Source organism: Schistocerca gregaria, chromosome X, assembly GCF_023897955.1.
Source record: "Schistocerca gregaria isolate iqSchGreg1 chromosome X, iqSchGreg1.2, whole genome shotgun sequence".
Taxonomy (NCBI): Eukaryota; Metazoa; Arthropoda; class Insecta; order Orthoptera; family Acrididae; genus Schistocerca; species Schistocerca gregaria.
The window spans coordinates 499,651,344-499,939,701 of NC_064931.1; the positions used below are offsets into that span (position 1 = coordinate 499,651,344).

Genomic DNA, 288,358 nt, shown 5'->3' on the forward strand with positions numbered 1-288,358 from the left:
TTCAGAATGTAGTTTTATATTCTGGGGAAATGCCTATAATAGGTTTTAAGTGGACATCAGGCAGTAGATTGAGTATCCCCAAATATTCGAAAACAACGTATAAGAATACCTAATTAGCCACTCTGGTTTTCTTCTGACACAGATATATTGACTATTTTAGAAGTAATTACCAGTTTGAGTAGTGTCACAATACATTGTTAACATACTTTACAGAAGTAGACGGCAGCTGTTGCTTCCACGTGTTTATGTATTATTTGACTCGTTCCACATCGTTGAAGGTCCTTCTTCAAGATGCTTTATTGGAACACTGTGTGTGAATAAGTCGAATGTATTTTTGGAAGAACATTAAAGAAAAATATCGAAGTTCTCTGTTATCGAACGAACATGAGTGCAGCGTGTAACAGTTGGTGCCAGTAGTGGATCTAGGGTTTGGTTCTCGGGGAGCGGGAGAGGGGGTTATAGCTTGTTACTTCTATCACCTCATCCCCTCCCCGAGTGTAACATAATAATATAACCTGACTCTCAATTCTTGCGAGCCACAGTTGGTTAAGATATTGAAAATAGTAATATCTTATTACTTTAATAATATATTTTACATAATTTGTTTACATCAGTGCTTAGTACACCACTCCAGTATAACTTCCAACGAATTGCAGTTCAGTTACGTATATAATTTGAAATACATAAGTCAAAGAATTTGAGAAACACCTGTCATACAGTTGCTTTAAGAACTATAATAGCAACAAATCTTCACAACGATTGTTATTTGATTACAGCCCTTTTCTATTGGTAACCAATTTTCAAATCTTTTGTAATATATTAAACAACATTCACCCTCATGCCTGGTTGCAACAATTAGATGTTTCTATTCGTCTCACATGGCCAGCTGCCATAAAGCTGATTCCATTTGTGGATATTTAGAGGGGAAACATGCACTGCGTATGCATACATTAACTAGAAATTGCTAGTTATATGAAGAATTCAGTCATTCATTCTGTTTTGCATATTGATCTGAAGCAGATGAAGATTGTGTAAAACATGGAACATTAATGATAAAAATTTTAATCAATCTGATTTTACAAACTCAGTAATAATTTGAGGATATGCTTTTATAATATCAGTTTCTATATAATCCGTACAGCCCATCTGAACTAGTTTGTATCAGCCTACAGAAATTACCTTCATGTTTGCAGCAGATCATTCTTGCCAGATGTTGCAAAGATGACCTCAAAAGAGTTCAGAGTTTACTTCTGGAGCCCAAACATGATAGGAGAGTGGAATCCCACTGGATGGAAAACAAAATTATTTTAAATATCTGGATCCAAGCCTACATCATCATCGTAATTGTGAATGAGTCTGGGCACCATGATTCTTGCAGACATAGGTATGGGAATGTCACATGGAGCATCAGGAAGATTTATCTGATTAATGGTAAATATTTTAAGAGTTGAGAGAGGACGGGGCAGCTGGAAACAGAGGAGGTTTGGTTGCAACTATGGTAGTCGAAGAAATAGTGATGATGGTCGATGGCAAAATAGAGATTCATGTCTGTGAATCATTGAGGTTTGATCAGCTGACCCAAAGAGCAATGCCCATCGGAGAGTCTGCCCCTAGAAAATGGCAAGAGCTGATATGGTATGTGCAGAAAGGATAAACGAAACAGTTAAATACGCTCAATTTTGAGGATGTGAGGGGAGTGTTCGTTAAGTGATAACTCAGAAAATATCAAATCAGTAGCAAATCGGCTGCTTATAGTCTATGTAAACGGAGTTCATTTGTCATGTGTTCTGCACACAGGGAGTCAGGTGTCAGTATTGAGGAAGCTTGCTTTTCAGAGGCGTAATGGGGTAGGTTCTTGATCATTTCTATCCTTACAATGGACAAAGGTGAAAGGGGCAATCATCAGAGAAGTGTAGAGATGAAGAGACAAGCGTACGATGAATTTCAGTGTCGACGGTGTAGGTTTCCTGTGAATTCTGTTACTGTGCCAAGAGGCAATTTCAGACGTGAATTTTTTGCTGATACACCAAGCAGTGTTTAATTCGGTTACAGTGAAGTGAGTTTGATGGAAAGTGTATCCAAAATTTTTTGAAAGTTAGAAAAGTGCTGAGGAAACCTTTTTGTTGGCTCACCAAACATATGCGTGCATTTCAAAAGAAATACAATATCATGTTGGTTACGTTGAGGAAATGATGAAACAATTAAGTAGGCGTTATTAATGTTTTTCTATTTCATTCTTCAGTATTTTCAGAACATAGAAGTACTTTTAGACCTTTTCTCGTCAGTTTATAGTCAAGGAGCACATTAAATTCTTTTCCAGACCCTTATCCAATACCATTAATTTATAAAGAAAGAGTAGAAATTGAAAAGATGCTAAAACTGAATGTCATAGAACCCACCATTAGTTCAATGATAATCGAGTATTGATTGTAGCGAAAGAAGCTAATGATATTCGACTTTTAGAGGACTTATGACAGATAAATACCATTATTCTATTAAAAACTGATAAGCCTCTGAGATTGTATGAAGATTTACAAAAAATTCTTGAAGTCCGTGTTCTGTCATTTATTGATCAGAGAGAAAGTTAGTGGCAGAGTGGAATGAATCCCTCAAGTCGAAGATAGACGGCATCTTTGTCTTATGGTTCTTGTTATCAACCCTGTAAGCTACCTTTAGGGTTTGTAGCAAGCTCAGCTGCTTTTGTTAGAAGTTAGAACAGCATTTTACTTGCTGATTTAAGGAAGAGCATAGCGATGTTAGATCACCGAGAATGGTTGAGTAAATTATAAAGAGATGCTAGATAGGTTGTTGATGTCAATGAAGACTTTTTAGTGAATGTTAGTTTAGAGAAATCAGAACTCAGCTTGAAGCAAGAAGTATCATTAGAAGGAAGATGTAATATACTTTGCCTTGTTATTTAGTGAAATTGTTTATAGATTGCTGACTTGAGCCAAAAGTCGTGAAAAATGATTAGCCTATTCGTGTAACCTACAGTAACGTTTCTTTTTATAAGAACACCAAAGAAATAATTTATGCACCTTAGCCAATGTCAGGTTGTACAACCTTTGTTCTGCGTCAACGGCGTGACAGACAAGATGTGGTTTACGTAGTAAAGGATCATATTGAAACATGGGCAGTGCAGAACTGAAGTAAAACTCCTAACTTTAAGTCTTATCACAATTAAATTGTTTCCTTTCCGTGAGTTGTATGCAAATATTAATTTAGTGGAGACCCACATAGTGACGTAATATAACGTGCCGTAGCCATGAGCTACAAAAACGTAAACATGTGCCACTCCTATTAAAAAATAACTTGTAACTAAGCAAAATGGAAGGTAGCTAAACCTTACAGTCCTCACTGTCAAAAACGCCTGTACTATTTAAGAGCTATCAGCAATAGCAATAAAGGGACAACTGAAAATAGGAGCATTGCAGCAAGCTAATAAAACTCCTAACTAAAAGCCGGCGACTCAACAAGGCTTAAGTAACACAAGACGTAAGACAAATTTTACGCCATGAATAACAGTCAAACTTAATTTAATAAAAACGCAGATAATGACGCATAATTACGCGCCGTTCTCATAGGCTAAAAAACTAAAAATATTCTAACTTCTATTAAGAGATGACATTTTACAGCCATACAAAATATAAACTGAGTGAACCTTGAAGTTCTCACCATCGGAAACATTTAGTAGCCAAGAATCAAATCAATGTCGAAAAGATTGACTCGGTTAAGAAGTATACATGTGTAACAAATAATAATCAGAAGGAAATGAGACTGCTGCATCAAAAAAGAAAAGTTGTTCAAAAGGGCTGCATCCTTAAACGAAGTTCGTTTATTCAAAATGCACGACGGATCATGGATAGAGCTGCGGATAATTCCTATTTCTTCTAAAATATTTAAAACATGGTCCTTATGATAAATATATAAAATGCTACAATCCGTTTATATTTGAGGCAGAGTGATTATGATCTTTCAGGTGGTTGGTGAAGGCGGATTGCTCATGTCCTGACGCTCTCTGAACCGCAAGCTAAAGGAGCGGCCAGTTTTACCTATGTAGGCGGAAGGGCACATTGGATGCGACAGACACGGGTCTGCACGTAATGATTGTCTTCTCTAGTTTCGTGTTGCTTCAGTATTACCCTCAATTACGGTTAGCTACTAAACGCCTTATGCCTATTTCCCACGGCGAGCACTTCATGGTTCACCCAGTTTCTGTTTTGTATGGCTGTAAAATGTTCTCTCATAATGGAAGTTAGCATATTTTTAGGTTTTAGCTTATGACTGCGGCGCTTAATTGTGCGTAGCTATCTGCGTCCTCATTAAATTAAAATTTAGCTGTTATTCACGATGTAAAGTTGCCCTTACTCAGACTTCTTGAGTTGCCGGCTTTTAGTTAGGAGTTTTATTACCTTGCTGTATAACTGCTACTTTCGGTGTGTCCCTTTATTGCCATTGTTGGTAGCTATTAAGTAGTACAGGGATTTTTGACATTGAGGATGTAAGATTTAGCTACCTTCCATTTTGCTTAGTTACGTGTTATTTTTTTAAAAGGTGTGGCACATGTTTATGTGATTTAGCTCATGACTAAGGCAGTTCATTCCACGTCGTCATCTGTGTCCACACTAAACAAAAATTTGCGCACCACTCATGGAAAAGGAAGAAAATTTCATTGTGTTACGCTTTATACATAAGTTTTAAGTCACCTGCTGCCAGTTATGAATTTTACTACAGTTCTGTACTGTCTCTGTTTCGTTATGTTTCTGTACGACTCATAATGTAGTCTTAAGGCTTGTTATGCAAATTTTTGTAACATTTTTTCCTTTTACATGTAAAGTACTAATTCAAATTGTGAACAACCGGGCTAGTTGGCACTGCATCTTTCTTCCAGTCAACAAATGGCAGTACTTTTGCCAATGTGGTTTATCAGTTTACTTCCTCCTCCGTATACGCTACTCCGTGCACTGCGCTCGCTGGTGATACACGGCGTCCTATACTGTCCATTGCTTAGCTTAGGGTCGCAGCACGGCACTGACTTAACGTTTTGCCACACATAGCCTAGCTGATGTTTCTTTTTTCAAAATAAAATGTTATATGATACTTATTTTTTCTTTCTCGTGTGTACTACTGCTTGTAATTTTTTAAATTAACTTCGGTCTCTTATTTATTTTCAGTATCGCAGCTGATGATGGGCATGTAGTAACCTGAAAATGGCCGTGGTATGAACAATGAAAAATTAAAAAAAAACCTTTAACCCAAGCTGTATTTTCATCTCCAATACAGTGCTCAGTTGTGGAAATTACTCCGGCAGGATTGCACTCAGTGGTAAAAAACGTACCTCTTGCAACATCCGCCACTACAATTTGATGACCATCTCCGGAACGCTCTCGATCTACCCAAGTCATGCTGTTTTTCGCTGGATGTTATCTACGTTTTCTATCGTTAAAATCTGGTAGGGACCCAAGACTAACGAGTGATACTCAAAAATCAGATGAACGAGCGTTTTGATAGCCGCTTCTGTCTTGGGTGAAATATTCTTTGTCAGGATTCTTAGAGTGAATTTCAGTGTGGTATCTGCTTTTCGTGCAGCTACACTGAAGAGCCAAAGAAACTGGTACAGCTGCACAAAATCATTTCCCCCCCCCCCCCCCCCCCACCTTCCGTGCACGAAGAAGTGCCGCAACATGACGTGGCATGGACTCGATTAATGTCTGAAATGCTGGAGGAGACTGACACCATGAATCCTGCAGTGATGTCCATAAATCCCTAAGAGTACGAGGGGGTGGAGATCTCTTCTGAAAACCACGTGCAAGACATACCAGAGATGCTCAATAATGTTCATATCTAGGGAGTGGGCCAGGGGAAGTGTTTAAATTCGGAAGAGTGTTCCTGGAGCCACTCTGTAGCAATTTTGGACGTTTGGGGTCTTTCATTGTCCTGTTGGAATTGTCCAAGTCCGTCGGAATGCACAATGGAAATGAACTGATGCAGGTGATCAGACAAAATGCTTACGTACGTGTCACCTGTCACAGTCGTATCTAGATATCAGGGGTCGCATATCACTCCAACTGCACACGCCCCATACCATTTCTGACATTCCACCAGCTTGAACAGTCCCCCGCTAACATGCAGGGTCCATGGATTCGTGAGGTTGTCTCAATAACCGTACACGACCATCCGTTCGCTACATGTTTCCAGATATCAACAGTCTAATGTCGGTGTTGACGGGCCGAGGTGAGGCGTAAACATTTGTGTCGCGTAGTCATAATGGGTACACGAATGAGCCTTCGGCTCCGAAAGTCCATATCAATGATGTTTCAGTGAGTGGTTCGCACGTTGACACTTGTCCAGGGCCGAGCACTGAAGTCTCCAGCAATTTGTGGAAGGGTTGCGCTTTTGATGAATTCTTCTCGGGTTATCAGCCTAGTGGTGGCGTCGTCTTGGCCCAACGTTTCAATGAGTTTCATACCCATCATCTTCTGGCTATGACTGGAAATATGCTGTCTGGTCGGACGAGTCTTGTTTCAGATTGTATCGAGCGGATGGACGAGGACTGGTAAGGAGGCGACCTCACGAATCCATGGACCCTGCATGTTAGCAGCAGATTTTTCAGCCTAAGGAGGCGCTGTAATGGTGTGGGACGTGTGCAGCTGGAGTGTTATAGGACCCCTGATACGTCTAGATACGTAATTAAGCGTCCTGTCTGATCACCTGCATCCATTCAGGTCCATTGTGCATTCCGACAAACTTGAGCAATACCAGCAGGACAATGCGACACCCCACTCGTCCAGAATTGCTAGAGAGTGAGTCCAGGAACACTCTTCTGAGTTTAAACACTTCCGCTGGGCACCAAACTCTTCTGATATGAACATTAGTGAGCTTATCTGGGATGCCTTATTCATTAGGAGACAATGCGGAATTCCAACGAACGCCTTCCCAATGTCAAGGAATTCGCCTCAGTCGCTATCTGCGGCCTTGTTAATGTCACAACGAGTTGAAACTGTAAAGATCTCTGTTCGCGGAATCCATGTTGTTTCCCACAGACTATATTTTCAAGTGTCCAAATGTTCATTAAATCAGTTTCTAAAGCATCACACCGAACAAATAACTTTTCACTTGTAGCCAGCTTTTAAGTTTATAACTACTTACAGTGCAGAGACAAAGAACGTGGTGTAGGCGTATTGTCACTTCGTAGCACTCTTGCAGTGTGTCCTTTTCTAATGTCTCGTTGCGACTAGTGTTGTTGTGAAGTTTCCTTAAGAGCAAGAAAAACTTTTGATCGTTTGGAAATTTTTTCGCGTTATTTCTCAGAAGCAGACAGAAATGAGATGCCCACCTCGAATGTGTTTTAGTGCTATGATGAAAATATGAATAAAACATTGATTCTTTTAATTTTTTTCTTCTTCTTATTTAACACCTCGATGACAACCAGGACAGAAAAATGAGACACTGATTGAATATTCAGATACGAAAAACATCCAAATTGTGCCATATGAAATACACACGCTGTTTACATTGTTAACTGTTCGTTTTAGTTTGTGACTCAACGGACTGTTCTTCGACAGTACTGGTTAGCTCTGTTGTCAGTTGAAACTGTTCGATGGTATGACTCAGTCAGAAATCTATTGTTTTCGCGGTTATTGTTATTCCAAAGAGCTACCTGGGAATGTCTCGTGGTCCGATTCACATATTTCATCTAGCTCCTTTCGGTTCTTCGGTTTCCTGTAAACCACAGTAGCGCTGCCACGATAAAAATTAGAATGATTTTCTAACTTACTAATTGTTGCGGACTGGCTGATGGGCTACTGTGAGTGGACAATATAGAAAATTAAAAGAAGACTGTTGTAACAATTTTGATTTTTAGTTGAAGCCTCGAGGCATGATAGATTGCTTACAGTGGGACCCATAGAGTTCCAGTTCGCTCTACTCTCCTAATCGATAACAGTTCACGTAAATGCGCACTTTGTCCCCGAAGTATCTCTTTAGGGAGACAGACCACGCTATTCTAGGCCGCTATCAGAATGTGTGCGGAGGATAATTTACGTAGGTGCTACAATAATCTTACGGCTTTGCCGCAGTGGATACAACTGTTCCCGTCAGATCACCGAAGTTAAGCGCTGCCGGGTGTGGCCGGCTCTTGTATGGGTGACCATCCTGGCCGCCATGCGCTGTTGCCGTTTTTCGAGGTGCACTCAGCTTCTTGACGCCAATAGAGAAGTTATTCGACCGAATAGTAGCGGCTCCGGTCACAGAAAACCATCGTAACGACCGGGAGAGCGGTGTGCTGGCCACACGCCCCTACCATCCGCATCCTTAGCTGAGGATGACACGGCGGCCGGATGGTCCCGATGGGCCACTTGTGGCCTGAAGACGGAGTGCTACAATGATCGTAGCATCTGCATTCATTCAGATAGCCAAGCAGCTCTGAAGCATCTATGAGCCCCTGTAACGAGATCAAAGATCGTTGCAGAATGCCACATAGCTCTTGTGAGACTAGGGGAAAGCCACAGGGTAAACCTGCTGTCGATTTCTGGGCACCCATGAATCAGTGGCAATGAACGAGCTGACAGGCTGGCCACGAAAGGTATCCTAGAACCTGCCCTAATCATCACTATGGCGATGGTTAAATCAAAACTACGAAACTGGATCAGAAGGCAACATGAAGATTATTGAACTATGATCCAAAAATAAAAACATGGCAAACTAAATATACCAGAGCCATGTTTTGAAAGAAATTCTGTAATCATTGGCTTGAACAAGAGACAGACTAGACTCACGTTAGGATTAATGACAGGCCATGGGAACTTTAAGAAACACCTGCACATGATGCGTATGGAACAAGAACCCTCTAGGTGTAGACTGCGTGATGAAAGTGACGAAACTGTAACACACCTTGTCTTCCAGTTCGTACCGCTGGATATCAAAGGCGCACAGAATGTTCGAGTGATCAAGTCCTGAAGAAACTGTGTCGAATAAAAGAACTGGCAAAGAGCCTCCTGCTATTTTTAAGGGTACTGGTTAACTTTGTTAGAAGCACAGGAGTGAAACCGCATAATAAACCATGTTTCGGTGCTGTTTACAGTGGGCTAGGACAGCTGTCGTTTTTATCTCCGTGTTCATGTCAATGAAACCAACTGCCGCCGAAACGCGTTCGTTTAAAAGCTTCGTGTCTTTTTGGAATATTTAGGTAAAAGCTTCTGATTGACTAAATTGCTGCGATTTCATGAAACATAATATCAAATTTCCACAGAATTCTGTTGAATCAGTTAAGAAAAAGGAGAAAAAGATTTTTTGTAAGAGGTCACTAATTTCCTCAGACGAAATCAATACTCTACACGTATGGAAAGATGTCTTTCAACCGAAGTAAGTTAACTTGGATATTGCAGTGCTTTCTGAGGATGCTCCAATTGGAGGTGGTGTGCCCTTGTGACTTACCACACAGTACGGTTTAATATGGACTACACATCACGTTGAACCTTCGCGTTTTTCACGCAGACAAACCACTGATAGAAGCGAAAGAAGCATTACGGCCAGGAAAAATCCCAGGACCATGTGCCTGTGGATTTGTGTTCTGGTACTTTACCAATGAGCCGCAAAGAAACACTAGTACTTGAGACTGCGGTTATTTTAATTTAAAAAATAACAGGAACCTATTTAAAGTACAACTATGTGCTACTCTCATACTATTAGCTATATTTATTTCTAAAATAATGTTGTGATGACAGAAGACTTTTGCGGACCTCCGTCACGGTTCAAGCCAACGAAAGCTCCTTTGTTCTACAGTACATTGGTTTTGCGATAAAATCGCTGAGGGGAAATTATACTGGAAACAGGAAATGTTTAAAAAATGATAATGATGCAAGACTTCGGTTTTCTGTAGGAAGTTTTCTTTGCGAGCTCTAATATGGCTTGGGGTCTCTTTGTTGGTTTAGGGTGAACCTGTAGCTCAAGTTAGTGAAAGATTGCTGGAGGACTGGAGTTAGATTTTGTACAGGCAGTCCTCCTATACTACGACCTAGTAATTGAAGAAAACTATAGAAATCCGAAAAACATGGATTGCACTTGGCTTTGAACGGAGAGCCTTCGCTTCCTTACTAACGCGATTTATTAACTTACAATTTTGCTAGGGAGAAACTCTAGCTTATAAAAGGAGCCCAGGAAGAACGTCTTTGTTCGGTCCATTTCAGTCGTTCTGTTTGTGCAGGATATTTAGTATGGTGAATGTTCACAACATCTGACTTCTTACAAAAATATACATCGATAAACAGTTTGTCAATCACAGCGAAATATTTTTCCGCATTACAAAAGTATTGAAACTGGGCCTCCTACTGGCGCTGCAAGCATTTTCCTTTCTTGGGCTGGTGGTGATAGGTTATTTGCGCCGCACCCCTGGTATTCGTTCTGAAGGCTAAGATCGACGGAAAACACGTCCATGAGTAGTCGTTCGGTCGTTGTGTAATAAAAGCAGTGAGATTCCTCTCCAACAGTTTGAAACAGTTCAGTGCTGCTGCGGGACTCGTAACACGAAAAACTGAATTCGATCACGGGCGCATTTGTTCTCATTAGAGCTTTCTGTTGCTTTTTTTCTACCACTCTGCACGTGATCTGAAAATCGGTTCTTTCACGAGCTTCGAATCCATCCAGAACGATCCAGACATCAGCTGTATTTTAAGCTCAAAAGAGGTCAGATTATAGCTTTTAACTTGAGTTGCGGTAGTTTCTGTATTTCAAAATGTCACACTGTGTGTGTGTGTGTGTGTGTGTGTGTGTGGAGGTGGGAGGGGGGGGGAGGGATGGGAGGGGGAAGAGGGGTGTGGGTGTAAGGGGACTGCGTAATATTCTTTGTGAAACTACTGTCGTTAACTAATATCCAAATTTTGTGTCTTAGGCAGATAATGCTGCTATCAGTTAGTTATAAGCGCATATGAACATCTGAAGCGATGAACTAGCGTGTGTTTACAGTTCGTACGCAACTTTTATACTCATCAGTCAAGCTGCAACATGAAGCTTAAATATAACACATTGTTTTACTATAGTGCTGTAAACAAGAAATTGAATCGAGTGATTATCAGAATAAAATTAAAACACTGTTTCGTTCAGATACTCATCATGATTTTTATTCCACAGTTTCCCGTTTTTAGAGTTTTTGCTAATAAATACCAGTGAGAGGTCAGTTAAACGGAACAACTACGACGTAAATATTTTGAGTTGCAAATCGTTCTCAGTTTACAGTTTTAGCTGCTTATCACAGTGTGGACGTGATTATTATTTGCTATAGGAAACACAAGCAGGATGTAGGTTTTAGGTCTTCCCTGTGCCGTGCTCGGGTAAAGAGCACTACCCATGTTCGGCAGCGTTTTTGTGGTGGATAGCATTCACATCACGTTCATGAGGACTCAGATTTTATTTTCTCATATGAGAGGTGCACGAGTCAGTATTGATCCGAATCTTATACGTAACATTATATTAACAATCAGCTCAGAATTTGTGAATATTATATGTGTCGCTTTATTTCGTTCACTGGGTCTTTAAACAGTCGTTGTGAAATCAGTATAGCTTCGAGAGATGAGTACTGTCTTCAAGAGCCACCTTTTTTTCTGTAATTGTGAATAAATACATGAAGTGTAAATGCTGTAAGGTAATGCCGTATACAATGCTTCCAGCTTTCATTCCTTAGGAAAATAGGGCGGTTCTAAACTACAACAATACGCAGGGTTTCTAATTATTTACTGAGACTTTCAGATGATAAAATACGTTGTCCAACCATACACATTACTCGGTAAATATTTCGAACGTACGACTTTAATTGCCTAAATATTTCGTCATAATGAATTAATGATAGCAAATAAACGATACGAGGAAACCTAGACACCCTTTCGTTCTCGACCATTTCGTATATACTTCACTAGTGCTGAAGAGCATTCGCAGTTTCTCTTTTCATCAGTAAGCATGAAATATTTTGGCCAAGTTGAGGTCAAGACTCCACTGAAATGTTGTGTTACAAGTTTCCGTGGTTTAAAAGACTATCGTTTATAGTTTGAAAATTTCGACACAACATTTTATTTGCTTGTGTATCTTAAGAGTGTTTTTTATTAATTTCATTGCGAACTGATCAAACCTTTCTCGGCCACAATCTAGAGGTGGGTATTTTTTTTCTTTTAATTTTTCATTGGATGCATTTACACTATAACTAACTGGTGCCCGTAGGATGTACCGGCCTCGACTTCGCTAACTCCTGCGTCTAAGTAATTTACTCTATCTTCGAATGTTACTGTACTACCTTGTACGATTTTTTTCCTACGTGTTGATATTATCTTTTATGACTTTAGGTCGGGATTTTTCTAATTTGTTTCGATTTATTTGCGCTTCCATTTTCTGTAGAGATAGACTCGAATGTTTAAATTGTAATGTTTTTTTTAAGGAATTACGTACATCATTCTGTGATGATATGATGACAGAGATGATAACGATTGTAATTTTAAAGGGTGGCTTTTGTATTTAAATTACGTTAATAACAACCGTACAGATTTACAAAGTTAAAGTGAAAGCTATTTAAGAATGAACCTTATGAAGCCGGCGGTTGATATGTTGCAGCGATTCAGTTAATTTCTAAGAGCTTCTTGAAATAATGAGTGGTCAGGGTTTGGTTATGTTCCTGCTTGTGAACAATTTTGGAATAACATTTGTCTACTCATTGTTGGTCATGTGAAATACAGAACATACTATTAGTCACAACTGGATCTGGGTGGTGAATCATACACCTATTTTGAATTTTGCGTTTAACCAGATAGCACATCACCTATGCTGGTGTTCCTGTTTATAATTTCTTGTGTTTCCTGTTTTCAGTCTCAAGTTCACAAATTTGATCTCTCCGATTCGATATGTTTCTGGTGTGTTTCTTTTTATGTGTCTTAAATCTCTATACCCAAACAGCAAGTTGTTATTCAGTTTTCTCTCTTCATTTGTTTAAAATTTTGTGACACAATTTGAGTACTACGTCATCATTTGTTAAAACATAATTTCCCAACTACAGTTTTGAAAGCGTGTTAAATATTTCAGAATTTGTTTTACTGAATCGCTAAAAAGTTACAGACGTAAACATTTGTGACGAGTGGGCTTCATTATTTATATTAGCAATAAAAGATGAATCCAGAATTCCGAAGCTGCATATTATTTCTCACTGAAAATTAATCGCTCCAATACAACCAAATCTAAAAGTAATCTGCGAGGATATTTTTGGTATTTGCATAAGGACTTTGAGAGATAAATTGTACTCAGTTATAGTAGTGTCACAGCCAATGTGTCTAAAAGGTCATGCAAATCTTGAATAAAGAAAACGTACTAACGTTTAACAGTTGAAATTTAATCCTGTTGCTGTTTTCCACAACCCTTGTAGATCACTTGTCAAAGACTTACAAAGAATTTATTCCACAATGTCTCCTATTTTTCTATCCTTCTTTAGTATCATACGCTCTTTATTACATTGTACTCGCTTACCTCTCCCTGCAGTAGACTCTTATGACTCAAACAGTCAGTTATTAGACACTCTCTTTATGTAGTATGTGGTCTGCACACACTTATCAGTATTACTAAACAAAAATTAGTGTCATTTGCGTCGTGTGCGTGAAGAACGCTACACGGCACATTTCAGCTAATTTACAGAAAAGGAAGAAAGGACGCTAGGTACCGAAAAATAATGACAAAACAAGTAACTAGCAATTTCTTTTTAAGTATTGTAATTCTCTATCTTCTTTTACATCTATACTCTGCAAACCACTGGCACGTAAATGGAAGAAGGTAACTCCCATTGTTATGGAGGTAGGGAACAATTCTAGCTTAAATACCTCTGTGCATGCTGCAATTAGTTTAATCTTGTCTTCGCGACCCTGTTCGGAACGATATGTAGAGGGCTGTAACATACTCCGAGATCCATCCCTTAAAGTTGGTTCTAAAAACTTTCTAAGTAGGTTTCGACAGGATAGTTCACTTTTCTCTTCAAGCGTCTACAAGTTCAGTTCTTTCAGCATCTTCGTGACACTCTCTAATGGGTCGAACAAACCCGTTACCATTCTTGCTGCCCTTCAAATGGTTCAAATGGCTCTGAGCACTATGGGACTTAACTTCTGAGGTCATCAGTCCCCTAGAACTTAGGACTAATTAAACCTAACTAACCTAATGACATCACACATATCGATGCCCGAGGCAGGATTTGTACCTGCGACCGTAGCGGTCGCGCGGTTCCAAACTGTAGCGCCTAGAAGCTCTCGGCCACCTCGGCCGGCTGCTGCCCTTCTTTGTGTCCGTTAAATATTCGCTGCTAATCCTATGCAGTAAGTACCAAGGTTGAGGGATATTCTAGGATGGAGCGAATGTTTCATAAGCAATCTCCTTTGCATACTGCTTATACTTCCCTTGTATACCACTAAAGAAACGCTGTCTGTCACCTACTTACCTATGACTGAACCTATGTAATTGCTCCAAATGATATCATTAAAAAGTGCTATAACCAGGTTTTTTGGATTAGTTCACAGATTACAGCTGTGGCTCATTAATATTCTCGTCATAGGATACTATATTTTTCGTTTCGTGAAGTGAACAATTCTACATTTCTGAACACTAAAGGTATGCTGATAACCTTTGGACAACAATGAAATCATATCAAGATCTGGCTGAATATATGTGTAACTTCTTTCAGTCAGTGTTTCATTATAGATAACTGCATCTTCTGTGAAAGTCTGGTATAAAGAAGTAGTCGTGGAACTAACAGTGGATTCTAAGATTTTTAACGTAGTTTTTGGTTTTTTATTTTGGAATATTGTTGCAAAGCCTTAGTTTTATAGTGTTAGTTCATGTCGCAGACTTTATGTACGGAAAACTGTCGGTAGGTTCTTTACAACTTTATGAAACCACCAAGCTGCTCATCAAGCCATACTGTGGTATTCCCAGAACAACTGTGATATTCCTAGTAAAACTTCAATTTGACTCCAAGCTATACGTCTTTACAATCACTTTTGAATTATCAGCTAGGATACAGACTCTATCCTGACTACGGAAATATCATTTCAAGCGGGTTTTGAAAATGATATGAATTATTTCGTTATTTCTCATGCTCCCGAAGAAGTTTACATGATCTTATATCTCGTGAAATTGTCAACCATAAAATATTCGCTTTGTTCATGCCTATTTTATTATAGTTCTTTATTCCTGTTACGTTCGAGTTCGTGGTCTACATGTCTGTCATTAGGGATAGACTGTGTTCTTTATAATGTTCGCAGCATCAGTATACTGACTTACGCTAACTGCTCATACAAAAAGCATTATCCGACTCACCTTTCTTGGAGGGACTAACTTCCATTTCCTTGATATGTGCTTCAAACCTGCCCCGAAATCTTTACCCTGCTTACCGCCAATTTCCTTCTATTTTTACGTTATTCAGACGTTTCATTTTAATAGACATGAAACTGTCGTTGCTGCTGTCTGTCATGTTTCCGGAATACAGCGATGTTCCAGCGTGCAGAACACCTGATGTGGGCGCTTGTAGTGCTGCACCCGGACAGATGCCATGAGAACTATTACCACCAGTGTAAGAGAATGTTGTTAAGAGCATTATTCCACCAGAAACACAATCAAGGTTGTGGAGATAGTGATAAATCATACAAGTTCAAAGGACATTAGATTTCAGAAGCCAGGAAATCTAAGCACAGCACAGTAGATCTACTTCTTTACTTATAAGCAAATTAATTTAAGGACGTGGACCTATTGTGTCTGTGAATAAGTAAGCTTTATGTGGCAAGCGTTTGTTATATTGCCAGACTCAGCACTCGCCGCGAGTGCCAGTTGCACATGAAATGGGTAACAAACAGCTCAGTGGATTTGATCCAGAACAGCTCATCGTGGCTCTTTGTGTCCTCTATCTCCAAAGTTGTGCACATGTAGGGCTTTCCGATTTTGGGAGAAGTCAATGAAAAACCGTCAAATTAAGTCGAAACTTGCAGGAAAACTGGCGAGGCTGAGTAATCGTTCTTCAGGAAACGGTTTTGTCGCACCATGTCATTTCAGATAGTATAGAGTGTGTTTCCATAACAGTGATATGTGTGCGTAACCACCGGACAAAAGAGAGTGACGAGCGAGCACTGGACAGGGAAATGTACCACCCCTGGGAAGACTGCCGTCTTGTCAACATGACCACGACGGATCGTACACCTGCGTCACAGTTAACTACACGAAAGAGCGTGGTAACAGGCGTGGATGCGTCCGCGTTGAAAGTTCGTCTGCAGATAGGACTGGTCTCACACAAGCCACTGTGTTAACTTGCAGTTGCACAGAAACCAGAAATGCCTCTGAGTACTATGGGTACATTAACGTCGTCACTGAAATGCTGACAGGCGAAATGTAATGTTTCCGAAAGGAGACTCGCTTCAATGTCTTCTACAGTCGATGGCAGTAGTCTTTTTATATGCTACCACAGTGACTACAGTGTGGGATCTTACATTTCCAAGCTTCATAGCGGGCGAACGAGGAGATGGACCGTTTCGGGCTTCATTGAATACAACATACGATCTCTACTTCTACATATTAGAGGTAGTCTGAACAGTAATCTCTACATCAGAGAGGTTTTAGAGCTCGACGTTCTGTCACGTTTTCATGACATTCCACATGCCATATAACAGCAGGGCAATGCTTGTCTGCATATAATGAGGAACGTAAAAGCCACCTTGGCAACACTATAGATGGTAGTTACTCCTTTCCTGACCTACACCTTCACCTCATACTTCCCCTTTCGAACAGGTCTGGAAAATGGCTGGCTTGCAGGGTGTATGTCACAATCCGTCAGCAATCACCGTTAATACCCTCTGGAGTCGTGAACAATCCACGAGGAGGGTGGTTTCCCAGGAACACACTATCTGATCAAAAGAATCGGGACACTTCTATGTAATGCGGAATTGACCACTAGATGTCACAAAAGGTGGACTCACCAGCATATAAGGAGCCAGGGAGTATTGTGTTGTCACAAGAGAAGCATTAACAGGAGCATGGGTCCGTCAGGAGAGTTAAGTGACTTCTAAAGTGGACTAGCCGCTGGAGTCACCTGAGCAACAAGTGCATCAGGGACATTTCAACCCTTGTAAAACTGGCCAAGTCTATTGTTGGTGAAGTGATAGTGAAGTATAAACGCGAAGGAACAATAACAGCTAAACTATGACCAAGCAGACCTTAAGTGCTTGGCTGACAGTGACTGTCGAGCACTGCGGCATTTCGTTGCACAAAAGCGCATGGAGTCAGCAGATAGAATCACTCATGGGTGCCAAAGTGCTCCCAGCAGCACTGTAATTACAATGGCCGTGCGTAATGAGATAAAAATGGGATAAAAAGATAGGGCAGTTCCTCATAAGCCACACATTTCTGTCGTCAATGGAATGGTTAGCGACACTTGAGGCGGTGTAAATAGTGATGTTACTGGACAGTGTATGGCTGGTAACGAGGAATTTGGAGTAACTAATCACACTATACTCTGTGGAAATCACATGGAAAGGTTGCAGTTTGGCGAATGTCTCGAGAACGTTGCCTGCCGTCATATGTGAAGTATGTGGGAAGTGGTGTTACAGTATGGACATGTTTTAAGTGGGTGCTTAAGAAAACTTCTAAATGTGTAATGATATGAACACGTTCTACACTACTGTGTACAGCGTACAGTAGAGGAACAGATTGGAGACGAAAATTGTATCAGCGTGACAATGCACTGTGTAATGTGTGAAACAGTGATTTGCGGACAGTAACATTCCTGACGTGTCCTGGTCTGCCCAGAACCCAGACGTGGACCCAATGAACACCTTTGGGATGAGTTAAAACGTCGAATACGCTCCAGGGCCCAGTGGCCAACATCACTACCTTCGCTGATTTCGGCTCTTGCGGAAGAATGAGCCGTTATTCCTCCACAGACATTCAGACATCTCTTTCAAAGTACTCCCTGCGTATATCAAGCCTTCATAAAGACAGGGGATGGACACACCCCATATTAATGTCCACTGGTTGATGTCCACATACTTTTGTTCAAGTAGTGTATATCCAAACCCTCGTTTATTCCATGCAACGAGGTTTTGAGTGTGACTGCAGCACGTCGGGGCTTTATATCGTACTGAATTAACAAAATGAGAATATCCCTGAGCATTTATACATTGTCGTGTACCTTAGCCAAGCCATAAAGTCGGTTTGTCACGTGTATCTTACCTGGAGCTGGAATCTTAACAAATGTTAGCCTATATATTATTAATTTTGTGTAACATTCTAGCGCTGGTAGTTTCCAGTTTTTGAATTTAGATATGTTTTTAACCATAAATTCAGCCAGTCTATATTCCGTAACAATATGGTGACTGATGTTACGGTTTTCTCAAGAACGTCTATCTAGCAAAATAATTTTCGTAAGAATAAGAAACATATTGTTTTTGCCACGTTGAGCGTCTCAGGAAAACAATCTAGCTAGAAAATCAGTAATGCCTATTTTTCTATTATTAAAAGTATTGAAGTTGAAGGTTCAGAGGTGTAAGAAACGTTATACACACACACACACACACACACACACACACACACACACACACACACACACACACGCACATGCTTCTCAAAATGCACTAACGTTCACTAGTTACACAACAATTAGTCTGGAACACTAACTTCTTTCTATTATTTCATGTAATTAGGTATCTGAGTATAATCAAGCTCCCGGCATCTGGTTATCTTCAGTTCTCCACGTCCTTCTGTTGTGCAAAGATACACTAACTTGCCATTAATTACATGATTTCCGTCAGAATTTCTTGAACGTCGCGATGAAGTCTGGCCGTAGACATTCACTGCACCTATTGCTAGGATGAATTTCTACCAAGCTGTAGCAGATGTGTTCAATTGTTTCCTTCCATTACCCCTTGATGTAGATGAACATTTCTGTGGCTTTTTCAGCGCTGCCGGCCTGAATGGCCGAGCGGTTCTAGGCGCTGCAGTCTGGAACCGCGCGACAGCTACGGTCGCAGGTTCGAATCCTGCCTCGGGCATGGATGTGTGTGATGTCCTTAGGTTAGTTAAGTTTAAGTAGTTCTAGGGGACGGGTGACCTCAGAAGTTAAGTCCCATAGTGCTGAGAGCCATTTGAACCATTTTTTCAGCGTTTTTTGGGCCAGCTGTCATTTAGTGCAATAAGTCATCCTACAAATTATTTGTGCATTTATTTGACGTGGCAGGAACAGTGTCCTCAGTGCCTCTATCATCTACAGAGGTATTCTTAGAGGTTTATAGTTAACATTACAGAATGCATAAAAATGAGTTACACGAAACTATGATTCAGTTTGGTTGGGGTTTATGTCCGTCTACCACAAGACGACCTATCAACAGCAGTGCTAACTTCACCTTATTTGTGAGGAAGTGAGGGCACATTTTTAGGTTTATTCTACACTTAGCACAGCGAACTCTGGGTAAATGGACACGTTATGTCTTATGCACTTACAACATACTTGCATTCGCATATAACACAATTTACATTTCAACAAGTTTATGCTTTCTCCTTGGTGTGTGACGTAGCATGGTGTCAACAAAATTTCCAGTCTGATACCACTAAGTTTTGTAATACTTCGCCTTCAGGTGCTCAGAACAAATGGCTTCACTTAGGCTCCACCTACACAAGAGACGTTGCTGGAAACAAGACAAGTTTGGAATCGAAGTGTCTACTTCACTCAGAACAGTTGTCTGGTTTAAATACTGAATACTGAAAGGCTCCACTTAGGCTGCACCTAGACAACAGACGTTCCTGAAAACAAGACAAGTTTGGAATCGAAGTGTCTGCTTCACTCACAACAGTTGTCTGGTTTAAATACTGAATGACAGTAGACGACCACGGCCGGTCTCCAAAGGCCTAGGAACCGATGGGCAGCCTATGGCTAAAGGGATCTGGCAATAGTTTTAAAATAATCGTAATAACAGCCTCTATGCCAGTACGGTTGGTTAACCACGGAACTGGAGCAGTAACATACTGGTCGGAATAGGCATTGGATGGATAAAAGGCACTGGCAGAGAGAGAGAGTGTGAAGACTACTTCAGGCAGTTGATCATTCTTTCGTATACATGGTGATTCAGCTTTCCCTACCAATGTCGTTTTATGCAACCTACAATGTTATTCTGACCTTCAAAAACCACGCGCGAGATCTTCACATTCTCTCTCTCTCGCTAGGGGCGAACTATTAGTCCTACAGGATCTTTTTGTAAGAAATTTAATGTAGTTAAATTTTGTTCTTGGGTATGTTTTCGCTAGAGGAAGTAGTTGTAGATGTATTAAAGAAAAACGTACAAAAGTGACCTTCAAACGCACCTCGCACCTCCACGCCCCGCTCAACCACTAACGGTCAGGATTTCTAGCATATTGTTCATGGCACTGAACAAAAATTTGCAAATACACGAATTATTTCCCACATTCGACCGTTTCACTGACTGGCCTTATTAAACCATCGGCTTAGTCGGACAGTTACAAATTGTAAAATTGGCGTTTGTGTAAATTTTACCTAACAATTTTGTGAATATTAACAGCATGAAATAAACAATTAGGTCGTTGTTGTATTCGTCAGCCCATCTGACTACGAAACTACCGTGCTCGTAAGGGTTACGTTTGAACTGAACTGCCAATGTAATTAGTTTTAGCGTGATGTTTTCCTTTCTTTACCCTCACGGGCACGTATCAGTTGATTATGTTAACTAAACAGCTGACTATGCTGGTGGCACAATACCTCAGTCAATAGAGACCAAGAATGTCGAATATCGGGAATAGTTCGTGTAGTCGGTAACTTTTGTACATTGGTAAGATGGAGTGCCATGAACAATATATTAGAAATCGTGACTGGTGGGGGCTGAGTGTGGGAGTGCGGGAGCGTTTTAAGGTGACTTTTGTACGTTTACCTTAAATAACTCAAAAACCGTGCCACCTAGTGAAAACGTATCCCAGTAGAAATTGAACTACATTAAATTTCCGACAAAAATGTCGTATTCGTTTTGTCCTGTAGGACTAATAGTCTGTGCATTGCGAGCGAGAGAATACGAAAATCTCGTGCTTGGTTCTTAAGGCTAGATATAGCATTGCGAGTTGCATAAAACGAAATCTGTAGGGGCAGCTGAATTACGCTGTATACCATGGAGGTGCCGATAACAACTGGAACGAAAAGCTCTGTGTTTCTCCACTGGAATCTCTCAGTTCATCATGCAGGAATGGACCTCAGACGAAGTCAGGCGGATATTGTTTCATTTTAGTGCTGCTAATTTAAAAGAAATACGAGATATAGTTTAGGTTTCAGGCTTTTAATATTTTATTTGTTGTACATTATATGAAATGAGATACACATGAAGTTTGAAAAAATTAAATACTTTCAAAAATGTAATAGTTCTGGCATAGAAACAGTTCTGTTGCAAATGTCGGAAACACCGAACTTCTCATACATACTCTTCATAATGAATTTATATGAACAAGTGTCAAGTTAATATGATTGCAATCATATGAAATCAGCAACAATAAATTAATTATTAACATGAGAATCTGTCAGACACAATAAATGCGTGTGTGTTTATACAACACTACGTTCTCTTCAGTGTCATATTATTTTCTAGAAGTGTTTGTCTCAGAACATGTAAACTTATCCGTTGGTCACAACTAAAATGAATAACGGAAATGAACGTTCCGCTCACTCATTCAGATCATCAGAAATGTTGCTGAATAAAGATTTAGAATTTTTATTCTTATGTTTAAAAATAAGTTTCGGAACCAGTGGTTGTGTGTATAAGCTGAAAGACGTACAACCAAGTATCATTAATGTTTTCATTGTCTTCGTTTATTCTTGTGTTTGTAACACGGCACTGACACTCTTCCGAGAGACAGAACATCTTGATACCACAGAGGCTACAATTTCTGTCCAGATAAATGACATGTATCCTTTCACTTGTCAACCTCTCAATTCTCAGACCTGAGACGGGTGAAAGATTACTGATAGTAGAAGAAATATATATAAGGCGTAAAACACATTCTGTGGACCAGTTCCTACGAAAGCCGATAGCAATAAATACGGCACACTTAAAGAAATGAGTGTTCTGTATACTGACCAAATGTTAACAGAGAAATGAATCAGTATAGCAGAGGTGAAAGTGATTCGTACTTAGCTTCTAACCGATACACATGCGATGGGACTATTTACAATGGGAGATACAGCACACTTCTCAAGTTTGCTTAAAGCTGGCATCTGTGAAGCTTATGCGCTGTGTGGACTAAAATGTCAGGCGCGTTTCTTGTACGCATTTCTGTAGAAGTCGAAGAACAGGTACAGGAAGATCACCACGTTTCCTACGAAGAAGAATGTCAGCGCCTTAGGAAACTCACAGTCGTAGGCCAAAAGGAATAGCAGGTACATTAACATGATGCAAAACTGCCCCTGAAAACAAGAAAAGAAAAAAATGTGACACTTATATTGTCCAATGCTAAACTCCAAGAATTTATTTCTATAGATACATACTAGCTGACATGAAAATCATCGAAACTCGGAAAAATACAGTTACTTTATTTTATGGTCCATTAATAGACAAGTTATACAATTTCAGTGCTTACTTGGTCTCGTACTAAGCAACACATATCTCTTTATACCTTTTGTATTGTGCATGCATTCTTCTCAAGATACTTCATGCTCAACAGTCACTTACTTCACAGCATGCTGATCGTTTCTACTGCGTTAGGGTTTAGGGTTTACATACAATCTTGAGCTAAGACATTATCGTCACACGCTTAACAGCGTTTTGCTCCAAATCTGGAATGCAGTGCAGCAGCGATTCTATGTGGAATTGATTCGATAGGTCGCTACTAGGTTCTCGGGTATCTCTACGCTTAGGAGGCGCATTTCTCTTAAATTACGAGCTGTGTGAGAAAAATAATAAGACTGACAACACTGCAAGTGATTTGGCAATGCTGCGCTGTTCCACTTGTGTACATCGGTGTGTTGATTCCTTCCAGCTGCTCAGTCCGAGTTTCAGCTTCCTACAGCCTTCACGTGATTTTTGAAAGCGCCGCCAGTGACGTTTTGTTTCAACTGTGTGTAACGAAAATGGAACAGCGGATTCTAGACCAACGTTATGCCACCAAATTTGTGCTAAACGTGGAGAACTCGCGAGTGTGACCTTTGAAAAGCTGAAACAGGCCTATAGAGAACATTCTGCATCAAGAGCACAAGTTTTTCGCTGACGCAAATCATTTGTTGAATATGAATCCGCTCAGGGAGAGATTCAACTTCAGAAACCGATGTAAACGTCGAACGGGTGTGTGCTCTTGTGAGATCAGACCGACGTTTAACAATACCAACCAAGTGTTTCACAAACCTGTCCTTGAAAGAGTCAGGAAAAAGTGTGAATTGAGTGAGACTGGACATTGCAGACAAGTGGATGCTGCTTCATTCCAACGCTCCATGTCTCATGGCCACTTCCATCACGGAATCCACAGGTTCCCTGTTCACCTGATCTGGGTCCTTGCAACGTTTTTCTTTCCAAATATGCTATTTCAGACTTTTAGCAGACTATGTGGAAACGATTTTTCCATAAAAAAAATGTAGTACTATCTAGTCGGACATCGAAAAAGTAACACTAACCTCAAGCAAAGAATGGCAACTATCCTTGAATTTAGAAACATATATATCTCTCCTATTTTCAGGAAACTTTCAATGGTAGTAGCCTTGCCTATGTGTCATAGAAATGCTAGAAAGCAACAAGACCTCATAAGCTCGGGTTTAGTTAGAGAAAATGCTAGACATCAATTTATTGGTAGGATACTGGGTGACTACGCGAAGAGCGACATTTAACGGAACGCTGCTCCAGTATGTGTCAGCCATAGGGGACACAGAGCGTACACAAAAACGGGTAGTGTGATTGGTCACAAACTTGTTTGGCTAATGGGAAATTGAATCAGAAATACTGAAAAACACTCACTAGCCGAAACTCGAAGGAAGATGACTAATAGCTGTCGAAAACGTACTTATAGGTTTCAAAGAACCGAATTTTAAGACAGAACCAGTGAGTGGCATTTAAATAATTATTCTCCCCACGCTCCGTCCATGGGTAGAACGAAAAGCAACCTTCAGATACAATACAGTTTAGTGTACCTCCCGTAAGTACTTCATAGCGATTCCCTTAAAATATTAATAGCTATAAATGTGGATGTAGAAATCGTATAGCTCAAATGTAGTGTATCTGATAATTAGCGTACTCTTCATTGATTGTGCATACTGTTTCTGTTTTATGGAATTGTTTCAAAATCTTCCATATGTTTAGTTTGCTTCTGTACAAATAGTGTTCTTTAAACTTATGTATTGGTGACTAATATGATCACAGCTCTGTATTAATTCTTTTCTTCTGAAAACGCAACACTTGCCTAAATATCTAATGTGATTTGTCACCTAGCTCAAGAATGGAGACACATCTGTGCGTTTATAGGAGCCATCCAGCTTAAGCGCTACAGCGTTTAATCTGAAAACACCTCTAAGACAATTATCTTTGTTATTAAGTCAATTACCCGCTACAAACAGACCATCAAACGTTACTATAAAGTTTTTGACTTCAGACGTAAGCTTCAAAGAGAGGAAATAATATCTTGTTATACATCTTGTTAGGAATTGTTTTTAGCAACAAATGTTTCATAATTATTTTTAGGAGTATAATATGAAAGTACTTACGAGCTGGATCCAAGTCATGTACTTTTTCCACCAAAGGTACTTCTGATAGCGAGGGCCGAGGGCTGCCAGCAAGTAGTATGTGTACATGAACACGTGCACGAAAGAATTGAGCACTCCAATAACGACGCCTTGTTCACCTGCGGAAGCAATCCGTAGGTTGAACCAATCAACAGTTAATTACTACACAAAACATTGAAAAGACCAAATAAAGTTATCATCAGAAAGTGTGTGACTGAAAGTATTACTTTTATTGTTATTATAATTCGTATAATTTAATATCATGTGACAATGTTTCTCATTTGGAACAAAAAGGTAAAGTAAGGAAGACATAATAATGAGCAAAAATACTACAATTAATTTGAATGGTAGGGTTGACGAAATTCTGAACAAAATCTACATTTTTACTCTGTATTTAGCATTCCGTCTACAGGATGCCCATCAGACGCGGAGGATTAGCTTAGACATCCATGGGGGACCCTCCAGCATGCACTTGAAAAAATAATGATGTGAGGTAATACACAGAATATGTAAAATAGAACGCCAACCGGGATCATAAATTTAGACAAGCTACTCTCAAATTAAAGTCCATACAAGTCACACTGTGAGAGTAATACTGCTAATATGTCCCCATACTGTGTCTAAACTGAACATTTGTTTCACGACTATCCTTTCCTCCAGATGGCTTCTACAATTTTACAATACTACTAGTGTCTGAGCTTCAGGACCACTGCAGAACATACAAGTTGGGGAGTGTGCTTGCAATATAAAATCGTGAGGAAAAAGGAATCTCACTTTTATTGCTTTTTATATGTGATGAATGGGTCACTGTTTTACAGATCTTTCAAATCCAGATTCCGATAATAATGGTATTACACACCAGACGAGAAGGTGAAACTAACAGTTATAATATATAGCACTAACCTTCTTGATCAAACCATATATGAAATTATTATTCATAAAAATTACGCATCGAGGCGAAAGGAAAAATTTTTCCCTGTACAGTTTAACAAGGTACCCGTTATTCTCATCATGTTCAGTTCGATCTAATGGCAACAAGCTACTGCTCTGTCGAAGTAGTTTAGTAGACACTCAGTGACAGAGTACAAAATATTTTCTAATGTTCTATAGCTTTTTTCTGTAATCGGCAGTGTTTCTCGGAGTAAAGTTGCATACCCTGGCCTCTCCCTAACCTCGATAGTGCTGCAATAAGCGTTGACGAGCGGTCAATGAAGTAAATGTTACGGGATGAAAGTATAACTACCATACACAAATTCGAGAAACAATTCGAGAAACATGAAACAAAAAATGAGTTTTGGACGTCGCAGTTACATTCCGTATGCTTTCATAACGTAAGAAGTACAACATCTTTGAGCCGGATACTGATATCAGGATAACGACTGCGGAAAAGTCGACACATATGAATCTGTCACAGTGAATTTAACCCTTGGTTAAGACGTAAGTAGTAAGTAGCGATTATATAGCACTATTATGAGGGATGTTTTAAGGTAAAAATAAATTTGTGGAGAGGAAGGGAGGAAGAAGAAAATCTGTTGGACATTAGTGAATGTTGCACAACTGGTAGGTAATTAAGTAGATGGCGTTCATTAAACAGCATGAAAATGGAGTCAAAGCGCAGATAGGGAATTTTATAAGAAATACGAAGGATAACCAGAATGTCTATTTGACTCGGTAGTGAGCTTTGATACCATTAACACAGTAAGACAAAGCTATTTGTTTGTTAAAAACTGGGATGAAATTCAGCTGGACATAGCCAATGAACTCCAGTTTACAAAAGCTGGAAAAGCAAAGCAAAAGTAAGAGGTTCTGAGTAGTGTTCATTGAATCAAGTACAGATTGTATACGACAAAAATATTCAAGGCACAGTCTGAACTTGATGCTAAGATAATTGACAGTTGTTGTAACAGGCATTAAATGAAACACAACAAAATAAAATAACTATTATTTCAGAGGGATGAATGTCGAGAAAAAATGAAAGAACAGTTTTAAAAATTAAATTGTATCAGTAACTACAGGAATAAAATTGGGAAAGACTAGATGTATGGAAAAGAACATAACCAGATATACTAAATACGCAAAAAGGTGATAGCAGATTAACTGCACGAGCTGTTGAAACGCTGATAGCACTTACTGCCGTTTTCTTCAAGCTGTTTGCTGAGTAATACTTAATATTCACTGATGAACCGAAACATTATGACAATTGTCCAGCGCGAAATTGAATGCGACCTGGTGGCTTTCCGCTAATGTGACGTAGTAAGGTAAGGATACAAATGGAGCCGAGACGAATGGGGTATAAGTCTAACAACGATACGCGTCTCAGATTAGTAAATCCACTGACATTAGAGACTTTGGAAGGAGTGTTTCGGAACTTCATAAGCTGTTTGCCTGCTACTGCCGTAAGCGTCTATGGATGGTGGTTGAAAGACTGTGAAATCACAAGCAGGCGACACGTTGTTGAACGTCCATGGCTCACCGCAGAACGTGGAGGTCGGAAGATTCGCCCAGGCTTTCAAGGGACCTGTGGATTACTTGCACAGTAATGCGTCCCTTCGTGCTTGATGTTTTCGCCGACTACGATGGAATCTTCCAGTAGGATCACTGTACGTGTCACAAACTCAGAATCGTTCTACAATGATTTGAGGAGCATGACAGTGAGCTCGCCTCGGTGTCTTGGCCACCAAATTCGCCTTATCTGAACTTGACAGTACACGTCTGTGATGCCATCGGGCGCTAACTCCGCGCCCACGAACCACCGGCCCGTAATTTACAAGAGTTGCGTGACTTATGTGTAGACATCTGTGCCTGCGTAGACCTACTAAGCATTTGTCGCATCCATGTCAAGCAGGATCGTTCCTGTATTGCATTCAAAAGGTGGATCAACATGCTACTGAGCAGCTCGTTGCGATGTTTTGGATCATCAGTATAAGGTTTGTAGTGAAGAGTTCTACGACAGACCCTTTGGTGGAAATAACGCATTTATGACCACTTGCTATGGAGACACACTGTCGAGTCACATTAATGTGATTACCTGTCAGAAGCCTGAATGATCACCATTTGCAGAGCGGACCGCTGTGAGACGTGCTGGAGGAGAGTCAGTCAGGTTCTGGAAGGAACCGACAGAAATCTGCAGTCATGTCGGCTCCAATGACAGCAGTCAGCATGGGTGCATGAACCAGGTGCTAGCTGCGGAAGCCCACATGCAGCAACGTTCCTTGAACGGTGATTGAGAAGACACTGTTGGTAGCGCCTAGTTTCGTCTGGACGGTCAGTTCCTCAGCAGTTTCACGTATATTGGCGTGTATACATCGGCGCAGCCGTTGTTCACCTCCGTCATCTATGGCCCGTGCTGCACCAGTTGCCTCGGTACCAGTTTTAAGTAATTGCATTTTACCATACACGGTATACTTCAACCAAGGTGGCACACGAACAGTTTACAAACTTAGCCGTTTCGGAAATGGTTCTATCCTTCGCCTGAAAGTCAATGATCACGCCCTTTTGGGACGTCAGATAAATTGTTCTGTTTCCGTATTACAACGACTGCGGTTTCCCGCGTCTCCCCGACGCACTTTATATACCTTCCATTGTTGGTGCTGCCGCCTGGCGTCTGTTAATGGGTATTGCAAATTGACGTCGAACATAGGCGGTGGCCATATTTATATGAATGGACGGTATAGGTACAGTCTTACTGAGGCCAATCGAATAATTCCCCGAGTAAAGGGGCGGGGGTGTCGTCTGATTTATTACTGACCAACGTCGTTACTGGATACATAGGATGCGCGACATTAGCGCATGGAATCGAGACCAAATCGTGTGTGCACGACACGGTGAACACTATTTCCTAGGTTTCATATGCCACTGCGTAGAGAATGTATCATGAGAATCTCGATCCGGGGAAAACCGTCGTCGCCAGACTCAATTACTGTGGGAAACAATGTGTCGACAGAAGGGGGTCATCGTTGACTGTCGCAGATTGTGACAGCGGATAGAAGGCAAATCTCTCGTCAATTCAGTGCCGACAATAGCAAACGATGAGAAATGATGCCATCCATAAACAACTCCTTGCTTTGGGCTACAAAATGTAATATCCCCACAGGTACATCTTTTCCACCCCATTTCACAAGAAACAGAGCTTATCATTGGTACAATGACACCACTATTGGACTCTGGAGGCACGGGAAAGGTCGCTCAAAGTTCCTGGCAGATTAAAACTGTGTGCCCGACCGAGACTGGAACTCGGGACTTTCGCCTACGCGGGCAAGTGCTCTACCGTCTCATCTACCGAAACTTCCTGTTTCATATCAGCGCACACTCTGCTGCAGAGTGAGTATCTCATTCTGGAAACATCCCCCAGGCTGTGGCTAAGCCATGTCTCCGCAGTATCCTTTCTTTCAGGAGTGCTAGTTCTGCAAGGTTCGCAGTAGAGATTCTGTAAAGTATGGAAGGTAGGAGACGAGATACTGGCAGAAGTAAAGCTGTGAGGACCAGGCGTGAGTCGTGCTTCGGTAGCTCAGATTGCCGACACGGTAGCTCAGCGTGTTCGGTCAAAGGGTTAGCTGCCCTCTGTAATAAAAAAACTGAGTTAACCGATCAATAACGAACTTAAACGGATGTCTTACGACGTCCGCCCCGAGCAGATGAAAAGAACAGAAAAAAAGATGGTAGAGTACTTGCCCGCTAAAGGCAAAGGTCCCGAGTACGAGTCTCGGTCGGGCACACAGTTTTAATCTGCCAGGAAGTTTCGACGTTTTTATGGTTTACCAATGTGGAATACCCGATTATTGGCAATTGTGATGACTGCGACCATTTAACCTCCGTGGGACTTTTGCACTCAATATCGGGTGAAAATGGAAAGAAAGGAAGCTTAAGGTTAAACATCCTGTCAGCTACAAGGTCATTACAGACAAATCAGAAACTACGATCGGAAATGTAAATAAGTTATACAAAACTGCCACCAGTCACTTTTTTTTAATTGTGTTTTATTTCATGAACCGGTTTTCGAACCTTTTCAGGTTCATCTTCAGATGGTTTTGGAGGTTACATCATTATTGCTAGCATAATGCTGGGTGCTGATTCTATGACAAAAAGATGGAACACACTTTAATGTATCGCCTTGACTATAGCGTATCTGTCGATATGGATGTAAATTTAGTTTCTTACTTACTGCGACAGTATAGGTGGCTCTTGCTAATATCCCAGATCATGTTAACGTAACAACAGAAAGAAGTCAACAGTTCATCTGAAGGTTTGTTAAAAAACATTAAGGTCCTAGTCATACAGACAGCTGCATCTCACTGCAGATACAATAACTCTGTATCATTGATTCCTGGGTATTCATCTTAATGGAAAAAAATTGCTGTAAACTGCCTGTATTATACTTAATATACAAATAGAAGTAAGATTTCAGATCACCTGAAGTTTGTTCTTGCTGTAATTTATTTATTAATTTTATTTTGTGCTCTCATGTTATCGCCAGTCTGATTAAAATATTTGCCCTTATATCGACTTTAATACATGTAAAGAAGAACAAATTACATCTCTGTGCAAAGTAGGCCTATGCCATATCTTTCTGTCAAAATCTTTGTTCCAAGCAACAGTTATAAAGCGCATGCTGGATTCAGAGTGTAAATTAATGTAGTTTGTGTGGAAGTGTGTGTAGTGATATAACAACTAGACATCAAAATGGAGGCAGACAGATGGACACTAACCGAAAAAAGCCACCTATACTGTCGCAGTAAGTAAAAAACTAAATTTACATCCATATCGACAGATAAGCTATACTCAGGCAATACATCAAAGTCTGTTCCATCTTTTTGTCATAGAACCAGCACCCAGCATTATGCTGCCAATAATGATGTGACCTCCTGAAACCATCTGAAGATGAACCTGAAAAGGTTCTAATACCGGTTCATGGAATAAAACATAACTATTTTAAAAAAAGTGATTGGTTGCAGTTTTGTATAACTTATTTACATTCAATATACAGCCACGGTTCTAAAATATCCGTAATTGATAAGCATAATACGATTGGAAAGGTTGGGTAAGGAAATTAACTTTGCCCGTTTGCAGAAAGATTCCACCATTTACCTACATCGATTTAAGGAAATGACGCAAAGCCTAAATGAGGATGGTGAGACGGAGATTTGAACCACTTTGCATTAACTTCATAACAAGAAAATGGTGGTTAGCCAATAACAGAAAGTATCTGAAGCAAAGGCCAGGGTGAGTCCTCAGAATGTTCCGTTAAGCATATAACGTCAAGAACTGCATCCCAGGGATGTGTCCATCGCACTTGTGATCAATTGTCAATAACGGAAACGCCATGGGACCACAACGTCCGAAAAGCGACCAAACTGAAACTAGTGTTGCTACTGTACGAGAATGCCCATCTACAGTCTGTTGGTTTCACAAAAGAAACTGTCCAGGAGTTTAACTGTAAAGAATTTCCTTGTGCAATAAGTCTTCAGATTTAGCAGACGCAAGCGGTTATCTTTCTCGGTCCTTATCGAACAACTATAAAGAACATTTCTTTATGGACGGAAATGTACTTTACACTTGGATTATCGACTTCTTGATTTCCAAACCAGCAGCTCCCTACGGGCGTGGAATCCAAACTGCCTGACCATCGTCATACTATTTTAGTTAATGGGTGGAGGGAATGCTGGTTAATTACTCTCTTATTTTTCTCTGTTATATTCCATAAACCAACTGAAACGCAGTAAAATACGCTCTGTTTTTAGACAAATGAATTACAACTTATGGAATATAAAGTCACAGGGCACTTATTTCTTATTGTATTGGAGCATGCGATTTTGAAAAGACTAATGCTGGTCTCCACACGCACTCACATCTCCCCTTTGGCTGAGTTTCACCCGTTTGAGATGATACGTTTCCACTGTTTCATTGTTTCCTCATGATTCCGAACTACTAAGAATCTCCACGAATGATGTGTGTCTGGGTTCGAATCTGGTCTGGTACAAAAGTTGCTATCCTGTCATTTCCAGTTGTAGCATAAACTATGGGTGGTAAATTATTATGATTTTTAACACCTATCCGCGCTTTGTCCACAATAACGATGGGTACTGGTTTCGGCTCCCAGTCACGCACAGAACTTTCCTTCATATCATTTAAAGTTCAAAAATGCCACTCGTAATAACCGGTGAAAAGTTATTCGATATTCGATGTCTCTTCATGTGTGGTCAACAACGATGATACGTCTAGGATTAGATTTCGAGTCAGCGTAGAACTTTTTGTCATGTCATTTCCAGTTCAAACATTTGCACAAAATCGCTACTTTATAACGTCTGTTGGTGACTAGAAGTCAACGATGATAGGTTCTGGGTTCGACTCCCGGTAAAGCAAAATTTTCTCATCTCGTCGTTTTAGTTTCAATCATCTGACTACTCGTGAAAAATTACTATTTTTAACATTTGGTTGTGCTTAGTTAACAATCCGATTACGTGTTGCTTTCGAATCTCCGTCCAAAACAAAAGGTATGCCATGACATTTCATGTTTAAATGTGCGCATTCTTTGTTACTTGTGACTGAAACCATATGCAACATGTTTCGTCGTTAATTAACAGGAACTACAGTTAATGGATTAGAGTCCCGAATCCCAGTTCAGTAGAAAAAATTTCGTTATATAATTTCAAGGTGAAATTTGCATTTTGAAATGTCATTTATTGTAATAAATTTGAGTTTACAGGGGTAATGGCAGTGTCACCTCTAATAAGCTGTTCCATGATATTTGTGTTATCGTGGTATTAACTTGCATCTGGATTAAAAGCCATACAGAGCAGTTATCTTTTCAGTTCAGTTACGTGGATTGCACACGAATCAGATGGAACGCTGTTTAGGTCGTTCGGATAGTTTTGAGCGTGACAGTACGTACTGAAAAGTGAAAATATTTCTTCATAGCACGATATTTCTTTCGTAACCAATTTACTAATGACACTCAATGTAACAACTGACAATCGACAAGCTTATGCACTGTTGTCACCCAACATTTCTATGGTATTCATGGAAATTAAACAAATTGCAGCTCTAAATGACCAGTCACAACATTATCCAGTTATGAGTTGTAAATCATCAATACACTGTAGCAAGATATGGGGTGATGAATTTTAAAATGCAATTTCAGAAGGGTTTTTGGTTATCTACGGAATCAGTAAGAAAGCACCAATGTTGTGCTGCTGTCCTAAATATCTCTTACATATGAAAAATGGATATTTTGGGTCAACTAGTTTGTTGCTAGGTGTTGCGATTGACTTTACTTCGATAATCGATTGCAAAATTATATCACAAGCACTTAACCACTGAGTCATTGCATTGCTTGTTATTAACAAAAGTTATGATTTTCATTATTACAGAAAGCTCTCTGAAGACGAAATACTCCGCAGTGATACCTTCATTACAACTTGTGTAGCTTGTATTTGTAAACATTTTTCCACTGCATTAATGGTACTTGCAGAGAAGAAATATGAAAGTCATGTTGTTCAACTGATATGTGCACTGCGGGTGATAATAATTATTACCTCTTTTTTTTTACTTCAAAAAATGATTCAAATGACTCTGAGCACTATGGGACTTAACATCTGTCGTCATCAGTCCCGTAGAACTTAGAACTACTTAAACCTAACTAACCTAAGGACATCACACACATAAATGCCCGAGGCAGGATTCGAACCTGCGACCGTAGCAGTCGCGCGGTTCCGGACTGAGTGCCTAGAACCACTAGACTACCGTGGCCGGCTTTTGTACTTCAAAACGGGTTTCCTAGACCTCCGTAGAATACCACGTATATTTATTGGTACTGGAAATTATGTTAAAATCTTTTTATCTAGTGGCTCTTACGCTATATCTAATTGCACCTGGTGAAACGTATGGCAAAAAATACTCCGCAAACTTTCACAGACGAGATTAATGCTAAAATTGACTTTGCTATAGGTGATGACAACAGCCTTGCCGCAGTGGATACAACGGTTCCCGTGAAAGCACCGAAGTTGAGTGCTGTCGGGCGTGGTCGGCACTTGGATGGGTGACCATCCAGTCACCATGCGCTGTTGCCATTTTTCGGGTTGCACTCAGCCTCGTGATGCCAATTGAGGAGCTACTCGACCGAATAGTAGCGGCTCCGGTCAAAGAAACCCATCATTACGACCGGGAGAGCGGTGTGCTGACCACATGCCCCTCCTATCTGCATCCTCAACTGAGGATGATACGGCGGTCGGATGGGCCCGATGGGCCACTTGTGGCCTGAAGACTGAGTGCTTTGCTATAGGTGATACAATTAACTGTTGGAAAATAATTTCACTCGATGGTGTCCGACACGCAAGCTTAAAATCAGTTATTATTTCTTAACTGGAACAGATGAGGTCTGTGCTATACATAAAACTGATAATTTGAACAACATACTAGTTCTTCGGAAATATGGAGAGCTGTTATCTTAGTAAATGGTCTTGGTTTGATAGATTAACAAAAGATGTGAAATTATATAAACGAGTTATCAGATTAATAATTTTACGGATCTCTCGCACAGGAAAATTATTTCACTACTAATCACAGTTGCTATTCAACGAAACCCTCGGCGCTCTCCACAGTTTAACTCTAAGATGCAACAGAAAAATAGGAAAGGTAGATTAATCATGCTAACAACATGCTTCTGCAGATAATATGGTGAAAGATCCACAATTTTCTTGTCTAATGTAAGCTGATAGCCGCAGCTATACCTGAAGTGGTAGTAGAGAAAGTTTGAACAACAGACTTTCATAAAGGGAAAAAAAAAAGGTTCAAATGGCTCTGAGCACTATGGGACTCAACATCTTAGGTTATAAGTCCCCTAGAACTTAGAACTACTTAAACCTAACTAACCTAAGGACATCACACACACCCATGCCCGATGCAGGATTCGAACCTGCGCCCGTAGCAGCCCCGCGGTTCCGGACTGCAGCGCCAGAACCGCACGGCCACCGTGGCCGGCTAAAGGGAAAAAAAATCACGTTGCAGGGCGACTCGTGATAACACTTCTTTAGAAACAAGACGCTTACCTGGCAGAAACTTGAGGTATCCCCAAGAGAAAAGTGCAGTAATTGTGTGGTGGTACACGTGTAGGAAAGTCACTTGGCTTTGTTTCTTCCGCAGGACAAAGAATACCTGTAAAAGAGAAACATGTGCTGTAACTACCACCTGAGAAAAGTATTGGGAAGGCCGTTTCCTCTGGAAGGGACTCATTCCCAATTACGTTTAATACGAACTTCCGCGTTAGTCACTGGTTAGTCACATATCCAGTGCGTCAACTCTTACGCACTGACCATTTTATTGGTTCAAATGGCTCTGAGCACTATGCGACTTAACTTCTGAGGTCATCAGTCACCTAGAACTTAGAACTAATTAAACCTAACTAACCTAAGGACATCACACACATCCATGCCCGAGGTAGGATTCGAACCTGCGACCGTAGCGGTCCCTCGGTCCCAGACTGTAGGGCCTAGAACCGCACGGCCACTTCGGCCGGCGACCATTTTATTGTTCGATTCTTTGTTAAAATGCATTCCGAATACCCTTTTAATATTTAGAGATTTAGTTTCACTTAAAGTTCACTGACAGAATGAGGGATACAGAATTACGTGTCCTTGTCCTTATTTGGCATCCTAAAACGACACCACTAATGCATTGCAAACAAGGACTGATTCTCCCAAGCAGCGTCATATATTTCGTTAGTTTTTCCTCATCTGACCGTAATTACAGATGGATATTAAAATATTGTAAAAGCTATTTTACGTAACAAACTCCCTTTGAGTGGTGGGAACGTCTGTTACTCAAGTACATTGTTCGTCGCTGTTACTGAAACGATGGAAGTTGATTGCTTTATATAATGTCGTGTAGAGGCCTGCACGGTGTTGTCCTCGCTCAGACTCCCTCGAGCCCACCACGCTCCAGGCGGGCACACTTGTAGAAACACATGTAATGTCCTCCTAAAACTCCTCGTGGAATTCCATGAACCGTTTTTATATCAAATTCTACGAATATTCTTCAGCTGCCGATATATCTCTCACGTAGAAATATTGCTAATAAAATTGGAGCAATAACAGCGCCCAAAAGTAGGTCTCGCACTCATTTCGTAAATGGAATGTGAAGAACTCTTACTATTGAACAGAGTAACCTGTGCCCCTTGGCAGGTACTTTAGAGGGAACTGCAGAACTTTCAACGGTACCTAAAGGTTACTGCTGTGTAGTTGCTTTTCTAAACAACATCACATAGTGACTTAATTTTCTCGTTTTGAGAGAACTGATGGGCTATTTGTTTGATTGTTAAAAACCATTCACCAGCCAAGATAGTGTGAAGACAAGCGGTTTCAGCAGACTATGCTGTCATTTTCAGATTTTAAAATCTTTTGTTGTAACTGTGAGCGACATGTATGTGGACATAGCCTGCTGCATAAAGTGCTTTATGTTTTCAAATATTTTAGCGATACGAAACCGTTTATAATGTGCTATTTTCACCCACTTGACATCTCATGCGTGTGGTTAGCATAAAATTACCATGTTTTACAATAAAAGATGACAGCGTAGTCTGTTGACAGCGTAGTCTGTTGAAACAGGTGGTCTTAAATTAATATATATATATATATATATATATTATTCGATCTTGGATGGTGAATGGTTTTTAAGCACAACATACACGAGCGAACCACTTGCATTTTTACTTCTGGTTACTCGTACATAGGTACCTAGGTTATGCACGGCTCTGTTTAAAAAGAACAGCTCGACGTAGTCATAGGGTCAGGTCGCGCACGTCTGATTTCATGCCCAGCAGGTAAAAAGTTACAAATAATAACATCTAGTTGTGATCTTGCAATCAAAGAGTCTAGGCATTGACTAGAATTGCAAGTGAGCAAAATACAGACTACAGAATAGAATGTCTAATGTCTGTAATTGATGTAGACGATAGAGAATTTTGTTGAATAATGTTTGTTCAAGAAAGGCAATCTCAGACAAACGGGAAGTAGACCTATGGTATTCAGTTAAAATAGAGACAGAAAATACCCTTATACCGTTATGAGAATGGTAGCAAAATCCTCAAACTAAGTAGTTATCGAAGATATGTGAAAATTAAGTCCATTTCGTAATCACAATACACGCAATATTCACCAGCTCAAGACAGTCCAGAGTTCAACATGGTGATACAAAAATGAACACACACGATGCGAAGAACAGTTACTCATACTCTGTCTGCCCTCAGTTCCGTATTGCAAGAGGAAAAAGTTACAGTCCTAATCTGGAGCACATTCAGAGCTCTCGTGAGTGAGTGTCCCTTCAGAGGTTAGAGTATTGTAGCGGCCATCAACCGCTCAGAATAAATCACCTATACGACTGAATGACGCACGTTAGCATAGGCATTCGACACAAAGTGTCCAGAATCGCTTCCTTGAGCTCTTCACTCGAAAAGTCCCAGTCTCCACTTGACTCCTGTAGTGTTCCGCTACTTTCAGATTTCCCATTGGCTGATGGCTATAAAACTAAACTCCGCCCGAACAGGCGACGAAAGCCCAACAGTACCGACGTGCCACAGTGTCATCCTCAGGCCACAGGCGCCACTGGATGCGGATATGGAGGGCCACGGGGCCAGCACACCACTGTTCCGGCCGTATGTCGGTTTACGAGACCGGAGCCGCTACTTCTCAATCAAGCAGCTGCTCAGTTTGCCTCAAAAGAGCTGAGTGCACCTGGCTTGCCAACAGCGCTCCGCAGACCAGATGGTCACCCATCCAAGTACTAGCCTGGCCCAACAGCGCATACCTTCAACAATTTGACGGGAACCGGTGTTACCTCTGCGGCAACGCCGCTGGTCTGAGTAACAGCTATCCCCACAAAAATGCATCGTCGTTACGTGCTAAAGACATCATTTGAGTCAGTTTCTGACCACTTCCAGGGCTTCTAATATATTACTAAAATATTTAAATAGATAAATACATAAATACATAAACATTTGGCTGCACTCACATTTACAGTAAATATAAATAATGGTTGGTTCATAAATAAATAAGCCAGCATTCTTGCGCAAGTGTGCTCACGATAATTGACAACAGAATGACCTTTAATACTTAACAAAAGAATTCGCCAAACAGCCGTGCCAACTGAAAAGTTCTTTTATCTTATATTCGCTACCAGTTTCGTTAATTCATTATGCCACCTTCAAGCCTTATATGCCCCTCTAAAAAGTAATCCATACTGGCATACTGGAGCCATACGTTACTGGATGTCTTGAATTCTCAAGAGCTTCCTTCAAAAACTTGACTGCAACTCAAGTCAAGTCTTCGAAGAAAGCACTTGAGAATTTAAGACATCCAGAAACATATGGCCCCAGTATGCCATTATCGATTATGTTTTGAGAGGTCCATATGGGGCCTGAGGATGGTATAATAAACTGCTGAAACTGGTAGCGAAAATAAAATAAAAGAACTTCTCAATTTGCACGGCTGTTTGGGGAATTTCATTGTTAAATATTTGACCAGCCACTGTACCAGGCCCACAATGGATCAACAGAGTCCTTTAAGGCTGTTTGAATAATTATTTATGCCTTCTTGACAGAAGTCTTTTCTTTTCTCTTTCCAACTGTGATATCCGCTAACACATGCGATTGACCACGTATAAATTAGCACAGTTTTTAATAGCACTTGCAATCAATATTTAAATAAAGTCATTGGCAAAATAGTAAACTCGTCATTAAATACACTGAAGCGCTCTAGAAACTGGTATACGCATGCATGTCCAAATACAGAGAGATGTAAACAGGCAGAATACGGCGCTGCGGTCGAGAACGCCTATATAAGACAACAAGTGTCTGGCGCAGTTGTCAGATCGGTCACTGCTGCTAAAATGGCAGGTTATCAAATTTAAGTGCGTCTGAACGCAGTGTTACAGTCGGCGCACGAGCGATGGGTCACAGCATCTCCGAGGTAGCGATGAAGTGAGGACTTTTCCGTACGACTATTTCATGAGTGTACTGTGAATATGAGAAATACGGTAAAACATCAAATCTCCGACATCGCTGCGGGCGGAAAAAGATCCTCCAAGAACGGGCCCAACGGCGACTGAAGAAAATCGCTCAACGCGACAGAATTGCAACTATTCCGCAAATTTCTGCGGATTTCAATGGTGGGCCATCAACAAGTGTCAGCGTGCGAACCATTCAACGAAACATCATCGATATGGGCTTTTTGAGCCGAAGGCCCACTCGTGCACCCTTGATGACCCACGACACAGAGCCTGGGCCCGTCAACACTGACACTGGACTATTGATGACTGGAAACATGTTGTCTTCAGACTAGTCTCATTTGAAGTTGTATCGAGCGGATGGACGTGTACGGGTAACGAGACAACCTCATGAATCCATGGACCCTGCATGTTAGCAGAGGATTGTTCAAACTGGTGGAGGCTTTGTAATAGTGTTGGGCGTGTGCAGTTGGAGTGGTGTGGAACCCCTGATACGTCTAGATATGTCTTTGACAGGTGACACGTACGTTGGCATCTTGTCTGATCACCTGCATCCATTCATGACCATTGAGCATTCTGAAGGACTTGGGCAATTTTTAAGATTGTCTCAAAGTCCAACATTACTGGGAGCATAGCTGGCCCTCCTAAACGATCGACGCTTCGTCCAAAATTCCCAGTAGTGGTAGTTACCCACATCCGGTCCTATGTTGCTGCCCTTGGATCTGGGCTGCCTGGAGCGAGGCCTAGCCGGAAGTAGGAATTACCTAGGCGCGTCCTGAGACTTGGACTCGTTAGCGTTCAGCCATACAACAAATACATCTTACGTCGTATTCTGGGCTGCCGATTAACTCGCCTAAATACGCGAACGTTACAGACTCAAGTACAGAACCAGATGTAGTTTTGCGCAAGAAACTGAAGACAGTTTCGCACCAGCAATTGGCAGTTTATTGAAGAAGCCTACATACATTGGGTTTCCAATATAAGTATTTAGTAATGGAAAAAAAGAACGAGTTAAGCGCAATTTTCCATTGCAAATGCAGATATTCCCGTTACAGACGAATATTCAAACTACAATACCATAACTTGCGTCAGTAGTATGTTTGAGTTTAGTGTGTTTCGAAACTGTAACTGTAGACAAACGTGTGTCACCATCGATGAAAGCTTGCAGTGAAAGATGAAGGACCACTGACATGTTGCTTTCCAAACTTATAAACCTAAATTTCTCTCCATGTGCTGTGCGGAGGTTTCGCTCATACCTGACGTTTCGCCAGCAATGCGTCACTTCCTGTACCATAAAGTCACAATGGAGACAGGCAGTATCAGGCATCCCCCAAGGTTCGGTATTAGGACCTATAATATTTTGTACGTAAGTGATGTGTCATCCGTTTTGTCCTACTGCAAATATCACATATAAGCTGACGACCACTAGTTTAATCCAAGTGCAAAATCAGTCACCCTGAAGATATCTGTTCAGATCTGTGGGAACTATAAAAATGGGCGCAGCATATCAGGTTAAACCATAACCCATGCAAAACCCAAGCGGTGCTGGTTGGACAGTCTAGGCTCATTAGCCGAAAATATCAAGACTCTCTACCATCTTTAACCCTAAATGCAGCAACAATATCAACTTCTCTCCTCCAGAAAAGAGTCTAGAAGCAATAATATATGAAAATCTAAATTGGACTGAGCACGTAACTGCGGTGTGCAAGAAGGCATCATCATCTTCCCATGCCCTATAAAAACTCTTTCCTCTTGATCTGGAAAAGAAACTTGTACAATCACTTACACTTCTAGTTATTGATTACAGCGATGTTATCCTCCAAGCAGAGTTCCATCCCCTCTGTCTTCTCTACTGTCTTATCATTTAAAAAAATGGTACAAATGGCTCTAAGCACTATGGGACTTAACATCTGAGGTCATCAGTCCCCTAGACGTAGAAATACTTAAACCTAACCAACCTAAGGACATCACACACATCCATGCCCGAGGCAGGATTCGAACCTGCGACAGTAGCAGCAGCGCGGTTCCGGACTGAAGTGCCTAGAACCTCTCGGCCACAGCGGCCAGCTATCACGTTAACATTGTCCTTCATGTTTCTCCTCGACGCCAACGTTCTTGTCCGAACAATATAGAAGAAACACCAGTTCTCAACAGAGCAAAATCCCTTCTGTTCCACACCATTGTGCACGCCATCTTCTCGAAGTCCTTCTCAGTAGCAGGAACGTGTCTCTGGACACTTGTATCAGAGATCTTAATAACATCTCCAGCTTCAGAGGACAGGTAATGACATATCTACTAAAGCAAATATAAAGATTACCATTGTTTCTGTATGCACTCGTTTCTTTCCAACCTGATCTCCCTCGTTTCCCAATGTTCTTAGTCGACGGAGTCTCCTTAAATTTTTCGCTTCCCAGAACTCTCTGAATCAGAAAACATCTATTCTGAACACCCATAAATTCTTATAACTGCCACTAACATTATTGTTATTAATGTCGTAGTTATTGGAATTATTATTGATATTACTATCACTATTAATGGCAGCCGCTGCAGTAGTACAGATACTGCCAATATCAAGTTTACTGTTTCATAGTCAGTATAATTTACTCACACTGTCGCTTCAGACACTCAAATCATACTAATACTAGGTGCTATATTATATTATTTATTTATTTAACCTGATTTCTGGGTAATTATGATGTAATAGCTACTCTTATGTGTGAAATCCTGCCCCTATGTAAGAGAGAGCTTGATGGTCTAATCAGAAGAGGTTAAAAAAAAACTAAACTGAGGTTTAACATTTAGGTCATAATTCGCGAAGTAGGAGCTGGGACTGGACAAGAATGTGCTACGAAATTGGCCGTGTGCTTTCCTAACAGCTCCCCGAAGGTTTACGAGGGCAAGGAAAACTTAAATCCGGATGGCGGGACGGCGTTTAGAACCAGCATCCTCCCGTATGCGAGTCCAGTATGTTCACCACTGCGCCACTTCGCCCGGTACGTGCTAGTGTAGGGGGGCGGAATTCATTAGAGGGAGAAGACCTCCGTACGATGACGTTACAATGGAAGCGATGACCCTAGTGACCTTAGGTGCGTCCCGCTCTACGTCAGGAATATAGGTTGCAGGAAACGAGCACTGTCTGCTCATACATTACGTAGGTCGGAGTTCAAGTACGCCTGACTACTTCACGGTGGAAAGGACGAGTAAGAAAAGCTGTCAGGTCTTATAACATTCCACATACGCTAAGTTTCAACAAGTAAACCTCGTCTTTATATGAGAACCTTGTTAACCATCTAGTCTGTTAGATATACGCGATGTGGTTTTCAAAACACGCCACCGAAATATTTCGACCAGGGCTAGGCAGAAAATATGAAGATTAAGGCAGACGTAAAGGAGCACATACTGTTGTCTACATCTACATCAACATGATTACTCTGCAATTCACATTTAAGTGCTTGGCAGAGGGTTCATCGAACCACAATCATACTATCTCACTACCATTCCACTTCCGCACAGCGCGAGGGAAAAACGAACACCTAAACCTTTCTGTTCGAACTCTGATTTCTCTTATTTTATTTTGATGATCATTCCTACCTATGTAGATTGGGCTCAATAAAATATTTTCTCATTGTGAAGAGAAAGTTGGTGACTTAAATTTCGTAAATAGATCTTGCCGCGACGAAAAACGTCTTTGCTTTAATGACTTCCATCCCAACTCGCGCATCATATATGCCACACTCTCTCCCCTATTACGTGATAATACAAAACGAGCTGCCCTTTTTTGCACCCTTTTGATGTCCTCCGTCAATCCCACCTGGTAAGGATCCCACACTGCGCAGTAATATTCTAACACAGGACGAACGAGTGTAGTGTAAGCTGTCTCTTTAGTGGTCTTGTTGCATCTTCTAAGTGTCCTGCCAATGAAACGCAACCTTTGGCTCGCCTTCCCCACAATATTATCTATGTGGTCTTTCCAACTGAAGTTGTTCGTAATTTTAACACCCAGGTACTTAGTTGAATTTACAGCCTTGAGAATTGTACTATTTATCGAGTAATCGAATTCCAATGGATTTCTTTTGCAACTCATGTGGATCACCTCACACTTTTCGTTATTTAGCGTCAACTGCCACCTGCCACACCATACAGCAATCTTTTCTAAATCGCTTTGCAACTGATACTGGTCTTCGGATGACCTTACTAGATGGTAAACTACAGCATCATCTGTGAACAACCTAAGAGAACTGCTCAGATTGTCACCCAGGTCATTTATATAGATCAGGAACAGCAGAGGTCCCAGGACGCTTCCCTGGGGAACACCTGATATCACTTCAGTTTTACTCGATGATTTGCCGTCTGTTACCACGAACTGCGACCTTCCTGACAGGAAGTCACGAATCCAGTCGCACAACTGAGACGATACCCCATAGGCCCGCAGCTTGATTAGAAGTCGCTTGTGAGGAACGGTGTCAAAAGCTTTCCGGAAATCTAGAAATACGGAATCAACTTGAGATCCCCTGTCGATAGCTGCCATTACTTCGTGCGATTAAGTATTAACAACTTGTGCGTATGTCGGGAGACGGAGAAGGTAGTCTACTTCTTTATTTGAAATGGAAGTATCAGGTAGTTTGTCTTCAAAATAATAGTTGATGTTTTGAAAAATTTAATGGTCTAAATATTTCGTAAATCTCAGAATGGAATAGGGAGTACAACCGAAACTATTGTTATCGGATTAGACTAGCGTTTTGGGGATCGAGTTTCAAAAACTGCCCGCCATTGACGCATAGTTTTCCCGTGGTTTCCTACGGCATGTGAGGTGAACTCAGGGAGGGTTTTTTCAAAAGGACTCGGTAGATTTCCTTCCCAGACATAATATTCCAAGTTTTCTTAACGAGATGGTTGGTGGTTGGTTGATATGGGAGCGGGGGCCAAGCGGCGAGGCCATCGGTCCCATGGGATTAGGGAAGTGTACAACCGAAACTATTGTTATCGGATTAGACTAGCGTTTTGGGGATCGAGTTTCAAAAACTGCCCGCCATTGACGCATAGTTTTCCCGTGGTTTCCTACGGCATGTGAGGTGAACTCAGGGAGGGTCTTTTCAAAAGGACTCGGTATATTTCCTTCCCAGACATATTATTCCAAGTTTTCTTAACGAGATGGTTGGTGGTTGGTTGATATGGGAGCGGGGGCCAAACGGCGAGGCCATCGGTCCCATGGGATTAGGGAAGTATGGGAAAGGAAGTTGGCCGTGCCCTTTCAGAGGAACAATCCTGACAATTGCCTGAAGCGATTTAGGGAAATCACAGAAAATCTAAATCAGGATGGCCGGAAGCGGGTTTGAACCATCGTCCTCCCGAATGCGAGTCCAGTGTCACCTTGCTCGGTCTTAATGAGCAGAAATTTGTCGAAAACTAACGACCCGCCCCGGCATCGCACTGGTAGGATGAAGTACATACGGCTGGATGACTAGTTTATAATGTGTAGCGATATAAATAAACCGTCCTTGTTAATCAGGATATTAGTAAAAACCGTATCAGAATCTCAACATAGGTTCCTAAGATTAGCTTTCACATAAAGAAAGAAAACACGGCAGGTTACAGCCAACATTATCTGACTACACACATTTCCCGTTTGCAAAAATTATAAACCATCATCAACAGTACTATTGGAATTTTAAGAAGATCGAAGAGAGGCGAGTTGGATGTTCCTCATACGCCTCTAACAAGCTATATTCTGCTTCAAATTTCCACTTTCATTAGAATAACCGCTTGGAATATGAACCTTCGTCATATTTTTTTCAGAACTACAATAAGGTAAATCGATACTCTACAAGATAAAAAAAATAAAAAAAAAATAAACGCATCACGAAGGAATTATCCGAATTGCACGGAAATAGGTAGACGTGACGTAAATGTACAGACAAGCAAAAGATTACAGTTTCATAAAAACTGAATGATGTATTAAAGAGAAAGAACTTCTCAAACTCAGTAAATAACGCGTTGATCTACCTCTGGCCCTTATACAAGCAGTTATTCGGCTTAGCATTGAGTGTTAGAGTTGCTGGATGTCCTCCTGAAGATTATCATGCCAAATTCTGACCAATTGTCACGTTAGATCATAAAAATCCCGAGATGGTTTCAGAGCCCTGTTCATAATAATCTAAACACCAAGGTAGAATTTGAGAAGCACGAAGATCAGCAGCAGAAACGCTCGCCATGGGCGGGCGGGCATTATCTTGCTTAAATTTAAGCCCAGGATGGCTTGTTATGAAGGGTAACAAAACGAGCGTAGAATAATGTAGACGTACCGCTGTGCTGTAATGGTCCCGTTGTTGACAACCAAAGTGTTCCTGCTACGAAAAGAAATGGGATCTCAGACCATCGCTCCCTGTTGTCGGGCCATATGGCGAATTACAGGCATCTCCAGACATACCTTCGCTGATCATAGGGGATTAGTTCGGAGCGGGACACACAACTGAAGACAACTCTACTGCAGCCAGTGAGATTCCGGTCCGAAGACTTCCCATACCGAACGGATCCCGTTGATCAGAGAAGATGTGTCTGGAGACGCCCGGACAGTGGAGGGATACCAACATGACCATTACCTGCCATACGGTGGTGTTGATGGTGGTGGTGAGTGTTTAACGTTCCGTTGACAACGAGGTCATTAGAGACGGACCTCAAGCTCGGGTTAGGGAAGGATTGGGAAGGAAATCGGCCGTGCCCTTTCAAAGGAACCATCCCGGCATTTGCCTGAATCGATATAGGGAAATCACGGAAAACCTAAATCAGGATGGCCGGAGATGGGATTGAACCGTCGTCATCCCGAATGCGAGTCCAGTGTGCTAACCACTGCGCCACCTCGCTCGGTACCTGCCATACGGCCCGGCAACTTGGAGTAATGGTCTGGGGTGCCATTAGTTTTCATAGCAGGACCACTTCTCACATTTCAACAAGATAATACCCGCCTGCACATGAGGAGAGTTTCTGCTGCTTTTCTTTATGCTTATCAAATCCTACCTTGGCGCTTGGATCATTATGGGCAGGGTTCTGCAACCATCTCGGGATTTTGACGATGTAACGCGAAAATTGGACAGATTTTGGCACGATATTCTTTAGGAGAACATTCAGCAATTCTCTCAATCAATCATAAGCCGAATAATTGCCTGCATAAAGGCCATAGGTGGATCGACGGGTGAGTGACTTGTTCAATTTGTGAAGCCTTTTGTCTTAAATAAATCACTCAATTGTTATGAAAATGTGATCGATAATTTGTCTGTTGTCTGTACATTTACATCACATCCTCCGATTTCCTCCAAATTCAGGTAATTCTGTCATGGTGCGTGCCCTTTTTTTTTGCATTAGAGTGTGATTCAAGTGATGCAGAGATGGAAGAACTGCTTTAATTGCCTAGCAAGAGGACTACATTTTCACAAAATTCTCGGCTAAGCTATAATATACAATATAACGACTAACAGTAACCAGACGTATATTTTTTTAAAAATCAAAATTTTTCTTTTAGTGGTTTCTAAATCACGAGAATGGCATGCTGAATAGCAGAGTGGGAGTGTTTCACGGTCAACATCCAGATACAAATATTTATCAGGTAAGGATCTCTGTGTACACAGAGCCTATTCTATACATGCAGTGCACTGCATCATTAGTCCTCAGTGATCAGGACATTCTCTTTTTAAGGATGTGATCATAATATCGCGGTTCACCAGTGTACACATATTAATGAATGCATGTAGATCTTATGTAATGTATCCCTCATAAAGGATGTCGTATACCTGCTTCCACAGCTAGCATCACTTTAACACTCCAGTGTCGTATTTACTATCCTGTGATAGCTGTTCCCACTCTGTCTCACAAAAAAATCTGCGCTAGCATTTGGCTTAAAAAGAGTGGAGAGGTTGTAGAACGAAGTTCCAGATCATCAAACCTTGCGCCAATGTCCTGGGTAAAATTCCAAACCTTTTTGCACTGCAACATGGACTGAGGATATGTAACACTTTTCGAGGTGGTCTGTCCGCTGGATGGCAAAATGAAGCTCGACGGCAAGCTATGTGCTATTCAAACGAGTGGGCTATTTGCTGGAACTAGATGTCACCCTCTCTCGTCTCTCATTTTCAACAAGAACATAATCATAACAGCAGTCTTTGTATGTAATCATTAGCGTCACCATACCCAACAGACAGGCGTTACACATAGCTTGGCAACACAGATGGAAACATTTCTAACGAGGTGACTGAACCTAGCATTCATGGCCTCCCGCCGGCCGCGGTGGTCTTCCGGTTCTAGGCGCGCAGTCCGGAACCGCTCGACTGCTACGGTCGCAGGTTCTTATCCTGCCTCGGGCATGGATGTGAGTGATGTCCTTAGGTTAGTTAGGTTTAAGTAGTTCTAAGTTCTAGGGGACTGATGACCTCAGATGTTAAGTCCCATAGTGCTTAGAGCCATTTGAACCATGGACTCCCAGTTAACGTCGACATATGGCTAACTTTCTTTTAAGAGATTTTGTTTCTATCTTCAGCATAACTCGTAATTTAGCTAATTACGTACACAGTTATTGTACTTCCCGTGCAACCAGTAGAGTCACAACCGCAAATGCAGATGAAATTAAAAATCATTCTATGAATGATAATACACCGGATATAAATATGATTAACTACCACAGTTACTTTATATATACTCTTTTATAATTAAAGATATAACTTAAAGATATATTCAAGTTAAAGTCTTTCTAGACGCCCATAAATCTTTTATTACCATAGACGTGACAATTACAATATATTAAGAAAGGACTACTATTTGTATTGAGAAACATTTGCAGGATCACATGCTTATTCTGACCATAATTTATTAATTCTGGATTGCAGACTAAAGCTGTAGAAATTGTTAAATGTATGACATTAACAAAGGAGAGCAGAATAAGCTGAAAGTAACAGAGTTTTTTGAGAATGTTTAAAAGTTTCATGAGGCTATCACTAGCAGAAACACAGGAAGAGAATTCGGTAGAAGACAGGTGGCTAGCTTTGAATTACGATGTAGCAGCAGCAGAGGAAAAACGCGGCAAAGGACAAAATCTAGCAGAAGGACTGGGATTAAATTTAATTGATGAAAGAAGGAAATATAAAAATACAATAAATGGAATAGCTAAAAGGAAATAGAATCGCCTGAAAATGAGACTGGCAGAAACTGCAAAGTGGTACAGCATGAATGTATACACGAGAAACGCAAAGCTGCACATTCATACACGAGTGCAGACAGGAGAGGAGCCACTTATAGGAGAATTAAAGAAACCTACGGAGAAAAGAAAGACAGCTATATAAACATGAGGAGATCAAATGCCAAATCAGTTTTATGAAAGAAGACAAGGCTGAAATACAGGAAAAAATTATAGGCCTATATGAAGGAAAGACAAATGAGAATAATATTATCGAAAAGGAAGAGGGAGTGGAGGATGCAGTACCGCGAGAATAATTTGACAGAGCTGTGAAATACCCATGTAGAAACAAGATACCTGTAGTGGATGACATTCCCCCACAAATATCATTAACCTGGTTGATATATGAGCCAAGCGAAGTACCTTTAGGCATGAAGAAGAATGTAATGATCGCAACATCACAGTAAGCAGGTCCTGGAAGTATCTATCTGAACTGTAGCCTTATGAGGATGATGAACTTTACAAGCATGAAGAGAATAAATGCTTCCGAAGTGAGATATTACAGAAGAATGCTGTAGATACGTTGGGTAGATCGGATAACTAATGAAGAGGTGCAGAATCCAACAGTGAAAAATGAGTTTTATGCACAACCTGAACACTGAAGGGAGCAGCTGATACGATTCAGCATGAGGCATCAAGGAGTAGGTAATTTGGTTATGAAGGGAAGTATGAGTAGAAGTAAAGTACTCGTATGAATAAGAGTAAAAATTGTAAGATTGAATGCAGTAATTGGGATCGAATGAAAGCAGTTCACAGTACTTATACGGAGCTGAAGAAACTTGCACAGGATAGACAAATGTGGAGAGGCCCAACAGATATGTCTTGAGAATGAAGACTGCAACAACAATAACGTCTTCTGCAAACTGCAAACCTTATATATAGCTACCAAACGAAGATAAAATAATGTGTAATGATACCTTTCAAGATGGTCACTTTTAATATATGGCAGTATTTCACTACTCATGTTGGTAAATACATAAAAGAGCAGTAACACAAACAGTGATTTCCCCAAAAACTAGGTAGAAAGCTTCTAATTACTTTTGCAATGAGAATCCGTAAAAAATAAATTCAGTTTATGACTTGTGTCACGCATAATACTTTACTCAGTTAAGATGGTGTGTTATAATTCACGAAGACGTCTGGAGCAAAAAGAGTGAGAAAAAAGGGAAAAGGGAAGTACTGCATCTGAGACATGACCCAACTGCATGGAAGGCCATGAACGGAGCTGATTCTGTGACTTACCAAACAAGGAAGAAAACGAGGAAGACATATGCTTCAAGACTGACAACATGTGATGCATCTGTGATTAAACAGAGTGCATAGAACACACTTAGCTGTAGTTAAACATACAAATCCAGTTTGTTGAGTTTTTTCCAGAAAATGTTAAAAACTCTCCTCCAATAAAGGTACATGAACTACTAATACGTAATTGAAAACATAAGGGTTTTCGAATATTTGTACTGGTATATTAATGACTGCAGTGGCAAAAATCTATTGAAAGTTAATATTGTTTTGGTCAGTCATAATGAATCCCTAACAAATTTTTATCATATGACTTAAGAAAGGAATGAGGTTTGTAGATTTGCAAGCAGCCAATAAAATAGATCTCGCGATATAAACATTTTTTTTTAATTTTGCTACTGCAGGTATCTTTGATCAACAATCACTCTTGAATCTGCTTGAGCAAAGATGTATGTTTGATCAACAATCACTCTTGAAACTGCTTGAGCAAAGATCTGAACAAGAAAAGCATTGTAAGGTAAACTATGTTAGGAACAGGAAGACTAGTTCAGTCCGTTAGAATGGCAAAAGCCATCTGTAAATGGAAAAGGTACAACTTAAACTGATGCTGGCATACAACCTATCCTCTGCCACAAACCATACTATCATTTCTGGAGTGCAGATGTAGAGGTAGACTCAGACAGGGGTTTATAGTTGTGGTCGACATGTCATTTATGTTTTTATAAATGGTTCAAATGTCTCTGAGCACTATGGGATTTAACATCTGTGGTCACCAGTCCCCTAGAACTCAGAACTACTTAAACCTAACTAACCTAAGGACATCACACACATCCATGCCCGAGGCAGGATTCGAAACTGCGACCGTAGCGGTCACACGGTTCCAGACTGAAGCGCCTAAAACCGCACAGGCAATACCGGTCGGCTATGTTTTTATAGAAAAGATAGCTGTATATTATATAGGAGAAAAACCTAAATTCATTCATAATTTAATAATAAGTGTACAGGGTACAACAAAAGGAATTTTCTGCTCTCTTTCAAACAACAAAAGAAATATATCCTTGATGTATAATTAATTATTGTTCATTTGAATAACATGAGTGAGTAATCATAGATCATAATTATACTGTTAACGAATGTTGGTGTAGTAGCTTATGATCTTTAAAAACGGAAATGATCTTAAAAATTAGAACAGTATCATGCTATATTGTACTCAAATTTATTTATGACATTTTTCAATACAGAAAGATATATTGTTACACCAGAGTTTAAATGAGATCTCTGAGCTGTTGAAATAAAGACAAAGGAAGAACAGTCATAAAGAAAAGTATAGCAAATGTCAAATGACTGTTAAACTGAACATTCAGATCAAGATAAGGAACAAATGAGACTAGAAACATATGAAATTACTTGAATACAAATCATTTATTAAGAAAGGAACAGAGTTATTCTGAAACAGCAAATATTATTTTTGGAACTCAGAGATTCGGTTACAAAATGACGACAACTCTAATTGAAGTGGATAGTATAAGGTAAAATTTGAGTTTTGACAGAGATATTACTTAAAACAGTATGAAAAATTTTGTTAAAATGAACAAATAATTGCTGGAAACACGAAATATGTACATAAATAGAGATAAAAACCAAAGGTCATGCCATAAAAAATATAGAACAGAAAATTATCTGATGCATCACAAAAACTATTTCACTATAGAGTTCCTAGTTTCAAATTCAGGATTATTTACTACAAGGGAGAATGTTAAATAATTGGAAAAGGCTTCACTGTGTGTGAGACTGCTAAACATTGAAAGGGGAAACACTTTTGGTGTTGCTTTAGCCTACTTCTGGTAGCTGTAAGTGGAATAACAGCGTGAAGCAAATGGACATAATCTGGAAGTATAGAAAAGAGGAGATTTAAAAGAAAGACTGGAGCAACAGTGAATCGGAAGCAACCGTTGTCTGTGTGTGTGTGTGTGTGTGTGTGTGTGTGGGGAGGGGGGGGGGGCGGAGGGGGGGAATTTAAACACTTAAGTACGAAACGAGAATGTAGAAGAAAATTGTGAGTTAAAGTTACTGACCTGACGATGTAGTGATTGCTGCCGATAAATGATTTTCAACTAAAAATACTTCTACACATGCTTAAAGTTTCAAAGTTTCAGCACAAGTTTGCCTACAACAGAAAAACTTTTCCTGCATGTGGCTGTACAGGTGGTTCAAATACGTCTGTTATGTCCAGCTCTTGCATGTAAACGTGTTAATTTATGCTATATTTTCCATAACTGTGTGCAATTTTGGTAATACCTCAGTCGTTACCTTACCGCTTAAAGGTTTCAGGATTTAACCTAATCTGCTGTAAGAGTACAACTGAAGTACATTTTGGCAGCTTCATAATGCATATAAGAGTGGAGGAGAAACAGTAACTTAAACTTAACTGAAATCTAATGCACCAGGAATCCTTACTTGGAAAACCAAAGTCGAAAGGGTGTTATAACTTATTCAGAGCATCGTACATTTATGTTCTGTTTCAGGATAAGGTAGATTTGTCATTGCCTGCATTTCGCAAAAATACAGGGTGATTCCGTGATGACGTTGGATTTCCAGGGATGATGGATTAGGGCAAATGTATCATTTTGAGGTAAGGGACTCTGGTCCGGCAACGACCGAGTTCAAAGTTCAAAGTTATAAGCTAAGATCTGTAACCTCCGACAGTGGAATACACTGACTGGTACCATTGTTGATAAGACTGTGGGGTAGGCAACTTCAGAAGTCTCAGTATGGATGAAAACAAGAAAATAAGTCTAGTAAACATGTGCTCCAAAATGTGTACCGTAAGATCTATGAGCATTTGTTCATATTCGTTACTGTGAAAGACGTCTCTTATACTGAACAGGTGCCCATAGCTCTTAAGGTAGGCATTTTAGAGGTCATGTTTACTAGATTTTTTGTTTTGGTCCATTCTAGAACCTCTAAAAGTCGTCTACCCCACAATCGTTGCAACAACTTTTCCGGTACATATACTCCACTGTCAGAGGTATCAGAACGATTTTAGCATATAAATTTAGAATTGGTCGTTTCCGGACCAGGGCCCCTTACCTCAAATTGAAACATTTATCCTCCTCCATCATCGCTGAAAGTTTGTAACATCAGCACGGAATTACCACGCATAATGTCAAATTCTTAATTATACACGGCATGTGAGTTTTTTCCGTTCTTGTTAGGCTAATTGTTCTCTAAGCATTGTCGTGGTGCTGGTATATAATTTAGCTCTCCCTACAAGTAACATGAAGACAGCGATTAGTATCCATAATCGATGGAGAAACAGCAAAAATAAACTTTTGGCCATAATCAGTAAGATAATATAGTGTGGTATGACATTTGAGAGGGAATAAAGTATAGTCAGTTAGTTAGAAAATGCAAGCCGCAAATTCTTCTATTTAGTATTGCGTAGCTTAATCGGTAAAAACGGAACCCTTACGGGATCACTTCTTTGTCCGTTTGTAAAGATCCCTCTTTCTCAGGAATACGTAGAGGTATTAAGTTGAAATTTTTGCAAATACCAAGGTCTACGGCCTTTTGGCGGTGTATAAAATTTAAGCTTCTAAGTCAATGCAATCTAAAGATACGGCCATTTATGTCATATATCCCTTTCCACCCGAACCCACACGATCGTGCAGGTTGTGCGCTACGCGTTTCTCATGTTTATGTTGTGATTCGGTGCCAACAGATTGCACCACATGTTGTTGAAGTTGATCGAGAAGTGAGCATTATGCCGGCACCTGATTAGTAGCTCATAATTAAGTTAAATTGAATTGTTTCGGCGATTTGCTGGATCTGGTTATTTGTAATAGTGTGTACAATGTTGTGATATTGATAATTATTAGTAACTTCATATCTTTGCACAGTAATTGTGCTTTAAATTTGTAGTAGCACGATTGTGCGGGTTATGTGTTGACTGTGTAACTTCATTCTCGAGTTGGTGCTGTTGATTGTATCATTGGCCTCCCTATATTACTGCTTTTCATACTGTTTTGAATGGGAAAGTTTTTATGCACATTCCCCTTATTTTATACAGGTTTATGACAATCAAATCCGTTCTGTATTAGAGGATTCGGATTTGAGTGGCATTTCGTCAGATGAAGACGACGAGTTTGTTCCTCCTCCTTCAAATATTCAGCAGGCAGACGACTCGTCTGATGATGATTTGAATGCCGAAGAAGTTCCTGAAGTTCCTGAAGTTCCTGAAGAGCGTAGGAGTTCACACAGTGTCACAGAATGTGTCAGACCACTGCTTTTTCGGAGATCAAATTTTGTTCAGAAGTTTCACCCACCAAACATTAATTACAGTGCTTTTGAGGTCAGTGACAAAGAGGTGCGATCTGAGTTACCTATTTCGTGTACCATTCCCATTTTCTTACTAAAATATCTTCTTTTTCATTCTAGAGTCCTTCACCAATTGGAACTCGTGCTGAATATTTCTGTTAATATTTCAGTGAAAGGTGTTTGAAGAGTTAGTGAAATATACAAATATGTATAGTGTTGCAAAGACAGGAAAAAAACCCTAGGGAGTACGGCTCATGAACTGAAGGTGTTTTTTGGGATAAATTTAATGATGGGGTGCATGAGGTATCCTAGGCTACCAATGTACCGAAAGAAATCTATTTCTTTATCACCTATTAGTGACACTATGTCTAGAGACCGGTTCCTTGCGCTCAGCAATAATGTGCACTTTGTTGATACTATAAAACCACCTGGAGAGGCTAGAACTAATAGACTGTGGAAATTTCAGACAGTGATCTACACAGTAAGAAGAATATGTCACAGTTTGCATCGTAACTTTAACTACTATAGTATTGAGAGCTGAAGAGTTTCAGACACCGTTAGATGATACGTTAAGCACCTCCACAAAGGCAAAAGTTTACAAACCCCATCCGAAACCAGGTTTGGACAGGGTATGATCACTGGCCGACAGTGGATGATATTTTGTCACCACGAACATGTCAGTATGAGCGCACCAGTTCCAGAACAAAGACAAAGTGCATAAAATGCAATCAGTGCTCATGTCTTGCAAAACGAAAGGATTGTTTCAAATTATTTCACGAAAAGTGAAGCAGTCAGAACCATGATTTTGTGCTACAAAACAAATAAATAAAAATTATTGATAATTTTTTTGCCACAGAATATGATTTGCAATCTTTGTAATATTTTTATAATAACTAATAAATAAAAGTAATGAAAGAATAATTTTTTATTCATAGCTGTTCCTCAGGTAACTTATAATATCAAACAAATAGCAGGAAGTCAGAGAATAATTTTGGTAAAATAAAACCTGACCCTCACGATTGTGCTAGTTGTTTTCCCGCAACATTTTTTATGGAAGAGTTTTTTTATTATTTTTCCCAGTGTCTACTATGCCCAAGTATACAGAGAATTCAACTTCATTCACCATTTTCAAAAAAAAGGTGTTCATGGTGGAAAAGGATATTTTGATACTTACAAATTCACTTATCAAAATCTCTAGGTAGCTTTTCGTTGATAGCAGTATGCAGAAAGCAAGTACAAGTACAAGTAAAGAAAAAAATCCGAAAATTGTTAATTTATAAGTAGATCACATAAAAAAATATTTTTTGCCATTATTTTGTCCATTGTCTTTCTGTCGGTTTGTTAAGATCCCTCTGTCTCAGAAACGGTAGAGATATCAAGTTGAAATTTATGGTAGATACTAAGGTCTATGGTCACTTGGCAGTGTATAACATTTAAGCTTTTAAGTGAACGCAATGAAAAGATACGGCCATTTATGTCACATATTTTGATACTCGTTCGCTTACTCATCAAAAGCTATGAATGAACTGTCTAGTGTATATATGGTACCGTGAATGACCGAAATTGGAGAATGTCGACTTCCACCGGTGAATGTCAAGAGATACCAAATACACTGCGGAAAGCTTGAATATTTCATTATATTGTTGTACATTCGGACCCTCTCTAGTGTGTGTCGAAAATCACAGATAAGTTCTGGTGAAGGTCCAAAATAGAAGAGTCAAAAAAACAAGCGACTGGCTCTCTCCCGCCAAATCCTTTGTTCTGCTTGGAGTCAATCAGCTTTGTCAGTCTTATGCAAGCATTGATAACGCGAGCAACGTTTTCTTAATTATTTTTCCGATACCCTAATTTATATTAAATGGATACTGCAATAAATCGTGATCATTTTCATGAAAAGTTAAATGCATTAATTGCGGATAAACGAGAGGACAATTATTTTTATTTTTCTGAAGAAAAGTATTCTAAAATACTTTCTGAAGTGGTTTCTGCTAAAATTAAACGCAACACACCTTTGGATTACAGACGATTAAAACGTTTTGATGTTTTAAAAATTATTGATGAAGAGAAGTTAATTTTAGCATTAAAACCAGGGGAAACGAACATACAGTATTATGTCACCAATGAAGAATTGTACAGTATTCTACATGAAACTCACATCAGAATAGGCCACGGACGGAGAACACGTATGCTTAAAGGGTTGCAAGTTAAATACAAAAATATTACATATGAAGTTGTAATGTTATATTTAAATTTACGCAAACAGTGTCAAATGAAACACAGTGCACCTAAGAAAGGAATTGTTGTGAAGCCAATGGTTAGCTCTGAATTAAACTCAAGATGTCAAGTTGATCTGATAGATCTGCAGTCAAACCGAGATGGCGAATATAAGTTCATAATGGTATATCAAGATCATTTAACTGAGATTGTCCAGCTACGACCTTTGAATACTAAAAGAGCTGAAGAAGTAGTGCATCACATTCTTTCAATATTTTTAACATTTGGTGCACCAGCAATATTGCAATCAGATAATGGTAGAGAATTTAGTAATCAAGTCATATACGAAATATGCGCTATGTGGAAAGATGTTAAAATAGTTCAAGGAAAGTCTCGTCACAGTCAAACACAAGGCTCAGGTGAAAGGGGCAGTCAGGATATACAGAATATGCTAATTGCGTGAATGAACGATAACGATACAAATAAATAGTCAGATGGTTTATCCTTTGTTCAATTTGCCAACAACACCACATACCACGAAGAAATACGCCAAAGTCCAAAGAAACCATGTTTGGCGTTAAAGCAAAAAGAGGCATAGCATTGTCTTTTTTGCCTGGCCAACAAATCGCAAATATTGAAACCGAAGAACAATTCGAAGAAATTGTCAATACTTTCCACGAACAATACGAGACTGGAATAGAAGGGAGAACCGATAGAGGTACTCAGGGTACCCTCCGCCACACACCGTGAGGTGGCTTGCGGAGTACGGATGTAGATGTAGATGTAGATGTACTTCTGAAACCGAAGAACAGTTTGAAGAAACTTTTAATGCTTACAAAAAAAATTTGAACGGTGGTCATACCGAAAATCATATTCCAAAGAAAAATACTGAAGAGGACCTACAACATACAAATTCTTCACATCAAATTCTGTCTGAAAAACACGAGTTGATTTCTACAAAAAGAAAATCTTCTACTGCAAGATACACAGATGTTACGAACCTCGCAAAAACAATTTCCTCCGGCTCAAATTGGTGATAACGTACGAATACAAGTCCCTGATGTCGACCGTGGTCGTACAGATAGCCGAAATGTGTTAGCGGTTGTTCTTGGAATAGAAGACTCCTACTTCTATAAACTGGCAAATAAAAATGGTACCCTCAAGCAGCTTTACACACGTAATCAGTTCGTAATTTCTAAAGAAAAGTTACTTTCCATAGATGAGATTTCTTTTCAAGAAATGTAGCTGAGAGAAGCAGCTGCAGCTAATTCGAGAAGTGGGGGACAAGGCTATGCACGCTGTCATTGCAAAAGGAAGTGTTCCACAAAATGCATTCATAATGAAATAATTTCATAAAAATTTTCATCCCCTATTTTACTCACTTACAGTGTTGAATATCCAAAAACATTTTTCATTTCTAACCAAGAAATCAAATACAATAGTGGTTGAATTTCAAAAAAGTGTTGACATACGTATTTCTTTATTTCTGACCGAAAAACCAAAAACCAATTTCCTTACGTTTAGCGTCAGAATTGCCTTAAGAGCGATATATTTTTTAAAAAAATTATCCTCTATTTCTCCCCCTTAGGGATGGAATATCGAAAATTCCTTTCTTAAACGACGCTTATAGTATAAGATCAACACCCTCTGCAAATTTCAAGTTTCAACTTTTAGTGGTTTGGGCTGGACGATGATGAGTCAGTGAGTGAGTGAGTGAGTGAGTGAGTGAAGCAGTTGGTACATTGCCTTTATGCAGAGATTGAAAGTTTGTTCGGAACCCTCAACGCGTGTCTGTGTATTTTTAGCCCACCAATTTTTCTACTGGTTTGATGCCGTCTTGTGGTAATCTTTCCATTTCTATGCACCTATTACACACTTGTTCTACGATTTTTGCGTACTCCAATCTTGGTCTGCCCAGTCTATTTTTTCCTTCCCACATTCTAGCGCTAGTTTAGGTATTCCTGGATACCTTATCATATGTCCCACTACTCAGTCGGTTCATCTGGTAATTGTCTGCGTAGGCTTCTTTCCTCATTTATCCTTTTTGGTACTTTTTCATTTCATGCTTTATCTGCTCACTTAATTTTTTAACATTCTTCCACAGCACTACATTTCTAATTCTTTCAGTTTCTTCTTTTCCGGAATTTCGATGATACACTTTATACTGGCGGCTCCACCTCTCGTTACATCTAGTGGTCACTTCTGCATTACATAGTAATCAGATAGTGTGTACCCTGACAAACAACGGTCTCAGAAACTACATCATTTGTATTCGAAACAATGACTTTATTATCAAGGCCTACGTCTTTGTGATTTAGTCGAATCTGACACAAAGGTATATTTTTGAAAAGTCTATGATATGCATAATTACACCATGCAAATTTCAAATCAGGAATTTCACGTATATGCAGTTAAAACATATTTATATTCAAGGAACATATTTTAAGCAGCATTAAAAAGAAAGCCAACGGAGCTCATTATCACAGCAGGTGTATGTTCATGAGTAGACGTGGAGTCAGTGATTTAGAAAGTTTCTATAATAAAGTTTATTTTCAGAAATGAAAGCGGAACGTATTGAAGTAAATAAGTATTTACAAACGTTCGGCGTATTCTTGTACTAATGTTAGTTGAAATGATTAAATTATAAATTGTTTATGCATAAGGTCTAGGAAAATTCGATGTGAGTTCTACGAAAATTAGTTACAAAGCTAACTCTTCCATCTAAATGTGTTGGACATACAGTAATTTTTTGTTTATGAAACGAATTTTTTTCGTTTCAATACTGAATTCATTAATTAGGGCTACATTCCGTATTTGGAACCCCTTAGACACGGGAAGAGATTCTGAAACACAGAATGTGTCAACGAACAAATAATCATTTAATAAACATGTGAAATAAATCTCTTCAGTAAAATGAAAAAGAAAGGATGTGTGCGGAGTGTGCAGAACAACTTTCATATTCTCGCACTTACCGTATCTAGCAGCTCAATAATTTTTGAGAAGAAGTACCACCAGGCCCCACTCGACACCTAAGGGAAAAGATGATGTCTTTTTTTACTGCCACTGAGAGATTGTTATATAAAATTTCTGTTCATGACATAAATGTAAGCTTCTTCTCAGATTTCATTGCACATCGTAAATGAAACACACTGCGAAGTATTACACGAAAATTTTCTACTTACGATGCAATTTTTAACTGAATGAAGTTTTTGGTACTATATTGGACTTACCTGGTACGCAAATGGATTTCGGTGTTCCATCGGTTGACAGACATGCTTAAAAAGATAATCCATCGCTCCCACTCGAACTGGCTGCAACAAGAAAGTGATTGTAAGTACTGTTGGTGATATTTCACTCAGATTAAGATTACCGGTCATAATAAGTTTTAAACATGTGTCAGATATGTTTTAAGATAAGAAAGCCCAGCAAAGGCGTTATCGATTCCGTAAACCTACAATGACACAGAAAAGTTCGAGCGAAAAACGAGACTCAAAACGAACTGTCAGAACTTAAAACTTGTAAGGCAATATCTAAGGAGCGAACACGTGACTTATTTCATAATTACTATTGCCCGTGCTATTTTTTTCTTTTCTGTTGGTGGAATAGTGTTGTCTTACCGTTACCTTCTCCTATTCTACAGTGACAAATGGTTCAAATGGCTCTTAGCACTATGGGACTCTAACATCTGAGGTCATCAATCCCCTAAAACTTAGAACTACTTAAACCTAACTAACCTAAGGACATCACACACTTCATGGCCAAGGCAGGATTCGAACCTGCGACCGTAGCAGTCACGCGGTTCCGGGCTGAAGTGCCTAGAACCGGCCGGCCACCGCGGCCGGCTATTCTACAATGACAGTGATGTCATTAGCAATGTTCTTATAGCATCGTTAGTGTAATTAGCGGCTCACACATAAAGATATGTGCAGTTATTGATACGCAAGATGACGAAATTAAGTGGATAGAAAATATTGGTCCTGACTGAACTACATATTTTCTTTTCTCCATAGAAAAACAAGTGTCTTTCGTCTTTCTGAAATATATTTGAAAGTTTTGCTCGGGTCTCAGTAAACTGTCACCAAGGAAAGGCTTGTTTTGACATGTTTGAGTTTTTACTAGTTTAATCGATCAGTACCTTCATATGTGAAATTTGATCTTCTCTCGACATATCGAATGTTCAAATAACTTAAGGGGAATGCAACCGGGTAACGTTCTCAACAACCGCCGACGTTTCCATAGGTGAACATCCGCCCCCGGTAGCTGAGTGGTCAGCGCGACAGACTGCCAATCCTAAGGGCCCGGGTTCGATTCCCGGCTGGGTGTGAGATTTTCTCCGCTCAGGGACTGGGTGTTGTGTTGTCCTAATCATCATCATTTCATCCCCATCGACGCGCAAGTCGCCGAAGTGGTGTCAAAATCGAAAGACTTGCACCAGGCGAGCGGTATACCCGACGGGAGGCCGTCGTCACACGCCATTCATTCATTCATTCCATATGTGTACTACACGTAATTTTCATGATACAAATGAAACGAGTAATCACCGTGCATAATTTAAAACCCCGGTTGTAGCTGTGTCATTCAGAAAGAAAAGATGGCGTATGCCAAGGAAAAGACAAGCTGTCAACAAGAAGCGTCAAAACAAGACCAGAGATAACCAACACCGGACATTAACGATAGCGAAATATAAATAACGACAGGTGAGAAAATAAGCCTGTGTCATTGTGTCGACTGAGCAGAGAGAGAGAGAGACAGCAGGGTTCCAGACATAAGGACGGCAGTTTATGCTTAAATTCCACTTTGAATCCTGCTTTCCTCCTGGTCAAACAACAGTAGGACAGAGATAGCTCTACTTGCTCAACCGGTGTCGAGAACGTCTGGTATTGGTTATCTTTGATTGGGTGATGGCACTAATTGTGTACAGCATATAGTTTCTTTCGGCCATCGATAGTTTAAGTTGTCAAGCACATCGATCTCCTGTTTCATTTGTGCCTTGGTTGGTTCAAATGGCTCTGAGCGCTATGGGACTTAACATCTGTGGTCTTCAGTCCCCTAGAATTTGAACTACTTAAACCTAACTAACCTAAGGACATCACAAACATCCATGTCCGAGTTAGGATTCGAACCTGCGACCTTAGCGGTCACGCAGTTCCAAACTGAAGCGCCTAGAACCGCATGGCCACACCGGCCGGCTATATGTGCATTGAAAATGACTGGTTGTCACCTGTTGAAATATCGTCGGTTGTCGAGGACATTACCCGGCTGTATTCCCGTAGTTATTTCAGTATTATTTCCATAGCTACACAAAAAATGACGAGACTGTTACAGGATTGTCTGTTCCGATATACATTTTCTTATGGTAGGCACAAGATCTTAATTTAATGAAAGAAATATTTGACGGGTAATTCTATAAATATTTCCTGGCAAAAGGATCTATGGTTTCGGGGTTTATTCGTAACTTTTTCTGTGTTTTCTTTTAGACTGCTATCAAAATTCTAAAACAGACCATTTGTTGCACATATAGTTGTGTACGAGTATAACACTAAAGATATTAATATGAAATTTAAAACTTATTAATGTATCGCAGTCTCAAGAATTTTAACGGAGAATTGTAAAATAAGTAAGAAAGAAGTGAAATCGAGAGAGAGAGAGAGAGAGAGAGAGAGAGAGAGAGAGGGAGTGTCTGTGTGTGTGTGTGTGTGTGTGTGTGTGTGTGTGTGTGTTTGTGTGTGTGTGTGTGAGAGAGAGAGAGAGAGAGAGAGAGAGAAGAAGAAAAAGAAGAAGAAGCAGAAGAAGAAGAATAGAGGAAGAAAGGAAGAGTAAATACACTACTGGCCATTAAAATTGCTACACCACGAAGATGACGTGCTATAGACGCGAAACTTAACCGACAGGAAGAAGATGCTGTGATGTGCAAATGATTAGCTTTTCAGAGCATTCACACAAGGTTGGTGCCGGTGGCGACACCTACAACGTGCTGACACGAGGAAAGTTTCCAACCGATTTCTCATACACAAGCAGCAGTTGACCGGCGTTGCCTGGTGATGCCTCGTGTAAGGAGGAGAAATGCGTACCATCACGTTTCCGACTTCGATAAAGGTCGGATTGTAACCTATCGTGATTGCGGTTTATCGTATCGCGACACTGCTGCTCGCGTTGGTCGAGATCCAATGACTGGTAGCAGAATGTGGAATCGGTGGGTTCAGGAGGGTAATACGGAACGCCGTGCTGGATCCCAATGGCCTCGTATCACTAGCAGTCGAGCTGACAGGCATCTAAATCCGCATGGCTGTAACGGATCGTGCAGCCACGACTCGATCCTGAGTCAACAGATGGGGACGTTTGGAAGACACGAACCATCTGCACGAACAGTTCGACGACGTTTACAGCAGCATGGACTATGAGCTCGGAGAGCATGGCTGCTGTTACCCTTGACGCTTCGTCACAGACAGGAGCGCCTGCCATGGTGTACTCAACGACGAACCTGGGTGCACGAATGGCAAAACGTCATTTTTTCGGATGAATCCAGGTTCTGTTTACAGCATCATGATGGTCGCATCCGTGTTTGGCGACATCGCGATGAAAGCACCTTGGAAGCGTGTATTCGTCATCGCCATACTGGCGTATCACTCGGCGTGATGGTATGGGGTGCCATTGGTTACACGTCTCGGTCATCTCTTGTTCGCAATGACGGCACTTTGAACAGTGGACGTTACATTTCAGATGTGTTACGACCCGTGGCTCTACCCTTCATTCGATCCCTGCGAAACCCTACATTTCAGCAGGATAATGCACGATCGCATGTTGCAGGTCCTGTATGGGCCTTTCTGGATACAGGAAATGTTCGACTACTGCCCTGGCCAGTACATTCTCCAGATCTCTCAGCAACTGAAAACGTCTGGTCAATGGTGGCCGAGCAACTGGCTCGTCACAACACGCCAGTCACTACTCTTGATAAACTGTGGTATCTTGTTGAAGCTGCATGGGCAGCTGTACCTGTACATGCCATCCAAGTTCTGTTTGACTCAATGCCCAGGTGTATCAAGGCCGTTATTACGGCCAGAGGTGGTTGTTCTGGGTACTGTTTCCTCAGGATCTACGCACCCAAATTGCGTGAAAATGTAATCACATGTCAGTTCTAGTGTAGTACATTTGTCCAATGAATATTCTTTTATCATCTGCATTTCTTCTTGGTATAGCAATTTTAATGGCCAGCATTGTCCATGTTAAGAACGAAAAGGCGTATGCTACTGAACTACTGTTTTGTACCCACTATTACAAAATACATGTTGTAATTTATAATTCTGCACTGCAGCACACTAATCAGAACTACACCGAAATATACAAACTACACTACTGTAATAGGTAAATGAAGCAAAGCTGTGCGGGGTAGCCTCGCGGTCTTGGGCGCCTTGTGACGGTTCCCGTGGCATTCCCGTCGGAGGTTCGAGTCCTCCCTTGGGCATGGTTGTGTGTGTTGCTCTTAGCGTAAGTTAGTTTCAGTTAGAGTAAGTAGTGTGTAAGCTTAGGGACCGATGACCTCAGCAGTTTGGTCCCATAAGATATTACCACAAATTTACAAATACACTCCTGGATATTGAAATAAGAACACCGTGAATTCATTGTCCCAGGAAGGGGAAACTTTATTGACACATTCCTGGGGTCAGATACATCACATGATCACACTGACAGAACTACAGGCACATAGACACAGGCAACAGAGCATGCACAATGTCGGCACTAGTACAGTGTATAGCCACCTTTCGCAGCAATGCAGGCTGCTATTCTCCCATGGAGACGATCGTAGTGTTGCTGGATGTAGTCCTGTGGAACGGTTTGCCATGCCATTTCCACCTGGCGCCTCAGTTGGACCAGCGTTCGTGCTGGACGTGCAGACCGCGTGAGACGACGCTTCATCCAGTCCCAAACATGCTCAATGGGGGACAGATCTGGAGATCTTGCTGGCCAGGGTAGTTGACTTACACCTTCTAGAGCACGTTGGGTGGCACGGGATACATGCGGACGTGCATTGTCCTGTTGGAACAGCAAGTTCCCTTGCCGGTCTAGGAATGGTAGAACGATGGGTTCGATGACGGTTTGGATGTACCGTGCACTATTCAGTGTCCTCTCGACGATCACCAGAGGTGTACGGCCAGTGTAGCAGATCGCTCCCCACACCATGATGCCGGGTGTTGGCCCTGTGTGCCTCGGTCGTATGCAGTCCTGATTGTGGCGCTCATCTGCACGGCGCCAAACACGCATACGACCATCATTGGCACCAACGCAGAAGCGACTCTCATCGCTGAAGACGACACGTCTCCATTCGTCCCTCCATTCACGCCTGTCGCGACACCACTGGAGGCGGGCTGCACGATGTTGGGGCGTGAGCGGAAGACGGCCTAACGGTGTGCGGGACCGTAGCCCAGCTTCATGGAGACGGTTGCGAATGGTCCTCGCCGATACCCCAGGAGCAACAGTGTCCCTAATTTGCTGGGAAGTGGCGGTGCGGTCCCCTACGGCACTGCGTAGGATCCTACGGTCTTGGCGTGCATCCGTGCGTCGCTGCGGTCCGGTCCCCGGTCGACGGGCACGTGCACCTTCCGCCGACCACTGGCGACAACATCGATGTACTGTGGAGACCTCACGCCCCACGTGTTGAGCAATTCGGCGGTACGTCCACCCGGCTTCCCGCATGCCCACTATACGCCCTCGCTCAAAGTCCGTCAACTGCACAATACGGTTCACGTCCACGCTGTCGCGGCATGCTACCAGTGTTAAAGACTGCGATGGAGCTCCGTATGCCACGGCAAACTGGCTGACACTGACGGCGGCGGTGCACAAATGCTGCGCAGCTAGCGCCATTCGACGGCTAACACCGCGGTTCCTGGTGTGTCCGCTGTGCCGTGCGTGTGATCATTGCTTGTACAGCCCTCTCGCAGTGTCCGGAGCAAGTATGGTGGGTCTGACACACCGGTGTCAATGTGTTCTTTTTTCCATTTCCAGGAGTGTATGAAGCAAAAATCGTTTACATGGACTGCGCTGCCACGTCTGACGGTGTGTAGAGTTTGGGAGTGAGGTAGCTGTTAGGGCTTCAGGAAACCCTTCCTGGTCATTATCAAAGCTCATCTCCGCGTTGCTTCCGGAAGGACGTTGTGGTTGGGTATTTTGCCTTGGTGCGTCTCGTGACTTGTTTTGATCAGCTTCTGGATCTGCTAGGCTAGCGGATCGTAACCCAGTTTTTGACTGTAAACATGTTCAGCTTGTGCTACATCTCGTCATTCCTTACTATACTATAGTCTGTTTAATTATCAGAGATGTCCCTGTCCTGACCTGTAACATCCTGTCTATTAAAACACTCTCAGACGATGTAGTCCGGGGGTGTCGATTGGTGAACATTCCCAGGTGTCTGTGATGCATTGACGTATTTTTGGCATATAGGGGGGATATGTACCAAGTCCCGGTAAGTAATATATTTATTTCTTTCTTGGTCCGCGAGAAGTACGATAGCCTTGCTATTTCTCTTACATAAGGAAGTGCCTGGTAGGCTCTCTCCCTGTTTCTACCCGTCCCCGATTACTTGCTATTCTATCTCAAAGCATGCCTTTTTATTTCCACCCACTGGATTCTTCTGCTCTGCAGCTTCTGTAGGTTGTTGGTTGCTGCATCAAGACGTAGATTTTGTAGCCCTTCCTTCTTTTCCATTCTCCTCTATGTGAGACCGGGCCCCATATCTTTCTCACTACTCTACTTTCTAATATTAAATTTTTTTCATTTTCTCAATTGGTAATGCTACAGGGTTCTGAAGCGCACATGGCTGGTGTGGATATCTCTATGTCATTGATTCTCATCTTAATGTTCGCTGATATTGACACTGAGCTGGGCGTCTCATTGAGGGAATACGTGCATTTCATTCCCACAGCTATTCTTTCCTTGATGTTCATTCCTCCGTAGTTGTCACTGCAAAACCAAGATCCTGAGTTTTTTAACTGGTGAACTCTCTTGAACCTTATGCCTTCTATCTCAAGAAATTCATCCTGCACTTGTCTTCTTCCTAACTGCATGAACTCTGTTTTGTCTTGATTCACCTTTAGCCCAACCCTCCGGGCACGGTTGTCCTTTTTCTGGTACATTTCCTTCACCTCCTGGCTTGATTCAGTTAACAATACTATACATATATTATACTTGAACTGATAAAATTCGATTAACACTAACTCACAAAACTGTTACACACAATCAACAGAAAGCGAAGAATTTTCATTGGTTTGGGAAGTTTCTTATGTAAATTATCAAAAATACACAAACAAAAATCCATTAATTTATGAAGAATAAAGAAAATAACATAATAATCAGTACTGCAAACACTTTTACCATTAACAGTGTTTTTATCTTTCATTTTCAAGGATTTTTGAATTATCGGTAAATCGGCTGCGTGTGCCTGCTTGACTTGGCGCTCGGCGAAACCAGCTTGAAGACACTTGCCTGAATACTTCTTCTCCACGACTACAGCGTCGTGACTGAATCGCTCACCATGTTCATCAGGAACTGTTCTGCAAATTTCAGGCCAGAAGTGAGAGTGGGCATCAAGGAAGTCTATTTTCAGAGACATCTTACAGCCAAGCTTTTCGGAAAATGACAACAGTTCAACCACATGCGTCTTATAACTTTATGCTCGTATTTCGTAAGAGATAGAAAGAAACATTTTTAAAACTTTCCCAGACAGATTTATCATCGTCATGTATAATTTTATCGAATTCCTTGTCTCCGAAAAGCTCTAGAATCTGTGGGCCAGCGAATATAGCCCTTTTGATTTTTATTCTCTCTTGCATACAGGCCTCACCTTCGTGATTCATTTTCTTTGCCAAATTTTTCATTGGTTATGTAAAGATTACTTGATTACTGAACAGGGAGAAATTAGAATCGCAACTACCTGCAAATTTACTGAAGTAAGTATTGAACTTGTCTGACTTAAGCATTCAATAATGCCTTTGTTATATAATTTCATTCTTCTAATATGTAACATTCGTGACATTCGTCATCCGCGCACTCCGCAGCTCGTGGTCTAGTGGTTAGCGTTGCTGCCTCTGGATCACGGGGTCCCGGGTCCGACTGCTAGCCGGGTTGGAGATTTTCTCTACCCGGGGAATGGGTGTTTGTGTTGTCCTCATCAATTCATCGTTGTCATTCGTGACAGTGACTAGACTGGACTGTGGAAAATTTGGACTGTGTAAAAATTGGGACTTGGTACGGGCACTGATGACTGCGCAGTTGAGCGCCCCACAAACCAAACATCAACATCAACATCGTCATCAGCGCAGTGGAACTGATAAGAATTACCTGGTTACATGCAATTTACATTTTAGTTGTTGTACTGTTTTATCGAACGCTCTTGCTATATCAATCGTTATCATGTAATTGTCATCTAAAGCGCTGACACCGAGGGAGGAGGCGCAGTGTTTAGCACACTGAACTCTCATTCGTGAGGACGACGGTTCAGACCGGCGTCGGGACATCCTGATTTAGGTTTTCAGTGATTTCCCCAAATCGCTTCATTAATCCTATGGGACCGACGACCTCGCTGTTTGCTTCCATTACACGAATCAACCAACCAACCAAAGCGCTGACACTATCTTGAAATCGTTCTGCAGGGGACTCATGGCAACAAGCTGTCAGGGATTACTCATATGGCTGCATAAGAGCTTTTCCTGTATTTTATTTAGAGGAAATCGGCCTGCAGTATTATATTTTTCTTAGGTCTTTGTATTCTCCCTGTTTTTGGTATAATGATATTCGATATCTTCCGAACTTTGGATACCCATTCCTGCAAAGATATGCGTTTAATAGCTTTGTCAGATGTGGAATAATGTTGTATACTACTTAAGGCAGCATCTGGCCAATGTGCTTTCCTTTAACTACAATATTTCCAGTCAGACTTCTTCTTGGCCACATGGACTCACAGTTAGATTATTCACAAACCGTTCAATCAATTAAAAGTGAAGATATTGACTGTATTCCATGTCGTCTGGCAATAGACAGCCAGCATCACGTGTACCTCACATTTTCATCCAGAGAAGTTTCATACGTCAGATCTTGAGCCTGGACCATTTTATAATAATTCTGAGCATGCGAAGGAACGATTGTCCTCAAACATCCCTCTTAGTACAATTAGGCGAAGTGACAAGCATGCAGTTTCTGTAGCTCTCCTTCCTACACTCTGCTTTTCATGAACGGGCTACTTCCGCAAAAATAAACTAGTTTTGTACATAACGCAGCGGAAAAATGCTCCGATAGAAGCAAATATGCTTCTGTTTAAATGACAAACTGAGAACTGGGGTACCATCTGCCTCATTCTACTTTCCTGAGCATTTTGGAAAATTTTCCCAAATATTTTGTCGTGCGAACATATTCGTGTTCTTTTTAACATGCAACTCACCTCTCACTCCCTCAAGCTCCCCTATCTATAACTGCCTCACACACATTAATCCATCGCTCTACATGCCCATACCTATCCACTCCCACTTGCCCATTCTCACTCAGTCTCTCCGCCCAAATCACTGTCATTATCTCTTTGTGTATCTCTGTCATGTCACCGGTCTCACAGCCACAGTCTCCTTCGTTCTGTCCCACTCCTACTGTTTCCTATCACTGTTACTGTCTCCCTTTTGCTTTGCATTACAGCTATTATCTCCTTTCTCGTTCTAACTGTCACAGACTGTGTCTCTGATTGTCACTTCCACTTTCACCTTCTATTTATCCCTCTGTCTCTGGCACGGTCTCCTTAACTCTTTTCCTGGTATTGCCCTGTCACTGTTCCACTGCCACTGTGCTCCTCTCTTTCTCCCACACTACCATTTTCTCCGTCGCTCTTTCTATACCACAATGGCTGTCTACTATCTTCCAGTATTTATTACTTTCCCGTCTCTTTCCCACTGCCACTGTCTCCTTCACTCACAGCATAAAAACTCGAATGTGTTCGCATGCCAGAATCTCTAAGAAAATTTTTAAATGTGCTGAGGAAGGCAGAATGAGGCAACAGGAATCCCACTTTTCAGGCAGTCTTTTACACAGGTATATATTCGCCTTTTTTGTGCTCTGATAGGAGCATTTTTCCGCTGGTTCCTTTCTTTTTCCTGCTACGGCATGATATATCACTCATACGAAAAGAATTTTATTGGTCAGTAAAATGTTGGTAATTTACTTAGGTGAAACAAAAAACGCAGAATTAATTTTATACCTCAGATCGAATTTTATGTGCAACAAAGTTTTTCATGTGCTTCAGTACCACAAAATGGGGTTCCCAAACCATTCTGATGATGATGAAGGCACCTTACCGTATATTTCTCTGTGATACGTCACTTTATAAATCACGTTCCCCCCTCATACCGATATTACGTGTACAAGTAGGATAATTTTCTAACTCTGTATCTCGGAAACGGATAAGGATATCAAGAAAATTTTCGAGGTCTTTGAGATAGTTATATTAGAAATATATAGCAAAAATTTCAGCCATTTGCCATCCATAGCCGTCTTGGAATCTACGGGTCGGTTTTGGTACCCAGAGACCATGTTTTTGAGGTGTTTCTCGATAACAGGTAAAGATTTCTGAAAACAGGACCATGGAACTTCTAGGTAAATCCCTAGAGAATATACCGTTAATAATTTGAGCAATTTTATGCCGTTAGTTATTTAGATATCCGATGCTGATCGCGTAAAAATGGTGAAAAACCATTTTTTCGGGGTTTTCTCAGGAACCGCCTATGAACTAAACGGTGCCTCCGTAGCTACTTAAGGCATACCGTAGAAACATCTAATGCAAAAAGAACCAACCAGTTATCTTCATTTCCCTAAGCAGGAGGAAGTGCGTAATATTTATACTTTGACCATGTATTACAGAATAGATTAGGACGATCCTCCTGTTGGGTGCTAGCTCAGACGCTATCCAAAACACTTAACCCTACCTAGTAAGGTAAACAAAACCTGAGGTGTGAGCTCCAGGTAAATCCCGTTTTTATGCGTGGCGTTTCAGAATGCTGTTGCATGCCTACCGTTGATGTTATATCGTTTAATAACTACTGCTGGAACTACCTCTTTTCGGAGGTTGTTAGTCATTATGGCAAATATTTTTTCTTTGACTTTAACTATCTAAACATTTATAGGGGAGGCCACCCGAAACACTCTCTCAGATTCTGCAGTCACGATGTTCGTCTTCTACCTACTGACCCTTTCCCTGCAGTTTTTCCTTCCATTATGAATCTCAGAATAGTGCACCTTTCTCCTCGTGATATGGTCAAATTATTGTAGTTTTCTTGTTTTGATTGTGTTCCTTAGTTTCTTACTCTTATCGATTCTCCTTAGAACTTCTTCACCAGTAATTCTTTGTGTCCAGGATATTTTAAACACTTGTAGATATAGCCACATTTCTGATAACTTAATCTTCATCCTTGTTGCCTTATTTAGTCTTCATGATTCCATTCCGTGTAAGAGTACGGGGATTACGTAACATTTAATAATTTAGAGTTTTAACTGCAAGTTTTGGTAAAAAACATTCTCATCTTCAAAAAGGCAGCTCTAACTTATACAATTTTGATATTGATTTCCTGGATCTGATCGAGGGTATCATTAATCAAAATACTGACGGCAAAAAGTCTCAGCACCAAGAAATAATTAATGTAGAGTAGTGAAATTTCCGGAGTACGTTTGTCTAGGTAGCAAATTTAATTGATTAAATTTGCCAGACTACACGTTAATGTAAGAACCAGATAAGCTATTGAAAATATGGAGTGGTGGTACATTAATAACCGTTGTATGCATGCAAAGCTTGTGTATTGTGTTGTACAGGTGCTGGATGTCAGTTTGTGGGATGGAGTTCCATGTTTATTGCATTTGGTCGGTCAATAGGGACAGTTAATGGTGTGTGTGGATGACGCTGGAGTTGTCGTCCGATGATGTCCCGCTTGTGAGCGATTGGAGACAGATCTGGTGATCGAGCAGGCCGAGGCAACACGTCGACACTCCGTAGAGCATGTACGGTTACAACAGTGGTATGTGAGCGAGTGTTATCCTGCTGGAAAACAGGCCTTGGAATGCTATTCATGAATGTCACCACAACATGTCGCACCACCAGATTGACGTACAAATTTGCAGTCAGGGTACGTGAGAGAACCACGAGTGTGCTCCTCCTGTCATATGAAAACGCATCCCAGACGATAACTCCAGTGTAGGTCCTGGGCGTCTAGCACGCAGGCATGCTGGTTGCAGGCCCTCAACACGCCTACTTCTAATCAATACATGGTCATCACTGTCACCGAGGGGGAACCAGCTTTCTTTAGAAAACACAACAGACTTCCACCCTGCCCTAGGTTTCGCTTGACAAGTCACAAATGGCGGTGATTTGGGATCAGTGGAATGCATGCTATAGGGCGTCTTGCTCGGAGTTGTCCTTGAAGTAACTGATTTGTAACATTCATTGTGTCACTGTGGTACCAACTGCTGCTCAAATTGATACCGCTGATGCAGTGCGATGCACTAGATCCATACGCCGAACACTATGGTCTTCCCACTCGGTAGCGCCACGTGGTCTACATCTACATCTACATCTACATCCATACTCCGCAAGCCACCTGACGGTGTGTGGCGGAGGGTACCCTGAGTACCTCTATCGGTTCTCCCTTCCATTCCAGTCTCGTATTGTTCGTGGAAAGAAGGATTGTCGGTATGCTTCTGTGTGGGCTCTAATCTCTCTGATTTTATCCTCATGGTCTCTTCGCGAGATATACGTAGGAGGGAGCAATATACTGCTTGACTCTTCGGTGAAGGTATGTTCTCGAAACTTTAACAAAAGCCCGTACCTAGCTACTGAGCGTCTCTCCTGCAGAGTCTTCCACTGGAGTTTATCTATCATCTCCGTAACGCTTTCGCAATTACTAAATGATCCTGTGACGAAGCGCGCTGCTCTCCGTTGGATCTTCTCTAACTCTTCTATCAACACTATCTGGTACGGATCCCACACTGCTGAGCAGTATTCAAGCAGTGGGCGAACAAGCATACTGTAACCTACTTCCTTTGTTTTCGGATTGCATTTCTTTAGGATTCTTCCAATGAATCTCAGTCTGGCATCTGCTTTACCGACGATCAACTTTATATGATCATTCCATTTTAAATCACTCCTAATGCGTACTCCCAGATAATTTATGGAATTAACTGCTTCCAGTTGCTGACCTGCTATTTTGCAGCTAAATGATAAGGGATCTATCTTTCTATGTATTCGCAGCACATTACACTTGTCTACATTGAGATTCAATTGCCATTCCCTGCACCTTGCGTCAATTCGCTGCAGATCCTCGTGCATTTCAGTACAATGTTTCATTGTTGCAAACTCTCGATACACAACAGCTTCATATGGAAAACGCCTCAGTGAACTTCCGATGTCATCCACCAGGTCATTTATATATATTGTGAATAGCAACGGTCCTATGACACTCCCCTGCGGCACACCTGAAATCACTCTTACTTCGGAAGACTTCTCTCCATTGAGAATGACATGCTGCGTTCTGTTATCTAGGAACTCCTCAATCCAATCACACAATTGGTCTGATAGTCCGTATGCTCTTACTTTGTTCATTAAACGACTGTGGGGAACTGTGTCAAACGCCTTGCGGAAGTCAAGAAACACTGCATCTACCCGTGAACCCGTGTCTATGGCCCTCTGAGTCTCGTGGACGAATAGCGCGAGCTGGGTTTCACACGACCGTCTTTTTCGAAACCCATGCTGATTCCTACCGAGTAGATTTCTAGTCTCCAGAAAAGTCATTATACTCGAACATAATACGTGTTCTAAAATTCTACAACTGATCGACGTTAGAGATAAAGGTCTATAGTTCTGCATATCTGTTCGACGTCCCTTCTTGAAAACGGGAATGACCTGTGCCCTTTTCCAATCCTTTGGAACGCTTCGCTCTTCTAGAGACCTACAGTACACCGCTGCAAGAAGGGGGGCAAGTTCCTTCGCGTACTCTGTGTAAAATCGAACTGGTATCCCATCAGGTCCAGCGTCCTTTCCTCTTTTGAGCGATTTTAATTGTTTCTCTATCCCTCTGTCGTCTATGTCGATATCTACCATTCTGTCATCTGTGCGACAATCTAGAGAAGGAACTACAGTGCAGTCTTCCTCTGTGAAATAGCTTTGGAATAAGACATTTAGTATTTCGGCCGGAATCCGTCTTCTTGCGACTGTACATTCTCGTGACCACCATTACCAACAATCATGTTCAGTGGGTACATTCCTGTCAAGGCTTTTTGCACTATTGTAGCAGGAACATACAGCTTCTCGTAGCCCTTACTCAGTAAGATGTTGATAATGTCTTTGTCGCCTTAAAGGCATTCTTGACCAGCATAAGCTCAACACGTCCAGTCTGAAAGGTAACTAACATTCATGGTCGTTACAGCGTGTATTCAGAGCAAAAATGATTTGCATCCTCATAATGATCCTGTTGGAAGAAAGTGAAATCGGCTAGCGTCTTATGTGACTGGCACGAAATTTTAATATAAATCATCTTTCAGATGTAGAAACATGCCTACCAACTTTTATGTTGCACAACGCCTTTTGGTGTTGCGATCTTTTTATTTTTATTTTTTGCCATCAGAGTGTGTTTTGGTACTCCTTCAATTGGTATGGTGTAAATAGCAACACCTGAGAAGATTGTTGAAGTTTTGCTAATAATCATGTATTTGGTTTTACTAAATTCCTTTTTGAGTTAAAAATCGTCGTTCGCGCTACAATTCTTTTTTCAAATGCTGTCTTTAGCTGTGTTAAGCGTTTTTCGTTACTAGTGCGTCATCAGCACAGTGTATTTTACTAATCACTTTTCCACTGACTTTCATTTCTATTTCTATGTTTTATATAGCTTGCTCGTATATTTTCCCCGAATAATAGTTAAATAAGAGTGGAGACAGAACATAGGGTTGTCTTACTCATTGCGTTCAGCTGATGTCTCACCGTCGCAGTTGATAATAGCTGTCTGTTGCCAGTACATGTTTTTAATTATTCTAATATATCACGGGCAGATTTCAGTTTCTTCTAATAGAATCACCAGTTTATCATCTCTCACTTGCAAAAATCGTTTTCGTAATCAGTGAACTCCAGCACTTCATCCTGATCCATACTTAGGCGTTTTTGTATCAAAATTTTCACTGCAAATCGGGCTTCTCTGGAAACCATATCGTTACGAAATCCAAACTGATTTTCACCCATATTATTAATTTTTTTCGTATATTAGATTGTGAATGATTTTGAAGATAACTTTTAGAGTACTCGACATCAAGTCTATCGTTCTATCTTTTCGGTATCATTGTAAAAGTAGATTTTAGCTATGCTGAGATGCATCCTATTATGTATATAGTATTAAATAAAAAACAGTTTTCAATTTCGTAATACCTATGTGCTAGATATACGAAAACGTAATATAAATGTCAAGCTTCAGCTCGTATTATGGCTGACACATCCACAAGTTAGAGTGTATGTTAGTGGAACCAAGAACATGACGAACCGGTAGATGCTATCTTTCTGTTTCCATGACGAAATGTTCATTGTTCTCGCTAAGCCAAAACAACTGTGGCACTTCGTACATCAGATAAGGAGAGATGTGTCCCTTTGGCCTCTTTCAGTATAATTATAGCTATACTTTCAAAGAGGAAAGACCTGTTGTGTTGTTGCTACAATGGTGAAAAGTTCAGAGACAGAGCTTGATGTAATGAAAAAGAAAAAAAAGGAAACCTTGAAGGGACCCTTATGGTAAAGAATTTCCTTAAGTCTTAGAGTGGCACGTGGGTAGGACAAGCGAAAGTTAGCACACTACTTACCATTAGGCATAGCCACACGCTGAACACGACCTGGTAGGCGTTGTAGAAGATGAGCACTTTCTGCAGCTCGAAGGGCTTGCGGTGGGCCATGAGCGCGGGCCCCAGCTTCAGCACGAAGTAGAGATAGAAGCCCAGGATGAGCAGCAGCGGCACCGGGGAGTCCATCAGCAGCCACTGGTCCACCAGGGGGTCTGCAAACACTCGCGCATTACTTTACGTCTCTCATTCTCGCAAGGAAATTGCCTGCTTAAGCAGTGCCATCTGTTAGAAATCTACTCGCATTAGATGTGGATTAGGAATACCAAACTTCACCAAGGAAATCATTGTTAGTATCTAGGTATAAGATTCATGACTTACTATCGAAGTAAACCTGTTTCACTGGACGTCTCGCAATTAAGCACAGAAACGCCAGGAGCGCAAAAGAAATAATTACTGTTACATCCATGAGAGTGCTGTCTGCGAACCGCAACATTAGAGTCAGTCAGTAGAAGAAATACAAGGCCATACCACTTTTTGTACTAAATTTTCTCATGACGCAATTCGGGATTTCATTAGCTGCAGTTGAACGAAATCGTAGAAGGTACCACTGCGAAATAAAGTACCTAAAAGTGGCTCATTGCTGTAGTTCATCAGTTAATCAAGAAACTATGTCCAATGAGCATTAGAAATGGATCGTTTACCGGTTATGATTATTTTGATTGTTAATGTGCCTCAGGTTATGTAAAACCATCTGAGTACATATATAGAAAATAGAACCAGCAGAGTAATGCATCCTTATTTGTAAGATTTAAAAGGACATTATGTACAAAAACAATTCACTTTTCTTTCACACCTTTGCTTCGTGGCTTCTGTAGTTCTTTTTTATGTATCTTCATCATTATCAACAAACTCCAGAACGAATATATGACTGCAATATGATTGTTAAAACGCTTAGAACAGTTTGGCGATGTTCATAAACGTACTCTGATATTCGTCCTGATAGCACTTTTCCATGCCAAGAACACTCTTAGAAAATCACAGTCTTATCTAAGATTATGCTAGGCTTGCCATACGAAAAATAGTAATCAATGTACACTGAAACTCCAAAGAAACTGGTATAGGCTTGCGTGTTTGAACACAGAGTCATTTAAACAGGCAGAATATGGCGCTGCCGTCGGCAGCGACTCTTCGTATATAAGACAAAAAGTATCTGTTAGATCGGTTACTGCTGTTACAATGGTAGGTTATCAAGATTTAAGCGAGTTTGAAAGTGGTGTTATAGTCTGAGCAACGTGAATATCAGGAGTCCGGTAAAACATCAAATCACCGACATAGCTGCGAACTTTTTCCTGCAAGAACTGGACCGGCGACGATTGAAGAGAATCGTTTAACGAGACAGAAATGCAAGCATTCGGCAAATTGCTCCAGATTTCGATGCTGAGCCATCAACAAGTGTCAGCGTGCGAACCATTGAACGAAACATCATCGATATGGGACCCCTGATAAGTCTATATCCGACTCTGACAGGTGACACGTACCTAAGCATCTTCTCTGATCACCTGCATCCATTCATGTCCATTGCGCATTCTGACGGACTTGCGCAATTCCTGCAGGACAATGCGACACCCCACAAGTTGAGAATTGCTACAGAGTGGCTCCAAGAACACTCTTTGGAGTTTAAACACTTCCGCTGGCCACCAAGCCCTCCTGACGGGAACATTATTGAGCATATCTGGGATGCCTTTGAACGTGCTGTTCAGAAGAGATCTCCACTCCCTGATACTCTTACGGATTTGTGGACAGCCCTGCAGGATTTATGGTGTTAAATCCCTCCAGCACTACTTCAGACATTAGTTGAGTCCATGCCACGTCGTGCTGTGGCAATTCTGGGTGATCGCTGGGGCTCTACTCGATATTAGGCAGGTGTACCAGTTTCTTTAGCTCTTCAGTTTATATTCAAAATACATAGACCTATCACTAAGTATTCATAATTAGATCTCTAGGGAATTACACAAATCGAACACCTCGGTGACAACGGTCAGCAGAACGTAATAAGCTCCTCATCCAGGCAGTGAAAGCCCAAGGGATTTCGACCGGCCGTCGTATCATCCCCTACCCCTCGGTCTCACGCACGTGATCAGCACATCGTTCTCCCGGACCGTGGAGCCGCTACTTCTCTTTCAAGTATCTCCTCAGTTGACATCAAGAGGCTGTGTGCATCCCGCAGAATTCCTATCACCAAGGAAAACTGCTTGGGAGTACCGGGACTCAAACCCGGCTCACCCACATGGCAGCTGACGGCTCAGCTACCGAGGTGGATACAGCGGAATGTAATAACCAGTTGTAACTCCAGATTAAATCTTTCTCACTACAGCAAAGTCTAACTTGCTTCGAAAATTCTTGACAGAATAAAATATTATGTAGTCCCCGGGCCCAAATCTGAACTCTTTAACTTTTCCGGGCAAAGATGTACTACACCAACTTAACAGGATACTGGAAAGTTTCTGTATGATTTGAGTAACAGGAGAGAGATAACAGTAGGATTTCTCAACCTCCAGCCGGTCGCGAAATTAGTGAAAATCCAATGCAGCTTTGCACAGATGTGTTACGCAGTGTCTCTAGTAAGCCCGTCGATCACGTCATGTCGCACTTTTCAATTCTGAGAACAGTGAGCCCGTAAGATGCTTAGCATAGTAGTGTCTCCCGAAAGTATGAAGTTCCTGCTGAGAGTTTCCGCCTCATTTCATGCAAACTGCATAACGTAACATTTCTATCTTCATGACAACGCACAGCCGAACAAAGAAGGCGCAAGGAAGACGCTATGCAGAGCTTTCGACGGAATGTGCATGATCACCTACCATACAGTCCGGACTTCGCTCCCTCTGATTTTCATCTCTTTGCTCATATGAAACGCTGGCTACGAGGACAGCATTTTGGTACAGACAGCGAGCTGCAGACCAGCGTAGGGAATTACAAGGAAGCACAGGTGGATGCCGTCTATGGCGAGGGTACCGGCAAGGTTGTGCCACGCTGCGATAAATGTCTAAATAGGAGCTGCGTGTACGAAGAGAAGTAGCTGGAAGGTGTGTCTCAGTAATCATCTAATGATGTTGCAGTTCTTCTTATCTCCGTGCTTGCTAAAAAAATGCAGGTTTCAGCAATTTTAGCTTTACCTTCAGTGCGTTACTTTATTTCCTTTCTGTAAAACAGTTATTAGATATTAACGTTTAGAGAAAACATTTGTTACAAAATATTTACATTTGTGAATGAAGTGATTGTTGTCAAATATTATACATTGTTTGTTTGCAGTTCACAGTTGACACGTGTATTACTGGGCTGATGAATTGTATCTTGTTTATTAGAATGTGTCTAAAGTTATGGTTTTATAGTTTATTTGCAAAAAGGTATGTATGTATGCATAAGTTTAGATACCTCACTTGAAGCTATTCAGTGTCTATGTTGGTATCTGTGAGTCTGCTACACAATCTACAACTGTTCATCTGCAAACAGCAAAATATAATTTTTATTTTGTTTATTATGTATCCACAAACGAGAATGAGTGCGTACCGCGTCATTTTGCGTGTTACTTACGGCTTTTCGCACGGAAATGTATAATAAACAAAAATAAAAATTACGATTTGCTATATGCAGATGACACGTTGTAGACTGTGTAGCGGACTCACAGATACCAACATAAACATTCAACAGCTTTAGGTAAGGTGTATAAACTAATGCATACATCCACTCTTTTTTGCAAATAAGCTATAAAACCAGATCTTTAGACATATTGTAATAAACGACGTACAACGAATCAGCCCGGTAATACAGATCACAACTGTGAACTGTAAACAAACCATGCATAATATTTGACAAGTCACTTAATTGCAAATGTAAATATTTTGTACCAAATGTTTTCTCTAAACGTTAATATGTAACAACAGTTCTACAGAAAGGTAATAAAGTAACCCACTGAAGATAGCACAAAAAGTGCTGTAACATGTCTGGGGAAAACAAAACTCCAAAGGTTTCTTGCATAAGGCGGAATTCTCATCCAAGGTGTGTTTCAATGTTTCAAATAAAATTTTTTGATTTTAACTGTGGTTTCAGTTTCGTGATCGATTGGAGAGTTGAAAAATAAATAATAATAATAATAATAATAATATTAATAATAATAATAATAATAAAGAAACATAGCCCTCGTACAACGCGCCCGGATATGTTCGGCGTAAAAGTATGGCGTGCGAAAGGCAAGGCTTCGAAATAGAAACATAAATCCCATCTTTCAGGAAATATCGTTACTTAAATCTTCTCGATACTGTCAACATATAAATAATTAGAGACTCACATATACATTTGCTAGAAAAAGATCTGGGTAAATCGGTCCTGACTTTTTTCAATAAATCCTTCAATGATTTAAGAATGTCACGTATATCGAAATCAGAAATGCCGGAAGGAAATTTGAACACAACTCCTTCTGGACCAAAAACGAAGGAAGTAAGATTAGAGCTTAAAGACCCATCGACGATAAGATCATTTTAGACGGAGTACAAACTCAGAATTAGGAAGGCTATGGAAGAAAATCGGCTGGGCCCGTTTTAAAGGAATTCAGGCATTTGCCTCAAATGATTTAGGAAAACTGGTCAGTACTTAAAACTAGATTATCTGACGACGAATTTAAACCTGTTCTTCCTTAATGTAAGTTCAGTGTTTTAACCTTTGTGCCCCTTCGGTAGGTCTCATAATGAGATCGCCGTCTGAATCAACGCGCTGCTACGCCCGGTTTCCAGCAGATTCATTTTCTTAAATATGCACCTAAAATCGTTCTGACTTTGTCACATATTAATGGAAAATTGCTACAAACTGTACTGGTATTACTGGATATGAAAGTCAGTAAAAAGGTTAAAAAATTGACATATTGCGGTTTTGGGGGAGAAACGCGCAGTCAGTTTTTGCACGACAAATTTTACTGCCCATCAAATGAATTAAACCTAGATGGACAACAAAATTTGTTAAAAAATCTGGAGGTTAACATCTCGCAATGTCAAGGTTATTAGTGACAAGCCTTAACATGAGCCTGGCAAGGGCTGGAAAGGGAATCGGCCGTGGCCTTCTTGGAGGAACAATTGAACAGTCAGACATTATGCGCGTAATTTTAGTAATGTGATGACTTCTTTATGGGCCTCACCCAGTAGCCTACTTTGTAGGCGAACGCGATCACAATTGAAGTCGGAGTCCGCCCTTGCTACTGAGACGAGTATACCCTACGCTTTACTTAGCCATGAAGTCCGACAAGGTTACGTCACAAACGATTTTCTACGTGTCTTCAGTGACAGCATGGGAGGCCCAACGTTTGGAAAAGCATTCCCATGTAGCTGTAATCCATTTCATGACCCCAAGAGGTACAGTGATTGATAACTGCGGACAGAATGGTATACAACATGAGGGTACATTGCTGGTGAGTCAACATAAATTTGTTCCATGACGCATGGCAACGAATTGTTTCTATGATTTTCATGGTCCTAAACGGCTGTTCACACGATCAAGGAGTACTCACATTGCAGTGTAATAATCCTAGGACTAAAATGGTATTGTAAAATCTCATGTTATATTTGTTTGGATCAAGCCGCCTCCTTAACTGAGTGGTCAGCGTGTCTGACTGCCCTGCTGGGGGCCCGGGTTTGATTTCCGACCGGGTCGGTGATTTTCTACTCTCAGGCGTTGGGTGTTGTGTTTCCTAATCATCACCGGCACGCAAGTCACCCAAAGTGGCATCAACTGGGAAGAATGCGACTCGATGGTTGAACTTCCCCAGTTGGGGACTCCCGGCCATTAATGCCATACAATCACTTTTTATTTGGGCTGCAATATGTACCCAAGTTACTGTATGTAATTTACTGCGTGATGAAGACTATATATGTGGTGTCACCGCCAGACATCACACTTGCTAGGTGGTAGCCCTTAAATCGGCCACGGTCCGTTAGTATACGTCGGGCCCGCGTGTCGCCACTATCAGTGGTTGCAGACCGAGCGCCGCTACACGGCAGGTCTAGAGAGACTTCCTAGCACTCGCCCCAGTTGTACAGCCGACTTTGCTAGCGATGGTTCACTATCTACATACGCTCTCATTTGCAGAGACTACAGTTTAGCATAGCCTTCAACTACGTCATTTCCTACGACCTAGCAAGGCGCCATATTCAGTTACTATAATTACTGTCTTCAAGAATGTATTCTGAACAGATAATATTGTGAATCATGTACCGTCAAGAGCGACGTTGATCATATATGGATTAAAGTTAAGTATCAAACTAAATACGTCCGCTTTCTGAATTTTCATTCCTTGTCATGTTCCAGACCTCACGTCAGTATAGTTCTTCCCTCCTGACGCCAGCCTGCGTGAGCTAAAACGCGTGCATTTCAGCTTCCACTCGTAACACGGTGTTGGCTATTCTGCTAACACAAAAATATACTCACATCAAAAAAAGTTTTGCATCACCCCGGTTCCCAGAACTCCTGAAGATAGACGTTGACTGTGGATATTGCATCACAGACACAGTCCCTTTGACTGTTCAGAGATGTAACTTAACCCGCCTTTTGGTTCCAAACACTATGGGGCTTAACATCTGAGGTCATCAGTCCACTAGACTTAGAACTAATTAAACCTAATTAACCTAAGGACATCTCACACATCCATGAACGAGGCAGGATTCGAACCTGCGAGCGTATCAGCAGCGTGGTTCCGGACTGAAGCGCCTAGAATCGCTCGGCCACAGCGGCCACTAAACCTGCCCAAAGATGTAAACAACTACGCATGAGCAGCGCCTATTAGACGAAGGGGTTCAGACAGCCGATCAGTTCTAGTCATTCCATCGGGAAGAAGGTACACGGCCCGTGTCTGTAGATCAGCCATGCCTAGATGGTCAATACCGCGGTTAGATCGCGTCCGCATTGTTACTTTGTGCCAGGAACGGCTCTCAACAAGGGAAGTGTCTAGGAGTCTTGGAGTGAACCAAAGCGATGTTGTTCGCACATGAAGGAGGTACAGAGAGACAGGAACTGTCGATGACGTGCCTCGCTCAGGCCGTCCAAGGGCTACTACTGCAGTGGATGACCACTACATACGGATTATGGCTCGGAGGAACCCTGATAGTAACGCCTCCATGTTGAATAATGCTTATCGTACAGCCACAGGACGACATATTACGATTCAAACTGTGTGCAATAGGCTGCATGATGCGCAACTTCGCTCCCTACGGCCATGGCGAGATCCATCTTTGCAGCCACGACATAATGCAGCGCGGTACAGATGGACTTAACAACATTCCGAATGAACCTCTCAGGATTGGCATTATGTTCTCTTCAACGATGAGTGTAGCATATGCCTTCAACCAAACAATCGTCGGAGACGTGTCTGGAGGCACCCGGGTCAGGCTGAACGCCTTAGACACACTGTCCACCGAGTGCAGCATGGTGGAGGTTCCCTGCTGTTTTGAGGTGGCATTGTGTGGGGCCGACGTACGCCGCTGGTGGTCATGGAAGGCGCCGTAACGGCTGTACGATACGTGAGTGCTATCCTCCGACCATAGTGCAACCATATCGGCAGCATAATAGCGAGGCATTCATCTTCATGGACGACAATTCGCGCCCTCTTAGTGCACATCTTGTGAATGACTTCCTTCAAGATAACGACATCGTTCGACTAGAGTGACCAGCATGTTCTCCAGACATGAACCCTATCGAACATGCCTGGGATAGATTGAAAAGGACTGTTTATGTGCGACGTGACCCAGCAACTACTCTGAGGGATCTATAACGAATCGCCGTTAAGTAGTGGGACAATCTGGACCAACAGTACCTTGATGAAATTGAGGGTAGAATGCCACGACGAATACAGGCATGCATCAATAAAAGAGAACGTGTTACGGGATAGTAGAGGTACCGGTGTGTACAGTGATTTGTAGCACCACCTCTGAAGGTCTCGCTGTATGGTGCTACAACATGTAATGTGTGGTTTTCATGAGCAATAAGAAGGGCGGAGATGATGTTGATGTTAATGTACAGGCTCAGGAACTCTCGGAACCAAGGTGATGCAAAATTTATTTTTGATGTGTGTAAATTATATCCTCTGAGACAGTGAATTAATTGTTTTTTTAATAGTCGTACTCTTTGTTGGGATTAGAGAACTATTGTACATCCAGATTATTTTGATACAATGCCTCATAAAAAGTTAAACGGAAATTTCCATTAAATCAGAATCTGTTCTGAAAGTGAAGAACAAATCTGCCATTTTAGAGCAGTTTCACTCTCAGTAGCATCTAATAAGTACGTAGGAGGATGGTATACCGGTAGTACTGGGTTTAAAAAAACGTATTAGTCGGAATGTGTGTCATATGATTACATTCAGTGTTTTCCACGTTGAATTCCCCAAGAATCCAATATGTCACGTGCTTAAGGATTGCATGAAGTGTGCTAATCATCAAGTAATGAATATTAAAACCCATAATGAGCTGTAAAACTATCTATTAAGACCTGATGAAATATGATTGTGAGTCACGATGCTGGAGTTACTGAACTGAAGGAGGAAACCGAGAAAAAAAACTGACAACGTTAATGAAATACAAGATAGTAGGAACGACAGCGCAGAGGTATTGGCTTTAGTGAAATCAACGGCAGCGTCCGTCAGGAAGATGAGGAAAACAGCAATACCACCTTACTAACACATCTAATTACAAATGTCACAGTTATAACTAATGACGAACAAAAAAGAATTTATGATTGTGACTTGGAGAGAGGACTTGTTCCAACGGGATGAAGACCTTCCATTACCTGCAGACAATTGACTACGGAGGCGGTGGGTCTTCCGCCACTAAAACTGAAGGGCGGTCATAAACAGAAAGTTACGCAGAAAAAGTCTTTGCTGAAAATCTAGATGAACTCAAATGACATGGTCGCAGGTTCGAATCCTGCCTCGGGTATGGATGTGTGTGATGTCCTTAGGTTGGTTAGGTTTAAGTAGTTCTAAGTCGTAGAGGGCTGATGACGTCAGATGTTAAGTCCCAGAGTGCTCAGAGCCACTCAAATGACACACAAACACTCATACAAACACGTGAGTGTTAGAAGTAAATCTCAACTATAGAAACTGTCTACACTATATTCCTTGATTGTGATTTACTTGAAATAATTACACTGTAGACTACATTGTAGATGTTTCTTTATATAGATACAGTAGACCGCTGGGACTTCATGTAACTTCCAAGATTTCACAACGCGAGAATGTCTTAATTTAGATGTTTATGACTGTGTAGGGTACTCTGATGTGTCTGTCTACCTATCTATCTGTCTATCTACCTGCCTGCTTTACTCTTTCTTTTTTGCCTTGTTTCGGTATATTCGTTTTTAAATTGAATCACATTGTAATATAGATCCAGATTATCCCACAGTTGGCACTCAGATCCCAGAGTTGATAATCGTGAGGTATTGGAGTTGTTCAGAGGACAAGTGTAAACATAGGAAACAAATTTCATGTGCAAAGACCTGATAATAACCTCTCTTACAGTCAGTATATTCGTCATAACAGCAGCTAATCTTGCACCCCAAAGCTGATAAATGGAGAAACTCAGAAAATTGTAGAAGGCGCAATCTTTTTGTATTGAGGAAGGTTAGAGTGATTCCGTCGGAAGTGACAAGCAGTTAAGTTACATCAAATGTAAAAACATTACATCAACGTGCCCAAAACGACGTGCAAAATTAAACAGAGTAAATCTACAATCAAAACACTGCGTTCCTAAACTGTTTTCTATTAGACTACAAATTTACACTGAGATGACAAGAGTCATGGGACAGCGATCTGTACATATACAGATGGCGGTAGTATCGCTTACACTAGGTATAAAAGGGCAGTGCATTCGCGGAACTGTTATTTTTGCTCGTGTGATTCATATGAAGTGGTTCCCGGCGTGATTATGGCCGCACGACGGGAATTAACATGCTTTTAACACGGAATGGTAGTTGGAACTAGATGCATGGGACACTCAGTTTCCGAAATCATTAGGGAATGCAATATTTCGAGATCCACGGTGTCAAGGATGTGGTGAGAACACCAAATTTGAGGCATAATATCTCACCGCGGAGAATACAGTGGCCGACGGCCGACAACCGAGAGCAACGGCGTTTGCGTACAGTTGTCAGTGCTAACAGCAAGCAACACTGCGTGAAATAACAACAGAAATCAACGTAGGAAGTACGAAGAACGTATCAGTTAGGACAGTGCGAGAAATTTGACCTTAGTAGGTTATGGAAGCACACGAGCTACGCGAGTTCGTTTACTAATAGCACGACATCGCTTGCAGCGCCTCTCTTGGGCTTATGACTATAGCACGACATCGCTTGCAGCGCCTCTCTTGGGCTTATGACTATAGCACGACATCGCTTGCAGCGCCTCTCTTGGGCTTATGACTATAGTACGACATCGCTTGCAGCGCCTCTCTTGGGCTTATGACTATAGCATGACATCGCTTGCAGCGCCTCTCTTGGGCTTATGACTATAGCATGACATCGCTTGCAGCGCCTCTCTTGGGCTTATGACTATAGCACGACATCGCTTGCAGCGCCTCTCTTGGGCTTATGACTATAGCACGACATCGCTTGCAGAGCCTCTCTTGGGCTTATGACTATAGCACGACATCGCTTGCAGCGCCTCTCTTGGGCTTATGACTATAGCACGACATCGCTTGCAGCGCCTCTCTTGGGCTTATGACTATATCGGTTGGACCCAGGACGACTGGAAAACCGCGGCCTGGTCAGATTTGTCCCGATTCCAGTTCGTAATAGCTGATGGTAGGGTTCGTGTATGGCGTAAATGCCATTAAGCCGTGGTCTCAGGCTGTCAACAGTCCACTGTATAAGTTGCTGGTGGCTCCATAATGATGTGGGCTATGTTTGCATGCAATAGACTGCGCCCTCTTGTCCAACTAAATCGATCATTCATTGGACATGTCTATGTTTGGCTACCTGGAGACCATTTTCAGCCACGAAAACGGTGGAATTTTTATGGATGACAATGTGTTAATCTTTTGAATCTGCAGATCTTGTCTTTCTCTCCGTGTTTGCAGTTAATTATTGGTTGTAGGTTCCACCTTTTTCAGATGGCAAGCTATCAGTGCGGGACACCATAAAGATGGTCCTGCACAACCATATAATGTAAAATCACTCATGGACTGTGCAGCTGGTCCCGGCGGAGGTTCGAGTCCTCCCTCGGGCATGGGTGTGTGTGTTTGTCCTTATGGTAATTTAGGTTAAGTAGTGTGTAAGCTTAGGGACTAATGACCTTAGTTAAGTCCCATAAGATTTCACACACATTTGAACATTATTTTTTTTTGTAAAATCACGGTAAGAAGAGAAACGACAAAAACTTACTTTTGGCTTTACTTTCTTAGATTAATACAACCTAAAATATTTAAAAAAATGGTTCAAATGGCTCTGAGCACTATGGGACTTAACTTCTAAGTTGATCAGTCCCCTAGAACTAGAACTACTTAAACCTAACTAAAGCAGGTAATCGAAATAAGTGTCCAAGGAATAGAAAATCAACTGAAATCACTCATCAGAGGAAAGTCCACTGGACCCGACGGGATACCAATTCGATTCTACACAGAGTACGCGAAATAACTTGTCCCCCTTCTAACAGCCGTGTACCGCAAGTATCTAGAGGAACGGAAGGTTCCAAATGCTTGGAAAAGAGCACAGGTAGTCCCAGTCTTCAAGAAGGGTCGTCGAGCAAATGCGCAAAACTATAGACCTACATGTCTGACATCTTTTGCTCGCGTATCATGTCATTCCTGGAAACCCAGAATCTTCTCTGTAGGAATCAACATGGATTCCGGAAACAGCGATCGTGTGAGAACCAACTCGCTTTATTTGTTCATGAGACCCATAAATTATTAGATACAGGCTCCCTGGCAGATGCCATTTTCCTTGACTTCTGGAAGGCGTTCGATACAGTTTCGCACTGTCGCCTGATAAACAAAGTAAGAGCCTACGGAATATCAGACCAGCTGTGTGGCTGAATTGAGGAGTTTTTAGTAAACAAAACACACCATGTTGTTCTCAATGGAGAGACGTCTACAGACTTTAAATGAACCTCTGGCGTGCCACAGGGGAGTGTTATGGGTCATTGCTTTTCACAATACATATAAATGACCTAGTAGACAATGTCGGAAGTTTCATGCGGCTCTTCGCGGATGATGCTGTAGTATACAGAGAAGTTGCAGCATTAGAAAATTGCAGCGAAATGCAGGAAGATCTGCATAGAAAGAAGGATCCTTTATTGTATGATTATATAATAGCGGAACAAACACTGGTAGCAGTTACTTCTGTGAAATATCTGGGAGTATGCGTGCGGAACGATCTGAAGTGGAATGATCATATAAAATTAATGGTTGGTAAGGTGGGTGCCATGTTGAGATTCATTGGCAGAATCCTTAGAAAATGTAGTCCATCAACAAAGGAGGTGGCCTACAAAACACTCGTTCGACCTACACTTGAGTATTGCTCATCAGTGTGGGATCCGTACCAGGTCGGGTTGACAGAGGAGATAAAGAAGATCCAAATAAGAACGGCGCGTTTTGTCACAGGGTTATTTGGGAGGCGTAATAGCGTTACGGAGATGTTTAGAAAACTCAAGTGGCAGACTCTGCAAGAGAGGCGCTCTGCATCGCGGTGTAGCTTGCTGTCCAGGTTTCGAGACGGTGCGTTTCTGGATGAGGTATCGAATGTATTGCTTCCCCCTACTTATACCTCCCGAGGAGATCACGAATGTAAAATTAGGGAGATTCGAGCGCGCACGGAGGCTTTCCGGCAGTCGTTCTTCCCGCGTACCATTCGCGACTGGAACAGGAAAGGGAGGTAATGACAGTGGCACGTAAAGAGCCCTCCGCCACACACCGTTGGGTGGCTTGCGGAGTATAAATGTAGATGTAGATGTAGAACCTAAGGACATCAAACACATCCATGCCCGAGGCAGGATTCGAACCTGCGACCTAGCATTTACATTTACATCTACATCTACAAGATTACTCTGCAATTCACATTTAAGTGCTTGGCAGAGGGTTCATCGAACCACAATCATACTATCTCTCTACCATTCCACTCTCGAACAGCGTGCGGGAAAAACGAACACATAAACCTTTCTGTTCGAGCTCTGATTTCTCTTATTTTATTTTGATGGTCATTTCTACCTATGTAGGTTGGGCTCAACAAAATATTTTTGCATTCGGAAGAGAAAGTTGGTGACTGAAATTTCGTAAATAGATCTTGCCGCGACGAAAAACTTCTTTGCTTTAATGACTTCCATCCCAACTCGCGTATCATATCTACCACGCTCTCTCCCCTATTACGTGATAATACAAAACGAGCTGCCCTTTTTTGCACCCTTTCGATGTCCTCCGTCAATCCCACCTGGTAAGGATCCCACACCGCGCAGCAATATTCTAACACAGGACGAACGAGTGTAGTGTAAGCTGTCTCTTTAGTGGTCTTGTTGCATCTTCTAAGCGTCCTGCCAATGAAACGCAACCTTTGGCTCGCCTCCCCCACAATATTATCTATGTGGTCTTTCCAACTGAAGTTGTTCGTAATTTTAACACCCAGGTACTTAGTTGAATTGACAGCCTTGAGAATTGTACTGTTTATCGAGTAATCGAATTCCAACGGATTTCTTTTGCAACTCATGTGGATCACCTCACACTTTTCGTTATTTAGCGTCAACTGCTACCTGCCACACCATACAGCAATCTTCTCTAAATCGCTTTGCAACTGATAATGGTCTTCGGATGACCTTAGTAGACGGTAAATTACAGCATCATCTGCGAACAACCTAAGAGAACTGCTCAGATTGTCACACAGGTCATTTATATAGATCAGGAACAGCAGAGGTCCCAGGACGCTTGCCTGGGGAACACCTGATATCACTTCAGTTTTACTCGATGATTTGCCGTCTATTACTACGAACTGCGACCTTCCTGACAGGAAATCACGAATCCAGTCGCACGACTGAGACGATACCCCATAGGCCCGCAGCTTGATTAGAAGTCGCTTGTGAGGAACGGTGTCAAAAGCTTTCCGCAAATATAGAAATACGGAATAAACTTGAGATGCACTGTCGATAGCAGCCATTACTTCGTGCGAATAAAGAGCTAGCTGCGTTGCACAAGAACGATGTTTTCTGAAACCCTGCTGATTACGTATCAATAGATCGTTCCCTTCGAGGTGATTCATAATGTTTGAATACAGTATATGCTCTAAAACCCTACTGCAAACCGACGTCAATGATATAGGTCTGTAGTTCGATGGATTACTCCTACTACCCCTCTTAAACACTGGTGCGACCTGCGCAATTTTCCAATCTGCAGGTACAGATCTATCGGTGAGCGAGCGGTTGTGTATGAGTGCTAAATAGGGAGCTATTGTATCAGCGTAATCTGATAGGGACCTAATCGGTACACAATCTGGACCTGAAGACTTGCCCGTAACAAGCGATTTGAGTTGCTTCGCAACCCCTAAGATATCTACTTCTAAGAAACTCATGCTAGCAGCCGTTCTCGTTTCAAATTCTGGAATATTCCATTCGTCCTCCCTGGTGAAGGAATTTCGGAAAACTGCGTTCAATAACTCCGTTTTAGCGGCACAGTCGTCGGTAACAGTACCATCGGCACTGCGCAGCCAAGGTATTGACTGCGTCTTGCCGCTTGTGTACTTTACATACGACCAGAATTTCTTCGGATTTTATACCAAATTTCGGGACAATGTTTCGTTGTGGAACCTATTAAAGGCATCTCGCATTGAAGCAGCAGCGCGGTTCCAGACTGAAGCGCCTAGAACCGCTCGGCCACGTCGGCCGGCAAATATTTTAACTTTTTACAGTTTTAAATAAACAAAACCCACTAATGGTGGCGAAACATGTTTGGGCAACAAGAAAAAAACTGTGTTTTTGCGTAAAAAACGGAACCTATATCCAATAATGATAACAATGTGCCATGTCACCGGGCCACAGTTGTTCGCGTTTGGTTTGAAGAACATTCTGGACAATTCGGGCGAATTATTTGGTAATCCAGATCACCGTACATGAATCTGACCAAATATTTATAGGACGTAATGGAAAGATCAGTTCGTGCACAAAATCGTGCACAAGCAACACTTTCACAATTATGGACAGCTGTAGTGGCAGCATGGCTCAGTATTCCTGCAGGGGACTTCTAACGACTTGTTAGGTCCATGCCACGTCAAGTCGCTACACGAAGTCCAAAACGATATTAGGAGGTATCTTGCGACTTTTGTCACCTCAGTGTATGACAGATTTACGCAGTGATGTGCCAAGGTCGAATAAGTGAAGTACTTAATTTCAAGGCACTTATATCAATTACTTGATAAAGATTCACAAAAAAACACAAGAGAATTATGTTATTTATTTTGCATGGTTTTAGCCCAGTCCGTGGAGTATGTAGGAGAAGATGTTGTTGAGGTGATATCACATTGCACTTGAAGATTATTAAAGTAGTCAAACTTGTTAAATTTCTATCATACAAAACACAATAAGAGTGCAACTTTAATTTCAACATCTAGGTAGATTAGATTTTAGATTACCTGTAGAAGTGGCTCGTTGGTCAGATACTATTTATTTTAGGGTGGACAACAGTTGAAATACGGTTATGGCCATCAGGGTTTATATTTTCCGCGTTTCACTACATCTCGTAAGGCAAATGTCACGATGCCTTGAAAAGAGAACTGCTACTTTTCTTCTCCATCCTTCCCCAATCTAAACTAGTGCCCCGTCTCTAATCACGTCGTAATCGACGGCACATTAAACCCTAATCTTCCTTCGACCTTCGAACTGAAATTCGACATCAGTATAGATGCGTTTGTTAACGGGGCACAGCGTCTATCCTTGAGAGGTACTGTCACAATATAGACTGATCGTAGCGCATTAACCGCTGTTGGTCTGGTACAGTAACAGTCTGAGTGTGGTCCTAAGGGGATTTTCCACGTTTTTTAGTCAAATGCTGTGCTAGTCACCAGTCTATGCGTCAGAAAATACATTACACAAACATTTAAAATACGATAACACACAGAACAAAGTTTACACAAAGATAGATGTCGCACACGACTGTGGCCTTAGGGATAGTATCTGGCCCCAAAATTAAATCAAATAAATTTGATTAACTATGAAAAATTCGGACTTTTTACTATAGTATAAACGATAGGAAAGAAAGGCTGCCACTACATTGACCAATATTCACAGTTATACGCTATTAATTAATGCACGTAACATTTTTGTCTTTTGTAAGTATCTAAGCTTATAGAACACTCATAAAAACCTTGCAGTGCGAGGCTGCTGACTTTCAGTGTGTGTGGGGATGGGGTATTTTGTTAGAAATATCACTAACCCGCTGTACAGCAACGGCGTCGTCCCTCTGAAACAGACGTTAACGCATGCCAATTTTCATGGCCGCTAACGATGTGTAAATCACTCGGTGAACAGTCCATGCTGTATGGAGGATGTCGCAATGTTTCCTAACCAAATCAATGAAGCGTAGCTTTCGTCCGATTGGCAGTGCAGGGGTGGACGTTATCGACCGCGAATGGAAATGTGTATCAGCCCACGCATGGCTTCAGTGGCGGAAATAAGTTGTTGGAGTTGCCGAATGATTCCTGATGTCACTTGACCGTAGCAAACCGCCTCAATATTTAACCATCCTAATCAGAGAGAAATGGCATTGGCCGAGCGAGGTGGGGCTGTGGTTAGCACACTGGACTCGCATTCGGGAGGACAACGGTTCAAACCCGTGCCCGGCCATCCTGATTTAGGTTCTCCGTGATTTCCCTAAATCGCTGCACGCAAACACCGGGATGGTTCCTTTGAAAGGACACGGCCGACTTCCTTCCCCATCCTGACCTAATCCGATGGGACCGATGACATCGCTATTTGGTCCTCTCCCCCGAATCAACCAACCAGAAATGACATTTGTTTATTATTTCTTACTAATTCGTAGCTTGCTGCAGATTCATAGGCCGAAACACCTTCACCCATCACTTTGTCAGTTATTCATATGTTCCCATTGACAGACTTGATGATGTTGGCACTGCCTGGTAGTATTTTTCCTTAGTAATAGATATCATTTGATAAGTGAGAATTGACATTTGCGAAGGCGAAAGTGTTGTAATATGGTAGCATCTCTGAGCAAGACTGTAACTCTCATTCAGCACTCTTTTGCGCGTTTTGTGGGAGTAAGGGATATGGGAGGGACGTATACTTACAACGATGGACCTCAGATCTACAGTGAGAAATGCCTGTCATGTCAGTCTGATTATAACTGAAGGACGAATGGCAAACACTGGTAGTCACAAAGTACAACGTACAGAGACTAGGAAATGTAACGCAAAAATGTGGAATGTTATACATGGGACAGCATATGGCCACTTTGCTACAATACTTCAGAAATTTAATCTGCGTGGTGGATAACAAAAGTATAGATACGCACAGGCACCGTATGTTGAAAGTTTGCAGTATCAGAAGCAAAGTAAGACTTTTAATCGTTAAACAGCTGAATTACATGCAAACGGCAATCTGTCTTATTTTTAAATGCATAATTATGTGATTACTGATTCGATTTGGAGAACTGTTATAAGCGCTTTGGATGACTCTCTGTAGACCCTGCGAAGGCGTGGTGGGGCCACAACATGTGTGAATCATTTAATATTATTCATGGATTAAAACAGAAATGTGGATGTGAACCATACTTTCTTGCATTATAATGTATGGTTTAAACATAAGCTATAAGGACTGATGGCACGATTTGGTGCTGCAGACTAGTGGGGTAGGTTCCATTTGAAGTCAAAACTCTGAGACGCAGGGAGTGATTAATAACAGTTAAGAAATAAATGCGGATTGAAGTACACGTGTAGTGTTTCAAAGTGCACCGTATTGTGTGTTTTTCCATACTGAAACTTTTTGGAGGTATATTCAGTCTATTTCTTGTTAGAAAATCTGTTCAAGTAGATGCCACTTCGTAGTAAGTGGGTCATTACAGACATCAAAGGTATTCGGAAGCATGCACTTTTGACCGAATATTGTAGCTTGCAAATGGCTGGTACCCCTTTAAAGATCATAATTTTTTGGTCTAATTATAGGCCATATACTGTGCACTGAATATGAGCTGGCTAATATTAAAACCACGTCTTTAAAACCATTAAAACCACTGCCCAAACGCACTCTTGTATACGTTCTACAGGGGTAAGCAAAAGTTGGAAAGAAATGAATATGGAAAAAGTTATTACTCTCGTTAAGAGGAAGAAATAGGAATTGTTGAACTATGAGTGGTTGTACGAGGTATATAAAAGTTTTTTTAGACAAAATTTTGGCCTCGTTCCAGCTGAAACAGAGTGCTTTACGCTGCAAAAAACACCCAACAAAAATGTGGATACAGATACAGAGGAACATTTAGTTTCATATTTGTTAGTTATGGAAAAAAATTGTTTCTGGGCACTAGGGTGACTAGCGCCACATGGCCTATCAGCTATCAGTTAGGAATTGTCTGCAAACTCCTTTCCAAAAGTATGAAACTGGAAGATCTTGGGTAAGTTTTTTTATCCAACTGCACAAGACTCATGTTTTAACATATCTTGTAGAACATTAGGCTTCACATAGGAAAATGTTTTTTCTCAAAACTGGCTGAACCCTCTCTTTTTAACTTTCACCCAGACGAACATGGGCCAAGTGGTAATGAAGAAAAGAGCAATTAGTTTGACTGGCAAAGCTCAACCATCAGGATAGGTGCGAAGATTATCTCTTTATAAAAGCGTTCGCTCATTTCCTGCAAGAATTATCGTAAAAATTATTTTGTCCAACTTATTATGGATGGACGTTATAGCCACGTTCGGAATGTATATGCTGTTGATATTGCTAGAGACAATCAAATGACTGTTATTTCACATTCTCTTCAATGCAAGCTTCAGCCATTAGAAAGAAAAACACTGCTGTGACTTTTCAGGCCTTCCTCGCACATATATTGCAAATACGCTTCTCGGGTTTGCCGCCGGATGGCATTATGTACGTCACACACCATTTCTTCGATGCAACCGTTCGCATTCTTTAGGTCATGGTAGTTACTACTACTGCAGACGCAGCTGATGATAGTTGCGCGCTGACGTCGAAATTTATTGTGGTCGTGAACAGGAATCACTCAGGCGCGGAAGATATCTTACAGTTTGACTACAATTGCGCTAAGAGTGTCCCTTCCGGCTGCCGCAGAGGAGTCTACCGTGCATTCACCGTGTCCAATGATAGTGCTGCCTGTCGATGCTGTGGATTGAAGATAAAACCTTCACGGGTCAATTGATACTGCTTTATACTGAAGGCTTACGAAAATGGATACGACAGTTTCAGAGACCAGCTATAACATTTGACATCGTAGAACTGTTTGAAATTGTGTACCTCGAAGTGCAGATTAGTCATATAATAGTCAGCGGATTTAGAAATACTGGAATATTTTCCCTGAACAAAAATATCTTCTTTGGCAATGGTTACACAGCTTCTGAGATTGAAGTTCAGAAGGCAAGCAACACACCACTAAATATCACATATGTAGGTCAGAGAGAACTTTGTATACCTTCTAATCCCTACAGCTCAGACTTCCCATACATCTCTGCAGCATGTTAAAGCCGAAACAGCCAGTCCTTGCAAGATCTTTCAAGGTCCCACCATTAAGATCAAAATCTGTAATCTGCTGGGTCTTCTATTATCACAGGATACTATACAGCGAGGCTCTGTCTGTATCACTTGAAAGGACTACATTCAATAAGGATAAGAAAACCTAAAGTTTTTACGACAAGCAGGGTAGTACAGAGAAACGAAGAAGTTTTCAGTGTACTAAACAAGCACGAGATGAAGATGAATACTAGGTACACTAGAAAAACAAAATTAAAAGGAAAAATTTTCAAAATGCCTCTTGGATTCTTCAGCTTCTGCAAATTATTTCTGTCAATCATATCTTCCGAGGGATGACGGTAAAAGAGAGACTGAGATACGGCAAGGAGATATCACCAATAACAAGAACGCGTGTTACATTTTTTTAAATGTCTTTAGCCTGAAGATTCAGTGGGAGAATTTGAAGTGATGTGTTGCCAGCGTGAAACTTGGGCACATAGTGAGTAAACGAGCACCTGCACGATTTTTACAAATAATCTGACAATATAATTTTTAAAAATTATTTTTACTTTCTTAATGTTTTAAAGCGGATCTATAATTATTTTACTTTAACTTTTTAAAAATGCTAAATTTTCAAGATGCATGTGTCAAATATTTGTTAGTGTACTGTTGTCAAGCACGATAAGGGTAAGGAAATTGTTTATTTTTTTCCCTGCCATTCTTTCACATACACTCCTGGAAATGGAAAAAAGAACACATTGACACCGGTGTGTCAGACCCACCATACTTGCTCCGGACACTGCGAGAGGGCTGTACAAGCAATGATCACACGCACGGCACAGCGGACACACCAGGAACCGCGGTGTTGGCCATCGAATGGCGCTAGCTGCGCAGCATTTGTGCACCGCCGCCGTCAGTGTCAGCCAGTTTGCCGTGGCATACGGAGCTCCATCGCAGTCTTTAACACTGGTAGCATGCCGCGACAGCGTGGACGTGAACCGTATGTGCAGTTGACGGACTTTGAGCGAGGGCGTATAGTGGGCATGCGGGAGGCCGGGTGGACGTACCGCCGAATTGCTCAACACGTGGGGCGTGAGTTCTCCACAGTACATCGATGTTGTCGCCAGTGGTCGGCGGAAGGTGCACGTGCCCGTCGACCGGGGACCGGACCGCAGCGACGCACGGATGTACGCCAAGACCGTAGGATCCTACGCAGTGCCGTAGGGGACCGCACCGCCTCTCCCAGCATATTAGGGACACTGTTGCTCCTGGGGTATCGGAGAGGACCATTTGAAACCGTCTCCATGAAGCTGGGCTACGGTCCTGCACACCGTTAGGCCGTCTTCCGCTCACGCCCCAACATCGTGCAGCCCGCCTCCAGTGGTGTCGCGACAGGCGTGAATGGAGGGACGAATGGAGACGTGTCGTATTCAGCGATGAGAGTCGATTGTGCCTTGGTGCCAATGATGGTCGTATGCGTGTTTGGCGCCGTGCAGATGAGCGTCACAATCAGGACTGCATACGACCGAGGCACACACGGCCAACACCCGGCATCATGGTGTGGGGAGCGATCTCCTACACTGGCCGTACACCTCTGGTGATCGTCGAGGGGACACTGAATAGTGCACGGTACATCCAAACCGTCATCGAACCCATCGTTCTACCATTCCTAGACCGGCAAGGGAACTTGCTGTTCCAACAGGACAATGCACGTCCGCATGTATCCCGTGCCACCCAACGTGCTCTAGAAGGTGTAAGTCAACTACCCTGGCCAGCAAGATCTCCGGATCTGTCCCCCATTGAGCATGTTTGGGACTGGATGAAGCGTCGTCTCACGCGGTCTGCACGTCCAGCACGAACGCTGGTCCAACTGAGGCGCCAGGTGGAAATGGCATGGCAAGCCGTTCCACAGGACTACATCCAGCATCTCTACGATCGTCTCCATGGGAGAATAGCAGCCTGCATTGCTGCGAAAGGTGGATATACACTGTACTAGTGCCGACATTGTGCATGCACTGTTGCCTGTGTCTATGTGCCTGTGGTTCTGTCATTGTGATCATGTGATGTATCTGACCGCAGGAATGTGTCAATAAAGTTTCGCCTTCCTGGGACAATGAATTCACGGTGTTCTTATTTCAATTTCCAGGAGTGTAGTTAGTACAAGATGTTGAGGAAAGCCCATATTTGCACCACATTTAAAAAATGGACATTTGGTCTCATCTTCTACAAGATAAATTTATTTTAGCTGTTATGGTAGGTTACAGCTTGGATATATTTGGACCCGCCCAGACATATGCGCGTGAGGACGCCTCTTGAGGGATTCGGGGAGGCGTACCGGCCGCGGGTCGAATACGCTAGGCGGATTGATAACGAGGACTGGTGTGCCGACCAGCCAGGATGTCGTTCTTAGTCTGGGTGTGATTTATAACCTGGATGTTGTTTTTTGGTGGTTTTTTCACATCCTACAAGGTGAATACGGGACTAATACCCACGTCCGACGTCGCTCGCGCGATTGTAAAACATTTCGAAATACTTTCACACACATTCACGTGGGATAACACCAGACGCAGACCCACGGGGTACACAAATTCCGCTGCGGAACTGGGGCACCTTCTACCACTCTCATGATCAAATCCATATTAACGTTTTGTCCTTCAGCGGATATGGGATAAGGCCAGGAAAAGGAAGATGAAAAAGACTTAGATATACACACATAAAAAAAGTTTTGCATCACCTCGGATCCGGGAGTTCCGGAACCTGTACAGAAAATTGGAATAGAGATCAACAAAAACATCATTTCCGCCCTTTTTATTGCTCATGAAAACCACACATTGGATGTTGTACCACCATACAGCGAAACCTTCAGAGGTGGTGGACCAGATCGCTGTTCACACCGTTACCTATAATACCCAGTAGTACGTCCTCTTGCATTGATGCATGCCTGTAATTGTCGTGGCATACTATCCACAATTTCATCAAGGTACTGTTGGTCCAGATTGTCCCACTACTCAACGGTGATTCATCATAGACCCCTCAGAGTTCTTGTTGGGTGAAGTCACGTCGCACATAAACAGCCCTTTTCAATCTATCCCAGGCATGTTCGATAGGGTTCATGTCTGGAAAAAATGCTGGCCACTCTAGTCGAGTGATGTCGTTATCCTGAAGAAAGTTATTCACAAGATGTGCACGATGGGGGCGCGAATTGTTATCCACGAAGACGAATGCCTCCCGAATCTGCTGCCGATATGGTTGCACTACCGGTCGGAGGATGGATGGCACTCACGTATCGTACAGCTGTTACGGCCCCTTCCATGACCACCATCGGCGTACGTTGGCCCAACATAATGCCACCTCAAAACAGCAAGGAACCTCCAGCTTGCTGCACTCGCTGGACAGTGTGTCTAAGACGTTCAGCCTGGCCGGGTTGCCTCCAGACACATCTCCGACGATTGTCTGGTTGAAGGCTTATGCGCGACAGCTACAGTCGCAGGTTCGAATCCTGCCTCGGGCGTGGACGTGTGTGGTGTCCTTAGGTTAGTTAGGTTTAACTAGTTCTAAGTTATAGGGGACTGATGACCTCAGATGTTAAGTCCCATTGTGCTCAGAGCCATTTGAACCATTTGAAGGCTTATGCGACACTCATCGGTGAAGAGAACGTGATGCCAATCCTGAGCGGTCCTTTCGTCATGTTGTTGGACCCATGTGTACCTCACTGCATGGTGTCGTGGTTGCAAAGATGGACCTCGCCATGGACGTCGGGCTTGAAGTTGCACATCATGCAGCCTATTGCTCACAGATTGAGTCGTAACACCATGTCCTGTGGCTGCCCGAAAAGCATTATTCAACATGGTGGCGTTGTTGTCAGGGTTCCTCTGAGCCATAATCAGTAGGTAGCGGTCATCCACTGCAGTAGTAGCCTGTGTGCGGCCTGAGCGAGGCATGTCATCGACAGTTCCTGTCTCTCTGTATCTCCTCCGTGTGTTAACAATATCGCTTTGGCCTGCTCCGAGACGCCTGGACACTTGCTGAGAGCCCTTCCTGGCACAAAGCAACAATGCCGATGCGATCGAACCGAACTACGGACAACACAAGCCGTGCACCTCCTTTCTGGTGGAATGACTGGATCTGATCTGCTGTCGTACCCCCTCCGTCTGATAGGCGCTGCTCATGCGTGATTGTTTACATATTCCGGCGGGTTTGGTGACATCTCTGAACAATCAAAGGGACTGTGTCTGTGATACAATATCCACAGTTAACGTCTCTCTTCAGGAGGTCTGGGAATTGGGGTGATGAAAAACTGTTTTTGATGCGTGTATTTCGCACTAATTTCTGTCCATCGCAAACTGTTAGTGCCAACATGCATGCACACTAAGTTCTTAAATATTCCATATTTTCTTTTCCTTCTGTATCCGCAAGTGATCTTTCGGTCAGTGGCGGAGAGAACTTATAGATACGTCAATGATCCACTCTTCTGTTACAATCGCGAATTGTTTTGCGTTAAGGAACGACGCTCGCTAAGCCTTCGAATGAGATCAAATTTATCTCATTTCGCAAGATGTATGTGGAATTAAGTAATATAAATAGCGTGACACTTCTTATAACGTATGTTATTGGTATTACAGTAGTAAATCTCTTCATGATGCACAACGTCTTAACTGTAGAGTCAGCTGCCAGACTTTCAGTAGCTCCACTGTGATACCCAGTTCTTAGTAAGCTACCACATGGAGAAACTTGCTGTTCTTCTATGGATTTTCTCTACCTCATCTATTAATCCTACCTCCTAAGGGTTTCACACTGAGGATTATTACTAATAACCGACCGAGGGTTATATAAACCGGCTCTTTTGTAGGTGACTTACATTTCCTTAGAATTCTTCCAGTAAATCTAAGTCGTGATATTTTCCTAAAACTAGCTTAATGTGGCCGTTCTACGTTGGATAGTTCAGACGCATAGTCCTAGGTATTTAACGGTCGTGATTGTTTCCAGTGACTGACTGCCAATTTTGTAACCATATAATAATAGAGCTTTTCACCTAATTATGTGCAATACGTTAAATTTTTGTGTTGAACGCCAAATCCCCGCTTCAAGCTTTGATGTCTTCCCGCCTCTGGCGTTGCGACTTGTCTGTATACAAATTGGTAACCCGCGAACAGCCTCCTGGAGCTTCTGATGTTGTTCACTAGTTTATTTATTTACACCGTTAACGACCATTAAAACTTCTTTGTGTCACTTCTTTGGTACATATGTGAATTAATCCTGGAGTGTTGAGTTGTACCTGACAAGAAGCACAAAATCACAAAGCCATTACGACGTTCCGTAAACTCGTGTGTTGTTCACTAGGGAATTGTGGAATTCTTATGAATATCTTTAGGAGACAAAGGAAACCAGCAACAGCCTAGATCACATGGGCGTACTTAGAGACCTGAGATTCACAACACAGAATTTTGCAGAATCTATGTTGATTCCTGTCGAGAAGGCTTTCGTCTTCCGGAAGGGAAGCAACAATTCAGAGTTGAAGTTTGTTGTTCGGGGGCGACTCTCACACCAGAGGAGCTGGAACATTAGTAAGCTGTTACAAGAATGCGTATGACTGATTCACCACTAGTCAACAAGAAACCAAAAAGTACTTGCACATTTTGCATAGAGAAAAATCATGTAGATTACATTATTTACGTCTCATACACAGCATTAGAACAAGCAGTAACTGATGTGTTACACAGACACACGGAATACATCGCCAAGATTTTTGTATCCTTTTGGAGCGTGGCGCACGCCAAGGTGTCAAGACACAAACACGTAAGCGTCGCTAGCCCTCGGCGCTAAGCTTCAATCACTCGGCGCGACATTCGAGGGGCCTTCAGTAAGTAATACAACACTTTTATTTTCTCTGCCAATTTCGGCTGAGAAAATACACAATTTATAGTGTGACATATTGGAATATTTACGCCTCAGCTCCTGTAGTCTCATGAAGTTCCGCTAGGGGGCGGCGCTATACGTAGCGTTCAATATGGCGTTTGTAACGGAGGTGCGTTCCAAGCAGAGAGCTGGCACTGAGTTTTTTTTGGCAGAGAACCAGAGTGTCGCAGATATGCATAGGCGCTTGGGAGGCCAGCCAGTAAACAAGACCACGGTGAGTCGCTGGATAAGGCATTTGTCATCATCGCAACAAGACCGCGAAGACCACGCAAATTTGCCCGATCTCAGCATACAGCTAGACTGTTCCAGTGTTGGAACGTGCGGACACTCTCATACGAGGTGATCGACAGATCACAATCAAACACCTCGCTGCACAACAGGGCGTGTCTGTTGGTAGTGCTGACCTACTCGTCCACCAGTTGGGGTACTCAACGGTGTGTGCCCGCTGGGTTCCTCGTCGTCTAACGGAAGACAACGAAGGACCATCTGTGCGGAACTGGTTGAGCGGCACGAGGCTGATCGTGACAATTTTTTGTCGAACATCGTCACACGTGATGAAACATGGATTCACCACTTCGAACTGGAAACAAACTGCAATCCATGGAGTGGCACCACATCACTTCTCCTCCGAAGAAAAAGTTGAAAACCTCAACCTCAACCGGTAAAGTCATTGCGACGATGTTGGGACTCTGAAGGGGTTATTCTGTTTGATGTCCTCCCTCATGGTGCAACGACCTACTCGGAAGTGTATTGTGCTATCCTCACGAAATAGAAGAAACGACGTCAGCGTGTTTGGCGCCACAGTAATGCAGACGAAATTTTCTTGCTTCATGACAACGCAAGGCCTCACAAAAGTTTGCGCACCCGAGAGGAGCCCACAGAACTTTTTTGGAATGTTCTTCTTCATCTACCATACAGCACGGGTCTCGCACCTTCCGACTTCCATGTGTGTAGCCCAATGAACGATGTTTTCCGTGGGAAGCAGTATGTTGATGATGGGGAGGTTATTGATGGAGCAAGGCGTTGGCTCCGACGTCGACCAGCGGAGTGGTACTGTGTGGGCATACGGGCCCTCCCAGCAAGGTGGCGTAAGGCGGTCGTATTGGACGGAGATTATGTTATAAATACGGTTTTGTTGCCAAAAGAGTGCGGAATAATATGTTGTATTGGAATCGTGAATAAAATAAATCTGCTTACAGAAAAAGTATGTTTCATTGCTTATTAACCACCTCTCGTACCTTGCCTCCAGTTTTTGTGAAACTGTGACATTGTACTCATGCGAAAGATATACGCGCAGTACGTTGAGAATAATCATGCAGTAAATTGTATTGACGAAAAAAAGTGACACCCAGTGACAACGGTCCATGCCGTCGCTATAGTACCATATTACTCAGTTTCTTTGTAACACTCGATAGTTGTTGACTGATAACGATGGAGTTCTGTCTAACATTAACGTATAACAACTGCTAAATTCTATCATAAACTGTGAACTTTGGAGAAGGATTCTGGATGATATTAGCAATATGTTCAAGGTATCCCAAAGCCTAATTTGAAATGAAACTATTGGAATGGACTTTCCAAAGTTTCAAATAATTGCCTCGAGGGAATGGTCTGTCAGATTATAACACAATGCGAGGTGACACATCGGCTACACACTGGATTCTCAATCGGAGTAGCGAGGTTCATATCTTAGCCCAGTCACCGTGATTTACTTGTTCCCTTAATCAGATTAAAGAGCGGAAACAGGGATGGTTGTTTGAAATTGACATAGCCGTTTTATTCTCCATTCTAGCCCTGTCCAAGCTTGTGGTACACCTGTAATGAGCCTATCATTGACGGGACTTTAGATCCTTACCTTTATTACAAATTCGCATAAAAGGATGCAGTTGATTAGGTATGTATTTCATGCACAAACAAGAAAAATGGTAATGCATCACTATCCCATCCTCACGCGTCTTTTCCTGCCCGGACATTATTTCAACAGAGAAGAATCAAATTGTAATTCGACTGACACGCACAACTCGTAATCTCCCAGAAAACTGTAGTCAAAATAATTGGCGATAAGAGACAATAACCCGGATAAACATCACTTAAGCTATCATTTCACTTCAACATATTTCCCTAAATCGTAGTCTGTTTTAATAAATAAAGAATAAACGCACTTAGATCTGCAAAGCAGCAAAATACACACAAAATTAGAAAGTCATTCAATTTTGCAACGTGCTGTTACAAATGTCTGCTTTCAGAAAGGAAAAGCAGAAGTTCTTCCTCACTGTCCTGATTCTGTGCTGAAAGAGCCTTCTGTTTTGGCTTTTCTGCCCATTAAATAGTCGTTAGAGTCCTGATAATATCGTAGCAACGATAGGCAAATGTGCTCTGAGACGACGTATTCCTCACGTTTGGATGAATGTCCAGAAGTGAATATTTAAGAGATATTTCCGTTATCGAAATGAATCCGGTTCGGAAGGCTCATACATCGCTACCAACTCTGGCGCCGGTGTCGACAGCAAAGGCTGGACACACACGAGACCGGTCTGCATCTGCCTCCCTGCAGATCGCCACCATTCGATCGAGGAAGGGCCAGATGGGTCCTGAGCATCTCGCAATCCTCAGTCATAATCGGGAGAAAAAGAGGGAGGAAGTATTCAAAGCAGGACAGGTCCGGCAGTAACATGAGCAGTTGCTGCCCTCACAGCAAGGCCGGCCACGTTCCGGAGCCTGCCGCTACAGATTCGTCATATTCGGGCACTGGGAGACCAATGACTAAAGAAAATACATCGCATATCAGTGTGTTTTGTATCCGACCTTGCCAGCATTAAGCTGATAAGTACAGATACTACACTTTGATCTTAGCCAAAAGGCCGCTTCTTCGTAATCAGTATAAATGACAAAAAAAGAGTACAAGCACCTCACATATTAGCTCAGAGATGAGATTACGAATAATTGTGTTGCCTCATTGACGCTTGAATTTGTTTTCAACCAGAAAGTCAGAAGCGTAACCGACGGAGCATAAGGAAAAGAGAAAAAGGTAAAAAGTGGCGGAGGAGGAGAGGGGAAGTAGGAAAGAAAATATCTCTTATGTTATTACAGATCGTGAGAAATTAAGGATGGACAGCTATTATAAAACAAGGCTTTATAATAACATGAAACGAGTAATATACGGTAGGTTACCGACTGCTTTTACATTCCTGCGTTCAGTGACGGCGAAATGTGTAAGCTTTGCACTGACTTTTAATATAGCCACATGGTGCACCAAACCACATAACATTCGAATGCTGGTCAGCGACGTCATACTTGGTGCAGTAATGTAAATACCGGACCAGGATTCGAGAAGAACAGGGCTACAATTCCAGTCCAATCATTCAGATTTAAGTTTTCTATTGCATCCCTGTATCACTGAAGGTAAATGCCCGAATATTTCTTTAACGAGGGTGATGATCAATTACTCTTCACGACCTACTCCAGTGTCAACTTGTGATTCGTCGTTATTAATGTCGACGGTATATTGAATCTAATGTCCTTTCTACATATGAGTGGGTGTGCCATCCATAATTATCTCTTGGGTATAGAGTACAGAGACCACACTATCCTACGCTTGCTATGGTTAAGAGAAAGCCAGACAGCACAGAATTTAGAATTTAGGACGAGTGCAGAAACACCGTAATTTGGCACTCTAAGTAAGGAACAAGTTCGCCTTGAACATATATATATATATATACGAATTTACAAAAGCCACGAAATAAGTCATACCTTTCTTTAGTGGTGTACAGTTAAAGTCCGTGAGACTGCTCTCGGACTTTAAAATGTTTACAACTGCCATTGTCCACCACAGGGACCTGCCATGAATTAGAGTGTTTCTTTCGTACTTATTTAGCTCTTTGCTAGAAAGCTATAAGAGTTTTTTGAATTGGGATAAACCAGTGTTCAGTCCATCGTCCGACCATACTGATTTAGGTTAGTCGTGGTTTTTCCTACATCATGTGAGCAGATGTACTAATGGTTCCTTTAGAAACGTCACTGCCGACCTTCTTCTTCGCCTTTGTACGATCCAAGACTGAGCTCCAGCTCCACGAATAGTGTGAGACTGACTTTATGAAACCTCTCTAGATGTGACGGTATTAGCATGTCCCTCACTTCCTCCCATAATACCTGGTTACAGTACTGTTATGCGAATCTTACGTACGTTTTTGATCTGCGCTGATCAGCCTGTGTGAGTTATCGGCGCTGCCATCCAATAGCAAGACGCATCAACAAGTAGGGGCAGTGCGCTTGAGTAACGAGATGTGGTGCCAACCTGAAGTGGGTCATTAGAAGGGATCCACAGCTGTGTAAGGGTGGATAGAAGAACATATAACAACTCAACCACTGCAATGTGGCCGACTAAGAGAACATACTACAATGTATATTCTGATTTACCTCTTCGTTTCAGATACGAAAAAACAAATCCGTGGCATTAGAAAGACAAGAGTGTATGGGAAAAGAGGCGGGGGTGAAGCTGCGCCTTCTGGCACCAGACGGGCCAGTCGGGCCCGACCGATCGCCTTGTCATCATCTGCCAATAGTCATCAGACACGGTACAGATGGGCGTGATTTCAGCACACCGCTCACCCTGTCGTTGTCGGGTTTCTTGACCTTGGAACCACTACTAATAGGTCGAGTAGCTCCTCAGTTGGGCTCATGAGTCTGAGTTCGTCCCGCACGGATTCCTCCCAGCGAGGAAAAATCCCTGGCAGCACCGGAAATCCGTCCTGAGTACCCCGTATGACAGTCAGCCGTGCTTTCCGCTCATATAAGGAGTCGGACAACAGTGTAAGGGAGCTTTGTATTATTAATTGTAATTGTGCAGCCTTATTTATCTTGTTAAACAACATTGGTCACCGAGCGAGGTGGCGCAGTGGTTGGCACACTGGACTCGCATTCGGGAAGACGACGGTTCAATCCCGTCTCCGGCCATCCTGATTTAGGTTTTCCGTGATTTCCCTAAATCGTTTCAGGCAAATGCCGGGATGGTTCCTTTGAAAGGGCACTACCGATTTCCTTCCCAATCCTTCCCTAACCCGAGCTTGCGCTCCCTCTCTTATGACCTCGTTGTCGACGGGACGTTAAACACTAACCACCACAACCAACATTGGTCTACATAGTATTTGAAATAAGCTGATGGCGGATCACTTTGTTACGTCCTTGTCGTGCAAATACTTCAGGTGCTTCATTTTCAAATACCTTATCTTTCTTTACAAAGAGTACTAACCTGTTCTGCATGTCTGTACTTATGCTTTATCAAGTAATATTACGCTCATGTCCAGAACTACAGAACACCTTGAAAGATTAGAGATAGGAATTTCATATTCACAGGACATGTACTTTATTATTTTCTGAAGAAATGATTAGCATTTCAGTCACCTCGGTTTAGTACGTGTCCTGTTGCTAGTAGGCACAGGGTCCGCCATAGGCCCCGATAACTTATTCCATGCGTTATGACATCGACGCATATAAAGCGAGAATGGAGTCCTGTGGTGTAGCCACCCATTATACATTCACCTGGTTCCAATTTTCATCTGTGGTTGTTGGCACTGGGTCACAGAGCTGCACCCGTCGTTCCACGATTTCTCAGACTTTTCGATTGGCTACAAGTCTGGTGATCTGGCGGTCGAGAGCAAAAGGCTGACATCCTGCGACATGAAGAAGGCACACGTTCGTGCAGCAACATGTGCCCGTGCATTGTCTTGCTAAGAAATGGCGTCTGGGTTGTCGTGAAGAAAGGGTATGGCTACGGGTCGCAGGATGTCATTGACGTGGGTCAAACGGGTCACAGTATCCTGCACACGCAGGTTATACCCAATAGCACCATAGATCAAAAGGCCTTGAGTTGGCGCCGATGTCTTGTGCGAATGCAGTCACTGTAAGCCCCCCCCCCACCACCACCGAACCATAATGCAGCCACCATTTCCAAACGAACAGAACCTGCATTCGCCCAAAAACATTATCTGATGCCATTCCTATACCCACTGATGAAGTTCCATACGCCATTGCCCCATTGCCCTCTAGTATGTCTCTGCACGTTAGTCGAATTTGATGGTACGGTTCGCGCATACGTTTGAGGGGTATCTTGCACGTCTGCTCAAGTCACACTGATCCATTACCTTCCGTTTATAGCTACAATGAGAGCCACAGGCACATTTTACCTGTAGGAGGTGTTGCAGCCGCGATATCGATCTTGACCCTGAACCCGAGGACCGACATGGTTCAAATGCTAATCGTTTCTGCAGAACATGCTAATGTACACGGGCTGCAGATATGAACTTCCTGCCTCTAGTCTTTCAATGAGTTCTTTTTTCTCTGAACGTCAGTGTATTTGACGTAGGACTCTTGTTGGTTTACAAAACACTTTCTTAATCCTGTAAAAAATATGGTCTCTCGACACTGACGGGGCCAGTCAAACAGACGAACAAAATCATAAATGCACTAGCATTTGGCCTGTTAACTACTGACTGTAAGGAAATCTATTAGACATAATGTCAAGATACAGTTAGGAGATCCACTCCTTGCACGTAATTCTTGTAACGACACTTGGCTACAAGCAGCCAAACACGCGAAGGATTTTGTTGCGCAAAGCACGTGACAAAAGTAGGTTCAGTTGTAAAACATTATCCCAGGCGTCACACAAGAGCGTGACGGTTCCGACAGCAGTATGTCACAAGTATTCACAATATTTTCAAACACATTTATTGTTAAAGACAACACATCCTTTACAGTATAACAGGAAGGAAAGAACTTTCACCGCTATGCTTTCTGCATAGACGGAAATATGTACAGGAAATTATATAATCTGTTTTAATTTCGATCTGTGGTAAAAAGGGGAACCAACCCAAGAGTGCGCTGTTAAGGGATAGCCGTAAATATCTGGGATATTATCAGCAGGAAAACAAAATCATTTTAGATTTAAATTTATTAACAAAAAAGCTACTTGTTTAGAAAACTACAGCAGCAGAGAGGTAATACTTTCATTGAACTCTTCAAAAATACAAAAAACGGGAAATGCGCACGCTTTCGTTCACCTGCGCTTCTGCCCAAAGAGTGCGCATTTAGCAAATGAACGCAATATCACCCTCACATGGAGAGCACTCTTCGTGCCGCCGTCTCTCACACTTAATTCACTCTGGAAACGCCAAAATCTATGTTCTCTACTCATAGCTTTCAGTCTCTTCCTTAAAGCAGACTCCTTCGTACCAAGAGCAGCAGTAGCCTAATTTGAAGTCATACAGAAATAAAACCTGCACTTCGGGGTCCACAATACATTCAAGAGGTACAAATTTGCATTTGTGCCCTACAGAGATCGCAGTCACTCGTTGGGGACGCTATAAGTGCTGTCTTTCGTGCAGAAACAATGATTTCAAGCGAAGTCAATAGATGGCAGCACATTTCACATATGCAAAATATGTGGATGCTGTATTGTAGACCGCAAGTCAGCATTTCAAACTGCAGTCAAGAATTAAAGGCTATTGCTCGTGTATTCTGTGTATTACTTATGCAACAGAGTACCAGAACTGCATCAGGAAAGCTGAAAAGTGATTTTTACCTGTTTCACTTCCGAAACACACGTTTTCTTCACACAACTTCTAGAAGGTGTTTCTGATACCACTCTGCACACAGACACGTCGGCGGCCAGCCGATCAGTTAAGTCAATTGTCAGAAACACAAGCTGCACTCTCTTACGGACTGCGCACTCTTTGGTATATTCACCCTATATTTGGAACAATGGCTTTTGACTTGAAACTTATCGCTCAGAGAATTTTTTAATCAATATAATTCTGCTGTTTACTGATAATTATCTTTCAGGCTCACAGAACGTGAATGCATTTCGTATCAACTGGCACTGTCTTGAATTATTTGCAACAAGTTTAATTTCTGGTGCAATATCTAGATGTGGTAATTTTCATATGGAGTCATCAGATTGCGTGTTCCTCACCCAAAATAATAGGATGTCGAATGTGATTTTACAAAGTCTGACACTGACGTCTTAGCTGAAGCTTTCTCTCTCTCCCCAAAAGAGTGTCAACTGGTATTGACATAGCTGATTCTACATTAGACGACACACTACAATAAAATTCTAACACCAGCCTTTACCTTGAGATGGTAACTGTACCAACCGACTCAAACTTGGCAGTATTCCAGTATGCTCAAATACAGCTGTTCTACTTTAAAATTGCAGTATGGCACACACATTTAATGTATCAGGAGGATCGATATCAGTGAAAAGTAGAAATACGTTCCATTTTTTAAGATTAAATTGAGAAGATAGTGTTAAAATTCCTCAGTCCATTTTATTACAATGGACCTTTGGGAAAAGGCGCTAAAAGATTAAGATAATTGTGTTCTGCACATAAATTTACGCACTATGACGTCACCAAACAAACTAGTGAATATTGGTTTCATGAAATCATTGTTGCTTGGCAAATTTCATATTTATGGAGTAAGCGGTGCTAGGAGTGGAAACGATGCGCATGCTTCTTGGAGATCTTAGTCAGTATCTGATTCAACACGCTCATACAGTTGTAGTTTTTAATAAAACATCAAAATGTATGACTCACAAACGTAATAATTACTTTAGTTCAACATTATTTTGCGGAGTTCACTCGCAATTTTTAGTAATGGACAAGAATTATCTAACAAAAATAAACGAACGGAAAGACCTCAAACTCCGCTGTATACTAGCTATTTTCATTCATCAATGCACGTATACTATCTCTCAAACACAGAATACGTATTAGTTTAAAAAATTCAGATCGCTGGAGGTACACCGGTACATAACGTCAAGTTTTGTGTACAGCACGCTTCTTCTAAATTGGCAGTTAAGAGGACTATATAGCATTTCTGTTTCTCTTCCAGTCTTTAGCAAAGATGCAAGTTTTAGTTTACGCCGTGCACGGCAGCATCGTCGGCACGTGTCGAGAGACGGCTTACGTCAGCAGGAAGCATTATGCTGAACCCATCACAAAATTTCTGTCGCAGACACACACATTCTCTGAAGGCTGCATTGTTACGAAGCAGTCACATATATCAGAAAGAGAATAAGCTCACTTCTCGCGATCTACTCGCTGAAATTGTGTGAATACAAGAAAACTAAACAGACAGAGACCATGATTTGAAGTAGAGGCAGTGTTCATTGGAAACTGCGCATTGTGCAGAATGTTGAAATTTGTTTAGTCTAAAACACAATTAAGTTCATAATTCATGATGTTGACTACTATTTTATTGTAAATTTTCGTATTAATTCTCTCTTTACATGAGTTTATAACTGTTAACAGATATATTGTGACAGATATATGTTCATAGAACGATGATTATTTTCCCTGTCGGGAAAACAAAATGATAAAAAACTAAATAATCGACCGGATCCAATAATCTTTGCATTGGCATCTGATGCCGCAGGAGCCTCTCGCACCCGAATTACATTCTGTTCTCGTGCGAAGGCGTAGAATAAATCGTATTTACCCTCAAACTCAGTTTCATCAAATGGTTTTGAGCACTATGGGACTTAACATCTGTGGTCATCAGTCCCCTAGAACTTAGAACTACTTAAACCTAACTAACCTATGGACATCACACACATCCATGCCCGAGGCAGGATTCGAACCTGCGACCGTAGCAGTCGCGCGGTTGCGGACTGCGCGCCTAGAACCGTTATACCACCGCGGCCGGCTCAGTTTCATCTTCTGCTTTCCTGTTTAATAACCTTCACGGTACTAAAGAGTCAACATAACTTTCTCTCACAGTTTTTTCAAACTCATAATGCTCTCTCAAACACAGAATACGTATTTGTTTCAGAAAATTCAGATCGCAGACGGTGAACCGCTATAAAACGTAGTGTATGTTACTTTCACTCTTAGCTCGATAGAAACACAACAGTTCTACTTTTGCCACGTTTTTCAACTTTGTCTTGTTTGCTAACAATAAAAGAAGGGTAGACAGAGTGTTTAACAGTTAAAAGTTACCTGTCCAACTACGAAACATGTTTAACCTTTTTAAATTCTTCCAGTAATTTAATTTTAATGACACGTCTTTTATAAGTATGAAATTAAGACAAATACATACAGTTATGTCAATAAAAACCTCTGCAGTGGAATTCAAATATAAGCCAATCTATATTCTTTTCCTCGTTCTCGTCTGAACGTTTCGCGTCAATCATGAAAAATTTGCCGTTTTTCAATTCTGCACAGAAGTATAATTTTCCTAACTACTTAATCGTTGTTGTCTGTTTGAAAAAGTAGAAACAGTTCACTTTTAAAATTTTGTTTGTGCCAGTATGACGCAGCACGAATTAATTTGAACGAGGATAGTAAAAGGAATGGGCTGCGACGCTACTAAAAGAATCATCGAAGGATTTTCGTCTTGGAAAACAATAAAAAATTCATATTTGTTACATTAGGATTGGGTGTTGAGCCCTATTCATCCTTATATGGGGTAAATCAGAACTCCATCGATAAAATTTCAGAGGATTTTCAGGGATATTTTCCGAATTTTTGGTACAACGGCCCCAGGGTCTGCGGTGGCTCGTTACAGAGTAATTACTTGTTTTTTTAGTTTCTTACCCTTTGTATCAGGATTACATTAAAAATATCTGCACAGCATTACAAATGTAGACAGTATGCGCAGTGTGTGTTGCCTGAAAACAAACGTGTTCCATTCTTCCATTTTACTTATTATTAGCGACTGCAATGTCTACTTCACTGTCGGTCCTCAAGTTTGCATTCAACACTGCTCGGTTATGTCGGGTTTCGCTTTTTTCGCACGGTGTTAGTAGTATGTTAACAGTGACACACAGTAGGACGTAAATAACTGATAAGGAGTTGGCCAATATGCAGCTCGTGTACGAGTTCACTGAAGCCAATGGGATAGCAGCATGACGACAGTATAATCACATGTGTCAGCTATTCCCGAAGCGACGGCAACCACATCACAGTCCTTTTGCATCTGAACATAAGCGCCCAAGAAAAATCGGATCCTTTCGTGTTACTACGTTTTGGTGACTGGGTATTACAGGCTTTTTCACTGTTATGAAAGTATTTTCACAGAAACAATGAAAATTTTGATAACAAAGCCAAATAATCATAATTTCGTTATTACTCTATAACGAGCCACCGGATGTCACGTGACCCTCCTACCGAATTACTCATAAAATATTCCTGAACAACTTCCGAAATTTTGTCGATGAAGTCCTTGTTCGATCCGTATAACTCAGAAGTTCTTTCCCTTCATTCTCATGTTGCTATTCATTTACTCTTCCTACAGCTTGAATGTGACAGTGAAGTTATTTGGAAATTATAAGGCAGTCGACTGAAGTACCTGTCCTGCCATGAGGAATAGTAACTCTAACAATAACTGGACAGTTACTAATTGGTGCTTTGCAAATCGTGACTGTCACCCTGGAAGAAGAAATTAACTTTTTCAAAGGCTTTACTAATTCATTCTGACTATTGACATTCTCAACACTATTTTCATTTCTTTGCAGGTCACAAAATAATGGCACTTGTGAACATGTCTGGAACTGATCCGAGTGCTGGTTTTTGGAAAAGCTGATCACTAAGTTTTTGGGAAATGTTCGCGTCAGCTGCCGGAGTAGTAGTTTTATTTAGATCTATTGTATACAAAAGCTTTTTTGTCAGCATATGTCAATAGTTAGTAAGCAACAGTAATCAGAAAACCCTGAGAGAAACCGGAAGCTCTTAAAGATTTAGTGTTTTCTTAAAATTCTTTTGGGCAAAGCAGAAAAAGGAGGGAGTGTCTGGATGGTTTCTGATCCCGCGTGGAGATCGCATCGCAGTCGTCACTATGGCATGAAAGCTGTTGAACGTCGGCTGACCGCCGCTCGCAATGAAAGTGCGAAGATATCGTCGCTGTGCGAGTAACGGTTGTTGACGGTGTTCCCCACAAACATCACGTCGCCCGGAATTCCCACATCGGAAAGTGTTGCTCTCTGCTTTAGGGTTCCCGGATCTCGAACGAAGTTACGCAGCACAGAACGCTTAAAAATGTTTCCTTCTTTGGGAACGAATCGCATGGTGCCGAGCTGTCACTGTTACAGCTTTTTAAGAGAATTTTAAATTTCATAAAAAGAATCATGTTAATAGTTGCCCTGAAAGAAGTGTGTTGACATGCACAGCTCATAGATTTTTTTGTGCATGTAGTTTACAAGTCAGAAAAATAATAGTGGTCCACGATTCAGTTTTTCCACTTGCATCTTCAAGAATTTTATAGTCCCTCTATAGTATTTTTCTCTTTTACTTTTACTTTAGATTGGAAACATTGAAATAAATAAATAAATAGCAATTGAAAAAGCTATTTACTTTCTGTCAAAAATTATGAATTAGACGTATTATGCAATATTATGCAATATTATAGGGCTGTGGGGTTACAGAGATATTAAAAACATTCATCAGTTTCGAAAAAACAAAGAACTTGAAAATGTAACGCGGAGTTCATTCTCACGTCGCAAATCCTGTACTGTAACTTAATAAGAAGTAGTCACATTAGAAACGAAACTTATAAATTACCTGTTGAGAACTGTGCTGGGAAGAAAAGCCGAGTGTGTCTCTCTTAACCTGCTGATATCCTGTTTGACCAGAACAACGGACGCATTAATTCAGTTGAAATTCTATTGCTTTCGTGCAGGCTTCCGCTTTTCATTGTAGAACTGTTGTTTTTACGGTCGTGTAATCATTTTTCTCGGCGTATCATATCTCAGAATTCATATCTCAGAATTTCTGCAACTTAACATAATTTTCGTTGGTATTTAGCATCGTATTAAATAGATGTGAACAGACACTATAAAGCGAGCAACTGACACACTATCTGCTGATTCTTCTTCTTCTTTTCTTCACCCAAATTGGTAACAGTGCAATTTTATAACAGCGATGAAAGTGTCTGGAATGAATGAGATGAATTTGTATTCATTAGCTAACATAACACAAAGAAATTCGTGCTCATATTCTCCAGAACCACAAGCTGAATGAAAGTCGTCGTTTTATCGTGTTGTACGTGAAGGAAATGTGTAATGCTGCAAGCTAACGAGAAATATGACTAAAAGCAGTGCCGGACCGTCGAAAATGTGCAGAAAGATGACAGTTTCAGAAATAAGCGGAAATCAGACAATATAGCTACCACCGTAGACGCCTTAAATAAATAAAGAGAAACGCTTATCAGAGGAACCGTACGATATACAGCAGTGAGCATTTCTTTCTGACATTAAGGGTGTTTTCACTCTTTTACATATATTTGTGTATGTATCGTAATTTATATTGTGTACATACTGCGATCTTTTTTGTGGAATATATGTTCAGGAGAGACTAAGATGTGTTTTCTATGAAGAGAGATTCGTTGATTTTGGATTGTATTACTTCGCGAAATGAACGATATCATTCTCGTAAAGTTTGCCGTTGGAACTTATTGAGCAACTGTATAAGAGTTTCATTCAGAGCAAATAAAGCCATTGCAAATCATACACCTTTTCTAATTAATCAGTTTTATAGACTTTATTGTGTTATTAGACATCTGAAGTACATTCAACATTGGCCTTCTCTGATTCGTGCAGACTGTTGCTCGTAAGAGCCTCTCAATAATGTTTCAGTCACAATGTCGACCCATTATACATCGCTTTTCTTTGTCATTTCTGTGCATCTGAACTATGTCATTGACCCTAATGAAAGTTTGCTACTTCTACATTGATGCTGTACAAGGAACAGAAATATATACGAATGAAAGACGTGTTTGCGAGTCGATGTCGGGATGCACTCTGGTTGTAGTTTAGATATGGAGCACGCAAAGATAATTGCTTGCAGCATCTGACAATGACCTACAATCAGTAGTCTAAATACTATGCAGAAAGACGGAACAATAAAACCGACTGGACACCTGGCAGTACTCGTTTATTCCAATAATCACGCCGGAAAAGACTCAGAAATCACAATACAACCATTTCTATAAGTTATATCGTAATTACTTATCTTTCTCTGCACCAAATCCAGAGTTCCTTAAAATTTCGAAACTGGTATGATTATCATGGTAAGGACGGAAGGAAGATTATGTATTGACGCCCCTTTGACGACGACGTTATTGCAGACGGAGCACGGGCTCGGGCTGAGAAACGAGATCATAACAGTCGTTTTGAAAGGAATTGCCCTGACATTTGTATTAAGTTCCTCAAGGAAACAACGGGAAACCCTAAATACTGGTAGTCGGACGGGGATTTGAACCACCGTTCTCCCGAATGCGTGTCCAGTGTCCTACCACTGCACCATCTCGATCGGTGATTATTATGAGAGCACTTTGTGTGTGTTATCTACGTTCCAACTCAGCTGTGAATGTCTGGGGCAAATTCAGCCAATCTTGCTACATATATGATTTAGTACCACGACATAATGGCCGTTGGGGTAAGACAGCCGTCGCATATTTGTGGTGGAAGTGGAAAAGTGGTGACTTGTAAGTACAACTCTGCAACGAATCATCAATGTCGACTAGGCTTGATACATACAAGCCTTACCAAATCGATAAAAAATACCGCGGTGAGTGTGGGATAAGGGATAGAAGGAAGTGGGAGGTAAGCACAACTCTGGAACACATCGAGGAAATTGCAACTAAACATGGCACATGTGTGGCTTACTTACCAGCAAGCCATTAAGACCGTTAAGACACCCGTAGTACTCTTATTTATTCTTGCTAGGAAACTAAAAATAGTGTATATAATCAAGGTTTGTGATACATTAATATTAACTTTAAAAATGAAATTTTTAAAAGATTTTACTTTATAACTTTTTTCTTGTATTTGCATTTTTAAAAACCTATAAGTAAATTTGCATTTCATGCCTAGGACAGATGTAGTTTCTTTCAATATCTAACATAAGAGTGGAATGAATGACTAATTGAGCATTATATGTATAAGTGTTCTTAAAACACTTATCAAAAACAAGACACTAACTTTCGTTACCGAAAGTGGTTCGTTGTCTACACCTACATGCTGAATTCTTAAATAAATTGTCAATATATTGCTACATCATACGTTCTGTAAGCGTGCTCATGGTTGATTAATCGAACAGCACGAAAATTAATAAACGTGGCATCCACATGAATATTCTTACGGATATTCGTTATGGATCTCGTGTGAGTACGGAGCTCGACCTGGACTTCAAAACATTGTTACATCACAAATCTACGGTCATTACGGAAGAGTATTTGACTATATTCAAAGAAAGCTGTCATTTTTCTCGAACTCTACAGCAAAATGGAGACTAGGGGCCAGTTGTTACTGACATTGTTTGAACGTTTTGGAAAAAAAATTAAATTTAAGTAGTACTGGATAGCCAGTGAGTGCTTCTTTTGGAAATAATTTATTGTTCGATACAAGGAGAAAAATTTCACAATCAAATTACTAGTTTCGGCTGTCTACGGCTATCCTGAGCCATTGAGACAGATGCCGTGATTCCCTCCCTCCCGAGACTGCGACGGACAATAAATTATTTTTAAATTTTTGAATAAGCCAGTATATTTAACTGTCTTCTATTTCTTCTGTTCACGTGATACTCGTAGTGGCTCGAAAATCTCCAGAAAACAATTTCTTAACTTGATGACGGCTTTCTCAACCAAAAATTTAATGTGATCCGAACGCCTTGCTTTTAGTTTCTGTTATATTCTGTGGTTTTAATATTCACGTCAGTACAATGATCGAGAAGAGTGACACCAGTACATTGGTGATAGGAAACTCCTTTATTCTAAGTACTACGGCGGACTGAAGAGAGAATTTTATGTAATTACTGGTTCCGCATATGACGAAAACTACGTGCATTTGTTTTATACTCCTGTAGACAGAAGTCTGCTCTCTCTCGCATCTCTGTTTTCGTGCTCTCTATGGCTCCGTTTAACACTTGTTCATCCGTAATACCGCTCTCTCTATCTCTCTCTCTATCTCTCTCTCTCTCTCTCTCTCTCTCCCTCTCTCTCTCTCTCCCTCTCAAACGAGGTAATCCGCTATGCAACAGCCTCCATGACAGAGTTGAAAGAAACCTATTAACGCGAGGGGGGAGGGGGGGGGGGGGGTTCGAGTAAGGTTAAGCTGTCACTAGTGTTGGTGGTAAAAAATAGTTTCATCGGTCGAATTAGGCTGGCAAATCGAGAGTTGTTACGCCTTGACGTCATAGAGGACTAGTAGGCTACGTACCGAAACCGAGACCCATGTTCTGTATCTTTTTTATTTTCATACCATTCCAAAATAGATCAAATACTGCAAAATTAATTACGACGTTTACCTATCCATGCATTTCACGTCATTCACAGGTCGAAGAAAGACGCCAACGTCACTAAAACCTGACATAATCTGAATGTTAGGTAGGGTATACCTTCACTGTACTCAGTAATTCACTTCAAAAGCATCACGTCTTCGTGATCATCCATCCGTAGATCTGCGTTTATTGCATAGACATGGTATGACTGCTTACTCATCACACTTTCGCTGTGAGTAGTAATATCAAGGGGTTGGGGAGAATAGCAACCACAGAGTCCTCTAGAATGGACGAAAACACTTCATTTTTAATATTACACATAATTCACTTAAATTTATGTTACTTAGTGTTACCTGGACTTTGATCCAATGTGAAAATAAGGGCGACTTCTGAATCTGATAAATTATCTCAGTAAGTTCGTCCCAATGAAGTAATTTTTAAGACGGGATCGAACGATGGTGGTAAAGAGATGGACGATTGTCAATGTCCAACTTGTCAGTAAGAACCATATTACTTCAGGAAATGAAATTAATACTAAAATTGGAAACCTTAAGCTTATAATTTATTTTTGCTGCAAGACGAGTTGACCCAAAATTTTATGAGTACTTTTCCAAACAACCGTGATGAAGTAGAAGATTGCACGGACATGGTGATATAGTACGTTGATTTCATTATGTAAGTTATTGCTCCTGCAGCTTCCGTACGTTGCAAAGCGTAGCGGTAAGGCCAGTAGGAAATTAAGCCCAATGAATACAATGCAAATCATTGACTTTTTCAAAATTCCTAAATTACTCCGAAAAGAGGTTTTATACTAGAAGAACGCAGAGCGATTCTCTAGAAGCATAATGCAGTACTCGTATTATATGTTTACTGTTCTTAATTCCAAAGCTAAGTACTCTGTCAGTGTCGGTGAAGATGAAAGTGCACCAACTTTTGACGCCAAATATAACTCTTATTTAATTCACAGCAGTACTTACGTTTTTTATGTTGTATGAGTTCATTGTAATTGTGGACGACCAGGTGCATGAGGCTAGCCATTTTCTGAAACACAATAAAGATAAATATTATATTTGACAGCCTTACTCCAATAACATTTTTTAGTCCAGTATAAAAATATACAACTGAAAGTGTTCCACAATGAACTATACTATTTTCACTCTTACTTTTATACTTTTAGCATTTTATGTAACATAATTTTTTATTTGCTTTTTTATACATCAGCACATCAGTTTCACAATATGAAGTTGGAGCATATCGGAAGAGAAGAATATTTTCATAGTTCAAAGAGAGCAACAATCCTTGATACATACTGCAAAGAAGTTTATTTTTCTTGTGAAATCACGGATTTGTCTTTCGACATCTATTGTCAATGAATATTCAAATTTTTAATCATCATCGAATGATTAATCTTTATTTTTCCAGACAGTTATTGATATATCTACAGCCTTTCTCTCCATCGATGTGTTTGGGACAATATGGGATTCGCTGAGTCTCAAGAAAATTTTTAACGAATCCGTAGTTAAAGTATTTCTGTTTATTGTAATCTTAGATATATATGACGTAATTTTAGAAGATTATGTTACTGCGCAAATATCGGCATCAGCTGAGGAAATCGGTTGACGATGTGTCAGAAAGAAGGCATAGCACAAATCCATACAAAGTTAAACGAAAGTTGCGACCGTCATTGAAATAGCATGTAGACAGAACCCAACGACATTTCCTATACTGGCCCTGTTTGTATGTTAATAACGCTACCGCTTTCTAAAATTAGCAAGTCAATGTTATTTTGTTTCGGGGAGAGCTTCCTGGTTTTAATTAGATCCGTGAGATCGTGCAAGAACTTATTGTACTTGTTGAATTTTCATCCTCTTCTTGACAGCTGAATAATATCATTTGTTTTATAAAGACTGAATTCATGACGCTGTTCAGGATAGGATTTTTAACGGATTTCAAAGCACAATGAAAACAAAAAGGGTCTCGCAATAATGGGTAATATTTACGTCTGGCCTTGCAGCAGTACAGATTTCTGGTCATTAATGAATCAGATTACGATAGAAAAAAATTGTATAGGATTTGCATTAATTTTTTCTTTAATTAGGTTGAAATCTGATAAATACATATTCTGATGGCTAAGTAAGTCACATGATAGGGTTCTAGTGACGTAGTAGTGAGTAGATACAGAAAACCAAAGAGTTTAAAACGGAATGCATTGCTACCCGTAGCATGTGGTAAACATATTTTGCTGCTCTAGAATTTTCGCTATTCTGACTGCAACAAACTGACTCTGCAGAATTCATTTGTGGCACGACAGTGTGGGAGGAGTCACAAATTCAGCTAAGTAAAGAATACAACAATTTGCGCCTTTATTTGCATATATAAGCCGATTTCTGGATTTTCCTTTTGTGTGAGATCGCATGTGCCAGATCCAAGTGCTGATTCGAAATTTTAGATTGTAATACTCTAAGCGTTGTTTTCTCATAATCTTTCAATGATTGTCTCAATACCTATGTGTGTCTTGATATACTGTGTGCTTCAGAACATTTCCGAGTGTGGCAAAAATCTCATAGTATATCGTCATTTGTGAACTTAAATTGTACTTTTTATAAACTTTTGGCAACAGTTTTCACGTTTGTGACTAACTGTGTCACATATTGTATTACAATTATTTTTCCCTTTCAAGTGTATATTGTCTCCATTTATCATACATTAACACTATTTTCTAGTTTGTTGGCAATTACAACCTCAAATAAGTTTCAGGATATTAGTAACTTTTATCACAGGGTTTTCAAAAAAATGGCTCTGAGCACTATGGGACTTAGCATCTGAGGTCATCAGTCCCCTAGAACATAGAACTACTTAAACCTAACTAACCTAAGGACATTACACACATCCATTCCCGAGGCAGGATTCGAACCTGCGACCGTAGCAGTTGCACAGTTCCGGACTGAAGCGCCTCGAACCGCTCGGCCACCGCAGCCGGCACAGGGTTTTCATTTGCCTTAATACATATCTCGTTTTGGGGACGAATTTCTTGATTTCATAAACGGAATTATATCAATACATTTAGCTTAACAGGTCCAGAATTTAAAAGAGAATCTGCAGGCTTATTTTTAAGTTATTTGTTTATTGTTCCGTAAAAAAATTCCCCAGGTACAATGCAGCCCCACTGTGAACGCTTTTCTCGAATATGGTCTGAGTCAGTTGATGTTCGTAAGAAGGTGGAAATAGGCCTGAATATTGCAAACGATTGGAAGTTGCTGCGAGTGGATGTGTTGAGAGAGCACCCGAGAGTCGTGTAGCAAAGATACTAGAGATACCCCAAGTACTATCCTCCTCTGCTCCAACGTAGCTCAAACGTACAGTCTATAATGGTCCACTAATGAGAAGAAACGCCAGGCGCACTCAATGTGTATGGCTGGGGACCTGATTCAGCATGTTGAAGAGACTATTCCAACAGCCACTGAGGGAACGGGGTGCAAACAACCGCAGACTGAGGCGCATGTTGGAACTAACGATATCTGTCATCTGAGCTCGGGGGTTGCATTTAGATCATTCCAGAGACCGGCAGAGGAGGGTGTGAAGACCAGCCTTGCACGTAGGGTTTCAACAAGGTTCACAATTTGTAGCACTGTCGCCAGAACTGGCGGTGGCCGCCTGGTTCTGAGCCGAGTAGGAGGACTGAGCCAAAACTTCGTATGTACTATGACGAGCTAGGCTGCGACTTCTTGGACTTGACCCATAAGGGTGAGAAATGTAGGAACCACCTAAAGGGTCAGGTGTGCATTACACATCAGGGGCTGCTACGCAGGTCGCTGAATGTATGAGGATTGCACTCAAGGGTGTCTTAGATTTGACGACTCTCCTTCCTGTGCAGATAACGATGGCTGTGGGGCACCCATCAGTGTCAGTATAAGATCCAGAGAAATGCACCTACAGGGGGTGATTTTTAAAATTCTAGTGATTAACAGCCGAAGCATTCGCATCAAAGTGCCGAGTTCGAAGCGCTCCTGAGGAGGAAGATTTTTGGAAAAAATTTAAGCGTACATTGAAAGGAGAGGCTAATTACAAATCTAGGTGGTGTATTTGTCACAGTAAACAAGAAACTCATATATAGCGAGATATGAACTGAAATTGCATTCCGGATTATCTTGGCAAGACTCAGTACCCAGGGTGAACGTAAATTTATAATCGGAACTTTCTTTCACCCATCAGTCTCACCTCTCGATGTAACAGAAAACGTTATAGAAAATCTGGGTTAACTAGTACGTAAGTTCCCCAATCATATCGTTGGAGGAGACTTTAATTATGCAGCAATCAATTGAAAAAAATATAGTTTTGTTGTAAGAGTGATAAGATGCCTTGGGAAACATTACTAATTGCCTTCTCTGAGTACTATAAAAAACATATTGTATCGAAGCAACAAATATACTTAACCTCTTTCAGAAAGTTCACCAAGAAAGTGGTATCAGCGAACATGAGACAGACGCAGCAACAGTGATTCCTGGCGTACAAAAGGTAGTAATTATATTTTCAGAAAACTAGGTAAAGAGGCTGTAGTGTTGTATCTCGATAAGAAATTCGAAGGGAGCATGCAGAAGAACCGTGGATCAGGCTTAAAAGAGTAGTTAACCACGTACTTGAAAGGTATGTACCTGGTAGAACAGTTCATGATGGGAGGAACCTTCCATGGTACACAATAACTGTAAATAAACAGAGTCTGCTGCGTAAAAGAGGCTTACAGCAAAGCGTAGGGATAGTGATAGGTAGATGTTGAATGAAACCAAAGTTGTTGCCCAGATATTCATAGACGAGAGAGAGAGACTGAAATCGAGGGTAATAAAGCGAGAATGAAAACGCAGCACTCTGGTTTCAAATGTTCACCGAGCGAGGTGGCACAGTGGTTAGACACTGGACTCGCATTCGGGAGGACGGCGGTTCAATCCCGCGACCGGCCATCCTGATTTAGGTTTTCCGTGATTTCTCTAAATCGCTCCAGGCAAATGTCGCGATGGTTCTTTTGAAAGGCACGGCCGATTTCCATCCCCGTCCTTCCCTAATTCAATGAGACCGACGACCTAGCTGTCTGGTCTCCTTCCCCAAAAACAACCCAACAACCTCAAATGTTTCTTTACTAATGAACATCCATGGCTATTGCCCCACTTTAATTCTCTGCGAAGATGAGTGAAACAGATAGTAGAAGCAGTGGTGTTGAGAAATATATGAAATCGTTAAAATCTAAAAATGGTTCAAATGGCTCTAAGTACTATGAGATTTTAACATCTGAGGTCATCCATTTCCTAGACTTAGAACTACTTAAACCTAACTAACCTAAGGACATCACGTACATCCATGCCCAAGGCAGGATTCGAACCTGTGACCGTAGCAGCAGCGGGGTTCCGGACTGAAGCGCCCAGAACCGCTCGGCCACAGCGGCCGACCCGCTAAAATCGAACGAATTTCCAGGTCCCGATGGAATCGCCAGCAGATTCGCTACTCTTTCAACTATGCGTTGGGGCGTTGATGTTTGGGCAGATCTTGATAAGCTTTCCAAGTGGTGCAAAGATTGACAACTTGCTTTAAATATTCCGAGATATGGAACTGTTCACTTCGCAAAACGAAAAAATGTAGTATCTTGTGACTATAGTATCCACCAGTCACAACTGGAATCTGTCAATTCATGTAAGTTCTTGTGTGTAAGACGCTGTAAGGGTATGAAATGAGACTATTACATTGACTCAGACGCAACTAAAGCAGGTCGCAGACTTCTTTTTATTGGCATAATACTAGGGGAATAACATCAGTCTACGAAAGAGAATGGTTAAAATTCATTCTTGGGAACCATCTTAGAATATTTCTGAACTGTGTGGGACACGCAGCAGATATGGGTAACAGGGGGTAATGAACGTATACAGAGAAGGGGTCTGTTTCACCTGTGGGAGGGAGCCACACTGATGCCGAAAAATCTGAAGCGGTGACACGCTAAGATAGATGCTAACTCTCTTGGAAGCATATTTAAAAACTTAGTAGCTTTAATTGAGGAATTTAGGAGTATACTTCGACCCCATACACATGACTTTCTTAGGAACTGTGAAGACAAGATTAGACTAACTACAGCGTGCACAAAGGCGTTTAAGCAATCATTCTTCCCGTGCTCCTTGAATGGAATGGGAAGAGGCCCTAACAGCTGGTACAATGCGAAGCAATCTCTGTCATGAACTTCATAAGTGTTTGCCGAGTATGAACGCAGATGTGGATGTAAAAAAGATCTAGGTTTGTCGTCCTCTAGTCGGCGTGATCCTTCCAGGCATAGCAGCAACTACTCTTGAAAAAAATGAAGGGGTAGTTATTGAGTTTAGTCTTTGTGAACTGACCAGCCTTAACTTATTTGGAACCAGTTTAAGAAACCCACGTAAATCATAAGTACGGCAAAATAATCACGTCAGTATCTGAACTCTTCTCTGTGGAAAAAGGAGTAGGAGGCCTAATACACAGACGAGTTGTTCTACTTGAATATTTCCAAAAGTTTCACAAAATATATTAGTAATATTTACCCAAGCCTAGCAATCGAAATCTGTTACAATAGAGTTGAGAAGAAAGTAACAATTACTAAACATATTTAGACAATACAATGCTTATGTAAACGTGGAATAACTATTGTTTAATGTATTACAGACGTTATTGGTAGCGTACGTTAATAGTCTCCAAAATATTTTTAATTCGTAATGGTATTACTTCTATTGATGGTTTTTGGGTGTATACACATATTGAAATGTAATATATTTGAAATCGTAACAGTACAGTGACTGTCTTCAGCCATTTAGTGTGGTTAGTGTTTGTACAGCGATGATCTATGCACTATCTTATTGCATCGTCTGCTCTTCTTAACATCAAGAGACTGTAAAAAAAGAAACGAATTTGTACTCGAAACACTTTTTAAGTCTTTTCGAAGTTACTACTTCCTGAGAAATCATCCTGTCCTCACGTAACATACTTCCGTGACTAGTATCGGGTGATCTCATGAAAACAATGCCCTGCCCTCTGGCTGCACCTGCTATAGAGTTCATTGACCTCAGACAGTAATTGAATTCTCCCTTATTCGACTTAAATTGTTCACTGAATAAGTAATGAATCACTATCCCCAGGTCGTGTCCGTGAATCAATGTCAAGTCTTCTCAATGCTGTCAAAAGATATAAAAGTGATTTCTTTCCGAATAGGTTTCAAGTACTTCCGTCCAGTAATTTCAGTAACTTAGTTATTTTGCGAAATAAGAGTAATGCGGTACATAAATGAAGTAAAGTAACTATTTAATTTCTTAGTAAAAGTAATTGTAATAAATAATGTTGCAGAATACCTTTTTAAGAAAATATGTTAAACTCAATAAATTTACAAATATTAAAAGGTCCAAAACGTGAAAGCTAAAACATTAATAGAAACTTGTCTTTCGCTGCATGTGATAGGCAGCGGTTGTCATGAGCTGTGAAATGATTTTGTCATTTTTACAACAAACCGGCGACAGTGTTTTCATCAGTTTTAAATATAACCAGTCTGCAGAGATTTCGGAAGTTATGAACATGGTGCCTCCTCAGACTTCTGTCTTCTAACTGAAACTTAAGGTATCTTAAATCAACATTTCATCTCCATACGTAATGATGTTCGGTAGCTTAAGTAATTATGACGTACGGAAAAATTCGATACCCACAGAAAACAGACAGAGAATTCAATTATCAAAAATGGTAACGTTTTGAATTTTTATCTACCTCGGCAAGTGACACCTATAAGTTATCAAACATTTTTCATTGCGATACTGAAAGTCTATTATTTTATCTTGTAGCTAGCTATTTCATACGTTGGCTTGATCTAATCCAATATAAGCGACCATAAATGTATTAAGATAGTTATTTTCAGTTTTGTAGCGCAGACGCTCAATGTGAAAAACTGAATCTAAAAGTCGAAACAGAAATCCCTTATTGAGATGAGTACAGATTTCGTAAGTTCCTTTGACCAAAATACAAACGAATATTCGTCTGTTTTATTTGTGAAATGTATCTATTTTGCAAGATTATGAAATAACAGAAATTTCGTAAACGATTTTCGTAATGCTTGACTGGACCAAAAAAGTGAGAATCAAACTGTCTCTATTGCACCAAAACTGCCCTTCTTTCTTGGTAATCTTCTCTAACATTCGGCATCACTTTAATTTTACATCTCTTAGTTATCTCTGAATTGAACACAAATCTCAGCTGTCCCTAATAACTCATTTGTACCATCTTTCCTAGCAGCCGATTCGCGGGAAATGTCTGAAGTTATCTCAGCAGCTCGTTTACACTAATATGATTGCGGCTGGTCCTGTGCAAGGATGGAGCCACTTATTTTGTTTATGTACCTGTTACGCCTCACTTCTTTATTTTAAAGAGTTCATTCATATTTTTGTACCACTATCGTGTGTCTTTTTAAAATACACTTCTTAACGAAACGACTTTTTTGGAAGCTAAATATCACACTGTAACACTAATAATTCTGTATCCTCTAACATTAAATGAATTGGGCGTTAGGTTCTGGCGGAGGTTCGAGTCCTCCCTTGAGCATGGGTAAGCTTAGGGACTGATGACCTTAGCAGTTAAGTCCCATAAGATATAAAAATAAAAAAAAACGGGCGTTAAAAAGCGCATTTAGTAGATGCTGCGAAATTACGAAGTCGGAAGACGATTTACGATGAATAAAGTTTCGTATCGACAACGAGGTATGGACAGTGCACTTTGTATATGCCATTGTATTGAAAACCTACTGAAATTTACAGGCAATTGGAGTAAGCGGTACATGTAAACTGAAGATTCAGAATGTTGGGATGAGACGATTAACACCCGCTTCAGAAGTTGAATCGGACAAGAGAAACTGACCGTCAATATAAACACGTCTGTTATGTAGGTGAAGATGGACTCATCATTTATTAGATCAGACTATTGGCTCACTACGCACCGCAATGTTAGTGACGGCCAAGGGCACTGGTACTTAGACAAACCAATGTACTTGCACTAGAGAAGACTAAAGCTTAGAAACATGTCGAACCATTCTGATGCCAGTACTTTGTAAATTTCCTACATTATGCGAATGAAATTCTCCATCTTATCCAATTCACAGCTAGGCAGATTCAAAGTGTGTGATAACTGTTTTTTAGACACGTGATGTGTAAGACAAATAACAGACAGAAACTTGATGAAAGAAACAGAAACAAGTTTCCGTGTGGTCGAAGTATAATAGATCGCTATTCCTAGAAAGGAAGCCTTAGCAGATTTGAGGAGTGGTAAGTATGGATTCCTAAACATATTCTGCTTTACAGCAAGAACCAGATGGTGAAGGTTGTTAGATTTCACAGGTAAGGGCTTTAGAAGGCGGAAGCGGGGCCAGGACTGGCTCTTGCGTCCTTGGTTGCGCGGGTGGGGCGCATATTCAAGGATGTCTCGCACTTGCCCGGCCCTTTCCGTCAACAAGGACTGCGCAACGTGCTTCACAGCCCTCGTAAACTGCTCTTCCCCAGCTCGCTCTCGTCAGCAGTCGTACTGTGGTTAAAACTTTTTTTATTTGACTGCAGTAAAATTCGTTTCCTTCGTGTTTCCAGGTATTACAAAATTTACATATCGAGAAAACTCAACAATGAGGTAGTGGTGTTAAAAACAATTCACAGGTCGGGCCAAATATATGAACTTTAGTGCCGAAGGGAATGATAATTCTCTTTCCAAACACTTTTGTTACGACTTTGCTTTTTACTTCAGTACATGATGCATAATACTCGGACCTTTCTCTGCTTGCTGAATCTCTCTCTGTCACTTCGATAGGTAACTGAACTCAGACTTACAGTTACCGCCACTCAAAATTGGGTTATCGTATGACTTTAATTCCAGTGGCAGCTTGCATCAGCCATTAAACTTATTTGTAAGGTTACATTTGATTCCTTGTTCTCGTATTCTCGTACAGGGATCGCAGATTTCGGAGAAAAAACAATACCAATTTTATTTGCCGTTTCATAAAATTTGAATACTTCGTATCGATCTGATTTGTCGTCACTCCCATGAAGCGTTACTCTCATATCCCATAAAATTTTATAAATTCTTATTACTCGTGAGAGAAGAAATCTAGATGATACCAGTTCGTCTTAGAAGGCTAAGTTGAGAAGAAAAGAGTATGTTCTTGTATAAAGCGTAAACTGACAGAAATTTCGAAGAAATTATATTAAAACACATACTTTCTTCCTATCCTGACACGAATTGAACAAATAATTTTCAACAGACTTCCAGTCTTAAATACTTTTGAATCAGTAACCTAAACTCTTTTTTTTTGTAATATTTTGACTTTCTTTTTTTAGTTGTATCTAGTTTAGTCCTCCACTGAGAGCGAGGTCTTTACTGATGTGGAGGTTTCTGTGATCCGACAAGGTATTAATATGAACGTCTTTATGAAACGCAAAGTTTTGAGCATGGCTGTTTCAATTAAAATTGAAACAAATTGGACCTCGGTCACAATTTTTTAGCCTTATTAACCAGGTTTCAACAATTGTAAGAGTGCCTTCTCAGAATTTACACATTTAAAAAAAGTGGTCTATAACATAATTACGAATTTTTGGGAAGAAAAAATATTTTTATATAAAAACGTGTAAGTACTGACTAACAATACAAGACAGAGACACTACCTACATGTCACGTATAAAATAAATAACAGGCCAGAAGGACCTTAGTCACAAAATATTTAAAGGGAATGTGTGAAGGCGAGCCTCTAAGGGCTGCTCATACCTGTACAGCAACAGGTTGCAACGGACTTCCCGGAGAGTCTTCCCACAAATTTGTAATTATGTTAAGGCATTCTTAGAAGTGTTGAAACCTGATTAAGAGGACTAAAAAATTGTGACCGCGGGCTAATTTGTTTCACTTGTCTTTATGAAAGCCTCTGTTAATTTGAACCAGAATTTCTGGAATGAGATTGAAATAACGTTCTCTTTATTCCAAAGTCAATGATTTACCATAGGTCGCATATAAATGTCACCATTAAGAACAACAACGTAAAATATAGATTATTTAGTGGTAGCCTATTGATGAAACCAGATCGCCAATAAATGTGACTAATATTTAAAAAACGTTCAAAGAAAAAGACTCATAATTAGCTACAGCCGATGAGCCATTTAGGTCAACTTTCAGTTATACTTGTTGTTAGAGCAAATCTTTGTTTAGGCAGTTCGATACTACTTTCTGTCTATTGACAATGTTTCATAATGGATTTTAGGTAGAGGGACAGTTTTCGTGGAAACAAATGTCCCGAGCAACTCCAGATGCAAACGTATCGTTGTAAGTATCTAACGGAAACGTGAAACGATGACATAACATTATGACTTAGCATGCAATGTCGGTGGTTCTCTAAGGTACTTAGAGCACGACGTAGTTTGTGGAGACAATTGGTTTGCTGCAACTCCTCCAGGATGCAACAAGTCGATATGAAATGTGTTGTTCGGTATCGTTTTAGATATGAATTAGAGGGCTAAATAGGAAGTCTAAGAAATAAAATGTCACAATTTCTGCTTACAAATTAATAAAAATCATTCAAATGGCTCTGAGCACTATCGGACTTAACTTCTGAGGTCAGCAGTCCCCTAGAACTTCGAACTACTTAAAGGTAACTATCCTAAGGACATAACACACATCCATGCCCGAGGCAGGATTCGAACCTGCCGCCGTAGCGGTCACGCGGTTCCAGACTGTAGGGCCAGGAACCGCTCGGTCACTGCGGACGGCTACAAATTAATACTTGTTATATTGTACAGAAGTGGCGGAACAGGCTTTCTACACTCGGTGAGAACCCCGCGAGGTGGCTGGAAATCGACCATCAGATAAAATGCTATGATGAGAAGCAAAACAGATTTGGAACACATTCAAGGGCAATTTCCATGGGTATCTCGACTAGCTATATTCTTCTTAGCCGTTTCTATTTAAAAGTAATTCTTAAAACTGAAGAAAAATCTTTCTCAAAATTTATAGTTGAATTTATAGCTCTTGAGTGACAGCAATGATACGTTCTCTCAATTACACTACTTTAATAGAGATCTCAAATAACAATCTTGTCCCCGTGTCACATAAAATGTCGAAAACTGATGAGCCAAAAAAGAAAGAGTTGAATTCTTAGAAGAAATCGTCACAATAGACAAAAATATAAAACAGAAACATTTTCTCAAGATAGTGTCGCAGTTTTTTTATGGATATTTTTGTAATAAACGAAATTTGGAGAGAACGCCACCGAAGAACGAAATAAAATTTCATTTTTATTTTTAAATATGGTTCTTACATTTTAAGTGGAACTTTACGGGAAAGAAGTCTATTTAAACATCAAAAGCAGTATTGTTACCTGGTCGACAATAGAGGGGACAAGGTGGAGGAGCAGCGAGTCCATCATTCGGGCAGCGGGTTGTCGCGCGATGTGGAAGGCGCCGCTACGTGTTGGCTACTGTGCGACAGCGGGCAGCGGCGGCCGGTCGAGAAACAAGAAACACAGGGTGGCGAAACGATGCGCCACTCCGCGTCACCACAAACCGTGGCCTTCCACCCAACCACTGCCACACTCTTATAAACACCCGCACTCTCCTTTTCACCAGACTTGCCCCTCTCCCCCGCAGTCAGCACTCTGTTGCTCTAAATAACAGAACAGTTCTCTAACGCAGCAACGCAGAGAATAATTGTCATTTACTAAACAGGAAACGAAGCTCAAGACGAAAATCAAATAGGGGACGTAACTATCAACTCGGAGTAACGTCCAGAGTTTAAAAATAATTGTTTTAATGGTAAACAACTGCAAGTGTACAATCAAGTTTACCAAAGCCAAAGGCAAAATCGTCTTTAGTACAATGATTTTAGGCTCATTCGTTACGAAGAACAACGCGTTCAGATTTTGGCGTGTCCTGTTCGACTATAAAGTTAAGTATAGCAACATTTGATTTATACCACTTTCTAGTGGCCTTTATGCCATGCCATGACGTTCTGGTTGCTTTCCCTGATATTCAGGCAAGCCTCCACACCATCCTACTTTGTTTCTGTTCTACACGGAGAAAGCCAGGAATATCTTCGTTCATAATTCCTGGAGAAGGAGGTAACAAGAAGAACTTTAGAGACTAATCGTTAGCTACTGTCGAGGAAAATAGACGAAAGACTTAACTCTAGCGTTCTTTAAAGAGCCACACTGACATTCGTCAGCAGCAATAATTTTCCGTTGTTTACTTAACAAACCACGGAAAACAAACTGTGACTGCATATTTTCTGGATGCAATACCAGAGATTAATTATCTCAGCACGACAATTTCAGACGTCACTTTCACTTCGATGGTTTGATAACGCTTTCAAGGAAAACTGCGTATTTCCAAGACTGAAAAACAACGAGTAGAATAAAAATACACGTAAGCTTAGGGGTTCTGGAACTGAGTAGCCGAGACGCTGCAGAATCAGCGATCAAGATGAATATACCGAGAAGACAATACGGACAAAGTGAAACAGTTTAATAATAAAAATACGAAGAGTAGAAGACGCGACTTAAACTTGCACGAATCCTGGAATTCGCAGCAGAAACGAGGAACACTCATTGAAAACCTTATGCTAAATACATAGAGAAAATCGACTAAGTTAATACATTTTATTCAGTAGCGTCTGTACTAATTATAGAGTTTAAGGAGACCAATAATTATTTAATGTTTACGAAAACTTAAATTCTAGTGTCGCATGAAATAGAGAAGAGAATGAAAGAAATTAACGGCGTGGAATTTTATCTATTCGTATGGCACGCTCACCTACAAAGCCTGCTAGATCGGACTGTCTGTGCAGCAATGAATGAACAGGGTAATGCTTATACGAATGCTTTCTTGTCTACAAAAAACGTGGCTACAAGTTGCTTATCATTTTGAAAATGATGGAACGCACATTGCGGAATAAAAGCTGGTGGTGTAGGTATGTTTCTGTCTGGTTCCACACATGCTTTCTCGTGCTGTTATTTTGTCCTACTGTTGCTCGATTTTTAGATGCACAAATTGCTTTGTGGATATTTAGTGTCATTCAACCCCTGTTATTTATTTGAGCAAACTTGCTTGATAATGCATTTATTTAAGCTGACCAGCTCAAATTCTAACTAAAAATATTCCATTAATCTCTGTGTAAGTATAAATCCGTGTGATACATATTTGTATTTTCAAGACAATGATAGCCGTTGAGTCTGCAAAGAGACAAGTATAAGAATGAGAACAAGAGTAATAATGAAATCAACAGCAACAGCGAATCGCAAAATTATCCACCAAGAGGCGATGAAATGTATCGAAAGTTAGCAACAGCTCATTATTTTGCTTTTACTCACAAATTAAATAGCAAAGAGAAATCGTAATTAACAAAAATTATTACAATCAACATTTATGTTTCATATTGAAACATATAATTTACCATCATTCATTGTAGCTTTATGTTTCGTGAGGCTGTTGACGTTTTTCGTTCCTATGTGTCTTCAAAGCTATGGTGGGTAAGACAGCACAAGACTACTGGGTCGAAATCAGTTGATGACGACACATGCTCTAAAGTATAGCCATCATTAAATAGCATTCCTAGGACTTTCCTAAGCATGAAAACTTGAGCGATCAAACAAAGGCATGATCGTTCGGACAGCCCTTGTGTCTTGTGTGTGTCTTGTGGTACCTCTATGTTAACCCATTAGCTACAAATTATTTTTTAAAAAAATTTTTCCTTTATTACTATTGTTTTATATACAAACAGTAAGACACCGCTTTTACGGTATTACAGCCAAATCTTTTGATAATTTTGTCATTTTAGTCAAGCCCCCAAATGGAGATTTGTGTCCATTGTAGCCACGAAAATTATATCTACATGAATATCAGTGTTACTATAGTAATCAACATTCACCAGCAATCAAGAAAAAAATCTCGATGAGCAAAATAAACCTCGAAATGTAACGTCTGATGTGACTTCAAAATTCACGCATTTGTCGTAGGAAGAAGTGAGTGGAGCTTGAAAAGAGAAAGCGTCTTCAACATAAAGCACGCACGTAACCACTTTAAGTTCGCTGCTACACACGACAACCTCTGGAAGCAGAGAACGTCCAGTTTTTGTCATAGACACACATATAGCGTTACTGGGCCGGTTACAGTATGTAATCCCCAAATGGAAATCACGGCAGCTAATGGGTTAATACGATCACTCTAGCAAACTATCACACTTTGAGGACCTAATATAAATATTACCTTCTTTCTATAAAAGTAAAAACGTTGAAACTATCTCACTACTAAGGCTGATTTAAACTTCAAAATACCTTTTACTAAACTTGGATCTACTGGAGTCGGCACACTGGACTCGCATTGGAGAGTACGATGGTTCAAACCCGCGTCCGGCCATCCTGATTTAGGTTTTCCGTGATTTCTCTAAATCACTTTAGGCAAATGCCGCGATGGTTCCTCTGAAAGGACACGGCCAATTTCCTTCCCCACCCTTCCATAATCCGATGGGACCGATGATCTCGCTGATCAAATCAACCAGCCAACCAACTGGAGCCGGTACGCCTCTGGCTTCCTCCGACCTTTGAACTACTATACCCGGCCAGTTAGTGTTGAACCTATAGTTTACCGCGGATTCCGAAGAACTTGATATTTTTTACCTGTACAAACCTTTGCCGGGGGTTAAACGAATCACAAGTGCTAGAAAGAACTAGAACACCAAGCAGGGAACAAACGTAGATTTGTAATCTGATGCGCCGCGCGGTCTAGAGCGTGTTGTCACGGTCCGCGCTACTCCCCCCGTCGGAGGTTCGAGTCCTCCCTCGGGAAAAGATGGGTGTGTCGTCCATAGTGTGAGTTAGATTAAGTAGTGTGTAAGCTTAGGGATCTCAGCAGTTTGGTCCCATGGAAATTCCAATTTCCAGTAATCAGATGGTATTCGACTCTTGTCAGTGAGCTGCACACTATACAAGTACCCAATTAAATTAGAAACATCAGTTTCCAGAGACCCAAATTTTTGCAACCGTTCATATGGAAGTCACTGGAAACTGAGCATCAGTAGAGATGGAAAAGGGTGTGGGAGGGAATTAGACGGAACTCAATGACCGTTAAGGCATTCACCCTAAATGATTCGTGGAAACGATAGAAAATTCCAGTCACGATGGTTCGATGGTAATATGCGATACGCTCCTCTAAAATACGAGATACGTTCTCGCAGTATCCTTTCTTACCGATAGAATAAGTAGACGAGATATTGAAATTATAGCGTTGCGTCATTGTGTTGTGGAAATTATTTATGTAATTTACTTTGTGATGTTAGTTTTCCACTGGGTATTACTATAAATATTTTAGAAGTTTATGAATAGCATTGAATTAATTCAGATATCTTATTATGTAAGTCAGTATGGAGTCCATATGTCAATACCGATTTCAACACACAGTTTCCTCTGAAATAGTCGCTGTGCATCGATCTGATGAACACTGCGTGGCACTGAAACAGCTGTCCACAGAAGCTACGAAGTTACGTCACTCTCTAGATTTGTATCCTCTAAGTATTTCTTGTTTATCTTTGTTAAGGACTCTTTTTCTTTCTTACCCTCAGCTCACAATGAGCTGAAAACTTGAATTTATACTTTTTTCAGAATTTCTACCCAGCGTTCTGGCTGGAGTTTGAATAGGAATATCGGAATTTATCGTTTTCTTATCAACGAGTTTATTATACGGTGCCGTTGTTAGAAGTGGTCAAGGCTGAGTACGGAAACATGGCGTCGTGTTGTCCGAGGAAACTACCCGATGAATGCACGCAAAGATTTAGAGGACTTTTGGAGAATCTAAATGTTCCCTGACGAACATGGGTTATGTGTAGTAACTCTAGTTTGAAAATGAAATGATATCCGGAGCTCGACCATTGCATCAAATTATGACAGTTAGTCCGAAGCAGACCGTGGTTTACAAAAGAGCTTCAGTATAACACCTCAGTTTGCTTAGACAGATTTTTATAAAATTTTGATAGTCTAAATTTGTGACCACAGTTGTTGATGGTATAAAGCACAGAGGTAACCGTATACAGCTCTCAAGTACTGCAGTAAGCTAGTGAAGCGATGGAGTAATGTTACTCGTACTGAAAAGGTTTGGGTTAAGATTCTGAGCCAGTCATCTTGGTTTACATAGTGCATAGTTTTCCTAAGTTTTTGCAACGGTGACTTTCTTCTGCAGGGCAGCAACCGAGCGTCAATTCAGATAAAGTGAGCAAGTATCCTTGAAGTTATTGACCCGGGACATATCTGTTATGACATTGACATTCTTAAGGGAGGGGATACCTAGGAGCTTCTCAGTGCAAATATGCTTCTCATTTTATATCTCCAGCACGACTGCTTCCAGTGATGGATTCATCTTAAAGCTAAACCTCGTTTACTCTGTACATAAATACATAAAGAGGAACCAGATTTCAATAAACAGTGTTAAGTACCCAAACTGAAACCTAGGATTTTTGTACTGTGTTTTATAAATATATGATACTACGTTGTCTTAAACGATATCAAGTTATTTATATTCATTATCGAATGGTATTACTATTGCTGATCCTAAACTGAATAATTATTTTCCTTCGTCGGGTATTACAGTCATGACTAAACTTTCTGAACGAAATTTGCGCCATTTGACTGTAAATTACTATCGATTTACTTCACACAATGGTGATTTCGGCTTTACAGCTATTTTGAAGTGCAAGTTGAAATATCACAAAATGACCAACGTACCTATATTGCATGTCATCGTCGAATTAACGTATATGTGCTCTTAAAAAACAGTCGTCGTATTACAGGATATGCGTACATATCAAAGATACATAATAAGGCTGACATTGAGCACAGCGAACAAACATTAACAATCTGTAATGCGTATTTGAGAGCCAATACATTGCTATGACCTTAATTCATCACGTCCATACATCACAGAGTTGATTTATGAATGCAGGTCACAGCAGTACATTGTCTGTCAAACAATCCTCGCAGTTTGTTAATATTTATTATCTGTGAACAATGCCAGCCTTATTATGTATCTTTGATGTGCACTCATACCCTGTAATAGGACGACTAGTTTATAAGTTTATATATGAAGCTTCGACGATGACTTGTCATTTTGGCATGTCGGACATTATGTAACATTTCAACTTGAACTTGAGAATAGCTATAAGGCCGATATCATGATTGTGTGGGTTCAGTTAACTGTAATTTACAGTCAAATGGCGCAAGGTTCTTAAAAAAATTAAAGTGAAGAAGTTGTTTGTTTACAGGTCAACGGGGCGGAAAGATGAAGAGATGACTCACAATGTGGATGAGCAAGGTTCAGTTGCTCATACGGTTATGCTGACTGGCATTTTTCTAAATAATTTTTCAGCTGAATGAAGGAATAGTTCCATCAACGCGCATACGGTTATGCTGACTGGCATTTTTCTAAATAACTTTTCAGCTGAATGAAGGAATAGTTCCATCAACGGGGCGCGTTTCTACTAAGATTGTGTAGTGGCTCTATGACATCCATGTTTACAGGTTCGTAAAAATTTACCTACAATTATCCTGCTTACTACGGAGTTTAATGAATTGTTTAAAATGATGAAATGGGATGGGCGTATGGAAGGTTGTTTGAAATATGTCAGATCTCCAATTTATTTTTGATGACTGAAAATTAATTATCACTGCAATAATCATCCTAATGAAGTTCATTATTCCAGTTTAGAAAAGATATTTAATCTTCTTAAGGTGGACAATAATTACCTTGCATTCGACTTGCGATTTCTGTGTGTATGGAATATCTGAAGCGAAAGATGGGTTACGCTTGAGAGCACGTGCGCCTGTGTGTGTATGTGTGTGTGTGTGTGTGTGTGTGTGTGTGTGTGTGTGTGCGCGCTCGCAATTAATAAACGACTTTTCTGGCTGCAATGTCGACATAGATGACACGGGACGAGAAATTGTACACGTTCAGATATCGGAAAGTGAATGTAAAGACAGTGTTGGCCATTGGAAGATAGGATAAGACCTATTCGAAACGCGTCGTTGATGAAAAATGCTGAGAATAAAAAAATTCTGATTGATCAATCATATGACATAGTCGCAGTCTTTCGCCAGTGTTACATAGAGATCAAGGATAACGAAGTAAATTAACCGACATGTCCGCAGAATTCAGTTGTATCAGTTTCTAGCAGATCAGGGAGAGGAATGGTGATCATGGTCGTCCTCTGGACTTCAAGGTCAATACAGTTTCGAGTACTGAGCAGATGCCAGTCATGACCAATATGAAGCAACCGTGCCCAGGATTCGTCTGATGCTACCTTGGGCGAGCATAAAAAGCTGAAACAGGGTGATCACAGGGAAATTTGAACCCTGCTATTCTGGAATATAGCTCCTGCGCACGAAGTATTCCGCCACCTCAATCGGCTCCCCGACAAATCAATTTTGTGAAGTGTCTGTCCTATCGAAACAAACTGAGCCTGCTATTTCCATACATTAGGATGCAGTAAAAAGTAAAGTAGTCACCAATCCGAAGATTGTTTTATGGTTCAAATGGCTCTAAGCACTATGGGGCATAACATCTGAGGTCATTAGTCCCCTAGACTTAGAACTACTTAAACCTAATTAACATAAGGACATCACACACATCCACGTCCGATGGAGGATTCGAACCTGCGACCGTAGCAGCCGCGTGGTTCCGGACTGAAGCGCCTAGAACCGCCCGGCCACAATGTCCGGAGAAGACTGTTTTTAACACCACAGTGGACAAGGTCCTGTTGAAGGTTGTATGCCGTTTACGTCCTCCGACCATTGAAGCTGACCTACCCTGCTAGTTACAGGGGGACCTACAGTTTAATGCAGACTCCGAACCACGGTGCAACTAGGAATTTTTCACATCAATATACTTTGCCAGAGGTGGCTAAAGTGATAAGTGATAGATAAATCCTAGGATGGAGCAACGGAACATATATATGATTAATCTGTCTCCGTTGTCAACAAACGTGAAATCCCAAGAAATGAATAAAAAAATTTAAAAAAATGATTTCATTGCCTTTAGGACACAGGGAACGTCGCCAGCAATTAAAGATGAAAGATCGCGGCTGGTTGCAGGTGGAGCGGTAAGCAAAAGCCGGGATGGGCGTGTGGGCGGATTAGCGCGTGGCTACTCACCGGGCGGCGCGAGGTGTCCGCGGGGCCGGCACGCAGCTTAATGCGCACAGCCGCCAGCCAACAGCCAACAGCCAACAGCCGCGGCGCCGGCCGGCGTCGGCTCACAGGGAGGGGAGGTGCATTTCACCGCGCTGTTGGGAAACCGCATCACAGCCTTCTGCTGCTACCCTTTCTGCCCAAATTTAGGACACCACTTTCTCCCACAGGCCACCGCGGGGTGACTGCTCCGCTTCCCACACCAAAACCGTGTGCCTGTTTTGATGATAACCTATGATCTGCGAGTACAACAATGAGATGTATTCGTAGAGGTTCACCTTGCAAAATAAGTGTATTTATCTTCTTATGGAGCCAACATGCTTCGACACGGTAGAGGACATGTCTTCAGGAATCCAGGAAACGTCAGTTTAGTGTGAAGGTAAATGTTAGGAACAAAAACCAGGTTCAAACGGACGTAGGTTGCAGTGGTTTTGCAGAAATAAAGACGTCTGCACAGGACAGACTAGCTTGGAGAAGTGCGTCAAACTACATCAAATGAATTCGAGATTGCGAATAAGCTCTAGCATCAGTAGTACTATGAAATGACGACAATTTTAACCTTGAGCCAGACGGGGACTCGAACCCGGATTTCACACTAATCGCGAACGGTCGCCTTATCGTTTGGCTATCCGTGCACGACTCGCGGCCAAACCGCATGCATGCATGCATGTCCAAATGAGCTTTGCATCGTAATCAGAATAGCACGGGCACTGCAATATCGTATTTACCTGCCGATACCGGGCAAGCGACTTTCAAGTACAACGTTTAATGTGTACGGGATTATACATAATGGATATACGAGTACAGGCCGTAGAAGCATGGCTGACGACGCATGGAAGTTTGGGTCTTGCCGTAAGTCGTGCACGGATAGCCAAATGGTAAAGGGACAGCTCGCGATAAGGGGTATATAAAGTTTGGAGTCCCGGACCGGCACAAATTTTCATTGTCGTTATTCCATTCTACAGCTGATGATAATCCTTATACGGAACTGCGAATTCTTTTGATGTGTTTCGTAACGTCTGTGGTCGCAGCAGTGTCTGTTCCTTTGGACGTGCATGCATGTCCAAAGGACCTTACAGAATAACACAGAATAACACAGGCACTGCAATATCGTATGCATCAAACTAGATTGCGGACTAAAGACCACAACAATAACAGTTTCATCTTCAGCGGGTGCCCATTTCTTTAAAAGTCTGAATACGTTTCCGACAACTGCGCGTGAGATGAAACCATACATATGTTCGCTTTATACTAAAACGCCGCCTTTTCATCAGTCTTGCCTTTTTTTGGTGGTTACAATGATAACAGGAAAATATTTTCATACCACAATTCCAAATAAATCAAATATAGTACATTATTTTTAAAAAAGGCTTTAGCTAAACTTTCAAATTTACAGTCGAAGTATAAAATCATCAGATACAAGAAAACATTGACACAAATTTTTGATAATTTTAAATTTCTATTGTGGGTGTAAGATTTAAAACTGACCTAAATTCCATCGTCAATGTGACATTAAGAACTCTATGAATTTTCGTATTAAACGCTGTAGTATCCGAAAACAAGAGGACTATCCCAGCACTGTAACTGTCAAAAAATTTGAGATTGTTCAAATAACTGTACTTCAGTGTCAAGCCAAAATACGACTTCATATATTAGAGGCTGGAGGAATGGATTTTATGAGGAGGTCAGTAAAAAATCCCGAGAGAGATGACGCAGTGTCTAAGGCACTGCAAATATATTCCGGAACAGCGGGTTCAAAAGAACCTGGTCCATAGTCATTTAGTTGTGATGTCTTTAAATTATTTAAAGCGAATGCCGGAATAGTTTCTTAAACAGGGTTGCTATCGTTTTCCTCCCCAATTCTCCTAAGCTAGAGGTCTGCCTCAAACGACTTTAATGTTGACTGTGGGTTGAATCCTAGCCTTAGATTTTTTCCTTGTTCACAATACACGTATCGTATTGCTGCAAAGCTTTCGACCAAGATTTGAAAATATGAATTTCATTCCTTATGTTTCTTAATTCTGATGGGAGACTATTGAAAATCGAACCTGCTGAACAGGATACTCCATTCTGTACAGTACCTAAAGGACTGTTATACAAGTGCAAATCAGGTAAATTTCAACCAACAAGACGTTCGTGGACATAAAATTCAGACAGCTGTAGCAATACCTTTATAATTAAGAATATTCTTCAAAAATTGACAAAATTTACCCAAAATATGATACCAAAGAACACAATAGAACGAACTGAATGTAAACTAAGCATTCAATCACTTGTTTATCAGTATCAGTGACTGTCAGAGATCATACTCATGGTGGAAACAGCAGTGTAAGTTTCAGAATGTGAAACCCACAAGTAATGCTGGCATCTACATTAAGTCCGAGATATTACAAATACCCTAACTGTTTCTTCAGTTTGTTTCCCTGCAATGACGCATTTACAAGAGTAAAGTGTCCGAAAGTAATGCGCTTCATTTTGTTGTAAAAAAGCAACAGTTTCCCGGAAGCGATGAGCTAAAGCTACTCACACACTTCGCTAGGTAATTTATATTATATTACACATGTTACGCATTGAACTCGTTTCGTCTCCAATAATATATTAAATAATTTATATTAAGAAAACTAGAGGCGAGAACATAGCTCTATAATACAAACCCACGTAACACCATCTATGTTAGATTTTGATTTGAATCTTCTCTGTGGACATTTGAGAATAAGTATACGCTTCGTATTTTCTACATTGTTCAGAACCACCCTTGACCTTCCCTCGTAATTCCATGAAGTTCTGAAACATATAGGCGTCTACAATAGCCAATACCATAAGATACAGTTATTTTTTATGCATAACAGCCGTTTTTCAATTATTAAAAGGCCTTTCAATAATCATCAATTGAATCTGTATCCAGAGTCCGTGTCACATAAAATAAGCAGATCGGATGGTTGCTCATCTCTTTATCTCCATAGTTAGTTTCACTTTCGGTGCTGATAAGCCAGATTTACCGAAAGAGTTGGATGGAATAATGAGATAGTTTGTCAATCAATTTCATTTTCTTCGGGTCAAAAAAATGGTTCAAATGTCTCTGAGCACTATGGGACTTAACTTCTGAGGTCATCAGTCCCCTAGATCTTAGAACTACTTAAACCTAACTAACCAAAGGAGATCACATACATCCATGCCCGAGGCAGGATTCGAACCTGCGACTGTAGCGGTCGCGCGGTTGCAGACTGTAGCGCCTAGAACAGCCGGCCACCTCGGCCTGCTCTTCGGGTCATGATAGCGAAGTTTCTTTGTGATAGGAAACGTGCTAAAAGATTTGCTAATAGAATGTCTTGTCTCGTGTAGGATGTTTTGAGGTGAAAAGGACGTGGTCTACAATGATCCTACAGACTTATGGTATATTCTCAGTGATTTCCGTGATACAGATATCTGAAACTGTCAAAAATTGGAACGTTTTATGTATAATGACACGCCAGATGAGGGCCTGAGCCTGTAGTAAATTAATGAAGGGACTGTGCTACATTCGAGCGGCTTCTAACTCAACCTCATCTACCATCCTCCACCGGGATATACCCACACCCTCTACACATTTGACAGTAAATAAGGATGGTTAGTATTTCTATTTCACTGTGGTTTTCACTTTTCGACTTAAAGTACTATCGCCAAATACACTCCTGGAAATTGAAATAAGAACACCATGAATTCATTGTCCCAGGAAGGGGAAACTTTATTGACACATTCCTGGGGTCAGATACATCACATTGATCACACTGACAGAACCACAGGCACATAGACACAGGCAACAGAGCATGCACAATGTCGGCACTAGTACAGTGTATATCCACCTTTCGCAGCAATGCAGGCTGCTATTCTCCCATGGAGACGATCGTAGAGATGCTGGATGCAGTCCTGTGGAACGGCTTGCCATGCCATTTCCACCTGGCGCCTCAGTAGGACCATCGTCCGTGCTGCACGTGCAGACCGCGTGAGACGACGCTTCATCCAGTCCCAAACATGCTCAATGGGGGACAGATCCGGACATCTTGCTGGCCAGGGTAGTTGACTTACACCTTCTAGAGCACGTTGGGTGGCACGGGATACATGCGGACGTGCATTATCCTGTTGGAACAGCAAGTTCCCTTGCCGGTCTAGGAATGGTAGAACGATGGGTTCGATGACGGTTTGGATGTACCGTGCACTATTCAGTGTCCCCTCGACGATCACCAGAGGTGTACGGCCAGTGTAGGAGATCGCTCCCCACACCATGATGCCGGGTGTTGGCCCTGTGTGCCTCGGTCGTATGCAGTCCTGATTGTGGCGCTCACCTGCACGGCGCCAAACACGCATACGACCATCATTGGCACCAAGGCAGAAGCGACTCTCATCGCTGAAGACGACACGTCTCCATTCGTCCCTCCATTCACGCCTGTCGCGACACCACTGGAGGCGGGCTGCACGATGTTGGGGCGTGAGCGGAAGACGGCCTAACGGTGTGCGGGACCGTAGCCCAGCTTCATGGAGACGGTTGCGAATGGTCCTCGCCGATACCCCAGGAGCAACAGTGTCCCTAATTTGCTGGGAAGTGACGGTGCGGTCCCCTACGGCACTGCGTAGGATCCTACGGTCTTGGCGTGCATCCGTGCGTCGCTGCGGTCCGGTCCCAGGTCGATGGGCACGTGCAACTTCCGCCGACCACTGGCGACAACATCGATGTACTGTGGAGACCTCACGTCCCACGTGTTGAGCAATTCGGTGGTACGTCCACCCGGCCTCCCGCATGCCCACTATACGCCCTCGCTCAAAGTCCGTCAACTGCACATACGATTCACGTCGACGCTGTCGCGGCATGCTACCAGTGTTAAAGACTGCGATGGAGCTCCGTATGCCACGGCAAACTGGCTGACACTGACGGCGGCGGTGCACAAATGCTGCGTAGCTAGCGCCATTCGACGGCCAACACCGCGGTTCCTGGGGTGTCCGCTGTGTCGTGCGTGTGATCATTGCTTGTACAGTGTCTGGAGCAAGTATGGTGGGTCTGACACACCGGTGTCAATGTGTTCTTTTTTCCATTTCCAGGAGTGTATATAGCATTTTCTTTGCGTTTTGAATATTCTTGTGCTCGTTTAGAAAAGATGTAGATCCTGATGTCGCTAAATAACATAGCGCTGTCTACAAGAGCTTCCCAGGACTAGATTTTGTTTCCCCCTGAACATCTCCATTTCATCGAAAATCGTTCTGAATATCTGCGTAGTTGCGTAATTCGCACTTTTAAATGCCAGAGTCAGTTTAAACCACTCTTTTTCCCTGACTGAAATTGTGACACTTTGTTTGTCTTGAGTGTGGGAGTGATCGTGCAACAGGTAAGTTAACTAAGCAGGGGGATTGTATTTTCTAGAGCTAACATGTTGAATGTGCTTCAGCTATCGCTCCATGATATCGCTAGGCGAAGGCCGTTGGCATTTTCAGACATGCCTAGCAAAAAGCAGTGGCAGACTCTACAACAGAGGCGCTGTGCATCACGAAGAGGTTTACTATCGAAATTGCGATGGAGTACTTTCCGGAAAGAGTCGGACAACGTATCACTTCCTCAAACACACATCTCGCGAAATGACCACTACGAGATAATTCGGGACAATCGTTCTTCCCACACGCCATTTGCGGAAGGAATGGGTAAGGGGGATCAATTAGTGGTACTGCAAGTATCCACCACCATACACCGTCAGGTAGATTGCAGGATATTGATGTAGATGTAGGAAGTCTGTTCTTGAGATAAGATTTGCGATGGATTAAGTCAATAGGATGGTAAAACACCATATGTATCTCTTCCTTCACGGTCTTAACAAATTAGTTCCGCCGGCCGCGGTGTCTTGCGGTTCTAGGCGCTGCAGTCCGGAACCGAGGGACTGCTACGGTCGCAGGTTCGAATCCTGCCTCGGGCATAGATGTGTGTGATGTCCTTAGGTTAGTTAGGTTTAAGTAGTTCTTAGTTCTAGGGGACTGATGACCTAAGATGTTAAGTTCCATAGTGCTCAGAGCCATTTGAACCAAATTAGTTCGGAGTCAACATTTTGCGGACGGTTAATGTTGATGTCACAGTTACTCGTCATCTCCGATATATTTCCTCATAAAGTTTAGATCTGAATTAACGAATTCAAAAATGCTTCCGGTTGGTACCACCTATTGTTCCTGTTGGGGTAAGGAAAAGAAATGTGGAACAAAGCGTTTACACACATGTCGTTTGGCCGAATGATGTAAATGGTTTTGATACACGCATGTTTGATTGCTCAGTTACAGTTCTCGGCGGTACCCACCATTCTTTCAGCACAATGAGCGGTATAAAAGAGACGTTCATCCGTGTCACTTGCCGAAGGCCATCCCGCTGTCTTGTCACTTTCTAGTGCCTGACAGGCGTCTTACAACCAGTTGTGTATAGCAAGTACATTTTACTGTGTCTTTCTTCACTGGTACATTCCGCAGAGATTAATTTTTCCTGACGCACGGTTCCCGCACCGAAAGAAAATTTTACCGAAGCACGTTACGCTACACCAAAGGACTTTTCAGTAATCACTATTTATGGAATAATTGTCACGCCTCAGGATGTATCCTATCAACCGACCCCTCCTTTTAGTCAAGATGTGCCTTAATTTCGTTTTCTTTCCAGTTCGATACACTACGCGATCTACCCATCTGATCTTCTGTACTCTTCTGTAACACCACATTTCAGAAGCTTCTGTCTTCTCATTGTCTGAATTGCCTATCATCCAAGTTTCTCTTTCATACAGGGTTACAGTCCAGACAAAAATCCTCAAAAATGATTTTCTAACACTTAAATTTATATTAGGTGTTAATAACCTCCTCTGTTTCAGAAATGCTATTCCCAGTCTACGTTTTATATCTTCTTTGCTTAGGCCATCAGCTATTCTGCTGCCGAAAAACAGAAGTCATCTACTATCTTTAGTGACTTATTTCCAAATCTAATACCATCAGAATCGTCTTATCTGATTCAATTAGATTCCATTACACTTGTTTTACTTCTGTTGATATGTATCTTATAATTCCTTGTGAAGGTACTATTAATTCCGCTCAACTGTTACTCCAAGCCCTCTACCGTCTTTGACAGAATCATGTCATAGGCAAATCTTTCCCTTTCAAAATTTGTTTTTGCTTTCCGTTCGTTATTACTTGCTCAATATACAGATCATTGAAAAACATCAGGGCTAGACTGCAGCCCTATCTCAGTTCCTTCTCAGCTACCTGCGTTCGACGGGATGTTAAACTCTCATCGCGCGAGTGGTTCTAGGCGCTTCAGTCCGGAACCACGCTGCTGCTACGGTCGCAGGTTCGCATCCTGCCTCGGGCATGGATGTGTGTGATGTCCTTAGGTTAGCTAGGTTTAAGTAGTTCTAAGTCTAGGGGACTAATGACCTCAGATGTTAAGTCTCATAGTGCTTAGAGCCATTTGAATTTTCTTATCCCGCTCTTTCTCACTACTACTTCATTTCCTTCGACTCTTGTAGCTGAAGTCTGAGTGAATTATTCATGATAACTAAAACGGTTAACTAAAATACTGTAATTATGTACATGGTTAGCGTTTTTCATGTATAAGCACTTCGAAATCTTACACTTTCATTCACAGCAATTCTGAGCGGTTGACTGCCTCAGCGCCGTTTGGCTGAAAAAAAAAACAAGGAAACCACAGCGTAAAATATTAAGACGTTATACATAATAAAGTAGCACAAAAACGTTATAAACCTCCAATTACGTTGATTCGTTAAATATATTTTTAACCTATTTTCGCCCAGACGAACAACGATGAAGGACTAACGAAACAAATACCTACGTGGTTTCGCAGCTTCATTAGTCACCGAGATACAGACATCAACAGTTTATTTTCAGACAGAACTATAGTATTTTTTGTACCATATTAGAAGATGTGTATGAGGCAAATTCAGTAATATAACTATTTTTTAAGTGAAACAAGAAATGATGGCGTGAAAGTAGATTGATTTACGAGTAAATGATTTTTGTGCATTTGGATATTGCACAGTCCAGAAGTTAACGGTACGCACCACGGAAACTGGCACCACCGAAGCAAGTGATATGTGATGTTTACACCACACTCGACGGGAAACGTCGTCGAGACAAGATATACTTTATTACAATTGTGTTGGTCTCTAACGGTCTCTACTGAAGTGCAGTATTTTAGGTTGTATGAGGAATACTGCAATTTCTTTGCAGTGTTTTGATTGTAAAACACTTCTTCTAATTGTTGATATTATATAAATAGTTTTCAGAAGAACTCCTGAAGAATTGGTAGCTATGGTCTTAATTTGAGGCAAATGTCACCGCAATGTACCAAGAGCAACGACACTGCAGAACTGTCCCCATGTATACGCTGTCCTTCCTTACCCCTGGATTACTAAACCCTAGTAAAATTTAAGATTGCAGTTGGTACCAATTAGCGATTCCCGCCCATCTTGTATTGTCATGATAAGGTTTGACTTTGTCAAGTGTTCAACCAACGACAGTGGAGTGAGCAAGTTTAGTGCGGCTTAGTCAGGTAGCACGATGAAGGTTTAAGCTGTTAGCGTGGGTGTTGACCCTGGACCCGCGTTATGCTGTTACGTTAGAATGAAATGTTGTTGCTTATCTGTGAATAGTGCAAGATCGTTAGCCAATTAGTCAGGAAACAACAACAGGAAACTTATATTCCTAGCTCTCTCCATTCAATAAACAGACTTATAACTAAACAAGAGAAGCGAGTGTCATCCTCGTTACCTTCATTGAATAATAAGAGAATGATATTTGAGTCTGGTCACTTTGCACAATTATAACACTGTCACAGTGAGAACAACAAGTTTAGGTCTACAACAGGTTGTCTTTATTATTAATGGATCGCCTAACCATACAAAAGTTAGAGAACAATGTAAAGGATCTTCTAATTTAAATCAAATCTGAGGATAACAGATTTTTATTGGCTCTGACTATTGAACTCAATACACAAACAAATAACAGAAAGGAAAGTTTTCTAAAAATATGAATTGAATTCACACAAACTGATGCTAACACTGTGGAGAGCTATCATATCACACGGAAGTCTACATGGAGAAACAGCAACATGTTGTCCTTATCTGGGCAACTCGCAGATTCAACGTAAATGAGACAAAATCACAAATTGCATTCAAATGGGCAATTTAAATTGCGTGCCAGAACAAGTAAGTAGAGAGCTGCTCAAGTATGGATTAGGCTACTGTAGATGGCAGAACTTACCTTTCCCTAAAATCAGCACCAGATAGCGACTGGAAGGCAAAATAAACCGTGGCTGGAACACGAATACCACGAAACTTACTTCTCTGTCAGCTCTCTAATTTCTAAAAACTCTACACGGAGAACTGGATTGGATTGTTTTGGGGCAAGAGACCAAACAGCGAGGTCATCGGTCTCTTCGTATTAGGGAAGGACGGGGAAGGAAATCGGCTGTGCCCTTTCAAAGGAACCATCCCGACGTTTTCCTGGAGCGATTTAGGGAAATCACGAAAACCTACATCTAGATGGCCGGACGTGGGATTGAACCGTCGTCCTTCCGAATGCGAGTCCAGTGTGCGCCACCTCGCTCTACATGGAGGGGATGATTCAATGCTGACGTCAATGTAGCAGACAGGAATATCGCTTATTTCATGAAAAAACAGGGGAATTTGCTGAATGTTGTTTCCTGGCTAATTGGCTAACGATCTTGCAATATTCAGAGATAATAAGCAACAACATTTTATTGTAATGTAATAGCATAACGCAGTTTCAGTGTCACCGCCGACGCAAACTGCTTGAAGTTCTCATTCTTGGCACAGAAAATGCACATTAGCAAACACAAGGTTGGTACTGGTCTAGAGCAGTGTCTCTACGATCGGTTGGCCTCTTCGGACCAAGCACGGTGATTGGATGCCTACGTTGATTGGATGACCAAAATTTTGGAGTGAATGCAACTGTTTTTCTCACACTGGCCTGGCAGAGCTGCGGCAGATAGATATTTGACTTTGGTGCACAAAAGGCAAAAATGTTATACTCCACGATTGACCCCTGACCTAGAGCTCACATTCTGGCCACATTACGTTATGAACGTCGAAATGCTATACCTTGACGGAATCTTAGAAATTATTTAGTCTACGAATATTACATCTTAGCTGAAATGGGCGTGACACACGGTTATATTTAAGAGAAACCGTGCTTTTTCTAGCTTTTTCCGGTGATTGTCAACTTTAAAGACGCATAAAAATCATACCGTAATTAGCAGAAAAATTTCCTTCGCACAGTTTAAAGACACAAACTTATTCTATTTACAGACGGATTTGTCAGTTAAAGGTCTGTAAAGCAACTTTATTAGTAGCTGCAATACATGGGAGGCTGTGATGGAGCGCAGTTGTCGTACGAGTGCGTCGCCGCTCTTATAAGGCGCCATAAGCGCCTGTCCATCAGGGAAGAACGGCAGTTTCGTACTCGCATTCCAGTACAGCACTGCCGCGTTCTGTTTTTGTTGCGAGTAGAGGGAAATGATATCGGAAATTGAAAATAAATGCTCGATGAGCAAGCAGCTGACAATAAATGAAAACTTGAATAGCACATTTCCAGAGTAAATGGAAAAGTCAATTAGCTCGAATTAATTTTGCAGTATAGAATGATGACTGAAATAAAAGCTTTCGCTGCTGGCTGAGGTTTCGCAGCTGCTATTGCAGTCGTCTGCTTGGATCAGCAACGGTTTTATTGCAATGTCAAGACAATGGGCTCTTTGTGCATAACTATTTTGAAGTTTGTGTTCATGACTCACTGAATTCCTACAGACACTTTGAGGAACTCATTCTATAGCGGAGCGACACAATTGTAAAGTATAATTTATTTTAAAATTCTTGTTCTCTTTTGCTACCTTATTCTTGAAAAATGCTCAGATAAGGTCAATGGCTCAATCCGCAGTGCGGTACAGGAAACCACAGAAGATTAATTTCCGTGTTCACTGATAGCAACATACTTTCCAAAAGGTATTCCTGCTCTTTGGAAATTTGAGGTAAGTTTCTATGGGACCAAACTGCTGAGGTCATCGGTCCCTAGTGCTACACACTACTTAATGTAACTTAAACTACCTTACGCTAAGAACAACACACACATCCATGCCCAGGGAGGTCTCCAACCTCTGACGGGGCAAGCCGCGCGAACCGTGGCAAGTGGCCATAGAACACGCGGCTACACCGAGCGACTAAGCCCTGAAATGCGGACGCGCGTGTTGCAGTAGGACAGCTTTAGTAAATTACTCATATGATGTGGCATTAGATGGAAGCTCTACATTAATGTTTTGCATCCATTCATTAATAGAGTCCTTTCTCCATTTCGTAGATGCATTTCGTGATACTGGGATTATCATCGTGTGAAATGGAGTCGAATCTAACACTATCGCAGATTTGTTTGGTAAGTTTTCGAGAACGCTCCTAAACTATCCTTCGTAGTGGTTGGAATTCATTTCAGATTGATAATCTGCACCTTCTTTATGCTCAATAAAACATAAACCAGCATTTTTCACGGACCCATCTTCATTTCCCCATGTGGCACGTAATCCTTTTTTCAGAACCGAATTGTATTTGAATTCCTCCCATCAGTCATTCCACTTTTGAAAACTTTCTCTGTGATATTCGTATACATTTTCTGATGCATAAGGCATTTTTTGTTCCTGCCAACCTGATCTGCACTACACCAACTACTATCAGTGTAATAAATATTCCATCCAGTGTTGTGCGTATGTCTTACTTCCCGCAAGAACTCGTCTCTTTCTCCTGATACTTGGTTATTTTTCTTCAGCACAGAATTTTGTTGATTTTTTTGTATCTGAAGCCCAATTTTCGAATAGTACGCCTAAGGGATCTTTCACTCATTTCAGGAAACTCTTCCACTTCAGTCTTCAACTTCTACAACACGGCTGCCACTGATGAAAATTGTTTTCTCATATTAAAATAGTGGATTTTTCTTCTTATGACTCCCTCTGTAAACTCGGCCGATACAAATTTCTGTTTCTTGCCAGAACTCTTTTTTAGTGATAAAAGACATGAAGTTTCTCTACATTCTCTTGAAATTCTCCTCACTGTACTTTCACTAATACCGAGACATTTAGAAGTTCTCTTTACTGGCTGTGATATGGTACTGCTCACGCCCTGTTCTTTTTCGACCTCAGAGAAAGCACGCGCACTGATCACTATAGACTTTTCACAACTTACTTAACGATGCATGGCTTCAAACAAGTACAAGGCAAATAATTATGTTAGAAGCAATGCCTCACACGAATGCACAACAACAAATGGGAGCACGAGCGTTTCCTATCTCACGGGAAGTCGAGATGTAAACACTGCAACAATGAACAATGATGTGGAAGCACTGTTCAGAGGTCCGGCGACCACACAGCGCATAGAAACGCGAAATCAAATAAGTTAAAGATGTGATATTAGCGCATTATATAGATTTATGTGCATAAAAACATAACAGCTGTTAAAGCTTGCTTGCATTTACAGTTTTCGTCTTTTTAATGTATATCTCTGTTAGACGAATTGCAGCAATTTAGGCCCACCATTATTAGGTCAAAACATCTTACTGGAAAGCAACGACACTACGTCTGGAAGTTGAGTATGGTTGTATCTTTAAACTGCGTAAAGGAAATGTTTCTCCTAATTGAGGTCTGACTTCTATAACTTCTCAAATTTGTCACACGTTAAAAAATGGTCGAAAAAGAACACGCTTTCTCTGAAATATTATAACGTATGCCATCCTCTTTTCAACTAAAATGCAATATTCATACACCACATAAAAGCAGACATTTCCACAATTTCGAGAAGATATAACACATCGATGTTCATCATGCAATGTGATACGAATGTGAGCTCAAAGTCAGGGGTCAATCAGTATGAAATGGAGAGGACAGGTGCTGGCTCTGCCCAGAAAAGTTCGAAGCAGGATGCAACGTCACTTCCGCCAAAACCACGTATCTCCATGGCGAGGTTCGCCTCTCCTAAGGTGATTCACTGACTGCCTTCTGCCGACAACAAGACCCTGAGACCATAGAGCGCAACCTTCACAGTGCAAAAGACATAAAGCATTCCTCCCACTCCCACATGTCCAGTACTCTCGATCAAATAACCAAGAAACATTGGCAGAAAATTAAACAATATCACTCAGCAGTATGTGATCAGCCATCACTTTGCTGATGGTATATTGATAAGTATTTTAACCTTATTATTAGAAAATTACCATTTTAATTTCTCAAGCGGTTCTAGGCGCTTCAGTCTGAAACCGCGCGACCACTACGGTCGCAGGTTCGAATCCTGCCTCCGGCATGGATGTGTGTGATGTCCTTAGGTTGGTTAGGTTTAAATACACTCCTGGAAATGGAAAAAAGAACACATTGACACCGGTGTGTCAGACCCACCATACTTGCTCCGGACACTGCGAGAGGGCTGTACAAGCAATGATCACACGCACGGCACAGCGGACACACCAGGAACCGCGGTGTTGGCCGTCGAATGACGCTAGCTGCGCAGCATTTGTGCACCGCCGTCGTCAGTGTCAGCCAGTTTGCCGTGGCATACGGAGCTCCATCGCAGTCTTTAACACTGGTAGCATGCCGCGACAGCGTGGACGTGAACCGTATGTGCAGTTGACGGACTTTGAGCGAGGGCGTATAGTGGGCATGCGGGAGGCCGGGTGGACGTACCGCCGAATTGCTCAACACGTGGGACGTGAGGTCTCCACAGTACATTGATGTTGTCGCCAGTGGTCGGCGGAAGGTGCACGTGCCCGTCGACCTGGGACCGGACCGCAGCGACGCACGGATGCACGCCAAGACCGTAGGATCCTACGCAGTGCCATAGGGGACCGCACCTCCACTTCCCAGCAAATTAGGGACACTGTTGCTCCTGGGGTATCGGCGAGGACCATTCGCAACCGTCTCCATGAAGCTGGGCTACGGTCCCGCACACCGTTAGGCCGTCTTCCACTCACGCCCCAACATCGTGCAGCCCGCCTCCAGTGGTGTCGCGACAGGCGTGAATGGAGGGACGAATGGAGACGTGTCGTCTTCAGCGATGAGAGTCGCTTCTGCCTTGGTGCCAATGATGGTCGTATGCGTGTTTGGAGCCGTGCAGGTGAGCGCCACAATCAGGACTGCATACGACCGAGGCACACAGTGCCAACACCCGGCATCATGGTGTGGGGAGCGATCTCTTGCATTGGCCGTACACCTCTGGTGATCGTCGAGGGGACACTGAATAGTGCACGGTACATCCAAACCGTCATCGAACCCATCGTTCTACCATTCCTAGACCGGCAAGGGAACTTGCTGTTCCAACAGGACAATGCACGTCCGCATGTATCCCGTGCCACCCAACGTGCTCTAGAAGGTGTAAGTCAACTACCCTGGCCAGCAAGATCTCCGGATCTGTCCCCCATTGAGCATGTTTGGGACTGGATGAAGCGTCGTCTCACGCGGTCTGCACGTCCAGCACGAACGCTGGTCCAACTGAGGCGCCAGGTGGAAATGGCATGGCAAGCCGTTCCACAGGACTACATCCAGCATATCTACGATCGTCTCCATGGGAGAATAGCAGCCTGCATTGCTGCGAAAGGTGGATATACACTGTACTAGTGCCGACATTGTGCATGCTCTGTTGCCTGTGTCTATGTGCCTGTGGTTCTGTCAGTGTGATCATGTGATGTATCTGACCCCAGGAATGTGTCAATAAGGTTTCCCCTTCCTGGGACAATGAATTCACGGTGTTCTTATTTCAATTTCCAGGAGTGTAGTTCTAAGTTGTAGGGGACTGATGACCTTAGATATTAAGTCCCATAGTGCTCAGAGCCATTTGAGCCATTTTTCCGACATGATAATTGTGGTTACAACTTGATGGATGTGCTGCTCATAACCGTTCAGTAGCAAGAGGTGCGTTAAACTCCTTATTTCTGAACTGGCGAGTGCCAATCCCATCCAGAAATTTCTGGCATGATCAGCTAATATGACGTTGCTATACACACTGGGAGCATGTAAGACATTTCATCTTCGATGAGGTTCTAAACTCTGTGGACGGTATTGAACAGTGAAGTAACGACTGCTATATGTAAATCAAGTATTCCGATCTGTAATTTTCTTAGGAGCAACAACCTACATTTGTATTTGAAATAATGCACTGTAAACCACCAGCTGCTCTCCCAAAACTTTTTTCCTTTACCATCATCACTGGTGGGAAAGCGGGACATTGGTAATTTAGACATACATATCAGTTTAACGGTACCTCGTTGTAAACTTGCTTCTGTCTTAGCTCATAGAATATTTGCTAATCGTTACAGCAGCTTATGTAACAAGATCAAGGTTTTGATCGTGATATTCTAACACAGGCTGCTGTAATGATTAGCAAATATTATGTGAGCCAAGACAAACGTAAGTTTATAGTAAAGCATGTATAGATCACCAACGTCCACATTCATGATGGCTTTGTAAACCGAAACCGGTAGAGGAATAAAGTTGTGGTTTGCAATGCATTATTTCAAGTACTTCAGATTTGTTAAGAGCACTGAGTTCAGTAATGACGCAGCATCTACAAGTGTGTTGTATTGCAAATGCATCTACCTTTGGGCATACTCTTTAGACAACTCAGAAAAAGCAATATAATGACATATAATAGTTTCTTCCTGATGTTCTGCTCACATTCTTTTGTTTCATTTACTTCCTGTACCGATATGCATGTGACAGCCCGCGATAGCAATATGTTCGAAGCTGCCGCGAATACAAACGAGATTTTTCCGGAGCTAATACCTCGGGTTCTGTTGGTGATAGAAAGGTAGGGTCAAGTGTAAAGTGTTTCGGATAGCCTTTGGGCTAGGAACCATTTTTATACCCAACAAAATGGTTCAAATGGCTCTGAGCACTATGAGACTTGACTTCTGAGGTCATCAGAAGCGGTCGCGCGGTTCCACACTAAAGCGCCTAGAACCGCTCGCCCACACCACCCGGCTGAACGTTTGCGTCTGGTATATCTTTTATGTGTTTTATCCCTTGGTACCCTTGATGTAGACAGTAAATAGGACCCAATCCTATTAGCTGATACATGAATATTATTCCTTACTTTAATTTTATTTCCACCCTACTTCATTTATAACGGCCATAATTTTTTATCTGATGTTTGAAAACTGGGTGACTCAACAGTCTCTACCCAACTGGAACGTCCTGCTCTATCGAGGTTATGAAGTATATTATCCGCTATTCCGGGTCATTGCTTTTTAGAAATTTGTCATATTATTTCTCACTAGTTTTATTCCATCATGGAATATGTTGCTTCTGGAATCGCCTACGGACTGCCTCCTTTGCTGTGCTTATCAACTAGCCTCTCATTTTTCTTTTTTTTTTGCTTTTGGGGATTCCTAGACATTTGTCCAGATTTTTAGTAAATACAACCCACTTCGTTTTTTAAAAGTTTCAACTAGGTCGTGGAAAGGATGATGTGAGTGGGATACTTGTCCCTATTTCAATCAAGATTGGACCGTGTTCGCGGGGGCAAGTATTGTAATATGAACCGTGAATTCTAAAGGCGTAATTTCTTCTCATTAGTTGTTACAAATCATAGATCACGATTATACGCCTGTGTCCAAGCTTCCGATACAAATGTTCCTTTATCCTTTGCATCAACCACCAAATACAAGCTATTGTCTTCTGTCCAGTTTACAACGGCTTCGCGATTTTCGTCACTTTCCTTGCACTTCACTTGAGTTGGTGACTTTAAAATCTCCTAAATATGGAGCGGGGTATTGTGTTACAGGGGTGACCCGTGGAGGCCAAGAGATAGCTGCAGATTTAGATATGTCAATTACTATTGGTACTCCAATTTCTACTAAGACTTCGAGGATGTCATTGAGATTAGACACAGAGCACAGATATGCATTTTTGACTGACGATCGTACGTATGTTGCCACTCCATAAGTACTTGACATTTTGAGTTACTTATGCCTTCAAGATGGATCTGACAGATCTTGATAAGAGGTCCAAAGTTTATAGTTGGTAGGTCACGAGACAAACCGTGTGAATCCTTGTCTTGTGACAAATTCATTTTAGCCAGATCTTTGAGGTTATCTGGTCGCCTCTTCTTCTTGGCTTTAGATATTTACCTTGAAGTGACTGTTCTTCAGCACCATCCAGAGGACACGTATGACTTAAGGAATGTCACGGACGCGAACGGTCATTGTCCTCCAATTGGGCTGATGAGAGTGCGAGAATAGGGGAGTGGGAGCGGATGGGTATGAGCAACTTACTGCGATGGGATAGTGGGTGTGAGCAAGTTGCAGTTAGGGGAGCTTGTGGGAGTGAGAGGCGAGCTGCATCTTAAAATAGCGCGAATGTGTTTGCATGCCCAAAATTTTTGAGAACATTTTTAAACGTGCTGAGGAAGGTAGAATAAGGAAACTGTTTCCCCACTTTTCAGTCAGTCTCTTAAAACAGGAGCATAAATTCGCTTTTTTGTGCTCCAGTAGAAGCGTTTTCCGCTCGTTATGTAATGAACAGTATTTGCCTCTGTGCAATTGAAACAGTGTGATGTGTAAATGTCAAAAAAATTAATTATTTGTTTTTCTCGGAAAATAATAAATTCTATAAGAATATTACAGTAATTATGTCACTAAAAAGACTTCATTGCGTGAACCATGGGTAACTGAATATTTTTTTAACACTGATGGAAGTAAAATTGTAAATTGTCTCATTCTTGAGGTCGGCTGAAGGACGTTAAATCTCCATCTACATGTATAATCTGCAAGACAACTTAGAGTGGTGGCGTAGGGCACATCTAGTACCACTTTCTTTACCACCATTTCCTGTTCTGGTCACAAACGGCGCATCATAAGAACGATTGTCGGGAAAGCTCCATATGGTACCTATTGTCTCAATAAACGTCTCCATGATACACAATACCTCTCTTGTAGTGTCTTGAGCATCTCTGTAAAGCTCTCGCCGCGATTAATCCATTCTGTGACGATACGCACCGTTCTAAGTTGGATCTTCTCTATCTCTTCCATTAATCCTACTTGGTAACTGTCCAAGACTGATGATAGATACTCAACAACAGGTGGAGCGAGTGTTTTGTAAGATACTTCTTTCGTGGATGTATCATATTTCCGTAACTTACTCTCAATGAATCTCAGTCTGGCACCTGCTTAGCCTACTACTTGTTTTATGTGGCCATTCCACTTGATGTTGCCCCTTCATTACTCCCTGGTGTTTTACTGTTTCCACTGAGATGTCGTCAATAGCGTAATCTAATAGTGATAGATCTCTTCGCCTGTTACGCGCAGTATGTTACATTTATTTACTCTCTCGGTCAATTTCCAGTCCCTTTAGGTCTTCTTGCATTTCGGTACAGTCTTCTAGCGTTTCAGCCTCCCTATATATAACAACATCGTCCTCGGATATCCTTAAGAAGCCTCCAATGCTACCCAATAGCTCATTAATCTGTTATGGCGGCCTATCTCCAAGGAAGTTCTGTGCACAATCACCAATCTGGTACGATACTCGGTAAGCTAGGGTTTTGACCACGAAACAGAAGTGTAGAACTGTATCGAATGCCTTCCGATAGTCTAGGAACAGGCCATCAACCCGAGCGTGGTTACAGATCAAAGCTCCGATATTTGTGGCATGAAAGAGAGGTCTAACTCATTTAGAACGGGATATATTTGCATTACTGCATGGCTTTTCGTCGGACAGATACGTTAGTTGCCCAGTTTAGACTTCCAGACCTTTCCTATGAAAGGTTTGATTCAAACACAGCAGAGTTCGTCAAAAGCAGCAAAGTAGCAGGGTTGGTAATATTGTCGAACACTATGGTACTACGTCGTTCAATTTTTTTCATGAAATACATCTTCCTTCCTGGTGTGACCGTTCGATTTGCAAGTAGGCAGCTAACCAGTCGGCGTCCTCATAGAGCTGTTACCAATCAAATGATAGAGCCTGTGTAGCAAGCACAAGCTCATGGACAACCCCACTAACACCTGCATGAACCACAACATACAGCAGTTTCTAGGCCTATCATTGTTATACACTGAGCGCCAAAGAAACTGGTATAGGCATACGTATTCAAATACAGAGATACGTTAACAGACAGAATACGGCACTGCGAACGGCAACACCTATATAAGACAGCAAGTGGCTGGTGCAGTTGTGAGATCGACTTCTGTTGCTGCAATGGCAGGTTACGAAGAATTAAGTGAGTTTGAACGTGGTGTTATAGTCGACGCACAAGAGATGGGACACAGCATCTCCGACATAGCGAAGAAGTGGGGATTTTCCCGTACGACCATTTCACGAGTGTATCGTGAATATCAGGAATCCGGTAAAACATCAAATGTCTGACAGCGCTGTAGCCGGAAAAAGATCATGTAAGAACGGGACCAATGACGACTGAAGAGACTCCTTCAAAGTGACAGAAATTCAAACCTTCCCCAAATTGCTGCAGATTTCAATGCTGGGCCATCAACAAGTGTTAATGTGCGAACATCATTGATATGGGCTTTCGGAGGCAAAGGCCGACTCGTGTGCCCTTGATGACTACACGACACGCCTAGTCTGGGCCCGCCTACATCTACCTACATCGATACTCCGCAAGCCCCCTGACGGTGTGTGGCGGAGGGTACCTTGAGTACCTCTATCGGTCTTCCCTTTTATTCCAGTCTCGTATTGTTCGTGGAAAGAAAGATTGTCGGTATGCCTCTGTGTCGGCTCTAATCTCTCTGATTTTATCCTCACGGTCTCTTCGAGAGATATACGTAGAAGAGAGCGATATACTGCTTGACTCCTCGCTGAAGGTATGCTCTCTAAACTTCAACAAAAGGCTTTACCGAGCTGCTGAGCGTCTCTCTTGCAGTCTTCCACTGGAACTTATCTATCATCTCCGTAACGCTTTCACGATTACTAAATGATCCTGTAACGAAGCGCGCTACTCTCCGTTGGATCTTCTCCATCTCTCCTATCAACCCTATCTGGTACGGATCCCACTTCGGTGAGCAGTATTCAAGCAGTGGACGAACAAGTTCCTTTGTTTTCAGACGGCATTTCCTTAGGATATTTCCAATGAACCTCAGTCTGGCATCTGCTTTACCGACGATTAATTTTATATGGTCATTCCATTTTAAATCACTCCTAATGCCCACTCCCAGATAATTTATGGAATTAACTGCTTCCAGTTGCTGACCTGCTATATTGTAGCTAAATGATAAACGATTTTTCTTTCTATGTATTCGCAGCACATTACACTTGTCTACATAGACATTCAATTGCCATTCCCTGCACCATCCGTCAATTCTTGCAGATCCTCCTGCATTTCAGTACAATTTTCCATTGTTACAACCTCTCGATATACTACAGCGTCATCCGCAAAAAGCCTCAGTGAACTGATGTTATCCACAAGGTCATTTATAGATATCGTGAATAGCAACGGTCCTACGACACTCCCCTGTGGGACACCTGAAATCACTCTTACTTCGGAAGACTTCTCTCCATTGAGAATGACATGCTGTGTTGTGTTATCTAGGAACTCTTCAATTCAATCACACAACTGATCTGATAGTCCGTACGCTCTTAAGTTTGTTCATTAAACGACTGTGGGGAACTGTATCAAACGCCTTGCGGAAGTCAAGAAACACAGCACCTACCTGGGAACCCGTGTCTATGGCCCTCTGAGTCTCGTGGACGAATAGCGCGAGCTGGGTTTCGCACGATCTCCTTTTCCGAAACCCATGCTGATTCCTACAGAGTAGTAGATTTCTACTCTCCAGAAAAGTCATTCTACTCTAACATAATGCGTGTTCCAAAATTCTACAACTGATCGACGTTAGAGATATAGGTCTATAGTTCTGCACATCTGTTCGACGTCCCTTCTTGAAAACGGGGATGACCTGTGCCCTTTTCCAATCCTTTGGAACGCTACGCTCTTCTAGAGACCTACGGTACACCGTTGCAAGAAGGGGGGCAAATTCCTTTGCGTACTCTGTGTAAAATCGAACTGGTATCCCATCAGGTCCAGCGGCCTTTCCTCTTTTGAGCGACTTTGATTGTTTTTCTATCCCTCTGGCATCTATTTCGATATCTACCATTTTGTCATCTGTGCTACAATCTAGAGAAGGAACTACAGTGCAGTCTTCCTCTGTGAAACAGCTTTGGAAAAAGACATATAGTATTTCGGCCTTTAGTCTGTCGGAACACGTGAGGCAATACTGACCCTACGACTTATCTTAGAAGGTAGATTAAGAAAAGGCAAACCTACGTTTCTAGCATTTGTAGACTTAGAGAAAGCTTTTGACAATGTTGACTGGAATACTCTCTTTCAAATTCTGAAGGTGGCAGGGGTAAAATACAGGGAGCGAAAAGCTATTTACAATTTGTACAGAAAACAGATGGTAGTTATAAGAGTCGAGGGACATCTAAGGGAAGTAGTGGTTGGGAAGGGAGTGAGACAGAGTTGTAGTATCTCCCCGATGTTATTCAATCTGTATACTGAGCAAGCAGTAAAGGAAACAAAAGAAAAATTCGGAATAGGTATTAAAATCCATGGAGAAGAAATAAAAACTTTAAGGTTCGCCGATGACATTGCAATTCTGTCAGAGACAGCAAATGACTTGGAAGAGCAGTTGAACGGAATGGACAGTGTCTTGAATGGAGGATATACGATGAACATCAACAAAAGCAAAACGAGGATAATGGAATGTAGGCGAATTAAGTCGGGTGATGCTGAGGGAATTAGATTAGCAAATGAGACACTTAAAGTAGTAAAGAAGTTTTGCTATTTGGGGAGCAAAATAACTGATGGTGGTCGAAGTAGAGAGGATATAAAATGTAGACTGGCAATGGCAAGGAAGGCATTTCTGAATAAGAGAAATTTGTTAACATCGAGTATAGATTTAAGTGTCAGGAAGTTGTTTCTGAAAGTATTTGTATGGAGTGTAGCCATGTATGGAAATGAAACATGGACGATAAATATTTTGGACAAGAAGAGAATAGAATCTTTCGAAATGTGGTGCTACAGAAGAATGCTGAAGATTAGATGGGTAGATCACATAACTAATGAGGAAGTGTTGAATAGGATTGGAAAGAAGAGAAGTTTGTGGCACAACTTGACTAGAAGAGGGGATCGGTTGGTAGAACATTTCCTGAGGCATCAAGGGATCACCAATTTAGTATTGGAGGGCAGCGTGGAGGGTAAAAATCGTATAGGGAGACCAAGAGACGAATGCACTGAGCAGATTCAGAAGAATGTAAGTTGCAGTAGGTACTGGGAGATGAAGAAGCTTGCACAGGATAAAGTAGCATGGAGAGCTGCATCAAACCAGTCTCAGGACTGAAGACCACAACAACAACAGTCTGTCATCCTCTGTTTCAGTACCATTTTGGCCACAGAGTGTCTGGACATTTTGTTTTGATCCACCTAAAGCTTTGGCATAAGACCAAAATTTCTTATGATTTTCTGCCTAGTCAATTCATAGAACTTTACTTTAGAATTCTTTGGACGCCTCTCGCATAGCCCTCCTCACACTACATTTAGATTCGTGTAATTTTTGTTAGTCTGCAAGGCTTTGGTTATGTTTATGTTTGCTGTGAAGTTCCCTTTGCTTCCATAACAGTTTTTTAACTCGGTTGTCGTACCACGGTGGCTCTTTTCCATCTCTTACGATCTTGCTTGGCACATACTCATCTAATGCATATTGTACGATGGTTTTGAACATTGTCCACTGATCTTCAACACTATCTGTACTTGAGATAAACCGACATTGGACTGTTCATGACAGGAAACATGTTGCCTGGTCTGATGAGTCTCGTTTCAAATTGTATCGAGCGGATAGACGTGTACGTGTATGGAGACAACCTCACCCAGCCTAACAGTGACGTCACAGTGTTTCAGCCACTTTGGGTGATAAATTATACTAATTAAGACAAGAAAGATGTACACAGAGAAGAAGAAAAGTTTTTATAGTGATTGTTCTTAAAAGACAAATAATCCAAGAACAAGTTCGTTACAGTGAAACGTTGCTACATAGAGACTTGGTACATAGCATGAGTGTATTTGTTTAAACTATGCAGTGCACTAATTGTTAAACATGGAACCATAAGATATTGGTTCAAGGTGTTCGGAAATTCCCATTACAAACTTCTAAGACTTGTATAGGAAAGTGAGTACATAATAATTTGAATAGGAAGCCATGTTCGGATACGTACCGTTTCCGCTCTATAACACATGTTTAACCCGTCTACTTCAACTGGAGAAACTGAAGTAGGCATGAAGCAGCACAATTATTAGGTAAAAACACGAAATGAAAACTAATGAAACGTCCATTTAGCACATTTGTTTTTATTAACGCTTAAATATTGCATTTTTACATTATTCCGAAACAAAAAAGGACTCAGTATACTATATGTACATACCAGTACTGGTGCATTACTACAGGGGCTCGATGTGACGACTACCGACGTTATTAGACATTGTGCCTACGAAGCGTGTTCTGCTGCACGCTCTCCATTCCATCATTCCGTTTCGTCACATATCGAAATTGTCCGGAAAACTTAATGACGAATTACCTGTTTCTTTTTTTTTTCATTTCTAAAAACGCCGGCGACCTATCAGTTGTAATGTCAAAATTGCGTGGTGAAGTTAAACGTTGCAGTTTCTGTTAGTAGCGTCGAGCACCGATTACGTCAGCATTTCCCCTCTTACGTCTCCACCTATCGCAAAGACCAAGCTTGTCATTTAGACTTTTGTTCATCATTTCAGCAACTGTTTTTGATTAATGCCGATATGAGGAAATAGCGCACTAGCTGCGTTAGAAATTGTTTTTTAACGTAACTGGTGTGCAATTTCTTAACATCGGAAGTCTTGTTATTCCATTCGCACAGCCATCTCCAGTGCAATCGGACTTCTTCTTTGTGACGCCTATGCTTGCTATACAGATTCAAAAGTATATAAAGCTCAAAAAGTAGTAAGACTCTTTCACAAAGTGAAAATAAAATTATATTCTACTACAATTTCAAATATTTACCGAAATTTGCGAAAAAATGTAATACGTATAAAATAAAAATATCGGCACTCGATACTGCCATTCATGACATCGATATGGAAGGAAAATACACTACCGCTCATTAACTGCAATACACCCTGGTATTTCAGATTTACAAAACAAATCAAACCATATTTCTCACAAAATACACTCCTGGAAATGGAAAAAAGAACACATTGACACCGGTGTGTCAGACCCACCATACTTACTCCGGACACTGCGAGAGGGCTATACAAGCAATGATCACACGCACGGCACAGCGGACACACCAGGAACCGCGGTGTTGGCCGTCGATTGGCGTTAGCTGCGCAGCATTTGTGCACCGCCGCCGTCAGTGTCAGCCAGTTTGCCGTGGCATACGGAGCTCCATCGCAGTCTTTAACACTGGTAGCGTGCCGCGACAGCAGGGACGTGAACCGTATGTGCAGTTGACGGACTTTGAGCGAGGGCGTATAGTGGGCATGCGGGAGGCCGGGTGGACATACCGCCGAATTGCTCAACACGTGGGGCGTGAGGTCTCCACAGTACATCGATGTTGTCGCCAGTGGTCGGCGGAAGGTGCACGTGCCCGTCGACCGGGGACCGGACCGCAGCGACGCACGGATGCACGCCAAGACCGTAGGATCCTACGCAGTGCCGTAGGGTACCGCACCGCCACTTCCCAGCAAATTAGGGACACTGTTGCTCCTGGGGTATCGGTGAGGACCATTCGCAACCGTCTCCATGAAGCTGGGCTACGGTCCCGCACACCGTTAGGCCGTCTTCCGCTCACGCCCCAACATCGTGCAGCCCGCCTCCAATGGTGTCGCGACAGGCGTGAATGGAGGGACGAATGGAGACGTGTCGTCTTCAGCGATGAGAGTCGCTTCTGCCTTGGTGCCAATGATGGTCGTATGCGTGTTTGGCGCCGTGCAGGTGAGCGCCACAATCAGGACTGCATACGACCGAGGCACACAGGGCCAACACCCGGCATCATGGTGTGGGGAGCGATCTCCTACAGTGGCCGTACACCTCTGGTGATGGTCGAGGGGACACTGAACAGTGCACGGTACATCCAAACCGTCATCGAACCCATCGTTCTACCATTCCTAGACCGGCAAGGGAACTTGGTGTTCCAACAGGACAATGCACGTCCGCATGTATCCCGTGCCACCCAACGTGCTCTAGAAGGTCTAAGTCAACTACCCTGGCCAGCAAGATCTCCGGATCTGTCTCCCATTGTGCATGTTTGGCACTGGATGAAGCGTCGTCTCACGCGGTCTGCACGTCCAGCACGAACGCTGGTCCAACTGAGGCGCCAGGTGGAAATGGCATGGCAAGCCGTTCCACAGGACTACACCCAGCATCTCTAGAATCGTCTCCATGGGAGAATAGCAGCCTGCATTGCTGCGAAAGGTGGATACACTGTACTAGTGCCGACATTGTGCATGGTCTGTTGCCTGTGTCTATGTGCCTGTGGTTCTGTCAGTGTGATCATGTGATGTATCTGACCCCAGGAATGTGTCAATAAAGTTTCCCCTTCCTGGGACAATGAATTCACGGTGTTCTTATTTCAATTTCCAGGAATGTATAATTATATTAACTTCCACGTTTATAACATAATCACAATCATTATATTTTACTTTAACCAAAGTATCCTCTTTTGGATTTAATGACTGCCTCACAAACTCGAGGCATGCGATCACTCAGTTTTTGTAGGTATCGTGAAACTACACTGTGTGATCAAAAGTATCGGGACACCCCTCAAAACCATACGTTTTTCATATGAGGTGCATTGTGTTACCACCTACTGCCAGGTACTCCATATCAGCGATCTCAGTAGTCATGATACATCGTGAGAGAGCTGAATGGGGCGCCCCGCAGAACTCACGGACTTCGAACGTGGTCAGGAGATTGGGAGTCACTTGTATCATACGTCTGCACGCGAGATTTCCACACTCCTAAACATCCATAGTTCCACTGTTTCCAATGTGATAGTGAAGTGGAAACGTGAAGGGACACGTACAGCACAAAAGCGTACTAACCGACCTCGTCTGATGACTGACAGAGACCGCCGACAGTTGAAGACGATCGTAATATGTAATAGGCAGACATCTATCCAGACCATCACACAGGAATTCCAAACTGCATCAGGATCCACTGAAAGTACTATGACAGTTAGGCGGGAGGTGAGAAAACTTGGATTTCACAATCGAGCGGCTGCTCATAAGCCACACAGGAATTCCAAACTGCATCATGATCCACTGAAAGTACTATGACAGTTAGGCGGGAGGTGAGAAAACTTGGATTTCATAATCGAGCGGCTGCTCATAAGCCACACATCACTCCGGTAAATGCCAAACGACGCCACGCTTGGTGGAAGGAGCGTAAACATTAGACGACTGAACAATGGAAAAACGTTGTGTGGAGAGACGTATCACGGTACACAACGTGGCGATCCGATGGCAGGGTGTGAGTATGGCGAATGACCGGTGAACGTCATCTGCTAGCTTGTGTAGTGGCAACAGTAAAATTCGCAGGCGATGGTGTTATGGTGTGGTCGTGTTTCTTATGGAGGGGGTTTGCACCCTTTGTTGTTTTGCGTGGCACTATCACAGCACAGCCCTACAATAATGTTTAAAGCACCTTCTTGCTTCCCACTGTTGAAAAGCAATTCGGTGATGGCGATTGAATCTTTCATCACGGTCGAGTACCTGTTCATAATCCACGGCCTGTGGCGGAGTGGTTACGCGACAATAACATCTCTGTAATGGACTGGCCTGAACAGAGTCCTGACCTGAATGCTGTAGAATACCTTTGGGATGTTTTCGAACGCCGACTTGGTGCCAGGCCTCACCGACCGACGTCGATACAACCTCAGTGCAGCACTCCGTGAAGAAAGGGCTCCCATTCCCCAAGAAACCTTGCAGCACCTGTCTGGGTGTATGCCTGCGATCATGGAAGCTGTTATCAGGGCTAAGGGTGGGCCAACACCATACCGATGGAAGGCGCCATAAGCTTGTAAGGAATTTTCAGCCAGGTGTCCGGATACCGTTGATGACATAATATATATGATTCCACACAACCTCAACAATATTCCAGAGATGTTACTTGCTGGATATATTTTTATTTATTTATTTACACGTCAAGTTCCGTAGGACCAAATTGAGGAGCAAATCTCCAAGGCCATGGAACGTGTCGGTACATGAACTTGCAACATACAAGTAATAACAGATAAAAATAAATGTTCATGAACCTGCAAGAAAATTAGTCCATAAGTTTAAGCAAACGCTATCAGCAATACAATGAGAATCAGCTTAATTTTTCAAGGAACTCCTCGACAGAGTAGAAGAAGTGACCCATGAGGAAACTCTTGAGTTTCGATTTGAAAGCGCGTGGATTACTGCTAAGATTTTTGAATTCGAGTGGCAGCTTATTGAAAATGTATGCAGCAGTATACTGCACACCTTTTTGCACAAGAGTTAAGGAAGTCCGATCCAAATGGAGGTTTGATTTCTGCCGAGTATTAACAGAGTGAAAGATGCTTATTGTTGGAAATAAACAAATATTGGTAACAAGGAACGACAATAAGGAATATACATATTGACAGGCCAATGTCAAAATACCCAGAATCGTGAACAGAGGTCGACAAGAGGTTCGTGAACTCACACTACTTATTGCCCGAACCGCACGTTTCTGTGCCAAAAATATCCTTCCAGAATGGGAAGAGTTACCCCAAAACATAATACCATACGACATAAGTGAATGAAAATAAGCAAAGTAGACTAATTTACGTGTCGAAGTATGACTCGCTTTCGATACCGTTCGAATAGTGAAAATGGCAGTATTATGTCTGTGAACAAGATCCTGAACGTGGGCTTTCTACGACAGCTTACTATCTATCTAAACACCTAAGAATTTGAACTGTTCAGTTTCACTAATCATATGCCCGTTCTGTGAGATTAAAACGTCAGGTTTTGTTGAATTGTGTTTTAGAAACTCTAAAAACTGAGTCTTACTGTGATTTAACGTTAGTTTATTTTCTACAAGTCATGAACTGAGGTCATGTACTGCACTACTTGAAACCGAGTCAGTGTTGCACACAGCATCCTTTACTACCAAGCTAGTGTCATCAGCAAACAGAAATATTTTAGAGTTACACATAATACTAGAGGGCATATCATTCATATCAATAAGGAACAGGAGCGGCCCCAACACTGATCCCTGGGGCACCCCCCACTTGACAGTACCCCACTCAGATCCCACATCACAGGCGTTATCAACATTATGAATAATGACCTTTTGCTGCCTGTTGCTAAAGTAAGAGGTGAACCAATTGTGAGCTACTCCCCTTATACCGTAATGGTCCAACTTCTGGAGCAATATTGTGAGATCAACACAGTGAAATGCCTTTGTTAAATCCAAAAATACGCCAAGCGTTCGAAACTTTTTGTTTAGCCCATTCATTACCTCACAGAGAAAAGAGAATATAGCATTTTCAGTTGTCAAACGACTTCTAAAGCCGAACTGTACATTTGATAGCAAATCGTGTGATATAAAATGATCAGTTAACCTTACATACACAGCCTTTTCGATAACTTTTGCAAACGCTGATGGCATAGAGATAGGTCTAAAATTATCTACATTATCCGTTTCTCCCTTTTTATAAAGCGGCTTTACTACTGAGTACTTTAATCGCTCAGGAAACTGACCATCCCTAAAAGAAAAATTACAAATATGGCTAAATACAGGGCTAACATGTGCAGCGCAGTACTTTAATATTCTACTAGACACCCCATCATGACCATGAGAGTCCTTAGTCTTCAGTGATTTAATTATTGACTCAATCTCCCTCTTGTCTGTATCACAGAGGAGTATTTCAGACGTCAATCTCGGAAAGGCATTTGCTAAGAAATTTATATGATTTTCTGTAGAAACTAAATTTTTATTTAATTCACCAGCAATGCTCAGAAAATGATTGTTAAATACTGTACATATATCTGATTTATCAGTGACAGAAGTATTATTACTGCGAAGTGACTTTATATCATCGACCTTGTGCTGCTGACCAGACACTTCCTTCACAACTGACCATATGGCTTTAACTTTATCCTGTGAATTAGCTATTCTATTTGCATACCACATACTTTTTGCCTTGCTAATAACATTTTTAAGCACCTTACAATACTGTCTGTAATGGGCTACTTTAGCTTGATTGTGACTACTTCTAACATTTTGATATAATTCCAGCTTTGTTCTACATGATATCCTCATCCCACTAGTCAACCAACAAGGCTGTCCATTGCTGCTAGTACCCCGTTTAGAATGTTCTAATGCAAAGCAACTCTCAAAGAGCATGAGAAATGTGTTATGGAAAGCATTGTACACTCCTGGAAATTGAAATAAGAACACCGTGAATTCATTGTCCCAGGAAGGGGAAACTTTATTGACACATTCCTGGGGTCAGATACATCACATGATCACACTGACAGAACCACAGGCACATAGACACAGGCAACAGAGCATGCACAATGTCGGCACTAGTACAGTGTATATCCACCTTTCGCAGCAATGCAGGCTGCTATTCTCCCATGGAGACGATCGTAGAGATGCTGGATGTAGTCCTGTGGAACGGCTTGCCATGCCTTCTAGAGCACGTTGGGTGGCACGGGATACATGCGGACGTGCATTGTCCTGTTGGAACAGCAAGTTCCCTTGCCGGTCTAGGAATGGTAGAACGATGGGTTCGATTACAGTTTGGATGTACCGTGCACTATTCAGTGTCCCCTCGACGATCACCAGAGGTGTACGGCCACTGTAGGAGATCGCTCCCCACACCATGATGCCGGGTGTTGGCCCTGTGTGCCTCGGTCGTATGCAGTCCTGTTTGTGGCGCTCACCTGCACGGCGCCAAACACGCATACGACCATCATTGGCACCAAGGCAGAAGCGACTCTCATCGCTTAAGACGACACGTCTCCATTCGTCCCTCCATTCACGCCTGTCGCGACACCACTGGAGGTGGTCTGCACGATGTTGGGGCGTGAGCTGAAGACGGCCTAACGGTGTGCGGGACCGTAGCCCAGCTTCATGGAGACGGTTGCGAATGGTCCTCGCCGATACCCCAGGAGCAACAGTGTCCCTAATTTGCTGGGAAGTGGCGGTGCGGTCCCCTACGGCACTGCGTAGGATCCTACGGTCTTGGCGTGCATCCGTGCGTCGCTGCGGTCCGGTCCCAGGTCGACGGGCACGTGCACCTTCCACCGACCACTGGCGACAACATCGATGTACTGTGGAGACCTCACGCCCCACGTGTTGAGCAATTCGGCGGTACGTCCACCCGGCCTCCCGCATGCCCACTATACGCCCTCGCTCAAAGTCCGTCAACTGCACATACGGTTCACGTCCACGCTGTCGCGGCATGCTACCAGTATTAAAGACTGCGATGGAGCTCCGTATGCCACGGCAAACTGGCTGACACTGACGGCGGCGGTGCACAAATGCTGCGCAGCTAACGCCATTCGACGGCCAACACCACGGTTCCTGGTGTGTCCGCTGTGCCGTACGTGTGATCATTGCTTGTACAGCCCTCTCGCAGTGTCCGGAGCAAATATGGTGGGTCTGACACACCGGTGTCAATGTGTTCTTTTTTCCATTTCCAGGAGTGTATTATCAGCACTATAAACATCTTGCAGTCTTGTTCCTTGACAACTTTTGAAAAACTCTTTATTGCTGTTGGATTAAATTTCCTACGTAGTTTGTAATTAAATACGACATTAGTTTGAGTACAAAAACATTTTAGTGTTAAAATATGTGCATCATGGTCTGAAAGGCCATTCCCCCTTTTCTAACAGAATGACCATGTAGTAATGGAGAATGAATAAAAATATTGTCTATGACTGTGCTACTGTTCCCCTGCACCCTAGTTGGAAAAAAACACGGTTTGCATCAGATCACATGAATTTAGGAGATCTACCAACATCCTTTTCCTTACACAATCATGTACAAAATTAATATTGAGGTCACCACAAATAACTACTTTCTGGTATTTGCTACAAAGTGAATCAAGAACCCTCTCTAGCTTAAGCAAAAATGCTCTGAGGTTGGAGTTAGGGGACCTATAAACAACAGCAATTAGAAGTTTAGTTTCACTAAATTCATCTAATGCTGCACAACTGTTGAGTGCAGTGTCGTGATACGTCTATGGACTGAAATGAAATACTGTTTTCTACGTACAGAGCCACTCCCCCACCCCGCAAGGAGAGAAACAGCCAGCTAATCTGTAGCCTGGTAAAGGAAGCCTCTGAATTATCAAATTATTTAAGTGGTGCTCTAACATACCAATAGTTTCAGAGTCAATATCTACTAGCAGTTCACTAATTTTATCTCTAATACCTCTTATATTTTGATGAAATATGCTAATTCCTTCTCTACTTGGAAGCATTACATCCTCTGGAAGTGAGCCCTTAGTTAGAGGCACTTCCTTTAAGCAGGTATACCTATCAGCTGACGTCAGTCTAAAAAAGGTGCAGCTCTAACACCAACTACTAATGGTATTTTTTCCTGAGTGATACCACTACCACCACCATCACCCACTACACTGTCACCTATAAGCTTAGCCAGCCTCCCCTCCCATACCTATTGAGGTGCAGGCCATGCCTAGTGAAACCCCATCTACTGATGGACCCAACTGGCACCACTGAGATGTGATCCATGCCCTCCGCCGTCAGTGCCCTCCCCAGCCCCACATTAACGCGCCTAACAGCTGCATTAAGGTGAGGCCGATCATGACGCTGAAACAGTTGTATGAAATGCACATTATTGCCACCAGTTTGAGTAGCTATCTTAACCAAGTCACCACTGATACGTTTGTCGACTTCATCAGAGACCATTTCAAAGGGATTGCCATCGGGGCTTTGGGACGGCCATACCATATCATTCAGTACTTCCTGTTTTTTATTTGATGCATTGTAGTTCGTACAGTATGCCGACCGATGTTTTGGTTCATTGTCCTGTTGTAAGGTGGAGGGTCCTGTTAAGCGCAATCCACTTCGCATTGCATGATACTGAAGTATGCGGTGGTACTACTTCTGATCCATACATCCTTCTATTTTCAGAATGTCGCCAAATCTATCTCCGACAAAACATCCCAAAGCCATTATAGAACCTCCACCGCGTTTAACTATAGGTAGAGTACATTGCTGGGCTATCCTTTCCTCTACAAACGGGCGAACAAATATTCTCCTTCTGGTTCCAATAATCTCGAACTTCTATTCATCGGTGAATAACACCTTCGTCCACTCTTTCCATGTCCAATTGCGATGTTTTCTAGCCAATTCAAGTCTTTCTTGCTTGTTTTTGGGCCTTAGCAGGGGTTTTCTTGCTGTGACACATCCTTTCAAGCCGGCTTCAGTCAGTCTCCTTGTTTCTGTTGCAACAGATATTGTTGTCGTGTTCATTTCTATCAATTCTGCATGAGTTTGGGGCGCTGTTCTGAGTCTATTTCTCTTACTGGTAATTCTGATATATTTATCATCACTTTTAGTTGTTTTCAAAAAATGGTTCAAATGGCTCTAAACACTATGGGACTTAACACCTGAGGTCATCAGTCCCCTAGACTTAGAACTACTAACACCTAACTAACCTAAGGACATCACACACATCCATGCCCGAGGCAGGATTCGAACCTGCGACCGGAACAGCAGCGCGGTTTCGGACTGAAGCGCCTAGAACAGTTCGGCCACAGCGGCCTGCTTTTAGTTGTTTTACGAGGTCGTCCTGGTCATGGTGTGTCCGTATTGCTACCTGTCGTCTTCTGGCGGTGAAGGGTGTATTGCACTCCCCCTATAGACACACTACACTGTTTCGCAATTTGGCGAATAGATAAACTTGCTTGGATAAAAGCTACAATTGCAGCACGTTATTCTACGGATGTCTCCACACGTGGAGCCATACTAGCGATGTGCACACTTCAGTACCACGAAGGAACTGACGTGCAGAAACCGCACGTTATATATAGGAGCAATGCTTGCCGTTTGCTGTGGACATGACGTCACTACAGGAAACAACACAGGTGCTCCAATTGCGGCGTCCGTCCGCAAATAGGTAAACAAACATATCAGATAGGTACATAACGTTTATGTACACAACATTATTTGTTAGATACTATTGTATCTCGATGTCCACAAACAAAAATCATGACATGTGTACAACTGTTGCACTATTCCCTTGCTTCTTCAACCACGCACGGTGTTAGACCTTTTCTACAGAGAACTAAATGTCATTTATTGGGTGTATTGAAATTAATGAGCTATGGTGTATATCGGCGTTATGTGTGGATAATTTGTGGTTAAAATATCGATACAATCATTTATGATACTTTATCAACAGCCCTATTCCATAAACCACCTCTAGCAGTCGCTGTGGCCTGGGCTGAACACGCATGCCGCAGGGGGTTCGTTCATAACACTGGATCACTGTCCTGGCCCGTCAGGCTTGGCTCACCACTCACTCACTTGAGATAAAGAGAAAATTACATACAGAACAGCCAGCAGTAAAAGAAGGAATTAGTGTAGTGGCAGACAGCTTAATATGGCAAATAATTGATTTTGTCCATTACATTATTACTTTGCAACTGGCATTAAGTTCAGATAGTAATGGTTACAGACAAAATTATGACTGGTATATGAGACGTGGCAGACTACATGTAGGCTGCCTCGTATTTCTAGGATAAAAAATATTGGTTGGCAAATCTAGTTAGCCGTTTCGTTTCGTGATGTAGATAATTTGTGCACCAATCAAATCAAGAGACTTATCTTAACTAACTTTTTGCGTCTAAATTTGATCAATTTTTAACTTTGTTTCTGGAAGGGTGACTTGTTTTCAATTACCCACCCAGTTAGGATTGTTCCACTGTGCGTCTAAATTTTATCAATTTTTAACTTTGTTCGTGGAAGGGTGACTTGTTTTTCATTACCCACCCAGTTAGGATTGCTTCACTGTGCTCTTCAGATTTTTTGAGCAGAATGATTAGTCACATACCAGGTGTGACGCTACCACTCGCAGTTCCTAGGAACTATTATTGAACTGATCGTCTACTGTCATTCTTCCAGTGCTGTAGCGAGTGTTTTGGATTTTAAAGCATTCACAAAAGGAACCACGTATGTGAAAAACGGCATCCCATTTCAGTCAATTGATGTTTCAAAGTACTGCACTGGAGAGGTGTTTGAATGTTGTGCAGGTGTGGTTAAATTTAACGGAGCTAAACTTCTAACTGTTGTTTTTTTTAGATCCCCAGATTCCGATTTCACAACATTTTTGCTAAAGCTAGAGGAGGTTCTTGGTTCACTTTATAGGAAATACAAAAAGTTAGTTATATGTGGTGACTTCAATACTAATTCTATAAGTGATTGTGCAAGGAAGAGGATGCTGGTAGACCTCCTTAATTCATATAATCTTATGCAAACCGTATTCTTTCCAACGAGAGTGCAATGGAACAGTAGAACAACCATAGCCAACATTTTTGTTCATTCCTCATTACTAGAAGGGCATTCTGTTAGCAAAAAGGTGAATGGCCTTTCAGATCATGATGCACAAATTTTAACTCCAAAAGATTTTTGTGCTGCAACACGTGTTAAATATAGTCATCAGCTGTTTAGGAAAGCTGATCCAGTTGCTGTAGAGACCTTTGTAAAACTTATCAAGGAACAAGAGTGGCAAGATGTTTATAGCGCTGATACAGTAGACGATAAATATAACGCTTTTCTCAAGACTTTTCTCATGCTCTTTGAAAGTTGCTTTCTGTTAGAACGTTCAAAACAGGGTACTAGCACAAACAGGCAGCCTGGGTGGCTGACTAGAGGGATAAGAATATCTTGTAGAACAAAGTGGCAATTATATCACAATGTTAGAAACAGTCAAAATCTAAATGCAGCAGCCCATTACAGACAGTATTGTAAGGTGCTTAAAAATGTTATTAGGAAGGCAAAAAGTATGTGATATGCAGATAGAATAGCTAAGTCTCAGGATAAAATTTAAACCATATGGTCAGCCGTAAAGGAGGTTGCTGGACTGTAGAGACAGGTCGAGGATATAGAATCAGTGCGTAGTGGGAATGTCCGTGTTACTGATAAGTCGCATATATGTACAGTATTTAATAATCACTTTCTGAATATAGCAGGTGAACTAAATAGAAACCTAGTCACAACAGGGAATCATATAGCGCTCTTAGAAAAAAGTGTCCCGAGACTGTTACCTGAAATGCTCCTCCATGATACTGACAAGAGGGAGATTGAGTTAATAATTAAATCACTAAAGACCAAGAACTCTCATGGATATGACGGGGTATCTAGCAGAATACTGAAGTATCGTTCTATGTATGTTAACCCAGTACTCAGCCATATCTGTAACTTTTGCTTTAGGAGTGATCGGTTTCCTGACCGATTAAAGTACTCGGTAGTGAAGCCACTTTATAAAAAGGGAGACATTGATAATGTTGACAATTTTAGACCTATTTCTATGCCATCGGTGTTTGCTAAAGTTATCGAGAATGTTGTACATACAAGGTTACTGGAGCATTTAAATTCACATAATTTGCTGTCAAGTGTTCAGTTTGGTTTTAGAAATGGTTTAACAACTGAAAATGCTATATTCTCTTTTCTCTGTGAGGTTTTGGACGGATTAATTAAAAGGTTGCGAACGATAGGTGTTTTCTTTGATTTAACGAAGGCTTTTGACTGTGTTGACCACAAAATATTACTGCAGAAGTTGGACCATTATGGAGTAAGTGGAGTAGCTTACAATTGGTTCGCCTCTTACTTTAAGAACAGGAAGCAGAAGGTAATTCTCTGCAATATTGAGAGTGGTAGTGATGTTCAGTTCCAATGGGGCACTGTTAAGAAGGGCGTTCCCCAAGAGTCGGTGCTGGGGCCACTGCTGTTTCTTATTTATATAAATGATATGCCTTCTAGTATTACAGGCGATTCAAAAATATTTCTGTTTGCTGATGACACCAGCTTGATAGTGAAGGATCTTGTGTGTAATATTGAAACAGTAACAAATAATGTAGTTCATGAAATAAGTTCGTGGCTTGTGGAAAATAATTTGATGCTAAATCACAGTAAGACTCCGTTTTTACAGTTTCTAACTCACAATTCAACAAGAACCGATATTTTGATCAGAAAGAATGGGCATATTATAAGCGAGAGGGAACAGTTCAAGTTCCTAGGCGTTCGGATAGATAGTAAGCTGTTGTGGGAAGCCCATGTCCAGGATCTTGTTCAGAAACTAAATGCAGCTTTATTTACCATTCGAACAGTATCTGAAATAAGTGACACTTCAACACAAAAAGTAGTCTACTTCCCATATTTTCATACGCTTATGTCGTATGGTATTGTTTTTTGGGGTAATTCTTCTGATTCAAAAAGGGTATTTTTGGCTCAAAAACGGGCTGTTCGAGCTATATGTGGTGTAAGTTCGAGAACCTCTTGTCGACCCCTATTCAATAATCTGGGAATTCTGACGTTGCCCTCACAGTATATATTTTCTTTAATGTCGTTTGTTGTTAGCAATATTAACCTATTCCCAAGAGTTAGCAGTTTTCACTCAGTTAATGCTAGGCAGAAATCAAATCTGCATGTGGAATGCACTTTCTTGACTCTTGTGCAGAAAGGAGTGCAGTATTCTGCTGCATTTTCAATAAGCTACCACAAGAACTCAAAAATCTTAGCAGTAGCCCAAACTCTTTTAAGTCTAATCTGAAGAGTTTCCTCATGGCTCACTCCTTCTATTCTGTAGAGGAGCTCCTGGAAGAGCTAAAAAATTAAGCAAATTCCAGTGTTACATTGTTGATTTTCTTTATTTAAACTTACGAGTGGTCACCTGAATGTTTTTTTATATTTCATTTTATCTGTTTCTAATATCGTGTTATAATTTCATGTATTGACTCGTTCCATGACCATGGAGACTTCTCCTTAATTTGGTCCCACGGAGCAATAAATAAATAAATTATATTAAATAAAAAACCGTCCCCATCCTAACGATGGCACGATCGTTTGCTGACAGAGTAATGTCCATAGAGGTGGAGGTCGACGTACAAGAATCCTGCTGCCTTAGAAGCAAATAGCGCATTGCCTAAGAACACAAGAAGCAGACTTGCACAGGCAAAGAAGGCATTCTTCGCCAAAAGAAGTCTGCTAGTATCATACATAGAACTCAGTTTAGGAAAGAAATTTCTGGAGCACAGCACTTTAACATGGCATGGAGGTGAATCATGGCCTGTGGGAAAACCAGGAAAAGAAAAGAATCGATGCTGAAAATTAAGTTGATTGATGAGGTAAGGAATGAGGAGAATCTCCGCAGAATCAGTGAGGAAAGGTATATGTGGAACTCACTAATTAGAAGGATGGAACTGTCCAAAGAGTCGAGATCGTTAACACCGCTTCCTGTATGGGAGGAAACGAGCCTGACCTGGCTCGAATCCGTCTCGTGTATTAAAGACGAGGTCTGGTGACCCGGCCAGGCTGGATGTCGGTTTTAGGCGGTTTCCCACATCCAACTATGTAAATACCAGGCTGGTACTTACGCCTTGCTTCAGGTAGACGCTATGCAAACATTTAGGGAGCGTTCTCTGACTTGAAAGTAAGATTTACTCTACAGGCAGACAGAGAGGTACACGAATTCCGTTCCAGGGGGAGAACTGGCATCAGTTATGAGTCCATTCTGGCTGATCAGGTCCATCCCACGGTAGAATGGTTGTTCGCAAATTGTGACACTGTGTTCGAATGCGGCAGGGACCTGTTCACACAGCTCGCATCGTCCAGGACAGGTTTTGTGAGCAAGAGGAGGAATTGTCGCACTTACCCTGGCCATCATAGCCATCAGATCTCAATATCATTATGCTTTTGTGGTCTACTATGGAGAGAAGGGTGCATGATCTTTATTCATTCACCTCCATCGTCGTTACCTGCACTTACCACTATTCTTGCGTAAGACTCATATGACAAAATACTAGACCAGCATTTATATATTCCGAGACGACTGAAAACTGTTTCGAATGCCAACTGTTTTCCTACATCGTATCAGACATGGAAGTGTTGTGTTTTTGGTATTTCCATATTCTTTCCACCTCCTGTACGTATTTGTAGATGCAGATGAAGACATCAGGTAATAATTTATGTAGTAGTAGGGAGAGCCGTAGAGAACAAAAACTGTAGGAGAAGGAAGGAATTGAGATGAGCACAAGTTGTTTAGAACATTAAATGACACAATGTATGGAATGAATCACGAGCTAGGATGCACCCCTTCACCATTAATACCGTAATAAGTCGCTTTTGTATATCGAGAGGTGGTTTTCATATTGGAATATAAATTCAACATTGTTACTCTTGTCATTTTTATTATTATAAATAATAATTATTATAATTATATTATAATAATTAATTATAATTATAATTATTATAATTGTTATAATTATAATTATAATTATTATTATATTATAAATAATGTTATTATTGTTATCATTAATCGAATTAGTATCGAACATTTCCACGATAACAGACCAGCTTAACGGACAGAACCATCTTTTGCATTCTAGGCGTGGAAAATGTTTCCACGTCGGAAATATAAAAAAAGTGTCTGCATCTCTATGTCATGTTCCGGAAGCCACCTAAAAGTGTGTGGCAGAGGGTACTTCTGGTACCACTAACTGATTCCCCCTACCCTGTTCCACTTGTTGTGGTTATTGCACGAGATGAATGTGGGAGGTTCAAATGGCTCTGAGCACTATGGGACTTAACTTCTGAGGTCATCAGTTCCCTATAACGTAGAACTACTTAAACCTAACTAACCTAAGGGCATCACACATATCCATGCCCGAAGCAGGATTCGAACCTGCGACCGCAGCGGTCGCGCGGCTCCAGACTGTAGCGCCTAGAACCACTCGTCCACTCCGGCCGGCAATGTGGTAGGAAGTAATACGTTGTCCGACTCTTTCCGGAAAGTGCTCTATGGAATTTTCAAGGGAAAACCTCCCCGTGATGCACAATGCCTCTCTTGTAACGTTTGCCAGTGAAGTTTTTTGAGCATCTCGGTAACACTTTCGCGCCTATTAAATGATCCCGTGAAGAAAGGCGCCGCTCTTTGTCGAATCTCCTGTACCTCTTCTATCAGTCCTACCCGATAAGGCCGCCTTATTGGTGAACTATACTCAAGAATCGGTCGAACGAGCGCATTGTAAGTCAATTCCATCGTGACTGAGTTACATTTCCTGAAGATTCTTGCTATGAAACTCATACTGGTATCTGCTACTTCTGTTTGTTTTATGTGATCATTTCACTTATTCACTTAAGGTTATTCTGGATAGTTACTCCTACATTTTTATGGTAGATACTGTTTCAGCTTTTGTCTGTCATAAATAGTGTAGGTCTACATTAGTGGATTTATTCCCTTACGTATTCGCAATATTTTGCATTTATTTACGTTCAGGGTCAACTACCAGAGCCTGCACCGTTCATCAGTCCACTTCAGTTCAATTGCAAATCGATACTGTTTTCTGACGTTGCTACTTTCTTATAGACAACCGCGTCATCTCTGAACCGTCTTAAAGAGCATCCTACGCTTTCTACTAGATCATTTATATACATTATAAACAGTAACGGTCCTGTCACACTTTCTTAGAGTACTCTTAAAATTACTTTTGCAGTTTTCGTCAAAAATGGCAATAAGAATATTCCGGAAGCGATGACACAGAAATATCACGGCGAAGATACGTTGTTGTGGTCTTGTAGTCTCATTCCTATTAGGTCCGGCATCCGGTATTTAAAGGCGATACGCGGAAACACATTATACTCCACATTTCGTAATGCAAGCAGGACATCTCGTGGATGAGGAGGCACTTGCTTTCGTGTGGAGTTATAAACAGATTGCGTGTGGCTTGTAGTCATACATCGTAGAAGTAATGGAAGTTCAGGATATAAATCAGCTATTTACTTCATTTAAATCTACATTATTTCACAGATGCAAACTGAAAGTTTGACAGCCAATTAATGTATATTTTATGGTTTTGTGGACTGTCGTTGTGCCCATCAGAATGGAATTTGATGAGATCTTGTTTCAATCTGGTATTCAAGCTTGTTTTCTTTCCATTGTAATAGACAATGACTTTTGGATACAGTTTCGTTCCTGACATCAAAGGGATTTTCAATTCATCTTTTTCTTGTGCAGAAGCTCCTTGCCTTTAAAGAAAGGAGAAATTAAATGTTTAATCGTGATCGATTTTTCTTGGGACTGTGACCGTTTGTCACTGTGACGCCGGGACACAACCATCACCACAACTGATAAAAATTTGCCCCACTATATTCTTTCCCTGTTTTAAATTGCTTTACCATTAGCAGCTCGTCTCTTCTTTAACGAGCCTGGAACGGTCACTGTCTGCCCATGGAGTACAGGACCGCTCCACTGTCCTAAGTCACCCACCTCATCTTCTACCTACTTGTATGACGGCAACCGAGGAACTGTAATGGAGTCTTGCTGGAATAATTTTCGTGTAATCGGATAGCTTTTATCACGAGCTTCTGATGCTTACTGCTATATAAAACTTAAAAGACTCGTGAGGTACTTCCTACGTAGAGACTTTCAGTTTACTGAAATTCTCGATATAAATTTCTGTCTAACATTTGCCTTTTCCAATGAAATATACACATATTCTTCATGATTCTCTAAACGGTCACTTCAGAACATTTAAATGAGGTCACTGATTCAATGTAGAATTCAAATAATGAACAGGAATTTAGTCTAGATGAGCGCAACCTTTACACTTGCTTGTGAGTTGTGAGACTTTACAGCTGCCACAGGTCTACGATTTTTCTAAAATACAGGGTGGTTATAACTAAACTTTCGCTACTTAAGAGAGACCCCATGAGAAATTAGTGATCGTAGGACGATTAAACTTTGTGGAAACATTCGTAGGGACATACGGAAGAGAAGTAATGAACAAGCCAGTGAAAGAAACACATTTTAATATCCATATAAAAGGGTAACATTTGTTAATTGCACATGATGCTTACGTTCTACGTTATTAACGTTGCTCAATGCGACGATCCTGAATTGACGCAACAAGAATTCCGAGAATGTTTCATACGGCATACTTCTCTCCCCGATATTATTCAATCTGTATATTGAGCAAGCAGTAAAGGAAACAAAAGAAAAAATTTGGAGTAGGTATTATAATCCAGGGAGAAGATAAAAAAATTTTGAGGTTCGCCGATGACATTGTTTTTAAGTCTGTCAGAGACGGCAAATGACTTGGAAGAGCAGTTGAACGGAATGGACAGTGTCTTGAAAGGAGGGCATAAGATGAACATCAACAAAAGCAAAACGAGGATAATGGAATGTAGTCGAATTAGGTCCGCTGATGCTGAGGGAATTAGATTAGGAATTGAGACACTTAAAGTAGTAAAGGAGTTTTGCTATTTGGGGAGCAAAATAACTGATTATGGTCAAAGTAGAGAGGATATAAAATGTAGACTGGTAATGGGAAGGAAAGCGTTTCTGAAGAAGAGAAATTTGTTAACATCGAGTATAGATTTAAGTATCAGGAAGCCGTTTCTGAAAGTATTTGTATGGAGTGTAGCCATGTATGGAAGTGAAACATGGAGAATAAATAGTTTGGACAAGAAGAGAATAGAAGCTTTTCGAAATGTGGTTCTACAGAAGAATGTTGAAGATTAGGTGGGTAGATCGCGTAACTAATGAGGAGATATTGAATAGGATTGGGGAGGAGAGAAGGTTGTGGCACAACTTGACTAGAAGAAGGGATCGGCTGGTAGGACATGTCCTGAGGCATCAAGGGATCACAAATTTAGCATTGGAGGGCAGCGTAGAGGGTAAAAATCGTAGAGGGAGACCAAGAGATGAATACACTAAGCAGATTCAGAAGGATGTAGGTTGCAGTAGTTACTGGGAGATGAAGGAGCTTGCACAGGATAGATTAGCATGGAGAGCTGCGTCAAACCAGTCTCAGGACTGAAGACCACAACAACAACAACAACTTCTTCCTCCCACATATGTCTTGCGAAATGACTACGACAAAAAAATGAGAGAAATTATAGCTCAAACGGAACTTTATCGGCAGCCGTTCTTCCCAACCTCCAATCGGGAATGTAACAGAGAGGGGAGAAATTATGGTGGTATAGAAAGTACCATCCCACACACATCTCAAGGTGGCTTGCGGAGTAATGATGTAGATGTAGAAATGTACGGCTTGGAGGATTATCCCAGCTATCTCACACCTGGAAAAGTCACAGCTACCTGCCAAGGTGACTGGGAATCTGTGTGGGCGAGTAATTTAATTAAGAATACTAAGCTCACCGAACAAAAAATTAATTATCGGTAGAGAAATCATTACATCCATCATTTAGTAATGTGCAATTCCCTCCTGGATTGGTTAGGAAGTGAGTCCACAATGTTGTGCAGTTACGTCACATCCCGATGAAGCCATTCGCTTAGGATTTGATCGCGCAGTTCCACGAAATTGTGGGGATGCTGATGTTGGAGTTTTAGCCGTTTTACCACCATGTCTCAAAGTCAGGTGATTTTGCAGACCAATCGAAATGGAAAGTGCTTAGGAAACCAGTCGCTTATCCTTCGAGCACGATGAACTTTGCTGTTGTCTTCTTTATATGCCTGGGCGGGGCAATAGTCTCTCGCGAGGAGACAGTCTCCAGATGTTCATCGCATGCCGTTTCCATAGCAATGTTCTCTCTCTGACAGGTTGGGATGGACCTTCCTTCACTTCATTCAGCAGTTCTGTTGGGTCTGGAAGCGATTTTACTTCACAAGCCGTGAAACGGTTCTCCGATCCAGCTCAGTCAGGATCATTTCTAACCACCAGTCTGAGGTCGTGTTTCTTGACCACGTGTGTTACACCACTGCTTGTAGACACTTTGAACAGTCCGCCGCAAAACACCAGCAAATCCAGCAACTTCACACGCCTTATGGCCATAGGCACGGCCAAATACGATTGCCCCTTTGTGCCACCCAGTCACAACCTTAAATTTACTCACGTTTGCATACAATGTCCACTTGAAACGTAAATGTCTCACTGATCGCTACTTTTTTATGATCACGTAGAGGCAGTGCACCTACGGTCTAGCACGTGACTCGATTCGCTGCTCCATCGGCAAAGACTTAACGATTTATCCGTGCGTGCTGCCCGGTAGCTTATTGGAAACAATTAAGCTGATAATCTTTCCATTGAGCACCCCTTCCCCTCCTCCACCCCCCCCCCCTCTGGAAGAATTGACTTTTCTTAATACCTAATAGATGAGTAATAGATGAGAGAGACATATCTGCGTTAATCTATTGACAAGCAGCCTGTTTGTGTCATTCGCGCAGCAGATATAAAAGAGATCACGTTTCAAAACAATCCTGAGGCAGCCAGCCGGTATGTAGCAAACCCAGGAAAACGCAAAGGCTAAACCGATCAGTCTTAGTGTGTTAGTGCTCCATTAGATTAATATCTCTGTTGGAAAGAGGCACCAGGCTGTTTACGAAAGGATAGTACGTCGGCTGGAGTCCTTTCAGAAAGTCATTACCTTCGCGAGTGCGAGAGATGTGTCAAAAAGTGGGATATTTGGATTAGAGAAAGTTGGATAATATGATGACTGTGAAATTCATGGAATATTTACAAGACAATGAAGATCGTGTTATAGCCATAATGTCGAAATTAACCAGGCATGATACTGTTGCGGAAGTAGCTTCAGACGTTTTTAGTGTCCAGGCAACCACATGTTTCCATGAACCATTACATGATTACCACACTTTGCCGGATTGCCTGCATGAAGACCTTCATACTGCATTTCACTGACTTCCACCTTCCACCGTGACAGCTTTCAGTGGTGCAGGAGATATAGAGATTTAGCCATTGTTCTCAGATGAGTACAGCATCAGCATAGTCTGGGTGGAGAGGACGAGGAACGCGTTGCCAAATCTAAACCACGAGAATTACGGTGGGTCTGGAATGATAACCTACATGAGTATCACGATAGTGCGATAACTTCGCTGCATATCTCTCCACCGCTCTGCACCATAGACAGTCAAACAGAGTTAATGAAAACTCTCAAGGTGGTGGAGGAATATATTCGATTGTTCCCTTGTTCAGTGAGACGGCAGCCCACACGCATGCATCAGTATAGGGAGTACATGGGGCGCACCCAGGAACCGATGTGTTCCCCACATCTCAACTCCAAACAGTATATACGGGACACTCCCAGGAGCTGAATTCCGCAAACTAGCTGTGTGATCTTCAAATGGTACTGAACGAGAAATGGAGTAACATAACTGCAGAAGCTGTGAACAATTCCGGGGAGAGTATCTCAAAGATTACTAATTTCTTGACATGTGTGATGTGATGACAATACATGACCTGTGGTATAAATGAAGTTGTTATATGCTCTAGACGTTCATATAGCCACAGCTTATCGACCGCTATCAAACCTGTATTCCAGTAATCATCTGCCTGTAGGATATATTGATTAATATTTAGTCTATATATTGAGCATTTTCAGTGTAGAGAAAAAGCTGTTGTTACAGACGAAAAATGGTGTGAGTACATGATGTTTGTTTGGTCTGTCTAACGTTACTCGTACTCACCATGCTGAAATCGCAACACAGCGTGCCCACAGGACAAGCACGTGCAGCTGATCGCCATTTTTCGAGCTTTAAGAATGGCCGAATCATTGCCATGAGTGACTAGTAGATAGTGTCGGAAGTTCCATGCGGCTTTTCGCGGATGATGCTGTAGTATACAGAGATGTTGCAGCATTAGAAAATTCTAGCGAAATGCAGGAAGATCTGCAGCGGATAGGCACTTGGTGCAGGGAGTGGCAACTGACCCTTAACATAGACAAATGTAATGTATTGCGAATACATAGAAAGAAGGATCCTTTATTGTATGATTATATGATAGCGGAACAAACACTGGTAGCAGTTACTTCTGTAAAATATCTGGGAGTATGCGTGCGGGACGATTTGAAGTGGAATGATCATATAAAATTAATTGTTGGTAAGGCGGGTACCAGGTTGAGATTCATTGGGAGAGTCCTTAGAAAATGTAGTCCATGAACAAAGGAGGTGGCTTACAAAACACTCGTTCGACCTATACTTGAGTATTGCTCATCAGTGTGGGATCCGTACCAGATCGGGTTGACGGAGGAGATAGAGAAGATCCAAAGAAGAGCGGCGCGTTTCGTCACAGGGTTATTTGGTAACCGTGATAGCGTTACAGACATGTTTAACAAACTCAAGTGGCAGACTCTGCAACAGAGGCGTTCTGCATCGCGGTGTAGCTTACTCGCCAGGTTTCGAGAGGGTGCGTTTCTGGATGAGGTATCGAATATATTGCTTCCCCCTACTTATACCTCCCGAGGAGATCACAAATGTAAAATTAGAGAGATTAGAGCGCGCACGGAGGCTTTCAGACAGTCGTTCTTCCCGCGAACCATACACGACTGGAACAGGAAAGGGAGGTAATGACAGTGGCACGTAAAGTGCCCTCCGCCACACACCATTGGGTGGCTTGCGGAGTATAAATGTAGATGTATATGTAGATCATATCTATAAACAGCACAGACAGCTGGCTGTAGTGCAATGACTTCACAACCAGATGGACTCCCAGGTCAAAAGTATGTTAAGAAGAGCAATGACGAATCCTTACAGAACGGCTAAATCCCGAAAAGATCGTAGGATTGCTCGACTGGCTCTGACAAATAGGCAGATGACAACACCTGAAATCTGAACACAGGCTACAAGTAGAGCCTCATCGCGAAAGGTCGACAACAAATTTATGGAAGCTGGTCTAAGATCTCGACCTTTCATGAATTATTTACATCAAACACTATACCACAGACAACAGCGAATTGGATGGTGTAGAGCCAGAGTCAACTGGGATAGTGAGTAGTATTCTGTGATAATCAGTGGTGAGTATCGCTTCTGTTTGTGGCTGTTAGATCAACTTGTCCGTAGATGACCTGAAAGCAGTAATGGTCGAGATCTGTACCTTTCCGTATCCTGGAATCATGATATGGGGAACTATTCGATACAACAACAGCACTTATTCCGTAATTGTTGAAGGGAGGCTCAGTTTTAGCCAGTATCTAGCAAAAACGGTAAACCATGTTGTCAAACCATTCATGACTAGAGTAGCAGCTGGCACATTCCAGGAGGATAATGCAACTCTTCACACTACAGTTTACACCACAAACGGCTTGAAGAATTTACAATACCTTTACTGGTTATCCTAGTCCCTTAATTTGCCAGCTATGGAGCACGTCTGGGATGGGATGATAATGTAGACTATCATACCAGCCTTCAACCAGCAATCTTGATGAACTGTTGTTTCAGGCATGACAAATTGCGCTAGATGACAATCTGAGAGTGTTTATTTTCATATCACAACGAATATTGGGGTGTATTCGTGCCCGTGAGGCTCACATCTTATGCTGATGTTAATGGTTGACATCAGTTTCGAGCGGAATGAAAGTTTAATCATTTAATATCAATTATGTGATGAACATCTCCACAGCCTGATAAATGTCGGAATGGTGTTTCATTGTTTCAGACTTTCAAATTCCGTCAGTGTATTTTTATCCATAAGAGATGTGACAAACAGTTTCATATGCTACACGGAATTTTCAACAACTGAAACTTGAACATTTTGAATTTCATGAATGAATATGAGTGGTTTCTTTTGAGAGGAGCTCATCCTTATCAGCTTTCATCAGTGCCTGAGTTTTTGCAAATAAATTTTCTTTGGGCAGCTATGTGTTTGACGATTTCGTTCCTTAAATGTATGGTAGAATTTTGGTGTTTAGGGGCCAATAATTACTCATTTACATCGTCTTATAGAGAGGAGTACATGATGGACTGGTGAAAAGCGGTTTCTCTGTAGTTTATATTGTTTTCAGTAAGGTTGGTGATTAGGTCTTATTCGTAAATAATTTCGAAGGAATTGTATTAGTTGTAACCTTGAATTTACATTACCTCTGTTTCTCTTTTGCATCGATAGCTTGGGGCTCATTTTTTTGTATAACTGTTCTTACGAAACGTACTGGAGTGGTCTTTAGCTCACTGCTGACACTAACTGCCCAGAGGCCTAAAAATTGTGGTGACACCCGATTCCGAAATAAATCTTGGAATGGAAGGCAAATTAATGCAGTATCCCAGACGAGCCAACCCGACTGCAACGCCTGGAATGGTTTACGGTAACAAACTTACAGAGTGAAATTAATACTAATTTGTTGCACCTAACCACGGGAGGGCGAGAACGTAACCATATGTTAATTTAGTGGCTCGACTGCTAATCTAGGGATCTGATTGTGCACTGTTGCATTGCGCCCTTATGAAAGAATTTAATGATTCTCTGAGAGGTCTAAGGAAACAGTCATGAATAACATAGTGATTGATAAAAAAAGGGAAACAGAGGTTTTGAGCCCTCAGGCTATTAATCTAGACTAACAACACGATTAGACTTAGCTAACATTTTATTCACAGAAGACACATATTTACTTTGAATGATGGCGTTACAAAGGATAATCAAATGAAGTACTATAAATGAAATCTGAAATATCTGTCCTAACAGAGCACGTCGAGTGCACGCAGGGAACGACTGATGTATGCCAAAGGCATTGTCAGTGCATCAAATCGTTAAACTGAACAAATTCTTAACGTCTAACCAGTTCATTCAAGTGTATTTGCAATAACTTATTCATTAAATCGCAGTTCAGTAAGAAATATCTCTACTGTCAACAAAGTTACTAATTGTTACTCCAAAATGACTATGTCCTAACTAGCTGCACAGCACGCTATCACTTAAACTAGCGGGTCATAGGTCGCACCAGACGTTACCACCTCTCCTCACCAAGAACAGCGACTAAAAGACCCCAAGACCGACTCTGCCTACTCCCTCCTCAACGACAACACAGTACTGCTCTGCCCCGGAGATCCTAGGCCTTATCTCAATGAGGAACCGCCTCAGGAGACATTGGCAGCTTACCAGGCGCCAGAACTTGAAACAGCACATGAACAGGCTCCAGGGTATAATACGGGACAAAATACACTCCTGGAAATGGAAAAAAGAACACCGTGAATTCATTGTCCCAGGAAGGGGAAACTTTATTGACACATTCCTGGGGTCAGATACATCACATGATCACACTGACAGAACCACAGGCACATAGACACAGGCAACAGAGCATGCACAATGTCGGCACTAGTACAGTGTATATCCACCTTTCGCAGCAATGCAGGCTGCTATTCTCCCATGGAGACGATCGTAGAGATGCTGGATGTAGTCCTGTGGAACGGCTTGCCATGCCTTCTAGAGCACGTTGGGTGGCACGGGATACATGCGGACGTGCATTGTCCTGTTGGAACACCAAGTTCCCTTGCCGGTCTAGGAATGGTAGAACGATGGGTTCGATGACGGTTTGGATGTACCATGCACTATTCAGTGTCCCCTCGACGATCACCAGAGGTGTACGGCCAGTGTAGGAGATCGCTCCCCACACCATGATGCCGGGTGTTGGCCGTGTGTGCCTCGGTCGTATGCAGTCCTGACTGTGGCGCTCACCTGCATGGCGCCAAACACGCATACGACCATCATTGGCACCAAGGCAGAAGCGACTCTCATCGCTGAAGACGACACGTCTCCATTCGTCCCTCCATTCACGCCTGTCGCGACACCACTGGAGGCGGGCTGCACGATGTTGGGGCATGAGCGGAGGACGGCCTAACGGTGTGCAGGACGGCCAAGGTCCTGGTGTTCAGAAAGCCGGCGAAAGACCACTCCCTCCCACAGAATTACCGACCCATCAGTCGGCTGAGCGCACTCAGCAAGATCGTTGAGAAGGTAATATTAAAACGACTCACCAGTCACTGTATCACAAACGACACCCTGAGATCGGAGCAATTTGGTTTCAGGAATCACCACTCAACAACACAAACTCCTCCACGTCGTTGAATACATAACACACGGATACAACACAAACAAAGCAACTGGGGCGGTGTTCCTGGACATCGATAAGGCTTTCGATCGTCTATGGCACAACGGCCTAATACGCAAACTCAGCGACGCAGGGTTCCCCGACAGGCTCGTACGTCTCATACACTCGTATCTCACGGACAGGAGTTTCAACAGCGACGTGCAGGGCAAACAATCGACACGACATGGTATCCAGGCAGGAGTACCCAAAGGAAGCATCCTAGGGCCCTTACTGTTTAACCTCTACATTAATGACCTCCCAGCTACACACAACACGACGGTGGCAATCTACGCAACATTAACTCACGACTACAGACTGCACTCAGAACGGCAGAGCCTTGGCTGGTGAAATGGCGTGTTAGAGTAAACGTCGACAAGTGCGAAGCTGTTCTGTTCACTAGAAGACCGAAGCTACTGAGCAGATATCAGTACTGCAACCCAGTAACACTACACACACGCCCAATACGTTTCCGCGAGAAGGTCAAATACCTCGATGTCTGGCTGGACAGGAAACTAATCTGGGGGGAACCACATTCAACACGTGACCAACAAAGCAAACGCGAGGCTCAAATAACTCTACCATATGCTTAACAGGCGTAGCACACTGAACAGGAGGGTGTCTAGGTCCATGTACATGACACTTATTAGACCCCTGATGACGTACGCAGCCCCGGTCTGGGGATACGCTGCGCCCACTTGCCTGCGCCGTCTGCAGTTCATAGAGAACAAAGTACTCAAAATCATAAGCAACGCTCCGCGCTGCACACGCATCGCGGACCTTCACTCGGCTAGATACCATCTTGCAGCTATTCCAAAAACTCTCCACACGACTGTACAATAACACGAGACACTCGCGCAACCCGTTTATCCTTTCTCTGGGTAACTACGACCACAACCATAGATGGAAGCCTAACAGACCAAAGACACTATTGGCTAGGAACTAAACATCTATGAAACTTCCTGACAGATTAAAACAATGTGCCCGACCGAGACTCGAACTCGGGACCATTGCCTTTCGCGGGCAAGTGCTCTACCATCTGAGCTACGGAAGCACGACTCACTCCCGGTACTCACAGCTTTACTTCTGCCAGTATTTCGTCTCCTACCTTCCAAACTTTACAGAAGCTGTTAGTGCCGGGCGTGAGTCGTGCTTCAGTAGCTCAGATGGTAGAGCACTTGCCCGCGAAAGGCAAAGGTCCCGAGTTCGAGTCTCGGCCTGGCACACAGTTTTAATCTGCCAGGAAGTTTCATATCATCGCACACTCCGCTGCAGAGTGAAAAATCTCATTCTGTAAACATCTATGGTCCATAGCACGCTAACACGACAGTACTGGCGAGCCCCTGCAACACAGCTACTACTGGCAACCCCAGATCTCGACCCGCCGAAAAACAGGCAACCGCAGGGAAACCGTACTGTGCACAGCACGCAAACCAACCACACACACACCCCCTACACTGTCTGTGAGCCGATCTATGACCGATCGCCCACTGATGTACAACGACCTTGTACTGCTGCAGGGACGCAGCAACTACAGCAAGCCCCGCAAGGAGCTCCAGCAACGACAAAGGTAAAGATGCACGAAACCTCGCACTAACACAACCACACCTTGCATGCACTGTCGCAGATAGCAAGCCGCTACTGCCCTTACTACCTGTCCTACTGTCGCAGAGGTTCTTTTTTGACTTGGCGCTTGCCTTGGAACTTTTTTTTTCCTCTGCCCTCACAACCGCTACCCTTCGATCGCTTTCGTCCACTTTCTATCTCCTGATGGACCATGTTAATGAGTAATCTTACCCAGACGCATGAATAACATCACAGCCCGCATCCTGTGACTCCTGATTGAAAAACTAACATGTTATACGGAGGTGACAGTAGAACTTTTGGTTTGGTCACCACGTTGGTGTGGGCGTGGAGGGCCCCATCCTTTGCTCGTCATGTGTCCACCATTGTAGTCATGTCAGCTCTTAAGTTCCAGACCACGATTCGAATTTACGTAATTTTTTAACATATTCCATTCGTAAACAAATAAAACAACTCATTTGCGTCCCATTAACACACATATTAATTTTATATATTGCTGAAATCATGTTTTTGGATAACTATTTTAAGCTGTAAATCGCAACTGCAGGAAGGTAGTCAAGTTCACATCATTATCCTTCACGTCCTACAGTACCGCTCTAATCATCTGAAATTCTTACAGTGTTATATTATCATATTTTCGCATTAAATACATACAAATAAATTTGGATTATAGGGTAAATTTTTAATGTTGCTACTGATTTTTAGTGTTAATGTGGAAAACTCCAGTGGGAAGTAAATTATTAAACAATTTATTTATAGTAATTTCTTAGTCTGTTCTGTACCACAACGAATATAGCCCACTCATTTTATAGCTGACTTCACGCGCTATTAGGTAGCATGTCATACGCAACTGTAGCGTGTTTGTAGCTTTTGTTACAATCATTACCAACAATTTCTCGTATAAACGTCAATACTTTTGTGAGTGTTTATTGTACAAACCTGGCTATAATTTTACTGAACTCGCCTCTTTCCTGAGATTGCAGTGTTGTCGTTGGATTTTTTGTAGCTCTATTGGATCGATTTCAGTGTTTTTGGTGAATGTATATACTTTAGTTTTCGACACATTCAGAATCTCGCTATGTCACTCACTGTCCATATCCATGCCACGGCTCAGTTTCACCCCTCTGCTTACTGACTTGTCAGTACCTGCTTGGAGTACCTACATCCCGGCCGGCCGGAGTGGCCGTGCGGTTCTAGGCGCTACAGTCTGGAACCGGGCGACCGCTACGGTCGCAGGTTCGAATCCTGCCTCGGGCATGGATGTGTGTGATGTCCTTAGGTTAGTTAGGTTTAAGTAGTTCTAAGTTCTAGGGGACTGATGACCATAGATGTCAAGTCCCATAGTGCTAAGAGCCATTTCAACCATTTTGAACCTACATCCCGCTCGCTTCAGTGCGGCCCTGCTGGTAACATCATCAGCTGAATACTGCAACCTTATAGTAGCACGTATTCTCCAATATATATAGTTTGTAGCCATTTCTGAAGAAATAATGTCTTAGGATGAACGTTCAGATCACTAAGCTCCGCTCGTGAGGCATCTACATGAATGCAGCATGACTGACGGGTTGATACTACCTATAGTAATATTATGATTATTTTTATCGCGAGATTAAATACATTTGATATGAATATTGATTTAACACAAATGAGAAATAGCGTAATGCACACCTTGCAAGAACAATTTGGCAGCGAACACTAACGGTCGTTATTGCCAGTTGCCCGGCAGAAGGATTTGGTTTTAGTGCATTTACCGCCACGATGAGACACCACTACATTGGGCACAGGAAGTAACTCACGAATATCGACGGTTACCTGCGACAGTACAAAAGTGCTGTAGCTAGAGTGAAGGTATATCTGTGAGGTATTACTTAGTTGGTAGGTAACGTGCTTGCCTACCGTGCAGCGGGCCCGAGTTCTATTCCCGGCTGGGGTGGAGATTTTCTCAGCTCGTGGACTGGGTGTCGTGTTGTTCTAATCATCATTTCATCCTCATCACCAGCGCGTAAGTCGCCCAATGTGGCGTCGAATGAAATTGGACTTGTACTATTAAGCTGACATCCAGAAGATGTTCGAGCTCACATGCGGTTCCTCTTCGTCGAAATCTCTTGGCTCAAACTCTTCTATGGGTTGAACCGCACGTGTCGTATTACACACATTAAATTAGACATTTGTGACGCTTTGGTTAAATTGTCTGGCCGATGACAAGTTTACGAAATACAAAGTTGTTGTTGTTGTGGTCTTCAGTCCTGAGACTGGTTTGATGCAGCTCTCCATGCTACTCTATCCTGTGCAAGCTTCTTCATCTCCCAGTACCTACTGCAACCTACATTCTGAATCTGCTTAGTGTATTTGCTCTTGGTCTCCCTCTACAATTTTTACCCTCTACACTGCCCTCCAATACTAAATTGGTGATCCCTTGATGCCTCACAACATGTCGTACCAACCAATCCCTTCTTCTGGTCAAGTTGTGCCACAAACTTCTCTTCTCCCCAATCCTATTCAATACTTCCTCATTAGTTATGTGATCTACCCATCTAATCTTCAGCATTCTTCTGTAGCACCACATTTCGAAAAGCTTCTATTCTCTTCTTGTCCAAACTATTTATCGCCCATGTTTCACTTCCATACATGGCTACACTCCATACAAATACTTTCAGAAATGACTTCCTGACACTGAAATCTATACTCGATGTTAACAAATTTCTCTTCTTCAGAAACGCTTTCCTTGCCATTGCCAGTCTACACTTTATATCCTATCTACTTCGACCATCATCATTTATTTTGCTCCCCAAATAGCAAAACTCCTTTACTACTTTAAGTGTCTCCTTTCCTAATTCGACTACATTCCATTAACCTCGTTTTGCTTTTGTTGATGTTCATCTTATATCCTCCTTTCAAGACACTATCCATTCCATTCAACTGCTCTTCCAAGTCCTTTGCTATCTCTGACAGAATTACGATGTCATCGGCGAACCTCAAGGTTTTTATTTCTTCTCCATGGATTCTAATACCTACTCCGAATTTTTCTTTTGTTTCCTTCACTGCTTGCTCAATATACAGATTGAATATCATCGGGGAGAGACTACAACCATGTCTCACTCTCTCCCCAACCACAGCTTCATGTCACTCGACACTTATAACTGCGCAAATGGATCTGAGCACTATGGGACTCAACTGCTGTGGTCATTAGTCACCTAGAAATTAGAACTACTTAAACCTAACTAACCTAATGACATCACACACATCCATGCCCGAGGCAGGATTCGAACCGTGCGACTGTAGTTGTCACACGGTTCCGGACTCCGCGCCTAGAACCGCGAGACCACCGCGGCCGGCCCTTATAACTGCCATCTATTTTCTCTTCCTCGTGATGGCTGGGTGTTGTGTGATGTCCTTAGGTTAGTTATGTTTAAGTAGTTCTAAGTTCGAAGGGACTGATGACCATCGATGTTAAGTCTCATAGTGCTCAGAGCCAGCCATAACTGCCATCTAGTTTATGTACAAATTGTAAATATCGTTTCGCTCCCTGTATTTTACCCCTGCCACCTTCAGAATTTGAAAGAGAGTATTCCAGTCAACATTGTCAAAAGCTTTCTCTAAGTCTAGAAATGCTAGAAACGTAGGTTTTTCCTTCCTTAATCCATCTTCTAAGATTAGTCGTAGGGTCAGTATTGCCTCACGTGTTCCAACATTTCTACGGAATCCAAACTGATCTTCCCCGAGGTCGGCTTCCACTAGTTTTTCCATTCGTCTGTAAAGAATTCGCGTTAGTATTTTGCAGCTGTGACTTATTAAACTGATAGTTCGGTAATTTTCACATCTGTCAACACCTGCTTTCTTTGGGATTGGAATTATTATATTCTTCTTGAAGTCTGAGGGTATTTCGCCTGTCTCATACATCTTGCTCACCAGATGGTAGAATTTTGTCAGGACTGCCTCTCCCAAGGCCATCAGTAGTTCCAATGGAATGTTGTCAACTCCGGGGGCCTTGTTTCGACTCTGGTCTTTCAGTGCTCTGTCAAACTCTTCACGCAATATCGTATCTCCCATTTCATCTTCATCTACATCCTCTTCCATTTCCATAATATTGAACGCACGTACATCGCCCTTGTATAGACCCTCTATATACTCCTTCCACCTTTCTGCTTTCTGCTTTACCTTCTTTGCTTAGAACTGGGTTTCCATCTGAGCTCTTGATGTTCATACAAGTGGTTCTCTTATCTCCAAAGGTCTCTTTAATTTTCCTGTAGGCAGTATCTATCTTACCCCTAGTGAGATAAGCCACTACATCCTTACATTTGTCCTCTAGCCAACTCTGCTTAGCCATTTTGCACTTCCTGTCGATCTCATGTTTGAGAAGTTTGTACTCCTTTTTGCCTGCTTCATTTACTGCGTTTTTATATTTTCTCCTCTCATCAATTAAATTCAATATTTCTTCTGTTACCCAAGGATTTCTACTAGTCCTCGTCTTTTTACCTACTTGATCCTCTGCTGCCTTCACTACTTCATCCCTTAGAGCTACCCATTCTTCTTCTACTGTATTTCTTTCCCCCATTCCTGTCAATTGTTCCCTTATTCTCTCCCTGAAACTCTGTGAAACCTCTGGTTTAGTCAGTTTATCCAGGTCCCATCTCCTTAAATTCCCACCTTTTTGCAGTTTCTTCAGTTTTAATCTACAGTTCATAACAAATAGATTGTGGTCAGAGTCCACATCTGCCCCTGGAAATGTCTTACAATTTAAAACCTGGTTCCTAAATCTCTGTCTTACCATTATATAATCTATCTGATACCTTCTAGTATCTCCAGTATTCTTCCATGTATACAACCTTCTCTTATGATTCTTGAACCAAGTGTTAGCTATGATTAAGTTGTGCTCTGTGCAAAATTCTACGAGGCGGCTTCCTCTTTCATTTCTTACTCCCAATCCATATTCACCTACTACGTTTCCTTCTTTTCCTTTTCCTACTACCAAATTCCAGTTACCCATGACTTAAATTTTCGTCTCCCTTCACTATCTGAATAATTTCTTTTATTTCATCATACATTTCATCAATTTCTTCGTCATCTGCAGAGCTAGTTAGCATGTAAACTTGTACTATTGTAGTAGGTGTGGGCTTCATATCTATCTTGGCCACAATAATGCGTTCACTATGCTGTTTGTAGTAGCTTACCCGCATTCCTATTTTCCTATTCATTATTAAACCTACTCCAGCATTACCCCTATTTGAATTTGTGTTTATAATCCTGTAGTCACCTGACCAGAAGTCTTGTTCCTCCTGCCACCGAACTTCACTAATTCCCATTATATCTAACTTCAACCTATCCATTTCCCTTTTTAAATTTTCTAACCTACCTGCCCGATCAAGGGATCTGACATTCCACGCTCCGATCCGTAGAACGCCAGTTATCTTTCTCCTCATAACGACTTCCTCTTGCGTAGTCCCCGCCCGGAGATCCGAATGGGGGACTATTTTACCTCCGGAATATTTTACCCAAGAGGACGCCATCATCATTTAATCATACAGTAAAGCTGCATGCCCTCGGGAAAAATTACGGCCGTAGTTTCCCCTTGCTTTCAGCCGTTCGCAATACCAGCACAGCAAGGCCGTTTTGGTTATTGTTACAAAGCCAGATCAGTCAATCATCCAGACTGTTGCCCCTGCAACTACTGAAAAGGCTGCTGCCCCTCTTCAGGAACCAGGAAAGTGATCGTATTTAGAGTTACTGTTACACTCGAGTGCATATCCATTTGATTCAGTTCGATCATTCACAATCTCATCGCGAAACCCAAGTCCACTACTCCATCTCGTTATTTACACGAAAAGTTAAAGAGTTCACACCAGGCGCGCCGTTGCTCAGCGCCCAGAGACTAAGTCCAGTGATACCACACAACGCGGCATTTTCTAAGTCGTTTCACTTGCTAGCTGCCTAAAGACCGACTGTCGGCTTTCGCTTTTCAATCCGAACTGTACCCTTTGGCGTCTCCAGCTGAACTGTGCTCTTTGGTGTCTAGACCAGAACTGTCCCCCCCTCATCTCCGACCGTGTTTCCCGAGTGCCGAACATCATCGCTCAACTGACTAGTGCAGTTCCCTTTCTTGAAGCCGTCCATCTGATTGGGTACAGCTTATTCTACATTACTTTACAATTTAACTTATTTAGATAATCAGAGCTTGGCCACTTTCACGTTTTAAATACAGGGTGTTTCAAACTAAACGAGCAGCGATAGAAATACACCGTTTGTTGCAATATGCTTGGGACAACAGTACATTTTCAGGCATACAAACTTTCGAAATTACAGTAGTTACAATTGTCAACAACAGATGGCGCTTCGGTCTGGGAAACTCTATAGTACGATATTTTTCACATATCCACCATGCGTAGCAATAATATGGCGTAGTCTCTGAATGAAATTAACCCGAAACCTTTGACAACGTGTCTGGCGGAATGGCTTCACATGCAGATGAGATGAACTGCTTCAGCTGTTCAATTGTTTCTGGATTCTGGCGGTACACCTGGCCTTTCAAGTGTCCCCACAGAAAGAAGTCACAGGGGTTCATGTCTGGCGAATAGGGAGGCCAATCCACGCCGTCTCCTGTATGTTTCGGATAGCCCAAAGCAATCACACGACTATCGAAATATTAATACAGGAGATTAAAGACGTCGGCCGTGCGATGTGGCTGGGCACCATCTTGCATAAACCACGAGGTGTTCGCAGTGTCGTCTAAGGCAGTTTGTACCGCCACAAATTCACGAAGAATGTCCAGATAGCGTGACACAGTAATCGTTTCGGATCTGAAAAATGGGCCAATGATTCCTTTGGAAGAAAAGGCGGCCCAGACCAGTACTTTTTGAGGATGCAGGGACGATGGACTGCAACATGGGGCTTTTCGGTTCCCCATATGCGCCAGTTCTGTTTATTGACGAAGCCGTCCAGGTAAAAATAAGCTTCGTCAGTAAACCAAATGCTGCCCACATGCATATCGCCGTCATCAATCCTGTGCACTATATCGTTAGCGAATGTCTCTCGTGCAGCAATGGTAGCGGCGCTGAGGGGTTGCCGCGTTTGAATTTTGTATGGATAAAGGTGTAAACTCTGGCGCATGAGACGGTACGTGGATGTTGGCGTCATTTGGACCGCAGCTGCAACACGGCGAACGGAAACCCGAGGCCGCTTTTGGATCACATGCTGCACTAGCTGCGCGTTGCCCTCTGTTGTTGCCGTACGCGGTCGCCCTACCTTTCCAGCACGTTCATCCGTCACTTTCCCAGTCCGTTGAAATTTTTCAAACAGATCCTTTATTGTATCGCTTTTCGGTCCTTTGGTTACATTAAACCTCCGTTGAAAACTTCGTCTTGTTGCAACAACACTGTGTTCTAGGCGGTGGATTTCCAACACCAGAAAAATCCTCTGTTCTATGGAATAAACCACGTTGTCCACAGCACACTTGCACGTCGTGAACAGCACACGCTTGCAGCAGAAAGACGACGTACAGAATGGCGCACCCACAGACTGCGTTGTCTTCTATATCTTGCACATCACTAGCAGCGCCATCTGTTGTTGAAAATTGTAACTACTGTAATTTCGAAAGTTTGTCCGCCTGAAAATGTACTGCTGTCCCAAGCATATTTGCAACAAACGGTGTATTTCTATCGCTGCTCGTTTAGTTTTTATTCCCGTTTCAAATATACCGGTCATTTTTGAAACACCCTGTAAAATAAGAATAATATCCATTACATAATAAACGTTAATTTCCTTTACATAAAACAAATACAATTTCCTTCTTAACTTTAAATGTCAAGGCCAGTAGCCTTGCACCAATGTGCATTATGATAAATAAATAAAGAACGAAAGTAACTATTATGCACTAAACTTTACAACAAATATTCTATTACTTAATGATTGAATAAGGTGTTATTCTGTCATCGTTCAATGTGTTTTATGTGCAGGAAATGATGATCTGATGCTTAACTGGAAATACTGGCAATTTAAGTTTACTATATCTTTTAAACAAACAAAGTTACAAGGTTGATATTTGCAACGTTTGCCATTTTAATTATGCCTTTCCGTATGAAATATCGATCGTTAAGATCGACCGAAGTGTTCAGACTGTAGCATTCATGTATTTGTTAGAAAACTTTCTTCACTTTAATAGTAAATCCTAAACTATTATAGATACCATCAGTATTCAGATTTTATTGGGATCACCATGAAAATTTATGGAGGATGGCAGATTAAAATTACTATGGCTTGATTCCGTGCATTCCTACAGAATCAAATGGTTTTCATAAATGTTTCCCTTTATGGCCGTTCTTAGGTCCGCCATATTTAACACTGCTACGTCTCCTCAGGCACAAAAGCCTTCTGCTGTGTTTCCCTACGACGTAGGTTCTCGCCTGTCTCACTCGCACACTACAACGCATAGGCTTCAATAGATGCTTATGAATTTCTCCATCTCGTTGTGAATCTGTGCCCTTTGTGACACGCGATCCTGGACGACAGGGTTCGTTTCACAATTCCTGTAGGCTGACTCTTTCAGCCATATATTTAAATGAGAGCGCGATACTCGTTAATTTACACACTTGGCGGCGGAACATCCCAGATTGGGAACTTCTCGGCCAACGGTGCCATACGCTAGTTTCATTTCTTAGGTATTCAATTAACCCAAGTCAGCTGATCTGGAAAAAGTAGATATTCCCGTGACACTTTCGCGGCAACGAAGTACTTCGCTGTCGCCACTGAGTGCTGGGACGATAAAGCAACAGAGTTCCTCCGTTGAAATGGCTTGATGAGGGCATTTCGACCTGACCGCCGTGTTTTCTTGGAGCTACGGACTGACAGACCCCAAAATATTTAATTAAAGGAAGACCGAAGTTTAACGTCCCGTCATCGAAAAGCTCGTTTCAGATAGAGTGCAAGATCAACTTTGGAACGATTAGAAAATAAATTGCCAGTTACGTCTCAAAGGAACCACCCCATCATTAGTCGTAAGCAATATAGGGAAATCACGGAAAACCTAAATGTAGATGGCTGGATGGCATCTGAATTGCTGTGTACACTGTCACCAGTCAAGTGTCTTTCACAGCGCTTCTCACTCAGTCTAACACGTGTGAAGAGTCCGCAGCTCGTGGTCGTGCGGTAGCGTTCTGGCTTCCCACGCCCGGGTTCCCGGGTTCGATTCACGGCGGGGTCAGGGATTTTCTCTGCCTCGTGATGACTGGGTGTTGTGTGATGTCCTTAGGTTAGTTAGTTTTAAGTAGTTCTAAGTTCTAGGGGACTGATGACCATAGATGTTAAGTCCCATAGTGCTCAGAGCCATTTGAACCACGTGTGAAGAGACCGGTATGAGGGTCGTAGGTAACAACGTCAAACTGTCCATAAATACGCCCTCTCTGATTTCGAGTTAATTGGACGAACATTCGTCAGTTCCATCTTGTATGTCCTAACATTTCAGCACAAATTGTGAAAGATCTCCACTACACTTCAGTCCCTTTCGGCCGCCTTCATGGTTGCACCGCATTCGGAACGTCTCGATGTGTTTATTGTTGTATCTTATACTACACTACACTAACTGATTGACTGTTGGATATGAAGTAACTCTCTGTCTAGTTTGGCAGCAGTGTCACATTCTTTCTTTGTGAACGCTTCTCTTATAATTAAGTATATTATTGAAAGCGGCGACCGAAAAGTTTCCGTTTGAGTACTTTGCTGGAGCGTATATGAAACGTAGCGCGACTTCGATGTGGGTGTATAAGCATCGACGTTTAGGCAAGGAATTCGTGTGGCATTCGTGTCTTTCCTACGTACGTGCCGTAAATACGGAAACTTGAACTATGGCGACGTTATTATCAAATGCGTCCAAACAGGACCAACTTGCTGATTTTGTTTTCCCGTCTGCCGAAGGATAAACATGGGTAGATATCCATTGGACAATGAGGAATAAGTATGGGGTAGAGTGTTTGCCGAAAACCACCGTTGTGGAATGGTGCGCCAAGTTCATGAAAACACACGTGCCCATATCGCAAATATCATAACGCAAAAGTTACGCCAACGCAAGTGGGATACACTCGAGCACCCGCTCTGTACTCCTTATCTCTCCCCATGCGATTATCACAACTTCGGTCCGTTAAAAAAAGGCCTTGAAGGGTCGACGAATCCTGTCAGATGAGGATGTGGAGCAGGCAGTTACGGACCTTTTCACGCAGGAGGGCACAATGTTTTGACAAACGGATATCTTCAACCTGCTGCGCCGGTGGGATTGTTTCCTCAATGTTCACGCCGATGTTGCCTGATTCTTACACCGATTTTGCACTGTACGGCCTTTGAAAGGAAACATTTTGACCACCCCTTATATTATGAAAGTCTTACATGTGATTATGTGTATGAATTAACAGATATCCTAATGGCTGCAATACGATGACACTAAATATATTAAAGTGTACAACTTCTAATCAGTATCTGTAAAACACATGTATGAATAATCTCTGTGTAACTACAGTATATCCTTCACATTTTGGGATGAACAGTGACAATTTTACGAAGATCACTACGTCAGAACAGGCACTCTTAAAACATTGTTACCGTGACAGTTATCACCAAGGTGGAGCATCATTGCTATCGTTACTCATCTGTCAAGTCGCAAATACAGAGGCCTGACAATCTGCGACAATTATTTTTACCCTTTGTTTGATCTCTTAGTTTCGAACTGTTCAAGAGTGGACTTACGTTTAACACAGAATGTTGACACGTAGTGACAGCTAGTGTAAGTAATATACTCTTTAACTACACTTATCCGCAGCTCGTGGTCGTGCGGTAGCGTTCTCGCTTCCCACGCCCAGGTTCCCAGATTCGATTCCCGGCGGGGTCAGGGATTTTCTCTGCCTCGTGATGACTGGATGTTGTGTGCTGTCCTTAGGTTAGTTAGGCTTAAGTAGTTTTATGTTCTGGGGGACTGATGACTATAGGTGTTAAGTCCCATAGTGCTCAGAGCCATTGGAACCATTTTTTTAACTACACATCAAGTAAATTACACTTACGGAGGCAGTGGTACAATCAAGAGCTGCTCGTAAAGCGTAACGCGCAGAGCACTAGCTTGGCAGACAGTAAGGTGAGCCGGACCAGGGTCTAATTCTCACGGTGGATTAACGACCGTGGCTGGTGCACCGATCAGTCTGACTGTGGTGTGTAGACAGTTTGCCACGCTCGTTTAGGCAAATACTTATTTGTCGCCCATGTATCCCTCAGAAAATACGATACACAAACAACTAAAATCAGTTCGCACACAGAACAAGGTTTACTCAATTCTCACACGATTTCCCTCTCTCAGGTAGCTGTCGACTGTGCGTCAGTAATGGCAGGCCATCGCAGAGTTAAATAAAATGTATTTTGCCAAATTCTGAGTCCAATGGACCCCGTACTAGACTTGATTATTGCGGAGAAGAAAGAAAAAGAACTCGGTACACTCAAGAGTGGTGCCTTGTATGAGAAACAAAAATGTCTTCGGCTTCGATAAAGTGACGGACAGTCACCACTAAGACTGAAACTGCGGCTTTTGCAAAAACTAAAAAGAAATAGCAAGGATCAAAGTAATCGCAAATATTTACACTATGTTCAGAAACAGTAAATGCGAACATTTTAGGTTAGGCTTTACCGTGACTGTTGTTGACATTAAATGAAACAACAAGTTTACTGTTACCAGTCACCAGTCACCGTGACCACTGGAGGTACTCTATTTTACTTATTTTATGTTTACCATTAGATATCAGTTTAATTTTTTGTCAGAAGAAATCCACAACCATGTTCTGAAATAGTGTCTCGTTTCTCCACTAGGCAGTGCCACAAGTTCCTCCAAAAAATCGTAATACAAAACACACACAAATGTCATACTAACTAATGTAAATCCACCCGATGATGGAGGTTTAAACCTTTGAAACGCGTCATGGAAATAAATAAAACGGTGACTGGTAACAGTAAACCTGTCGTTTCATTTAATGTTCAGAAACAGTCTGAAAAGCTTATAAGTGTGTTGCAGGGTAGGTTGTGCTGAGAAATATTTATTAAGAAAAAATTCGCTTTGTAACGCTGTTTCAAAGTTAATTAGCATTGAAGTTAGCCAACAAGCCGTTGCGAACGCAAATTCAAGCGGCCAGCCATATACCATTAGTGTGAGTTGTTCTCATAGCTTAGATGATAGCGCAAGAGACTGCTTAGCCTCTGGCCCAGTTTAAAGATTTACTACCGTCCCATGTCCAATTTTTGTATTTCTCTCTTGCCCGGTTTTAGGAATCGAAAGGGAGGAGCAACGGACTGATTGGTTAATTTCAATGCTAATTAATTTGGGAAGGACAGAAACTATTGAATTTTTTTCCTTAACAACTGTTTCGCATCGTAACCTACCTTGCAGTACCCTTAAAAAGCTTTCAGGCTGATTATGACCACCCTGCATAATGATACCACAGCAACGAAGTTGTTCTGCTTAAGTGTCCATCTGGACAAGGTAAACCTGAAGAGTAGCACACGTTCCTATCATTTTCCGAACGACAGAAAAATGAAATCTTATAAAACTCCTACATCTACATCTATATGTATACTCTGCAAGCCACCAAACGGTGTGTGGCGGAGGGCACTTTACGTGCCACTGTCACTACCTCCCTTTCCTGTTCCAGTCGCGTATGGTTCGCGGGAAGAAAGCCTCCGTGCGCGCTCGAATCTCTCTAATTTTACATTCGTGACCTCCTCGGGAGGTATAAGTAGGGGGAATATATTCGATATCTCATCCAGAAACGCACCCTCTCGAAACCTGGACAGCAAGCTATACCGCGATCCAGAACGCCTCTCTTGCAGAGTCTGCCACTTGAGTTTGCTAAACATCTCCGTAACGCTACCACGCTTACCACATAACCCTGTGACGAAACTCGCCGCTCTTCTTTGGATATTCTCTATCTCCTCTGTCAACCCGACCTTGTACGGATCCCACACTGATGAGCAATACTCAAGTATAGGTCGAACGAGTGTTTTGTAAGCCACCTTCTTTGTTCATGGACTACATTTCCTAAGGACTCTCCCAATGAATCTCAACCTGGTACCCGCCTTACCAACAATTAATTTTATATGATCATTCCACTTCAAATCGTCCCGTACGCATACTCCCAGATATTTTACAGAAGTAACTGCTACCAGTGTTTTTCTGCTATCATATAATCATACAATAATGGATCCTTCTTTCTACGTATTCGCAATACATTACACTTGTCTATGTTAAGGGTCAGTTGCCACTCCCCGCACCAAGTGCCTATCCGCTGCAGATCTTCCTGCATTTCGCTGCAAATTTCTAATGCTCCAACATCTCTGTATACTACAGCATAATCCGCGAAAAGCCGCATGGAACTTCCGACACTATCTTTCATCTTCATTAACCAATCTTCGGAACCTAAAGGTTTGCAGCTTATTGTCCAAAAATTTAAAAAATGGAAGAAGTAGTTGCGTTTCTAACGTCGTATTATTCTCTCTTTAGCAAAAGTTCATCTACCAAAGTAACGTCGTAGAATCAGCAGGGCATGTCCTGTGGCCTGAAGTTATTGCCTGAACTCCCTCAGTCCACCCCTTCCAATGTTATGCCACCAGGGGCGTCATATCAACGTTGTACTTAAACCTCTGACAACCCCACGGTACACAAATGTATAGCGCTAAATCTCAATAGATCAATCATCGCAGCAGCCGCAGGTCAAGCGTGAGTACTGAGTACATACGAACCTGAGCCTGGAACCAGTGCAGCCATTTAGCATGCTGATCACATGTTAGCAGAGCCCTAGGAACTTTACAGTAGGGTTACCAAAATGCATGTAAAAACTAACACAAAAGGGAATTAACTTAAAGTCATGTATCTTACTACAGAAGAACTGTGCAGGAAGAAAATTCAGAAGTTAGCTTTATTGTAAACAAGAAAATTAAGAACAGTATTACAGGTATTGAAGCGACGTCAGACAGAATAGCAATAAAGAAAATATACTGAATGGAAATATTCAAGAACATGCAAGAATCTTTGATAAAGAGATGAAAGACTTCTACAAATGGTTACAAAAATTATGCTTATCCATTACAGATACAAAATTTGTTAAGTGATAGCCAATCCTAACGTAACATGACAGTCGGATACTTTCATGTAAAGTAGGACAGAAATTGAAGAATGATTATTCACAAGTACACCTTAGGCATCATACTAGAAATAATGAAATTCATACTCTACTATAATTTGCCAAGAAGCACGACTGTCTGTCATTAGCACATACCTACGAAATATAAAAAATAAGAAATTAAGTTAGAAACGATGAAATGGGACTAACAAATGAAATTAACTTACAATTATCAAACACTAAGAACATTATACTTGGAGATGTAATTCATCTAAGGCAATTAGATGAAAGGCTGCTTGTATTATGCCATGTACATTTTGCTTCTGCTTATTTGTGGAACATCTTCAGTGGCCTGTTGTACGCGTTTCTAAGTTTCCACAGTACAATTTTTTTATTTTCTTTTTGTTGGGTGGTAAACAACATCTGTATCACAAGTTTAGTCAGATTAAATTATTATTTCTCTCTACTTATTATTTTATTAGTGCATTCGTACCGTCCTGCAGCTGCACTTAGGTGCCCGATTTTCGGACATTGTTCTGGATGTGACAGTCTTAAAACACTATGAGGATATTCGAATGATAGTAGAGTTATAACATCCATGGCGAGAATAGACGCAATATTAGAAATAAATAAGTGCTTCAAATAAGATGTGAGAAATGTATATTATGATAATTTATTTAAGAAAACGGAGTCCTACCATATCGAATTATGCAAGAAGATCAGCATTTTATAAAATGAATATTATACTGGTAGATGCAGAAAGATCAGTAAATTAACAATGGCACGTATGTGATTATAAAACGTTGTTGCAGGTTCGAAGAAATCAGGAAAAAACCAGAAACTTTCGAATGGAACTAGGTAACTGCTACTGAGAAAACGATGGTTCGGAGCAAACGACAGTAGTAAATGGTAAGAGACTGTGAGCTAAACAATATTTTGTATATGTATGTTACGCGGCGAGAGATAGAAAAAAGGAAATTCGAAACGAGAAACGATTCAAAATAGAATTTTCATAAATAGTACGGCCTTATATTGGGCAGGTATCATATATCACAACTTAATACGGCAGATGGCGTAATAACTAACAAACGAGGGAAATAAATACACACATCAAAAAAAAGTTTTGCATCACGTCGGTTCCGAGAGTTCCGCAACCTGTACATAAAATTGGAATAGAGATCAACACAAACATAATTTTGCCCTTTTTATTGCTCATGAAAACCACACATTGCACCTTCTACCACCATACAGTGAGACCTTCAGAGGTGATGGTCCAGATTGCTGTATACTCCGGTATCTCTAATACCCAGTAGCACGTCCTCTTGCATTGGCGCATGCCTGTATTCGTCGTGGCATACTATCCACAAGTTCATCAAGGCACTGTTGGTCCAGATTGTTCCACTCCTCAACGGCGATTCGTCGTAGATCACTCAAAGTGGTTGGTGGGTCACGCCGACCCTAAGCAGTCCTTTTCAATCTATACCAGGCATGTTCGATAGGGTTCATATCTGGAGAACATGCTGGATACTCGAGTCGAGCGACGTCCTTATCTTGAAGGAAGTCATTCACAAGATGTGCGCGATGGGGGCGCGAATTGTCCCCAAAACAGCAGGGAACCTCCACCTTGCTGCACTCGCTGGACAGTGTGTCTAAGGCGATCAGCCTGACCAGTCTGCCTCCAAACACGTCTCCGGTGATTGTCTGGTTGAAGGCATATGCGACCCTCATCGGTGAAGAGAACGTGATGTCAATCCTGAGCGGTCGATTTGGCATGTTGTTGGGCCCATCTGTATCTCGCTGCATGTTTTGGTGGTTGCAAAGGTGAACCTAGCCAAGGACATCGGAAGTGAAGTTGCGCATCATGCAGCCTATTGTGCACAGTTTGAGTCGTAACATGACGTCCTGTGACCGCACGAAAAGCATTATTCAACATGGTGGCGTTGCTGTCAGGATTCCTCCGAGCCATAATCCGTAGGTAGTGGTCATCCACTGCAGTAGTAACCCTTGGGCGGCCTGAGCGAGGACAGTTCCTGTCTCTCTGTTATCTCTTCCATGTCCGAACAACATCGCTTTGGTTCCCTCCGAGACGCCTGGACACTTCCCTTGTTGAGAGCCCTTCCTGGCACAAAGTAACAATGCGGACGCGATCTAGCTGCGGTACTGTCCGTCATTGCTGAACTACAGACAACACGAGCCGTGTACCTCCTTCCTGGTGCAATGTCTGGAACTGATCGGCTGTCTCACCCCCTCCGTCTAATCGGCGCTGCACATGCATGTTTTTTTTTTTTTACATCTTTAGGCGGGTTTAGTGGCATATATGAACGGTCAAAGGGACTGTGTCTGTAATAATATGTCGACAGTCAACGTCTATCTTCATGAGTCCTTGGAATCGCGGTGAAGCAAAACTTTTTTTGGTGTGTGTATAAGCATTTGGACATTTAAATAAATGTTAGCACAAGTTTGAATGGTAGGAGACGCGGTACTGGTGAATGTATAGATGTGAAGAGGGGTCGTGAGGAATGCTTGGGAAGCACAGTTGGAGCCGGCATGGTAGCTCAGCGTGTTCGGTCAGAGAACTGTCTGGTCTCTGTGATAAAAAAGCTGAGTGAAGGGATCAGCAACGAACTTCAACGAAAAAAAAGAAAAAAGAAAAAGAAAGTTGGCAGAGCACTTGCCCCGGAAAGGCACAGGTCTCGAGTTCGATTCTCGGTCCGGCACACTATTGTAATCTGCCAGGAAGTATCACACGATTTTTTTTGTCAACACCAGTGTGGTCACAGTGCAGGACAGAAGTAAACGCACCCGGCGGAATGGACGCTAAGTCAGTGTGAGTCGGACCTTAGCAGTGAAGAGAGTGACGACAAATGACGTGAGAGTGCGTGTAAAATATTGATAAAATTAACATGTGGGTCAGAATATCGAGGGTGCAAGACAGGAGCAAGTATTTTAGGAAAAATAATGAAACATGTACAGAAGTGATTTCAGAATAAGTGTCTAATATTATCAATCACGGTTTTAGGCGAAGTGGGGAGATACAGAATTAGACTCTACTAATCGTGAAGAAACGGCAACCATATTGACGTGTTGGTGCTATTCAGTTCACCGTGTCTGTGAAGGTAAGTTTGTTTTACGGTTTCAACTGAATAATGTTATCTTGTTTTTAAACAGCGAATATTCCACACTCATTACACTTATAAAAGGGCTAGTCACGAATATTAAATGATTAGTAAGTGTTTATCATTAGCAAACTATAGGGATTTGCTTCAACAACAGCATGCTTTTGTTTCGTTTCTGTAATTTCTGCACTCAAGGTAAGACCGGGTATGTTGAGTGGGGGCAAGAACAGACAGTACCCGGACTTGCCCCACCATATAATATTGCACAACAACATTTGATCCCCTTTTACTTCTTTTCAGTGTCAAATATACCGTCAACTTCCCTTCCACACTCTCTTAGCTCCATGATTGTCCATTTGTCTTCCTCTGGTAAGTTCTCGGCGTATTTGACAGAAAAAAAAGTTTGTTGTGCAGTATTATATGGTGGGGGAAAGTCCGGGTACTGCCTGGTCTTGCCTCCACTGAACATACCCGGTCTTACCTCGAGTGCAGAGGTTATAAAAGTTCAATCAAATCGCCTAACTTCTAAGGAAGCGGCAATTGAAGGACGACTGACGTCATTCCAATTTCTGTTTTCAGAATAAGACAGAAAATTAGTCGATCATATGTTAATACTAGAGAGTAGGCTTTTTGCTGTAACTTTGACAGATGTCCCAAGATTGGCATACGATCTTGCATCAAAAAATAATTTGAAGCATAAATTTAACGATAAAACGAAGATGACTGCAACGAGCAGGTTATTTGGTTTTTTAAACCGACATAAGAAGGTCTCTAACGCACGCTTATGCGCTTACACTCGACTCCGATGTATGCCAGTCCGAGTTCTGGTCGTAGAAAATTTTCACTGCCAGTATTTAGCTGGCAAGGGGAGGAGGGCTGGTGCCATAAAGTTCCTGATCGCCAGTCTTTGCGTCAGTGTCCTGGGTTAATTTCCAGACATCTCTGGAGTGTCTCATGAAGTGACGGCATGTGACACTGTTGATGGTGATCCGTCCGTGGTATGGGGTCACTAAGCTCGGTGACCCCATTGGTGATATTTGAGAAGAGTTGGCTGTGGGTCAACACCGGATTTCGCCCTCCCCTTTCCATTCAACCATAACAACAGAAACTTAATCCTGCATCACAGTCAACCAAACGTCACATGTACACATTTCAGACTTCATAACAAGTCGCAGGAATGCAACGGCAAAGCATCTCCCTTAGGACCTTGCCTAGAACGGCAATGCATATTTTCTGTATTTGCTCCCCTACACTCATTCCCTGACTACGATGGGCCTACACGACTTTGAAAGTGGTACAAGGAAGAACATTATGACTACCTACCTAATAGCTGGTATGTCAACCTTTGGCACGATAACAGCTTCGATGCGTCGCGGCATGGAAGCACTGAGGCCTTGGTAGGTTGCTGCACACACAAGTCACATAAATTCCGTAAATTTCGCGGAGGAAGGCCATGTGCTCTGACGGCACGTTCAGTCATATCCCAGATGTGTTCGATTGGGTTCAGATGTGGTAAGATGGTGGACCAGCGCATCGCCGGCCAAGGTGGCCGAGCGGTTCTAAGCGCTACAGTCTGGCACCGCGCGACCGCTACGGTCGCAGGTTCGAATCCTGCCTCGGGCATGGATGTGTGTGATGTCCTTAGGTAAGTTAGGTTTAAGTAGTTCTACGTTCTAGGGGACTGATGACCTCAGCAGTTAAGTCCCATAGTGCTCAGAGCCATTTGAACCATTTGAACCAGCGCATCAACTGGAACTTGCCACTGTGTTCCTTGAACCACTCCATCACACTCCTGGCCTTGTGACCTGGCGCATTATCTTGCCGAAAAATGACACTGCTGTCCGGAAACATGATCGTCATGAAGGGCTGTACGTGGTCTGCAATCAATGTACGATACTCCTTGGCTGTCATGATGCCTTGCACGAGTTCCACTAGACCCATGGATGCCCGCGTGAATGTTCCCGAGAGCATAATGGAGCCACCGCCAGCTTGTCTCCCTCCCGCAGTACAGGTGTCAGGGAGCTGTTCACCAGGAAGACGATAGATTCGCGCCATCCCAATTGCCTGATGAAGAAGGTATCGGGGTTCATCAGACCACGCAATGCTCTGCCACTGCGCCAACGCCCAGTGCTGATGATGACGTGCCAATTTCAGTCCTAGTTGCCAATGTCCTGTGTCCACATTGGCACATGCACGCATCTTTGCCTGCAGAGGCCCGTAGATAGGTGTGTTCGGTGCACTGTTCGTTTCGTTCAGACACACTTGTACTCTACCCAACATTAAAGTCTGATGTTACTTCCGCCACAGTTCGCCGCCTGTCCTGGTTTGCCAGTCTGTCCAGCCTACAACGTCCGACATCTGTAATAAGAGTCGGCCGCCCAACTCCACGACGTCTGGACGTGTTTTCACCTTGGTTTCGCCACATGTTGAAGACAGTCACCACCGCAGTCCTCAAACTCTCGACAAATAGTGCAGTTTCTGAAATGTTCGTGCCGAGCCTTCGCGCCATGGCAACCTGCCCTCGGTTAAACTCAGGTCCCCGTTACACAAACGGACAGCACGCTCACTGTTACTACATGCACCGTGCGTGTGTCTGACTAGCAGTCATTCCTCGCCAGGTGACTCTACTATCGCCTGAACGGGTTTACGTAGGAAGTATGTCAAGGTCATAATGTTGTGGCTGATCAGTGTAGTTCACACGCTGGCAATGAATTGTTCCTTTGTACTTAAATTATCCTAAAAAAAATTTCACTATGTACATTTTCTGTGGGACATTTTCCCCATTTTACTTGAACATGGGTATTATCAAGACTTTCATTTATGTTGAGTGGATTAACCAGGGAGAGTGTTCTGTAACTTCATTAACCACTTTCAGATAGTCCACTGTGCTACATAGACTTCTAAAGCCGGCTTGTTATCCAGCTTGATCAAAATCATTGTTTTTTTCCTCTTAGATCAGTGATAATGTCTACCAATATCTCGAACGATGCACAGGGGAAGTTCATAAATATATAGTTTTTCGTGTCTTTTCCAGTGAAGGCTAACATTTACAATACTGCTCCACGCTTCTTTCGCAAACATTCTGCAACTAATTTTGGCAGTTTCAATCATTCTTTATGATTTCAAGATAACGCTTCGATATCAAGAGCCATGGGTTTCAGTAAAGTTTGGTAACAATTTTTTTATTTGTTTCAATATATATATGAGAAGTGTAAATTTTCTCCTCGTGATATACACATTGTCGATGAAACAGCAATAACCACAGTTCCCAGCAAGTCAACACAAGTTCTTATTTACGAGGGAAAAAGCAGAATGGATCACCGGTATCAAATGAGCGTGGTGCTTTAATAGCCACTGAAATTTGTATGAGGGCAGTTGGACCCTTTAGGCCAAAAACATTTATTTTCTCTCGAAAGAGGGAAAGCCCTTGCTCATTTATGAAGCACCACAAGGTAACTTTGCTCAGTGCTATTCTTCTGGATGGATACAAACTGAAACTGATGTACACTGGTTTCAAAAGTTTATTGCATTTCCTAGCCATTTGCAGATAAACAAATTCTCTTGATTTGGACGGGCACGCCACACATACGAAAAGCCTCGATCTGATCAGTTTGGCCAAAGAAAACAATGTTTCTTTATTGCGATTGCCACCACATAGTTTCCACAGAATGCAGTCGCTGGACTTGACTTTCATGGTTCCTTTGAACACCTTTTAGAGACAGCAATGACTTGCAACACATCCTGGAGGAGCTGTGACCATCCAGGTCAGGTATCCAGATTGTGTGGTGGTGCTTCCTGAAAGCAGCAGGATTGCAAATGGCAATAAATGGAATTTATCCATTCAACAAAACTATTTTTCCATATGGCAGACAGACTTCATCCTTCAGAGGTTAACTACTACTCCAGAAGGGATCCTACTTCTAGAAGAAAACTCTGCTCTAGAAGATAAACCTGCTTCCACAGGCAAATCTCATTCCAAAATAGGACCTAGCTGCAGCAGAAAATCCTTTACCACAAGGAAAGAATAAATCTTGAAATCTAGACAAGCCTCGGTGTCCGTTAGAACCCAAAAGCCCTGCTGTTCTAAACGTTTGGAACAACAAACTTTCTGGAGTGTCAGCTCGATTACATCGTCGGTGTTTGTGATATCACTAAATGAAATAATGCCAACACCTCGATTTGCAAACAATAAAACAGAAACAAAAGGTACCACAGCCTTACTATATAAAACTATATTGGAATGGTCTTCTCAAGGAAGAGAAAATTAATTTTTTGGAGACTCAGAAAAGCAAAACGAGATTTCATGAAAGCAAATTAACCAAAAATAGATGCGTGTAACAAACCAACATAAAAAGGAGTGTTATTATAAAATTCACAATCCCTTGACAAAGATTCTATGAACGAAGACAATGAAAACAAGTCAGATGTCAATTGCTTCTATTGTGATGACATATTCGTAGCTTCAGAAAAAGAGGAAGAAGAAGAAGGGTGGATTTAATGCAGTAAATGTCTTTGTTGGGCCACGAGAAAGCTGCAATGAAACAGACGATGAGTTTTACTTTACATGCGAATTTTGTGAATAATATTTTTAATTAAATTATTCTTCAATAAAGATTTGCTACTGCTTTTCCACTAAAATATTGTTTTCTATAATCTTATAAAGTTAATATATGTACCTATTCTTAAGCCACTAGTTGGGCAAGAACAGGTAATTTGATTTTTCCTGTAAAATAACCTCTCATTAAAAGATTATTGAAGCTATGAGTATTCAGTAATAATATATTGTACTCAATTAAACAATGATTATTTTCACTAAATCTGAAAATCTCTAGGTTAAATAGTTTAGCTCCACAGGGCACTGGGGTATTAGCTACCAGATCGTACCCTGCTTTCTCCTACACTTGGTACTAGTTTTGTATATTAACAATTGGGGCCGAAAAAGCAAAGTGAACAATAATAATTTACAACTCAAAACGACTAGCTGTGGATTTATTCTCTAATTTAATGGTCTTCCCACAAAACGTCACCGTGAAATCAGCGATATAATCAGCCACGGCTCACCACCACGTTGCAGTTAAACGAGACCACCTTACTGGTATGGCCTGGAAAGTCTCTTCAAGTGTAGAAGGCGGATAATTACAAACTTTGTAACAAAAAGACCATGGGATTTAGTGCACGAGAATAATTATTGCATGTCGCTGATTCATTCGAAGTGAGACAATTAACTAATTATACAAGATTTCCAGTACGAATGTCACATTGCAGAGCTGCAGTCGTAGTATAAGTAACATGGATGCGAATAGCTGAAGAGTGTAATGCGTGGAGAGATCTGGAGGAAGCCTGGAACCAGGAGTCGATGTCAGATAGTTGGCCGCAGGGTTCTAGGCGCTACAGTCTGGAACCGCTACGGTCGCAGGTCGCAAGTTCGAATCCTGCCTCAGGCATGGGTGGGTGTGATGTCCTTAGGTTAGTTAGGTTTAAGTAGTTATAAGTTCTAGGGGACTGATGACCTCAGAAGTTAAGTCCCATAGTGCTCAGAGCCATTTTTGAACCAGATAGCTGATGGTGATAAACTTTAAAAGCGATAGAATATATGACTCAATATTATCCCGCTATGTCCCACTCTATTCAGTAAAGAAGTTTGTCAACGCCTTCAAATAACAATATTTAAAATTAATAAAGGTTTATTACTGTCTTACTCACGAAAATGTGGTCGAGTTGCCATTCCTCGAAGCGCTGGAGTTATTCTGCAACTGTTGATTGCATTCTTATTGAAATCAAACTTCCATGTTGCAAATTATGTCGTTGTTTTCTTCATACAGCCAATTTCGGCTCAGTTACAATTCATTTACAGATGACTATGACTCAATACAGAGTCGCAGCCGTTTGTTTGAATAAAACATCAACATAATTGGCAATTGCACTGATTCATTTCAATAAAAAAATTATTATTTTCTGTTACTGGGCTATTTAAACGCAAAAGTGGGTAATAACCCAATAGAAAAGAAGCGTAAATCACCTTCAGTTACAAATGAGCAAACATTCTATGGTTTACTACATATAATGAATTAAAAATCACTGACACATTCTTCCGGTATTTGCAAAACCCACAAATTCATATGATCAGCTCACAGCACAGTATCCGTAATAGACTAAGTGCTTCAAACACAGAATACATAAACCATACTGTTCTTAATGTGTAATGATAATGTCAACAACTAAAATTACCTGATGGAAATTTGGAACTGTCTCCTCTAAGAACTTTATAAATACACGGAGTATTCAATTTACTAATGAACTGTAGCATTTGTTCTGGCTTCAGCCCAAAGACTAGTTTGACACACCTCTCTACGCTAGTGTATCCTATGCAAACCTCTTCATCTCTGATTAACTGTTGGACCATATATCCATTTCAACCTACTTACTGTATTCATGTCTTAGTCTTCTTCTACCATATTTACCTCCGATACTTCCTTCTTTTGCCTAATTGATACTTCCTCTATGACTCAAGATGTGTCCTATGAACTGATCTCTTCTTTTAGTTGTGCCATAATTTTCTTTTTTCCCCAGTTCGATTAAGTACCTCCTTTTTAGTCACTCGGTCTACCCATCCGATCTTTTGGATTGTTATGTAACACCACATTTCAAAAGCATATATTCTTTTCTCGTCTGAACGACTTATCGTCCACGTTCCCCTTCCAAACAAGTGTACACTCCAGATAAATATCTTCAATAAAGTCTTTCTAACCCTTAGACTTTGTATTAGATGTTAATAAATTCCTCTTTTTCAGAAATTCTTTTCTCACTATTGTCAGACTGCATTTTATATCCTCTCTACTTCTATGATGTCATTTTAAGCACGTGATGTAGGAGTGAAAGGATTTCTATGATTCAGTGTGACGAACATTGAAACACAGCATTCAACACGACACTCTGCTTAATTTTTAAAAGGCTATCGTTCTGCGGTTCTGCAATATGTATGTGAGTGTTGGAATGCAATGTTCAACCAATTAAGACGAGTCCGTGAGCTGAACTGAGATACCTCCATGATGTAATATGTGTAGAGGGTGGGGGTTCTCTGTCGGAGGTTTGAGGGAGAGAGAGATTCATCTGCAGCCCGATGACAGTAGAAGTCTGTTATTTACTTCCCAACAGTTCGAATTAGTAATCAGGCAGGAACTGGGTGTTGAGCATCCAACCCAAAGCCTTCTCCGGCGACGCGTTGTAGTGAAGGCGCCAGTAACAGCAACACACAGTTCGATGGCGGGCCGACTTTCCCGGCGCTATCATTCCCAGCCGGGCAGCTGAACTGCTTCAGGAGCTGGCGCGGTAGATTCAGTGTCTACGCTGAATGCACGACACGCTGGCTGCGTGCCCTAATCCTGGCGAGTGATGGGTACGTAGGTGTCCAGGTGTGAACCCCTGTCCGGTGTCTGACTGGTAGCATTTGGTGCTGGGAGATACCCAGTCGTTTACTGACAGGGAAGGCCTCAGTTTGTCTCTCGGACCACCAATGCTGAGGCTGGACCGCCAGCAGACAGTCCTGTCAGAACGACGGTTGAGCAATGGCGGCCTCATTTGAACATCGCACAGACTCCCGTATGGAGGACATAAGTAACAGACATCCGTGGCCTAGAGAAGCAGCTGAAGGATTGAAAACAAATAAGCCTCTGGGCCCGCATGGAATTCCAGTTCGGTTTTGCGAAGAGTACTCTATGGCAGTGGCCCCTTACTTAGCTTGCATTTATCGCGTATCTCTCGTCCAGCGCAACGTTCCAAGCGACTGGAAAAAAAGCGCAGGTGATGCCTGTATATAAGAAGGGAAAAAGAACTGAACCGCAAAAATACAGAAAAATATCGTTAACATCGATTTGTTGCAGAGTTCTTGTACATATTTTTAATTCCAATATAATAATGTTCCGTGAGATGAAAAAGCTTCTGTCCACAAATAAGCACAATTTTAGATAGTACCGCGAAACTTGCTCACATAAGATCCGCGAATTACTTATGAAGGGCAACAGACGGATTTCATATTCCTAGATTTCCGAAAAGGTTTTGACACGGTGCCCCATTGCAGAGTTAACGAATGTACGAACCCACGAAATCGGTTCCCAGCTTAGTAAGTGGCGCCAGCTCTTCTGAAGTAATAGAATCTAGTTTGTTGTCCTCGACGGCGATTGTTCATCAGAGACAAAGGTGTCATCGGGAGTGTCCCAGGGAAGTGTGATAGGACCACTATTGTTCTCTATATACATAAGTGATCTGACGGACAGGACGAGCAGACATCTGTGGTTGTTTGCCGGTGATGTTATGATGTACAGAAAGATGTCGTCATTGAGTGACTGCAGGCGGATACGAAATGACGTAGACAAAGTTTCCAGTTGCTCTGATGATTGCCAAGTAGCTCTGAGTGTGGAAAAATTTAAGGTAATGCAGATGAGTAGAAAAAATAACCCTGTAATGTTCGAACAAATCATTATTCATATGCTACTTGATACAGACAAGTCGATTAAATATCTAGGCGTAACACTGCAAAGCAGTATAAAATGCAACCATCTTGCACGGATTTTAGTGGCAAAGCTAATGGTCGACTTCCGTCTATTTGGAGAGTTTTAGGAAAGTGTGATCCACCTGTAAAGGAAATCGCTTATAGAACACTAGTGCGACCCAGTCTCGAGAACTGCTCGATTGTTTGGGGTTCCCAACAGGTCAGATTATTGTTTGGGGTTCCCAACAGGTCGGATTATTGTTTGGGGTTCCCAACAGGTCGGATTAAAGAAAGACACCGAAGCAATTCAGTGGCGGGCTGCTATATTTGTTACAGGTAGATTCGACCAACACACAAGTATTACAGAGATGCAGCAGGAACTCAAATGGGAATCCCTGGGAGGAAGGCGACGTTATTTACGAGGAACTCTACTGAGAAGATTTAGAGAACTGGCATCGAGAACTAGCATTTGCAACATAAGAGAAGAGAAATTAGACCTTGTACGAAGGAATACAGACAATCGATTTTCTTTCGCTCTGTTTGCGAGTGGAGCAGGAAAAGATATCACTAGTAGTGGCACAACCTATCCTCCGCCACGCCCCGTACTGCGACTTGTGGAGTATGTGTGTAGATGTAGAAGTCCACGCTACAGCGGCCGCCGACGCAATCTCTCGCTAATTCGATGCCCAGTCTGGCCGGATTAACTGCCGGATTATTTACAGGAACGCTGTAACAGGTGCTCATCTGCAATTGAAATTTGCAGAATAGTTTTCAGTGAGTTTATTGTCGAGCGGCTACCATGAATACACGTATACAGACTGGTAAAGCGTTCGTGGTTATGGTTGCGGTACCCACGTGGGCAGCGTGGCGTAATGCCACGCCAGCGTATTAAGACAAGTGGCTCTCGTGTGACAGCGAGTCCTTGCTTTTGGTTCCCACCGTTACATAGGATACTCTTTCCTCGACCAAGAAAATTCAGACAAGAACTTAAAGTTGTACCACCTACAGGTATTATAAGGAATTACATTAGAAAATAAACTCCTGGAAATGGAAAAAAGGAACACATTGACACCGGTGTGTCAGACCCACCATACTTGCTCCGGACACTGCGAGAGGGCTGTACAAGCAATGATCACACCCACGGCACAGCGGACACACCAGGAACCGCGGTGTTGGCCGTCGAATGGAGCTAGCTGCGCAGCATTTGTGCACCGCTGCCGTCAGTGTCAGCCAGTTTGCCGTGGCATACGGAGCTCCATCGCAGTCTTTAACACTGGTAGCATGCCGCGACAGCGGGGACGTGAACCGTATGTGCAGTTGACGGACTTTGAGCGAGGGCGTATAGTGGGCATGCGGGAGGCACGGTGGACGTACCGCCGAATTGCTCAACACGTGGGGCGTGAGGTCTCCACAGTACATCGATGTTGTCGCCAGTGGTCGGCGGAAGGTGCACGTGCCCGTCGACCTGGGACCGGACCGCAGCGACGCACGGATGCACGCCAAGACCGTAGGATCCTACGCAGTGCCGTAGGGGACCGCACCGCCACTTCCCAGCAAATTAGGGACACTGTTGCTCCTGGGGTATCAGCGAGGACCATTCGCAACCGTCTCCATGAAGCTGGGCTACGGTCCCGCACACCGTTAGGCCGTCTTCCGATCACGCCCCAACATCGTGCAGCCCGCCTCCAGTGGTGTCGCGACAGGCGTGAATGGAGGGACGAATGGAGACGTGTCGTCTTCAGCGATGAGAGTCGCTTCTGCCTTGGTGCCAATGATGGTCGTATGCGTGTTTGGCGCCGTGCAGGTGAGCGCCACAATCAGGACTGCATACGACCGAGGCACACAGGGCCAACACCCGGCATCATGGTGTGGGGAGCGATCTCCTACACTGGCCGTACACCTCTGGTGATCGTCGAGGGGACACTGAATAGTGCACGGTACATCCAAACCGTCATCGAACCCATCGTTCTACCATTCCTAGACCGGCAAGGGAACTTGCTGTTCCAACAGGACAATGCACGTCCGCATGTATCCCGTGCCACCCAACGTGCTCTAGAAGCTGTAAGTCAGCTACCCTGGCCAGCAAGATCTCCGGATCTGTCCCCCATTGAGCATGTTTGGGACTGGATGAAGCGTCGTCTCACGCGGTCTGCACGTCCAGCACGAACGCTGGTCCAACTGAGGCGCCAGGTGGAAATGGCATGGCAAGCCGTTCCACAGGACTACATCCAGCATCTCTACGATCGTCTCCATAGGAGAATAGCAGCCTGCATTGCTGCGAAAGGAGGATATACACTGTACTAGTGCCGACATTGTGCATGCTCTGTTGCCTGTGTCTATGTGCCTGTGGTTCTGTCAGTGTGATCATGTGATGTATCTGACCCCAGGAATGTGTCAATTAAGTTTCCCCTTCCTGTGACAATGAATTCACAGTGTTCTTATTTCAATTTCCAGGAGTGTAGAATCATGAAAGACGTCCCAAATGAAATCTGGATACATAGTGTCCTATGAAAAATTTGTGTGAGAAATTTTGAAAGGAAGGAGGGCAGCAGGCTTAGTTCTTGAAATTTATGATAATACAGCATAATTCACACGACCAGGTGTATACAATAGTGTTGTAATATTGTGAAGAAATTCATCGTTCTGAGTCAGTAATAAAAAAAGATGTTTTATCGTTTCCCTTGAAGCAACCTGTTTATTTCTTAAGGGGAGGGGTATTGAGACTGTGATAAAAGTGGCTTCCAGTTGGATTCATTAGATATAATTGACTCTGAAATATTCGAAAAGTAAATTACGTGCGTCTTGTGCAGTTGGCTTATTGTGGATGCCCTAAATCTTTTTAGGTTAATACCAGAGTAATTCCTTGAAATTTCTTAGCTCGCTCCAACAGAGTTTTCGGTTCATGTCTGTTGGCTTTGATATCTATATTTAATCTATTTTTCTCTTTCTCCTCAAAATTAACAGTTCGTGATAATGTGGAACATGTGTCACGCAGAACATCGAGTTATAAACGGCGTGATAAGTAAGCGTAGAAATGTCTGTTTGACGACAGGAGATTCGCGTAAGTTACACTGAGAACTAAGGAAGCGTTTACACCTCTTCACACGTGACAACTGACGTGGGAAGTGGAATAAATTGTTGAGGCGCATGCGAAATTAGTTACACAATTGTGCGTCCGCTAGTAGTGAAACTGTTAGGTGAAAGTGGGTGCATTTTGATGAGGTGTATCGCATATCTGTAAGACTGCGTGACATAAATATTCCGAGTGACTGTAGTAATATCCGGGCACTGGATATATGCCATACTGCGGAAAGCAAAGTGACCTGAAACGTCAACTAGTGCTGTGAAGCCTCAGGAGAAATGTTATTGTATTCATGAAAGCTATTCAGGGTAATGCACCTGCTTTACATCAGCTGTCTGCTTTCTTATTTATTTTATTTGTAGTTGTAAAAAGGTAGTAATATAGTTTGCAGTTGGCGTTTATGTTAACATTAGTGGGTATCTAGGCGATCAAGTACAGTAAAATGCCAGAGAAAATCCGACAACTGACAAAAAAGCGTAATGAATTACTAATAAAAAGAGATGCTGTACAGGTACTCAGCTGCAAGTGAAACGAGCAGAATAGTTTTCAGCACGTCCGCATGCGAAAACGATGCATGATCACTGAAATTACTACCTATCAAAAGAAAAGAAAAAGTTAAAATATGATTATATAAGAATGGCCGTTAGTTATTCACTGGCATTACACAAGATTTTCAATAAAACTGTCAACAGACGTCTAGTGAGAAACAAAGAACACATTATTGATTGACGAAGAAAAGGAACATACTGATTTTAGAAGTGGGTACTATAAACTGCACAATGTGTAAACAATAAAAAAGGGTGTAGAAAGAAGCTGAAAGTGCTAGTCGGGGAGGTATTGATTTTGACAAGTTCTTTGTCATTATTTCAAAAGTCTGAATTGAAAAATTAGTCATGTCAGTCGACTCCTTGTTACAATTTTCCTTATCCTCGGAACAACATCGTCAAGTTACAAAATTGGATTAAATATCCAAATGAGATTATTTTACTTACTTCAACAACAAAAACGTATAAAAAGTAGTGGAAGAATTTATTGATGAACTATGAGAGGATGTATGAAAATTAATTACTGCCGACACAAAGAAAATTAAAGTTAGTAATACTGTGGTAGTATTAGGGAGTTCGTGTCGTGGGGGCAAGGACGAGTGGTTGAGCACTGGCAGAAGTACACAGTCGAATACAAATTGTTACAACACTATTTCGGTAATTTAGTGCTATCTCGAAAAATTAAGTTGTGATACACGAACCGTATATGGACAGGGTGTAAGGGAATAGAAAACTGCGTCACGATAGAAATATTTAGGGAATAGCGGGAGTAACGAGAAGGCAAATGTGTAGGTAAGGAGAATTAAACGGTATCTGAAGATGTTATTGTGCATGTTGTACTTTATTCGTACAAAGTGATGGAAAACAAGCTAAGGATATTTTTGTTGCACTTCCCATAGTAAAAAACTACCTAGACAAAGAACCAGTCGAATATGGGTAACAAACATATGAAATATGCAGGACAATCTTGCAAGCGTAAAGCTGAGTAGAGTAACGCAACTATATTTATCTAAAAGTGGACGAAACTGAATAATGGTAATGATATCATGCGACTAATAATAAATAACAACACTCGACATTTGGTTCACATCCGATTGTCATTTGTTCAAAACATGTATCTGTAACGCCCCATTGTTTAAGAGGTAATCAAATTAAAACGGGGCACATGGAAAAAAGTAAGTAAACTGTTTATTATTTAAAAAGGAACTGTCATAACTCTTAATATATCTATCCCACTGGTTTCATGATAAAATGTTTGCGTTTGCCGACGGAACCAGACGTGCTCCTCCTCGTACGAAACAAATCGACGGCCACGAATGTCTTTCTTCAGAGTTCCAGACAATATGTAAATTGCATGGAGAGGGATCGGAACTGTATGAAAGACGTGTAAGGGCTTCCCAGGGCCTACGGCGTGGTCGAAACAACCTGGGCAAAAAGTGGGCGTGCATTATCGTACAACAGAATGATGCCGTCCGTCAATTTTCCTGGGCCACGTGATTCTCAACGGAATGTGGAAAGCCAGCCATTAGATGTATGTCACTACGTATCTCCTATATTTGCGTGTGTCTGATTACTGGTGTAACTATACGTATGGCCGTCATGCGCAGCCGGCCGCGGTGGTCTCACGGTTCTAGGCGCTCAGTCTGCAACCGCGCGACTGTTACGGTCGCAGGTTCGAATCCTGCCTCGGGCATGGATGTGTGTGTTGTCCTTAGGTTAGTTAGGTTTAATTAGCTCTAAGTGCTAGGCGACTGATAGCCACAGATGTTAAGTCGCATAGTGCTCAGAGCCATTTGAACCATTTTTGAACGTAATGCGCAAGTTTGGTTCTTGAAAAAAGTACACTTTTGTATCTTGGTGGTACTTATAGACCCGCACAAATATTCTATTCTCTATTCACAGGTTTTGAAATAGTTCGTGCAGGACACACAAAAGAGTATTTTATTGTTAGTTTAGATATAGAATCAATATTATGGATTGAATTGGAAATATCCCAAATGTGTACCAACGGCGATTTATCATTTCTTATTGTATTACCAGTAGAATTTTTATAGCATACTGCCTATAGTATCCTGTGTTACATTTTCGTCTTATTTATTCGATTCAGTGTACTATGGTTGTAAAACTTGTTTTATGTCCGAATCACTCCTTCGTTCAGCATAGGTAGCTCCGTACGGGGATACTACGTAAACTAATGTGTACTTTGAACTGTCAAAACAAGCTGTAATCTATAATGTAGCATTTACACTGTTGAGACGGCTGTGTGTGCACGTTCCAAAAGCCAATAAATAAAAAAAATGTCGTTCCTAGTCGTTTGGGCTTAATGGCGCACACCAAATTTTGCAAAGTGTCCACGTGTATAATTTTCACATTTAGCCTATATCAGATTTTACGTTTTCAAATGCCTTATTATTGGAACCATGCGTTTTTCCCACTGGTAAAAGCGATTTTTGCGCACTTGTTACACCTCCAGCAAATCCATTCGCACATGGCAGAAGTTTAGAAAAAATGGTTCAAATGGCTCTGAGTACTATGGGACTTAACTGCTGTGGTCATCAGTCCCCTAGAGCTTAGAACTACTTAAACCTAACTAACCTAAGGACATCACACAACACCCAGCCATTACGAGGCAGAGAAAATCCCTGACCCCGCCGGGAATCGAACCCGGAAACCCGGGCGCGGGAAGCGAGAACGCTACCACACGACCACGAGATTCGGGCGCAGAAGTTTAGAAAGCACAGTTACTTCCACTACACCGTCAATGTACACCATTAATTACGTAATGTATAATTTCTATTGCTCACTCTTACGATTACTTCTGTAATGGGTTCTGTTCTATAACAGTCACACAATTCTATTTACATTTTTATCTGTTGTTTTGATAAATCTTGGAGCACTAAGTCACAGGAATCATAGAGACTGTACTAATGACGTCAATTCCCCTTCGATACTAAGCTCTCCATCACGTCAAGTGGAAGTCGAAAATGGGCGTCTTGGACGTCTCTCACGCGTCACCCCGGTATGTTGTTTCTTTTAGATTATCTCTCAGCTACGTAAAGACGTTGTTTCTTGGCCGATATTGTTTCTGAGTCCATATTAAACTTTTAGTAGTGCTCCTGGTAATTCAGTATTATGTAATTAGAATTTATTAACAAAGATTGGTGGTTGTGTATAAGGTTGTGCAAATCTAGATAAAGATTATTTGTGATGTCAATGGCTATAATATTATAGATTTATTACTTGTTTTGTCGTATTCGTTACTGATATGTGAAGTATAATCCACGGCAAGTAATGTAAAGGTTATGGGTAACTGTACTGGTATGGAAGAAGTGTTGATGACAGCATGTACTGATATTTGTTAGAAAGGCTCTCGTTGTTAGTGAGTAAAGTTGTAGTAATCCAGTGGCATGTTTCAGTAACACAACTCCGCTGCATAAAAGAAATTTCTAGATCACATTAGTAAACTTCACTATTTTCCTTGAACTATGGAAACCACAAGAGCAGCAATATTTGAGGAATGGGGAAAACGAAGCAACTGGCACGAAATTATAATAGGCTGCATTGGTACCACAGAAGTACAGCACAAAACTAGCAAATGCAAATGGGAGGCGTTTCATTTTGAATGCGCTATCCGTATGAAAACGTGAGCTGCGGCAGAGAGAGGAAGATGTCAAAACTCAGATAGAGATGGTCTCAAATAAAGTACCTAAAATTAGTGTCTCAACTGAAATCCTGATAGAATCCTTACTCCTTCAGCAACCGATCCATACTAGCATGGGAAACAAACATTCCAGTGGGAAATGATTTCACACAAGGAAACTTACACCTTCGTCAACGCAATGACTCGTGCACTGAGGATTATTTAGAGAAATTCAATGAAAAGTGCAAATGAATGAGTCACCTTATTCCAACTTCGCCTTAATTTTCCAGTTAGATTCCAATTAAAAAATATTTGAATACAATAGATCTCATTGCTATTATTATAGAGAATAAGTGGATGAAACAGCAGTGACGGCATCTGTCATGCCACCTGCTGAACATACATTACGAACATTTTGCACCGATTCCTGGTTTTTGTCGAAGTTTTAATATGTATTGGGCATACTACATTATTAATAAGCAAGAAATAATCCGATGCTGAACTTCACTGCTGTCTGACTCTCTTTCTTTCTTGGTTTTCTCTCTCCAGCGATGTTCCACTTCCTTCAGCTAGAAGTTTGGTTCGATGACAGGCTATCAGGAAGAAAATAAACTGTATGTCTTATGTATATGTGCGTAAGTGGACACAGTGCCTGACCAGTATTGTTATTTGTTACTGCTATTTTTTGCGTGCTGGAATTTTTCCGTCTTGAGCAACACCAGGTTATATTCAAGAGAAAACACCTTTGTCTGTAACGATCCGTGCTACTGTTCTTGCAGACTTTCATACCGTGGACGAATATCCTCGGAGTAGTAAAATGTAAATGTCGTGTGACTATGGCCACCCGTCGGGTAGACCCTTCGCCGTGCGCAAGTTTTTCAATTTGACGCCACTTCGGCGACTTGCGCGTCTATGGGGATGAAATAATGATGATAAGGACAACACAACACCCTGTCCCTGAGCGGAGAAAATCTCTGACCCATCGGGGAATCGAACCCGGGCCGTTAGGTATGACATTCCAATGCGCTGACTTTTTATCTTTAATTCTTTATTGATCTCATTTTGTTCGCTTTTTTTGTTAGAGCGGACGTCTCATGACACCCGTTCAGGTTGCTCGTTGATCCGTTCACTTAGTTGTTTTTTTTTCCTTCAAGAAGGTAGCTAACCCTCTGACCGAACACGCTCAGCTATCGTGCCGGCTGGCCACTCAGCTACTAGGGACGGACACATTGAGAGATATAACTTGAAAAATACACTCCTGGAAATTGAAATAAGAACACCGTGAATTCATTGTCCCAGGAAGGGGAAACTTTATTGACGCATTCCTGGGGTCAGATACATAACATGATCACACTGACAGAACCACAGGCACATAGACACAGGCAACAGAGCATGCACAACGTCGGCACTAGTACAGTGTATATCCACCTTTCGCAGCAATGCAGGCTGCTATTTCCCATGGAGACGATCGTAGAGATGCTGGATGTAGTCCTGTGGAACGGCTTGCCATGCCATTTCCACCTGGCGCTTCAGTTTGACCAGCGTTCGTGCTGGACGTGCAGACCGCGTGAGACGACGCTTCATCCAGTCCCAAACATGCTCAATGGGGGACAGATCCGGAGATCTTGCTGGCCAGGGTAGTTGACTTACACCTTCTAGAGCACGTTGGGTGGCACGGGATACATGCGGACGTGCATTGTCCTGTTGGAACAGGAAGTTCCCTTGCCGGTCTAGGAATGGTAGAACGAAGGGTTCGATGACGGTTTGGATGTACCGTGCACTATTCAGTGTCCCCTCGACGATCACCAGAGGTGTACGGCCAGTGTAAGAGATTGCTCCCCACACCATGATGCCGGGTGTTGGCCCTGTGTGCCTCGGTCGTATGCAGTCCTGATTGTGGCGCTCACCTGCATGGCGCCAAACACGCATACGACCATCATTGGCACCAAGGCAGAAGCGACTCTCATCGCTGAAGACGACACGTCTCCATTCGTCCCTCCATTCACGCCTGTCGCGACACCACTGGAGGAGGGCTGCACGATGTTGGGGCGTGAGCGGAAGACGGCCTAACGGTGTGCGGGACCGTAGTCCAACTTCATGGAGACGGTTGCGAATGGTCCTCGCCGATACACCAGGAGCAACAGTGTCCCTAATTTGCTGGGAAGTGGCGGTGCGGTCCCCTACGGCACTGCGTAGGATCCTACGGTCTTGGCGTGCATCCGTGCGTCGCTGCGGTCCGGTCCCAGGACGACGGGCACGTGCACCTTCCGCCGACCACTGGCGACAACATCGATGTACTGTGGAGATCTCACGCCCCACGCGTTGAGCAATTCGACGGTACGTCCACCCGGCCTCCCGCATGCCCACTATACGCCTTCGCTCAAAGTCTGTCAACTGCACGTATGGTTCACGTCCACGCTGTCGCGGCATGCTACCAGTGTTAAAGACTGCGATGGAGCTCCGTATGCCACGGCAAACTGGCTGACACTGACGGCGGCGGTGCACAAATGCTGCGCAGCTAGCGCCAGTCGCCGGCCAACACCGCGGTTCCTGGTGTGTCCGCTGTGCCGTGCGTGTGATCATTGCTTGTACAGCCCTCTCGCAGTGTCCGAAGCAAATATGGTGGGTCTGACACACCGCTGCCAATGTGTTCTTTTTTCCATTTCCAGGAGTGTACATAGAAAGAATTGCTGCAGTATAGTGCAGAAAGTAACTCAAAGAAATACGCAGACGAACAGGAATGATAATTGAAGACAATAATTACACTGAAGTCATTGCAAATTATGATGGTCCACTGTACATTACATTCTGGCCACTAGATTGGTAAAGACTTCTTGTGGTAGGACTTTCCAGTGTTCCATCAGCGAAGCTGACAACAACCGGACGGTGGCTGTGCACATAGACGTGCTGCAGTATGTCTCTCCAGCGTGACCCACGCCTGCTCGATGGGATTTAAGTAGGGAGAACGGGCAGGCCAGTCCATTTGCCAAACAATTTCGTTCCAAGAGCTCTTCCACTTCCGCAATTCGATGCGATCGCGCTTTGTGTACCCTCATATGGCGAGAGGCGGGAACGCGTAATGCAACCAGGGACATCGTCGAACATAATCGGACTAGATGTGGTGTGGGCAGGCATAATATAGCATGGGTACACTCATCTGTCAATGTCATTGTGACACCGTACTTCTTCCCCATGTGCATTCGGCTTTGACTTCATTTCTATGGATGATAAGGCACGACCACATCGAACTGCACAGGTCAAGGAGCTCTCTCCCGCCGACTTTAATCCCATCGAAAAAAAAAAAAAAAATGGCTCTGAGCACTATGGGACGAGACTGCTGTGGTCATTAGTCCCCTAGAACTTAAAACTACTTAAACCTAACTAACCTAAGGACATCATACACATCCATGCCCGAGGCAGGATTCGAACCTGCGACCGTAGCAGTCGCACGGTTCCGGACTGCGCGCCTAGAACCGCGAGACCACCGCGGCCGGCAATCCCATCGAGCACGAGTGGGATGCGTTGCGACCATTCAGTAGTTGTCAACCGAGCTGGTGTAGGAACGGAACGCCCTACCAAATCAAATTTGTGGCCAGCATAGGAGCCCGTTGCAGAGCATGTATTGGCGTCCATGGTGATCACACACCCTATTAAGATCCACGTCACGCCTTTTACATTGTGCAGAGGACGAGCAAGAACCGCGGTGACGTCAGTGTAATAATTATTGTCCATGATTCGTCGAGCTACGTTATTTGGCAGAGACACATCATGCGAAAGTTGCTTCCGCCCTTAAGTTCTACACACCACTGCATATCCTTGAGGAATGGAATTTCATTTAGCGTTGTGCTATATGGCGTTGTATGAATGGCCCTGAATGACGATGTATATCTGACGAGCTTCAAGTGGTTCCTCGACTACGATGACGATCTAAATTAAAGCTATAATAGTCAGAAAACACAGTTTATCCTAAAAAAAACGCATCAAAAAGCCAAGAGTGGGGAGAAGAGTCCTTGGTACTGCCATCCGGGGTATCTAGTGGAAACATACCAGACCACAGGAGACACTTGTTAACTCCGCGGACAGGCAGTAGCGAAGTTATAGCAGTGACGTGCCAACAAGCGACATGAAGCCCTGCCAAATTTCACGATTCATTCCCTGGTTTATGATTTAGCCTACCCAGGCCTTCGACATCACTGTAGCAGCAGTCTAGTTACGGAAGAAACTAGTTGCGAATTCTTACATTCTGCGTGAAGCCAACTCTGTAACGCTATTGGATGTTAAGGACCAGCAGTGATCTTTCATGCTATGGTTTCCGCCTACAGGGAACCATGTAAACCGTCAAATGTCCCTACATAGTACATTACATATAAATTTAACGAAAGAGCTCAAGTGGATTGCACTCAAATCTTCGAATCAACTCTCCATAATTCTAACATCATGTCATAACCTGTTTCGAATAGGTAGGAACTTTCAATAAGGAAAATTAGGATTTAATGCCCGTCGACGAAGTGGACATGCGAGACGTTGCACAAGACTGGATAGAGCAGGGATGGGGAAGAAAATCTGCCGTGTCCTTTTCAGGGGAACCATCTTGGCTGTGTCTTTAATTGATTCAGATGGGCTGGTGGAGACTGGAATCCTGCCCCTCCCGAATACGGGATCAAGTGGCTTATCTGATACGCCATCTCCTTCGGAATGTAATTTAGTTGGTATCATTTGCGTAATAACATCGTGGTTGAATTGTAGAATGTTGAAACATGTTTAATGTTCGTTACGAGCAGGTGGCGCTATGTTTAGCACACCGAACTCGCATTGGGGAAGACGACGGTTCAAATCCCCCTCTGACCATCCAGATTTGCGTTTTTCTTGATTTCCTTAAATCGCTCCAAAAAAATGTTGGGAGGGTTTCTTTGAAAAGGGCAAGTCCGATTTCATAATACAAGCTTGTGCTTCGTCTCTTACGACCGCGTTGTTAACGGGGCGTTGAACGCTAATCTTCCTTCTATCGTGTATTATGACATTCCTGGAGACCAAAATCTGCTCTGTATGAACAAGTGCGAATTACGAAAACAGTGGTCCTGTGAAACCTAGCTCGGTCTGTTCGTCAACGAGAACCAGAAAGCAGTAGATACCGTCGCGTTAGTTGATGTGTTCCTTCACTTACGGAAAACGTTCGGTACAGTTCCATGTTAACGCCTAACGAACAATATAAAAGTATACGGAATATTAGAGTGGGTGTGATTGGACTGAAGAGTTTGTAGTAAACAGGACACAACATGTCATTCTCAACCAACAGAAGCCTTCAGCCCTAGAAGTAGCTTTGGGCTCGACACAAGGGAGTGTTACAGGACTATTTTGGAGTGTATAAACGAGTACACAGCCTTTGTTCTAATATGACTTTAATATTGATCGTCTGTCTAGGATATATATCTGATAGGACTGATAGATGAAATGGGCAAAATCCTAAGAAGAGTTTAATAAACGCGAAAGCGTCACGGAAGTGCTCAGCAGCCTCCAATGGCAGACACTGCAGGTGAGACGTTGTGAACCGCGGTGTGGTTTACTCTTACAATTATGTGAGCGAACGCTTCTAGAAGAGTTGACCAATATATTGCTTCATCCTACATATATCTTGCAAAAGCCGGCCGGCGTGGCCGTGCGTTCTAGGCGCTACAGTCTGGAGCCGAGCGACCGCTAAGGTCGCAGGTTCGAATCCTGGCTCGGGCATGGATGTGTGTGATGTCCTTAGGTTAGTTAGGTTTAAGTAGTTCTAAGTTCTAGGCGACTGATGACCTCAGAAGTTAAGTCGCATAGTGCTCAGAGCCATTTGAACCATATCTTGCAAAAAGACCATGAACGTAAAATTAGAGAGGTTCGTGGTCACACGGAGGCTTACCTATAATCGTTCTTCGCGTGAACCATTCGCGACTGGAACACTGACTGGAGGAAATAACAGTGGTTCGCAAAGTGCCCTCCACCACACGCCGTAAGGTGACTTGCACGGTATAGATGTAGGTGTAGGTTTTACAAATTTCACAAGCAGTACTCAACTGTAATTACAACTCTCCTCACCCCCATAAACAAAACTGTCAATACTAATACTTTATGTCTTTCCTTAGCTAACGGAAAAAATGAAACATTCCATAGCCATTACATGAGTTGAGAAACATAGATTAGGAAAAATATTCAAATAACAGATGTAAATAACGTATGTGAGAGTATTTTAGCTTTCGAGCATTGAGTGGGTTTGTTGTCGCACATATAGACGCCTTCTGTTTAGAGTGTAATTCAGGAACCCCAAGTTACCGAGTAGAGTAATATCTGGTATTTACTAAGATGGTATCTGTTCTGCGGACATGTCCGAAAGAACAGATACCATCGGTGACCATGGAGCTCGTTAGAGTGAAATTACAGTGAATGTAACACCCTTAGCTGCTTACAGGCGTTGACATACGTCAACGGGGACAGATGAAAATAAGTGCCCCGACCGGGACTAGAACGCAGGACCTCCTGCTTACGTGGCAAACGCTCTATCCATCTGAGCCACCGAGGACACAAAGAAGAGCGCGACTGCAGGGATTAATCTGTGAAACGCCTTCCCGCGAAACCCACATTCTCAACGTATTGTCCCGCACTACATTCGTAATGCCCCCGCCCATTCCCGTAAGAACTCGGGCACTGTTTGTGCATTCGCACAGAAGAAGAAGCTGGTGAAGTGGCCGGTGAGCCTTAAATTTTCATCTGTCCTCGTTGACGTATGTCAACGCCTGTAAGTAGCTAAGGGACCTAAGGACAGATACCATCTTAGTATATATATATATATATAGTTAAGGCTCACCGGCCACTTGACCATCTTCTTCTTCTGTGGGAATGCACAAACAGTGCCCGAGCTCTTACGGGAATGGGCGGGGGCATTACGAATGTAGTGCGGGGCAATACGTTGAGAATGTGGGTTTCGCGGGAAGGCGTGCCAGAGATAAATCCCTGCAGTCGCGCTATACTCTGTGACCTCGGTGGCTCAGATGGACAGCCGGCCCGGTAGCTCGGCGTGTTCGGTCAGAGAGCCGGTTGGCCTCTGTAATAAAAAAAACTGAGTGGAAGGATCAACCACCGAACTTGAACAGGATGTCGTGCGACGTCCGCAACGACCAAACCCAAAGATCAATAACGAACAAAAAAAAAAAAAAAAAAAAAAAAAAGTGGATAGAGCGTGTGCCATGTAAGCAGGAGATCCCGGGTTCGAGTCCCGGTCGGGGCACACAATTTCATCTGTCCCCGTTGACGTATATAAACGCTTGTAAGCAGCTGAGGGTGTTCAGTTCATTGTAATATCTGGTAGACGGCATTTGAATATCTTCTTTACATAAGCGCCCAATGATGTTTCCCACCTTTAGTGTAAATATGGCTTTGACCAATGTTTCACACCACCGTCAACTGCCCATTGACGAACTCTTTTAACACAGACATGTAGCACATCGAAATAAAGATCTACAACAAAACCTAGGGAGTCCATGTTCCATGGGTGTGGTCAGTCGTCGATCCCGCGGCCCACAGCTGTGTGAAGTGGTGTCACGTGACAGTAGTGCCAAGGCTTTGCGTGGTCTGCGTTCTTCGACTTGCTGCGTCAGACGAGGCAGCCTTGTGTTGTTGTTACGCTGGTGGCGCGGGGGCTGTGTAGCGCCCAGCTGCGGCGGTACCCGGCGGCTTGGGGATTAGGAGGGCATTGATTTTCGAACCTCGCTTCACCAGGCGAGTTACTCGCACCAGTAAAATGCCTGGCTGCGTTGACGTTTCATATCGGAAACCGGCATCACGTGACTAGCTGCTGTGCATTGTACACGCCTGGCTCCAAGTACAGATGAATAGCTGACGCGGTTTCTATGCTCAAGTGGAATATGATCGTCTACTCTTAGCTATAAGATTGGTGTCCTTTTCCTCATTTTGATCTCTCAGTTATCAATATACACTAAACAAATCAGTGAGTTCACTATAAGACTGACTGATATTAAAGGGAAAAATATGCTAATTACATTTCAGTTCTGCTTAAGAACTTTCGCCTGTCGAAAGCGTGTGATTGCTATTCTTGTAACACTCCTGTGTGACCCCGTTGTGGAACTAGATACAAGGTTAAACAGTTATCCACATTTGTTGTGTTGTCAACTTATCATTGTGCATTAAAAATATTGAGAAATGTGTTGCGGTATGGAAGCTTTTCTCGCAAAATTAATACAAGAGCGTCTTGGCACATTGGGGATCACTTTAAATATACAGGGTGTTCACAGTTCATGTTACACACTTCTAGAGCTTTTAGAAGGGACTTAGTAAATCAAGCCTTACAGAGGAACTCATGTCCAGAAGCGTCATCCCAGAGCGCGAAAATATAGGCCAGGCGCCTGTAAACATATGTATATGCTGTGTAATTCCGTGATGATGGTACAAACTTTCAAGGATGGTGGAGAAGGATAAAAGTATCAGTTTGAGGTATGGGTCCCTATACAGCAAACGAATCAAAAGTTATAAGCGAAAACCGTTCTGATACCTCTGCAGTGGAATACATTTACCTGTACAGTTGCTGCTAAGACTGACTGGTAGGCAACAACCAGAAAAAATGTCTATTATGCATGGTTTCTAAAATGCATACTCTAACAGCTACAAGCATTTGTTCAATAAAGAAGATGTGTTTCACACTAGCGAAGGTGAACAACTGCTCATAGCTCCTCAGGTATGCATTTTAGAGCCTATGTTTGCTGGTCTTTTTCTTGTCTTTGTCCATACAACCACCTCTGGAAGTTGCATATTCTATATTCTTAGCAACAACAGTACCGGTACTTGTATTTCATTGTCAGAGATATCAAAATGATTTTTGACTTTAGCTTTCGACTCCTTCGTTTTCGAACCAGGGACCCTTACCTCAAATTGATACATTTATCCTTCTCCATCATCCCTGAAAGTTTTTAATATCAGCACGGAATCACCCTATATATAAATACATTTAAAAACGCCGGCGCCTGTAGCTTTGTCGCTCTGTAGTGTCGTTGGATGACGTTTCCGGACATGCATTCTTCCACAAAACTTGATCTTAGTTAAGTCTGCTCTACAACCTGTAGAAATGTGTAACATGAATTGTGAAACACCCTCTATTTATACAAATATTTTAAATGTAATTATTACTCTATGCCCATAAATTACTTGAATGTCAGAACCAAATAAAAAACCTTCAAATTTCATAAATATTCTTTTGTTAGCGCTTGGTGTATGACACGAAACTCTCGTATTTTTCTAGGTATCTGTATCACTTGTAAAGACAGTTCATTGACATCCCAGCGAAGTTAAAACTATTAATATTTATTCCGTCTACAAGCTAAGTCTGGATTACTATCAGTAGAGTCATGTCTGTGTAATCATGCCTTTGTGATAATGACTCATCCAACTTCTGTTTGCTTTTGGAATAAAGAATTTTATTAGCATGCTATAATAATACAATTAGTGTCGTAAAGCACTTAGAAGGGTGGCTGGCGTATATGACTCAGTAGCGTATTCAGTATTCCTTCGACAGCTCTGGCTGTTTTTCTTTGCCACAGGAGTACTGGTAGTACACAGTATAGTTTCCACAGAGTGTGATAAAAAACAACAATGTTAACAGACGAAAGTGTATCATGCAAGCAACTGCTTTTCACTTACAGTGGTTCCTAATTTGTGAAGAATGGAAATACTTTCAATAGCTTGCTGGCCTGCTGACAGTGTGCCTAGCCCCTGTCAGTTTCAGATTTAGGTGTACGACTAACCGTGTGACTGAGCATACTTATTAACTCGATCACTGAGTTTGTAGTGGAAAATGTAAATAGTATCAGCTTCAGTGTTATTTAAAATATGGACACTACGTGAAAAAAGAATTAAGCATACCTATTATTCCTGCTTTCTTTCCCACGTTAAATTTGGGGTCACATTCTGGAGTAATGTGGTAGCAGATGAGGGAGTTTTCAAAATACAAAAATAAAAGCTATTAGAATCGTAAAAGATGTAAACCTAGTAACTCCTGTAAACTTCTGTTTGAGTTCTTTATCATGTATTTACACTATGGAGACTCTCGTTTTCTTAAAATTAACGTAATGGGCAAGGAATACCAGTGACAGTGATCACCATAAGAATATTGTTGTTGTTGTTGCTGCTGCTGCTGTTACCTTCAGTCTGAAGACTAATTTGTAGCAACTCTCCTCACTATTTTATCCCGTGCAAGCCTCTTCATCACCGAGTAATGTAGCTGCTGCAACGTACATCATTTTGACCCTGCTTACTGTATTCATCTTTTTAGCAGCACCAAATGTATAAGAAACAAGTAAATTCCAGAAGCAAATATAAAAGAAAAACAGAAAATAACAAAGAAAACAAGCGAAATGGGAATAAGCAAGCGATGTGGAAGTAGACAGGCGTAGCACACGTCTTAGTAGCTGTTTTCAGAATGGTAGAACAGGCGCAACGAGGTGTTCTCTGAAGCCGGGTGGATATGGTCACGTGATGTCAAATTCCGGTCCGAAACATCGGCGCACCTACGTGTTTTACTGGCGCGAGACACTACCCTCCCGGCAGCACCGTACAGCAGGAACGTCGGCGGCCTCACGGTGGTAACCAACACGCAGCGAACGCCGATTCGAAGCCCAACTGTGTCATTATCGCAAGCCCGATGGGATAGCCAGCTGTAACACAGGACAAGGCAAGTCTTGTTGCCACGTATGCAGCCCCTCCAAGTGCTATCGAAATATCTCGAAACGTCGGTTACTGCACCAGCGCCATGATCGTGGTTACGGATTTGCTGGCATAGCGTTAAGTGCTGATACTGCAGCTGTCGGCAAGCTTTCAGATATCGGCATCGGTACCGGCTTGTGTCCCCGACACTACATCGTGATAAATCGCACATCATCCCAATAATTTCTGATTGACAACTTGAAATAATATTTTAATAGTAACTTTAGTGAGGGCATATGGGTACAGAAACCATTCACGAAACCTATCATACATAGACATTGTTAAATGTTCTGGAAGAAGATGAGGAAACTGCTAGTCATAATTGTGCAACGCTTTTCGGGGAAAATGACAATAAAATACGAGCGCTATTCGGAAAGTGAGAAACAATAGGTCGCGAAATGGAGACCACAGTGAGAATCAAAACTGTTTTATTTGCAACAGTTAGCTACAACTGCCAGCTACTTATCTCCATCGTCGCTGATCCGACTTAGGCGTTTGCCGTAGCGTTGTACCAACTTTCCAGTACCCTCGTTATAGAACGCAGACGCCAGTGCTTCCCACCAATTCTTTACGCTGGCTCACAGCTCGTTGTCTGTGACAAAATGTTGTCTTCATAGCCAGTGGTTCATGTGAACATAGACGAAACTCAGAGGGAGACAATTACAGGATGTATTGTGAGTAATCAAACATTTCCACTTGCAAACGATGCAGGAGCATCTTCACTGCCCCTGCAGAATGCGGCTGAGAACTGTCTTGAAGAAGAAAACGCACGACAGTTATGTAATGTTGGCTGCATAGCTTCAGGCTTAATTCCTCACTAGGCCTTCGTACTTGGCGGGAGACACTACTGTTCTAGGTATCTTTATGTGCCCCCTGTGTGCTGAGAACTAAAAAGAACGGCGTAACGCAATCGACGGGCATACTAGAGACACTGCTCAACACACCTGTGCAAAAATTCATCAGATTTTCACTGTGGTTTCCATTTCGCGACCGATCGTTCCTTACTTTCCGAATAACCCTCGTATACGAGGTGTAACACCATAGATTAAGGGTCGACATGCGATAGCAATCGCACAACTTTCATACGGGCCGCTAGACGCCGCCGCGAGCGCAAATAGTGCATTGCCCGTACGGGCCTCGAGGTGACGGAGTTCAGCCAGCTCTCATTTTGTTGGCATCTCATTTTTGCCTATTCTCGTATTTGCTTAGCTGCTTAGCTCTTATTCGTTTATGGCTCATGTTATTGTGCTCTCTTTCAGCCATTCTGATTGTTTTGATTTACTCCCAATTGAGAAGTGCTCATTTTGGCATTTCAGTTTTGCATATTTCTCATTTTGTTAATAATATGCTCCTTAGCTTTTTGCAGTTGATTGATTAACACAGTCTCATGTTCTGTTTGTTCATTTCAGCCATACTTTGATGTTCTTTAAACACTGTAATAATTATCGGAAGCATTTCTTCCCTTAAACTTGTGTAAAGTGTTCTCAATGTAGAATTTGTTCTGCGACACAAGTGTAAGATGATGATAATGATGATGTCTGGTTTATGGGGCGCTCAACTGCAAGGTTATTAGCGCCCGTACAAATTCCCAACCTTTTTTCAGCCCAATCTCGCCACTTTCATGAATGATTATGAAATGATGAGGACAGCACAAACACCCAGTCATTTCGAGGCAGGTGAAAATCCCTGACCCCGCCGGGAATCGAACTCGGGACCCCGTGCTCGGGAAGCGAGAACGCGACCGCGAGACCACGAGCTGCAGACACAGGTGTAAGGTTTTGAATATAAATTACATACGAAACTGTGCTTTAAAAAATTTTCTTTTTTCAGTTTTTACTACATCAGACGACAATTTTGTGATATGAGGGAGAGATTTGAGGGGCGAACCCATGGAAATAGTCATAAGTGATCCCCTTTAAAAATAAAAATTTGTGTGACACTGAAAGCCGTGAGACACGGTAGGCACCGAAAAAATATACATAAAATTATACGTCACAGAGGTATGTTCAATAAGTAATGCAACGCTTCTCTTCTCGGTCAACTTCGGTTGAAAAACTATGGACTCTGTTGTTGAACATCTTGGAATATAGCAGCTTCAAACCCTACAGTTTCATGAAGTTCAGATAGGTTTCGGCGCTATACGCAGCCTTTAAACTGGCGTCCGTAACGGAGATGAGTTCCGAGCACGGAGCTGTCACTGAGTTTCTTTTGGCGGAAAACCAGAGCATCGCAGATGTTCATAGTCGCTTGCAGAATGTCCACGGAAAACTGGCAGTGAACTAAAGCACGCTGAGTCGTTGGGCGACGCTTTCGTCATCGCAACATCGTTCGGGAGTAACGTCAAGCGCCGGCACGGCGGTCAAGAACGTTAGAGCAGAGAGGGCTGTGAGACGACGTCAGCCAATAGTGCGCTGACCGGCTCCTCTCTAGGACGACACCGAGATAGCAGCGGCCCCTAGGCGAAGAGAACATAAGCGCCGCGCCGCCTGGCCGTTGCCCAGTTGAAATCTAGGCAGTCTAGGAGTTCGACAGCAGCGACTTAGGAAATGTATTGTTTCACTGTATTGAAACTGTATATACTGAAGAGACTTCTTATCTCTCTGTCACCATTTTGTAAATTCACAAAGTTAAATATTGTCATTTATCTTACTGTAATAAAAATTCATTAATACCATTTTTTTGTTGCCTAGCGATCCGAGAAAGCAGGTTTCCTAGGCATCCTATATTAGAAGATTGAGAAGGAGACAGCAGCAACTATGTCGCGAAAACCTGTCCGATTTCTGACGTCCCATCCGGCCGCACACTGCTGTGACTCATGCAGTGTTGGAACGTGCGGACACTCTCATTCGACGCGTTCGACAGATCACAATCAGACACCTCGCTGCTCAACTGGGAGTCTCTGTAGGTAGTGCTGACCCACTCGTTCACCAGCTGGGGTACTCAAAGGTGTGTATACCCGCTGGGTCCCTCGCCGCCTAACAGAAGACTATACAGAGCAACGAAGGACCATCCGTTTTGGCCACTCTGCACTCTGTGGGAAGCAGTATATGGATGACAGCGAAATTATTATTTCAGCAAGAAGTTTGCTCCAACATCGACCAGTAGAGTGGTGCTTTGCGGGTATACGGGTCCTTCCAGTAAGATGGCGTAAGGCATCGCATTGAACGGAAATTATGTTGAGAAACAGGGTTTTGTAGCAAAAAAAGGGGGAATAATATTGTGTATTGCAATCTTAAATAAAACAAACATGCTATTAAAAAAATAAGTTGCATTACTTTTTGAACACCCCTCGTATTTACTACAATTGCAACAAGAATAAGATATACAGGGTGGTTAGAAACAGTTTGAAAAACTTGTGTGGGTGTTGCAGGGTAAACTGTGCCGAAAAATAATAGTCAAGAAAAAAATCGATACATTGCGCCGTTTCCGACTTAATTAGCATTGTAGTTGGCCAATCAGGTCGTCGCTAGAGCAAATTCAGGTGGCCCGCCGGAGACAGTGTCCCCAAAGATGTTCTTCGTTTGGTTTCCTAAAACCGAACGAGAGAGCGATAGAAGAAATTTACATGGAATGGCAGTAAGAATCAAGCCAGAGCCAAAGCCTGACCAGTCTCATGCGCTGTCGCCTACGCTATGTAACACACTGACACTAATTTATCTAGCCAACCGCTTGAACTTTCATACGAAATGGCTGACTTCAGTACTAAATGCGGAAACGGCGCAACATATAGAATTTTTTTCTTAACAAATATTTCTCGGAGCAACTTACCCTGCAATAATCTTACAAGCTTTTCAGGCTGTTTCTGACAACCCTGTATATGGTGATACAAAAGTAACAGAAAAATAGAGAAATCAATCATTTACAAATCATTTCAAGTAACGTTATAAGGCTTTACTGAAAACTGACTGATGAGCCAATACATTACGACCACATGGTTAATAGCGTGTTGCTGCATATTTGCAATTCAGTACAACAATGATTCGTTGTAGCGTGGATTCTACAAGACCTAGGTTGTATTCAGAGATATTGATAACGCCATTGAGTCAACATGGGATTACTGTTGTATCATCAATACGCCACGCGGCCGCAGGTCACGTTTCATACAATTCACGGCCAGCAGTTCTTAGCGTATACGCAGCGCTGGTGAGTTGGACAGTGCAGGCGCGGCTAATGCACATACGCGGTAACATAACAACGCCCGGCCCGGCCGGCGTAACCACGTCAAATAACTGCACGACGATACCGCGCCAGTCACGTTGTGCCACGCCGCAGTAAACTCATCGACGGCGGGCGTATTCCTACGCTGCTCGGGGCTTTATAAGCGCATGCAGCACCTCACACTAGGCAGTATGGTTGTTTCATGGGCGTTCGACTCTGTACGGCATGAGGGGCTCCTCTATAAGCTCAAGGGTCTCGGCGTGCCCCTGCCTCATGTCCGTCTCCTGAAATCTTACCTCGCCGACGGGTCTGGACTGACGACCTGTCGACGCGCAGCCGTGTTGGGGCCGGAGTTCCCCAAGGCTTCGTCTTCGGCCCCACACTTCATGGACAGAGTTCACCTCGCCCTCTATGCATATGACACGGCGCTCTTTACCAGAAGCATGAGTGCAGCACTGCTCCACCGTCGCATGCAGGCAGCAGCTGACACCCTCAGTCACTGGGCGAGGAGATGACGCCTTAGCTTCAATGGGGCTAAGACGCAAGCTCTCCTTATCACGAAAAAGCACATCCCGGCCAACCTTCCACGGATCGCTATCAGGGGAACCGCCGTGACTTGAGGCACTGCAGTGAAGTACCTGGGTGTGACGCTGGACAAGGGTCTAACGTGGCCACAGCAAGTCGACGACGTCGTCCGAAAGGCCAGGGGTCGACCGACCCAACTATACCGCTTCCTGAACCCGTCGACGACTCTCCCGCCTGAATTAGGTGTGGCGCTCCACATCACGCTTATCCGCCCAATCTTCGACTACGCCGCTGTGGTTTGGGGAAACGCAAGTGCGACTCACGTCGACCGTCTACGACGGCTCCAGAACCGGGTCCTGCGGCTGGCGTTACACCTGCCTCGGGACTTCCCGTCGGCCGATCTAGTCAGGGTCTCCAACTTACCTGCCGTCCGAGACAGGTTCCGCCAGGCTGCTCGGCTCTTCTACGAGAAGACCGCCCAGTCCACAAATCCACTACTCCGAACACTGGGTCATCGGGTACAGCGTCTCAGCGCTACCAGATGGCCTGACCTGCTTCGTGACCGCTAAGTCGCAAGTACCTCTGGACGACACCGTTCCCGCCGACCGGTAGGGCACCATCACACCCCTCTCACCCGTCAGTTTGGAGGCATAGCTCTCCCGCCTGAACTCCACCGCACAACAGGGACCCATCTGTCTCTGTCATGCAGCAGTAGCAGCACTCCAGGCAGTCTTGCCTTGGACTTCACTCCCGCTGACATCACGACGGCACACCATTCGGTTTGCCATCATCATGATTTAAACACCGCTCTGAAACTCGACTACTCAGAGATTCTGCCTCATTTCGGTGTCATTCACGGTCCCCGTGATCGCTGTCCCAGTGGCTGCTCTAGCCCAGTCGTTGTAGTGTTGTATTATTCTGTTTTCGGCTTTCCGTTATTGTGGAATAAACTTGACATCAACTCATACCTGCTATTATTTGTTGTTCCCCATTCATGTACACAACAAACACATAGTGGTCCTCTGCTGTGCAGTTCTGAGTTGACCTATGTGCGCTGAATGGTGTGTTCCAAAGCACTAGTGCTTGTACCATCATCAGCCACCATTCACCCAATATCTTGCTTCATAGAGTGGGTCATGCCTCCGACCTCGATGTTGTGTGATGAGGCGTGGGCGTCCACACTTTGTCGCCTACTGGTGGTTTCACCGTGCTTGAACCACTTTCCATATATGCCCACAACAGTAGCACGTGTGCATCCGGACAGCTTCACTGTTTCCTTGACACACGTTCCGAGGTGCCAGGCTATAACAGTATGCACATTGTCAAGGTCGTTTTGTCGCCGTATTTCTCCATTTGTCGCCGGTATCATTGCTAGAATAATTTGTCATTTGTCTCTGGTCCGCGTATACACTTTCCTTACCACGTCACGTGCCCACAACGCCGCTAAGCATCACTCAGTCTCGCAGTAGGCAGTAACTGCTATGTTTAAGATCATCAGTGCACACTGTCTTATCGAAAGTAACTGGACAGCTATTAGTGGACATTGCACATGGAGGAATGGCAGCCCATTTTCGCTCAAGAGACGAAACCAGAGAAGTAGTGATGACGTAGGTGTCTGGAGCGAAATCGATGTTCTAACTCATCCCGAAAGTGTTCCATTGGGTTCAGATTGTGTTTATGGCAGGCTAATGCATTTCAGGAATGTCACTGACCACAAATCATTGCGTCACAGACATTGCATTACGACAAGATGCATTGTCATGCTGATACAGTCATCGTCTCCGAACTATTCCTCTGTTGTGTGCAGTAATGCTGTAAAATGTGTTCACATCATTCCACAATTAGCAATAAGAGGATGCGAAATCTGACCTCATACCGTATCACCATTCCACAATTAGCAATAAGAGGATGCGAAATCTGACCTCATACCGTATCACCAATCGTTGGCACGAATATGGTCCAGGTAACGTCCTTCATACACTCTCACAAAACCATATCACTTCACCGGAATGTACAGGATATAGCCTGATCAATCACTCCAAACAACTCGTTTCCAATCATCCACTGTCCAGTGCATTGGCTCTTTAAACCGCCTCAGGTTGTCGCTGAGCACTGGCTTCAGAAATGGGTGGCGTAAGAGGAGCTGCTCGACCATTGTACTGCATTCTTTTTAAATCTGTACGCACAGTCATTGTGCTAGCTGGATTGCTGGTAGCACCTTGGAAGGCACGAATGATTCCTTCCGTCGATCTCATGCAATTTTTATAACCCCCATTCTACAATGCTCGACAGGCCCTGTCTGCCAGTGTATGTCTGCCTGGCCTTGGTTTAGTTGTGGTTCTCCGTTCGCGTTTCTACTCCCCACTCACATCACTAACAGTCGACTCGGGCAATTTTAGAAGCGTTGAAATGTCCCTGAAGGATTTGTTACTCAGGTAATATCCAATGAATTGACCACATTTGAAGTCAATGAGCTCTTCTGACCGACCTAGTCTGCTCTCGCTGCTTCTCTGCTGACAACACAGTAAACACAGATGCCCTACGTCCTGACGGGTCCTCTTCTCGTGACATTACATAGGGGTCCCCAGGATACTTTTGATCAGATAGCGTATATTTTACTTCCAGAAAAGTAAAAATTTTCCTTGAAAGCCAGCTTTAAGTCCCATGTTTAGTAACTTGCATAATCGAATAGCACAGTTTACAGCACAGCAGCTGTTTCAGATGTTCACTGCGACGGTTATAAGTTGTGTGAAAAATTGGACTGCACGCAAGGAAGTAAATTCTATTGCTTGCTCCTGATACGTGATGGCGGGAAACCTTATTCAGTATGTTCAATGATCTCATCAGCCACTTTACGTTTATGACGCCAAGTATCTTGTGGTTTCAAATGGCTCTAAGCACTATGGGACTTAAAATCTGAGGTCATCAGTCCCCTAGAATTAGAAATACTTAAATCTAACTAATCTTACATCACACACATCCATGCCCGGGGCAGGATCCTAACCTGCGCGCGGTTCCAGACTGAAGCGCCTAGACCTGCTTTTTTTTTTTTAATCTCGTTTTGTTCGTTGTATCTGCTGTAGGCGGACGTCGAAAGACACCCGTTTCAGTTCGTTGTTGATCCATTAACTTAGTTTTTTTATTACAGAACGAAGCTAGCCCGCTGACCGAACACGCTGAGCTGCCGTGCCGGCTGACCGCTACGCCACACCAGCCGGCTCTCAACTACAACTTTAAGAGACTTTGTATTGGTTGTTATTAACATCAAGGTGATAAAACTTGTTATAGCTGTATTATTTAATAGGTTTCATCACGTGCTGTAACCATAACTTTCTAGCATTAATATAATAGATACTTAATCCACTACAAATAAGGACGTATTTGTTCCAAATTTAGTTTTCAGTAAATTACACGAAAACTATTAGAGGTAGCTTAACGGGATCGCGTAGTTTTTTATGTTGATTTGAAGTGTCATAACAAATTTTTACATTTCTAAGTCTAATATTTAGCGTCTTCAATTTTTCTTAAAACATGGATTCTGACCAAAATATTGCTTTAATCACGTTGGGACTTGTACCAGTTAATTTTGACTTACATCTGCACATTATGACCAATTTCTGGCTTCTTATATTTATTAAATAGTGCCACTTATTTTTTAAACGATGTATTTAGGTAAAATATTGACCTAATCAATCTGATACTTGACAGTTTAAACATTATTACACAAAAGCATATGTTGACAAAGTTTGAAAAAGCAACTTTAACTTTTAATTTCATTCTTAATAATAGCGACATAGTTGTGTGCTAATCACAGACGCGTTGTGCTGACGTGGCGCTACTAGCAGTGAACTGGGGTAAGCCCTGCACACTCGCTCGCCTCTGTATCTCTCAGACGTTACAGCGCTTGTTCCGCCACAAGCTCCATAATCATAAGTTTCAATGTATGAGGCCTGGAGATCTGTAATTAGTGAGGGACAGGGTGAGTAAGGATGCGGTTATCGGTAAGTGTCGGCCGTTGAAGTTCATGGATTGAAGGTGAGATTTGTAGAGGCATCCCTTTTCTATTATTAAATACCATATACTTCGTCATCCTCCAGACTTTCCCCACTTAGATAAAGAATGACTAACGCTTACTTATCTCTGAGTCGTATCACGTAAATTAAGATGAACTTTTGTAATTCCCTCCTATAATGAATACAAAGTAATAATATCAAATTTTTGGATCATAATAACGTATGGGAAATTCCTTCAGTGTGGGACTTCAGCTAGTACTGTACATCAAACACCACTTCTCGAATGGGTCCACCAGCTTCTCAGTTGACGAATGTAACGAAATTCATAAGTAATGTAAAAATATAACTCAGGCAAAAGTAAGCGGTATGTCAATTTGGAGATGAATGATGAAATTACAATTGTGTAAAAGGCGTACACTATTTTAAATAATCTATGATAAATCAATCAACATTTCTCAGTTTCTGCAGTTACCTTCTTCGACAATTTCTGGATCAATACTTTTTTTAAGTATATAGACTCAAATTTTTTTCCTGCGTCACATGTATCAACACACATCTGACGCCATTTGCTCCTCCATGTCGCTAAATGAATTCTATTTTTAATGTTGAATGACAAGTACAACGTTTTCTTCTACTGAGTTTTGTTTACTGAAAACTAGTTTTTGGTTTATTAGGCTACGTTCAGCCTTCCTGTACTTGTTACTTGTACTTGTACTTGTTATTCAACCTTAAATATGGAATTGTTCTACCAACAAGTAACGAAAGAAGCCATAAATAAAAAAGATGCTATTTTGTTTTCTCGTTCCAGAGTAGTTCCACAACATCTCTAACATCATAGAGATCCTTGTGAGACAAATTTACAAACAATTCTTTGCACTGAAATGAAATTTTCTAATGAATACACTTACAGAGGCTAAACGTTAAAATCATTCACGCCTTGCCCAATGATTACACCTCTTAAACAAACTCAAATTCTTTGTTTAGTATGCTCTTGGACTTCTAATAATCTTTGAACAGCTTATTCCCAGGCCTTTGTACAGAAAATTGGAATATAGATCAACACAAACATAATTTCCGCCTTTTTTATTGCTCATGAAAACCAAACACTGCATGTTGTACCACTATACAGCGAGACCTTCACAGGTGGTGCTACAATTCGCTGTACAGACCGGTACCTCTAATACCCTCTTTTATTGATGCATGCCTGTATTCATCGTGGCATACTATACACAAGTTCATCAAGGCACTGTTAGTCCAGATTGTTCCACTTCTCAACGGCGATTCGGCTTAGATCGCTCAGAATGGTTGGTGGGTCCCGTCGTCCATAAACAGCCGTTTTCAATGTATCCCAATCATGTTCGATAGGGTTCATGTCTGGAAAACATGCTGGCCAATCTAGTCGAGAGATGTCGTTATCCTGAAGGAAGTCATTCACAAGATGTGCACGATGGGGGCGCGAATTGTCCGTGAAGACGAATGCCTCGCCCACATACTCCCGATATGGTTGCCCTAACGGTCGGAAGATGGCATCCTCGTATCGTACAGCTGTTACGAAGCCTTCCATGACTACCAGCGGCGTACGTTGGCCTCACATAATACCACCCCAAAACAGCAGGGAACCTCCACCTTGCTGCACTCACTGGACATTGTCTCTAAGGCATTCAGCCTCACCGGATTGCCTCCAAACAGGTCTCCGACCATTGTCTGGTTGAAGGCATATGCGACACTCATTCGGCATGTTGTTGGGCCCATGTGTACCGCGCTGCATGGTGTCGTGGTTGGAAAGATGGACCTCGTCATGGACGTAGGGATGGAAGTTGCGCATCATGCAGCCTACTGCGCACAGTTTGAGTCGTAACACGACGTCCTATGGCTGTACGAAAAGCGTTATCCAACATGGTGGCACGCGGGGTGGCCGCTCGGTTTAGGGTGCCTTGTCACGGTCCGTGCGGCTGCCCCCGTCGGAGGTTTGAGTCCTCCCTTGGGCATGGGTATCTGTGTTGTCCATACTGTAAGTTAATTTAAGTTAGATTAAGTACTGGGTATGCTTAGGGACCGATGACCTCAGCAATTTGGTCCCATAAGACCTAACCACAAATTTCCAAATTTTCCAACATGGTGGCGTTGCTGTCAGGGTTCCTCCAATCCATAATCCGTAGGTAGCCCTTGGGCGGCCTGAGCGAGGCATGTCATCGACGATTCCTGACTCCCCCATGTCCGAACAACATCGCTTTGGTTCACACCAATATGCCTGGACACTTCCCTTGTTGAGAGCCCTTCGTGGCACAAAGTAACAATGCGGACGCGATCGAGCCGCGATATTGACCGTCTATGCAATAGATACACGCCGTGTACCTCCTTCCTGGTGTAATGACTGGAAGTGATCGGCTGTCCGACCCCCTTCGTCTAATACGCGCTACTCATGGATGGATGTTTACATCTTTGGGTGGGTTTAGTGACATCTCTGAACAGTCAAAGGGAATGTGTCTGTGATATAATATCCACAGTGAACGTCTGTCTTCAGGAGTTCTAGGAACCGGGGTGAAGCAAAACTTTTTTTGATGTGTGTAAATGTTCCCAGATCGAAGACTTCGCCTCTGTACATTGTTCAGCCATTTTGATGTGTCTTATACGATAATCATCGTCTATTTTCCTCATCTATTTATAATAACCATGATTAATAACTTTTATACTAATATATTCTCCCCTTCCACATTCTTTTTTATCTTGTTCTAAATTGACATATAAAAGATCCGTTGTACCAAAAGTCTACACAAATGTATGTGCCAACCTTCGGCTTTTAAACTTCGAATCCATACCACTTTAAATGTGACAGTTCACCGCTATGCTGTGATAGCGTTCTGTCAGTCTGTTTCCCGCTCTGATTAATGCTTGCAGTTTAACTGCCCTGCTGCGGTAACATTTGACAATGTTTACTCATTTTAGTTTTAAATTGCTGTAAAAACTGTCGAGTAAACTGCTACATCACTTATATCATATCTAAGTCAATAGCACCCATCCGTTTCCCTACGCCTGTGCCATCTTCGACAGGAATCATCACTTCAGGCACATTTGTCCTAAAATAAACTTATTACTGTCCAATGCCCCATCTTAATGCTGGTATATCTTGTCTCAGCATATACACACCTACCTGATCCACTGACTTCATTACATCTACATGTGCATCATACTCCGCAGGCCACTTAATGTTACTTTTTTACCCCTAACCTAACTGTGTGTGGTGGAGGGTACTTTTTGTGCTACTAACTGAGCCCTCATATGCTGTTCCATTCGCGAACAACGCGATAATTGTCAGTAAGCCATTGTCTTGGTTCTAATTTCTCTAATTTCCCCCACGTGGTCATTACGCGAAAGGTACGTGGGGGGAAGTAATATGTTGTCTTACTTTTCCCGGAAATTTCTAATTGCTCTCTCGAAATTTCAGTAGTAAATCTCTCAGTGATGCACAAACTCTCTCTTGTACCGTCTGCCAATGGAGTTTGTTGAACATTACCGTAACGATCTCGCCCCGGCTAAACGATCCCGTGACGAAACTCTCCGCTCTTCGTTGGATTTTCTATCAGTCCTACCTTGTAGGGATCCCAGATAGATGAACAATACTCAAGAATTTGTCGAACAATCGCTTTATAAGCCACTTCCTTCGTGGATGAGCTACATTTCTTTGAGATTCTTCGTATGAATCTGGACCTGCCATCTACTTTTCTCACTGTTATGGTATGAGAACAGTGCACAAATGCCAAAGGTGCTCTACAAATATTAATAAATCGCAATTTTTATGTCCCATTCCCTTATTTTTCCCTTTAGTATGATGTATGCTGACTTTCCGTCTGACAGCTGAGCATCGCTAGAAGAGTTCTACACGCTGCTCCGTTTCGCCTGTGGGATTCCTCGTATGGGCAGTAATTACTAACTCACAATTGATTTTCTGTCCTACTAACAAACAGATTAGCCCTAACAATACCAATGTGTTTCCCATAATGCGTACTACCAGAAAGGGGTGGGGGAGGAGTGAGTACATTATGCCCAATACAAAAAAGGTTAGAAAAAAACATATTTCATTACTTGTTATAAACTTTTATTGATAACACATTTACTAAATAGGTGCTAATGTGTAAATAGAGTTCATAACCTGAAAAGGAATTTTATAACAATGTTAGCCATAACAATGCGTTTTCCATAACCAGGGGGCAATATATTATAACCGTCACAAAAAATAAAAAAAATACAAATATCATTAATTGTCGTTTACTTTTATTCACAACATACTTTTCAAATTTACAGGGTGAGTCACTAAATATTGTCGCCAAGAATAACTCCGAAAGTATGATTGTAGCTGAAAACTTTGTGGGACAAATGTTGCATGGGACAATGGGGGCCATAATATGACGGTTTTGTTGCTAGGTGGGGTCGCGTCAGTGATAAGAAGGTCAATTTTGTTGTTTTTTGTTTTTTAATGGGATGCTATAGTTCGGTACTTATTTTATGACAGCGGCTATCGAGACGAATCCAATGACGTGTAACAGTAAGGTCTTTGGCATGGACGTTCATTTACAAAAGGCGATCTAAGTGATGATCATTGGTATCAATGCAGTGCTGCAATCTTCTTATCATGGATTGAGTGGTATTCCTTATTACTGCGGCACTTACTGAAGCACATGCTCTGACAGTTCTCTCTCGTATATTGTGCAAATAGTAAATATTCGTCGAATACTCCATATCCGTCTAACGTGCCGTTGACATGTAAACACCATTCGACGTTTTTGCAGTACAACACTAATAGTATCGTCGAATCAAGCGAATGTGAATGGTGTATTCCTTCGTAGAACAAGTTGATATGCTTCCCATTTACGGAGAATGCTAACGAAATTGAGTGAGAGCAAGAGACTTATACGCTGGAAGATATCCTCAACGTACTCACTTCATTTAAATATGTGTATGATAAATTGAGAACAATTGGAACCTTAACGCATCGGAAACATATCCGGTAAAGGAAAGTTACTACCGAGAAAATGGAAATTGGTACCCTTGCCATTGTGGTTTGAGTTCCTTATGTAAGTTCGCGTCAACTCCCAAGTGAATCTGGCATGAGCCAGAGTAGTGTTGTTCGTGTTCTGCATCGCCATAAATATCATCATTAACAATACCAGTCACCACCAAGGATCAACTGGTACGGATTGTATGCGTCACATTGAATTCTGCCGATGGGCTCAACTTCAGATTCAGAGGGATGACGCATTTATTAATTTGATTTTATTTACTGACGAGGCTACATTCACGAACCATGGAAAAGTTAATTTGCATAACGTGAATTATTGGGCAACTGAAGATCCATGTGGGCTGCGGCTGGTTGCAGACCAAAAACCATGGTCAGTGGATGCATGATGTGGTATTCCGGAGGACAGAATTATAGGCCACCATTTCATCGAAGGAAATCTTAATGTTAGGAAGTGCACCACATTCCTGCAAGAAACATGAGGTCTGTTATTGGAAGAAATACCTTTAGGAACAAGAAACAGAGTATGGTATCAACACGATAGGTGTCCGGTACATTTTTCGCTGACGGCTAGAAGTGAGATGCAGAGACAATTCCCAAATCGTTGGATTGGACGCGGAGCAGATGTTTAGTTGCCGGCTCGTTCGAGAGACTTCACGCCTCTGGATTCTTTCTTGTAGGGATTCGTAAAAGACATTGTTTATAAAGACGTTCCAACTACACCTGAAGATATGCGAGAGAGAATTGTCAGAGCATGTGGTTCGATAAATTCCGATGTGATAAGGAACACCACTAAATCCATGAGAAGAAATTGCACCACTGTATTCCTACCAATAGTCACCACTTCGAACGCCATCTGTAAATGGACGTTCATGTCACCTTGGTCACCTTCGTTCACCTACAAAGACATTACTGTTACACATCATTGGATTCGTCTCGATAGCCGCTACCAGACTATAGCATACCATTAAAAAAAGTTGACCTTCATATCTCTGAAGCGTCCCCACCCAGCTACAAGAAACCAACGTCTTATTACGGCCCCCGTTGTCCCATGCAACATTTGTCCCTCAAACGTTTCACCTACTGTCATACTTTCTGAGTTGTTCTTGGTGGCAATAGTTAGTGACTCACCCTGTATATTGGTGAATAAAAGTGAAAATACGAAAAAAGAAACTTTAGAAATGTCAATCCACTACAAGGAATTACAGGTTTGAGTTAAATTTTACTGAAAAAAGTAAAACAGTTTCGGAATATGGTAGAAGATATCATTAGAAGCAATCACAATTCTTTAAAAATATTAAAATGCAAGGGACATGACTAGATATTTTGAAAAGTTGGGCGTAAAGTACTCCTTATCCCACAGTATCGCGAGGATTAATACATATATTCATATTTACTAATACGTCAAGGTAGTATGGAGCACAATGAAGTGCAGAATGCGCATTGAAATCTTAAATTGCCGTGCTCCAATAGGGTATTCAGACGTCCACTGAAGATAATGCTGAAATACATCTCTTCCCAGAAGAGTCATATACAAATGATCCGAAGTACTGGCGAGTGCTGAGGCGTAATTCCTAGAACAATTCTCTCTTCTCATGTAAATAATTGTAAATAATTCTTCCTACCTTACTGAAAGGAGACATGGACGCCACTTCTTATTAAAAGGATACTTATATTCTATCTCATCAGACAACAGAATTGTTTTTACTCTATCTGCCCAAACAACAGATGTTGATACTGTATTATTAATTCGTGAAGCCATGGAATAACAGTCGGTGCCAGAGGCACGAAATAAAAACTGACAATTACAGATACTTACTCGTAAAGGTTCGACCAAATTGTATCCCTCACTATTTTAGCTGTTTAATAGGATGGTAGGAAACACAATGAAAAGGATAAAATATTGAAATGTACGCAAGAAGATTGAAAGCTTTCAGTGTTCAACTCTTCTTCATTACTATATTCCGCGAACCAGTTACTGCTTAAGTAATGCAAAGATGGTATCCTATATCAAGAACCGGCTGCAAACGATGCGGTCAACTTGTGTAATCTTTGAAGCTTAAAGGAAGAAATGTGTCTGGTTTTCGGCTCAGGGAGCCAGTCATATCGCTAACCGCCGAGAGAGACAGACAGAGAGAGATAGAGAGAGAGAGAGAGAAAGAGAGATAGAGAGAGAGAGAGAGAGAGAGGCAGCCTGTCGCTGTTTTTGATGCTGGGTGGGGCGGTATGTGTAGACATTGCCTGTCTGCACAGTTATTTACTTAAGCGTTTACGAGGTATTTGCATTTCATGATCAAATTTTCACTGATTTATACTGTAAAGTTACTATAAATGCAGCGAGCGTAATTATCTTCCACGTGCCGTCGTGAATTGTTTGTCTTGTGAGGTCAGCACCCACGAGACTTGGTACAAAATCGTCATTTAGAGATTTAATTCGAAGAGTAATACAGGCAACACAATCGCCCTGCCATTCTTTGTAGCTTCTTGAAAGGTTTGCGTCGTGTACACTTGGTTCATAGATGATTGCATATCTGGCTTACTTACCCCACGCGTCTTTGTCTTCTAAGAGCTCATGTGTTACTCTGTGCACTTGAGTTTTTAACTAATAATATAAGGTGGAACTTAAATATTCCCTCTCATTTCAACGCCACTGTTCATTGACATGGTACGCATGTTGTTGTTGTTGTGGTCTTCAGTCGTGAGATTGGTTTGATGCAGCTCTCCATGCTAATCTATCCTGTGCAATCTCCTTCATCTCCCAGTACCTACTGCAACCTACATCCTTCTGAATCTGCTTATTGTATTCATCTCTTGGTCTCCCTCTACTATTTTTACCCTCCACGCTGCCCTCCAATACTAAATTGGTGATCCCTCGATGTCTCAGAACATGTCCTACCAACCGATCCCTTCTTCTAGTCAAGTTGTGCCACAAACTTCTCTTCTCCCCAATCCTATTCAATACCTCCTCATTAGTTACGTGATCTACCCACCTAATCTTCAACATTCTTCTGTAGCACCACATTTCGAAAGCTTCTATTCTCTTCTTGACCAAACTACGCATAGCACAGCATTAATTCTGCCGCCATTACGTGATCGCCTATTGCGAAGCGCACCCTTGGTCTCTGATAACTGATGCATTTGGCAATTCTTGACTAATATCTCAAATCACAGATAGGCATCCCTTATTCTAAATATTACGTGTTCAGATTCTACTACATGAATTTCACAGAAAATAAGATAAGTCCTAATGCTGCTGTAACTTGGAGAGACATTGTATGTGATCCTACAACAGTGTATATGTTCAGGGTTTAATATTTGCCTGTTACAATCACGGAGCAGGGCTTACACTCCTAGTGCACTGCAGTTGACTCCAACCAGAGTTGCTAAAACAAATTCACACTTGCTGGAATATTAGAGATGGTTCTTCATGTTCACTTGAGTTCAATTTATTTGTACTACACCTGCTGCTAACGTACGTGTATTCTGTTCAACAAGTTTTCATTGGCCTTGTTACAGTCAAACTGCATTAACTAACTAATTACGTGGGCCATTATTTTGTCCACTGAATGATATAGCCAGTTCAGATCAGGGCATGTTGCAATTTGCTTCGTACTTGTAGTCCATATTTAAAACAGAGCAGACATGTGACAAGATAACACTGATACGCTTCTTAATAATAAGTTATCCAATTTATTGGTTGATGCTAATACACATTTAGGGTTTTCACTCATCTGCAATTGGCGTAATACAGTTTTCAGTCTTTACTTGTACGTCGTCAAGACCTGCTTCTGCAAATTACCAGTTTTGTTTAGCTATTATATTTTGCGAGCTGTCTGTTTTTGATATATTACTGGTTGGTGTCCTTACTTTCTACTCTGCTTGTAGTTGTTCCTATTTTCTCCTTTATAATCGGGGCACAAACATTTTTTCACTTGTATCTTGCTCAAAAATAGCGTAGTATCCGCCATGATTCCCAATGATATCTTTGTCCACATCGGAAAATTATATCTCTGGTGAATGTTATATTTCATAGATATAATCTCCCGATGTAAAGAAAGATGTCAGTTTACAATCTGGCGGATACTGCGCTGTTTTTGTGCAAGATACAAGTGAAAAAGTGTTTGTGTCACAATTACAAAGGCCAAAATCGGAACAACAAGAGGCGTACGAAGAAAGTTTACCAATCAGTCATATAATGTAAATATTCAACTCGCAAAGTATATTGTAAAACAAAAGACCGCCGTGAAGGAATTACCCGAATGGACGGGAATTGGTAGATGTGACGCACATTTACAGACAAACAAATGAGTACAATTGCAGAAAAAAAACTGGATGATTTATTCAATAAAAATAGCTTCATAGATTGAGGAAGTTAAAAGTAGGTTGGTCTATCTCTGGTCCTTATGGAAGCAATTGATTGATAGTTGTTGGATGGCATCCTGAGGAACATCGTGCCAAATTATGCCCAATGGCCGCGTTGGATCGTCAAAATCCCTAGATGGTTGGAGGGCCCTGCTCGTAACAGTCCAAACGTTCTCAGTTGGGGAGAGATCCGGCAACCTTACTGGACGATGCAAGGTTTTATCAGCAGGATGACAAGCAGCAGAAATTCCCGCCGTGTGCGGGCGGGTATTGTTTTGCCGAAATGTAAGCCCAGGAGGACTTGCCATGAAAGGCAACAAAATAGGGGGTAGAAAACGTCGAAGTACCGCTGTGCTGTAAGGTTGACGCTGGTGACAACCAAAGGGCCCTGCTATGAAAAGGAATGACACCCCAGACCACCACGCATAGTTGTGTTGTATGGCGGACGATAGTCGGGTTGGTATCCCATCGCTGTCCGGGACGTGCCCAGGCACTGGGAATCACCTGGAATCACATTTGCTAGAGCTGAATTGTCTTCATTTATGAGTCCCGCTTCGAATTCAGCCCCAATCACCAGCAAAGACATGTCCGGTGACGTTCCGGACACCTGTGGGCTACCAACCTCACTAGATAAGAGAACTCAAGAGCCCGCACGGAAATATTTAGGTGTTCGTTTTTTACACGTCCTGTTCGAGAGTGGAACGGTAGAGAAATAGACTGAAAGTGGTTCTATGAACTCTGTTTCAAACACTTCAGTACGAATTGCTGAGTAATCATGCAGATGACTGATGCCATACACTGAAGTGAAAATACAAGTAAGAAACTTCAGACAGCTAAGATTGCTATTTAACAGCATTTATTTAGCTTACCAGTTTCAACAAACCAAGTTGCCATCTTTGGATCTATATAGCATATATAGAAATTGTAAGCACAGTAGGTTTACATATAATGAGGTGTGATACACTTTTACATAACAATAATACACTCCTGGAAATGGAAAAAAGAACACATTGACACCGGTGTGTCAGACCCACCATACTTGCTCCGGACACTGCGAGAGGGCTGTACAAGCAATGATCACACGCACGGCACAGCGGACACACCAGGAACCGCGGTGTTGGCCGCCGCCTGCCGCTAGCTGCGCAGCATTTGTGCACCGCCGCCGTCAGTGTCAGCCAGTTTGCCGTGGCATACGGAGCTCCATCGCAGTCTTTAACACTGGTAGCATGCCGCGACAGCGTGGACGTGAACCGTATGTGCAGTTGACGGACTTTGAGCGAGGGCGTATAGTGGGCATGCGGGATGCCGGGTGGACGTACCGCCGAATTGCTCAACACGTGGGGCGTGAGGTCTCCACAGTACATCGATGTTGTCGCCAGTGGTCGGCGGAAGACGCACGTGCCCGTCGACCTGGGACCGGACCGCAGCGACGCACGGATGCACGCCAAGACCGTAGGATCCTACGCAGTGCCGTAGGGGACCGCACCGCCACTTCCCAGCAAATTAGGGACACTGTTGCTCCTGGGGTATCGGCGAGGACCATTCGCAACCGTCTCCATGAGGCTGGGCTACGGTCCTACCCACCGTTAGGCCGTCTTCCGCTCACGCCCCAACATCGTGCAGCCCGCCTCCAGTGGTGTCGCGACAGGCGTGAATGGAAGGACGAATGGAGACGTGTCGTCTTCAGCGATGAGAGTCGCTTCTGCCTTGGTGCCAATGATGGTCGTATGCGTGTTTGGCGCCGTGCAGGTGAGTGCCACAATCAGGACTGCATACGACCGAGGCACACAGGGCCAACACCCGGCATCATGGTGTGGGGAGCGATCTCCTACACTGGCCGTACACCTCTGGTGATCGTCGAGGGGACACTGAACAGTGCACGGTACATCCAAACCGTCATCGAACCCATCGTTCTACCATTCCTAGACCGGCAAGGGAACTTGCTGTTCCAACAGGACAATGCACGTCCGCATGTATCCCGTGCCACCCAACGTGCTCTAGAAGGTGTAAGTCAACTACCCTGGCCAGCAAGATCTCCGGATCTGTCCCCCATTGAGCATGTTTGGGACTGGATGAAGCGTCGTCTCACGCGGTCTGCACGTCCAGCACGAACGCTGGTCCAACTGAGGCGCCAGGTGGAAATGGCATGGCAAGCCGTTCCACAGGACTACATCCAGCATCTCTACGATCGTCTCCATGGGAGAATAGCAGCCTGCATTGCTACGAAAGGTGGATATACACTGTACTAGTGCCGACATTGTGCATGCTCTGTTGCCTGTGTCAATGTGCCTGTGGTTCTGTCAGTGTGATCATGTGATGTATCTGACCCCAGGAATGTGTCAATAAATAAAGTTTCCCCTTCCTGGGACAATGAATTCACGGTGTTCTTATTTCAATTTCCAGGAGTGTATATACAACGTATCTTGTAAGGTGTCAGGCATATTCAACACCTTCCATGAAAACATTGACATGATAAGCAAATCTAGTAGTATGTCACATAGCTCCGAATAAATCGTGACATTAAATTAACCAAAGTAATACGAGTAACGAGTGAGCAAATGGAATACCACAGACTAACACAAGAATGCCTAAATAAATGTCGTACCTTCCCACCGTGAGACAGACGCATTTCCAAGGGGAGAAACGAGAACAGAAGCCGACAGCAGAACCGTGTTAAGCTAGAAGGCACTACGATAAGGGACGGACTGGACACCCACGTCGCCAGCTAACCACTAGGACAACGCCAGCTGCAAGTTTTAGCATGAGTATTTTTCACGTCTGTGTTACGTTGCAAACTTTAAAAACATTGCCCCACCACGAAAAGTATAACATTTCTCATTGGATAGACAGAATTTTTGTAGGTGGTGCTTAGGGTTAACGTTGAGATCCCGATTGGTCAGATGAAAACACAGCCAGATAGTTTTTTTTTAAACCAACTTCGGTAAATGGTACTAAGGAGAAGTTAGGAGAGGTTAGTTAGTTCCGAGACGGCGAGCTGGATGGCTGCTGCGCCGGCCACCGCCCCCTGACGAACACCAACAAGGTAATGAACGCACATGATGCGCATAAATCTTCACTGTGAACTGCAGAAGTCTCATCTGTTACACCCCCTTTATGTGTAATACTAGTGTCGATCGTGAATTAAAGTTCATGGTGTTCACATTTGGCACTTGAAGTAAAAATCTGAAACGCGATGATTTTTCTGTTATATAGCTATTGAGAAACACATCAGCCACTGTAATTTACGACAAGTTAGATGAGTAATTAAAGATAATTGAGGGTCACCGTAGACCATTTTGAAAGTTTTCTCTTTTGTGAAACTTAATTTAAACCTAGCTTATAGATGTGATATGGCATAGGTCATCCTTCGATCCATTGTAAAACTTGGAAACCCATTCAGGGAATATTCGTTCACAGTTTTGTTGAACGCAGTTGGTTTTTACCATCCTGTATTAAAACAGTTCCTTTTATCAATAGTGCAATTTATAAACAATGTTTTGTGAGGAGAATAAAATTTCCAATGGTAAACTTAACTGCTTTTTCGACGTTATTTTACCAACTAACTAAAAATAGGAAAGTCTTGAACCCATTCCACTAAATTTAGTTAGTATTAAGATTCTTTTACAGGGAGTGCAGTGGAGCTGGCGCTGAAATCATTAAGTATTTGGTTATATCATCGCTAGTCTCACTGAACTCTTCTGAATTCTACTTGTCATGTGTGGTCTGGCGTCTCCTTACCAGCAACAGGTCCCTGGTTCAAACTAGTCAATTCCCTTAAAAACACGCTCAGAGCGTCGTTGCGCGAAAGTGGTAGGGAGACATCTTATGCAATACATTTCAGTGTATCTCGATCACATGCGCATTATACCGTGTCACATCATAAAAAGATATATCAGGATCATGAAAATCATGGGATATCGGCATGTCAAGCATAAAACAACCGTTACCAAAAATGCCATGCATATAGCACCGACTTTAAACGTTCTTGTTCGTACGATAACTGAATGAAGACTGAGATTCTAAGGCATGGGTAGTCAACATTTTTAATGTTCCGCCCATTTTGTATCTGTCTTATTGATTCCACAGTAATGGTGATTTATAAAGTAGGATGGATGGATGGATATGTTGGTATGGGCGCACGATAGCAATGTTTTCATTGCCGTTATAAACTAGGGAAGTAACTTACAAAAGTGACTTTATTTTATAAAATTTGTGAAGCAGAGTTACAAAAAGTTAAAGGATATGTCTACCGCCCACCATGATAGCTGGAATACCCGCTAGTGTCAGCCGGGAACCAAGTTGACTGCCACCATTCTAAAGTAAGCAACACAGGTGTTACGATGAACTACCAGGTGGCACTGTACTAGTGACACAATAAATTGTACAATGTAAGGCGTAAGGGTAAGATAACAAGAAATGTACAATGCAATTATACGGTTTTTCTGTACATATACCAAGAAGTAGTCCAAACCAGGGTACACTACAAAATGGTTTTAAACAAAGCCCCAGGCAGTAGGGGCTATTTACTTCGCAAAATGTTCTAAAATGTTCTTGATAAATGTGAGCTTCGAAAAGGGGTAATTTCGCTGCATAGTCAATGTGTAATCCTTCGGGAATTCCATCGGCGTATGCTGCTATGTTTGTGTGGGGTAGTTTCATTTGTTTTTCAATATTCACGATAATTATTTCAACATCACTCAAGTGTTGGTTTGTGCTTGAGTGAACGGTGGTGTAATGCAAAATGAGATCTTAACCGGAGAATTGAATTTTTCGACGTGCTGTTTGTTGCCTTCTGTCTCGAAACCCGACTGATAGCATGAGGGACTGTACAGGGTTTCCATATGTTTACTGACTTGACATAAGACAAATTCCTAGGTTTTTCTGAAACATAGATGTACTATGCCTCTCTGAACATCATGTAGTCAAAGGTATGGAAATTGTAAATATAGGTGGATACAAGCTTTCAGAACAAATAAGTAGAGACACAATGGAGAGAGGAGGAGCTACCATATATTTAAAATCTGCCACAGTGTGAAAAATTTTGAAACTAAAAAATTTTGCGTAGAGCAACATATAGAAGCATGTGCATGTGAGATTAAACTAAAAAATGGCACTTTTATGATTGTAGCCTTGTATAGATCCCCATTGGGAAATTTTCAACTATTTTTGAAAAACTTGGATTCTTTGTTGTGCTATCTGTCAGACAGATTAAAGAAAATTATTGTTTGTGGGGGATTTTAATGTAGATTTTCTGAAAGAGTCCGATAGAGAGCTTGACCTTGAAGTATTACTTTGTTCTTTCAATTTGACATCAGTTATTGATTTTCCTATTCGAGTGGTACAGGAAAGCAGCACACTGATAAAGTTTTCAGAGACCAAGATAAATTTAATCAGATAAGAACTTTTCCTGTTAACAATGGTCTGCTGATCATGATGCACAGCTCGTTACAGTATATGATATAGCTCCATACAATAGTGCAAAACAGCCCTCCAAAATAGTGCATTCAATTAACGATTTAACAATTCAAAATTTTAAGGGTGGGTTGTACAGGGAATTTTACCTATTTCATGCTACCTCTGTGAGTATATTTGAAAACATCTTCCCTAAGAAAACAGTGAAATATAATTGTAAGAAAGCATGTAAAAATCTATATGGCTTGCTAAAGGGATAAAAATATCTTGCAAACAGAAAAGGGAATTGTATCTTATAGCTAGGACGAGTAATGGTCCCAAAACAGTGAAATATTATAAAAAATTACTGCACCGAATTAAGAAAAGTTATTAAAAAGTCTAGAAGTATGTGTATTATGCCTGAGATTAGCAGATCTGATAATAAAATTAAAACAATTTGGAATATTGTTAAAAGGGAAACAGGGCAACTGACAGCACAGGAAGTCTGTATTTCTATAAAACACAATGAAAAGTTCGTTAAAAAGAAGTCAGAAGCTGAAAACATTTTAGTAATAATTTTTTAAGTGTTGTAGCGAAAATTGGATCCAGCTATTCATTAGAAAATGCAAGGCAGTATATGGAAGAGGCAGTACCTATGCAATTTGATAAAATTGAAATTCAACTCACCTCTCCAATGGAAAGTAGGATAATAATAAATTTACTCACATGGAATTGATGGCATTTCCAACAGAGCACTAAAAGCTTTTTCCCAACAAATAAGTTGGATTCTCAGCCACATATGTAGTAGCTCACTGAAACATGGCATTTTGTCAGATAGACTGAAATACGCTATTGTTAAACCTTTGCATAAAAAAGGGGATAGATCTGATGCTAACAACTACTGACCAGTCTCACTCCTGACAGCTTTACCCAAAATTGTTGAAAAAGTAATGTATTCAAGAGAGTATCATGTAAGTGTAAAAATGAAGTACTAACAAAATGTCAGTTTGGTTTTCAGAAAGGCTTTTCAACAGAAAATGATATATATGCTTTTACTGATCAAATATTAAACGCATTGAATAAGCAAACACCACCCATTGGGATATTTTGTGATCTGTCAAAGGCTTTTGATCATGTGAATGATGAAATTCTTCCAGATATGCATAAGTATTGTGGTATGAGCAGGACAGTGCACAAATGGTTTAATTCATACTTAACTGGAAGAATGCAGAACATTGAAATTAACAGTACAGATAGTATGAAAAAAAACAGCAGAGTCCTCTAACTGGAGAGGTAGCAAGAATAGTGTACCACAGGGTTCAGTCTTGGGACCCTTATTGTTCTTAATATACTATATTAACGACTTACCACTCTATATTAATGAAAATGTAAAGCTAGTTCTTTTGACTGATGATGCAAGTAAAGTAATCACACCCAACAATCAAGAATCAGCTGAGGAAATTAAAAATATAGTATTGTCTTTAGAAAATTATTAAGCGGTTCTCTGCAAATTTTGAGAAACCACAGTTTATAAAATTCTGTACAGTAAATGGCATAACACCATAGATAAATATAGACTATGAACAGAAGTCTGTTGCTAGGGCAGAATACTCAAAATTTCTGGGTGTGTGCATTGATGAAAAATTGAATTGGAAGAAACACACTGATGATCTGCTGAAACAGTTAGGTTCAGCCACTTACACTATTAGCGTTATTGGAAATTTTGGTCATAAACAGATCAATAAATTAGCCTAATATGCCTATTTTCATTCACTGCTTTCATATGGCATCGTATTTTGGGGCAATTCGTCATTAAGAGAGAAAGTATTCAATGCACAAAAGCGTGTAATCAGAATAATAGCTGGAGCCCACCCAAGATCACCTTGCAGACATTCATTTAAGGAACTCCGAATATTCACAGTACCTTCGCAATACATATATTTAATTATGGAATTTGTCATTAATAACCCACCCCAGTTCAAAAATAACAGCGAAGTGCGTAGCTACAACACTAGAAGAAAGGATGATCTTCACTATTCTGGATTAAGTCTCACTTTGAGACATAAAGGGGTAAATTACACTTCCACAAAAATCGTTGGTCATTTGCCAAATAGTATTAAAAGTCTGACAGATAGACAACCAACATTTAAAAGCAAGTTAAAAGAATTTCTGAATGACAACTCCTACTCAATAGATGAATTCTTAGATATGAAGTAATTCATTAGTTTGTGTAAAGGAAACTGATGTTAAATTGACACGTTCTACATCATTACAGAATGTCGTAGTCATGATCCATGGAACAAGGATTAATGTATGTATGTATGTATGTATGTATGTACAAATTTTCCCATGGTCTGACTGTAGAATTTGTTCTGGGCTTCACACATAGGTCTCTTAGTTGATGTACGAGTTGTCATTAAGTACTCCCAATCAGTTTCTCGATATTCTCTTTTGTTGCGATGATGTTAAAGTCTGAAACTCGCTGTTTTCAGCAATGCCTTTGTATCGTAATTTTAAACGAAAGTGGGAGTTACTGTCTTTTATTATCTTACGTGATATGTACTTACCTACAGCGCGATTTATTACATGTTTGTGCTCTGACCAAAATTATTATGTTTTCATTTTTATGTTAACAGTTCGGCTTTTAAGTGGGGTGTTAGTGACTGACCATTTGTTCTACCAAATACAAATTCTGTCCTGACCTTTCCGACTGAGGTTCTGATTTTTGTCTTCTTCGTCGCTATGCTTACGCATCTTAGTCGCTGTTCCCTGTGTCTTTCATGACGTTTTCGATAAGATCGAAACTGGTTGTGATCGACCGATGAAATAATTGATACGTTTGGTGTTGTTCATCATTGTGCGTAAATGTTCTATTTCCAAGATCGTCACAGAGCTTAGGGGCGATACCACACGCGGTATGCAAATCGACGGAACGTGCATTCTCTTTTACGTAGTTCAAAAATATGGTTAAACCACAGTTCTTATCTTGAATTCTGGGCAAGGCAAATCGTGCTAAATCCTACCCATGTATAGGCGGTGCTATCTGCTTTCCGCGACCTCAGGTACAAAACACGCCAGGCGCTGCTGCCCTCTACAGTGTGAATGCGCAAGTATGGATTCACTGCCTCAAATGACGGCGCTCCGCGTGATCTCATATCCTTGTTGCTAGATGGCGCAGTCGTAGCCTCACACATGTGCCGCCTTTCCCTTCTCTTGGTCCACAGGTGTAAAATCACCGGTATTCCAAGGAAACACTTGAAATAAAAGACTTAATTAGCTCAGAAATGAAAGCATTAAAAGTAGTCCATTTTGGAAAAGCGTTGAATGCAGTTCAACAAACGAATGAGAAATATCAGCTGCTGACACTCCTTGTTATGAATGACGCAGAATCCGTTGCAATAAACCTCTCGATATCAGCCAGTTATCGCATCCTCACTCTATCCCTACGCATTCTATAGTATCTACCTTTTTACACCTGCCCTCAACCAATATTACATGTCTTTCTTATAACTAAGTGTATTATTAAAAGGGGCGATCAAAAAGTTTACGTTTAAGGACTTTGCGGCAGCGTATATGCAACGTGGCGCGACTCCGTTGTGCGTTTATAAGCACTGACATATAGGCAAGGGATTAGTCTGGAATTCGTGTCTTTTCGACTTGCGGGCGATAAATGCGGAAACGTGAACTGTGACGAGGTTATTATGTCCAAACACCACCAACGTAGAATGAAGAATGTGTGGAGGGTAGCATTTCTGTCGAAAAGCACCGTTTTGAAATAGCGCGACAGGGATTGCCGCTGTTTCGTGATAACGCCCTTCCCCATATCGCAAATATAAGGAAGAAAGTACGCCAACGTGAGTGAGTGACACTCGAGCAACCGCCCTATGGTCGTGATCTCTCCCCATGCGGTGCCGTTCCTACGCTCCATTGAAAAAGGCCTCGAAGGGTTGATAGACAATTCCTATCGGACGAAGATGTACAGCAGGCAGTGACGGACCTCTCACACAACAGGACATGGTGTTACACCAAACGGGTATCTTCAGACTGGTGGGTCGGTGGGATGACTGCCTCAATGCCCACTGCAATTTTGGCCAAGTAACACTGATTCTGTACTGTACGTCCATCGAACCGAAACTTCTTGATCGCCCCCTATATTTTGATTTTCGTCCATCTGACGAAAAAGCGATATCCAGTATCGTTAGGGAACACAGCTATCGGTAGCAATAAATTATCGATATATCCATAACACTATCCGCTTTTGCCCATCCATACTTTAGCTAAGGCCAACTATTTTACATTGTTGGCCTTATTTGAGTTCAGTCTTTGTTTTGTTATGCAGTTCAGGTCTTACTTGCAGTTTAATGTAACGTAAGTGCTGCCGTTTATTATTTTTGTGCATTGTACTCTTCTCATAGTTTATAGTTATGGATAAGTTTGTAAGAAGAGAGAAGAAAACAGATTTTGACTCGTACACTAGCGTTATGAAAAGTTAAAAATATGTACGCACGATTACAATAGGCTGAAAAGCCATTTTTATCAGTTTAATATTAGCAATGGAGTCGTTATTTGGAGACTTGTAGAACTTACGATTTGAAACATTTCAGTATTTCTCAAGGCAGCGGAGCGGTAAACATCATTCCAAGTGATATTAAACTAAAACCATTACACAGAAGTACAGTTGCATTTTACTATGACGTCCACAAATACCGCTGATCAACAAAAACATCGCCTAAACGGTGATGGTTTCATTTCTTTAAAAAGTTTGCTGAAAATGTTATCATTATCAGCCGAAATCTGGTTGTTCGGGCGGTAATCAGTTACGAAAACCGGTTCCGTTTCGACATGGTGGAGAGTGGTTTGCAAAGAGCAGAAGGGGTACATGATGACAAAACATTTTATAGTTGGTTCGTTTCTGAAAAACTTTTTCAGGGACTGCTTGAATTCGTACAAGCTATCTGCGACCTGCGCCCCTGCCCCTCCCCATACCCCCTTTTCAACCAAAATCTATTTACGCTCTCGCAATAAAATAATGACCAAAGCCACAAATTCTCTGCACAATTAAATCTTAAAAGGTATGCGTTCATGCAAAACTGAAATGACGAAACCTGCACAATCAAAGGAAAAACATGCACTGTCAGAATTACATCTTTTGTCGTGATGCCCTTTACTTGATTTGAAAGCAGTGAATAGCAGCAGTTTTTTTACATACTCCACCGACCGCGGTAGCTTTGCGCCTTGAGGTGGTGAGCTAGCAATTGCAGGATTCGGGAGGCGAGGTTTTTCGAATGCATCCGCCGGCAACCACGGATATAGTTTTCTGTGGTTTCCCATTTTCAATTTAGTCAAACGCGGTAGCTTTGCGCCTTGAGGTGGTGAGCTAGCAATTGCTGGATTCGGGAGGCGAGGTTTTTCGAATGCATCCGCCGGCAACCACGGATATAGTTTTCTGTGGTTTCCCATTTTCAATTTAGTTAAACGCCGGGGTTGGTCCCGTACTATACGCCACAGCCAATTCCTTCTGAATTGCTTTCTTTCTGACGGATCCCAACTCCATTAAATATGCAGCCTATCTGCTTAATTGAAAAGAGCTGCATCGAAGACGAGCCGAACATCTCTTCGAAGACTCCTGGCACTAAAGCCGTATTGACATTGGAAGGCAGATAGCGATCGTAATGTGTTCTGTGTTTCTCTGCATGAAGGTGACTCACTTGCGGAACGGCGATATATAATGCCTTCAAGTTTTGCTACAAGTACATGTTCTATTGTGAAATGTTTTATTCATAATATCGTTGCAATAGTGAGCCCAACCGTCACAACTCCAACATACACTGCAAATAAATATGAACGATGTCATATGTTGTACATTGTAATGGGGTTTCTTATCATCAGTGGTTATATAACAATATTATCGTGGATCAATACAGACTCATTCATGAGGTTGTATCCATCAAAAGTCGAGTGGATATTAATAAGTGAATCAACGTTAAGATCCCAAAGCTGTAACCCATAGTATCTGTGCATTCAGTTTTGTTTTATAAACAAATGTGGTTGTTGTAGTTTCAATTTAACTGTTCAAATGATAATTTTAAAAAAAGTTTCTGACCAATGAAGGAAATTGAAGAATTTTAATGAAATGAAAGATACTTTAATAAAATTTGAGACTGATTTGAGCAACTTGGGATGCTTTGATGTGCTGAAGAAATTCTGACTTTGTTTCAGATAAGTACAAAATTTAAACACAGTGTTGTAGGAGAAAGATATTTATTGTTAAAAAGCAATTAACCCGTTTAACTTTGTAAGTTATTCAACCCAGAATTAAGATCCTTCTGATCAGCGGTAGTGAACCTTATATTAAACGACTGAGCCGTGTTTTGTTAGCGATGAGAGAATACATTACATTCGAATTTTAAATCGTTTGGCAACAGAGTGAAGTTACCATATTGCCAAATAAAAATTTTACTTAATTTTATCCTTAGTTTGTTCCTTCGCTGTATTACATTTGTAAAATAAAGAACAACAGCTTCCAGTCACAGTCGTGATTTTATTTCAACGAACTATGCATTTCGAACCCTGGGGACTCATTTTCATGTTCTTTAACAACTGGGGACTTATCTTCATGTTCTTTAACAAACTGCGTATATATACATAAACGTATAAATTCACTTAAGCATGCTTACTCACAGTGTGCTTCAAAACCATCTATCCATTACTGGAAACATTACGTTAACTTTCGATTTGTGTTAGTTTTATATTCACAATGTGCCACTTTGTAATATACCATTGTAATCTTACCAGAACTAGAATTAACCTAAACATAAGAAACGAAAAAAATTGTTGCAGACTGTGAAACCACATGAAGATGAGTTCCCAAGATTCGAAATGCATCGAGCATTGAAATAAAACCGTGGCTGTAACTGAAGGCGGTTGTTCTTTATTTTAAAAATGAAATATGTAACTGTGCAATTTGGAATTTTTTTATTTTATGTTATACTTTTTAAAGTACTGCTATCAAATACTGCTTGTATGAAGGTTTTACGAAAGAAATTTTTGTAAATAAAATTAACAAAAAAACGTATTTCCAGAATAAAATGGAAAAAAGCATGAGCCTGTTTAAGGCCCTCTTTAACCACTCGGACCCCTCCTTTGACAAAATTCTGGCTCCGTCCTTGCATGAACACCTCCATTACATCATAGCAGCATCAATGTCATATTTGTGTATTTTTAACTATCATTTAAATCGTCTGTCGATACTAAAAATCCGACCAATTATCATTCAGGCTATGTATAGTTCTGACAGTCAAAATTATTGTAGTAGGTCATACTCTGGCTGAAGAGAGAACTCAGATAAAAAGAAAGGGAACAAAGTACAGTATACATAACAGTTAGACTTTCTACCACCTAAATATGAAACACAGGTATTCCTTATTTCGAATAGAAAGAAAAGCGTTATGTCATATCTATATCAACAGAGACTCTCTGAAATTAGTTACTACTAGTTCTGTTACTTGTTTAGAGAGCTTCTCCAACCATTATAACCACCTCCTCTTGCTCTCAGCAGTATCCGGATAGGGTTTAGAAAAGCGGCAAAGCAGCTCCAGATTAAAACATTGTAATATGTTTCGGAGTGAAAGCTAAACCAGGAATATAGGTAATCCAACAAAGACTGGAAATACACTCCTGGAAATGGAAAAAAGAACACATTGACACCGGTGTGTCAGACCCACCATACTTGCTCCGGACACTGCGAGAGGGCTGTACAAGCAATGATCACACGCACGGCACAGCGGACACACCAGGAACCGCGGTGTTGGCCGTCGAATGGCGCTAGCTGCGCAGCATTTGTGCACCGCCGCCGTCAGTGTCAGCCAGTTTGCCGTGGCATACGGAGCTCCATCGCAGTCTTTAACACTGGTAGCATGCCGCGACAGCGAGGACGTGAACCGTATGTGCAGTTGACGGACTTTGAGCGAGGGCGTATAGTGGGCATGCGGGAGGCCGGGTGGACGTACCGCCGAATTGCTCAACACGTGGGACGTGAGGTCTCCACAGTACATCGATGTTGTCGCCAGTGGTCGGCGGAAGGTGCACGTGCCCGTCGACCTGGGACCGGACCGCAGCGACGCACGGATGCACGCCAAGACCGTAGGATCCTACGCAGTGCCGTAGGGGACCGCACCGCCACTTCCCAGCAAACTAGGGACACTGTTGCTCCTGGGGTATCGGCGAGGACCATTCGCAACCGTCTCCATGAAGCTGGGTTACGGTCCCGCACACCGTTAGGCCGTCTTCCGCTCACGCCCCAACATCGTGCAGCCCGCCTCCAGTGGTGTCGCGACAGGCGTGAATGGAGGGACGAATGGAGACGTGTCGTCTTCAGCGATGAGAGTCGCTTCTGCCTTGGTGCCAATGATGGTCGTATGCGTGTTTGGCGCCGTGCAGGTGAGCGCCACAATCAGGACTGCATACGACCGAGGCACACAGGGCCAACACCCGGCATCATGGTGTGGGGAGCGATCTCCTACACTTGTCGTACACCTCTGGTGATCGTCGAGGGGACACTGAATAGTGCACGGTACATCGAAACCGTCATCGAACCCATCGTTCTACCATTCCTAGACCGGCAACGGAACTTGCTGTTCCAACAGGACAATGCACGTCCGCATGTATCCCGTGCCACCCAACGTGCTGTAGAAGGTGTAAGTCAACTACCCTGGCCAGCAAGATCTCCGGATCTGTCCCCCATTGAGCATGTTTGGGACTGGATGAAGCGTCGTCTCACGCGGTCTGCACGTCCAGCACGAACGCTGGTCGAACTGAGGCGCCAGGTGGAAATGGCATGGCAAGCCGTTCCACAGGACTACATCCAGCATCTCTACGATCGTCTCCATGGGAGAATAGCAGCCTGCATTGCTGCGAAAGGTGGATATACACTGTACTAGTGCCGACATTGTGCTTGCTCTGTTGCCTGTGTCAATGTGCCTGTGGTTCTGTCAGTGTGATCATGTGATGTATCTGACCCCAGGAATATGTCAATAAAGTTTCCCCTTCCTGGGACAATGAATTCACGGTGTTCTTATTTCAATTTCCAGGAGTGTAGTTTGAACATGATGATGTCTTCTTGTTAAGACTATCAGTAAGAGTAGAAAGGACGAAGTCAAGGTAAACAAGGGAGAAGGAAAGGTGAATGGGATCACGTTATGAGACAAGAGAAAATAACACTGCGTCTCGTCTTGAGGCACTCGAACTCTCTGTTCTGAGTGAAGAAAGAGTCATTTGATGCTAATACGTTATCCTCATGTCGACTGCAGAATACAGTGTAGAAAATATTCTGAAAAGTAGACAGTAAGGTATATTACAACAGAATATTACCAACAGAGCTATAAGAACCATCAGAAATGATGCGGCCGAGCTTTAAAAACGGTACTCTTCTGTGGAAATGCCTCGTGTAGAGAAGAAGCTATAAATGGAAATGTGAGTGAGAAAATCCGAATGAAGAAAACAGCGGAAATATTTTGATTTAAGATGTACCCGAAAATCGGTCATACCTATTATTCATGTATAGTACGACTCGCGGCAGACAGCAAGATGCTGACATATAAACTATTGTTGCTGTCGAAGAAATAAACATGAATACATGACTGATGGAACAGATGAAATAACTGAACTCAGTAAATAAAATTAGTGAAGGAGTGTGTACGGTTACCTTTTCCCTGATGAGACCGTTTGGAATTTGGCTGAGGGCACTAGCTCACATTTTGGTGATCTATCGTGTGCACTCACTTTTGATCCTGTTGACATCCGTATTCTGCATACGAAAATGTCTTCCGCAGGTGAAAATTAAATCAATAACGGAAACCGCTGACCTGTATAACACCCACATTCTGAATGTTAAAGAGGATTGGAACATGCGCCGAATTATTACACAGGTTGGCGCACATTCATCTCACAGTGTTCGCAGTGCAATGAAAATCTCGTCCTGGTAGCAGCCATAAGGCTGCGGCTTAGCAATTCTCCATCGTAGAGGCTGTTCCTTGCATAATGTGCAGAAGATTCTGTGACAAGTTTGGATATTATGAGGAAGCTGCTCTTTGACTTTTATTGTGAGATTTGCCTGATACCTCACTGGGCGACGATATTATTGGCACAACGGCAAGGTTCAGAATTCGAATTCTGGTCCAGATCACAATTTTAATCAGTCAGAAAGTTTCGTGATAGCACACTCTTCGCTGTTGGTTGAAAGATTCACTCTAGACTGCTCTATTAATGATCCTGTAACGCTACTCTCACTTTAATATAGACTGAAAATAGAATGGTCCGATTTGTAATGTCGAAACCTTGTTCAATTTTTTTTTTCCCTAGAGGTCAGCATTGCAGTATCTCCGCAGTTATTGATATGAACTGGAAGCTATTTTTTAAAAGTATCTTATTTTACGAATTCTTTATTCCCATAAAACCTTTGAAGTAAAAATGCCACTACGTGTTTTCTATTATAACTGCCTCCACTGACCTGAAAAGGGAAATACGGAATCCACAGACTGAAAATTGCCGAAAGATTTCTAAATTTGCATAGACAAATAGAAATATATATAACGTTCTTTCCAAATTGGTAACTATTAAATAGAAGATTTACAACATGTCAAGGTTTAATCATTGTAACTTTTGCAAAAATGTGGTACAGAAATCCAATTTTCCCAACAAATATCACCTGGGCACCATGAACATACAGTAGACGACGACGTTTGATAGCCATGAGAGTACTAGATATGTTTTGATTTTTTCACAGAAAACTTGCGCGTAGTTGGATTGAGTGCGGTCTAATATCTTTATACTTTGAGGAATACAACCCATATTCGATCTTATTTTTAAACTGAGGATTTTAAAATTGATAGTGAACTAATAACTCACACTTATTTTTTAAATTAAATACCTTTTTTAAATAAAAAACAACAGAAAAACAACATAAGTAGAGTTTTCAGCAAAAATCTGTACTTTAATCTACTTTTCTGCATAATTCCCACCAATACTAAGGCACCTATCGCATTTTGAAACTAGCTTTGAATACAATCCTAGCAGAAATCTGCCGCCCGAGAGTAATTTTCAATAATTTAAACGTTATATAACTACTTCATAAAGCACACTTCCTGCAAATGAGGAAACTCGTCACACAACGTCGAAATCATAAAGCATCTTTTCTCTCTCACGTTTTCATCGTATCTCTGCACCAATTCGTAAGTAATGACTGCACATCGCCCACTTTATTCCTCATAATGCACTGGGTACAGCCATATTTAAAAGCACTTGCCGATTTGCATACCATCTCGTCGCTCATAAGTGTCAAAGAGTGTGCTTCATGCAGCTGTTACAGGACTTTTAAATTATCAAAAGTTATGCTCAGGCAGAAGATTTATATGTGGATGGTATTCAAAGCTGATTGTACGATACGATGAGTGCCTTAATATTGGCGGGAATTACGTAGAAATATATATTAAAACAACAGGCTTTCATGTCTGCTTGTTTTAGTTCTGTTTCAAAATGGTACTTACTTTTAAAAAATATACGCCTCCTATATTGTGAGGATGGTTCAACTGAAACTGCCATGATATGTCCATAATAATGTCTTTGATAATGTTCATTAAAGTGCCTTCCACTGCCTAGAAGTTATCGACTGATCATTGGCATTATAGAGAATGTATGTGTAAGATCAGACTCAAACGGGGCTAGCGAGAACTGCTTTTTCAATATTTGACTTCGTTGCATTACATACCAAAGATTAACGAAAGTCAGATATTTTATTCTTTGAATTAGTAACTAAAGTTTCGACCACTTCAATTTCCACTGCTTCTTTAACTGAACCGTTTTTATTCTAATGATTGGAAAGCGTAATGTAAACTGGAAAAACTTGAAAATCTTTTGCTGCTAATTAGTAGTAACGTTTAATGTCCAATCACGCAGACTAATATTACTAATGATACATGATTATTTTCCGGATTTAGAAAAAAGTTAAAAAGTAGCCGTTACTTTCTATGGTCACTTATTCTGTTCCGTAGCTTTATTTTTCCAGATATACAGTTCACATATAGAAAGATCAAATCGAAATTTCCTTAAAACTGTAGTAACATGTTTATTATCACCCTCGTTCAATCATTACACCACTGTTTTATAAAGTTCAGTCGTGCCACACACACATATACTTCTGAGTTATCTGACTAGTCTTCTATAAAGTTAACCATCGTTTCGGAAAACAAAGTATCTTCACGTGTGTTTTCTGTTAATGACTTCAGCTAACGTCTGCTGTAGATTTCAGAAGCTGTGGCGTTAAATAATATTCAGGATGTTTCTGGAATTCATATTTAAGACGTAACGGTGGTATTTGAGACAATCGCCGGAAATTAATGGAAAGAAAGCCATAAAGAAACTTTTGTCATCTTACTTTTTAACACGACTTTGAGAAGATATTCTTTTTCATTGGGAGTTGTGTTGAAGCAACAACAAGCTAGCGAAATCCACGGGCATCCGTCTCTTCCTTACGGGTACCAAGCCGATGACAGCCGGTGTCATTTATTTCCAGCGTACATTAGCGGCCAAAATTTGGCGGGTAGATGTTATGCGATATTAATCCAGTCGAATCAGATGGCGACTTGTGGTCATATGAACTGTTCTTGTCATTTACATCGAATGACGAGCTCAGCTCGAAAGTGCGCTTCTAACAATATGAACGCATGGAGTTCAGTTCATAGCTAACAGACGCCTCCCAAATGTATTCTAAATGTTTATCACATGGTCAGCGGAAAAGAAAAATTCGGTTACACCGACTGCAGGATGAACGTTTTGCAGCAACTGCTAGAGAGTACCCAGCTACCTGAGTACTCTGTTCACGGTTGACCGTCAGCGAGTACCACCCCAACGACTAGGAAAAATCATGAGCTCACTTGCCGATGCACATACCCAAACTGAGAAGGAAAAAGTAACAAAAAGTGTGTTGTGTGCTACTGAAGAGGCAAGAGAAGCGAAATTGCTTGACAATGTAAAATATGTGATGTTGCTCGATATTTAATTAACTGTTTACTGGTCTCCATACCCATCAATTATACTAACTGATATGTGAAACAGTCATACTATCTTATATGTAGAACACTCATACTAGCTTATTTGTATTAAATATGAATTCACAGCAACCAGTAGGGTAATTGCATACGGCTCTTTCGATTAACTAAGAGTGACAAAATAATTACGGCAGGTGCGACATTTCACTTTCAACCAATCTCTTGGACGTATCGACAAAGAAAAGGGTCAAGAGGAATGATCAAAACTGTTTTGGTAATATGGAAGCAGAAGTGTGCAAAGATGCCTTACACACGCAAACCATACGTTCACTGAAACCCTGTTGTGCTAGCTGTCGATACGTCCGTGGCCTGAATTACGAAATGATTATTTACACGGATGCTAAACACGACCTGGCTTTCGTTTCGCACTTGCTTTTTGTATGTAAATTAGGAATGAACTGCCACGTGGCCAATTTCGTTGCCTTCACACACTCCAGTTTCGTGAGGTCATGATACTAGTCATGTAGAATAAATGCTTAGTCAAAGCATCTTCATTACGCCGTTTCTAATACGTCATCCACCATCGTTCTCAAGACAGACTTACGTTGCATCTTTCTCTTGTATCCAGTTGCAGTTAACGATAAGTCTGCAGTTTGAGCGATTATTTCCCTGATCGCACTCAGCCTGAATAGAGGCGCGTATCAGAGCGTGAATTTATACGCCTCGTGAAGCGTATCGGATCCATTACGAAACTAACTGGTCTCTCTACGACCGCATGAAACTAGCTTGAACAGAGGTTTCAGTCAGTACCCCATGAGTAAAACCTAATGTTTGTGAAAACTATAACACCAGACGGGTTACGTGTGACTGAAATGTCATGCATAGCCCTACATTTTAGGTATCTCACAGTACACATACAATTACAGACACAGAACTGTTCTTGATCTCTGTCTCTGGGAATTCATTAAGGTGTGAAGTTTCCTTCAGTTGCAGTAAGGTCCTCTCAACGTAGATTAGTATGAAAGAGTTCGCATATACGATCGTGCGAACCAGAGAACAGTGATACCCGTCGTTGTAGGAAGAGGACTTGCACATACAACGCCACATGTGACCAGGCGTCGTCCTACTGGAATATGACATGCTGAGGGGGCTGAAGGAGAGGCAGTGGTTCGGGCTCTAAATCCTCAATGGTGTTGCAGCTGTTATTGACTTCGCCTTCGCCACGTAAGGGTTCGAGATCGTCAGTTGTATCCTGTGACGCTCCAAACCACCACACTTGTCAGCTACTCCACTCAACAACGCAGGTTGTCGGATTTTAGTTGTCGTGGTAGAGTGTAGCACGTATCTTGCCATCACTGTAAAACAGTTTAAAGTGAGAGTCTCCTGAAAACATTATACGACAAGAAAACTATGGTGGCCAAATATTCGTTTAAGTCTGAGGCGGTTTGGCTTTTTCGACAAGGTAGTCCAACGCAAAGGCATGCGTAACTCTACTCTTGACTGCAGCAGACCTCCTTGAATTGTCAACAGAAACGGGCCTTCAACGGTTGTGGTGATCCAGTGTGGAGCCAACGCTGCGGACAAATCTGTAAGAAGTACATTTATGGGTTTCCTGGAACAAAGAGCAATGTTTAAAAAATTCTCAGATTTTAGTAATACTGTTTCCCCCATTTAGAAATTTATCTATATCCGTGAACGAAATTTGCATACATTTATTCAATTAAAATTTAATATTCAGAAAACTAAGTTCAAAAAATACAAGAATTCTAAAATTTGTTCAAATTCAATAACATGAACCGAACGATCTTTATTTTGTTTTTTACTTCGATAAATAAAATTTAATCCAACAATTTTCACTAGTTTATCATCGTCTTCTGAAAAGATTTTAGTATAAAGAACTGGATGAGTAATTTTATATCATCTAAAAGTGATAAAACTTTTTCACCATATTTAGTTACCAAAATTCCAGCTTTTGAAATACTGTAAGATTTATTTCTTTTCAGCTCTGATATTTTAGTGAACACTTCTGCATAACCATTACTATAACTGTTAAGTTCACTTCCTAGATTTTCAACGCTACCATTCGTATTCATTTTACCAGCTTGAAAATACCGCTACAGTTGTAAAGTTCTCTTAATATTACATGACGGTTTCGGGCTCTTATACGCCCATCTTCAGGTGTCGTAACTTGGTGCTGTGACCCTTGAGAGCCGCGGTGAACGTGTACAAGGCGCGGCGTGCTACCTACGAGCGTAGATCATGCACTCGTGGGTAGCACACCGGGCCTTGTACACGTCCAACAAGTTACGACACATGAAGATGGGAGTATAAGAGCCCAAAACCGGTCGTGTGATAATAAAAGAACTTTACAACCGTAGCGATATTTTCAAGCTCTGGTATAGTGCTCAGTTGCGGATGTCCCTCCAGCAAGATTGTTCATGTTCATTTTGTTTTCCTTTGATTTATAAAGAAAAAAATTAGATTTTCAAAAATTAAAACGCTTGAGCTTCTCTTCTCTTCTCTTCTCTTCTCTTCTCTTCTCTTCTCTTCTCTTCTCTTCTCTTCTCTTCTCTTCTCTTCTCTTCTCTTCTCTTCTCTTCTCTTCTCTTCTCTTCTCTTCTCTTCTCTTCTCTTCTCTTCTCTTCTCTTCTCTTCTCTTCTCGTCGAGTCGACGTTCGATGATAATGTTTTCATGTTTATTTTTATGTTAATGGCTAATAATTAATATCATTTTAACGTCTAATGTTCGTTTAACGCTTGGTTGGTTGTTTTATTGGTTTATCGCCGTTTCGTTGAACTTTAACGTTGATCGTAAGTTAATTAACGTTAATAGCATGTTGATTAACGTTGATCGTTAATGTTGATCGTATGTTGATTGTATGTTGATCGTTAAACTGATCATATTTGCCACCTAGGTAGCTTAAAATTTTTAATTAAATATATTGTTTGTGTTTAACAAATTCGAAACGACGATAAAATTAACGAATATTTTTTCAAGAAGTTTGTTTGCGTGGCCATCCTGCGCAGTAAGCATAGAAATACTTGTTTTGTAAATGAAACCGCCTTGTCCTGCTGCCACTTTATTTATCCCAGACGCGTTTCGCCTTTTTCTTGTTCTAAGGCATGATCAGTGAGCTCTATAACGATAGAGATTTGTTAGTTTCAGATTATTAAACTGCTCACGTTGCGATTTTTTTATGTCAAAAATTGAGTTCTTGCGATTTGCTGATCTTCATTTCCTTTCATCTGGTCTGGAGGTCGCACTACCACTTTATTACCGACAAATAAGCACAACTCTGCGCTCTAACCTTCTACACACTGTTCACCATCTCTCACTTTCTTTTGGTGGTGTAGTATTGTTCTTTTGCCACTCGATATAACTATTTCGTCGCACACTGGTTTTCACAACGTAAATATTGCAACTCCATTTCGTGTTTCCTCCTCTTTGGCATATTTATCTAATTGTTGCCAACTCACGAAGTACTTTTTCTGTTAAAGGACGATTGATTAAATTCGAAGCAATGATAAAATTAACAAAAATATTTATTGATCGGTCAGAATAAAACTATATGAAAAATTAAATTGGAAATTCTTCTTTATAATATTTATCGTTATCTGTTTCACTTACTCCGTTAGAACTCGAATCGATTTCTTCCAAATAACATTTATTAATTGTTTTAATAATCTTTTCTAAATATTTATTTTTACTATGTATATTTAAATCTTTTAATTCTGTGAAAGCATCGTTTTCTTTATCGTGAACTGTAATTTTCACGCAACAAATTAAATTGAAACATTACACTTGGTATTCTTCATCTAATAAACTGTTTAATTTTTCTTTTGTCTCTTGGTAATGCATTATTTACAATAAATAATAAAGTATAAATAACTTTAATTACAATAAGTGGAAGAAACTAATTATTACCATAAAATGCACCTTGGGAAATGGATGGTTTTGTTTATATAACAAAGGAAATTATAAAAAAAGGAATGGTTCCTGTTATTATTTCGTTATTTATGATACAATTTTTGCCATATTTATTCTGCAGAAGATGGAAATTTAATTGTTTTCAAAAAGTACTTGAAAGTGACTAATTGAAAGCATACCGATGTGATTTTTTTACTTACTTTACAAACTGAAAATATTAAAAATTTGAAAATTTAGATTTTAAGCAATTCAAACGTTTAGAGAAGAGAAGAGAAGATCAAACGTTTCAGTTTTTGAAAATCTAAATTACTTCTGTATACATAAACGCAAAACAAAATGAACAGCCGGCCGCGGTGGTCTAGCGGTTCTAGGCGCTCAGTCCAGAACCGCGCGACTGCTATGGTCGCAGGTTCGAATCCTGCCTCAGACATGGATGTGTGTGATGTCCTTAGGTTAGTTAGGTTTAAATAGTTCTAAGTTCTAGGGGACTGATGACCACAGATGTTAAGTCCCATAGTGCTCAGAGCCATTTGAACCAAAGCAAAATGAACATGAATGGTAGCATTGAAAATCTAGCAAGTAAACTTAACAGTTATAGTAGTGGTTATGCAGAAGTGTTCACTAAATTATCAGAGCTGAAAAAAATATACATTACAATATTTCAAAAGTGGAAATTTTGGTAACTAAATATGGTGAACGAGTGCTATTACTTTTAGATGATATAAAATTGCTCTTCCAGTTCGTTATACTAAAATCTTTTCAGAAGACGATGATAAATTGGAGAAAATTGCTGGATTAAATTTTATTTATCAAGGTAAAAAACAAAACAAAGATCATATGGTTCATGCTATTGAATTTGAATAAATTTTAGAATTTTTGTATTTTTTAAACTCAGTAATTGAATAAATTAATTTTTACCTAACCGAAAATTTCGTTCCTAGATATAGATAAATTTTTAAATAGGTGAAACACCAAACCTAAATTCTTGTTTTTAAATCCGAGAATTTTTACAAAATATGCTGTTTGTTCCAGAAACACCATAAATATACTACTTCTGTATATGTTGAGACAAACTTCCAGGGGTTGTAGAGGATGTTTTGAGGAGCAAATCAAGGCAACGAAATCATGTCCAGAAGCGTCATCCATCGAAGCTAAAGAGTGTCGAGGTTATAGTCGCCAACGCCTGTCACTAGGCCACCCCTCCAGCAGCAAATGTGACTTTGTACACTGATGGACTGTTAGCGGAACGTCTGGGAATATTCTTTGTTATTCGGTGACCGCGACTGATTGCTCACAATCGCCACTGGATCAAACAGAGCCAGCTGCTGCGTCGACAAGCTTTGTCTCCTATAAATACAATGTTCTGATGCCTTAGTGAATGACAGTTTCGGACACAGGTTTCTAACTGCAGTTATTTTTCTACTATATGTCGAAAAACACTGGAAATTTAAGAGGGTTAAAAAAAAACTGCAGCTGGAAACCCGTGTCCCCCATTAACCAAGGCAACAGAGCACTGCAATTTTAGGAGACGAGATCTGTCCTCGCAGTAGCTTGCTCCATCTTCTCCACTGGTGGTCGTAGGCAGTCAGTCGCGATCACTGAATAACAGACAACATTACGAGAAGTTTCACCTATGGTCCATCAGCATACAAAGTCTCGTTTGCTGCCAAAGGTGCGGCCTAGTCGCAGGCGTCGGTGGCTATAACTTCGACGCTCTGCAGCGTCGTAGGATGATGTTTCCAGACACTGGTTCCTATCCTCTATTTGTTCTTCAAGACATCCTGTACAACCCCTCACACTCTGTCGCAACGTTTCTGGGGCACCCTGTATACTTCCGAAATTTTACTGTTTTTCTCTTTTGGATACTGACTGAAATATAAGTTGGTGGAAGTAATATGCTACTTGGTTCATGCAGGAACGTAATCTCTTACATTAATCTGATGCCTTCTTCCATACATCTTCCAAATTTCGGTTCATTGGAGCCTTTCTTTTGAGAGCACGTATGTTAGCATAGTAACTGGTAGTATAGAGACACTACGCAAATCAATATCAATGAGCTGTATTCGGGAAAAAACAGTTGTATTAGCATTCTGTGTGGTCATTTCTCTTACCTTAAATTAAGAATGCTATAAGCATTCTGTGTACTAACATGTTTTTCAGAGATAGGAGAGGTGTACATGGGCGTGTTGTGACAAAACATACCACAGACAGTTTTATAGTAGTTTTGTTAAGTCATACCTCAGTCAGTGTTACACACAGGACTTGCAATCAGGGAGGATGGCCATTCATATCCCCGTCAGCCGATTCATCTTTAGGTTTTCCGTGATTTCCCTAAATCACTTCAGGCGAATGCTGGGATAGTTCCTTTGTAAAAGGCACAGCTGATTTCCATCACACCCTTCCATACCCAGAGATTGTGCTCTGCCTCCAAATTTTCCTTCCTTGCTTTAAGTATAGCATTAGATTGTAGAGATCTATTAATTTGTCTCACCTGAAGCTTTTAAAAGCAGCTCCTCATAACAGCATTACGTACAGAGGACGAGGCTTTTATATAAAGGGTGTACAAAAACATGAGTTAGAAAATCAGGGATCAATTTTTGACATCAAAACATAACAAGAAGTTCATATAACAATGGCCGCCCGGTGTGACCGAGCGGTTCTAGGCGCTTCAGTCTGGAACCGCGCGACCGCTACGGTCGCAAGTTCGAATCCTGCCTCGGGTATGGTTGTGTGTGATGTCCTTAGGTTAGTTAGCTTTAAGTAGTTCTAAGTTATAGGGGACTGATGACCTCAGATGTTAAGTCCCATAGTGCTCAGTGACATTTGAACCATTTTTTCATATAACAATGGGCCCTTAAGTGCTTCGTTAAAAAAAAAGGAAAAAAACTAAACTCCACAAGCAAACCCTGAAGACTAAGAGGTAGTCGACCGACCGCTGTGTCATTCGGAGTCATTCATCATCGGATGCAGTATAGAGGTGCATGGAGTAAGCATGCCGCACCCCCGGTTGTTGTCGACGTATCGACCTTTATGCCGCTACCTCTCAATCAGATAGCTCCTCAACTGGCACCACTAGGCTGGGTGCATCCCGGTACAATCCTCCCATCAAAGAAAAATCCCTGGACGTACTGGGAATCGAATACGGATCCCCCACATCACGGTCTATCACGATGACCACTTTTTTTTCTTCATTCCATCGATTAGAACGTTCTGACCGAACACGCTGGGCTACCTGGGGGCCGAACCTCACAATAACCCTGGGTTCGGTGTGGGGCGGCAGTGAGGTGCTGTGGCTTGTTGGGGGGTTGTGAACCACTGAGGGATATGGCGGAATGAAGCCTCTCCGCCGTTTCTAGGTCTCCAGTTTAATACACAATACACAATGGAAGATTGTCATGTGGAATGTTCCAGACCGTCATGTGATTAAAGCCTGTCCTTCGCGGAATTCTCCTTTCACTAGTGAATGGTGTTCCACCCACAGTTTGAAGAAAGCGTTTCTCAAACTCAGGAGCTCATACATCGCGTTGTCTCCCACCATTTGCAACTCTCTTCTCAAATGAGCCTGTCTCTTGCAAGCATTCCAGGAGTCGTATAAATGTTCTCGCACAACGTAACTGTCTCCCAGCATAATGACCAGCATAAAGCTGACGTGCTGCGTAAGCATTCCTATCTGTTTGGCCATACATTTAGTGAATAGCCATAGGCACAGAATACATGTTGTGATGTGTTGCGATCGAAGAGACTCTAAGTAAGAACGAGCGACAATGAGACAAAACGAAACAAATGTCTTGACCAACTGTGGACAAGACTGTCGGCAAAAATGCACGTCTGAGGTAAATTATACAACCAGATGTCACTACAGTGAGCATATTCCAGGTAGGTTTGACCGAATACAGAGCGCACCAGGAGTTTTCCACAACGTACGGCAAAGTATGGAACGCAGGCTCAGGGGATGCACAGTAACAGCGGATGGTCACTTCCAGTAATTTCTGTTGATGTAAATGTCTTTGGTAAATGTCATTTTTACGTCAATAATAATAATAAATCGCTTTATACCCCCTTAAGAAGAATTTTCAGGCTCATGTTCATTGAATAATGTGAAGAATAAGTCATTCAAGTTTATTACACATATTTCACACACACTGTATAAGCAGTTTGCTAGACTCACTAGTTACTTAGTATGGCTGATGTCACACTAGGATTGAAGGTATGGCTGTATAGAAAACGCCTTTTGCGTAAAAAGCAGTACTAAATGAGAAAAAAAGAGTGAAGTTCAAAATTTTATGTCGCGCCGACAGGGCGGTCATTGGAGGCAGAGCGCAAGCCCGGATTACGAAAGGATAGGGAAGAATATCGGCCGTAACCTTTACTCAGAAACCATCCCCGTATTTGACTGGAGCGATTTAGGGACATCACAGAAATTCTAAATCTGAAGAGCCGAACGGGGTCTGAAAAGCTGTTTTCACAAAATCGAGTCCAGAGTGCCAACCACTGCACCACCTCGCTCGGTTTTCTCACGAGAGACGGAACGAGATACCGTAGAGGTCAAGAGCATGGTTCAAATCACTGTCGGCCCATACATACATAGGTTTTTTGTAGTTTCCCCAGATCAATTAAAGTTAATTTCTATTGGTTACCTTGAAACAGACACGGTCGATTTCCTACGTCGCGCTTTTTTTGTCCGACGATATTTTCTTATTATTGATGAAAGGAGAAAATATAAAAATGCAGTAAATGAAGCAGGCAAAAAGGAATACAAACGTCTCAAAAATGAGATCTACAGGAAGTGCAAAATGGCTAAGCAGGGATGGCTAGAGGACAAATGTAAGGATGTAGAAGCTTATCTCACTAGGGGTAAGATAGATACTGCCTACAGGAAAATTAAAGAGACCTTTGGAGAGAAGAGAACCAGGTGTATGAATATCAAGAGCTCAGATGGCAACCCAGTTCTAAGCAAAGAAGGGAAGGCAGAAAGGTGGAAGGAGTATATAGAAGGTTTATACAAGGGCGACGTACTTGAGGACAATATTATGGAAATGGAAGAGGATGTAGATGAAGACGAAATGGGAGATACGATACTGCGTGAAGAGTTCGACAGAGCACTGAAAGACCTGAGTCGAAACAAGGCCCCCGGAGTAGACAACATTCCATTGGAACTACTGACGGCCTTGGGAGAGCCAGTCCTGACTAAACTCTACCATCTGGTGGGCAAGATGTATGAGACAGGCGAAATACCCTCAGACTTCAAGAAGAATATAATAATTCCAATCCCAAAGGAAGCAGGTGTTGACAGATGTGAAAATTACCGAACAATCAGTTTAATAAGTCACAGCTGCAAAATACTAACGCGAATTCTTTACAGACGAATGGAAAAACTGGTAGATGCGGACCTCGGGGAGGATCAGTTTGGATTCCGTAGAAATGTTGGAACAAGTGAGGCAATACTGACCTTACGACTTATCCTAGAAGAAAGATTAAGGAAAGGCAAACCTACGTTTCTAGCATTTGTAGACTTAGAGAAAGCTTTTGACAATGTTGACTGGAATACTCTCTTTCAAATTCTAAAGGTGGCAGGGGTAAAATACAGGGAGCGAAAGGCTATTTACAATTTGTACAGAAATCAGATGGCAGTCATAAGAGTCGAGGGACATGAAAGGGAAGCAGTGCTTGGGAAAGGAGTGAGACAGGGTTGTAGCCTCTCCCCGATGTTATTCAATCTGTATATTGAGCAAGCAGTAAAGGAAACAAAAGAAAAATTTGGAGTAGGTATTAAAATTCATGGAGAAGAAGTAAAAACTTTGAGGTTCGCCGATGACATTGTAATTCTGTAAGAGACGGCAAAGGACTTGAAAGAGCAGTTGAACGGAATGGACAGTGTCTTGAAAGGAGGATATAAGATGAACATCAACAAAAGCAAAACGAGGATAATGGGATGTAGTCAAATTAAATCGGGTGATGTTGAGGGAATTAGATTAGGAAATGAGACACTTAAAGCAGTAAAGGAGTTTTGCTATTTAGGAAGTAAAATAACTGATGATGGTCGAAGTAGAGAGGATATAAAATGTGACTGGCAATGGCAAGGAAAGCGTTTCTGAAGAAGAGAAATTTGTTAACATCGAATATAGATTTATGTATCAGGAAGTCGTTTCTGAAAGTATTTGTTTGGAGTGTAGCCATGTATGGAAGTGAAACATGGACGATAACTAGTGTCGACAAGAAGAGAATAGAAGCTTTCGAAATGTGGTGCTACAGAAGAATACTGAAGATAAGGTGGATAGATCACGTAACTAAAGAGGAGTTATTGAATAGGATTGGGGAGAAGAGAAGTTTGTGGCACAACTTGACTAGAAGAAGGGATCGGTTGGCTGGACATGTTTTGAGGCATCAAGGGATCACAAATTTAGCATTGGAGGGCAGCGTGGAGGGTAAACATCGTAGAGGGAGACCGAGAGATGAATACACTAAGCAGATTCAGAAGGATGTAGGTTGCAGTAGGTACTAGGTGATGAAGAAGCTTGCACAGGATAGAGTAGCATGGAGAGCTGCATCAAACCAGTCTCAGGACTGAAGACAACAACAACAACATTTTCTTTCTGTATTGACCTAGGCCCTGACGGGACATTAAATTTACATTTTTATTCTTTCACAACATGAACGAAACAGCAGGTGTTGTGAAGCGTTCTTCTGTGAAAGCTCGGTCAACCTGACAGAATGAAAAAAAGTTATGTCCTTGGCAGAGCCAACGATTACAAAACTGTTCAACGTGGTATGCAAGGTCTGTGTGACAGGTGAAATACTCTTGCACTTTTAAAGAAATGTAATAGCAAAGAAGCCAGGTGCTTATACCAGACCAAGAGTTTTAGAAGTCATGGTTGTAAAATACAGTCACAATTTATTTACAGCATAATGGAGAAGCAGATCTCGCTGAGATCAGTTTGAGATCCAGAGAAATACAGGAACGCGTGAGACAGTGCTGATTCCACGATTTATCTTAAAATATAGGTTAAAGAAACGAAAACTCACGTTTATAGCATTTGTATATTTAGGGAAAGCTTTGGCATTGTTGACTGGAAGACATCGTCTGAAAACTGAAGGTATCAGGGAATAAACACAGAAGGCGAAAGGTTATTTACAACTTAAACAGAAAGCAAACTGCAGTTATAAGAAACGAGGACATTCTGTAAACACGGCAAAGGACTGAGATCAGTTAAAGAGAATGGATAGCGTCTTGAAAAGAGGTTATAAGATGAATATCAATCAAAGTAAAACAAGGGCAGTGGAAAGTAGTCAGAGTAAATTAGCTGATGCTAACAGTATTACATTACAAAACGAAATACTAAAAATAGTATAACAATTTTGTTATTTGAAAAGCTATGTAATTGATGATGTCCGAGGTAGAGAGGATGGCAGCCAGAACGCTAACCACTGAGATACAGAGGCAAAAATTTCTGTGCACTCAGTGTATATATAAAATGATTATATAATGCATAAATTGTCGACAATACGGCAGACAATGTCACCATAGACGAACAGCAGCTGTTTGTTGCCACGCTTTAAACAGAGTACAGGCAGTGACATCATTCGCGCATGAGCACATGCCGTGGAGGAACAAGCGCTGCAATCTAAGTTACTGGGGAAGCCAGAATGAATGAGACACGTGCGCCCGCTGTGCAACACCGAGCGCGTGTCTCGCCTGCACAGCTGCGAAGTATTCTGCTTAACGTTCCCAGCACCAACTTACAGCCTCCTATCTCCAAATTCACAGCGCTGCACCTCTGGGAGATAGATTTCTTTTATTAATTATGCGTCATTTGATATAACATCCACTATGAAACTTTCCTTGGTACAGAACACATCAGTAAACAAAATAGATATGCAATATAATACACACTGAAGAGCCAAAGGAACTGGTATAGGCATGCGTATTCAAATTCAGAGATATGTAAACAGGCAGAATACGGCGATGCTGTCGACAATGCCTATATAAGGCAACAAGTGTCTGGCGCAGTGGTTAGATTGGTTACTGCTTCTACAATGGCAGGTTATCAAGATTTAAATGAGTTTCAACGTGGTGTTATAGTCGGCGCACGAGCGATGGGACACATCATCTCCCAGGTAGCGATGAACTGGGGATTTTACCGTGAATATCAGGAATCCGGTGAAACATCAAATCTCCGACATCACTGAGGCCGGAAAAAGAGTCTGCAAGAACGGGATCAACGACACGCGAAGAGAATTGTTCAACGTGACAAAAGTGCAACCCTTCCACAAATTACTGCCGGTTTCAATGCTGGGCCATCAACAAGTGCCAGCGTGCGAACCATTCAGCGAAACATTATAGATATGGGCTTTCAGAGCCGAAGGCCCACTCATGTACCCTTGATGACTGCACGGTGCAAAGCTTTACGCCTCGTGTGGGCCCTTCAACACCGACATTGGACTGTTTATGACTGGAAACATGTTGCCTGGTCGGACGAGTCTCGTTTCAGACTGTATGGAGCGGATGGACGTGTACGGTATGGAGACAACATCATGAGACCATGGACCCTGCATGTCCGCAGGGGACTCTACAACCTGGTGGAGGCTCTGTAAGGGTGTGGTACGTGTGAAGTTGGAGCGATATGGGACCCCTGATACGTCTAGATACGACTCTGACAGCATTCTGTATCATCACCTGCATCCATTCATGTCCATTGTGCATTCCGAACGATTTGGGCAATTCCAGCAGGACGATGCGACATCCCACACGTGAAGAATTGCTACAGAATGGCTCCAGGAACACTCTTCTGAGTTTAAACACTTCCGCTCGCAACCAAACTCCCCAGAAATTAACATTATTGAGCATATCTGGGATGCCTTGTAACTTACTGTTCAGAAGAGATCTCCACCCCCTCGTACTCTTACGGATTTATGGACAGCCCTGCAGGATTCATGGTGTCAGTTCCCTCCAGCACTACTTGAGACACGATATTACGCGGATGTACCAGTTTCAATGGCTCTTCAGTGTATAATGTAAAAGGGACAGTCAAATGACAACTGGGAAAAGTAAGTAAATTGTTTATTATTTGTAAAGTAATCGCCATAACTGTTAACACATTTGTTCCACTGTGAGACAAGATGGTCAATACTTTCCCGAAAATATGTTTGCGGTTACGTAACTACGATTCTACCCAGGCGGCACGTTTTCATCCGAAACAAACGACAGCCACGAAGTCTCCGAAAATATGGAGAAGCGCACGGAGAGAGATTGGAAATGAATGGAGGATATGTAAGGGCTTCTGCTGCGTAGTCGAAACAGTCTTGTCAACATGTGGGCGGGGTTATCCTACATCAGAATTATGGCGTCAATATTCCTGAGCGTTTAGACTACTCTGTAGAAGTTTGGCAGGTAATCCCTTACACATCCTCTTTACAGTCATGATATCTCCCCATGCTATTTCCCTATGTTTGGAGCCCTGATGAAAGGCATTCGTGACCGTCTATTTGCTTTGGACGTAGAGCTGCACGCCTGGGTAAAATCATGTTTCCGTAGATAACCACGAAGATTTTTCTGTGAAGACGTTGACATCTTGTCTCACAATGGGATGAATGTATTAACAGTTATGCGATTACTTTATAAATAATAAACAAATTACTTTTTCACATCTGCCTCGTTTTAATTTTACTGTCCATTATAAACATAATATACATATACATGGAATATAGAAATATTACAAAAATCTCCTTACAGTTAACATTTTAACTTCCCACATTTGTAATTTTTATTGCGTTTGTGCTCAATAAATACTGTAAAAGTTTTGAACCTAACACATAATGTTTTGACTGGAACACTCTGATTAAAAATTGAAAAACTTCAAAAATAATTTAACAGTATTAGTGTAAAACAGACTATGTAAATGGTAATATCCTAAAATAGGGCCACGAGCCACAAAAAGAAGAACTACTTTCTGAAACCGACCTTCTCAGTTGTATTGGAGAGATGTTAATGTTCTCTTCACTTCTTGATAGATAAATGCGTGGTATGAAGTGCTATCCAGAAGGAAGACAGATGAATCTGTCAAGATGACTCGGAACTGTTGTTTATGAGACCAGTGTTCAAGTGTCTAGGGCGTCTTGCCACGGTTCGTGCGGCTTCCCCCAGCAGGGGTTCGAGTCTTCCCTCGGACGTTGATGTGTGTGTTGTCCTTAGCGTAAGTTAGTCTTAAGTTGGATTAAGCAGTGTTTAAGCCTAGGGACCGATGACCGCAGAAGTTTGGTCCCATAGGACCTCACCAAAAATTTCGAAAAATTTGTAGAAAAAAATCACGAATGCATTCATAACTATAGTTTGGAATGTAATGGATATGAACACTAGCAAAATTCATGGTCCGAACCGACGGTCCGATTCATCGATATTGTGAGGGATATGTAACGTGTAAGACTAGTCGATGGCTATACAGGAAGACCGTAGATGAATATTCAGTCTCAGGGGTATGACAGCAACGATGATAATGTGAAGCAAAAAACGTCATATGGACATGTACCCTACTGCGAATGTTTACCAAGATGGAATACATTAAATGTAAATGTTATTTATTTTCTGTATTATTCAGTACATTATTGGCTTTACGTCAGTTCACATGTTCTACGATTAGTAAACATTACTGGGAAGAATACCTATTTCACCAATGTGCTGAAAACTCTGGTAATCACTCTACGATCAGGAATTCGAAGTGTCTGTAAGCGCCGAAGGTAGTCTTAGGCAGCGGCAGGAGCACTTACATCGCAAAAACCATAAAAATACACCGTCTGCATATTCTTCGGCCGGCCGGAGTGGCCGTGCGGTTCTAGGCGCTGCAGTCTGGAGCCGAGCGACCGCTATGGTCGCAGCTTCGAATCCTGCCTCGTGCATGGATGTGTGTGATGTCTTTAGGTTAGTTAGGTTTAATTAGTTCTAAGTTCTAGGCGACTGATGACCTCAGAAGTTAAGTCGCATAGTGCTCAGAGCCATTTGAACCATATTCTTCGTTAGAGTAGATGTGTAGCACTTTAGCCAGTGCTTGTACAAGCGTAGTTAACCGATGCTTATCTCTGATATACTCCCAGTCACTTGCAGTACTTCACGCGCAATACACTATGGACGACTACGCGTTCCAACGGCTACACCGAGTGAGGTAGTGCAGTGGTTAGCACATTGGATTCACATTAGGGAAGGACGCGCGTCCGGCCATCCTGATTTAGTTTCTCCGTGATATCCCTAAATCGCTCTGTTTGGTCGCCTCCCTCCGAATCAAACAACCAACCAATCAAAGGGAAAGTTTAATGGCGGAAAGCAGAGTTGGGCTCTACCAGAACTACGGTTTGCTAGTTTTGATAAAGTACATAAATTACGTAGTAAATGGTAGGATTACTGGTAGCATTGGTAGGGAAAACAACATAAATGAATGTGTGACAAAGGAAAGGGTGCCGACGACTTTCCTTTGTTGTTTGTTTTGCAGATAATTAGAACCGCACATCGTTCAGTGTTTGTCCGTTGTGTATTTTGTATCCTTAAAAGATATAAGCTGCATTTTATAAGTAAAAAAAATGTATTTTTATGAAATTAAAACAATTAGTTTTGATGCAAGCACAGTTTACACGCACAAGCAGAAAAAATATACATAATTATTGTTTGACAAAGGCAAGAGTTTCCTGTTATAATTCAGAAGTGTGAATTTTGTTTAGCAATTACAAACACGTTTTTATACAATCTCGACAAAATATTTAAGTGATGTTTCATATGTTTTTGTTCTTAATTTTTTACATTTTACCTGTTTTGAGGAATAGCGTTTTATAGAGCTATCTGATAAATCTGTATCTTTCTTTTATTTTTAGTACAACTCCCTTCTGTTTTACGTTACAAATCAACAATTTTCGAATAGAACCTGGAGTAATCAATAGCAATTTCAATTTTGCTGTAAATACTGTTTATTTTTAAGCAACAGGGTGTTACAAAAAGGTATGGCCAAACTTTCGGTAAACATTCCTCCCACACAAAGAAAAAAAGATGTTATGTGGACATGTGTCCGGAAACGCTTAATTTCCATGGTAGAGCTCATTTTAGTTTCGTCGTCCACCTACGCTCAATGGAGCATGTTATCATGATTTCATACGGGATACTCTACCTGTGCTGCTAGAACATGTGCCTTTACAAGTACGACACAACATGTGGTTCATGCACGATGGAGCTCCTGCACATTTCAGTCGAAGTGTTCTTACGCTTCTCAACAACAGTTTCGGTGACCGATGGATTGGTAGAGGCGGACCAATTCCATGGCCTCCACGCTCTCCTGACCTCAACCCTCTTGACTTTCATTTATGGGGGCGTTTGAAAGCTATTGTCTACGCAATCCCGGTACCAAATGTAGAGACTCTTCGTGCTTGTATTGTGGACGGCTGTGATACAATACGCCATTCTCCAGGGCTGCATCAGCGCATCAGGAATTCCATGCGACGGAGGGTGGATGCATGTATCCTCGCTAACGGAGGACATTTTGAACATTTCCTGTAACAAAGTGTTTGAAGTCACTCTGGTACTTTCTGTTGCTGTGTGTTTCCATTCCATGATTAATGTAATTTAAAGAGAAGTAATAAAATGAGCTCTAACATGGCAAGTAAGCGTTTCCGGACACATGTCCACGTAACATTTTTTTTTTCTTTGTGTGTGAGGAATGTTTCCAGAAAGTTTGGCCGTACCTTTTTGTAACACCCTGTATACCGACACTCAGTTTCTAGACGGTTCACCGCTTCTGATTTCGAGGGGTATCTAGTAAGACACTAGCCGCACAATCAAACAAAGCGATTGAAATGAGGTAACGCCCGATAGGTATGCAACGCATCTAATGTGCAGGTAACGTGGCTACGATCTTAACTGACCAAAGCTACTAGGATAACTACCGTAGTCTACACTTTCGGTAGCCTATGGTAGTTTTAAAACTCTGGCAGAAAGACATCCTGAGCAAAGAAGTTGAAAGCAACGAGGTAGGATGGGCTAGAATAAATAATTAAAAGTTTCGTTGTGTGGGACCCATAGGTGAGCGCCACTAGCGCAAAAACAGAAGTACCTGAAATGTATTCTATCTTGGAAACCATTTAGAATAGGGTATGATGAAGTTTTTTGCTTCAAATGAGCGTTCTTTTCATACCCCTGAATATTTAACATTCTGCCTGGGACTACCTGTATAGTTGACCTCCGGAGTGTGAATCAAGTGTATTTGTGTGAATAGCTCGTACATCTAAGACTATACTCTTCAAGCCAGCTTGCGGATTGTGGTGGAGGGTATTTTGTGTGCCACTCTTCCTTCGTTTCCTATTTCAGTCGTGAATGGTGCCACTTTAAACAGCTTTTGACACACACACCTACATATTTTCCAGTGATTGTTTTGCAACTGTTTGATTACACAATAATGGGTCTTTCTGTCCATGTATACGCAGTACGTTATATCTGTTTATCTTGCCACTCCCTACACCGAGCATCTGCAGGTTTTACTGCATTTCGCTACAATATTCTAGCGTCGCGACTTATCTGTTGCGACTGGTCCCGGCGGAGGGTCGAGTCCTCCCTCGGGCATGGGTGTGTGTGTTTGTCCTTAGGATAATTTAGGTTAAATAGTGTGTAAGCTTAGGGACCGATGACCTTAGCAGTTAAGTCCCATAAGATTTAACACACACACACACACACACTTATCTGCATACAACAGCATCATCTGCGAAAAGCCTCATGGAACTTTCTATGTTGCCTACTATGTCATTTACACAGGGTGGTCAAAAATGATCTGAAAAGCTTAAATGGATGTTGCACTGTGAGTAGTTCTGCGAAATGAACGTTAAGAAGAAAATTCGAAACGCTGCGCTGTTTCCGCAGCCTTGAAATTAGCCAATCAGGGCGTTGCAAGCGCATATTCAAGCGACCTGCCAGATGCAATTAGTTCCAGTTGTTCTCATAGCGTAGATGATAGCGCACGAGGTTGTTCAGCGTTTGGCTCGGGTTCGGTTCTTACTATTGTTCCATGTCCAATTTTTGTAACGCTCTGTTGTTCGGTTTTAAGTAAGCAAACGAAGGACACGTTTGGCGACATGTCTCTGGCGCGCCGCGTGAATTTGGGTGTGCAATGGCCTGGTTGGCCAACGTCAATGATTAACTGGGAAGCAGCCCAACGTATCTATTTTTTTTCTTAAGTTATTTCTCAACACAACCTACCTTGCAGCTCCCTTATAAGCTTTTAGAACTATTTCTGTTCACCCTGCATATACTGCGAAGAGTAGCGGAGCTATGACACACACCTGGGGCACCCCGGAGTCACTTTTACGTCCGAGGACTTCGCCATTGAGAGTGACATGCTGTGTTATTTTCGCTAGAAACTCTTCAATCCAGTCACACTGTTGGTCTTATGTTCCGTGCTCACGTATTTTGTTATTATGCGGCAGTGTGGAATTGTATCGAATGCCTTACAGAAGTCAAGGAACACGGCACATACCACATTCTGGTTCTCGTTGATGAATGGAGTGAGTTGGGTTTCACACAATCGTTGTTTCTGAAACCCATCGTGAATACTAAAGGGTGTGTTCTCTGTCTCCGGAAACGACATAATACTCTGCATGGGGGCTTAATTAAATAAAATGCTAATAATTTTAATTTTAGTCGCTGTTTGTCCGATTACGAAGTTTTGTAACCGGTTGGCCCTGAATAATATTAGTACGCAATCTGACTGCATAGAATAACAACAAAGAATGAAAGGAAATTTCCGTTAACACAATTAATTAATTAAGTCCCCAGCAACTATAAAAGGTACGAAACAAGAAAGCACAAATATAACTGTTCTGTATGTTGAAGTGTGGTTCAACGTACACATCTGGCGCGGTTCTTCCTCAATACGACAAGATGCTTTAAACGCCATATACACTGAAGTAATTAAAATGCATATAGAAACCGGAATTACAGAGTAATACAAGAACACGAGCCAGATGCTTTGTTGACTGAACCTGTGACCAAGAGGCATTGTTATTTAGGACATCTAAAATAAAAAAATTTCTTTACCTTCATATATATTGACCATTAAATACACTTTGATCATTACAAGATCCCCAATCGAATAACATATGGTGTCTTGCCCAACAGTACAACTGCACACGACATGCTCACAACTAGTACTCTATCGACAACGTATCAACAAGCACTGATCACGCCTACCTCAGAAGTACCATTGCTCACAGCAACTGCTCAGGTGCAACTGCCAATGGAGGCGGCTGAATAATACCCTTTGGCGCAATCTCTGGCGCTGTGACTCAGTGTAGCCACCTTTCAACTCCAGCATAGTTTCAGAATCCCATAACTGACTTCCGACAGAGATATACGCCTGCAGTTCTGTGCGTCTCTTCGACGAACCTTCTTGAAAATGGAAATCATCCGTGCTTTTTCTAGTTAGCAGGAACACGTCGTTCCTCCAAAGACGTACGGTACATTGCTGCTAGAAGAGCGACAAGTTCTTCCACATACTACACTACTGGAAATGGAAAAAAGAAGACATTGACACCGGTGTGTCAGACCCACCATACTTGCTCCGGACACTGCGAGAGAGCTGTACAAGCAATGATCACACGCACGGCACAGCGGACACACCAGGAACCGCGGTGTTGGCCGTCGAATGGCGCTAGCTGCGCAGCATTTGTGCACCGACGCCGTCAGTGTCAGCCAGTTTGCCGTGGCATACGGAGCTCCATCGCAGTCTTTAACACTGGTAGCATGCCGGGACAGCGTAGACGTGAACCGTATGTGCAGTTGACGGACTTTGAGCGAGGGCGTATAGTGGGCATGCGGGAGGCCGGGTGGACGTACCGCCGAATTGCTCAACACGTGGGGCGTGAGGTCTCCACAGTACATCGATGTTGTCGCCAGTGGTCGGCGGAAGGTGCACGTGCCCGTCGACCTGGGACCGGACCGCAGCGACGCACGGATGCACGCCAAGACCGTAGGATCCTACGCAGTGCCGTAGGGGACCGCACCGCCACTTCCCAGCAAATTAGGGACACTGTTGCTCCTGGGGTATCGGCGAGGACCATTCGCAACCGTCTCCATGAAGCTGGGCTACGGTCCCGCACACCGTTAGGCCGTCTTCCGCTCACGCCCCAACATCGTGCAGCCCGCCTCCAGTGGTGTCGCGACAGGCGTGAATGGAGGGACGAATGGAGACGTGTCGTCTTCAGCGATGAGAGTCGCTTCTGCCTTGGTGCCAATGATGGTCGTATGCGTGTTTGGCGCCGTGCAGGTGAGCGCCACAATCAGGACTTCATACGACCGAGGCACACAGGGCCAACACCCGGCATCATGGTGTGGGGAGCGATCTCCTACACTGGCCGTACACCTCTGGTGATCGTCGAGGGGACACTGAATAGTGCACGGTACATCCAAACCGTCATCGAACCCATCGTTCTACCATTCCTAGACCGGCAAGGGAACTTGCTGTTCCAACAGGACAATGCACGTCCGCATGTATCCCGTGCCACCCAACGTGCTCTAGAAGGTGTAAGTCAACTACCCTGGCCAGCAAGATCTCCGGATCTGTCCCCCATTGAGCATGTTTGGGACTGGATGAAGTGTCGTCTCACGCGGTCTGCACGTCCAGCACGAACGCTGGTCCATCTGAGGCGCCAGGTGGAAATGGCATGGCAAGCCGTTCCACAGGACTACATCCAGCATCTCTACGATCGTCTCCATGGGAGAATAGCAGCCTGCATTGCTGCGAAAGGTGGATATACACTGTACTAGTGCCGACATTGTACATGCTCTGTTGCCT

The 288,358-nt window shown here is 42.0% G+C and overlaps 1 protein-coding gene across 2 annotated transcripts; it reads right to left on the bottom strand.

Moving 5' to 3' along the window:
* Positions 1 to 21,313: 21,313 nt before the first annotated feature.
* Positions 21,314 to 136,717, bottom strand: LOC126299257 (elongation of very long chain fatty acids protein 7). 2 transcript variants are annotated; one of them, XM_049991053.1, is made up of 8 exons: positions 136,639 to 136,717; positions 117,422 to 117,485; positions 74,586 to 74,776; positions 58,964 to 59,044; positions 58,706 to 58,762; positions 34,792 to 34,897; positions 24,731 to 24,867; positions 21,314 to 22,450 (listed from the first exon to the last, which is right to left on the bottom strand). In XM_049991053.1, exons 2-8 carry the CDS (start codon positions 117,480 to 117,482, stop codon positions 22,295 to 22,297), a joined length of 789 nt encoding a protein of 262 aa, XP_049847010.1. In that variant the 5' UTR covers positions 117,483 to 117,485; positions 136,639 to 136,717; the 3' UTR covers positions 21,314 to 22,294. The 2 variants fall into 2 exon arrangements, with proteins under 2 accessions (XP_049847010.1, XP_049847009.1); XM_049991052.1 differs by lacking the exon at positions 136,639 to 136,717 and adding an exon at positions 128,830 to 128,996.
* Between the last annotated feature and the right edge of the window lie 151,641 nt (positions 136,718 to 288,358).

What these genes read in the sequence shown, in the direction of transcription:
- LOC126299257 (XM_049991052.1), bottom strand. Translation starts at nt 128,877, where the DNA reads ATGATGGACTCGCTGCTCCTCCACCTTGTCCCCTCTATTGTCGACCAG. An exon ending in TCCCCTCTATTGTCGACCAG is followed by an intron (nt 117,486 to 128,829) that starts GTAACAATACTG and finishes ATTGTGTTTCAG; the next exon opens with AAAATGGCTAGCCTCATGCA. An exon ending in ATACCTCAAGTTTCTGCCAG is followed by an intron (nt 24,868 to 34,791) that starts GTAAGCGTCTTG and finishes TTGCTTCCGCAG; the next exon opens with GTGAACAAGGCGTCGTTATT.